At 33.2% G+C, this 288358-nt stretch overlaps 1 protein-coding gene across 2 annotated transcripts; it reads right to left on the bottom strand.

Moving 5' to 3' along the window:
- Nucleotides 1–285672: 285672 nt before the first annotated feature.
- LOC124993462 (tropomyosin alpha-3 chain) lies at nt 285673–287450 on the bottom strand. Of its 2 annotated transcripts, XM_047565329.1 has the most exons (2): nt 287277–287344; nt 285673–287142 (listed from the first exon to the last, which is right to left on the bottom strand). In XM_047565329.1, the coding sequence occupies exons 1-2, from the start codon at nt 287342–287344 to the stop codon at nt 286662–286664; spliced, it is 549 nt and encodes a 182-aa protein (XP_047421285.1). In that variant the 3' UTR covers nt 285673–286661. The 2 variants fall into 2 exon arrangements, with proteins under 2 accessions (XP_047421285.1, XP_047421284.1); XM_047565328.1 differs by having other exon boundaries at nt 285673–287450.
- Between the last annotated feature and the right edge of the window lie 908 nt (nt 287451–288358).

Raw genomic sequence — 288358 nt, 5'->3', positions numbered from 1 at the left:
TTAGCTATATATAAAGTTTGAGTGACAAATTTTAATAACTAAAATGTTCTGAAATCTCAAATCTTAAAAAAGATTAGAAGGGATTAGTGAGGATCTTTTTTTCTTTGCACTGTCACTACCCAGATAAGATTAAACTAAGGTTACTCACACGTAAAAACTCATGAATGCTTAATATGGAAGAAAGAAATGTTTTATACGAGTCTGCAAAGCACATATGTAGGATGGTAGTGATGTAATTAAACAGTATGTATTGTGATTGCAAGGCTAGATTTTATATGAAGAGTATTCTCTTCTCAAGTGTAGATCTATATTTATTAGGATTTGCAGGGTACTTAAATCAATTGGAATTAATAAAAATAGTGATGATGACATGATGAAGGAATTCATTTATTTTAAAACTTAAAAACAACAACTCTTCGTTCCTATTCAAATAATGAAGAAACTAAATCAAGTCTGGTATTGCTCTAAGAATAGTAACTTATTTTAAGTGTTATGAATTGTTTTAATTCCTTTGGGACTGCTCTTATGATAATTGAAAAGTAAGGTACTAGCTGAGCTCCTTCAGCTTTTTGGGCTCCAGGTTCTTCACTAATAAGTGGGGAAAATTTCACAGTGCTGATCTAAACCTAGGCACTGGATTCACAGAGTCCAGGCACATGGGCTTTTCCAAACTACTTTAAGTAAGTAACATTTGAAGGCCACTTCAAGGATGTGTTTTCATTCTGAGTGAAGCAAAGGCTTCACACATATTTAAGATCATAGTGAGAACTAGTTTAAAAAATTATAATTTGTTTTCCTGATAACCACCTTTGTGGTTTGTAAACCTATTTGTACCCAGCAAGCACAACTACGTAGCTACTGTTTCTTCTTTGCAAGGTTCATTTATTCTTCACTTTAGCAGTCAGGTGTCTAGAAAAAGTGTAAAGTACAAAACAAAAGCTATATGGAAAAAAGCAATATTCAAAATTCATTATGGAGGAACAAAATTTGTGAATACATCAAACTATTAAATTCCAAAATTCTGGTAGAATAATTTAGGATCATAGGACAAGGTGCTTTTTCATAGTTCCCTATGTTCCATTTTATAGCTATTTACAATATATTTTTATCATGCCTTCACTAGGTCAAAATTATATATTTAAGTTCCTCTGCATAAGCAGTATGATATAAAACAATTGTCAAAATAATTAGATTAAAGCAGATATTATTACTATAGAAAAGTTAAAACAATCAGTCCATGTAATAAAGAGAAAATTAATTTAAAATACCATAACCATTTGAATACAACAGAGCTAGAAGTGAATATTTTAGTGAAATAAACTTTTTAGTCTATTTAAATCATAGAATTGACAGTGTGTACATATAAAAACATATAAAAATGAATCCCACAATTGTGTATAATTGTAATTCACCAATAAAAAAGAGGAAAACTAAATTGGTATTATTGAAATAAAAGCATAATTTTAGTATACAATATGTGCCAAACTTTTTACTAGAATATTTACATATCAATATATTTTATCTTTGTCTCAAATGTTTTATGATGACAATTTTAATAACAAAAAAAACTGAAGTTCAAGAAAGTCCCAGTTAATTTACAAGTTACCTAGTTTTAATGTTGTGTAAATGAAATTCTAACCCAATAGAATTGGATTAACATTTAAACAGCATCAGTACAATGGCAACTTGAATTTTGCAATGCTTTTTCTGTCTTTTCATTGGTTATATTGTAACCTTGCTATTTAGTTACACATAGAATTAATTAGTTTCTCAATTAAGGAAGACATCCTACTGTAATGTAATCTTCTGTCCCAAAATAAATTGTAAGTTTTTTTCCAAGTCTTTTATGTCTTTGGAACTGTCAGCAATTAATATAAATATGGTTTAACTGAAAATGCTATAAAGCATTTTTACATTAAGAATAGTATTTGTATCCATTTTGCTTCATTTTACTAATGAATTTGATAAACAAATGTAGATAATTTTATATGAAAATACATGTTGAAAGAAAAAACCCAACTTTTCTAGAAAGCGAATATTCTGTTGGTAGTCTGAATATTAAAATTAACCTATGCATAACACTTGCTCTTGTTTCCTACTCTAACATTGTAGAATAGTAGGCGGTATATTTAGCAGGGGCATAATCCCTGTGATGCTGGTCTATGTGATGCTGGTCTATGTACAGGTCAAATAAACAACTTTCTATGGACCCCATGAACTGAGAGTAGAATTTGTTTCATTTTAGTATTTGTGTCCCTAGTATCTTGACCTTAGTAGATACTCAGTAAACATTATTAAGACTATGTCAATAACTAAATGCAAAAAAAAAAAAAAAAACTTTAAAAAAAATGTATGCAGATGGAAATATTACCACAGTTCAGGTTTCACAGACATAAAAAAATCTTAAATAAAGTGTTTCATGTTCTTGAAGGGAAAATGAGGTATAAAATGTAAATCTTACATTTAAAATTTTATGTAGTTAATACATACATACTTGCAATCTTCAATCATGCCGAGAGAAAGAAACATATATAGAAGTTCCAAAATCAATTTATTGGTTTCATTTGACAGTAAATAATTTATTATCATTGAATCACACTTGCCTTTATATGAAATTTCAGAAATCTAAGCAATTAAGTTTGGTTGGATTGACAATGGGAAGCATTTGAGGAATCAGTAATAGATTACTAGTTTTTCAGAATGCATATAGTGAATGGAATAAAATAGAAGAATGTCATTTTAGTTGATGGAATGTTCATCAAAAGTGTAATATTGAAAAATATCACTTCTGTTTTTGGGACCCTTGATAGATCAGTTTAGAGAATAGGGTACTAGTTGATATGGACAAAGAATAGTATCAAGGTAGGTAGAAACTTAAATATAAGATTATGAGCATAATCATCTCTAGTATTTGGTTTCAGCATATATTAAATCAATACATACTGAAATGCTGTAGTGGTGACCAAATTTATTAGCCAAATTCATTGTGTATCTTTGTTCTTTTCTTCCTTCCTCTTTCCTATTTTAAGTAGTCTATGCGCTATTATTCTTTCCAAAATAGAACTGATAGCAGAGTATTAACATTATGTATCTAGAAAGATATAGAACTTTTCATTGTGGAGAAGAATTAATATCTATAAAAATATTCTATGTATATGTGAAAAGTGACATTACCAAAATATAATGTAGTTTCAGGAACTGTACACATGTAGGACAATGATGGTAACACCACTAAGATCATAAAAAATTTTTAGAAAAGGAAAATAAAAAAAATCCCACTAGACTAAATATATTTTAGAAAAGAAAATGAATCTTTTGAAATCAAATAACTATCCATTTTATATGCATTGTTTTAACTGTCAATAGTAAACCTAACAGAAAAAAATAATACAAAAAATTGGTCATGTCAGATCAGTTCCTTACTGAACGTTTAGGGTGTTTCACTTGTGAATAAATATCTAACATAATTCAATCACCTTGGGCAAAGTCATTGGCATTACCTGCTATTCAAAACTGTGATGCCATTTCCAACAATTTGTTTCCATGCCCTTTTCCTTAAATAACAATAAATGTTTTAAAACACTATTAGAAAATTTTTCTGATCATTCCTCCTTTGTGAGCATTATGGTTAAAATTTGTATATCAGGAAATATTTAAAATATTTTCTAATATATTTGATCTTCCATTTCTATTAAAATGGATTCTAGGTAAATACTAATAACTTTGAAACTTTGTCATGAAACTTTCTAAATTTCTAGCAAATATTCTGAATATCCTTCCAGTTATTATATATGTATTGTCATTATAAAATACAATACATAGTATATCAACTGTCATGCATGTATACACACAAACACATACATGTATACTCACACATAATTGATCTGTGTATTATTTATTAATTTATTTAAATTTCTGTTACAATTTATCCTAAACTAAATTATGAAGTAGGCTCAGATGATTGTTGGCAACTGAATTAAAATAATTTCCTCTATTTCTTGTTTGAACTTTGTGAACCATAACACAATTTTTATGGACGTTGGTTCTTGTTTTATACTGTGCACTAACTCCTACTTCCTATGGACATGCATTTGTCAAAAAAAGTTATTCCTCCTACTGGAATAAACCTTCCTTCAAATTTGTGCAAAACTTTTTGATTAAACCTCTCTAAATGCCCATATGTAATGTCTTACTTTGTGTTTTAGAAGATTTGTGTATTCAACCATATTAGGGTTTCTTATGTAAGAGGAACTGTTCAAAATTAAATTGTGAAATCTTGAGAAAAGAGACTGTACTTTTATTTCTTTCTCTTTTTTAAATTTCTTACTATGCATTTGAAGAAAATGCCAAAATAGTTTCATTAATGTAATTTTTCTTCAATCATCAGCTAATTAATACCTTCCTTGATACTAAGGAATTATTTTCCTACATTGCAACAGATAGAATTTATAATGACTCTAACTGTTTTGTTTTTGTTTCATTGACTCTTCTGTTACAATAAAAGGTACAGGAGGTAAGAGACAATACTCTCTTCCACCTTCGTTTGTCTTTTTAACTTTTCGTCTTTTAATCATATAGTGCATACTTTCTTCCTGGCACAGAAACTCATGGACTATCAATTGAATTAAATTAAATAAATAAATGTAAAAAACAGAGATAACTAGTTTATGAAAAATTGAGGGAGATTAATAATAACCAAATGATTGTAGAAAGCATTTTAATGAAGTTGCCAGGTCTCAGCACATCACAAATTCTGGTGTATAAATACAATATAAATTGTGAAGTAGAAGGAAAGAAGAAAAGAGAGAGGCATTCTTTGTCTTGATATTTATAAATCACAGCAATTTAAATTTATCTACAACAGCTTAAACAATATATTGACAATCATTAACAATTATTTTTATATTACTTTGCTCCAGAAATAGAATATATATATATATGTATATGTATATGTATATGTATATATCACTGAAATTTGCATAATACTTTGGGAATTATAAAGTTAGCAGCATGACAATCCCAAGTCCAAAATCTCAAAGTCTTTCTTAATGTTATTATAATTAACACTTTCATTTAACTTACAGATCATAGCATTTATTTTTATCTATTTTAGGATAATTTTCAAATCAAACATTTTAAAAATAATCATTTTTTGAAAAATATATGATTTCCCTATTAATCTCTAGGGGTTAGAAAACTAGTAAAGACATTATTCTGACCAGTAAATAATTTACATCTCCCTATCTATTTAAGTTAATTTATCAAACATTTATTATGCCTGGATTGTTCACGGTTTCAGAGATTCAAAGAAAAGAAGACAAGAAGTACCCATTCTTAAAGATCTCTTAGGCTAACTTGGTTGTTCTGTTGTTGGATTTCATTTATTTCCTTCTCATAGCTTCCATATTCTCTTGCTTTCTCCTTTTTCTCTTTGTTGGTTTTGGTAAAGCTAATATCTAATGTACATTAAGTGAAAATTAGGCATAGGAAAAGTCTGATAGCAATATTTATAATGAAAAAAATCTGTAGCTTTGTAGCCAATTACAAACTATTCCACATTTACATATGGATGTACATATCAGGACATGAATAGGCAAAGTCCTGATTAGCAGAAGTTGTATATTAGTACATGAGCATTTATTCTATTTCCTCAGCACCTCCTTCCGGTGCTTTCAATGTTTTCTATCATGAATAATATTCAATCATGGCTTTCAAACTGTGTTACCATAACCAAAATATCTGGAAAATTTGCTAACACCAAGGAATTCAGACACACTTATGATATGCTAGAATTATCCAAGTCCGTATATCCCATGTTTTAATATTCTAACTTGCCTCAGATTTTTTAACTAGTTTCTTTCTTTCTCTCTCTTAATGCCTCTATTATTTGTTTTGATTTATGAATTTCAGTGCTAATGGCAGCTCAGCTGTTGTTTATATATCTGTAGAAAAATTGTATGAGTTCTCCATTCCTTAAATCTTGCAGGTTTCCTTGTCCATTCCTAGCCCTCCTAGGGGATACATGGGATATTCATGCTACCTGATAGCTATAATCTGCACCATCTCTGGAAGAGATTAGCTTGGATATTTTGCCTCTGGAAAGCAATACTAGAGTTTGATGTAGGTGGCTGCTCAGGCAGCTGGACAGCAAAGCTGTCAAAATTCCTGCCCACATGCTTCAATTGAGCAAACTGTGAAATGGAAACCTAAATGAGTAGAAATAGTACTTTCAAGTTGACACAGAACACACATCATAAAAAATATGACTACCTATGAAAGTAGAAAAAAAGTACATGTTTTGGAAAACTCTATAGTAAATAGATCAAAGTAGAATAGATTCTTATTACAGTCATTTATATTTTTCCTTAAATGTGTTCTCTGAACTAAAGTGAAACAAATCATTACATTTTATATGCTTTGTTTGAATTTCTGGTTTTTCTGCTGCTGGCTTTGTGTTTTGAATTCAGAGGAGCTCTTTATTTGTACCTTTCTCTTTTTCTTTTGGGAGAGTATCTCATAGACACATATAAGCAGTGGCAAGTAGACCTGACTACAAGTGTGCAAGGTGAATGTTACATTGCTCCTTCCTGTGCCTTGTTCCAAATGCCTGGTATCTGATACCTCTAACATGCATCAATAAGGAGTAAAGGTCTTCATGCCTTGATACTATAACATATTGTCTTACTCTTAGGAAATGCTTCTTCACCATGACCTTCTTCTGTCCATGTCCTATTGTACCCAGATTCACTTTGCATCCTGTGCCAGTTGCACACACATACTGACTTTTAGACTTTGAATGTTTGATGTAATATGAGACTAAGAAATATGGTAGCTTGCAATGTATAATGCAAAAAATAAATTTTAAAAAATAACATCTTATTAACACCTGGTACCTAATGATCAAGTGACAGTAAATAGAAACAATTTTTTTTACTAACCACTAACCACTATTGGTAAATAGTTAAAAATGTCATTTTAATATTTCAATTCAGCATTAAACCTATGCAATTATGCTCAGTTAACAAAAATATCCAGAAGAATCTTCATAGGATTACCCTCAATCTCTGTTTTCCAAACATTCATTTTAACTAATAATATACAATATGGATGACTCTTGATGTGTCAGGTACTCTTTTACGTATTTTAAAACATGTACACCAACTTCATAAAATAGGTGCTATTTTCCTAACTTTCATTTTTTAATGTTTTGGAAACGTAAGCATAGAAAGATTGATTGATTTTCCCCAAATCACACAGGTTATGTGTGACACATCTAGGATTAAGACCAGCTGTGTTGGCTCCAAAGTTAATGCTCTCAACAGGTCATTTACACTGACTGTGGATCCATCTCAGAGGAACTTTAGGAGGAGTTAGAATGTGGTATTGCAGTACTAGGAAAAACAGGATCTAGCACAAAGACAAACACAAATAGGAGTTTTATAAAGATACCCCCATTCACAGTAAGGGAATGGCTACCCAATAAGAGGGCCTGTATTTTCCTCAGATTTATCTAGTTTTGAGCACGAACACAGTTTATAAACCAGCAAATGATTCTGAAGCCTCTGATTAAAAGGAAGACTCTGATAAGTAATGTAATTAATATGCCTTGCCTTGTTGAAGCTCAACCCAAATTCTGCAAAGTAATTTCTAACTATTAATTTTATGAATAAAGAAAATAAGGTTCAGAGAGATAATGTGAGGATTTTAAGGTCACACACCCACTTGACCATAGTACTGGGATTCAGTTCTAGGATTTCTAACTCTGCAAAGTACTTGAGAGCTACTTTAATGATAAGGGATAGATTTGGATGCCTTTTAAATCTCTAGCTGACCCCATGTCTTAACACTGTAGCCGATTTATGACAAAATAGGATTTCTGTCTTTCCACTAATAAAATTTTATTTCCTTTTATGAAATTTACAACTACGTTTTTTATATATATATATATATACATATATATATATACAATCAATATATATATGTGTATATATATATATATTACTGTAATATTTCTGCGTTATAATGTAAGCCATGACAGGGTGAAAAGTTTACATTTTCAAGGTATATGTGTATGAATCAAATATCTAGAGAATTCTATATAGGCAAGGAGGACATAAGAACTAATTGTGTAAAGGAAACTTTAAGTTTAAACTTGACTTCCATTTTGAAGATAACCTTAGTGCTCTGGCTAATTTCGGTTTAGAAAAACTCAAACTCATTCATTTAATTAAAAATACCTTTTTGTCAATTTTAATTAATTTCATTAAAATTATTAATTAATCAGATGTCATGCAGTAGAATGACAGTAACATTGCATGCAGAAGACAAAATTTAGATTCCCAGAAAGATAATGTGGCATTTAAGAGAACATGATCTAAAGCACAGAGAGACCATAATTTTCCAGTACTGTATGTGTTAGTTAAATGCAGAGAAACTGTAAATGGATATTAAGAATTTGAGAGTTGTGATATTAAGAATTTGACAGTTGTGTATGAAGATGAGGAAAGAAAACTTTCAAGGATGAAAAAGGAGAGCAATGAGCAGGTTCATGGCTGCAAATAAGACCAGATCTCAACTCTTTTTCTGTTTCCTTTTGTATTGTGATTTTTTTTCCTTGTCTATCAAGAAATGAAATCCATTTCCTTGGTCTCTAAATTTGAGATGTCCTGGAAAATTGCAGCAGCAGAAATGAGGATATGTAAGTTACAAACTGGAACCTCAACACCAAATTAACAAGACCATTAACACTCAAGAAATAGAACAAAGAATTGATAAGTAAGATGTCATTAAATTAGAAAGATTCTGCACAGCAAAGGAAAGGATTAAAAGCATGAAGGGAGATAATAGAGAATGGAAGAAAATCTCTGACAGGGATTACTATCTAAAATATATAAAGGACTCAAAAAACTTAACACCTAAAATACAAATAGCTTAATCAACAAATGGGTCAAAGAATTAAGCAGATATTTCTTGAAAAAAGAAACACAAATGGCCAACAAATATATGAAACATACATTGTTAGTGGTACAACATTCTGGAAAGCAATATGGAGATTACATAAAAAAACTAGGAATGGAACCACCATGTGACCCAGTTCTCCCATTTCTCAGTATTTATCCAAAAGAACTAAAATCAGCAAACTATAGTAATACAGTTACTTTAGTGTTTATAGCAGCAAACTTATGGAATAAGTCCAGTTGTTTATCAATCGATGAACGGATCAAGAAAATGTGGTTTGCACAATGAAAATTTACTCATAAACTTTTGGAAAATTTAAGGAAGTATGATTCTAGAACTCAATCATTAAACTTGACTTTTAAAATAAAAATAAAATTTTATTTCTTACAAATAATGATTAGAGAGACTATTTCATTTAAAGTGTATCATTTCAATGTGTCATTTTTTTGTGGTTATAAATAAAAGCAATGAAACAATGAAACCCAAGACTGGAAGATATTTGCCAACAAAGACATAAAGGTTGTAAAAGTAAATGAGCTGTTTGCTCAGTCATGCAAAGAACAAAATCAAACTAAAGCATTGGAAGTACATTAAAGTACCTATGCATGAAAAATATTGGTATCCAGTCAAAGAATATAAAAACCCCAAAAGATTCTATAAATATATTTTTCTCACCAACAGTAAATAATTATATAAAATTAAAAGAAAAAAAATTACTGGACTTCTAAAAGAGCAGCATAGATTCTTAAGTGTCTTATGAGTTACCACATTAACATATTGTCTTTATGGCTCTAACATGAAGAACATATATCTTTTAAAGAAACTGAATCATGATGCATATTTATTTAAGCCATTAATATTTCTAATGCCAAATTTACAATACTCACTAAACCTTAACACTTAGGTATATACCAAGGATGAGTTTGAAGATAGACAATGTGAATATCCTTTTGAGGTCTTTCATTTAAGCTAAGTGGCCGAATAGCTAATTTTGCTGATAAAAATACAGACAGATATCACTGAATAAGAGTTCCATTATACAACAAGGTTGTAAAGATTATCTTAATCTAAACTCAAAGGAAATACAGTTCTGGAAGAAATCAGTGAGAGTGAATTTTCTTGGTGGATGTGCTAACTACTCATTCCAAACTGATGAGTCTCATTGTGGAGAAACATATTCTTACATGCTGGGGAAAAAAAAAAAACACGAATAGAATAGAAACAAATGCAATTGTTTTATACTATTAATGTTGATTGATGAAATGATATGCAATGAAAATATGTTCCCAACTGGTTGTACTTTTAGAGGATTTTCACAATGACTATGCCATTAGTGACATAGAATGCTATGAATATTTCCTGACAGATAAACACCACTGGTCTACTTTATTCTGTTTTCCAACTCAAGCTGTGTTCATTTACCTTTTACAGAAGTTAATAGTTCAATTATTCTCTTTCATCAAAGAGGGAGGTGAAAATACATGTGTGAATAATGTATACATAGCATAAAGTACAATATAATGTAACGATATAGAATTATTCTTGAATTATTCCAAAAATAGGTACATTTACAAGTATAATATACTTGAAATGAGTCTCCTTAAATGCAACTAGTAAAAATGTTTTCAGATAAGAGGCAAAATGCTAATAACTTCTTATATGTTTTCATATATATGTATAACATGTTATTCTGATTTCTTTATAATATATGTTATGTATTATATATTATACATATATACATATATATATATCATACACAGAAATATACTTGCATATAATTTTTAACAAAAGTAACAGGAAAATCTTGAACTACCTTAATCCCTAAACTCAACCCAAAATTCAGAGATAGACCAGATTTATGTCTTTGAATTAATCATTGTTTCAACAATGCAGTGATCTTGCCCTCTATTCCTTGGGGTCATAAACAAGTAAAGTTGGTTCTTCTATTGCTTGAAGCTTGCTGCAGTGGTAGTGGAACTTGCTGTTCTCTGACTCACTTCGTTGTGATTGGGTTTAATTCAGGTGTCAATCCATGGATTAGAAGCTTTGGCTAACAGAATAACAAATGCTGACAGCATAGACTTCTGACTCTATTATTTTCAAAGACATTATAATTCCTATGATTAGTTTCTGAATCATACTAATACTCAGAATTTGTGCTAGCATCCACTTTTCTTGACTTGCATAGGTTGCACAATATTAAAAAACAATTATAGGTAATTGAACAGAATAGAGGTGTCTTTATGAAGGAGAATAGCAAGGAAGGATAATCAGGCAAACAAGCAACCATGACCACTAAAGATATCTGTCTTATAGAGTCTGATGGGAGAGAGTATGAGGGTTCTCATAGTGTTCAAATATTTAAAGTCTACAACCTGGAAATTGATTAGTCTGTTAAGGCTCTGAGGGAAAACTAACAGCACTATGTGAAAGACATTGGAAGCAGGTCTTATCTTACTGCTACAGTTTCTGAAAAAAGAATCTGAAACTTATTAAAACAGGAAAGTGTTTGACCTGGAAGAATTCCAAAAGAAACTGGAGGAGTGCTTGTCCAACTGGCAATGGAATGAATTCCTGCCCTGGGTAAGTGTACTGTGTCTCCTAATTCTGACTGCAGCCTGAGTTATTTTTTTGCATGCTTTTTTATTTGAATTTTCATAGTCTAATGTTTATTTGAGTAGGTCTTTAAAAAAAAGTTTGCTATTTACCTCAAGGTAATTTTACTTTGTACAATTTAATTAAGAATTACTTAGTATCTTGGCCAATATTATAAAAGATGTTCAATTCCTTTAAAATGACTTAAATATTCTTATTTTTTCTAGAAAGATAATTTTTTTGCTATTTCTCCTCAGAACACACAGTTGATTTTCATTAGCATAAGTGACCTTTACTTTTCCATACTTAGTTATGTGGGAGTTGCTGTATGAAGATAAATCAAATTCAAAGAACAGTGCTTCATTGTCAGTACTTGGTTTTTTTTTTTTTTTTTTTTTCTTTTAGGCACAAAATAAATAGCAAAATACATTGTCAGAAATAAAACAAACATGAAGTTTACTTCACCAAAGTAAGGTGAAGGGCAGTATTCTTGAATTATGTGAAAAGAAGGTATGTTTACAATCATGATATAGTTGCAGTAAGATTTTGTTTAGATGTGGTTGATAAATACACCGTCTCATGAGAGCCAAAATGATCCTGACTCACAGACAAAAAGTCCACTATGACTTGCTTACTGTACTCATGTGCAATTATAATTTACATAAATGGATTTTAGATACAGTTCATTTGTGAGTATATTTTGTTCATTTTCTCTCTCACATGCAGCTTAAAACTACTTTTGTACATTGTGTGCCACCATCATATGGAACTCATCTCCTCAGAAGATAGAAGAGGTCATTCTCTTTCCTTCCTGTAAGTCGTGAGGTGATAAGTGAGTTCTAAATGATGTGCTGAAAAGGTACTTAATATAAAATAAGATGATTAAACTCAGAAAAAGAAATTCTAGTAATTCTCATTACCAAGTGCAATGAATATCTGCCCTACCAATTTGATGAAGTGAACTGGAGCACCTAAAATAAATATTCTGATGTGTAAACACTATGTGTATTCATAAAATCATAGGCCTGTAATTAAGTAGGCTTCTCATTAACTAGTAAAAGTTTCATTATAATTTCATTATGTAAATATACCATCTAACAATGCATATAATGAGTTATTTTAAGCTTTAAATTGGGAACTTGTGTCCCATTCTGGTCCTTGTTATAACTGCAATGTGGACAAGGGAAAACTTTACATCCATGTGGTCTATGTATCTTCAGTTTGTAAAGAGACTAATCAAATCATCTCTGTGATCTCTTCCAGTTTTTAACCAGAAACATTTGTAATTAATTTTAACAAAAATATCATAATTAAAATAGTGTGCAGCTCTGACACAGGTATTTTTAATTGACTTGCAAAGCAAGTTGCTGTCTTCTAGATCTTCAAGGAAGATGCTCTGGGTACTGAGTCAAATATGGATGCCCGTTATCTTTTAAATTTTCATATTAATATATTTGAAAGAAGAAAGATTTTATAGAAGATTGGTTTATGCTATCTCTAATATTTCAAAATTCTATTGATTACTAGTAAAATAGTTAAAATGATAAAAACAAACATAAAGAACTCTGAATAATTTAAAAACCCACAATGCATTAAATACCCAAAAGTATTGATGTAGTAACTACTAGAGATACTACTTTTTAAATTATCAGAAGATATTAACTTGAAACTTATTCTGAAGAAATATAGTACATAAAATATTATAAAAAATCAATAAAGTCTCAGATATATATTGTTCTGATTATTAAAGGTGTGAGTAGAATTATTTGACCTTTTCAGGCAGGTGAACACAACTCTTAAACATAGACTATTCACTACACTCTACTAATTGATTATAGGTATTCATCTATTTTTTAAACAATTAAAATTTCTCAAGTCTTCCTATAAGATACTACAAGATTGTACTTTCCTGAAACATTAACTTAAATTATATTTTTAGATTTAAACTTTAAAAATATCCAGTTGCTGTGACACACACCCTTACTCCCAGCACTCATGAGGCTGAGGTTGGAGGATCCCACGTTCAAGGCCATCCTCAGCAACTTAACAAGACCCTCAACAATATAGCAACTTAGCTGGAGGTGTAGCTCACTGGTAAAGTATCCTGGGCTCAATCCCTAGTATCAATCAATAAATAATTTAATAAATGAATGAATTAAAAATAGACAAATGTGTGTAACAAGTTCTGTGGAATTATTGTTACATATTTGCCTGTGTACATTTAGCCATAGTGCTAACATTTCAATCATTACATATAACCACTCTCAATTATTATGTCTGATGAGTTAAAAGATAATTTTTTTGGCAACTACAGTCTTGATTTCAAATATATATACTTTGTAGTGTTTTCTGACTGGCTCACCATTTTTTAAAACTTGATTCGCTTCAAGAAGAAGATAACCTGTGTCTTCTAGTATTGATAATAAGAATGAGAGTTTTAAATAAGTGTATATATCTTTTAAGTTCAATCATATAATATATTAATATATATGAGGAAAGAGAAGACCTTATTGAATATATTATGTGACGTTTTCAGGCCCTACAAATCTAGGCTAATATTTCAGGGATACATGAATAAAAGCAATCTTAATAAGGTAGATGTGCATTTGGATCCTCAATACAAAAATTCTAACCTGTTTCATTGTACCATACATTTTAATATTGCTTTGATAAAGCTTTTACTTTTACCATGAGAGATGAATTCCAAATGCAAATGACTCTAGGAAAATTGAATTACCATTTTAAATATACATAATGTATTAAGAGACTAATATTCAATTTTTGTTTAGTAAGTTTTCATGTAGAAATAAAAGCTGAGAAGTGTGGTGGCTAAAAGACAGTAAAGAGTACTAAAATATACTCAGGATGTGGATCATGTGTCTGTCACAGCCATTTGCACATGCCTTATCACCATTCTATCAAATAGTGGGTGCTCCTTTTTTAGATCTATGAACACCTAAGTAAAGAAAAGAAGTACATGGTGGTGCTGGCCTGTAATCCCAGCAGCTTGGGAGGCTGAGGCAGGAGAGTAGCCAAGTTCAAAGCCAACCTCAGCAATTTAGTGAGGCCCTAAGCAGCTTGGTGAGACCCTGTCTCAAAATAAAATATAAAAAAAGGACTGTGGATGTAGCTCAGTGGTTAAGTGCCTCTGGGTTCAATCCCTGGTTAAATAATAATAGTGCTGCTGCTGCTGATAATAATAATAATAATAATAGCAAAAACAACAAAAACCAGAGGGGATCAGATGATCTGGGGAAACAAATAGAACACACTTTACCTGAGCATACAGAAAAGTAGTACTACATTTAGAGCATTTGGTTTATCCCTATTACCAGAGAAGACATAATTGGGTTCAACTTTTTGCTTTTACAAGCTGCTCCCATAAATATCAGAGAACAAAGCTATCCAGCATAAGAATCACGATAGACTCAATATCAACAGCATTTTGTGACTTTATGTAACTATTTCCCACAGATTTATGCACTATGGCAAAATAATAAAAATATCAGAAACAACAATTTTCATCTCCTTTAGAGAAACAAAGAAAGCTTGAGTGGAGTGATAGGCATAATTCAGAGGCTCAATAAATTAAGGAATCTCCTATTATGCACATATTTTGAAGGAAAGAAAGAAAATGTGGCTAAAGAAAAATGTGGTTTTGATGAAAATACTTGCACAGTAAACATGCTATCAGAAGATAATTCAAATACAAAACTTAACATTTTATGTTTAGCTTTAAGAAGAAAATACACAATACTAATTAAAATGGCATATTTATATTACCACATGGAGTAAAAATGATATTATATTTTAAGGTGCCTATGTTGTAATATATTTAACTTACAACAATAATACTGCAAAGACTCAATGGAATCACATTTTATAAATGTGGTAAGTACCATATAGTTGGCTTTTCAAAAGAAGATTAAATGTGACCCTTTGACTAATACACCAAAATGCAAACAATTATCACTTCTCACCTGGACTGCTATGTCTCTTATTGGATTCATCTTTCTTCTCTTGTTCAGGTACTGCTAATTCTCCATAGAGCAGCAAGAACAAAACTTTTCAAATGTTACTCATCTCAGGTCATTCCACTACCAAAAAATATTTAGTGTTGCCTCCATTTGAATAAAATCCAGAATCTTTCCTATACCTAAAGGCCCTAAATAGTTTCTCTGTTTTGTTATAAAAATTTTATATAAAGTGCTACTATTAATATATTTTTAATTTTTTTTTATTTTTACAGACCACATTTTGATTCATTGTTCACAAATGGGGTACATCTTTTCATTTCTATGGTTGTACATGATGTAGATTCATACCATCCATGTGTACAGAGGGTAATGATGTATGTCTCATTCCAACATTTTTCAAACTCCCCTCCCTCTCATCTCCCTCTTCAAATTTCCACAGAAATCAAATTTCCATAGGCATAATCCTGGATGTTTTCTTTTATTTCATTAATTGATTTATCTCCCCTTACACAGATAGCACGGTATGTTCATCTCCTTATTTCTTTCCTCAAAGTATTTTTTATTAGTGCACAATAATTATACAGAATAGTAGATCCTCCTTGTAATTCTAAAATAATTCTGATAGAGAAATTTGCCCAAATTTCTTGTTCTTCAAATTTACATTGATTTTCTTGATTATTTTCATATATTGATTAATTTAACTTGAATTTTATAATCACTTGGAAATGTAGAAATCTTTATGGAATTTTAACTAAATTTACCTAAATATATAAATAAATTTCAGCAAATACAAACACTTCTTTTTAAAACTAATTTTCCCTTTTATCAACTGTCACTATTTCTCAATTCATTGAGATCTTTTATAAGGTTTTCCTTAAAAACTGAATTTATTTTATTGTAGTTCATGAAGATTTTGGTTAAATATATTTGTTGCTATGGCACATGGAATTATTTAGTATTTATTGCTGGTATGTTAAAGGAAATCAAACTTTGTACATACATGCTATGCACAGTAACATTACTAAAATTCATTAATTTGATAAATCCTGTATATAGTCTATTTTATAAATAAACATTTAAAGATTTTGTTGGTAATCGATTATTGTTAACTATTTCTTAAAGATTTTACAGGTGTCCTATTCATTATCCTGGTTTGCATCCCCAGTACTACTGGAATGACAGATATTCCTGTCTTACTATAGATGTTGAGTTATATGAAATCTTACATTAATAATGAAAAATTTTATTATGAATTACAAGCCTAAATTGAATAGCATAAGAAACCCTTGTATACTCATCACCCTGATCTGACAATTGCTATGTTTTGTCACAATTTTTCTGTTTCTTCCCTCATACTTCACTCCTCGTTTGGAAGGTTTTCAAACAAATGTTACACCTTGGGGCATCTAGCCCTTACAAAATGTATGCATTTCTAAAATATGTGGACTGTTTGCCAACAAGAAAATGCTATTATCACACTTAATGAAACTGGTTGCAGTATGGCATCATCTTATGTTCAAATGTCCCCAATTGTGTCCAAATCATATTTTTATAATTATTTTGCAGTTAAAATGCAAAAAAAAATTCCACACAGTGCCCTCCTTTTTAGTACCATTGTTTTCTTGAAGAATCTAGATTAGTCTTCCTGCATTCTAGATTTGTGTACTTACTCCTTCATGGGTTCACAGAATTTGAAAGTCCATGAATCCTATGAACTGGAAGTTAATTCTTATATCTCTATTTCTTTCCATGGACAAGAGTATTGTATGAATGACTATAAGCACTTTCTGTTGAATCATATTAGACACAATGCCTGAATGTTCCAATAATGTCATGCTAATAATTATCAGTAACCACAGGTGGGAACAGGAGCTAAAAATTATTATCCAATATAGTGTATTTGTTTACTCTGAAATATAATTTCTATAGACTAGAGAGAATTAAATGCTTAGTTACATTTTTCACTGCTAATATTCCAAATAAAAGGAAATATTGGCTGTAATTGATACCAGTGAAAATCATTATTTTGTTTTGTTTTGTTTTGTTGTTGTTTTTTAAGGAGGAATAATATGTTTGGAATTAGTAACAAATACATAGGGTTTATACATAATGGTTTTTTGGTTTATTTTATTCCATTTTTTATTTAATGTTTTTATTTGTCTTAATTAGTTATACATGATAGTAGAATGCATTTATGCAATTTGATAAATCATAGATAAATGAAAAATTTCTCATTTTTCTGATTGCACATATTGTAGGGTCACATCGGTAACACAGTCCTATATGTACATGAAGTAATGATCTCTGTTTTACTCTACTATCATTCCTATCCCTGTACCCCTTCTCCTCCCTTCACTCCCCTCTACCTAATATAAAGTAATTCTTTTCTTCCCTAATGTCCCCCATCCTATTGTGAATTAGCCTCTGCATATAGGAGAAAACATTGGGCATTTGGTTTTTAGGTTTGGCTTATTACTGTTGAACATTTTTTCATATATTTGTTTATTAATTGTGTATCTTCTTCTGTGAAGTGTCTGTTCAGTTCCTTAACCCATTCATTGATTGGCCAATTTTTTTATTTTGGTGTTAAGTATCTTGAGTTCTTTATATATCGTCGGGATTAATACTTTATCTAAGATACATGTGGTAAAGATTTTCTCCCAATCTGTAACTCTCTCCACATTATTGATTGCTTCTTTTGCGGAGAAGAAACTTTGTAGTTTGAATCCATCCCACTTATTGATTCTTGATTTAACTATTTGTGCTTTAGAGGTATTGTTAATAAAGTCAGATCCTAGATGACATTATGAAGATTTGGCCTACTTTTTCTTCTACTAGGTGCAGGGTCTCTATTCTAGGACCTAAGTCCTTGATTCACTTTGAGTTGAGTTTTGTGCAAGGGTGAGAGATAAAGGTCGAATTTCATTTTGTTACATGTTGCTTTCCACTTGTCCTAGCACCATTTGTTGAATAGACTATCTTTTCTCCAGTGAATGTTTTTGGTGCTTTTGTCTAGTATGAGATAATTATATTCACGTGAGTTTGTTTCTGTATTTTCTATTCTGTACCATTGGTCATTGGTCTATGTGTCTGCTTTGCTGTCAATACTATACTGTTTTTAATACTATAGCTCTGTAGTATATATCGTTTGAGGTCTGGTATTGTGATGCTTCCTTCTTCACTTTTCTTGCTAAGGATTGCTTTGGCTATTCTGGGTCTCTTATTTTTCCAAATGAATTTCATGATTGCTCTTTCTAGTTCTATGAGAATGTCATTGGAATTCTAATAGGAATTGCATTAAATTTGTATAATGCTTTTGGTTGTATGACCATTTTAACAATATTAATTTTGCCTATTCAGAAGCATAGGAAGTCTTTCCATCTTCTAAGGGCTTCTTCAATTTCTTTCTTTAGTTTTCATTGTAGAGGTTTTTCACCTCTTGTGTTAGATTGATTCCCAAGTATTTTATTTCAATTCTTTTGAGGCTACTGTGAGTGGGGGTAGTTTTTTTAAATTTCTCTTTCAGTGGATTCATTTACTAATGTGTAGGAACACATTTGAATTATCGGTATTAACTACTTTGCTACTTTGCTGAATTCATTTATCAGTTCTAGAAGTTTTTTGGTGTATTTTTTTGATCTTCTAAATATAGAATCATGTTAATGGCAAATAGTAATAGTTTGAGGTCTTCTTTACATATTTGTATTCCTTTAATTTCTTTCTTTCATCTAATTACTCTGGTTAGAGTTTCAAGGACAATGTTAAATAAAAGTGATGAAAGAGGTCATCCTTGTCCTGTTCCAGGTTTTAGAGGGAATGCTTTCAATTTTTCTCCATTTAGAATGATTCAGGCCTTGGGTTTAGCATATATGGTTTTTAGGATGTTGAGATATATTCCTACTATCCCTAGTTTTTCTAGTGTTTCGAACATGAAGGGGTGTTGTATTTTGTCAAATGCTTTTTCTGCATTTATTGAGATGATAATTTGATCCTTTTTTAAGTCTATTGATATGATGAACTACATTTATTGATTTCTGTACGTTGAGTCAACCCTGCATCCCTGGAATGAACTCCACTTGTTCATGGTACACTATCTTTTTCATATGCTTTTGTATGCAATTTGCCAGAATTTTATCGAGAATTTTTGCATCTATATTCATGAGGAATATTGGTCTGAAGTTTTCTTTCCTTGATGTGTCTTTGCCTGGTTTTGGTATCAGGGCAATATTAGCCTCCAATGAATTTGGAAGGGTTCCCTCCTTTTATATTTTATGGAATATTTTGAGGAGTATTGGTGTTAATTCTTCTTTAAATATCTTGTAGAGCTCAGCTGAGAATACGTCTGATCCTGGGCTTTTCTTAATTGGTAGGCTTTTGATGGCATTTTCTATTTCATTACTTGAAATCTTTCTGTTTAAATCATGTATGACCTCCAGATTCATTAGGAGGTTATATGTCTCTAGAAATTTGTCAATGTCTTCAATATTTTCTATTTTATTGGAGTATAACTTTCAAAATAGTTTCTAACTATCTTCTATATTTCAGTTGTGTTCATTTTGATATTTGGGTTTCTCTCTTTTTTTCTTTGCTACTGTGGCTATTGTTTTATCAAGTTCATTAATTTTTTTCAAAGAACCAATTTTTTGCTTTGACAATTTTTTCAATTTTTTCTTTTGTTTCAATTTCATTGATTGCAGGTCTGATTCTAATTATTTCCAGTCTTCTACTGTTTTTGGTGTTGATTTGTTCTTCTTTTTCTAGTGCTTCAAGATATAATATAAGGTCATTTACTTGTTGACTTTTTATTATTTTAATAAATGAGCTCAATGCAATAAACTTTCCTCTTAGCACTGCCTTCATAGTGTCCAGTTTGTAGACAGAATGCTTTCAATTTTCTCCATTTAGAATCATGTTGGGCTTGGTCTGTCCTCCTCACTTTTCTCTATCCTCCTTGCTTTCCACTCTCTCTAGCACGCACCCTTTCTTTTCCTTTCTCTTTTCCTCTCATTTTCTCTCTTACCCTGCTGGGAGACACTCTGTTTGCTTAATAAATTCCCTTATGTGATTTCCCGTGTCCGGTGTGGTTTCGTGGGATTTCCTTACCTCTGTGCCGTGACCTGGGATGGGTCCTTCCACTGTTCCGAGTGGAACCTCATCTAAGCCCCAGTGCCCACCGGATACAGCCCCACCTTCAATTCTGCCCGGAAGCTCAGCTCTGCATTCATCACCAGACTTCAAATTGGTGAGTCGTCTAGGCCAGTTCCCCTAGGCCGATTTATACCCTCGAGGCAGCTGAGGGGTGGGGGTACCCCCCAGCCACAACTTTTATAGTTACAGCAGGCCCCTATAGTCGCTCTTATCTGCCGGGTGGATTCCTGATTTTATAGTGGAGATTCCCTCTCAGGGTTGAGGCTCATCTCACACTCACATTTGCACTCAAAAACCCTGATAGCAGGTCTTCAAACCCTTCTCGGCTTTTGCCTGGCCCCACATTGATGTTTGTGTGACGACACAATCAATGTGCTGCCCCTCATCTCCAGCCCAGTACTCTGGCCTCGGGACGCCCTGGCCACAGACTCGGCTGTATCAATTCCCACCATAGAATCTGGGTCCTCCAATTTGGCAGATTCCACCCTGGGAACCCTTCGCCCAACCACCAGTACTTAAAGTCGTTAAAATCTGTTTGTGTAATGGCACACAGCTTCCGTGAGCGAGCAGGCAGATGGAAAGGGATTCCTTATCTTCAAGTCTCTTCTTTCTTGCTTCTTGGCTCTTCCCGCAGGCTCGGGTGCCTCCAGAACCTGCTTCTCCAGACCCTGCTTTCTCTGCCTTCCCCTGCTTCACCATGTAATGTAAGCAGCCCCATTCCCCACAAGTAGTGGGAGATAATTGTTTAACAATTTTCTGCATCCAAACCTGAATTAATTACTAACCAGGAAAAAGAGTTGAAAGGACCTAAGCATCAAGTTTCTGCTAGAACATTTTAGCCCTTTTCAGATTCAGATCTCAGTCAAGGCTTACATTGAAATGTAAATGGAGGAAGGCACAGTGGGAGATGAGTCTGAAACCCAAAGGAAAAAGTGTCCATTTTAAATTTCTCCTGGGCTACAACTCAGAATACTTTTCTCCCTTTCAACTTTTCTTTCCTTTTCATTTTCTCATGCTTTAATTAATAACTATTATCATTTTTCTTCTAGGACTTTTGTTTTTCTTAAATGTTATATTTTTGAGCTCATAATTTTGATCCTACATACTTAGGTTAATGATTTTTCATCAGTTCTTTTTATCCAACTCTAGAGTTATTTTTGAACATCTGTTACATTGCAATGGAGATAAGTATTACAAGGCCTTTCCTTTTGTGTTAAATATAAGCATGCATAAAAATTAAAATTAAAAAAATGGATCCAAATATTTTTAATTCACGTGATTTAAAGAGGTTCAATTATAATTGGGTAAACTAATAGAAGTAAAATGTCCTTAGAATTAACTCACAAGTCTCTAGGTGGTCAAACTAATAAAATGTTGATGTTTATAAAATGTCTAACATCAGTTTTTCTAGGACTTTTCTTCAACAGGAAAGAGACGGCAAATACTGTTGGTACACTTGTCTGACATCTTGGTTTTACTACAATAAGATGAGTGAATTAGAGTCGACATGTATGGGATTACTCAAATGTGTTTGTTAGAGACATCTGATTAATTTATAAAGTTATTACATGGAGTAACATGCTTAAAAACATTATTCTTTGAATATTAAATATGTTCATATTTTCCAGGTATATAAGCCTTTAAAGCAGAAAATTTATCAAGCTGCTATTCTCCAAATTAAACTTGTCTGTAATGGTAAACCTATCATTTAATGTTCTATTATGGGACCTGTCATCAATAGGGTATATGTAAAATTTGCTAAAGTTATTGAGAGCCTGATTTGTTTGAAGGTTAAGCATGAAAGCATTTTACCACTTTGCCACACAAAAGGATATAATATTAAATTGTGTTAACTGATGTTCATATAGACTCAGGAGTCAATATATGTAAACTTCTTAAAATGACATTTAAGAAAGAGTGTAATGTGCAGTAGCAAAAATGGGATAACAGTGACTGAAATTGGGGTCTCTGATGACCTCATGGGTGTGGCATGCCTGGTGCCTGGGAGTGCTTCTGTGCAGGGGCACAAGATGCCTAACTGCTGTGGCAGCACATTGATCTCAGCTCTTGAGCAGGAAGGAATTCTTTTGCTAGATAACCAGTGTTGCATCAGTTCCCTTCTCTAGTTCCTGCCCAGCTTACAGTAACTTTGGAACCTAACATTGCACTTATATAAAGATTGCTTACATAACTCTTTAGATCTGCATTTCCATCAGAGAACAGAGCTCCATCTAATCTCAGCTTAATCTTCAAAATCTATGTTTATAACCCTTTATTTTCTAACACTCCTTTGGCCCTCACTGAAAAACCCCACGTTACCTGAGATAAGGCTCTGCCTCACAACCCTGCTACACATTACAATGGCTCCAAAGTAAGCCTGACTCTAACTCATTTAAAGTTGTGTTCAAAAGTTTGATGTTTGTTGTAAAGATTACTGTGATCTCAAAAGGGAACTCAGCCAAAATTCAAGATAGCTATTCCACAAACTGAATGTTTTACTGTTGGTGATTCCATTTTGTATTTTCCTTGTAAACTCTAATTGTTGTCTGATCAATATTTTGCAGAAGTATTGCTTCAAGAGCGAACACCGTAAATTAACTTGGAATAGTAAGCCATCACCTATAGGACAGATAATGTAAACCCCAATTAGATAAAAGGGGGTAAATAACTATAAAGTCATAGACATTGAAGTTAAAGCCCAGTACTCTTACTTTATGACTGGTGAGACTGACTTGCTTGATGGTTAAGATCAAACTTAGAGATTGAGATTAAATACAGAGGTCAAGAAAAGTCCATATTTGGGTCTTGCCCTCAAAGTAGGCCTGAACCCGGGGAACAAGAGGACTTCTCTAAGGAGCTTTGCAACTCTGGGTTACACAATCTCCTGAGTAAGGAGATTGATGAGGCCACTAGAGGAAAAGTTACTCAGTGCACCTGCTGCAGAGGAGGATCAAGGAAAAAGGGAGACATCCCTGGTGCTTTCAAGGAAAGCCACTGCATCAAGGAGACCCTACTTAACCAATGGCACTAATGGAGCTAAGAAGCTGCTCTTAAGTTCTCTATGAGTAATCCCTGTGGAAACTCAGCTGACTCTTTAACAGACAGGAACAGGTCACTTTGACCAACTTAATCTTAAACACTTAGCAAAACAGTTAAAACCAAAATATAGCCAGTCTTGGGCATTTAAAAGAAATAATACTTAAATGTAACTTAAGATGTACACTTGTGTTAGCCCACTAGAATAAAGCTAAAAGCTACAAAAGAGATTCTTAAGCAAATGTGTCTGATAACTATCAAGAGAAACTGCGAGTCAGAAGTTTTAGTCAGTTTAAAGCCTACAGACACAAGTAGGCTTAATCTATGTTTGCTAGTAACAGAAGTATAGCGATCTCTACTAAATGTTGTGTTTACATTCCTGATAACCTGGACAATGTTAAAGTTCCCAAATAAAGGTCTTATCCTCTCCAGTCTTTGCTAGGTCTTGTTATGGGAACAACTTCTCAGTTCTTCCACCCCCTGGTGAGGAATTATTGGCTTCTGTCATCTTTATGATATTCATTGGCATGTTCCAGATTCTGCAACATTTATATTGTATCAATGTCATTTCAGTACTCATGTTTTTTGTTCTTCTCTCATAGAAGCCCCCATCCCCAGAAGCCTTTACAAACTGCTCTTCCTAACCGGACTTCTACCATGAACCCCTCAATTGACCCGATTTCTAAAAAGGGAACTCCAAACTGCTTGCCCCATGCTGCCCCCTTCCAGCTTGAAGAAGCCAGATCAGTCATCACCCCCTTTCCCTAAGCAGTGAAGGAGTTCCTAGAATTAGAGGGGTGAATGAAGTCAGAATTGGGGACAGGTAGTTAGTGTAGAAATAGGAGATGAGTCAAATCAAGGAAATGAAGTCCATGAAAACCATCTGCCTTTGAAAGTCTGGAAGGAGAATGGACTTTTTACATCTCACCTGCAAAACCAACCCCAGTCACTTAGGCAGGAAGGAGAGAGAAGGCTTCAAAAAGAACTGGAGAGCAAAGGATTTTCTTATAAAAAAAAAAAGAAATGGGGGAATGTAATGTATAAAGCTGCTCCCCCGTCCATCAGGTGCAGCAATTTCCCTTCCTCCCAACCACTTGTCAATCTGTGAACATCCTAGCTAGCTATTGGTTCGTCAGTCAGCTTGCAAGTATCCTTCTCCAATATTGGTCCCCTGTTAGCCCAGCAGAATTCAACTGTTTACTATAGTTTCCCCACCATCTTTTCCTTTCTTTCTGTCCTCCTCACTTTTCTCTATCCTCCTCGCTTTCCACTCTCTCTAGCGCATGCCCTTTCTTTTCCTTTCTCTTTTCCTCTCATTTTCTCTCTTACCCTGCAGGGAGACACTCTTTGCTTAATAAATTCCCTTATGTGAAACAAAAAAAAAAAAAAAAAAAGAATCATGTTGGGCTTGGGTTTAGATATTTTGGTACTTTGTATTTGATATTTTCATTTACCTCTAAGTATTTTTTTATTTCATCATGTTTTATTTTTTCTACTCTAAATTTGTCATTCAATAGTGTATCATTTAGTCTCCATGTGTTTGAGTAGCTTCTATTTTTAACTTTATCATTGATTTCTAATTTTAGTCCATGATGATCTGATAGAATATGGGGTATTATCTCCATTTTTTTGTAAGTACTAAGAGTTGCTTTGTGACATAAGATATGATCTATTTTAAAGAACGATTCATGTGCTGCCAGGTAAAAAGTGTATTCATTCATTAATAAATGAAAGATTATATATATATGTCTGTTAAGCCTAAATTATTGATTGTATTAATTTAGTTCTATAGTTTCTTTGTTTCATTTTTGTTTGGAAGATCTATCCAGTGGTGAGAGAGTTGTGTTAAAGTCACCCAGTATTATTGTGTTGTAGTCTGAAATTGAGAAGGGTTTGTTTGATGTACATAGATGCTCCATTGTTTAGGGCATAAATATTTATAATTGTTAAACCTTGCTGATGTATAATTCCCTTCAGTAGAATGACATGTCTTTCTCCTTTGTCCCTTCTGATTAACTTTGGCTTTAAGTCCACTTTATCTGAGGATGGAAATTCCTGCTTATTTACACAATCCATATGAGTGATAGGTTTTTTCCCATCATTTCACCTTCAGTGTGTGGATGTCTTTGCATATAAGGTGAATCTCTTGGAGGCAGCATATTTTTGTTCTTCTTTTTCAACCTAGTCTGCCAGTCTATGTCTTTTGATTGATGGGTTTAGGTCATTAACATTCAAGGTTATTATTGAGATATGATTTGTAATCCCAGTCATTTTGGTTTATTTCTGGTATTTAATTTGGTTTAGTTTTCTCCTTTGATTGACTATTCCTTTAGTGTAGTTCTTCTCTTTGCCAATTTTCACTTTTTTTTCTTTACTTCCTCTTCATGGAATATTTCGTTGAGAATGTTCTAGAGTACAAGCTTTCTAATTGTGAATTCCTTTAACTTTTGTTTATCATGAAAGGTTTTTATTTCATCTTCAAATCAGAAACTTAATTTTGCTGGATATAAAATCCTTGGTTGGCATTCATTTTCTTTCAGAGCTTGAAATATGTTGTTCCATGACCTCCTAGCTCTGAGGGTCTGGGTTGAGAAATCAGTTGAGATTTCTCATCTGGGGTCCTGTTAGTTTCTTGTATTTGATTTTCCATTTCATTTTTTAGGTTTGGGAAATTTTCTGATATTATGTCATTGAAAAGATTGTGCATTCCTTTGGTTCATATCTCTGCTTCTTCATCTATCCTGATAACTCTTAAATTTGGTGTTTTCATGTTATTCCATAATTCTTGGAAGTTCTGTTCATGGATTCTTACCATCTTCTCTGCATATTCAACTTTATTTTCAATATTAAATATTTTGTCTTCGTTGCCTGAGGTTCTGTCTTCCAGTGGTCTAGTCTGTTGGTGATGCTGTCCATTGACTTTATAATTTGGTTTATTGATTGCTTCCATTTTGAGGATTTCTGCTTTTTTTTTTTTTCAGAATCTCTCTTTATTGAAGTGATCTTTTACTTCCTGTATTTTCTCTTTGATTTCACTTTTTGTACTGTCCTTTATTTGCAAATCATTTTAACTATTTATACTCTAATCTCCTTCTCTGGTGTTTCTTCTACTGTGTGGTTAATGGATTCTCTTATTGGGGCATCTTGGTTTGTTTGGGGAAATTTATTCCTTTGATTTTTCATGTTGCTTGTGTGTTTTCCCATCTATTTGCATGGATCCAAGGCAATACAGATTTTACCCTGTAGACCCATATTGACCCTGAAGATTTCCAATACCCTACCTTTACAAGGGAGACCGATATCAAAGTGTAAACAATACATAGCCTTAAATCTAGTAGCTCCCACCAAGGTGTCTACTGCTTTCTCACTATAAAAAGAAATGATGAGTTAAATCACTGTCCACAATATAAAAAGAAAATTTGCCAAAAGGGTTTACAATTTCAATTGATTGGCAAAGAGAAAACAGAAATAGTGCAGGATGTGATGTTCATGAGGAAGAAAGAGGCTAAAAATAAAATTCCACAGGAAGAGTGGAGTAGTAACCTAAACAGATTGGTTTTTAGGTGGAGAAAATGTAGAAAGAGAATGCAAGAAAACAGACAAGTGAAACGAAGAATACATATAAACAGAAATAATCAAAAATATAAGAATATGCAACAGTACTGCAAAACACCATGCATATATCACCATTGTCAACAAACTGATGCATGAAAAATATGATTTGGAGAGATGTTGGAGATGAAAAAAATAAAAATAAGTTAAATCTTGATGGAAAATTGAACAACCATTTCTGTCAGTGTTCAAAAGTTTCTTAGCCCTGTGTCTGACTTCCCACAAGACTGCCTGGCTCAGACCAGCTTTGGCAGGCCCAGTCACTATCCCACTTATCTGGCCTTCATATTTCCCAGGTTTGGCTTCCTTGCAGTCCCAAGATCTCAGTGCTGCTGGAATTTGGAGAGAGACCACCAGGGATGAGCAATCCTGAGAAACAGCAACTAGATGATGGCTACCAGCACTCCCAGAAGGAAGAACTCATGCACAGCTGAACTCTCAGACATCTGACACTGAACCTCCAAGTCCTGGTCAGTGTCCCCAGGCTGGGGTGGCTGCACCCCAAGGTGGCAGTGGCAGCAAACCTGCTAGCACCGCTCTCCCCAGGCCCAGGCCATCACCTCAAGGTAGATGCATGTTGGGGTCTTAAACCCCCTTGCTCTTTTCGACCAGAGGCAAGGGAAGGGGACACTCCCCAACAAGGTCAGACCAGGATAGGTAGGGCCAAGTGACTGCCTGCATCCAGCCCTCGGGCGGAGGACAATCAGATGCCTCAGGGAGACCAGTCACAGCAGGAACTCCTTTATTGAGGAAATCACACAGTTTTTATGTAGGGAGGGGGCTAGGCGGGAACCAATCAGCTTAAAGGTCAGCAAGGCATGGGGAGTTCACGAGGCGAGAGTCCCATAGGACTATATGGCAAACATGAGCTGATCATGTTTGCGGAACTTTTGTTAACCAATCCCTGACGGTCGTCCGATTTATTGTCATTAAACTTTGAAACCTCCATTGAGGCCTTGATCTTGCTCACTGGCCAGGGAGTAAGGAGTCAGTCTGAGTTAGTTAACATGTAATTAGTCTCAACAAATGCAGCCACATGCAACCAAACCTGGAGTCTCCCTGGCAGCAGACCTCTGGGCAGTGGTGGCAGCAGTGTGGTGGGATAGTTTGCAGCAGGCAACAGGTCAGCGACAGCTGCAGTGGGTCAGTGGCATTGGCAGCAGTTGGGGGGTCAGTGGTAGCAGCACCCAGAGAGAAGACCTCCAGGTAACCTCCAAGCAATAGTGTAGATGGCAGTCACACCTGGAAGAAAAGCCTTCAGGCGCTTGCAGGAGTGATATCTAGACAACCCTGCACCCCAAGGAAGACCTCTGGTAGACAGCAGCAGCAGCGGTGGCGCCCACAGAAAAGACATCTGGGTACCTGCCACAGCGGACTCAGGGGCTGCTGTGCCGTAAGAGGAGACCTCTGGGCGACGACCTACGTAATGGTTTAAACAGCTGAGTTGATTATTATGTTTTCCTGGTTTTTTTTCTTTCCTGACCACTGAAATCCCTCCCTTGTTGTTTCCTGTTCTTAAAAATAAACTCATTTATATAGAGAGTGTATACAATGAGTTCATGCTCTGAAATGCTCAGATGTTAAGAACCAGACTTGATCAGCTTTGACAAATGCATAAATTTAGATAGCTTATATCTATATTCAGTAATTCCATCACCTAGTAATTATTACAAATTTACAGATACTCCATAACTTTAAATGGTTTGAGTTTAAGAGTGTGCAAAAGTGATATGCATTCAGGGAAACCACGATTAGAATCTTGAATTTTTCTGTGCTCTCCCAGGTTAGTGATCCATGGTAAGATACTCCCTTTTAGTATTGGGCTGTGAACTGCAGCTCCCTGTCAGTCAGGTCATCAAGAGGGTGTACTGCGTATTCTGTGGTGTACTGTGTAGCTATGCTCTCCTATGCTATTTGGTTGTTAAGTGTTTTGATAATATTACTACATTTTAAACTTAGGATATATTAAAGAACTGTATGTCACCCTCCCCCGCCCCCGTGCACTATCTCCTTTGGTTTAGTTTTCTTGGTAAAATCTTTGTTTCTTCTTTTACCTCCAAAATCATTAGAAAACTTTATGCTGCATTTCCTTCTAAACACCACACAGTTCACTGTGTCTTAATAATTCAATTTTTATAATCTTTGTCTAATTTTAAGATTAAGTGTAGTTCTGTTTTATAAACTTTTTAACCTCCTTTCTCTTTTTTGAAGTTATTTTATTTTAATTACATTATTCCTAACATAGATTCATGTTGAGGGCTATGCCATGCGGACTACGCCAAGATGGCTCCTGGCAGCCAGCCAGAAGTTGTTTTGATCACATTGGTGCTGAGGAAGTCAGTTAACATAAACACACCCAGGTGCTTTATCATTGGCTGTACTCAATTAAGTCCACGCACAAAACACGTGCACATGTGTTCCCGAGTGCTCCTGCTCGTGCCTGCTCTTTTTTGATCTTTACTGTGATTGGACAGCTAGCGCCTCTCTTGATCTTCACTTAACTAGTGTTGGCCCTACCCTCCCTCTCCGGGAGGGAATATAAGCTGGCTCTCCTCCAGCACCGGTGTTCCCAGGTTCCTGAATCATCAATAAACCTCTTCAAATTCAAGAATCTTGCTACCTGTTTGTCTCCCGCGCCAAATTGACTCTGCTGGACGGCATCAGATTCACATTTATAACCTACTTTATTTAAATGTTTCATCATAAATTTTGTTCTAACTTTGTCTCAGCTAATGACTATAACTATTATTCTTCTGTATGATGCAAGAAATCCATTATTATTTAACTGATAATGACATGTTGTCCATCATATATTAAATCATCTAAGCTATTTACTTCATAAATTGGTATTGTAAATTATTATTTGCCTTAATTGGATATAGCTCTACCTACAGGTTTACCAGGGATTTTGACCACTTTATCTTTTCCCTTCTGAATTTAATGTCTTTCTTAAGAAGTACACCATTTAGGGAATCTTTTTTATGGGAACTGTTACACAAAGTCTAAATTCTTGTCTTTCTCCCTCTTTATAACACACACACACACACACACACACACACACACATACACACACACACCTGAAACATTTTGGTCTGAAGATATCTTAGTAGCGCTTTAGTTCTATAAGAATCCTTATTTTGGCATACAAATTTAAATAGACAACAGATTCAATTTTATAATGTACAAAATGCAATATTCCACAGACTTCTTGCTTTGTTACTATTGACAAATCTGTTACTTTCATTGTTGCTCTTGTGCATTTCTCTTCTCCTAATTGCTTTTATGCTTTTAGTATTTTTCTAAGTCTTACATTCTACAATTTTATCACCATATATTTGGATGTGGGCTTAATTTTGTGTATTCAGTATGGGATTTATTGTGTTTTCTGCATATGAAAACATACTTGTCAATTCTAAAACAATTCTCAGTCATGTCTTTCTCAAGCATTTCCTCTTTCTTGGATATATGCAGATCCTTGCCTGTGGGCTTGGAATTCTAGATCCCTAAGCTTTCAGATAAATGCCAGCCCAATGATTCAGACTTTTCCAGGTTGTTTTCAGGCAGATCAATGATTCAGACTTTTCCAGGTTGTTTTCAGGCAGATCAATGTTTGACAATTGTGGATGGGACTCAGCACTCCATTCTACTCTCTCTAATGGTTCATAGTTTGCTGGTTTTCATAGTAGCTACAATACAAGTCAGCTGTTTTTCAAATTCCACAGAGTTGAAGAGATGGGGATAGAAATAGTTAAGATAAAATGTCACAGATTTCACTTTTCATTTTGTTTTGTAATTCCCTGATGATATGTGAGGTTGAGGATATTTTTAAATGCTTATTTTCCAGCTGTATATCTTCTTTGATGAGGTATCTGTTCAGATCTTCTGACCAGATTTTGATTGCATTTTGTTTCTACTTATTGCTGAGAATTAAGAATTTTGTATTTTTTAGATACCAGTCCTTTTAGCAGATAGGTCTTTCGAAAATATTTTCTCCATCTGTGGCTTGACCTTTTCTTCTGATACTGTATTTTACAATGTAGAAATTTTATATTTTAATGACATTCAACTTCTTAATTTTTCTTTCATAGTTTTGTGCTAGTATTGTCTAAAATGTACTGCTGAGAACTAAGACCACCTAGATTGTCTTCTACATTATCTTTCTTTGTACATATCTTGCAAGAGATTCGTAATCTTGCATTTTACACTTAGGTCAATGATCTATTTTGATTTTTCGTTTTGTTTTGTTTGTGAAAAGCATAAGGCATATATTTGGATTCATTGTCTTTGCAAGACATGTTTTAAAATTTTTAAATTTTAAATTTTATTGAAGCCAGAATTGAGGACAGGCAGTCAATGTAGAATAGGGAAACTGATCAAATGGAGGAATGGAGACCATCTGAGTCTGGGAAGTTGGAGACTGCCCCTGGGAGTTTGAAATGTCAGTTCTCCAGAGCCCTTTTGATCACCAAGTTTACCTGCCTATACTACCCCTCCCAAAATGGCTGCAGGCAGGAATTGCTAATTAATAACCCCTAGGCCCCTAGCTGCCTGAATCACTGCATTTGGTGCTTCCCTCTGTGACCCTCCCTGCTGCCCATCTGCTTCTCACCTTTTTGACATCTCACTGGCATTTCCTGGGCCTAGTAGGCAGGAAGGAGAGAGATAAGAGGGGAAGAGAGCAGGAGATAATCTATAAAAAGGGCAGGGTGCACTCACTTCTCAGATTCCAGAAAACCAGCCATGGCCCCCTTCTCCCTCCTAGAAGTCTGTGTTACTGCCTTTAAATAAAACCTGCTTCATATGCTTGCTTCGCTTTGGTGTGCTGCTCTGAAGTTCAAAGTTCAACATTTGAGGAAGAAGAAATCGTCACCCATAAATGGCGGTATCATTATCATGAGCAATTTTGTCCTTGCTTATTTTGTACCTGTCTTTACCTACGTGTCTCCTAGACCCACCAACACACATACAATTCATCACTGCATTACATCATATGCAGTTGTAGGTGACTATGCCCAATCTCTGTCTTTGCATGTCATCAGTATTTGTGTCCATTTCAATCTTGGGAGCATAAGTGCCTGCCTACTCTAATCGTTGTTTTTGTACTTCAAATATGTCCTCTCTATCACTGCCATTTGCTATTCCAATATTCTTTACTTAGGTAACTATCATTGAAGATTTCCTTCAATTTTCTGAGTGTGACTCCCCAATTCTTTCATCAGGTACATATTCATACCCAATCATTTCTCAGTTAGAATGTTACACATATTTATGTAGTTAGTTCATAAATTTTTCTCTCATACTAGAAAGTAAGATAATTGGGTGTAGAAATTTGAGTTGAGTGTTTACATGCTTACTCTTTGTTACTGTATCTCAAGCATTACAACACTACATGGAATTTAATATATTCTTAAAAATATTATTTATATACAAAATAATTGTTGAGTAGTTTCTTTGGCTTTCTCATATAGTTAGTATAAACATCTTTTTGATATAACAGTTTTTTATGATTCTTAAAACTGGGTGTATTTTTCTATATAAACTTTCTTAAATGCCATTAGCTTTAATTGAGGCACATATTAGATTTTTCGAAATATAGGATAAATGGGGTATCATTTTTATATCAATATTCTTAAAATAAGAAACTTATCGGGCTGGGGAGATAACTCAGTCGGTAGAGTGCTTGCCTTGCAAGCACAAGGCTCTGGGTTCAATCCCCAGCACCACAAAAAAAAAAAAAAAAAAAAAAGAAACTTATCTTAGTTCTGTTAAGGAACTTAGTAAAACTTAGTGATCTAAAAATACTTTGGAGAAAGGGACAAATATATATGATTATCCACAGTAAGCACAACTGTCTAGCACAGTGTCTGGCCCACACTGGGTATATAAAATACATGTGCAATGAGACAAGGAAATAATAGGAATTGCTATAGTTGTGTGTTATGTAGTAATAATAAGCTGTATTTGGTATTGTCTGGACTTGTAAAATTAAATAAAGGTACCTGGTGACAAACTTGCTGTGTGGCAGGATGACACTCCTGAACAATGCCGATATAAACCTTTATCTATGATTTAAATGCTCCTAGTGTAGTCGTGTTCTGTCTTTATCAATGAAGACCAGCGTATGACTGGACTGGAAATCACTACTTAAACCCCTGGACTTTTGGAGCAAACTGTCAGCAGCTCCGTGACCAGAGGACTACACATTGCTCCATCTCCTGACTGCCCTGGCTGCTGTCCACTCTGTCACTGATTGCTGATAGACCATTGTCACCGAGGCCAGACGACTGACCACCTCTCCCAAGGTGATGACTGCCATCCAGTCTCTGGCTTACTGGACACTCAAGGACATTCAAAGACATCCGAGGAGCTGAAAAAGGCTACTGCTGAGAAGAATCCTCTTGGTCTTACTGACTGACTTCTTGGCTAAAAGACATTGCATTGAGTAAGATCATGGGGATTGGACTCTAGGTGAATAAGGGAGTGAATCTTCAATGTACATGTGACTTGCTATCATTAGGAACGTTAAGTTGAGTGTGCATTGCACGAATAAAACCCACTTGTTGGAACCAAACTTGATTCCTCTCTTACTCACTGCTCATGACAACATGCTAACATATATAAACATATATGTTAGACTATAAGCACAGAGGAAAAAAATGAAATGCAGAAAGGATGACAGTAATTAACATAGGAAGGATAAAGAAAAGACTAGAAATTTGTAGTAAATTGTGAAAAGCAAATTTAATTTCCTCTATATCAAATACATAGTATCTATATATCATTAGGCAATTTGCTTAATATTCTTAAGTCTATTTTTAAAACATTATTAAACATTGTTAATTTTAATTATTAGCTATTAAATATCAATCATTTTGCCTTTAATCATTATTTCCATAAAGGCACTACACATCCAAATTTGATTTTCACAAACAACTTTGTCTTCTATTCTACAGAAAGATGATTCTTAGAATTTTATCCTGCTATTGTTTGAATTTTAAACTAGTAACAATACTGGGTTAAAAGTTAACTCTTCTTTATAAAATAAGTTATCAGGTCACTGGTGGATTCGTTGGTATAATTGAATTGAATATGAAAATAGTACATTTTTACTGCGAACAGGAAGAGTGAAAGAAAAAGACTCTCAGGAAAGGAGCATACCCCCAAGAGGGATAGTCACAAGGAGCAAGTAACTGGAGATATGGCCACATTAATGTTCATAGCAGCTCAACTCACAATAGCTAGATTGTGGAACCAACCTAGATTCCCTTCAATTGAAAAATGGACAAAGAAACTGTGGTATGTGTGTGTGTATTGGAATATTACTCAGTCATAAAGAAGAATAAAATTATGGCATTTGCTGGTAAATGGATGAAACTGGAAAATATCATGCTAAGTGAAATAGGCCAAGCCCCAAAAACCGAAGGCCAAATGTTTTCTCTGATAAGTGCATGACAATATATAATGATGGGGGGTGGCAGGGGGAAGAGAAGAATGAAGGAATTTTGGAGGGTGTAGAGGAAAAAGGGGTGGGAGGGGTAGGGATGGAAAAACAGTAGAATGAAACAGACAGTATTACCCTATATATATGTATGATTACATGAATGATGTGAATATACATTGTGTACAATCATAGAAATGAAAAGTTGTACCCCATTTGTGTATAATGAATCAAAAATGTGTCTGTAAAAATAAAAAATATTTTAACAAAATAAAAAAGTAAATAAATAAATAAATGCACAGAAATTATTGGAAATAAGAGTGAACATAAGAATCATCTTATGATTTTCACTAGGACTTCTCAATAACATCTTATGTCAAGAAATGTTCATTGTGTTGTTTTTCCACATGTATGTTTATCTTTAACCTTGGTATGGTTTTGCTCTCTACACACCTTCTCTCCACCACAGAATCATTTTTTGTTTAAAGAGAAAACTATCTGAAGTTTTAAACAATTTTTTTTCTAGGACTTACTTTGTTTTTAAGATCATGCAGCATTTTGACTTTAATCATACAGATTAACTTAACACTAATTAAACTCACTTAACAAATGAATGTACCTAGTCTGTCAAATGTGTAGGAAATTGTTTTCTTTGTTCTTCTCTTATAGTGAAGTCTCATTATATCAATTACAATGATCGAATCACATTTTTGCTTATCTATTGGTCTCTACTAACGAATTCTCTTTGACAGAAAAAAAAATTACGGCTTTCTTCTGCCATTCAGAAAAATTCTTAGTTCAATAAAGGAAATGCTAGTGTACATTAGATGCAATTAAATTGAATTATATTTTATTTTGTTTCCATAAAGAGCTAACAGATTCTGTAAAGTATATTGCTTCTTTTTCCCAATATTTATTATTTTAACTTACAGAAAATATGAGTATAATTAACTAAAGTTCAACGAAGTTTTTAGTTTAAATTTAATTGGATTTAGATTGATACAAAGGTTAATAATATTTTGCTAGAAGCACTGTTGACTTCTCTAGACAAACACAGAAATCTTGCTATGAGGCCCATATTAGATTATCCAAAAATGTGATCAATAAATTCTGAGGTTGTGATGCTTGAACTTGTTGGCATGTCAGTAGAATTATGACTAATATTTGGTAAAAGTGATGTGGTGGTTACTAATAAGAGATTGGGCTTTGTTTCTTAATACTTTGGGAAGACTCACATATCTGAGAGCTCCATTTCACATACAGAAATATTCATTTCCTGATATGATGAATCCATTCCAAATAATTTGAATCAAGAAAAGGATAGTAGCTAAGAAACTTCCGAAATGATTAAAGTGTTCCTAACAGATGACTGGTTGTGAAGGACAGACAAAAATTCTAGTAAGTAGGGAGTTGGTTGAACTACGAGGCCATCTTAGAATGGCTCTGTGCATCTGTGGTTATCTTTAACCTGAGCTATTGTGGTAAGGTTAAATGAGATTTAGCTGAAGTTAAAAGTTGCTTTATACAAACCACTTTTCAACTACAAAAAAAAGAAAAACAAATTCTGGCTTTTTCAAATGAGTAGAAATATATTGCCCCACAAAAATGCAACATTATCTGTGGCTCTGAAAATGTATTCTACTTCACATGATATGGGTATTCTCTGATTCTTGCATATATACCAGTGTATGTTCATTATTTTAATAGAAATAATTGAGCATTGGTCAATAAGAAGCAGAGATAAAAGAAGTTAAAATTAGATGAGAAATGTGGGTCATCATCTGTCACAACAGGCTAACATATTTAACAATTGCATTCAGTGTGATATAACAGCTTTAAAACCTAGTGTTCAACTTGGAGAGCTCAATGGGGAAAGTTTGAACTTTTTTATTATGCAAACTGTCCTTAGCAGGAGCAGGCTGGGATGCAATGGAAGGCCAGGCCACACCTACATGCGGGGGGGGGGGGGGGGGGGGAGTATATAGATTAGGTTGTTTGTCCACTGTGCAGATGGATATCAGAGGTTTTCTAAGTCATTCATTCACATTACAACCATGTCCCTCTTCTTTGATTCTCACCTAAATTTTGGAGACAAGGGAAATGACCAGCTTCCTCTTTCTACTTCCTCTATTATCACATTCCTTAGAGTCCTTAACTCATGCCTAGATCAACAAGCTTTCCTTAGCATTGACTACTGCTTTTCTCAACACCTAGAATTGCCTCAATGTTTTCAGAAAGGGACTCTCTGAAGGTAATAAATGAGATATGAGTGATTCTGTAATTGAGGAAAGAATAAGAGAACAGTTAACAGCCTACCAAACAGGGTGTGACACAAGAGTGAACTGTCAAAATTTTCTGGTGAATTAAGTATTTTAGGTTACCATATGAACACATTATAAACCCTGATTACCCTGATTGACCCTTAGTAGACAAAAGCAGAAAAGGTGAGTTATTACCCAATCTAAACAATTGCATAAAACATGTAATAGTTACAAAGAAATTTTAAGAAAACTTACTTTTTATTTTTTCTTAGTTTTAGAGTTAATATTCTTTGATTTATAGATAGGCTTAGAAATTTATTTTATTAATATACAAAATTGCATAATGATTATTTTCTCATCTAGTTTAAAAATATATATGATGCAGAAGGTGAGGCCACTTTTAAATTGTCAAAATTATCCATCAAGACATATTTCATGCTCAAAATAAGCAAATTGTACTCATCTAGAGGTAGATTTTGCAGCACCCTGATCCTATGTTTCTATTATAACACATAAGGTTTTTTATTAATTATTGAAAAAGGTGTGTAGCCACTATGTTCCTCAAACTTCACACAAGATTTGGGATTATATAGTTGTTCATAGCTAAAAGAAGTTAAAAAATGTGCTTAACTATAAGAAAATAAAAACTTTTCCTCATCTGTAAACAGATCATATATTATTTCAATTTTTATTTCAAATCGTTAAAATGATGGAAGTAGAAGAACATGATTAACTATTCTAAAAATTACAATAAAATTGAATGAATCAAAATGAGTGAAGTGATATTGGAAAGGAGAATCTTGCTAGACCCTTATCCAAAGAATAAATAGGAAATAGAGCAAAATTAAGAGACCAGAGGTATACTAAGCACATGAATTTCAAGATTCCTGTCTGTACTCCACCTTTCCAAGAAATTTGTATTTACACATTAAATTCTATACTGTGAAAGTTTAAATTTTATTCATTTTGTCAAAAGGATATATTTAATTGAATTTATAGAACTACTAGGAGATTTGATACAAATTTCTTTAGAATGTTAAAAATCACTTCTTGGGTAGTTCTTAAGTGTTTCTTAAAGTACATAGCAATAGGATCCAAAGTTTAAGAAATCTGCTTAGTAATTTTCAGAATACAAGATACTGAAAACACTGGAAAAAACATGTATGAATTCACAGAGGGATTGAATTGGCAAAGAAGTGTTTGGTGGTGAAGCTAAGTGATCCAGACAAGGGGAGAATGAAGCTAAATATATTGAATTTCCTACTGTCCATTGAAGATTGAAGGGCGATTTGGATTAAAGAAAAAGTACTAGATCAGCCTGAGCAATGTAGTTTTGTTCAGAACTGGACAATTCTCATCATTTTACTCAAAAACATAATGCATAATTTCAAAGAGAGATAATGGTGTATGCTTTAACAAGGATTTAATTAAATATTACAGCGCAGAAATGCTATATATCACCACCATAATGGCACTTTAAATTTTGTCTGTTTGTACTTACCATTAATTAATTAAAATATAATTAGGATAAAATAAAAAATACACAATTACAACTATTATTGTATGATTAACATGTGCAGACACTGTGCTGAATTATTTGCATGCATTAGCTGAGTTAAGCCTTATATGCAACCTGTGTTGTCATATGTTTTGAGATATGAGCTTTTATTATTTTTTTATATGAGGAATTTATAACTTAGAAAGTTTGAAGAAATTACCTAAATTCCCATAAAATTTGCATCTAAACTGTTTGACTCCAGAAGCATGGTCATATATCCATGAATATTTATACAGTACTTACTGTATAAAATTAGAGTTATGCAAAAATTGAAGAGTTTAGAAATGTTTATTAGAAACATTCACCAGCTTCAAATTTTACCATTCAGTAACAATCCTAGTTAATTATTTATCTTAACACTCCAGTAATTTAATGTATTTATCTATCTACCACCTTTAAGTCTCAAGTATACATTTTATACTATGTTGATATACTAAAATTTTCCATTACATTATTGCAATATTATTTTAATATTTTTAGAACACATAGTTTTCAAAACTAAAATTGACCTAATATGAATTGTCAAGTCCCAGAGACATGATCATAGCACATTCATTTCAATACTTATCTTTTATTCTCCATTGACTTTTTTGATCACTTATATCTATTTTTTAAATTTAGTAACTATAATCATTTATAGGGATTTTGAGCTTGTTAAGTTTTTCATTTTGTAATTTTTTTGTGTCTTTCCTCATAGAAGAAAGTTTTGTGTAATTAAAATTGACTTTCCTCTATCTGAATTAAAAATTCACACTGTCATGTCAAACGCCTCTTTTTTCTCCTGTTTGATTATGCACGTTTACTCCACAATTTTCTCGAAGTGAATGATAGTATGGAAAAGGCTAAATTCAGATGGTATTATGCTTTTCTTTTTTGTCGTGGATCTTTTAGTTGTTCTGGTTTCTAATAGAAGTTTATCAAGATATATCTCACTATACATCACTGAATTTTTTTAGCATCTGCTGTACTCGCTCAGTAAGTAATCATTTGATAATTTACTTCAGTGCCTGTTGATAGTTGTTTACTATCTTTACTTTGTTTTTCAAGATTAGCTATTCTCTGTGCAGTGAATTTTTTGACTCCTCTCTTTTTTGCCTCATAAAGTGGAGGTGAGCACAGGTGTATCTAGGTGTACTCTCAGGAAAACCTGGGAAAGTTTCTATGGCAGCTCTGTGACTGCAGGATGATTTACTTACTCTCTCTATGTCTCAGTGTATCTGCTGAATTTATGCACTATGTCATGGAAATAATAATAAAGTTTTCCTCAGATTGTTTGACAATTAAGTTTTAACATATATAAAGTGCTTAGAACGAAGCCAAAGGCATGGTCTTTACACTGTGGTTATTAACTTATCATCTTTGCACTCTGCTTTATATTTTCTTTCTCTTGAATCACTTCTATTATTTTTTTCTCTCTGCATTCTATGTCTTGCTCCAAGTATGCACAAGTTACAAATTGATTTTAGTGGTCTCTCTTCTAATACTAATTCATGTGAAGATTTTATCGTTATTTTTCATTTCCTGAGCTCTGTCAGAACAACAATTTTTTAAAAATTCTATCTTCTGACTTTAAACCTCATTTTAGGAAGTTTTTAGTAGGCTTGTGTTTTTTGTTTGGCTTGGTTTTTTGGTGTGTGCAGGTGTGTCTACTGGGGATTGAATTGAGGAGCACTTTACCACTGAGGTACATTCATAGCTCTTTTTATTTGTGATAGGGTCTTACTTGAGTTGCTAGAACTCTCACTATGTTGCTGAGGCTGACCTCAAACTTGTATTCTTCCTGCCTTACCCGGGAGTTGCAGGAAATAGAGCCATGCGCCACCGTGCTGGGTGCTGGGTTTCAGTTTCTTTTTTTTTTTTTTCCTTATATATTTCAGATAGTTGAGACATGATTGTCTAATACATTCTTATATTTCTAGAGCTCTGAAAATAACACTAAAATTTGAACTACAATTTTAAGTCATTCCTTTAATGCTGCTTTAATGCATGTATCTACTTACAGTTATGATTTCTTCATTTTGAATTGAAGCGGTTCAATTTATGTCCTTCTTTTTTTATTTTTATTTGTTTATTTAATTCAATAATGAGGTAAAGATGTGCATGAGACAGATAAATTACCTAACAGTGGTAAAGTGAGATTCTTGTATAACTCTTGATTCAGATTTGGTTTGCTGTTGAGAGGGAACAGATAATTCAGCCATTTTATCCATAGCAACTCAGGGATTTTGTTTAGTAATTGGGAAGGTCTGAGTAATAACCTTCAGATAATGTGACTCTTACCCTTCATTTCTCTTAATGTTTCATTTATAGTAAATTTTTCTTTTAGAATTCTTTAGGTTTTGCTATGAGTACAATTTTTAGGTTCCTTATGTCTCATTCTGGGGAGAACAAAGACATTATGAAGGTCATTAGCCACAACCTCAGGAGTCCAATTCTCCTACTTCTATTAATAGTTCTCTGAATGCACTATTTAAAAAATATACACAAATAATACCCATGAGATTAGGTGTATCATATGATTACAAATAGATTGTTTTTCTCTTGTTGCTTCTTTTTGATCATGTTGAAGGATTTTCAAATGTAGTTAAGTACCCTTTTGATGTATCATATTTTGAATTGTTTAAACCACTTTACTACTTTTTTACTAAACAATATCAGAAAGAAACATTTTAAAATATGTGAGTAAAATTGGAACAATAAATCTTTGATTATTCATTTGAACATAAATGAATCATTGAATGAATGGTATCATTATTTATAAATGAAATTGAATGATGAATCTAGAATTCCATTTTTACCTTGCATTAATAAAATAGATAATAATCATGTATTATATATTTCAAAACTGATTTAAGATTAGATTTTAAGTGGTCTCACCATAAAGGAATAATAAGTATGTGAGGTAATGGATATGTTAATTAACTCGAGCCATATTGTAGGGGCAGGGTGTTGAAGAATTTCTTCAAGTGAGTCACACATAATTGCTCCCAAGAATTTATAAGAAGGGAAAAGAAAAGGGAAAATGGGAGAAAGCAGGAGAGGGAAAGGGTGAAAGAGAGAAAGTGACTGGAAAGAGAGAGAGTGACTGGGTCATTTTTGAGAGGAGAGAGAAATAGCACATCATACCCCTCCTGCCCTACAGTTTTAGTAGTGATCCAAAGAAAGTTTCCAAAAATCCCTTCCCAGGTCCAACTTTGGATTTCTGACTGACAGCAGAAATGAGTCAAACTGTCAAGTCCCCACTTCGCATGGCCTTACCCTGTGAAGGAGAGATCTTACTATTATAATGATCTGCTAAAGATCCAAGGCAACTCTGGCTCACCGTGTTCCATGTTGTCCAGTTCTAATTGGAATGTGTTCTTGCAGATCTTATAGTTGGGGATTTGCTTCAAATTATCCTGCCTCTGAGTCCTGGATACTCTGTATAAAGGTCACAAAAGTTTCCCTTTTTGGGTAACTTGTGTTCTTATCTGTGGGGAGGAACCTATGAGCTTGTATTTCTTAAGCAGATAGCAGGTTGTTTGCTAAGGAATATAGCATACCTTATTGACTTAGGCCAGGCCAGGCCAGAGTGGTCACAGAAAAACTGATTTTTTTAAAGAAAACATGTGGGGTGTTAGCATATTAGACCCAGTGTATAGAATTATCCCCTTAACCTCTTGTTTCCATCACTCATGTCTATATGCTATCAACCTATTTGTTAATTCCACAGTGTAAACATGTACTAAAGAATCGCATTATGTATTTTCTATAAGTATATAATTATTATTGTCAATTGGAAACAAAATAAAACTGGTCAAAAGGTATTAACCTACAAGTATTTATGTGTTATAAAAAAAGGGTCACATGATAAAGATGCTAGAAAGTCCAAATTTACTACAAAATTACTATGTTACTCAAAAGTAAATAAAATAGTAAATATTTATCTTAACCAAAACACCTTCATAAAAGTGTACAGGATAATAGTTGATCAAATATATGAGTTTCCCATGACTCATTAAAATTGATATACAAGATTAACTCATCACAGTAATTATCTTAGGAGTTGGAATGAATTGTTAGTTGATATGAGACCTGATAGTTAATCAATATCTTTGTTAAATGCATTGTTTGAATTTACTGTTTTATAACTTCAAATTTAAAAACTAAGTAAAACTGTATTTTTTAAATCCCTGGAAGAAATCTTTCTTTTAGTTCAAAAAATCCCAGCCACTGACTTCTGGATAATCTCACCAATTTATAAATAAACTAGTTTCTAAATATAATTTTTAACATCTTGAGATACTCTCGAGGAAAAAAGAGAACACTTTAAACCCAGTGATGATTGTCGTTTCTTTTTGCCATGTTAATTGATGATTACTGTGCAATCATCTAGGCCATCTACAAAAGTGGCATTTGTTTCCAGGCTTTGGTACCAGAAGTATTTGGGAACATCCAGATATCTGTACTTTATTTCTTATGAAGTTCTGTGTTCCAACTATTCCATTGGGATATTCAGATAATTAGATGTTAATAAAACATTGTTTCTTGCCTATTCTTACATATTGTATACTATGAGCAGTACATTCTTTATTTATATTACTATAATAACATATGATTCTCACAATAAATCTATGAGCTATATATATTATCATTTTCATTTTAAAGACTAGGTACAGATGAGGTACAGATAGGTTAGTTAGCTTCCCAAGTTCATTATGATGGTAAAAGGTGGTGTCATGAATCATACCCAAGTAATCTGGCTGCAGTCTATGTTCTTAAGAATTTCACTTTATCCTTCCATATTACAAGGTGTCTTTGCAATATTATTGTTAGGTGCTCACAGAACATCTTAAAGGGCCTGTTTTGTATGGCATAAGGAAAAAGTATACAGACATGATGATGCCCATATATCTAACAGAATAAACTTACATACTGCAGGGAAATGTAAAATACTTCTCCAGAAAGACACAATCCTGCCATACCTATCACAAGATGGGTAAAATTTAATTAAGTAACATCATCAAGTGATACCGAAAATGTGGTGTATTACAACAGTTATTCACCGTTGGCAGGGATTTAAAACAGTGTCAATTCTTTAAGAAACAGTTTGTCCTTTCCATTAAAACTAAATTTGCATAAATCCTCTGTGTATGCCTGTAACTTCCGACCCAGCAGTCTCACTCCCTGCAGATAGCCTAGAAACCACAAGCAATTGTTTAAATTATTTTCCATGTTTTTCCTATCTTATAAAATTCAGAAGGAATGATTTTTTTTTCTTTTTTCTTTTTTTTTCTTTTTGTCTTTTGGGATTGCCAGAAATAATCCTTTCTGGAGTTTCCATTTGATTATTTCTGGAAGACAGGTCTGCCTGCCCAGCATGTACAGAACACTGCTAGCAGCTTCATTAGTTTTTGATGGTGTGTTTGGACATTTAACTTACCCTGTGGCAGAGGAGTTTCTGGACCCTGATATCAAGAGATTTTCCCTAATACTGGTATCCTACTTCACACTGACAAAAATGCTACCTTTCTAAACTCTGCTCATGTTCTTTATAAAAATGTCTTCCTTTAACGTTACATATAAGACAGCCTGTCTTCAGTATCCAAAAAAACAGCATGTTCTGTGAGGAAAGGGTGATTTTAAAAAATGCTTGGCTGAAAATACCTGGTAATTCTTAGCAGCATGCTCATTAAGGAAGCTACTTTATAGAACACTTAAGAAGTAACTCTTGTGCGGGAAATTTCAAGCACTTTTCAGTAAGTTCTATACACTTTTATCATAGAAATATGAAATAGATGATGAAATTAAGATGAAGGGTGAATGCAAAGGGGTTTTACATGGATAAAGTGGAAAATAAACAGCACATTTACTGGGCTTAATGTTTAATCTACTATAGAAAAATTGTGGTGACCATAGAGTGTAATGAAAGACCACAGAATTTGGAATCAGAATTGCCTGTAGTTTGTGTTATCATGGTTTGGGAATTTTCTAAGTTAAAGCCATAAAATGTGCAAAGTTGCCAGTCATACAGCTGATTCACAGATTGAAATAGAACACATGTGTTACCAAAGACATTTGGAAATTAAAAACAATAAATAAAGAATTATCAGCCAATTAAGAACTCGATTTGTACTTTGTAGTAGTGTTTGCTATTGTTCCAACATTTCATCTCTTTTTCCCCGAAGTTATAAACTAGTAGTACATTAGTGGTTTAATGTAAGTGTTCTACAATTCATGAAAATTTGAGTTTGAATAAGTGGACATGGCATAGTATTGAATTAATTATGGCATTGACATTCCCAAATCAATTTTGCATTACTTATTTGAAATAAAAAAATAAATGAAAGAATAATAGATCATACAGGGAAGGATATCTATGATAAAAAAAAAACATTAATATTTGGGAAGTGAGTAGGTATGGTATGATTATACTTTACTTCAACTTTTCCATATGTTTTAAAAGTTTCATAACAAAATGTTGGGGAAAAAAGGAATAAGTGGCTCATGTGAGGGTTTAAATTTCTTTGTTCTGACTGAGATCCTGAAAAATGACTTGCTGGGAGAGAATAAGTGGTGGCATGGGGTGAGCTTCCTTTCAAAGAGTAGGAAAAAGTAATAAAAATTGATGTACATCTTTTATATTCCTGATAACCTGGAAAAGATCAAAGATATTCTAAGCCCTTGGTAGGTGTGTCCCGTGGTACAGAAATTTTGAACCATTGCTGTGGATGAATTCTTTAATGCAGAATTTTTTACTCAAGTTTAGACTTTGCAGTCATCGATTAATCCATATTCCACCTATTTTAGAGATTCTTTGTCTATTTAAAAGATATGCACATTTTATTTTGTCGTGTATTGCCTTTTAAAATCATACTTGCATATCACAACTCGGCCTTTTGCCAATAACATATAATTGTACTGAGAAGCCCAATTTATATTTAGACTAAAATTATAAGCACAGACACATGGCCTAGAAGGCAAAACAAAAAAGACCTTAATAAATAGAGAAGTGAATGGAATGAAAATGAATAAGAAATAAATATCAGATTCTTTTTAGAATATATTTATCTAGCAAATATCAATTATGCTTAGTTAATTTAACAATTCCATTTTGGGTAAATACTATTCAAATTAAAATTTAGTCTACTTTGGTTGCTACCATTTCTCATCATTTTCTTTCTTAACTTTTACTTTGAAATATCTATTTTTAATTGAATTTTCAATGCCAGGCAAAACATAAATTTTCTGCAGTGTTGGGTTAAGTGCCCGGGCTCATCAGTGATTCTTTATCTCAGACTGTTCTTGAGTTTTGACTCCTGACATTTGATTTCTTTGTGTAAACATCTGTCCCAGCTGCTGAAGTATACTCTGCTATTTAGCTAATCTCTTGGCATACCAAGGTCCTGGTTTTTCAACTTGTCTTTCTGTCCCCAAGGTTCAGGTTGATTAGCCTCACTTCCAAAATAGTAATACAGATACCATGAAACTCACAAAACACATGCTTCATCCCCATCCCCAGCTTTAGCTGTTGACTTTGTATTTATTCTTTTAGGATCACTTCAGTCATTACCAAGATGACACCATAGCAGTGCACAGGTTTTCAATTCTGAGTGAGATTTTACGTGTGAATATGGTATAATTCCTAAGGACCTAAGGGCCTAACGAATGAAATCAGTTTGCATGAAATGTTCTGTGGTGTTGCATTGGCAGATTTCCTAAACCCCTTGTGTTAGGAGAATTTTTTTTTTTTCATTTTTGTTTCTCTATTTTTTTTATTAGTATCATATTTATAGATAATAGTAGGGTTCATTGTGACATTCAAATATGCAGATAACAATTTATTCCAGTTCATTTCCCAGTATTTCACCATTCTCTTCCTACCTCCCTCTTCCCATTTCCATTCTGCTTCGCTTCTTCTGGTATTCATTTATTTACTTACATTTTAAAATTTATTTTTACTTTTACTGAGTAGTGTCTTCTGTTATAGGGTTGGAACATTCAGTTTCAGACCCAACCTCAGAGGAGGTGAGAAGGGGTGAAAGTTGAGATTATCATCAATGGTCATTGAGGTAGTCAGTCGGGTCTACATAAAGAATGATTAAAAGACAGATTTGGAAAGCTTCTGTACTGTGGAATACAACGAGGTGCCTGGAGGGTGTATTCCAGGAATAGGCACAGAAGCTCCACGTTCTTCCTCACATACCTTGCCCCATGCATTTCTTCATCTGCCTGCCCAGGTATATCCTCTGTAGTATGGCTTATTATAAACCAGCATTCTACCAAATTAATCGAATCCAAGGAAGTAGGCATCCTGTTTGTTAGAAGTACAGGTGAGAATCTAATTCCACCTGAAGTGGGGGCAGGCTTGTGACTGAGCCCTTAAACTGAGGGATCTGACTCTAACTCTGAGGATATAGAGTAAGAATAGAATCAGATTACAGGACACCCAGGTTGTGACCCCTGGACAAATGATTGGTGTTGGCGGCAGAACGTCCCCACCCCATCTTGGTAATCAGATATGAAATATTTTGTTTTCTTGGTTGACTATTAATACCTTATCCAGATATTAATATGATACTGACAACATCCAAACCCAAACCTATTATAGTTTTCAGAGTACGGTCCTGAGCATTATGTTCTCACCCTTAGACATAATACACTTTACATTAAAACATCAAATTATAACTTAGTTATAAATTAGTCTTTCCCATGGTTCAGCAAGTCCACTGCTAGTAATATACACAAGAATGAGCCCATGTGTTTAACAAAGACAATTAAGAATTTTTATATCAGCTTTATTCCGAGTGGTCAAGAATTTTTAAAAAAAGTTCAATAAGAGAGTGATTAAAATGTAATATTTGACATATTGATCACATATACTGGTTGAAAGAAGAAAAAAAGCATGTTGTCTGTGATCCTTTTTATTTAAAGTTTAAAGAAAAAGCTAATTTATGGTCACAGGAGACAATGTATATGTTACTTTGGAAGTGTAAAGGAAGGGACACTAAGGAAATGTTTGAGGAGCTGGGCATGTTCTATTTCTTAAAGTAGGTGGTAATTATGAGTGTCTGTGTACAGAAAAATTCTTTCAGCTAAATGCTGAAAGATAATTCATTTTAAATTTTGTACATTTCAATATACTAATGCTGTAGCTTCTTAAAGAAGAAAGAAAATAAGTAATAAGTTTTAACTTATGTGTTTTTCTGGTGGAATGGTAAATTATATGTAAATCTGAATACCATGACACAAAATATATTATGAATAATTTATAATAGATCATTATTAAATAATTAATGATATGGTAGTCTAAGCAAAAAAGTCCTTAATAAATTAAACAGGTCCTTGTCCATCCACATCTACTTTCAAGTGAGATACTAAAATTAGGGCATATGAAAGATTTCAAAACTAAATACTATCCTTGCTGGGTGCAGTGATACATGCCTATAATCCCATTAGCTTGGGAAACTGAGGTAGGAGGATGGAGGATTGTGAGTTCAAAGTCAGCCTCAGCAACTTGGTGAGGCCCTAAGCAACTCAGTGAGACCCTGTCTCTAAATAAAGTACAAAAAAGGGCTGGGGATGTGGCTTAGTGGTAAAGTGCCCCTGGGTTCAATCCCTGGTACTAAATAAATAAATAAACAAATACATACATACATACTAGTCTTTTGTCCCTATATAACTTTCATCATTCATAGCCTGTCATAATAGTGTCTGAATTTACCCTTGTCTTCCACTTAGGAGTTATTAATGACAAGAGGACTGGTATATAAGGCAAAATAAGCAGAATTTGCAAATTACTAAATTTAGAGTAGCACAACATATAGAGATTTCTGAACAATTCCTCATTTATGTTCCAGTTGTGTAAACTTGAGTACATCTTTTTATTTTATGGAGTACTCTTTAGTTCATTCTCAAATCTGAAAAATGTCCGTACTTATGACAGCTATGCATAGACGTGTTTGAATTATAGGAAATTATAAATCAAATAATGCATAATAGACCAAATCACAAACCAGATCACTTAAAATGTAGTCAACTCTGTATATTTATTAAATATCATCTTTATAAATTTTTAGACAAAAGTATACTGGTGGGCACAAGAGTAAGGATGGAGTGAAAATAATGAATAACTCGAAGTCTCTATTCTTTATACAGTTATAGTCAGTCAGTTATCGTGAACCAAGTACACAACCATAATTAAAGATACCAAAAGAAAATGACACAATGTGCAATAAAACTGTAGGGGATTGTCTTAGTCCATTTGGATTGTTGTGATAAAATGTAATAAACTGAGTAGGTTTCATGAAGCAGAATCCTATTTCTCACAGTTTGGAGACGGGAAAGCCCAAGATCAAGGCACTAGCAAATTTGGTGTCTGTAGAGGGCACACTTCCTCATTCACAGAAAGCATCTTCTCCCTGTGTCCTCATGGTGGAAGGGGCAAACAGGCTCCCTTGGGTCTCCTTTATGAAAGGGGCACTGATTTGATTCACAAGGGCTCTGCCCTCATGACCTAGTCACTCCCCAGACACTCCACCTTCTTATAATATCACCTGGATCAGAAGGAGTTCAACATAGGAATCTGGAGGGACACAGATTTTCAAACCACAGAAGAGGATTGGACACAGAGGAGCATGTCTGTCCTGGAAATCAGAATGATCATCTGAGGACCACATCCCTATAAAGCAGTGTTTTATATGTGTCAGACGCTCTCCAAGGAGCAGCATGCAAGGATGAATGTAGGAATTCACACCTTTATGAAATATACACTTAGTTCAAATGTAGTAACTATTTATGATAGGCCCAGAATAAACATTGTAAAATAAGTTTCTTGTTATGCCATTGGGAAAAAATTATGTCCACGCATATTTTGTAAATGATGTAATACTGAGATTACTACCATTTCTTCTCTTTACTAAGGGAGAGAATTTATACTAAGGATATTATATACAAATAAGCTTTTAATAGAAGTATTGAGAATTAATGTAGGCAGATTCACAAGAATAATTAATTAATAACATTATAAATCATTAATCTTAAGAATTGATCAGAAGTATCCTTCTTGTCTTGAAACAAATTTCTTCATTTATATATCTAGGTCAATCCCATTGTGGATGGGTTCTGGTGGGGAGGAAAAGGGTGAATGCTAAAACTCTGAGAGATATTCTCTCTGGACCTAACTTGAAACCTTGCTCAATATAATTCTCAAATTTTTAGGCAGATTCTATTCAGCAATAAAATTATAGTGCCAAGGACTATACCCCTGCTTACCTCTGAAATTCCCACAGAAATAACAACCACGTTATAATGACTTCAGCAACTGAGAACTCCAATCTCTCCTATCTCTGCTGCTTTTCCTCCTGTCTCTAATCTGCTCCTGTGTGTGCTCTGTTTTCCTGCTACCCGCCTACCCCCAAAGACACACACACATGAACACACACATTTTGGCAGGAGGTGGTAAAATTCTCATTTGCAATTTGTACAACATATCTAAAGTATAATTTAGCATTACAAGTTAAGTTTAGCTTTTTTCTTTAGATCCAAGATTTTACTTTTTAAAAAGCAGCATTGCTTTCTCCAAGTTAAAAACACTTTGTTAAAACCATGACTTATCGAAGCCACACTACTAGGAAATTCCAACCCTGGAAGTAAGAACAGTGCTGCTGCAACCCAACTGTGTGAGCAGTTCCTCATGAGCATTTCCATGTCTGATCTGAAAGCAATTACAGCAGCTCATTTTCCTTCTTACAGAGATACTGAAACGATTTTATAGAACACCTTGAAAATGAGGGATTCAAAATGCTTTATTAAATGAGACAGAGTAGTACTAAGAGGAGAAACTTAAACGTTTGACAAGGATGACTTTTTTTTTTTTTTTTTTTTTTTGTCAATTCTTTCTTCTATTTGAATCTAGGCTTGAATATCTCCATGGGCAGATTTGTTTTGTGAGCCTTGAAACCTATACAAATCACAGGGACCTTTGTAAGAATACAAATATAAAATAACATGTATCACCTTGGAAGGGTCAATGCAAGTGAGAGATCTTGGAGTTTATATTTTGTTATTTTCAGGGGCACATTCATCCCAACACTCCATCAAGAATGCAGGCAATTTATTTATGACTATGCACAAGACAATGCTAATATATACTTAGTTCTTCTCTGATCAAAACTTTTTGAGGATGCCTGTAAACTAATAATATACTCCATTTCTTTCCAATAAAAATCTCCAGATCAAAGATTTTGAATGCAAATTTTTAAGGTGAGCATTCAATACATATCCTAGTGTTATTCATATCAGTGTTTTTACCCTTAATTTCCTTCTAAGAAAACAGCTTTAAATATTTCAATAAACACAGAAGTATATTTCTCTTCAGAAGACTAATATTCTTAGTTTTATATGAACAAACCTCATTATCATTTTTATTGAAAACTGTCTTATATTGCTTATCTCTCTTAAAACATACCACATTCTATTTATTTGTCCAATTTCCTGACATATGAACTATGACCTTATAGAAAAATAAGATTCCTAGAGGGATTATTTGCCTTTCCTACATGAGAGAGTCCAGTGGGTGTGGGAGGGTAGAATTCATTTCCAGTTGATTTTAAACTTTTCTTTTCCTTTTTATCTGTCCTTTGTATCCTCAGAAATGTCCTCATTCTTTGCTTGAACATTATATAAAATCAATCCAGTCCAAGGCTTATTGTGAATTGGAACAGAATTGAGTTCCTCTACTTGTCTGTATTTCAACTCTTCATTTAAAATTGCTCTGAGGAGAAGATTTAGAAAACTTACTTATAGCCTTTTAGTTTTTTATTGACAAACTATATTTTTGTGGTTTTTCTCAATTATCCCAAACATCATTCAAAAGATACTTTCAAACATATTATAATAATAAACATATGCATATACATGTTACCAAGGTACTCCAATGAACTCATTATAATGAATATTACTAAATTCAGACTGAAATAACAACAGTGAATGTAACAAGAAAAATTAACAACATTTCAAACATATATTTCATGAATTTTGAGAGTAGAGGTGTCCACAAGATTAAGCATATAAAATTTGAGGTATGAAAATTTAGTAGGAACTGAGACCTTTTAGTTTATTTGTTCAATTTCCTGGCAATAAAACAGATTCTTGCCAGAGATGATTCTAATTATTCCCTAATAATAATAGTGCAATCATAATACTATAAAAATTCATTTTCTGATGGATCTTGCACTTTTGTATTTTAAAAACTCCTGAAAAATATCAGAGGCTACATATAATCATCAATATTTAATGAAGATTAAGGAACTTTCTTTGGTAAATAGCAAATTATGTTGAACTAATCTCACTGTAATTTAATGAAATTCAGTGAGTATAATTAAGTATTTTTTTATTTCCTTGGATTGGATGGTGGAAAATCCACATAAGGCAGATTTTTAACAATTAGAATATAACATATAAATTAAAAAAATTTTGAAAAATACTTTTCTAAAATATATATTTTTGACATTGTTAAATATTTTAGAACATTACAGTACAATACACTTTGAAAAAGGGAATAATCACTCAACTATATCATTGTGACAAAATTTCTTAATATCTGAGTCAAAGACTAAAGTAATATATTGTACTAATGCATATCTTGGATGATTGCATATGTCCTACTAATCTTAAAGCAAATGTTTATTTCACCAAGTATTAAATATCTATCCCAATTGTTTACTTAAATTTTTTTGTCAGTTGCTGAAATTAGACTATTGCATGAAATGTTAAGGCATAAATGCATTAGAGTAATATCAAACTAAATTGGAAGAACTGGTAATGAAAAATAATCTATAATTCTCCCACACAGGATTTTAAAATGTATTTCACTTTTAACACTCACTGTCATTTAAACCCTGAAATATTTTGCAAGATAAAAAGATTCAAAATCTAAAAGATTTTTTCTGGAGCTCTAAATTACTTCAAAATTTTAAATCAAAATTTTGATGAAAATCATGAGACTTAAACTAAAGATCTCCAGATTATGTTGCAATCTCAATGTTTATGGCTTTATAAACACTACTTTCATACTACCTCAGTAAAATATTGGGAAAGCAGTTTTAAAATTACTAGTTCTTACTGAACTAAGAACAAAACTTTTGCTTCTACAGGAAATATGTTCAACATGATATGATAAATATGAATTAAACTTATGAATATGATGGTATTATTATCAATGATTTCCAGAAAAAGCATCATACCACAATAATATTTATTATTTACATGATAAATTTTATAATATTAAATTTTTATGAAAAATAAAATAAAATAGATTTTACTTCTTTCTTCCTTTCTAATATCCATGTTTTATTGATTTTCTTGTCTGTTCGCTCTTGCTAAATGGTTAGTTAGGTTGTGAAGGGGAGAGTAGGCATCTTTGCCTGTGCCACCTCTCAAAGGAAAAGACTTTGATTTTTTCCCATCCATTATAATATGAATAGTGGGATTTTTGTAGGCACCCATTAATATATAGAGGAAATTTTCTTCTATCTTGTTGAGAGTTTTTATTATGAAAAAAAGCAAAACTTTGACAAAAGTTTGTCTGCATCTATGGATATGATTACATGGATTTTATCTTTCATCCTGTTAATGTGCTGTATTGCACTGATAGTTTTGCAGAGTTAAATGAAACGTGTCCCAGGAATAAATCTCCTCCAATCATGAGATTTTTGTGATGTGTAGTTGAATTTAGTTTCACAGAATGTCATCAAGAATTTGTATATCTATTTTAATCATATATATTGTCCTTCAGTTTTTTTTTTCCCTTGAATTATCTTTGTGTGGCATTGATATTAGAGTTTTTCTGGCTTCATAACATGAATTTGTAAGTATTCCTTCTACTTACTTTTGGAAGACTTTGAGAAGGATTTGTATTAGTTCATTGAATGTTTGGAAGAATTCATCTGTAAAATTATCTGATCTTGGTCTTCCCTTTGTTAGGTAGTTCCTGATTATTAGTCAATCTCTTAATAAGTGATATATCCAGGTTTTCTATTTCTTCTTAATACACTCTGTGTGTAGCTTTCATTTTGATAGGGATTTATCAGTTTTCTTTAAATTACCAATTTTTGACATGTAATTGTTCATAATAGTCCCTTAAGATCTTTTTTTTTTTAATCTCTGCTAATGACAGTATTCTCTAGGTAGGGAAACATAAAATTTTTTCTAAAAGCTGTTAGAATTAATAGATTAGGTTATCAAAGTTGCAGAATACAAAAGCAATATAAAAATTAGTTGTGTTTCTCTACACAAATAATCTACCATACAAGGAAATCAAGAAAATATTATTTATGATGAATGAAAAAATAAAATAGTGCATCAAAAAATAAAATAATTAACTAAGGAGGAAAAAGATCTAAACACTGAAATCTATAAAACACTGATGAAAGAAATTGAAGTAGACACAAATAAATGGAAAGACAACCCATGTGCACAGATAAGAAGAACGTCTGTACTGCCTAAAATGATATGTAGACTAAATGCAATTCCTATCAAAATCTCAATGGTATTTTCTCATGTAAACATAAAATCCAAAAATTTGTATGTAACCACAAAATATCCAAACTTGTCAATAAAATCTTGAGAAACAAAAACAAAGTTGGAGATGATATACTTCATGATTTCCAATTACATTACAAAGCAATAAAAATTAAAATAGAGTGGTGATGGTATAAAATTAGACACATGCCAGCAGGACAAAGCAGAGAGTCCAGATATAAGCTGGAGAATATTTGACCAAGTAATGTTTTAGCTGCATCATAATGAGGGATAAATAAGGAAAGAATGATTACTTCCATATATGGTGCTGGAAATATGGATATACACATATCACAAAAATTCAAAAATGGTCAAAATCTACAAAGTTCAAGCTACATATTACAGAGGAGCTTAGAGATCTAAGGGTATCAGAGAAATATTATACTAAATAATGTTTTACTGTGCTCTGGAAATTTGCTAAAAGAGTAGATTTTAGGAATCGTTAACACACACTCTAAGGTAACTATATGAGCTGAATATGTTAAGTTACTTGACTAGTAATCGTATCACTGAGTATGTATACCAAAATGACATGTCATATGGCTTCAAGATACACAATAAACAATGAACAATAGATTTGTTTACTTCCTTTTTATTACTTGAGTTTATTTTTACTGTGAACATGTGATCATTTTTTCTCTTTGTAAACATGTAATTTCTCAAAAAAATGTAGGAAATATTAAAGAAATTACACATGATTCATATTGCTGTACTAGACTAGGAGCATATAATGTTAGACTCCAGAAACATCATTGATTAAAGAAACAATACTGGTGATCAGTTTGTGTATAGAACAAATTTAGACATCATTTTAGATTGGACTCTAATATAGTTACAGAAGTACAGGTGGAACCTAATGATGAGAAAATTTCTTAAAGGAACAGCAAAAATCCATATGAAAATGTTCCCAAATCCGTGATATCATTGTATGTTGTTCAGGTATTCCAAAAATAATATATAGTCAGAGCATTGTTCTCAAACTTTAGTCCTTAAATCTATTTTATATTTTATCTCAACAAAAAATTAGTTTTTAGAGTTGGTAAAAATTCAACCATACGTTTCCAAAATAAATCATTAACATTATTTACTGCCATCAACATCTCTGAAGACTGAGTTTTAGGGCTCAGTTTAAAAATGTGAATATAAAACATTGTGACCAATTTAATCTAGTACTGATTTATTCTTTTCCCCAGTTATGCATTACTAAAGTACAGAGAAATCTGATTGAAAACATAATGCTTTTTTTTTTCTTCTCCCAGCAGATAGAAAACAACAGAGACAAACTCACATAGCAACACTTCTTCCCAACTCACATCACTAGTGCAGGGAAGCTGAGCTAATTCTGCTTGTATTCTATCATCCAGTTCAGTGATTGCAATAAAGCTAAGAGTCTGACCCATGATTAGAGAAAGTGTGGGGAAACTTTATTATCCACTGACCCTGCTATGAATAGCCCAGCATGCAAAGCACACATTCTGGCAGCCTGTGCCATGTTTCCAGAAAACAAACTGTTAGTTCATGTAAAAATATATATTCTGGGCTGAAGTGTGTGTGTGTGTGTCTTTTTGCCCTTCCTTCTAAGTTCACCATTTCATGAGTTTTGATCAAAATCTAGTATACAGAAAATTAAAGGCATTTTATTATTTTTTATTGGCTTTTAATTCTATAGAAATGCCAAATTAATAATCTGATTTTATTTTGTCTTTTAATGAAGAAAACTATATATACATATATATGAATAATATATATACATATATTAATAAATAGTATATACACATAAATATCCAAATATACAGAGTAAATATAAAACATAACATTGTGCCTATGAGATAAGATTACCAGATCATTTTTGAAGAATTATTCTTAAAAAATCACACATCATCATTGTAAATGAGATGGGAACATAGAAACCACATGTAGAAGTTATTTGGGCATCTGAATATTGGGTTCTTAGACAGTAGCATTGACCGGATCCTTCTCTTAGAAAAAATGGGTATTGTTTATACTGTCCAAGAAAATGGAAGCTAATTTGAGAGAAAGTACTAATATTAAGATTGTGGTTTTTTTTTTTTTCTTTTTCTCTTTTTGGTATTGTGCTTGTTGTGTTTTCCATTATGTGCTCAAATCTAGCTTAACCTCTTCTATCAAATAGAAACATAACTTCATTCATCCTAACAGTGAGGTGATACAGTTCTGCCAAGACTGCCTTTATTTTAATACAGAACAAAGAGATCAACACTTGAGATAATGCCATTGAAAAATGATAGCAGGACTTCAAAATTTATCAACCAGGCACAGATTTGAATGGTGAACTTTCAGGCTCATATCCAGTCTCCCTGTACAGACTCCTATGTATATTGCCTTGATTAAGTAATACCTTAAAACCCAGCCAAAAATTGTGTCATTAGTTTTCTGAAAAATTAGTCAGTGGAATTTTTATCTCATTTACTGGGGTCCATCACATGTGATTGTTGATTACTGAGAATAGTTACACAATGGTGAGGACTAAGGGGAAATCATTTGTAATCATTAATTTTATTTTAGTGCATGCCTTAGGAAATCCTGCATCCTGCAAATCATTGTTCTTCTCTAGTTATCTTGGTCATTTTTCTCATCTGATATTTTAATTGTTATGAAATTGATCAAGCACTAGTGCCACTGAATGTAGGTGGAACCCGAGCACCCTTCCTTTTTAGCATGAGCTCTTTCATACAGGATTAGGAAAATGCAAGATTTGCCTGCAGGACACATAGTTTCCTTACATATTTGGCATTCCCTCTTCACCTTATAGGACATGTAACATATCCTGCCACTAAAGAGGAACTGCTGGATAATAAAAGCCTTAAGCAGGCCAAGCACCATGGTTCATACCTGTAATCCCAGAGACTGGGAGGTTGAGGCAGGAGGATGTGAGTTCCAAGCCAGCCTCAGAAATGGTGAGGCATTAAGCAACTCAGTGAGACCCTATCTCTAAATAAAATACAAAATAGGACTGGGAGTGTGGCTCAGTGGTTGAGTGTTCCTGAGTTCAATCCCTGGTACTGAAAAAAAAAAAAAAAAACCTTAAATAATTCAATTGAGGAATTAAACTCTGAAAATAGATAATTATAGCTTTGAGTGGATTAATAACAATCAAAAGTATCATACATGTGTCACATGTTTTTTTCTAAAAGTTTATGTATGCAAGACAAACCATTTGATATCACTTAGATTGATATTTTCTAGATTCAGTGCACATTAGCATCACCTTTAGGACCTTGCAGATAGCAAGGTTCCTCCAGAGAATTGCTTTGGTGCATCTAGAACAGGGACTACAAGTTTGTGTTAATGAACACAGCCCAGTTTGGAAGCACCTGATTAAATCACAAATTTGAACAACAGTTTATTCTGTGTAAATCTGAGATTGGTGTGTTTTAGTTAGCTTTTTTTTTTTTTTTTTTTTTTTTTTTTTTTTTTTTTTTTTTTTTCTGCTGTGACTACAAAGACTCAACCAGAACAATTATAGAGGCAGAAAAGCTTAATCTGAGGGCTCCTGTTCTCAGAGATCTCAATTCATAGACAGCAGGCTCTATTCCTCTGGGCTCGAGGTCAGACAGTACATCATGGCAGAGGGAAGTGACTCATGTCATGATCAGGAAGCATAGAGAGACTCCACTTGCCAGATGCAAATATACACCCAAACCCATGCCCAATTCCCACCTCCTCCAACCACACCTTACCACTTCAATTACCACTCAGTTAATCCCAATCAGGGGATCAATTCACTGATTGGGTTAAAACCCTTATAACCCAATCATTTCTCTTCTGAACATTCTTGCATTGTCTCACATGTGAACTTTTGGGGGATACCTCACCTCACATCCAAACCATAACAGTGTGGATGATCAGACTCAAAGCTTAAAATAGAATCTTATTCCATGTTTTCAAAAATTTAAGAGCGTCTACAAGTTGAATTAGTAATGGGCAATTTGAGGCAAACAAATATTAGCTATGATCCCTGGTCAGTGATACCACCTTCTACCAAAGATGAACAATTCCCTCTTGTAAAAAGTCACTACTATTCTGTTAAAGCAGAAACAAAGATGACACTAAACAGCTTCATATATACCTAACAAATCTTTTTTTAATATGCAAATATAAGGTTCTCAGATATGATTTTAGTGAGAAAACACACTGAAAAAACTCTTTGAATTAAAAAATGGTTTGAATTATGTTTTGATTGTATTCATTAAAAGAGCCTTCACATACCTTTTTAAATTGTCCTGCTTCTTTTATTCAGTCCATTTATAGAAAATACATGGGGTACAAATGTTTGCTAAAAATTCACAAGTAAAGTCTACCCCTTCCTCCACTCTCCACTTTACCTCAACTTCCTGTGGAAATTTCCATTAATTAGATCACAGAAAATGTACCTAGATATGTTTATTTTGATCAATGTGCCTGAAGAAAGAGAAAAGTCACACTCCAAGTAACAGATGGCATCCTGTGTTGCAGGCAACTGCAGTAGTTTAGGAAGTGTTTTATTTAACATTCAGTGTACCTGCTCCTATAAGATCCATGCAATTTTTCTGTTTGTTTTAATTTTACTTCACTGTTGAATATCATTGTATTATTCTTTAAGGGTTTAGTTGTTCTCAGTGCTCATCTGTATCATGCTCAACTATTTCCTGTAACTAGAGAAATCTCAAACAGGTGTTTAAAAACACTGCTATTTTCCATTTGGCTCACAAAGGAGAACAATACAAACAGCCATTTCCCTGAGCTCTGGCTCTGCACCAGTGAGAAATGTCATAACAGAAGCAATCACTCAGAGAGAAAGTAACATGCATTCCCTCTTCTGAGAAAGCTATATGGCACTTGAAAGATGATTGGTTTGTGGGACTGCACTAGAGAAAGAGAATAATCAAAACCCAACTGCGATGATGACAGGGAATAAGGAACAGAGGAATATACATGTGTGAGTGTATATGTAATATTAAAATATGTATGTTTAGATAAACACAGTTTCCAAGGTCATTATCTCTTTAATCCCTTTCATACCTGCCAACAAACAGGGGCCCAGAACTCTAAGTCATATTTATCTGCTGCTCCCAGTCTCTGTATGATTTTCAAACACCTTGTTCAGCCTTCTTATCTCATCCTGTACTAGCTACTAAAACTCTTTGCTTTGCTTTCTAAGGTCATACATAATCAAATTTCTTTCATTCCCATGATGTTTCCCTAACAGAAACTTTGCTCTCCTTTGAAAGCACTGTGTTCCCTCAAACTCTTTCAAATTACTTCAAATTTTATTTTTCTTTTCTTTCCATAAATCTCATAAAACTCATCCCAGCAGTAAGGTAAGTGATATACTGACATTCCTTTTTGATATTTAAATTTCATCAATTAGTTAAAACAATGTTTATCAAGTGCACAATGCCTTTATGTTTTTGATCCAAAATTATTAATCTTCATTTTTCTGATGAATATTCACCTTTATTGACCTAAAGGTGGTATTTGATCCAGTTCATGATTCTCTTCCTTTGATACACTTTCTTCACACTAAATCTAAGAAAACTACTCTCTTGGTTTTACTATTCCATCATTGGTTAACACTGGTTAATATTGATTGGTTTCTTTTCAATATCTATTCTTACGGTATCTGTTAGTGTTGTAGGGGCTGATGACTGTACTAAGCATATGGGTAATAGTGTTGAGCAAGGACATATTTTATAGGGGAAAGAGGTTTGGTTATTGTTTCAGTCAACTTTTTTGCTACTGGAACTAAAAGTCTTGACCAGAACAATTGTAAAGGAGGAAAAGTTTATTTGGGGGCTCACAGTTTCAGAGGTCTCAATCCATAAACATTCCTCAGGGCTCAAAATGAGACAGAACATTATGGCAGAAGAGAGTGGCAGAGAGAAGCAGTCACATGATTCTTAGGAAGCAAAGATCTCCACTTATCAGATATAAATATATACCCCAAAGCCACGCCCCTAATGCCCCGCCTCTTCCAGCCACACCCACTTGCCTTAATTAATCCCATCAGGTGATTAATTCACTGTTTGGATTAAGGCTCTCATAACTCAAGCATTTCTTTTCTGAACCTTCTTGCATCATCTCACACATGAGGTTTTGGGGGATATTTCACATCCAAACCATAACAGATTTTCCTTTCAGATAAATTTTATGTAAACACTACTTACTGCATGGAAGCATTAAATCGGAATGAGACATGAAATGTGCATTCTATAACAGCATTATAGTAATACAGTATAGTATAGTATGACAGAAAATTTATCAGATGTTTATACACTGGGTAAATTTAGCACTCAATCTGTTAGTACTTTTACTTTATATTTCTATTATAAAAGATAAAATGTCTTTTAAGCAAATTCTATTTATAAATAGAGACATGAAAATGATGCCTAAACAGAAGGTCTAATATTTAGGTTTTATTTTTCTGTAATATATGGACAGATAGAAAAGAATAATCAGTCTGGAGTTCTATGTTTCAATAAATAGACTTTTTACTGTATGAATTGGCATAAGTTCAAAAATGATTACTGTAAGAATAAACTTTAAAAAGCCAAGACATTCTTCTCATTATTAGGTAAAAAAGTTCTACCTGATACTCCATTTGTCATATTCTGCATTTCCTATATACCACTCAGTAAACCAAATTTTAAAAAAATTAAGTAATCATTATTGGTTCAATAGTCTCAAAATAAGGTTTCAAAATGTATCAAAGCCCTAGACAGTTAGAGAACCAATATTACTTTCAGATACATGTCAAAAATAATTATATAATATGATAGAAAAGATTTTATTCACTTCATTAATTCCTAAGGAATTAGTTGGTAAACTATTTATCCAATTAATTCATATTGATCCTGGAACTGAGTTGATAAATGAGACAATCTTACAAAAGTATGGATACTGAATGAAGTAAAAGATCATTCAATAAATTAGGATTTATGAGGGTGATCTTGCCTTGGAAATTCAATAACTCTTTCTCTTAAATAATTTACTTTATTTCAAATGGAATTCTAGTTTTTGTGCGTTAATGGCTGAAGGGGAGTACAACCAATAAAATAAAGGCTTAGAAAGTATACTTCTACCAACAATTAACTGAGCATCTGTTTTTAAATTCTCAGCTAGGCACACCATAGTATTTTGACCAATTACTTCCCAAAGAAACTCCTAATCTGAAAATGTTCTTAACTTGTTACCATGAATTCCCAAAAGCCCACACATCATAAACTACACACTCCACCCATACAGACACACCCAGACCTTGTCCTAATGATCAATGACAGGGAGGAGACCAGTAGAGACTGCAGACAGTGTGTGTTTGGGTCATATTTTCTTAATTTCTGTTGTTTCTGTTTTCCTTGGTAATTTGATTTGCTCTCCCAGGGTAACTTAATTTATTCTGTGATAACTGGTTGTTTTGCAGGAGAGATTATACTAGGAGCCATTTGTTCCATGATATAATTTAGAAAAGCATTGGAGGTGACGTGTGGTTGCTGTGGCCATTGTGGTTAAGTGGTATTAAAAAATAGCGTGAACCCAATGTAACCACCAACCCCCATTGTGGAATGTGGGAGATAGTTCATCTTTGGATCTTGTGCCACCTGTCAGCACTGACTTACTTTATTCATTGTAGCTTGTGCTACCCATTAAAGCATCATTAAAATAAATTCCATGAAAAAGCACACTCATCACTGCTTCTGATTACAAAGACTGAAGACTGTATATCAACGTAGATTTTAAATATTTGTATCATAATTGGACACAAGCTGTTCTGAACATCTGCTTATTATCAAGAATAAGAATGATACATCTCTTGCTCTACTTTTGTTTAATGGACAAATTTGGAAATTATATCCACAATATGCTGAGACTTTGAGCCAGGCCCTCCATTTTTAGATGAAGGAGATACACCAGCTTGACAAATAAAAACAAAACAAAACATCAAAAACAAACAAACAAACAAAAAACCACGAATTCCTCAAGCACCCACAGTTTTATTCTACAAAGATATTGTTTATGAGGAAATTTTTATTTCAAATCTGATAGTATAAGTTAGTGCAAATATTTACATTAAAACTTTGTTGACATCAATACCCAGGTGCATAACTATCCCCTATTCCTATCTTATATGTTTATTAAAACTGCCACTTGTAATGTCATATCCTTGCCTTTTTTTTATCAATTTTTCTAATGTTTCAATTAAATGAATTTATTTTTCATTACTGTAACAAATCATCACATTATTAAGACACATACAAATGAAAATGTTTCTTTAGAAATACTGTACATAATAAGATTTACTCTCATTAAGTAGTGATGTTAATTCATTACATATAGACTTTTAAAGAATGAATTCACTCACTCATTCATTCATTTCAAAAATATTTGCCAAACTTTTCTTGTGGTAAGTGTGACAAATATGTCAAGCATGTGAGTGATAGTGTTGAGCAAGGAGATATTTTATAGGGGAAAGAGAGAAATTAATCAAATAATCACTGAGTGATATATGAACACAAACTATTACAAGTGTTAGGAAGGAAATGGCCCAGGCTCTATAAGAAAAGATGCAAAAGTTACTGCACTAAACTGGGAGCTCAGCAAACTCGTTCCTGCAGGACTAAAATTGAAGCCATGGTGGGAACCACTTGGCAAAGCAGAAAGGAGGTGTACAGAAGAAAGGTAAGGAATTCATAGCGTTAAGACAACACATGTGATGACAGAATGGAGCTTAGACACTGGATGAATGAGAGACCAGCAGGGCATGGCTGGGTCAGGATGGGTTTGGTGTAAGATGAGGGTGGAGAAATAAACAACAGCCATAATGATGAGCATGCAAAAGGCTTAGATCTTTATCCTCAAAGAAGTAGAGGTTTAAGGGTTTTAAACACAGATATAATGACAACATATTTAAATTTCAAAAATATTTCCTGGGGTGGAGAAAGGAATGGGAAGTATGGCTTGGAGAATAAGTGGAGGTGATACATGCAGAGCAGTTGGTGTCGATAGTTCATTTGACTCAAGGATAACTTGATTCACAGAGTATCAGCGTGGACAAGGAAAGGGAAGCCTCATATTTGATTTTTAAACATATTGACCTGGACTTTTTTCTGCCATTATTATTGCCTGATCTGCCCACTTACCATTCACATTAGGTCCTAACCTTTGAGTTTCGCTAAGCAATAATAGAAAAGCAACAGAAAATGTGAAGGAAAATAACCTGAGGTCTTCTTTTTGGAGAGAACAGATGCCCTTCCCAGCCCTTGTCAGTTCATATTTTGTTATTTCCTCACGAATAATTATTATATATCGTAGTCTGATACCATTATGATTTTTCCCTTGAAACACTTTAAATAGATTAGGAGGTTCCTATAATCCTTATTGTAATGCTGCTGTGTTTTTCAGGAACATACCATCATGAATAATTAAAATATATTTCTTCTGTTTTTGCTTTTGTTTTTTTTAATTTAAGTTGAATTCTTTTTATTTTTTGGGGGGAGGATTTAACTCAGAGGCACTCAACCACTGAGCCACATTCCTAGTCCTATTTTATTTAAAGACAGGGTTTCACTGAGTTCCTCAGCACCTCACTGTTGCTGAGGCTGGCTTTGAAATCGTAATCCTCCTGACTTGGCCTCCCAAGCCACTGATATTATAGGTGTGCACCACCGTGCCCAGAAAATTCATTTTTAACAGTTAAAAACTTTAAAATTATGTTTATGAGATAGCATGTGATGTTTTGATACATGTATATGTTGCTTAATATTTAAATCACATTACACATATCTAATTCCTCAAATGTTTATCTTATTTTTATGGTGAAACAAACTCCTTTCATCTGTGTTTTCAAAACATACATTATGTTATAGCTTGATTCCAAGAGAAAAATATGCTCCTTAAAAATTTATCCCTAATTTATCCCTAAGACTTCTCTAATGTACTTACACTTTTTACTATATTGATATTTTGCCATGGTTTTGGACAAGAGAATATTTGCAATTTATGCACTGTACAGTTTACAGAAACTTTGAGGTCCTAGTGGGCAGCTGTGCCATGGGACACATTATAGCTGGTAAACTGTATAGATAAAATAAAAATTTAAAGAAGCAAGAATCTCAAGTGAGACAAACATGATCAGAGTCAATGGATCCTGTGTCTGTGCCTCTATATGTGCAAAGAAGAAATGCCAAAGGTCTCTATTAAACATTCATGAAAAAAGGATAGTAAATAAAAGATGTAGGGCAGAATGAAGGTGATGATGACTTCATCTTTTATGGGTTGTGTCTTCACATTTTATATTGACCTCGGGGTTGAATAGAACAATTGTTAACTTTTTCTTATATTTGCTGTCAAGTATCACAAAATCAAAAAGGCTAACGCTCTCGGCAAGTCTGAATGGTTATGATGCTACAACATCTGCCCATCACACAATCAATAGATTATGGACTGTATCCAACTCTTTCATTCCTTGTCAAGAAGATGAACTTTTAACTACAGAGCTTCTAGATGTGGTAAAGCATGCCCCTGTCTTTGAGTCAGCTGCTTAATACATCAAAGAACTTATTGTATATGAAATTCTGTTCATATGTACTAAACTATGCTTGAGCAAATGGGTTTCACTTTGTATTAGTTGTGATGAGCCTGTTTTAATGGTAGACCCTTCAGGCAACCCATTGTTCTCTTGTGGGCCAAGAAAAACTAGGTCTGGCAAGTTGTGAAATCTATTATTATGGTTTAGATGTTAGGTGTACTGCAAAAGCTCAGAAAGTTTAGCGGTGAAATGATTGGGTTACAAGCTTTAACCTAATCAGTGCATTAATCCCCTGATTCGGATTAACTGGGTGGTAACTGTAGGCAGGTAGGGTGTGACTGGAGGAGGTGGGTCACTGGGGGCATGTCTTTGGGGTACATATTTGGTCCTTGTTGAGTAAAACTCTCTCTCTGTTTCCTGATGATCATGTCTTGAGCCACTATCCTCCACCAAAATGTTCTGCCTCATCTCTGGCCTTGAGGAATGGGACTAACCATCTATGGACTGAGACCTAAAACCATGAGCTCCCAAATAAACTTTCCTTCTCTTTGGACCTTTTACAGTAATGAAAAAGCTGACTGAAACATCTGTGGTTACTGAGTTTCTACAGAACACAGTAACAATGCTTGAAATTGACAAACACAGAGAAAATAGTATTCCATCATAACTTTCCCTTGAGACAATTTTCCAGGGAAAAAATACAGAAAATATTTCTTGAGTGTCTCACGTGCCTATATGTGACCTCTTATGCCTTTCTAGTCAAGAATGCCTATATTCTCTGTATTAGTCCTCTAAGACTTCCACATACTGGGTTGCTTAAACAACATACATTAATATTCTTACAGTTCTGAATCTGAAATTCTAAGAACATGCACTGGCAGGGTTGGCAAGCGGTGAGGCCTCTTTCCATGGTCTCACAATTATGACCTCACTTAACCTTAATTACCTCCTTAAAGGCTCTTTCTCCAAATGTAGTCTACTGGGGGTTAGGGCTACAATGGATGAATTGGAAGAGAGGGGTACAATTCATTTCATAACATTTCAAACATTATATCCACTTTTAGATCTCAGCCATAGTCACTGTTGACCATACTCCATAGGGTCATAGAAAGGAATATTATCCCAAAGTTTGACAATGTTTTTCTAAATATCAAAACCATGCTGTGAGTTTCACTGTTTCCTGTTTCACCCTTTCAAACAATTCAAGTATTAATTGATTATAAGTACTTTATAAATACAGTGTTTTTGGTTCTATATGCACTTGCACACACACTCATTCAATGGTGATAAAATAATAGACTTCAACTGTGTAAGCATACATTTAAAACTTCTCATTGTTCATAATTTTTGCCAAAATTGAGAGTTGAAGTTTTTTGTTTGTTTGAATCTTTAAAAGCAATACAGTGTTTTACCTTAAGGTCCACTCCACATTGGAATAATTTATATGTGGTTTTCAACCACAAACATGTAACCATCTCATTTCACAGTATTATCTTCTGATGACTAATTTTCTAATAATAAGCATAAGTTTATTGAGTATACATACCTAGGATCTAGGCTAAATAATCTGTTTAAAATTTCTGTTCAAGGAAGGAACAGAGATAAAAGTACTAACATATTTTTACCCAAATTTTAATATCCTAATTACTTTACAGAAATGAAAAGAAGGAACTCTCCACATATTCAAAAGGAGAATAGTCACATTTGAATCAAAGCTCATGGTATCTTCTCGTTACACAGGAAGCTCAGTTTGTGTGCTTCAGGCAGAATTATCTTATTGCCCCATTGGTGACAAGGGCAAGCACATTACTTTGATCAAACTGTGCCTTCTGCATACCTGACACCTACCCAGCTTGGTCCCGGATTCCCTGGAGTCCTACAAAGGAAGGGGAGAGATCAAAGATTATAATCCTTGCTTCAGGTAAACTGTATGGAACAGAATTTATTCGAGGTCCTAATTTTTCTTTCCTTTGAAGATAAATGCTCAAAGTAATATTATTTGTCACTGTCACACCTTAAAATATACCTTGACAAATAATGTTACAATTATAGCAATTTTTTGATTCCTTCAATTTAAGGAGCAATTTTCAAAAATGACCAGTTCAGGTTTTAAGAAAATCTTAAAGTTCAAAATTTCCATACTTATTTCTTATGAAGTATTTCATACTTATTGTGGCTAGTAAGCTTTTTGTGTTTCTTCAAAAATGTTTATAATTTTAAGTATATATGTTCATGTGTTAAGTATACATAAAAATAATATCGTTAAAGTTCTAAGATTTCAGTGAATTAAACAGATTTTTTTAGATCATCCATAATGAGAAATAATTATCTATTTCAAAAATGTTAAAGCATGAACGGGACCTTAGTGACCATAATGAAATATTCTTCCATCCGTAGTTGGGGAAATTTTAGGCAGAGCCTACTAGTTAGAATCTGAGTTCATATAATCATTGACATGAAATCAGATCTAGAGCTTGGTTCACCAAATTACAAATTGGGGACTATTTCCAAGGTTCAAAAACTTTTTTTGTTTTTTTGGAAGGAAGGAAACATGCAAGGGAATTTGGTTTTAAAGCAGAAAATAGCTTCTTTTTTATTTTTTTAGAAAATTATTTTTTTCTTTACAAGTTGAGAGGATTAAAAGTACAATGGACAATTAAAAATTAGTTTACAAATATTTATGAAAAGCTTTCAAGAAAACAACTGTTTTATCTTAAAGGCAAAGGAATCAAAAGAAAGGCACAGGCAGAAAAATGACAGGAACACATTTGCATTTACAAAATCACTGTGCAGACAACAGAGAATGAGTTAGGAGGAAAATCCACTGAATGCAGGCCTATCACTTAAGACACCATTTATAAAAGAATGATTTTTTTTGTTTGTTTTATTATTTTCTCAAAATAAATATATTTAACATTTACTGAACATTTTTTTCTTGGAACAGTTTCAAGTGCCTTGCCCACATTCTACAATTTCTTCTCACATATTTATTGAACGTATTTGCAATATTGTGTGTTTACACATAAATAGACTACATCCTAGGGAGTAGAGAAATCAGTTAAATTGGCAATAATAAAGAAGAGTCAACTGTGATTTCTGAATGGAACCCAGCACATTAGATTCTTTTAATTTTTTAATTTTTTTATTTTTAGTATTCATTTTTAAATTTTTTTATTTTGATTCATTGTACATAAATGGGGTACAACTATTGTTTCTCTGGTTGTACACAAAGTAGAGTCATACCGTTTGTGTAATCATAAATGTATATAGGGTAATGATGCTTGTCTCATTCTATTATTTTTCCTTCCCCCCACCCCTGCCCACCCCTCACTTCCTTTATACAATCCATCCTTCCTCCATTCTTGCCTCCCTCCCGCCTGCCATTATGTATCATCATCCACATATCAGAGAAATCATTCGGCTTTTGGGTTTTTGGGATTGGCTAATTTCACTTAGCATATTCTCCAACTCCATCCATTTATCTGAAAATGCCATAATTTTATTCTTCTTTATGGTTGAATAATATTCCATTGTGTATGTATACCACAGTTTCTTTATCCATTCATCTAGCAAAAGGTATCTAGGTTGGTTCCATGATCTAGCTATTGTGAATTGAGCTGTTATGAACATTGATTTACCTGTGTCACTGTAATATGCTGATTTTAAGTCCTTTGGGTATAGGCCAAGGAGTGGGATAGCTGAGTCAAATGGTGGTTCCATTCCAAGTTTTCTAAGGAATCTCCATACTGCTTTCCAGAGTGGTTACACCAATTTGCAACCCCACCAGCAATGTACGAGTGTAACTTTTTCCCCACAACCTCGCCAACACGTATTGTTGTTTTTAGTCTTGATAATAGCCATTCTAATTGGGGCGTAATGGAATCTTAGAGTAGTTTTGATTTGCATTTCTTATTACTAGAGATGTTGAACGCTTCTCATATATCTGTTATTGGTTATAGATCTTCTTCTGTGAAGTGTCCGCTCATTTCCTTAACTCATTTATTGATTGGGTTATTTGTATTCTTGGTGTAAAGTTTTTTGAGTTCTTTATAGATTCTGGAGATTAGTGCTCTATCTGAAGTGTGTGACACAAAGATTTTTTCCCACTCTGTAGACTCTCTCTTCACATTTTTGATTTTTTCCTTTGTTGAGAAAAATCTTTTTAGTTTGAATCTATCCAATTATTGATTTCTACTCTTATTTCTTGCGCTTTGGGAGTCATGTTAAGGAAGTCTGGTCATAAGCTAACGTGATGAAGATTTGGTCCTACTCTTTCTTCTATTAGGTGCAGGGTCTCTGGTCTAATTCCAAGGTCCTTGAACCATTTTGAGTTGAGTTTTATGCACTGTCATAATTGCTGCCCTGTACTGTATATGAGAATAGTTTCATGGTCTTTTTCCTTCAGACACTACTTATTGGGGTAGTGGATGGGATATAGCATTTTATGTACTGAAAAAATAATTCATTTTCTTAAAATTCATTAATGTTATCAAGGAATTTATTATTTTAAAATGTTGAACAATATGGCATGGATATCTCAATATATTTAAGGCATATTTTGCTGTTTCTAGACAGCTATAAATTACAAAGAAAACCCTAAGCTCATATCAAAATAATGTTTAAAAAATTATATCAGAGGCATTCTTGTCATATGTCACTCATTTCTTAATAATAACACATTTTTTTAGGATAGATAAAAGAATAAAAATGAGAAAAAAATGCTCATACTATTAGAAAACCCTGATTAATACAAGTACCAAATATTCAAACATATATTATAGATTCAATGCAAATTAGGAAATAAGTCATCATTATAGTCAGATGATTATTTTAAAACTCAAACTTCTCTTTAAAATCATAAAAGAGCTATGGAAATGAGGAAATCTAAAAGCCGTGAAATCCATTGACCTATCTCAAGGAAGCAGGATTTGTTTCACACTTGAGGTCACATGTTAATTTTGGTGACCAGACAGACAAAGGAGCAAGCCTACCATAAATAGGTACTCTTTAGTTAAATTAGGAAACATCAAAGTTTTGAAGAATGAGTTGGTTGTCTTGTTTGATATGAATCCATAGTAAATTCCAAAGCAAACACAAAAAATGTTGCCAAGTAATTCTGTTACACGGAAATTTCATTCAGAAATCAGAAACTGCAGACAGGACTAGGCGCTGGACATAAAACATGGTGTCCCTCATTTTCCTACTCTCCTGACAACAGCATCTCAGTCATGAAATATCAACAGCTTTCAAAGTCTCATACTGACATTGCAGATCCCAGTGCAGCTACTGTATTTTCACGTGCATACTCATGATCTCACAGTTTTGTGGTCAAAGTCTCACAATCTCAGAGTCTTGAGACATGGTAGATTCCAAGCCTAGTACCTTTCTGTTCTTTCAAATGTGAAACCCATCTGCTATGTTTTACATCTGAGGCATCCCTCAAAAACTCATATGTGAAAAAAAATGCAAGAAAATTGAAAGATTGGGTTTGAGAGCCTTAATCTAATCAGTGCATTAATTCGCTTAAACAGATTAGCTAAGAGGTAACTGTAGGCACGTAGGATGTGCCTGGAGAAGGTGAGTCACTGTGATTTTGCTTTTGGGGTATATATTTTATACCTGGTGAGCTGAACTCTCTCCTGACTTCCTAGTGGGCATATCCTGAGCTGCTTTCCTCCATTGCTCTCTTCTACCATAATGTTCTTTCTCATCCACGACCCAGAACAATGGAGCAGCCCAACTAATGACTGAGACCGCTGAAACCTCCAGCAATAAATAAACTTTTCCTCATCTAAAATTGTTCTTATAAAGTCTTTTGGTCATAGCAGCAAAAAAAGTTAACTGAAACACCATCTTATTTATATTTTGACTATCTGAAGAGTAATAAGCTTCACAGCTTTTGGTTAAACTGCTATTCCAAAGGAAAAGCACTAAACTCACATTTAAAGTATTGGAAAATAAGGTGATGTGGCTAAAGTTGTGTTGAAAAAAAGTCACTCAATTTCTTTTAATTAATGTATATTAATTATACAGCAAATGGGTTTCATTGTGGCATATTTTTACATTGAGTAAAATAATTTCCATCCCCAATTATCTCCTTCTTTCCCCACCATCCCTTTTTCTTTTCTAATACTCCCTCTTCTATTTTTCTATTATTTATACATATATATGTGTGTGTATTTGTGTGTGTGTATGTATGTACATACATATATATGCATATATGTATATATACTAAATATTCTAAATATTTCTAAAACACACATGTATATTCTATATTTCACATATGGGAGTAAACCTGTAATATTTGTCTTTCTGAGACTGACTTGTTTTTCTTAATAATGATATCTAGTTTCATCTGTTTTCTTGCATCTATTTTCCTGCAAATGACATGATTTTTTTTTCCTTTTTATGATGATAAGCCAGTGGGGGCACACAGAGTTAGTTATTGGGCTCAAACTGAAGATCTTGTCAGAAGTTTTAGAATTTTAACTTTGCCATCATAGTTTTACAATCAAGTATTACATTAGTAGTCTTTTTATCTATTTCAAGTCTAATGAAAGCATAATCAATTAGGTAATAGCTAAGATCCATGCATATAAAAGTATTATGCTTAATGCTGTCTCTCTGCTCCCATTAATTCAGACTCAAAGAGCACCTGGTTGTTTGTACTAATACTTGTTCTCTGTTATTCTGGGTTTACACTGCCACCATTATAACCACAGATCCCATTTCAATAGTACCATTCATAACCTTTGTTTCCACCTTGCAGAGAACACCATAGCAATAAGGCCTTAATTGAAGGGAGTGCTTTTTGAATTTTCCTGGAGATATACTTAGAATAGGTGAGCCCATGACAAATCCTTTCAACAACACTCTTAGCCTACTTTAAGATGCTTACAAGGAAAATTGGCATTAGATGATACAACAAAACAGAGCAAAACTAAAGACCAAATAAAATAAAATATAAGAATAAAATACTGCATGAGTGAAGTTCTCAAAATATGACATCAATAAATGTATCAGGCAGAGAATTAGGGACTTTTGGCTGATTAGTGATATCAATGTATTTTAAGGAGGCCAGAATAAGTTGCCTGGGCAGAGTCCTGAGACAATTCACCAAACTCGCAGACTAGGCCACCCTCTGTGCCAGAGGCTAACCAGGGGAAGGGTCGAGCCCACCTGCACACCTGCCTGAGGGCTTTTCTCATGTTGGAGGTCTGGACTGTAAGTTTTTTCCGCAGCTGTAGGACAGGGGCAGCAGAGCCCGAGCTGTGGTGGGGAGAGTCATGGCAAGATAAGAATTTAGAAAGTTTCCTCCACTCTTTGACCAAGTATTGTCTGACCAAAACTGAAACCCAGTGAGGCTGTATGCTTCCAGAAAAATCACAAGGAAAAGTATTGCAAGCTGTAGTAGTAGCAGTAGACTTTAAAGGAAAAGGTGGAGTGATTCCCCAAGTGTGACAGTTGGGAGATAACATTCTTCTCCCAGAAGAGGGAGGAGCCAAAGCAGTTCTAACCCTCTGAGGTTTACTTTTTATTTAGAGATGGTGACTTTCTTGGAACATCTGTAGACTGAAATAAGGCACTGTTGAAATGAAGCGGCCCATTCATGTGAAGCTGTAAAATTTTTTATTCTGTAAATAATTTCCATGTCTTTATAATAAACGGAGGATAACCAAAACAAAAGTAATACTAAATTGAGAGTGATACTACCCATATATCTTAATTTCAGTTGCAATATTTCAAAATCAGTGCTTAGGGTGAGAATTCCACTTATAATTAAGCAAACTTACATTATTAGACTCTGACTCTGTTTTTGTTTTGTTCACTTTGTTCCTATAAAACCGTGGGTGTTGGTGTATATGACGTGAGTGTGTTTGTGTGTGCACACGTTTGTGAAAAAGTTCTCCATCATTCAGACCATATTTTTGGGGATTTAAAATCCTATTTTAAAAACTTACTTAAAATGTTCAGTCCTTCAGTCTTTGAGGCTTTGCCTTCATTCTTGCCTCCATGTACATCATGGCCTTTCGACTATTAATTTGTTCTACCAAAGACCTGCCTTCCAAAAGTTCTTTCTTCCACATAAGCCTCCATGGAGATGATGTGAATAACTGTGTTGTCTCTATGTTCTATACATTAGTACTCTTCCTTCATCATGGATAAGGGAATGCCACTGCTATCATACCCAACCAACCCACATTTCATTCCTTAAAGGTTGTCACTCATCAAATGCTTTTGTTAAAAAAATCTTTAGAGCTTTATAATTATAATTATACTTAGTAGTTGGGTTCATTTGTACAAAATCATACACGCATGGAATTCGATTTCAATCCCCATTCCCCTCCACTGCCTTTCCCTCTCTCCCTCCCTCCCTCTAATCTCCCTCCTTTATTCTACTGATCATACTTTCACTCATTTATTTATTAATTTTTGATGGGTACTTTCTACATATGCATTATGGTGAAATTCCTTGTGTGATATTATGGAATTATGAGTTCTACAGAATCTAATCTGTTGGAAATGCTTTCTAGTGAATTTTTATTTTGATTCTCAGTGCCTTTTATTTCCAGAAATTCTGATTTTTTTTTTCAATAGTTCTATATCTTTATTGAATTGGCCTTTCATCTCCTGTATTTGCTCTTACTTCATTTCATAGATCTTCTTTTAGTTCATGGAACATTTAAATGATCAGTTTTTTAATAATTTTTCTCTGGAATTTTACCCATTACCTTATCTGTGGGACCTTTTGTTGGGAGATTGTGAATTTTGTTTGCCTTTTTGCTCATGTTTTCAGAGGTCTTGAGATTGCACCTCAACTGAGAATGATTCCCACTCCTCTCTTATGCACATGTCTGTTTTTACACATGCCATTTGGTGTGGAGGCATCTTTTTTCTTCTGGGATTTTTCTCTTTTTTTTTTTTTTGTTTTGATATATATTTTTTCATACAAGTAGATGTCTGGGGATGTGACCTGAGAACACCCTCTGATTGCTCCTTCTTGGGCTGGTTTTTTACTCTTTTAATTTTTTTGTCTTCCCAATTCTATGTGATGAAGTAATGCTGAAGCTCAGATGTGGTGATATCTTGTGTGGGGTGACTCACCATCACTTGGTGAGTTGTAAGTATCTCTCTGCTGCAGAATCTCTATTCTCTGAACTTGAATTGTTCCAATCACTTTCCAGCCCCTCTTAGAGGAAGCAGGAAGCTAAGAATAATGCTAATGTGAGACTTTAGATAAGTGCTCAATGTCTACCTTGGTATCTATAACACTGATCACCATCGATAGAGTAATAGAGGGGTTATCATTTAACATCAGCACCAACAATAAAAAAAATAATAAACTGTGAACTAGATCAGCATTACACAGCTCATATCAACTATGCAGTCCACTATATTAATAATCACAGCAACATGAATGGGGTAAGAATTATATACACTATGTAATTCTATTATTTAGTAGGATTACAGTTTTTTATGTGAAGAGAAAATAGGGTAGGAAAGCTAGATAAAGTTTGAAATATTTAAAAAAGTGAATAGAGAAGCGACAGGAGATAAGTAGCATATGTCAGCTGGAAAGAAGGAGAAATGAGAAATCAATCAAAGGTAATAAAGAAACAAAAGAGAGGAATAGGGAGCAGGAAAATATGGCTGTTAGTGGGGGAAGAGAATAAAGAAGGGGCAATAAGAGAGACAAAAACCAAGGTGTGAAAAATAAGCAAATATAAAATCAGAACCATTCAAGCCCACATATAATTATACCCCACCTATGTCAAACCAAGGTTAAATAATCAGGTGCAGAAGAAAGCAGTTAAAGTGAAAGTAAAATTACATGATTCTGTATGTATATTTTTCAAACCTATGTGCAGAGTGAGAACACATACACCCACACACATACACCTTACATATGCACAAACACAATCTTGCAGAAAGGCAAAAATTAAAAAGATAATAAAATACAATAAAATTATTTTACAAAAAATTTTAAAAAACAGTATAAATATTTAAAATACATTAAAATGGGAGGGCTATAGAGGAAAGTAAAAAAAATAAAAAAGAGATAAGAGAAACAAAAAAATTTTAAAAAGAAAAATCATAATGATAAAGGTCTCGTTTTCATTACAGTGTTCAAAACTGTTGCCAAGGATAAATTTTTATTCTTTATATTTATTTTTGGCTTGCAAGCATTGAGTCAAGGACTGGGGTTGTTATGACTGAAGTCTGTGTTCGTCACATAGCTGATAGGCCTGTGCCTAGGAGACAAAACTGGTAGTAGTAGATCTCAGTTTCCAGGCTCCTAGTGTAGGGTGGGATAGACTAGTAAATTTTGACAAATTGTATGTTCCCATTGCAGGGGTGGTTCAGAGTTCTAATTGAAAGTTGTAGTAGTTGGAGTTTAGTCTTTGTTATTCTTGGGAACTCTGAGGATAGGTATTTGAAATTTGATCCTCGTTTGCCTCTTTGGGAGAAAATGCCAATCTCTGTAGGACATATGGATCTTCAGGGCCTCTTGTAAAATCCACTTTTAGAGAGTCTGGACTAAACCTCCACAGGTATTACCCTCACCACTATGAATATGAATTACTGGGTATCTGCCCTGGAGTGAACTCTCCTGTGTGTCTGCTAGAGGCGTCTTCTCATTAGTTTTTTCTCCTCTGGTTATCCTAAGTCTGTATGGTCCAGGTACAATTTTCTTTCTGTCTATTTCAGTCATCCTGGTTCTGGCAATCATAAGTGACTGCTGGCAACTTCCTGTAAGAGTTTTCAATCTCCTGTCTTGCCTTGCTGCTGTGCAGTGCTTCCACCAACGTACCAGCAACTGGTTTCTGTTTTTGTATCCATGAACATTTTCCCGACCTGCCATGCTAGTTCCCCTCCAACTAGAGAACCAGATGCCCCTAGGGTGAGTGACTTTATGCAGTAATCAGGTTTCCTTGTTTGCTGGTGCTATCCCCACCCCTCAGCATTGAGGCTACCACTACTTATTAGTAATAAGTTTGTTATGATATTAATACATATTATTTTGTATATCACATTTGAAGTTTGAAGTTTCTGACTTTCTGTGCCTCTGTTTTCTTTTACGGTTCAGTATTCAGTTTCAGTGAGTTCCCTTAGCTACCTACCTTGCTGAGGAGCTGTTTTCCTGCTTTGCAAGTCTGGTGTTAAGGAACAGTTGGGAGTTCATCCTTCCTCTAATCCTCCATCTTTGGTCCTCACACCAAATACTCTTAACCATCAAAATACATGCAAGAAATATCATCCATACCAGGTACTCTGATGAAGACAAAATACAGATAATTTGATATTTACAAAATTATAGGACAGACTAGAGAAGTAAGCATTAATTTCAAGTTCCAGGAATGTACGTCTCCTAGAACTGACTGCCTCAAAAGCAGCTCCAACAACTTGAATTTGAATTCAAGAGTAAACTTCATGCTCTGATTGCAATCCAGAAACTAGAACTCAAAATGCATTGCTTTTACTGTACCTATCTTTTGATACTCAGAAATCTAGAGATTAGACACCAGAATGTGGTTGCAGAGAACGTCATGTTACTAAAGTTTTTCTTGTAAAAGGAAAAACAAAGCAACTCCAAGAACAAGAAAATGGCTCCTTTTCTTTTACTTCCATCTTTCAAATGCCACACAAATTGTTTCGAAAGAAGGAGCCAAATTTATTGTTTGAAAAAAATAGAATGATGGCTGATGTATGTAATCTACCTTGTCTACCACACTATAAAAGAAAAATCAAAATACACAATAGGAATGATCACTAGGAAACATATATACACACACACACAAGTGTATGTACCCATACATGTGACTTTTCCAATTCACAATTACTAACTGTAGAGAAAATAAACGTTTATCAAATTATTTGGGGTATATAGAAATAATTTGGGCTGAAATGTGAGGATTTTGTCTTTTAAGCATGTCAATAATTTCATTCCAATGTCACTGAAAAGGTAGATGGTAGAGTACTTGCCAGCATGGTGCGTAACTTATAGTTAAACCTCAACATTATTTGCAAAGGGTATTCATCTTTCACCTTATTATAGGAATGGCTGGGGTAAGTGAGGTTTTTAAACTGAAATAATTGCAAAGCTGGGCACAAATAATCCATAATACATAAATATTTTGAAACCTAATATGTTACCATGTATATTAGCTATAATTTTTATTTATTTACCTATCTACACATCATATAGAATTGGTGACTTGTACATTTTAATGAAGGCAGAGTTTACCTTTACATTTAGTGATAAAAGTTTTTTCTTATATAATGGATTTTTTGGTGGCTATAATTGACCTCTAGATGAAAACAAAACAAAACAAACAACAGCAACAACAAAAACAAAGTTTTCCCTGCCCACTCTCTTATAATACCTAAAGTTCTGCTTCCTAACTGCTGTTCTTATCATCCTTAGTTTGTTTGATGCTATTAGAGGGGTTAGTTTATATGATTTTTGTTCACCTTAAACATTACCTCTTAAAAAATTTTAATCTGTCAAAGAACTGTGACTAATAATGGGTAAAATTCAGAACAATGAAAAGTCAAGATACAAACCCTGTTTCTGCTACGATAAGGGTGCTTTATTGGAAGTACATTCCCACGAGTAATCAGAGTACTGTGTTTTGCGCCCAGTTGTGTCCCTTCTCAATTCTACTTTACGAGGTGGCTATCTTTGAAGAAAGGGATTTTTTAAAGGCAACTAAGTTAAAATTAGGATATTATTATGGTGGCATGAATCCAGTTTCTCTGGTCTATGTATCAGAAGACACAGAGTTACAGAGGGAAGACCATGTGAAGGCACAGGGAGAAGATGGGCAGCTAGAAGCTAAGAAGAAAGGTCTCAGAAGAAACCAACAGGGCTGACACATTGATCTCAGCTTTCTAGCTTCTAAAACTGCGAGTTGATAAATTTCTGTTGTTTAAGCCACCCAGGCTTTGATACTGTTCTGCTAGTCCTAGTAAACTAATGAATAGGATTTGGGGGAATCTTTAAGGAAATGTAAAATTCCTTGGTTGGGAATAGAGATAGATAGAATATTGAGCAAATTTTTTCCTTAAATAATTTTCTTAACAGAACTGAAAGGATTAATGATTTCTCAGTAAGCAAGGTTAAAGTCACATGTACTTATTCTAGAATCATTTACTCAACTGGTATGTATAATGTTTAATAATATAGCCTATATTTACTAAGAATTCTTTGAACATAGTATATCACAAGAAAGAATTTTAGTACTTACAGTTATTTTCCTCCCAAAAGTACTAGATTTAACAATGCATTCTCCTCCCCTCCCTCTTATTTTTTCTCTCCCCCTCCCTCTCTCTCTCACACATATACAACACAGAGGCTCATATATGTAGAGGCAGATTTACCTGGAAGGTAAAATTTAAGCTTAAGTGCTATCATGAGTCATATGCTTTTCAAGTCTCTGTACTTAATTTTCATGTTTGCAATTTATATTGCTTTTCTTGAATTAAAACTCCAAAGCAAAATGTCCCTCAGGGTGCATGTATGTGTGTTTTATTTCACTTTGAACTACAAAGATGGCCCATGCTTTTCTGCTGCCTTCCCTAGGCTCTGCAGTAACTGACTTCTTGATAGCAAGGAACATATCTCAGTCATCTTGGTTTCTTCAAAGCCTATCTGTGTCTGACAAACAGCAACTACTCTTAAGTATCTGCTAGTGAAAGTGAGAGAAGAAAAGGAGTAGGCATAATCAAAAGATTAAACAAACTTTCAGAAACAAAGGTGTTATAGATTTTAGAATGAAAAAGAAATACAGAAAACAAATTTGTAAGAATGCAATAGTGTAAAGTAAACGTATTAATATGCTATTTGAACAAGATTACTCATTATGGATAGATATTATGTAGTCTTATTTATGATATTAAGGCTTTAAATTTACTTCTAAAAAGCAGAAGAAACAGTATACTGCATCTGTTTTGCTCAGTTATTACTGTTTCATATTTATGGGCAAATTTCATTGAGTTATCCATTAAAAATCATCTTTTATGTATCTCTCCAAAATGATGGAATATTCCTTTAGGCAAGACTTAGTGATATCTACTGACTTCTTCACTGGTGCCTGCTTCTGTGTGTACCCTATTTGATTTTGGCATCACTTGAGGCAGCATCAAAGGAACATAAATCAAAATTCAGGAGATCATTAATGGAAATCTGAACCTGGATTGCCATGTCACTGTCATAAAACTTGTGTGCAAGTTACAGTTACATCCCTTTTGATTCAACTAATAATTAGATGAGGAGACAACCACACAGTCCGTCCTTGATGGAGTTTATATTTCCTGAAGCATAATAAAGAGCAGACATGGAAATAGCACATGAGCTCCCAAGAGTGACTGTTAAAAAAATCAGATAGAGACAGAGAGGGAAAACTGGCTGACTGCCTGAAATGAAACTGGGAGACTTGTAAGGGCTTATATTATAAGACAATTCAACTTTCATTTCCTGGTCTCTCTTAGTATGAAAATATTCATATATATTATATGAAAATATATTATATATAATAGTTTTATGTATATAAATATATTGCATATATAAATATAAATAGTTTTCTTAGTATGAATATATATTATATATATCATATATATTTATATGTATAAGATTCTTGCTGGGATCCTGTAAAGTGTGAAATCTTAGAGATTTCAAAAGAATAAAATATTAATTTATGAGCCTCTAGAAACAAAGATAGAATGTAGATCATTCAGTTACCAATTACATTGAACTGTGCTAATTCCTTTCTTTCTCTTGCTCTTGACACTTTGGGAAAATATGAAGACAGAGAATCACTAGCTCATTCTTTTATTTTTTTCATTATTTCTCTTATCTAGAAGTTCTAGTATAAAATATCCAAATATGTTAGATATATTTATATGCTGGTTTATATCCTAGGCCTATACTTCAATTTCAAAAAAATCTGAATTACATGACCTTTATTTTTTAGACAGTACTTTTCTCACAAAAGGTAACTCCATTAAAAAATCTGGAGGCAGTAGTAATGCAATAATGTGTTTATCCAGCCAATCCTTATTCTAGCTCATAAGGTTGAATTCAGTTTTGGAACATATGAAAGTGAATTACTTGCTCATACATAAACATGCATAGTTCTATTGTCTTTTTATTTCCTTTATCTTAATACACTTAGAATATTTTATATGATATATACTTGCAAACATTTTGGAAAATCACCAAATTTTCTTATAGCCTTCCGAAGTTGGAAGAGTTACAGGTAGAATAAAAGGAATGACTTTTCAGGAAGAAATAGAATACCAAACTGTTATATCCATCTGCATGTAATGCTAAGCTGAGCTGAGAGTAGAGTTGATAATTACAGAAGCAGGGAACAGTGCTTACCAAAAATTCAGAATGTGAAGTATTTCACAAGTGTTAGGTTAAACTGAAGCAAAATGATGTGGAGGTGTGAGGTATCTGAGAACATGAGGCTCTGTGAGCATGTGAATCTCTAGAGACTAACTAGGAAACCGAGGAAAACGTGTCCAAATATCTAAGTAGGGAGAGGGATCAATGGCAAGTAGATAATGATTTTTAGAGATAAGCTTTCTATTGTATTTAAATCACATCACTCGCAAGATATTATTCTTTCCATTATATAAATGTGTAGGTTAAAAATCCATTGCCTTTGATGAATAAAAATGTCTGCACTTTAAATATTAAATGTGATTCACCTGTACTAAGGATTACAAAGTATTCTGGATTGAATTAAGCAGTCCCAAGTAGCACACAGAATGACTTGTGGATTCTCCAAATTGTTGTATGTAGGTCATTTCTCAGAAAATCTATAACTGGAAGCAAATTATGTCTTTCACAATAGGCAGTGTATTTTGAATAACACATTTTCAATATTTTTTTCATGGTACATGTAAGACAACATTACAGAATAGTTGGACTTTAATGATAATTTAAATAAAATTGTTGAAGAGAAGTAATTTTTTATCTAAAAAATATTTGGCAATGTGAGTAAAGTGAAAGTGTATGGATCCTTTAGCTATAAGATCTTAAAGGATATAAGTTAAGGATATAGTATCTTAAAGGATATAAGTTAGGCAAAACCCTATATAGTGCATATTTTTGATGAAATTTTTACATAATGTAATTTATTTCTCTAACCTAGTTTTTGAATGCTGTGATTGGCTGACCATTATTTTTTTCTGCTATTATTTGCTTATCAAACTATAGGGACTTTCAGAAAAAAAGCAAAGTGAAGATATAACTCTACCCAGGGTTCTCTGCATTCTATTAGAATAAGCTTTTATTCTTCACTATTCTCCCACACCTACAACTCCATTTTGTTTCACTTATAAATCTCATTTTCTTTTCTTTTATATTTTCTTTTATTCTTATATCATTCTTGTAGTAGAGATATACTAAGTAATAGCCATTTCAGTTCATACATGAGGTTCACATTACTGAAAGTAGCTTAATATAAAACTTCATATGAAGTTTTTATATGAATAATTTCTAATAAGGAGAAACATTTCAAACCCTTTAGGAGAATGTAGTAAGTAGAACTGTCTTTCACCCCCAAAGTGTATGTTCACCTTCTAACCCTTGAAACCTATGAGCTTGTTGAAAGGGTTACATAATTATAACTCCCAAGTGAGATTATACTAGCTTTAAGATGTCTTAAAACATATCAGGTAATCTTCTAACACCTTATAAGAGACAGACAGTGGGACACATGAGAAACACAGACACAGAGGAAACAACCGTGTGAAGTTGGAGACTGAGATGCGAGTTATGCAGTTCTAGGCCAAGTAACACTAGCAGTTGCCAGAGGCTTCAAGAGGAGAGGAAGGATCCTCCCCTACAGACACTGGAGTGTGCCTGTGCCCAATCTGGATTTTAAACTCTTCCGTTCATACTGTAAAAAAATAAGTTTTGCAGTTTTTAAGTTGCTTTAATTTGTTGCAACATCCCTACAAAAATGATGCAAAGAGTATTAGTTAAAATAGAAATTTGTAAGTAAGCCAGCATACAACATTCTTCTTTCCTCAAGATAGTTCCTAAGATATTTGCATATTTGTACAAACAATGTCTTTTACTTGTCTAAGTTAAAATATATAGAATTTAAAATTTGAATAGAAAATTTGACCATATTACTGAAAATTTGCTTATTTTTCTATCATAAATAATCTATCATGCCTGTCCTTTTATTCCAAAAATTTTCATTTTAAAAATTGAACAAGTGCTCAAAGGGCATGTATGATCATATTTTGCATGCAAAAATAGATATGTTAAACCTCAGAGCAAATGAGCATTAGATAATTTCAACCCATGTGAATAATTTACCTGTTTTGTAATTCTGAGCAAATGAATTACATTTAGTGTGTCAATGTTAAGCCAGTTTCCTCATAAAATTTTGCTGTAGCTGGAACAGATAGGGCTTTCTGAATAAGATTTGTCACACCACACAAGCAATAGAGCATCTTTCTTCAGTTGTCTTCAAGTAGTCAAATTTGATAAGGGCAATTATAGCCTAAGGAATGATAATCATTTCATATCTAATAATGCAGAGTAAATGAACATTACAATTCAACAACAACTTACAGTATTGGGCATTATATATGAGGTCAGACATTGGGGACATTTCTAGCTCAAGATGTCTAAGTGTTCAGTCTGAGGCAAGGAGTGCCATTTATAGAGCAAATTCAGGGAATGACTTTAATGTTCTAAAAAATAGATTATTATTTTGAATGTAGTATTTAATGGTTTCAGAGGATTCTACTAAGTGGTACTTTAGTAGCAAATACATATGATATTATACTTTATATAATTTAGGGTACCTTGTGCATAATTTTTAAAGAGAATGTTTTAAACATAATAGATTCTTCCACAGGCTACACTACAGTGAAGAAGTTAACTAATGACCTCTGCATCAATTTTATCAGTCTGTTGAATTGGTATGAATTGTGTCCTAGGGGCACAGAGATACACCAATTAATAGCCATTTCAGAGTTATGCACAAGCATTGCTTCTATTTTTCAGATATAATATAGACCTGTACATGGCATGCCATTGTACAACTTACATATGACAAATTCTGTTTGCTTTATTGACTACTCATGAATTGCATGCTTCTAAAGAAGTACCAAGCTTTTGAAAGCCAATTTTAAATGGTCTTTTTTTTTTTTCTTGGAAGCCCTATCTCTGTATGCACAAGTAGATTTCTTGTGTAGTTTTTTAATTTTAAGTCTCTCATTCTTCAGAGTTTGATTTCTGCATTCTAGAATATTTATAGTGCTTACATATAATCTTCTTGTATCTTTAAATCAATTTGGGAAGGAGTGTTTTAAAGAAATTATTAATATTATTGACAGTTTTAAAATTCATCAAGAGTATTAAAAGTTTATATTTTGTCCAATGTTGTATGATGAAACCAAACTGAGATGATTTCCTCTGTGATGCTCTGTCTCAAATTCCACTTTCTTCATTAGAATATTCTCAGGAAGGCAAAACGAATTTCCTGACATTTAAATCAGAAACTTATATAATGTCTGGTGTTAACTAGAAAAAATTTTGTGAGGTATATGGACCTGCAATAACTGAATGTAAATTTTTATATATTTAAATTTTAGGTTTCAGGTGTTCGATATTAGGCTATGACATATTATGAGCATTCCCAACAAATCTGAATAGAGGTGCATAGAAATAAAAGAGAAACCACACTTCAAGCATACACTGTATTGGTCAGCATGTCAATTCTGTTATGGTGAAAAATAAACATCCTTAAACTCAGTGGCCTAAAACTAAAACAAACAAACAAACAAAAATTTCTTATTCATGCATGGAAATATTTTACTGCAAGCAGACCATGTGGGAATGGTAGGTAAAGGGATGAGTGGTATTCGTTATAGGAACTCAGGTGTCCAGGCTGATGCAGACTTCATCTAAATACAAACTCTCAAGTTTGTTGTGACATAGAGAGGATATGGCTACAGGATCACTCCTCTGCAACTGAATACTTCAACATGAAAGAGATTTGTAGCATTTTTACTCAAAACTCATTCACCCAAACTGGTTGTACCTGAGGTCAAAGAGATGGGGAAACACAATATCCATTGTGTTAGGTAGGAGAAAGGAGCCAGACATCATGAGCAGTTGAAATGCACTGCAGTCATAAGGTAGACTAATTCTTTTAAGGTTAGTGGAATATAATGTACCTAGCCTAAAGTAAGATAATACATTCAGAATCCAAGCGGTGAAAAAGACCTTGGCATTCACTGGGACTAGCCTACAGTCAATGAAGAAATTTCTCCCTAATACTCTCCATGAAATTTCCCTGAATATTTTCAGTAATAAGATATTGACTATTTGACCTGGTAGCTGCCCTTCCACTCAATGACTCTGTTATTGAAGCTTATTTATGTTGACCTAAGCCTCCATCTATAAAACTGAAGTCTCACCTACCAACTCTTATTCCTGCTTCTGAGCACTATATAACATTATAAATGGATTTGACAGAAGTTAGGACACTAGCTGAAGTAGTATTTAAGCAGTTGCAGATTGTAGAGCTAATACTTAAACATCAGATAAAGACCTTACTGCAAAGTTACAACTGGCACTTAGGACTTATTATCTTGTGTCTGAACCTCATCAAGCAGTCTTCTCTGCTTATGTTATTAATTTAGCAGAGGAGCTCTTATTTTGAAAGTACAACTGGCCATCTTATATCTTTGTACTCTTGAAAAATGCAAGTCTGAAACCACAAAGAGAAACCGTTCCACAACCAGTAAGATAGCTTTTATAAAAACAACAGAAAATAAGAAGTGTTGGTAAGGATGTGGAGAAATTACAATCCTTAAGCATTGCTGATGGTAATTTAAAATGATGCAATCTCTATGGATAACAGTACAGAAAATTCTTAAAACCATAAACAAAGAATTATATGAACCAAAAATTCCACTTTGGGATCTATGCCTAAGAGAACTGAAAGTAGTAATTGAACAGATATTTATAAACTCACGTTCATAGTGGCATTATTGACAATAGCTGAAAGATGAAAACTACTCAAATGTCAATCAACAAATAAATGGATAAATATATAAACAAAATGTGGTATGTAGATAGATAAAGAAAATGTGGTATATACAAGCAATAGAAAATTATTAATTGAAGATATTTTGGTAAGTGAACTATGTCAAGCACAAAAGAACAAATATTCTATGATTCCAAATGTAGGGATACATAGACTATCTTATGTACATAGAGACAGAAAGGGAAATGGCAAATTGCTAGGGACTGGAAAAGGACATTTGTGGAGTTATTGTTTAATAGGCACAGAGGTTGGGAAGATGAAAAAGTTCTGGAGATAGATGGTGGTGTTTGTGGCACAACAATGTGAATGTATTTCATGTCACTGAACTGGTTACATAAAAATGACTAAAATGGTAAATTTTATGTTATGTATATTTTACTACAATAAAAAATATAATTCTATCTTGTTTTGCAAAATATTTTCAAGGTCATAAAAATAATTTCCTGAGACACATAATCAGACATGTTTGATTTACATGTTCAAACTATACGTGTAATTTAAACAGAGGCCCCAAAACTGTCAACATAAGAATGAAGATCAGATAATATATGTGGTATTTAATTCCAAGGATACTTGATCATGACTTAGAGTTTGAAATGGATAACCTATTACCATACTATGCACAGTTTGCAAATAACTATTTATATAGAATCTTCTTAAATTATTCATGTTTTCTCAAATTATTATCATGTGCAGGAAGTAATAGCAAGGACAAGTTTTGCTTATTATATTCTTAGAGTTTATTGTTTTTAAAATATTTTTTTCTTAATTCCAATTGAAAACTTGCCTCTATAATACTAATACTTTGCCTAAGTAACCTAGCTCTTATCATCAATGCACCTAGTATTCTATTTATTGAAATGAATCATTCTCATTTATTTTCTTTTCCAATTAGTGTATTTTGTTGGTCTTTTCTTGCTCCAAGTGGTAAGAATTAAGAAATGAAGCAACCTGAAATTATCTGCCCCTACAGAGGATTGATGTCCCATGTGACCTCTATTTGCCCTTATTTCTGTTTTTTCTCTTTCAAGTGGATCCAGGCCTTACAAATCGATTGTTGTCTGAAGGAGAATAAACCTCTCTCTTTCAAAACCATGTGAATAAGAAGTCATAAGGTGAAGTGATACTGTAATAAATGGAAAACCTAATCCTCCTCAAGGAAGATCTAAGAGTAGGGTGGTAGTTTGGAGAGTAGTGAGCAGGAGACTGTGTTGTAGGAACACAAAACCTGAGCCAGACTGAAGGCAGGGGTCAAGGGTAGCTAACCTCTTGCATTCCTGAAAAATAAGTTAGTCTAGGAAAGGAAGATTACAGAGCCTGCAAGTGAATTATTAGATAAAAGATGTTGGAATTAAGGGTTATTTCACCAGTGGGGCATCTCACAAAAGAAATATTTCTTACCTTGTTTCTTTATTTTCCATCTTTCATCTTTTCATTTTCTTTCAACCATTTTCTTGATTTCTTCTTTCTTCCTTTCATTTATCTTTTCATGTCTATTTCTTTGTTCTTTAAAAAAAATCTTCCGTTCAATTAATTTGCTGTCCTTCATCATTTTGCATTATTTTCCCCTTATCTGAATTTTACATTAATCACTATCCTCTGATTTACATGGCTCCAACCCCATGACCCACAGACTGTGTTGTTTTTCTTTTCTTTGCTATTTGCCTTATCGAGTCCCTGGTAGTCTACATTGGTTCATCACAAACATGGCAATTTTAATAACACTTGTATCACAATGTAACTACTTATCCACTATCAAAAATGTGTTTTTCAGTCTCACATTAAGGAATAAATGGTAAATACACCTGATGGTTCTTTTCTACATACAATTTCATAATGAAGGTTTTTTTTTAAATTATTTTATTGTAAACAAATGGGATACATGTTGTTTCTCTGTTTGTACATGGCGTAAAGGCATACCATTTGTGTAATCATAAATTTACATAGAGTAATGCTGTTTGATTCATTTTGTTATTTTTTCCCTTCCCCCCACCCCTCCACCCCTCTTTTCCCTCTATACAGTCCTTCCTTCCTCCATTCTTGCCCCCCTTCCTAACCCTAACTCTAACCCTAACACTAACCCCTCCCACCCCCCATTATGTGTCATCATCCACTTATTAGCGATATCATTCGTCCTTTGGTTTTTTGAGATTGGCTTTTCTCACTTAGCATGATATTCTCCAATTTCATCCATTTGCCTGCAAATGCCATAATTTTATCATTCTTTATGGCTGAGTAATATTCCATTGTATATATATACCACATTTTCTTTATCCATTCATCAATTGAAGGACATCTAGGTTGGTTCCACAATCTGGCTATTGTGAACTGAGCAGCTATGAACATTGATGTGGCGGTATCTCTGTAATATGCTGATTTTTAAGTCCTTTGGGTATAGGCCAAGGAGTGGGATAGCTGGGTCAAATGGTGGTTCCATTCCAAGTTTTCTAAGGAGTATCCACACTGCTTTCCAGAGTGGCTGCACTAATTTGCAGCCCCACCAGCAATGTATGAGTGTACCTTTCTCCCCACATCCTCGCCAATACCTGTTGTTGCTTGTATTCTTGATAATCACCATTCTAATTGGGGTGAGATGGAATCTTAGAGTGGTTTTGATTTGCATTTCTCTTATTACTAGAGATGTTGAACATTTTTCCATATGTTTGTTGATTGCTTGTAGATCTTCTGTGAAGTGTCTATTCATTTCCTTAGACCATTTGTCGATTGGATTATTTGCATTCTTAGTGTAGAGTTTTTTGAGTTCTTTACAGATTCTGTAGATTAGTGCTCTATCTGAAGTAAGATTGGCAAAGATTTTCTCCCACTCTGTAGGCTCTTTCTTCACATTGCTGATAGTTTCCTTTGCTGAGAGAAAGCTTTTTAGTTTGAATCTATCCCAGTTACTAATTCTTGCTTTTATTTCTTGTGCTATGGGAGTCCTGTTGAGGAAGTCTGGTCCTAAGCCGACATGTTGAAGCTCTGGACCTACTTTTTCTTCTATAAGATGCAAGGTCTCTGGTCTGATTCCGAGATCCTTAATCCATTTTGAGTTGAGTTTCGTGCATGGTGAGAGATATGGGTTTAGTTTCATTCTGTTGCATATGGATTTCCAATTTTCCCAGCACCATTTGTTGAAGAGGCTATCTTTTCTCCATTGCATATTTTTGGCCCCTTTGTCTAGTATGAGAAAATTGTATTTATTTGGGTTTGTGTCCATGTCCTCTATTCTGTACCATTGATCCACCTTTCTATTTTGGTACCAATACCATGCCGTTTTTGTTACTATTGCTTTGTAGTAGAGTTGAAGATCTGGTATTGCGATACCCCTGCTTCACTCTTTCTACTGAGGATTGCTTTAGCTATTCTGGGTTTTTTATTCTTCCAGATGAATTTCATAATTTCTTGCTCTATTTCTGTAAGGTACATCATTGAGATTTTAATTGGAATTGCATTGAATCTGTATAGCACTTTTGGTAATATGGCCATTTTAACAATATTAATTCTTCCTATCAAAGAACATGGGAGATCTTTCCATCTTCTAAGGCTTTCTTTAATTTCTTTCTTTAGTGTTCTGTACTTCTCACTGTAGAGGTCTTTCACCTCTTTTGTGAGATTGATTCCCAAGTATTTTATTTTTTTCGATGCTATTGTGAATGGGGTAGTTTTCCTAATTTCTCTTTCTGAAGATTCATCACTTATGTATAAAAATGCCTTAGATTTATGTGCATTGATCTTATATCCCGCTACTTTACTGAATTCACTTATGAGATCTAAAAGTTTTCTGGTGGAATTTCCTGGTTCCTCTAAGTATATAATCATATCATCAGCAAACAGGGATAGTTTGAGTTCTTCCTTTCCAATTCGTATCCCTTTAATTTCTTTGGTCTGTCTAATTGCTCTGGCTAGAGTTTCAAGGACAATATTGAAAAGAAGTGGTGAAAGAGGGCATCCCTGCCTTGTTCCAGTTTTAAGGGGGAATGCTTTCAGTTTTTCACCATTTAGAATGATATTAGCCATGGGCTTAGCATAGATGACCTTTACAATGTTAAGGAATGTTCCCACTATCCCTATTTTTTCTAGTGTTTTGAGCATGAAGCGGTGCTGTATTTTATCAAATGCTTTCTCTGCATCTATTGAAATAATCATGTGATTCTTGACTTTAAGTCTATTGATATAGTGAATTACATTTATTGATTTCCTGATGTAGAACCAACCTTGCATCCCTGGGATGAAACCCACTTGATCATGATGCGCTATCTTTTCAATATGTTTTTGTATGAGATTTGTTAAAATTTTGTTGAGAATTTTTGCGTCAATGTTCATTAAGGATATTGGTCTGAAATTTTCTTTACTCGATGTGTCTCTGTCTGGTTTAGGTATCAGCATGATATTGGCTTCATAGAATGAGTTTGGGAGGGTTCCCTCCTCTTCTATTTTATGGAATACTTTGAGAAGTATTGGAATGAGTTCTTCTTTAAAGGTTTTGTAGAACTCGGCTGAGAACCCATCTGGTCCTGGACTTTTCTTTGTTGGTAGGCTTTTGATGAATTCATCTATCTCATTACTTGAAATTGGTCTATTTAAATTGTGTATGTCCTCCTCATTCAGTTTAGGTAATTCATATGTCTCTAGAAACCTGTTGATGTCTTCGAAATTTTCTATTTTGTTGGAGTATAGGTTTTCAAAATAGTTGCTAATTATGTTTTGTATTTCAGTCGTGTCTGTTGTGATATTTCCTTGTTCATTCCGAATTTTAGTGATTTGGGTTTTCTCTCGTCTTCTCTTTGTTAGTGTGGCTAAAGGTTTATCAATTTTGTTGATTTTTTCGAAGAACCAACTAGTTATTTTGTCAATTTTTTGTATTGTTTCTTTTGTTTCAATTTCGTTGATTTCAGCTCTGAGTTTAACTATTTCCTGTCTTCTACTACTTTTGGTATTGGTCTGTTCTTCTTTTTCTAGGGCTTTGAGCTGTAGTGTTAGGTCATTTATTTGTTGAGTTTTACTTCTTTTATTAAATGCGTTCCATGAAATAAATTTTCCTGTAAGTACTGCTTTCATAGTGTCCCAGAGATTTTGATATGATGTTTCTTTGTTCTCATTTACCTCTAAGAATTTTTAAATTTCCTTCATAATATCTTCTGTTATCCATTCATCATATAATAGCATATTGTTTAATCTCCAGGTGTTGGAGTAGTTTCTGTTTTTTACTCTTTCATTTATTTCTAACTTCAATCCATTATGATCTGATAGAATACAAGGTAGTGTCTCTATCTTCTTGTATTTGCTAACATTAGCTTTGTGGCATAATATATGATCTATTTTAGAGAAGGATCCATGAGCTGCTGAGAAGAAAGTGTATTCGCTCTTGGTTGGATGGTATATTCTATAAATGTCTGTTAAGTCTAAATTATTGATTGTGTTATTGAGATCTATGGTTTCTTTGTTCAATTTTGTTTGGAAGATCTGTCCAGTGGTGAGAGAGGCGTGTTAAAATCACCTAGTATTATTGTGTTACGGTCTATTTGGTTTCTAAAATTGAGAAGGATTTGTTTGACATACATGGATGAGCCACTGTTTGGGGCATAGATGTTTATGATTGTTATATCTTGCTGATTTATGCTTCCTTAAGCTGTATGAAATGTCCTTCTTTATCCCTTTTGACTAACTTTGGCTTGAAGTTCACATTATCTGAAATGAGGATGGATACTCCAGCTTTATTATCTGAAATGAGGATGGATACTCCAGCTTTTTTGCTGAGTCCATGTGCATGGTATGTTTTTCCCCATCCTTTCACCTTTAGTCTATGGGTATCTCTTTCTATGAGGTGAGTCTCTTGCAGGCAACATATTGTTGGATCTGTCTTTTTAGTCCAATCTGCCAGTCTATGTCTTTTGATTGATGAATTCAGGCCATTAACATTCAGGGTTATTATTGAGATATGATTTGTATTCCCGGTCATTTGGTTCATTTTTTAAATTTTATTTATTATTTATTTTTTTGACACAACTTGGTTCCTCCTTTATTTGACAGTTCCTTTAGGATAATTCCTCCCTTTGCTGATTTGCTTCTTTATTTTTAATCTCTTCCTCATGGAATATTTTGCTGAGAATGTTCTGTAATGCTGGCTTTCTTTTTGTAAATTCTTTTAGCTTTTGTTTATCATGGAATGATTTTATTTCATCATCAAATTTGAAGGTAAGTTTTGCTGGGTATAAGATTCTTGCTTGGCATCCATTTTCTTTCAGAGCTTGAAAAATGTTGTTCCAGGCCCTTCTAGCTTTTAGGGTCTGGATTGAAAAATCTGCTGATATCCGTATTGGCTTCCCCCTGAATGTAATTTTGTTTTTTTCTCTCACAGCCTTTAAAATTCTGTCTTTATTTTGTATGTTAGGTATTTTCATTATAATGTGCCTTGGTGTGGGTCTGTTGTAATTTTGTGTATTTGGAGTCCTATAAGCCTCTTGGACTTGATTTTCCATTTCATTCTTCAGATTTGGGAAATTTTCTGATATCATTTCATTGAATAGGTTGTTCATCCCTTTGGTTTGTTTCTCTAAGCCTTCCTCAATCCCAATAATTTTCAAATTTGGCCTTTTCATGATATCCCATAGTTCTTGGAGATTCTGTTCATAATTTCTTACCATCTTCTCTGTTTGTTCAACTTTGTTTTCAAAGTTAAATATTTTGTCTTCAATATCTGAGGTTCTGTCCTCCAGGTGTTCTATCCTATTGGTTGTGCTTTCTATAGAGTTCTTAATTTGGTTTATTGTTTCCTTCATTTCAAGGATTTCTGTTTGGTTTTTTTTTCAATATCTCTAACTCTTTATTGAAATGATCTTTTTCTTCCCGTATTTGCTCTGTTAACTGTCGATTGGTGTGATCATTCAATGCCTGCATTTGCTCTTTCATCTCATTATTCAATGCCTGCATTTGCTCTTTCATCTCCTCGTTTGCTTCCCTGATCATTTTAATTATGTACATTCTGAGCTCCCTTTCTGTCATTTCTTCTGCCATGCTGTCGTTGGATTTTATTGATGTAAAATCTAGATTTTTGGGTGGCATTTTCTTCCCTTGTTTTCTCATATTGTTCAGGAATCAGTGGGTCCTTAAGATATTGCAGATTTCCTCTATTGACTTATAATGTCCCTGAAGATTGCTAGTATATCCCCTCTTATCCTTCAGTAGCCTGCAGTCTTGGAGGAAGTTGATAATGTGGTGCTCCACAAGGAAGCTGCCTCTCTAGGGATGGTGACCCTCAGGTGGGGTATATTCCCTGCTAGTGGGCAGAGGTGCCTCCACTTTTTGACAAATGGTCATCCAAAGGGGAACTAGGCTGCAGGCTGAGGCAAGGCCTGTTTGTGCCTGTGTCTCTGGTTTTACCGTCCTTGTGGGAAAATCTCACCCAGCAGGGAAGACTCACCCAGTGGGGAGGTCTCGCTGGTCAGTTCCTCTCCTAGAGGTTCCCCTCAATCTACAACTACCGCCTGGGCTCGGCTGTCTTCCTCTGCAACGTTCCCAGGGGCCCGGATCTACCTCCTGGGCCTGGGAGCCTCACCCTTCGCAGACGAGTCTCCTTAGGTTGCCCCTCCTCGGAGAAGCTGCCCGCAGTCCTGGAAACTTTGCTCCGTCCCTAGGCGTGTCTCTGTGTGGCTCTTCCAACAAGAAGCCAGTCCTAGGACCCTGCTCTGCACCTAATCGCCTGGCTATGTGCCCTTCCTCTGAGCCGCCACCTGGAGCCCCTTACAATAGCTCCGAGACTCAGAGACCCACCACACACCTCCTCCTCTGGACAGCCGCCCGGTTTCCGACGCAGTCACTAGGAGTTCAAGGAACTCACTTCTTGTCTCCTCCTCCCGCCAACCACCCGTAGCCCTAGGCAGTCACTCCAAGTCCAAGTGACCCACCCTGTTCCTCCTCCTCCTCGGGGAAGCCCCCCGGGTGTTCAGGAGTGGTCGCTTTGAGTCCAAACAACTCACCACTCGCCTCCTCCTCTGGCAACTGCTTGTGGCTCTGATGCAGTCACTCCTAAACCAAGCGACCCGCTGCGCTTCTCCTCTTCCTCCGGGCAACCCCCGGTGTTCAGAAGTGGTCATTCTGAGTCCAAACAGCTCTTCATGCAGCTCTCCTCAGGCAGCCGCCCGGAGCCCCAGTGGTTGCTCCGAGACCAAGCACTGTGCTGAGCCACCTCCTCTACGATGATCCCAGTTGTCCGTGTTTACCGCTCCTGTGGGCGAAGGGGCGTCTCGCCGAGCAACTCTATTTCACAAAGTTCCCTGTGTTCCAGGGCTACCGCCCCATCCGGGACGTCTCCCCAACGGGAGAGACTCACCCGGCGGCTTTGAGTTGGTCCCAAGTCTCTCACTATCTCCTCTTTTGAATCCTTGTCCTGGAGCAACATGAAATGCAGCTGCCCTCTAGTCTGCCATCTTGAAAACCACCTCATAATGAAGGTTTTATAAAAATTTAATTGAAGTAAATTTATTTTACATAAGTGAATATTCTTTATTTCACTGTAATAAATTACCATAAAGATAACAACTTAAAACTATACCAATTTATTTTCTTCACAGTACTTTAGGTCAGAAATCTGTCTTAGATCTTCCCAGGCTATATTCCTTCTGAAGGCTCAATGGAAGAATCCATTTCTTTGATCATTCATGTCAGTGACAGAACTCAGTTTCTTGCATGTATAATTCTGAGGTACTCATTTATGCTGCTAGTCCCAGATTCTAGAATTGCTTTCTTTGCTTTGCAAATGACCTCCTTTCTCCATCTTGAAAGCCCGCATTGGTGAATTGAGTCCCTCCAACATACCAAATCTCTCCTGACTCTTCATTCCATTTTTGTGTCTCTGATTCAATCTTTTACTTTCCTCTTCCACTTTCAAGGACTGACATGGTTAAAATGGACCAGTCCATATAATCCACAGGATCTCAATAGCTTTTCTTAAACATTTAAGTTTTCTCTGTACTATTTATTTTCATCATTGTCACCTTTATTCAAGAAAATACATATCATCCTACCCAAAGAATTATAAGAATTGTTGAGTCAGAAAGAGTCATGATTTTCAATTAGGAAATAAGCAAACAGAAAAAGGATTTTGAAGAGAAACTATTGAAGAATCAATAAGTGATCCACTCAGTTTATCAACAGTGGGAACACATTACAACTTCAAAGCCAATTGGAAAAAGAAGAATACTGATCTACTGAAGCATTCAATGAGCTGGAATCATGGACAAGGGAAAGCCCAACCTGAACTTCAGTTGTAGACAAACACAACTACATTCAGAACCATGGCAACAACAAATTATTTTTGTGAACAAAGAAAATTTTCCCACATCTCTCTTCTCCAGCATTGACTTGCCAAATTGTCCCACTGAGCAGATCCTATACGTTACTAGAAATAAGAAAAAGTATCAATGGAACCTATAAGTATTAGAATCTCTTATAATTGAGCAAGAGTGGTGGATGGAACATGGGGAAAACAGGAGAGAAACAAGATTAGTCAGACAACTGATTTAGGACAGGGTGGGATAATGTTTTCTGTGAGTGACCAGACAGTAAATATTTTAGGCTTTGTCTACCATGTAGTCTTTGTTAAAACTACTCAACTATGCTTCTTTAGAGAGAAAGCAGCTATATAGATAATAGACAGATGTGACTGAATTCCAATAGATCGTCATTTACAAACATAGGCAGCTGGGGAATATATGCCTGGTTTAGGGCATGGATTTTGGACTCAGCTAGAAAGTTTTAAATCCTTACTTCACAAATACATAGCTCAGTGACATTTTAACACCACATATTTATTCCCTCCTTCTTCCAGTTAAAGATGACATTTCTCAACCCTTTTCATACCCAGGAATGGCTCCATACCTCTCATGACCATTGGAATGAGGAAAAGTGGTGTGTGCAGCTTCCAGTCTATTTCTTACAGGAAAAGTATGAGGGCTTCCCTCTCCCTTACCTCTATTCTGCTTTCTGAATATGGATTCTAGATATGGTTGTGAGCCATCTCTGACCATGTGGGAAAGCCACAGTCAATAATAAGAGGTCAGAAGTTGCCCTGGTAACCAGCACTGTGAAGCCATCCTGCTAATCCTTGGATAGTTATTTCGAGTTTGACAAAGTTACATAATCCTAACTCTTGATATTGCTACTGTTCTTTCCAAACCTTGATTTATCAATATAAATTATATTAATTGAGTGGTCTCTAAGATTAGTTTATTCTATGAATTGGGAATAATCTAGTCACATAGTGTCGTGGAGGCTAGGCAAACTTTTTCAAATCAACAGAAACATAAGAGGCCTTCAGCAAAATATTGAAGGAATTATTTTTTAAAATATTTTATGTTAGTTATTTATTGTAAAAAATGCAAATTAAATATTTTAGAAAATATAATATGGAATATGAATTCATTGTTTAATAATAATTATGCTTTCACAAATAAGTTCTCTCAAACTTAGATAGAAAGGTACATAACTACAGATTAAAATTAAGTTTTATATTTTATCAAATCTCCTTACTTTTTTTATCATGAATTAAATCATATTCCAACATGGTAACCACTGTTGCTAATGTTCACAGTCAAAGACTGAGAACAAAGTAAGTCATAAATGGGATAAGCACATTTATTCCTTAAAAGTAGCAACACCTATAAAGAAATAAAGCAAGCCCTGAAAATGAAGTTTTCTTAAACATCATAAATCTAATCCAGGATCCCAGCCTTGCAAGTGAAAAACCAGACTGAGTGCATTTAAAAAGGTCTTAAACTTTCCAATTGAATATCCTCTCCCTTTTAGAGCAAGAGGGAAATTCTAAGAAGAAAAAAATAGATTTTTTAAAGATACACAATAGGGAATTGAGGCACTTGCCCTACAAGTTGGCAAGGGAATTTTCTCTTCCTCGTTCTGGAGAGGATTTTGAAACCAATTATTCTTTTAGTTATTTCTAAACCATCTTCCCTAAGGCTAAACTAACTGTCTATATTGGTATTGATATTAGAATAAAAAGACTTCAGGTTAGGATATTTAAATACACTTTAAAATTCTTTAGTCTCTTTCCATAACCTACAGATAAAATCAAGCTTTTTTGGTATTGCACTAATATATATTCTGAACCACTTCAGATTGGTCTTATTATACCTGCCTTCTTTACCATAGCCATAACCCAAACTGTTTATGCAAACATATGCAGTTGTATGAATTTCCCTTGCTTTTCATTCCACCAAGCTCTTGGTGATACAATTTTAACTAAAATACTTTCACCTCCTATTATTCTCCTTGCTGATTTCTTTGCCCTTCAGAAGTGAGTTCAGGCATCTTATTCAGTTAGTACTTTTAAGTGGTAAATTAGATGCCCATTTGTGTTCTACTCCAACACAACATCACATTTTAGGAGAGCCAGTTCTTGCTTGTCCTCACTACTTTCTTTTATCTGGGTGTTCTCAGATAAATTAGAATCTTAATGGCAAAAGTGCCAATTTCTAGCGATTATAATCTAGGTTTCTCCACTTTACCTAAACCTTATTTTTAACTGTCACACTATCCTAATTGAGTCCAAAAAATAGACATGACTTCTCAAGAGTATTCCAATCAAATGCATAAAGAATGCAATTCTTATAATCATAAGTTTATACCTTGAAGTTTTTTGCACTATGATTGACAATAATTTTGCTTGCCTTAGGCTTAAGAAGAAATTTGAGAAATTTTCCCATAGGTTGTTGAGGAAATTTTTCCATGACCATATAAAAAAAGTTTCTTAATAATCCAGTAGTATAATAATAGATTCTAAATTCATGGAATGAGGCAGTAAATTCTACAGTATAAAACACCAGTCAAGGCAAATGGGATAGGCTCTATTGACAAGTACTATTGGGTTTGACTCTTAAAGGCTACCTTCATTTTTAAAAGTTCACAATAGGATTGATAATTTCAAGAGAAATTAGTATTTATGAAGAGTGAAGAAGGGAAAAAGGAAAAGTAAAAACTGAGAAGTAGAAAAAAACTTCATGTATGATTCTTGCACTGAAATATGTTTAAATTGTCATGGAAAATAACATTTCACTATATTTTCAGTCCATTAATGAATCCATATTTACTGAACATTTTACTCTGGAACCTGGGCAAAGCTAGAGTATTTGTCATTATTACTAATGCCATCTAAGTACAGAAATCGGAATACAAATTAAACCAACTTAATCCTCCCTTTATCACCTGGGTCATAATTTCTTTAAATTAATGCAATCTCTTTGATGCAGATGCTTTGTTTGTAATAAGAGATAAGTCATTATATCTTTAATTCCAGATATGGTAGATTATAACTTTATTCTGCCAAAGAGAAAATCCCATATGCTTTCATTTTGAATTCTGACTAGAATACATCTAAGCTATCACATTGCTTATTACAGAAAATGACACAAAGACGAAACAATGAATTTGAAATCACTGTGGTGATGAGATAGAGGATCTATTTAACTATATATATATAGTTAAATATATATATATATATATCCATGTTCAGTGAACACTAATGTATGCCAACACTGTGCCTTCTGCAGAGATGCAGGACAGCAAGTGACATCCCCACAGGTGTTTGCAATAATGTGATGAAAGCATGATGTTAAAGCAGTGAATAGATAGGTTCAACTTCAGATTACACAACTGGTTGTGCTCCATGCTTCGACCGACCCTCTAGAATTATTCTAGGCAAATATGCTATTAGCATCTATTTGTGCAGTGACTACAGTCTAACTGAGGCCATTTTTAATAAAATGGCAGAGAAAAATATATCCAAATCAGAGTAAGAGATTATCTCATTTTAACTTTGACACATGATAATCCAAAATTCAGTCACTTTTTCCTAGGTCTAGTTAAAAATGTACATTTTCTATTGAAACATTCTAATAAGTTAAATATTGGGCTGGGGTTACAGGAAACTATGACTAATACTGGAGTTGCCATTGACTTTGGTGGATGATTTGAAGTAGGTATTTCCTCTCTTTGAATTTCATTTTCTCACTGATAAAATGATAAGGGGTTTATCACAGAAACCCCTCTTTTCCTTCTGCTAAAAACTTCCATATGTCTTGAGAGTTTTCATACTATTCCATATCTCAACATTCTTCTCCAATTAGGAATTCTTTAAATATTTAAAGCATATATTAACTTAACAACAAAGCTAATTTATGCTTGCTGAGCTTGATAAGTGCTGGATTTGAGAACACAGGTGAGGTTTTTCTGAGACTGCTCTTTCCACACTGCTCAATGAGTAGGATGAAAAAATAGAGGATGTTTTAAGAGGGTAAAGAGGATGTAGGGAACTTTTTTTTTTTTTTAATAAGTGATTGAGTGGCTTGGCTCTCCAATAATACAGTAAGTAACTAGAAGTCAGGGACCCTGGCTTATTCTTCCTTTTATTCTCCATAGTGATGAGCCCACTAATGGAAGTAATCAAATGATACTAGAATGTGCAGCTATTTCATAACATTAAGAACTATTAGAGATCACCCTAATAAAGAAGCAGAGGTTGAACCCTTAATGAAATAAAATTCATTTTTTTAACAAACACCTATGGCCTATCTCTAATGTGCCAGAAGACTGTCATTATGATATTCTTCATCTCCACTCAACAGTAGGAAATAGTTTCTCCAGTTCTTTTAGTGTATTTGAAAACTGAATTTTAAAGAACACATTAAAGTGAGCAAAACTAAATCATATCTTGCTTTAGTTATTATTATTTTGTTTGTGGGATCCTGGTTGGTGGGGTTTATCTGCAACAGATAACATCCTCAATTTGATGTCTTTTCAATTTCATTTAACCAAAAAACACATTTGTTGATTTGCTCAACGTTATGTTCAACCTGTATTTCTGATCATGATATCCAAAGAGTAAAATTCTATTGTACATTACTTTTCAAGTGCAAGAAACTGAGTGTTGAAGTGGAAGATGTACCCACAGCCTCTAGGGATATGATTCAGTGTAGCTACAGGAGGAGTCTGGAGTGAGGCTGTGTGGAGTTGTTTTTTCCCCACGAGTGTTTTGTAATCATTATAAGATGCAGATTTAAAACAGTGCTTATTTCAACAAAGCTGTGGGATTCAAGCTCAATTTTCAATACAATATGTGTCAATTTGGAGATTAAAGGAGAAATTCAACATATACTAGAAAAGCATTGTGCAACCTGTCAAAAGCAGATCCATTTACATTGCAGGTAATCCCTTTGCTCCTGAACTTGCCAATCCACATAATGCCAAGTTTAAATTTTATAAAGAGTTCAACTTAAATATTGCATTAATGCAATATTAAGGTTGACATTTTTAATCATTAATAGTTCTAAGCCAAATAATTCTGAGTTACCTTTCATAGCCATTGTCACCAAGTCAAATTTATACCTCACTTATTTTCTAGTATATTCAGTACAAAAATTGAGCATTTGCATGCAAAATAAAACAGTTTTTCTCCTCAAGCAGCATATAATTACCAGGACTTTAAAAATACAGTACAAAGGTAAAAAAATAGTCTCGCATTTATCAGACTTGTTTGATGAACATAGATAATTCCAGAAAGCAAAATTTCAGGATCTGATTTCATTCCTTAAACTTAGCAAATAATTAATAACATTTCTTTTATTTAGCTAGGCCAGATTTACTTAGCTAGTGGTAGTGAATTTAAGTAATCCATGAGAAGTAATTTTACATTTGACTGGGTAGTATTGTGAGATCCAGGTTTTAGTAAGAAAACATAGATGTTTATAATCTTTGTATTTATGAAAGCATTAACTATGGGATGTGAGGATACAAGATGATTAATATCTTTATTTTTTCCAACTGATTGAAAATTAGTTTTTGAGTTTTTTGAAACAATTTTCAGTACAAGTATTGAGTACTATCCATAATTCATTTTCCTCATAGTCCTTTCTAACTAGTCCCTTACTTTCATTTGAGTGACTGCCTCTTTCCCAAGCAGTCAATTCGCTTTAAACTTACACTGTGCAATATGACAATCACTAGCTGCATATGACTATTAATTTACATTGATAAATAGATAAATGAACAAATAAACAAGTTGAGAATAAATAAAAATAAATAATACTAGGCACATTTCAAGTGTCTATGGCCATAAGTGACTAGTGGCTAGTATATTGAACAATATGGGTGAAAATTATTCTATCATTGCAGAAAGTTGTATTGACAAGGCAAAGTTTAGATCTTTATGATAGCAGCAAGAGAAACATGGGTGGAATTTAGGTATTTGTTTGTGTATTCTGCTCCCTTGACCGTATTTGTTTATGATCACATGGTTGGACATGAGACCTAATTCAACAAATGCCAAGGTGAATTTTTGAATTCTTACTAAAAATGTTGGAAAAGCAAAACCATATCCTTGATATAATCATTGAGCATTTTGAATGAACACACCTGAAACCTGCCCACTCTGAATATTTAATTAGATGATTCAATCATTTCCACAGTATTTAACCAATAGTCAATTTTATTTTGTTTTGAATTACTATATATTTTTAAAATATTTTTTAATTATTTTGATTCATTGTACAAAAATGGGGTACAACTATTGTTTTTCTGGTTGTGCATGAAGTAGAGTCACATCATTTGCATAATCATACATGTACATAGGGTAATGATGTTTGTCTCATTCTGTTATTTTTCCTTCCCCCCACTCCTCCCACCCCTCATTTTCCTCTATACAATTCATTCTTCCTTCATTCTTGCCTCCCTCTCACCCACATTATGTATCATCATCTGTTTATCAGAGAAATCATTCAGCCTTTGGTTTTTTGGCTTACCTCACTTAGCATGATATTCTCCATCTGCATCAATTTATCTGCAAATGCCATACTTTTATTCTTCTTTATGACTGAGTAATATTCCATTGTGTATATATACCACAGTTTCTTTAGCTATTCATTAATTGAAGGGCATCTATATTTTTAAAGATTTTTTTCACATTTTTAATGACATAGCCTATATTACTTACTTAATTTTATTAGGTTATACTAAGCAGTGGGGAAAAGTAAAGGTAAAATAGGTATAAATACATCTTCAAAGAGTTTACCCTTTATATGTAGGAAAAAGGATATTCTGCACAATTAGATATTAAATTCCTTAGAACAGGCTATGTATACATCTAAAATTCATGAAGAAAGGAGTTCAGTGAAGACCAGAATGATTTTGAGTATCTAAAGATGGTGTTTCAACCTGACTCAGCCTTGAAGGGAGACTTGGAGCAGAGAAGCTAGCACTTCTGGGTAAGGACCAGCTCCAATAGCAAAAACAAAACAAAACAAAAATCCTTTTATCCTTTTCTTTCTATTAATCAAATGTTTGAACAGAGTTTTGCTTCCAGAAATACAACTTACAAATTTCACTTTTGAGTTCTTAAGACTTCCTTAGTGTTACCTACATTCCTATAGCAGACAGTGGAATGAAGCTAAGTCAGTCCCAGTGATCTATCTCAGCTTCTAATGTTGGTTTGTCTAGAAAATTGGTTTCAATGAATACATTATAACAAAGGTGATACAACGTTACTTTCCTGTAACTTCTACCTTGATAGCAAATTCTCACTTGCTGGCTTTGATGAAGCAAGTTCCCATACCACAGAGGACCATCTGGCAAGAAACAGGGCAACCTGGATCATCAAGTGATAAACAAACGTGGGTCTTCTTTGTTCTACAACCCACAAGAAACTGAGTGTTGATTTCCCTGTTGCAAAAGATGTCAGAGCAGAGGAATTGGCTTAGCCCTACCTGGATTTCTGACCATAGAAACTATAAGATAATAAATGTGTGTTGTTTTTAACCACCAAGTACATGATTTGTTATGCAGAAAAAACTGAGAGAAAGGTCAAGAAATACTTCCACTGCTATTCTACAGAGTAGAAAACCAAGTTTTAGAAAGGTTATGTAAATTTTCCAAGATGTCAAAGATGGGGCTATGATGAAATTCAGGGTTATTTTTAATATCATTTCCTGCTCCTGACAATTAGGCAATGTGCTGCACTGGACTTAGTGTTCAGAAAAATGTGACCATGTTTTACCTTTCCTGTGGTAGCAAACATCTTTTATTTGCACGATCTAAAAACTAAATGTAAATTGTTTGATCTGAATATTTGATCCTGGTTTAAAATTTGTTCATCATAGTCACTTATTTCAATGTCAAATCTCAGCAAACATTCACATAAACAGAGCTGTAATGTTTAAAAATGGATTTTGCAGATAACCCTGATTTTTCACAATGTAATCTTCCACCTCAACACCTGAAGTAGACATCTTCATTATAATAGCTTCAAGTCCATTAAAAATAAATTTCGATAATGGACTTTATGAAAGTAGGTATGTGGGAGTACACAAATGTCAAGTGACAGCAGCCCAGATGATGTATTTGTGCTGGCTAGATATAGGAAAAGGTAAAGATTGACTTTTTTATTGGTTCTTTTTAGCTATACATGACAGAATAATCCATTTTGATATAATATGGTGATTATTTTGTATATTATTTCCCTTTAGGTAACTGTTTTGATCTACTTTTTTTGCTGCTGAAACGAACAATTTTTGGGGATAAAAAAATCCTGACAAGGACAAGTTTAGAGGAGAAAAGTTTATTTGGGGGTTCATGGTTTCAGAAGTCTCAGTCCACAGATATCCAGATCTATTCCTTGGGATTCAAGGTAAGAGAGAACACCATGGTGGAAGAGTATGGTGGAGAGAAGCAGCTTAAGACATCAAACAAGAAAACAGAGCACTCTGCTACACAAGGACAAAATGTAAACTCCATAGGCATACCCCTAATGACCCACTCCTCCAGACATATCCTAACCACCTTCAGTTAATAATCAGTTAATCCCATCAGGGGATTAATTCCCTGAAAGGGTGATTAAGACTGTCGTAACCCAATCATTTCACCTCTAAACCTTCTTGCAATATCTCACATATGAGTTTTGGGGGACACCTCCCTTCCAAACCATAATAGTAACAGTATCTGGCTAAGTGGTTGAGAAAAAAACACAATCCCTGTGCTAGTAAAGCAAAACTGAATAACTCACATTTGACACCAGAACCTTCAACCATTAGTGTGACCAAGTGACTGTATAGTTCACTGGGTGCTGTTATTCTGACTCCAGTCAAAACACTATATGAAATGCGTTTTTGAAAAATGTTCATTTTTTACTAAGGACTTAATACTGATGTCCAATATTGCATGTATTGAAACACAGTGCATAATCAAGGAAAATCTTGTCATTGATATAATAAGTATCATTTTCTTTATATTTCAATTTTCACATGACTTAAGTTATTGTGATAGGAGTGTGGTTAAAAGCTAGTGATTATATTTGAACTTTCAAATCATCCTTTAACTACTTTTCTATTGGTGCACTGTGTTAATCCCACTTTGCTTATAAATGCAGGTATGTATTTTTACCTAAATTTTTAATAAAAGAAAGAAGAAAGCCAGAGTGAGGACCTAAAACTCTTTTCACTCTCAGTGCAACCAAAAGCTAATTGTAATTATTGTCCCTTGTTTGCTTTGCTGAAGTGCTTATTAATTGTTGCAACTGACCTCATTTTTTTCAGTGCATTTCCTGTAGTGATGATGATACTTGAACATGGATCTGGATATTTAAGAATCAATTAATAATAGGAAGGGACCTATGGTTAAAAAATTCAGGGTATTCCAACCATGATCTGAAAGTCACTCTATTACTGTATTTGCCTCGAGATGATTTCATTTTGCTAAGTTTCTAGTTCCTCAATTTTAAAATGCTAATTAATATCCTATGGGTCTCTGAAAAAAATGTTTCCTTCAGCAATATGTATGCCCTTCAGGGTAAAGTGTCCTTGCTCAAGGCACATAATTCTGTACAGTTTGTGGAGATGGCACTGTTGGTGGTGGTTAAAATAAATACCTTGATCAAGTGCAGCTTGGATAATAAATATGACAATTTGAAGAGACAACAATGCAAGTAACATTTGAGTTTTTCCTCTAAGTAAAATATTAGCAAAAGAACCCAGGATAATTTTTATCATACACTCATCCTCACATTTGGTTGCCGTTAGTCTTAAACAACTCCAGCAATTTGGCTACATATATTATTTGTTTATTTAAGAAGAACTAATTGATGATGCCTGTGAGTGCCCTTTATCCCTCAGTAACTCATGCTCACTACCCATGGATGGCTTTTGAAAAGTACTCATTAGATTCCTTTTTCTTCTCTAAGACCAATAACTGCACATAATATCTCAATATTTCATATTTGAGCATAAACGACAGATAAAGCAGCACAATAATAGATTTTTTCATAAGAATTGAATAATATAAATGAGAAGGAAGAAAATTGTCACAATTATGTCTAGAAGCATTGGAATGGAAAGCAATAAAACAATAAAATGGTCATTTCAGGAAAGACAAATAGCATTGTCTTTTTCAGCTATCTCTATGAGATAAAAGAACAAAGTAGGATTTATATCAGTATATAAATATACAAAGTTACAGCTACAAATTATAATGATCAAGCAAATTTGCAATTACCCGATTAATATAATCAACCTACATTCTTAAACTCAGTAACATAGCCCCAAAGTGGCCTTTTCCATTAGTGAAATTAAACAAGTGATTTCCCATGCCAGAGTTGTGTGAGCCATGCTACAATGATATCCACATAGAGCTCATAAAGCCTATATCTGCTAACTTTATAATATTTGAAAACATTAGAAAATTTCAATGAGCAAATCTCTACTTATGTAAGTTAACATAATTAAATTAAATATTTTCCCCATTTATCAACATGGAACTTAACAACTTGGAACTATTGGTTTTCTTTTCTCATTACTATGAAATATAATTGTGTTTTAAAGACCTGCTAGAAAATATCTGAAAATAAAAATCTAGCTTTCAAAACTATTTGGAATTCTTAAGATTAAAAATATTGTGGAATATGTTAACGTTCCAATTTTATGATATATGTCTTACTAAATATCTTTAAAATTTGGTAACATCAAACTTTCTGGGATGGAATGAATCACAATTATTCCCTTGTTCTAAGAACTTACAAATGTTTAGAAGTTTAGTGAATAAAGTATTAGCTCCATTCCACACAAGCAGGAAGGAAGAGTCCAGTGAAGTAGACAGAAGAACAAACAGAGGAGATTCTCCAGGTACTTCTGGTAATAGTGTCTTGGACTAGTAACTCAAGTATAATGGAACTCCAATGTTATTGAAAACCAATATCATGCCTATGATTTTATCAATAGTATGCAATAATCATGCTCTTTTTTTACTCTGTAACTTATAAACAGCAGAAAAAACATTTTAAGTGAAATAACTTAGAAGAATAAAAAGCTTTCTTAAATATAAAACTTTTAGAATAACTTTCACTTATTTAGATGCCCTCTATTTCCAAGGGTATGTGAGGTATATCCCAGGACTCTGACTAAAAGAAACAATCAAAAACATTTTTTTCAGAAAAGTTATTTTTTATTTATATATAAAACTTATTTTTAATTACATCTTTAAGGGAAAAAAAAAAGAACTGGATCAAGGACAATCCAATCATTTTGAAATGTGTGAGATTCTTCAATTTCTCATACATACGAATAGCTTTCAAGCAGTTTGACAAGAAGGTGCCTGTGTGTGTGTGTGTGTGTGTGTGTGTGTATTTTTTTCCAGAGTAGGTCCAGAGCAGAAGAAAACCCATCATGAAAGTTCATAAGATTTGAAAAATGAGAAGGCAGCAAGCTTCTCATGTGATAACTTTCTAAATCCCATAACTTCACAAAGACGGAGACTATTAGTGAATTTCTGGGAATTAAAGTAGATTCATTGTTTGGCCAAGAGTTGATTCCCTTGAAATGAAGTGAGAGGACGTTGATAGAACTGAAAATAACATTCTCACTCTTGTTTGATTTAATGTGTGACTTGAAGGCTGCCATAGATTTGTTCAATTGACCTTGATGGATGTTTCTAGTCATTTATATTTTCCTGGTTGTATCAAGGCCAAGGTCCACCAGATGTCAGTGCAATATAAATAATCTGAATTCTTCTTATTTAAAAGCCAAATACTGAAGATGAAGTTGGAAAATGCTATTTAAAAAGCCATTTCATTGAAATTTAAAAGATTTGCCTACATCAAATAGAAAGAGAAGTTGTAAAACTGGTACATATAAACTATAATTTGTTTTAAAAATGATTTATTTCTAATAGCCCTCTGTTAACATTAATGTAATCTGATAAAGCTGATCTTGTATTTCTCCTTCCTGTTTCATTATTATTCATTTGTAGTATTTGCCAGATGACTTCTTTATTCTCTGATGGTTTTATGCATTAACATTTCCACATTACAATTTTTCTCTTGATTATTTTATCTACTCCAGAAAAAGAGACAAATCATGAGAGCAATGTATTCCCTGACACGTTTCTTTACTTGATCACAGTTAAACTAAAGGGTAATATGTGAAACACCTGCTGGCAATGAATTGAATTCTTGATGTTGAGACATGACAACAATCCTTTAAAGTATTTTTGAAAATATAATTATTGCTGCTGATGAGAAAGTTGTTAGATACATTATGAACGCATACTCACATACTCACACAAACCCACAAAAAAGAAAAAAAAATGATTCAGTAGAAATTAGAAAATAGCACCACTAGTCTATCTTTATCTCTGTTTGTGTGTTCTTTGTGTGCAAAAACCAGGAAAGAGGGTTTGTTCCTTTCACTTAGCACCACAGGAACTCTCTTTCTCTCTCAGATTTAGTTTCCTTCATTCCAACTCACAGTGCTTAACATAGTTGTCTACATAACCTTTTCAACTCCAAAGCTATGACTTAGGATACCTACTGTTCTACTGAGCAACATTATAAAGTGACAGAATTCAAGGACAAAAAAAGTGTGAGAAATGGACAAGGTAATTCACCCTTCTTGTTTGCAATGCCTGATGATAAGCTTGGGCAACTTCGGGCAGCACCTTTAGCAACTATTTTACTCGCACTTTCAACCTAAAAGCTATCATCAACCTGGTCCTAAAAGTGAAGGAAAAAAGAAGTGAGTCAGAAGAAAGCGGATTTAATTGCAATATAGTATTCCACCTAGCTATTGTCAAAATTAAAAAGAACAGGAAAAAAGAGGTTGCTGTGGCATACAGGAAGTCTCTGGAGACATTATACATAATGAATGTATCTTGAAGCCCTCTGTCACCAGGAGGAGGGACCATGTCCTTCAAAAAAGCAGTAGTACATGCCAACTTAGTCTCTATTTTCTAGAAAACATCTATTAAAAAAAGTCATAGTTATTACACTTATACAAGGGAAAGAAATTAAATAGAAAATTATTGAAAAATAGAAATTATTGGTAGTATTGTCTCTATTAATATCCTTTTAAAATATGCAAGTTAATTATAAAATATGAGAAAAGAAAAGGTAAGCATTTAGCAATGACTCCATATTACAAATGCTTTATTTACAAACCATTGCTAATAATTGAATGGGTGAATGAATAATGCATTTTGATATACAGAGTTGAATACTTTATGGTATGGAACATGAATAAATTGTAGCTTTTAAATATCATACATCATGAAAGATATGTTATATTTTCAAGTCATTGAAAACACATGAAGCTCTGCTTCCACTTATAAAACTTTCAAAATAGGCAGAATACCTATCTATCCTTTCATTTAAATGTATACATGTACAGTTGGTAATACTATCAAATAAGGCAGGGGAAGATTATGATGAAATTCATTCTTTATGAGGTAGGAAGGAAAAGAACAGGATGAAGAGAATCATAAATGAAGTTTCAAGGAAAATAATGATACTTTCTTAAGCTAATTGGTGAATAGAAGAGAATTCATTTAAGCCTCCTTTTAACTCTGTACTTGATAGGGTATACACTTTCGTATGCACAATATAGCTCACATCAAAATATTTAATTCCCTTGAAAGTTCTACTTAAAAGTTGATTATATTAAACCATTCTCTAATTATACTGAACCAATCTGAGAAGGAATGAAAGTTCAGAAAAATATTTATTTGAAGAAGCTATAAAGGTAGTTTCTGATGTGCATTTAGTTTTAAGATGACCAAGATAAAACATCAAAACAAGCTCATCTTCAGGTTTATTTTACTCTGACAAGTTGGCCTGGAGCTCTAACTGTCTTATGGAACTTTGATCCCCCAGTGAGAAAATGTGTTTCAAGTTCAAAATGATCAACTTAGAAGCTGTTAGTGCACAACTAATATACACATCTGGGGCTCTCCGCCTGTCATACAGCAGGGAAAAGGTGCAAAGTATTATTTTCATGAAGCTTCATTTGAATATATCAGAGCTCCTGCAGAGTGAGGGCCTTTGAAAGAAATGAAAATAGATAGCATATGCTCAGGGGAAGAAATTCAGGATTTGAAACTGGCAAGATCGGGATAGATTTAATATTTTTTGAGAGGGGAGTAATTTTCCCTCTGCCACTTTAAATAGAAACTGTCTTTTTTCATTTCTTCTAATGTTTGGTCATTATTTTGTGTCTTTTGCATGAAAGATGAAGATTTCAAGAATTTGAATAAGATATAGCAAAAATGTACAGCTTACTACTATTTCCTGAAGTATGTGATGCCTCCACAGAGTACATAGAGGACTATCATAGAAGGAAATAGAGAAAGTTGAGGAGCAAAGAAAAACCACAAGTGCATTTTGAAAGCAGATGATGCTTAAATAAGCCCAGTACTTTCCTGTTGCCTTGTCTTAAACGCAGAGCTTCAGAGTTTACATTTCTGGATTTTTATTACATCTGATCTTTCCTTTGAATTTGGTCTTTGTTGAATATTACATGTTTTCTCACCTCAAACTGGTATAAGCTTCTAGAACTTAAGAGAAATATCTTCTCCAGATTTTCTCAAAACAAGCAAACAACAGCAAAAATACTAACTTCCCTCTATCTTGAAAACTTAAGTCACAAAGCAGAAATTTTCCACTGAGGAAATAACAGTCAAATGTGTTGAATGGATTAATTTGCATCTGAGTTAATAGGATGGGAATGGAGAAGGAAATCATAAGAGGAAAAAGAATTAGCAATAACCACACATGTGACTATAATCCATCAGGGAAAACATACCCCACAGTAAATAAACAAATGAATCCAAAAAATTTTAAAAGAAACAACAACAAAAACAAAAAAACAACCCCTACTTCAGTTAGAGTGCTGTACTAGTAGTGCTGGGTAACTGATCTATTGAAAGTTCCACTCTGCCCTTTACTCAGCAGGAGCACATAATTGCAACAGCTAAAATTACAGAAGGGAAAAAAAATAAAGAGTGAAATGGTTCAGCTTTGGGGAGCCAAATACTAACAGTAGCTCTGACCTTTAAATCTCTCCTGATGATGTGAGCAGTGTTTCCTCCTAACACAATGGGTTTAAAAAGATTATAGTCCTTTTTCTTTTTTTTCTTTTTTTTTTGGGGGGGGCAGGTATCTGAATTAAGTGATCGCTTACAATTAATACGTATAAATCAAAATTGTTTTTTATCCACATTCTTGATAGGAGTATTATGAAAAGTGGTGTAGCTAGAAATAGTATATAAAAAGCTGAAGTTTTTATAGGAAAAGAAAGTTTAGTCATATTTTACCATTGCCATATTCAGTTTCTAGCAACTGTTTAAAAGAATAATAGGGAATTAAGTAAATGACATTGTGAGCCTCAGGAAAAGTTCATAATAGAAATGCAAAACACCTTCAAGTTCATGCTTCCTTCACAATGACAGTGTCTACAAGCAACAATCACCAGTAGCCACCTGACATCAAAGAAGTGCACTTTAGAGAAAGAGCAAGGGGCATCAGGCCAAGAGTAATTAGCGCGGATATATTGTGTGAACAACATCATCAAGATGGCAGGGAATGAATCCTTCGCCTGCTGTATAATGCATGTTAATTGAAGATGTAGTCCATGAATACCATAGGAAGAATAATATTCACGAACAGTAAGGACATTGGCAACCTCCAGGGGGAGATAAACATGCAGAGATGGTTACATGACTGTCCCTGATCGGCCAATTTTTTAAACCTAGGGACAAAATAAAATGAAAGAGTGTCTTTAGTCTCTCTGTCTCTAGTCTCTCTCATCTTTCCCACTTTATTAATGTGTAATTGGTAAATTTAAAATATATACATTCAAGGTCTGGAATATGATGCTTTCATAAATGTATACTTTGTTAAATGATTTCCACAAGCAAGTTACTTCACCTATCCATTTATAACTTCACACTGTTGTCTCCTTTTGTGTGTGTGTACACTCATATTTGTATGTATGAGTGATAAGAATATTTAGACTGTACTCTCTTACCACATGGTCAAGTGCATAAAAATTACTATTAAATATAGTCATTATTCTTACAGTAAGACTCCAGAACTTAACTCATCTTTAAACCACATGTTGGTACTCTTTAACAAATCTCTCCCAAATTACCCCACTTCCTAGTAACCACCCTTCTACTTTGTTCCTATGAGAGGGACGTTTTTGGATTCCAGTCATGTAAGATCATGCAACATTTATTTTTCTTTATTTGACTTATTTTAGGAAAACAAATTCTATTATTCAGTAAAAAGTTCTTCAGGTTTACTTATTTTGTCACAAACAGCAGAATTGCTTTTCTTCAGGCTGAATAATATCCCTGTGTGAGTGTGTGTCAGTGTGTGTGTGCACTTGCATGGGATTTATCCATTTATTTGTCAACAGACACATTTTTCTTCATAGGTGGGGCTAGGGTTAGAGTTAGGGTTAGGGTTAGGGTTATGTATATCCTGCACAGTAACCCTGCGCTTGGAAGGGCTCCCACCTTGGTTTAAGTTTCTATTCTCGCCATCTTGAAATTCTTAACAATATTTTAGCAAGGCACTAGATATTTAATTTTTTCCTCAGCCCTGCAAATTATGTTGCTGGTCCTGAGTACCAAATCACGTTTATGACTTATTATAAAGACTTTATTTTCTCCATGATTTTCAGTTATGTTTTCAGTCACAAAAGTAATCAGAGTTGAATAAAAACCCATATGATGTCACTCTTCATGTTTCATTGTCACTAATGATAGGGAAGAGTGTAGCTGAAATGCTACAGTCATCTTTTTTTGTGTTTTTCACATAATGCTAACATTCTTCCCCCCCAAAAGGAAGGTTAAGAATCCCTGGGGACGAGCCAGGTTTGCAAAACTGTCAAGCAAATCTGAATGCCTCTCAGTTCTTTTATCTTTATTTGTCTACAATTTAAGAACTCTTTAACCGCAGGTTCTTGCTACAGAAAACCACATTATGAATGTCACTTTTCCATTTCAAGTTACACAACTTCTATTATCCTTTGTTTTTCCTTTCTGTATTAAGCATAATTAAGGAAAATAAGATTGTTATATTTTCCAAATGATATGTTTAAAGAGGAATTAGAATAGCTCTTAAAATGGTCTTGAATTTTTTTGTTCCCTCTCACATCATACTTTTATACTCTAAGAAACAGAATTATGTGTTATAATTTAGTGAAAATTACCTCCTTCAAATATAAATTCTATACATTTTATTGTAGAAAACTGATTGAGGCTTAATGAATTAAAAGCATATGTAAAAAGAACAAATAAAGAATAAAACAGTATATGTAGTAATGAGAATAACAATTACAAAAATATCTAATGATTATTTAAGTTCATTTTGTTCCAGGTATTTCTCTAAGTGTTAATTCCTTTGATGTGCACACAAACTGAATGAGCAAGGGGTTTCCAGACAGATGATGAAACCAAGGCACCAAGAAGTGCGGGGACCTATCTCAGCATTCGGGTTTACCCATTATTTTGAGGAGGTATCTAAACTACAGTGCAGATAGAATACAAGTAGAGATTTTGCAATATCCCAGGTATGGTTTTAACATGATTGTCCTCTCAAACTCATGCAGAAGTTTTATCCTCCAAATCATATCTTAGTTGTGTTCAGATAGTGGAAAGTTGATCTTTGGTGTTTAGGGATTAGATTCTTGCATTCCAGGTTCACTGGTTGTTTTGAGAATCTTTCTTCTCCAGGAATCTTATGTACTTTTGTACAGAACAGCAAACATTAGTATCATGTGAAAAACACAGAGATGAATACGATTCTTCATCTTTAGGGCAAATTCCCATGATACAATCTTGGTGGCTTGATAAGGAGAGGAGGGCCCAATCTAGAGATGTTGAATGTTATTTGTTTATTGACATGGAATGGTGACAAATTGTGAATACATACCTCTCATCTGTCTCCTACTTCCAAATATGTTGCATTTTCCCTAGCTTTCATAGCTAAAATAAAGATGGGGGGACATATTTCCTAAGCAAAGTATTATGCATGGCTAATTTGAACAGGTGTATTAAATACTACTAAGTCTATGTTAAGAGATATCGACAAACAAGAGATTTTTGGACTTATTGACTCCCTCCAACAGGAAAAACCTTGGAAGATTTGGAAGAAAATTCATTACCTTTGTTTTCTTTATGGACTAGCAAAAGTACAGAGCAAGTTATACATCATAATCAAATTCTTTCCAATCAACATCATCCCTACATGGATACAAGTGTTACTAAAACTTTGCCCTGGAGTATGTACAGAAGGAATCTATTTCTTTGTCAAAATAATGTAACCCGGACATTAATAATTGTAGCTAGAACTAAACTCATATACAATGCATTTATCTGAAATTTTAGTAGAATTAATTCACTTAATCATTAAAAAATACAATGAGGGAAATTCTATTCACTGTTATTAACTTCATTTTATAAAGAAATTAAGATAGAGTGTGGTTGAGTAATTTGCCCATGTTTGTACAGTGAACCAGCATAAGAGCCATAATCTGACCCCTGGCAAGGCTCTCTTCTGTTCTAAGTTTGTCGCCTAAGGGTACACACACATGCTTTTATTTTGTACCTTAGTTTTCAATGTATACATGTGTCCTGCTATTGGTAAAAATGAAAAGATAAAAAGAACATTGCAATAAAATTGTTTGTACTTTTATTCCACAATTTTTTTTTTAATGTGTCCACTATGCACTAGACATTTTGGTACCCAAGATACAAGGGGGAAAATGCAAATAAAACAAAATCCTAGTTCTCTATTTGTAAGAAATTACCTTTTAGAGAACAAAGAAGGCAATAAATAGAGAGGTAAATGTATTTTAAGGTAATTAAAATTGTTTTAATTAAAAATAAAACTCTGGGGGCTGGGGTTGTGGCTTAGTGGTAGGATACTTATCTGAAATGTGTGATGAACTGGGTTCAATCCTCAGCACCACATAAAAATAAATAAACAAAATAAAGGCCTAGTGTCCATCTACAACTAAAAATTATTTAAAAAAATAAACAAACCTCTGTAAGAGGATTCAATATAATGGTCAGAGAATATCATTTTGAGACTAGTCGAACAAAGTGAGGAAAACTCATGATAATTTCTGCAAAGTATTTCTTGAGAGATCAGAGCATGTACAAAGTCTATAAAGAATAATTAGGAGGACTTTCTGCAGAGGAAAGACAGGGTGAATCAATGAACATTGTTCAAAAGCTGGATTTTATTCAGATATCAAACAAAACTCTACAGCAGGGAACAAAAAAGGCCTTGATAAAGGGATAGGATGGAAAAAATTGGTGATATGAAAGTTTTACTTATGAGTTGGAGATTTAGTCTTCACTTACAATGAAAATTGGACTTAAAAAGTCTGCACTTGGCAGGTGTGGTGGCACCCACCTGAGGACCCACATATTTAGGAGGATCCCAAATGCAAGGCCAAACTATGCAGCTTAACAGACAATGTCTCAAAATTAAAAATAAATACATAAAGAAAAAGGATGGGAATATAACTCAGTGGTAGAGCACCCCTGGGTTCAATACCCAGTAGAAAGAAAGAAACAAAAAAGAAAGAAAGAAAGGAAGAAAGGAAGGAAGAAAGGAAGAAAGAAAGAAAGAAAGAAAGAACAAAAGAAAGAAAAGAAAGAAAGGAGGGAAGGAAGGAAGGAAGGAAGGAGGAAGGGAGATAGATATTGGAAGAGAAAGATAAAGGAAAGAGTAATAAAAGAAAAAGAGGGAAAAGAAAGTCTTCAAGTATTATTATGGTTTGAATAATCTTTTTAAATTTACAGAGTTATATCCTGAATCATCAAATTTACGTATTGACAGTTTTTGTAGGTGGGGTCTTTGGAAAGAACTTACGATTAGTAGTGGTCATGTGAATGAAGCCTACATGATGATGTAGGTAGCTGTTTATGAGAAGATGGGGAGAAAATTGAGAGAGCATGTTACTTTCTCACTATGTGGTGCCCTTTGCCCCACAATGTTGCAGCAAGAAGGTCCTCATCACCTGCTGGCATCATGGTCTTAAACTACCCAGCTTTCTGACTCTGAGAAAAATGAACCTCCCTTCTTTATGAATTACATGGTCTTGGGTATGTGTTATAATAAAAGAAAATTAGAACATGTATAGATCCTTAAGCAAGGTGTTATCATTTGAATTTTTCTTGTGATCTTTAATCAAGTCTCATCAAAAGGGAGCACACAGTCTTGATGACTGAGGGTGTCAGCAAAGGGGCGTGTGCTTGAAAAGCAGAAAAATAAGACGTGTTAAATTTGTTCATTACCATCCACAGAAACACAATAGTAACCTTTGTTAAAACCCCTGAAACACACATGGCTTTCAATACATATGGAGCCTTTCCAGTCTCTGTTTCATAAATAATTCCTGTTCTAATTCCCTGAAAAAAAAAATGGTAGTATTTGGACATAATTATCAATTGTGATGACTATGCACATCTTCCCCCAAAAAGCAGGCAAGAAGAGATTCTACTTCAATATGATATATAAAGGCCAAAGACAACTGGAAAGAATATTTACTTTTCAAGTGGTTATAGACAGAGTTACACTAAAAATGTTGAAAATCTTCAGCATTTCTATTTAATATATTGGCATTTGGGGTAAATATTCATAAGACATCTTGAAAATAAATATACTACTGAACTCTCACTCCAGTCCTACCCTTCCTGGTAGAGTTTTGTATCAATAAATCAAAATCTTAAAATATAGAATCCTTACCTCTAATCAGTAGAAAAGATCTCTAAAATCATATAAAAGTGTTCAATGCACTATTGAACTTGGAATTATAAATAAATTTTAGCTCACTGAATTTTTTCTCTAGAAACAACAGAGAAATCAGTGTTTATTTTGAAAGATACTTTAGCCATTTCAAAGAACTTGGTGATTTTCTGCTTTATCAGACTGTTTCCTGTAGGGGTTAGACAGAGCAGTTTACTAGCTACATAGACATTATAGTAGCACTGTTGATGCTACAAGGTTGAGGCTAGCCACATCAGCAAATTTTTTGCTATGAGTTCTTTTTTTTCCCTTCAGAATTTTATAGTGCTATAGTCAAACAAAAGGATATTGAGTGAGTAAACAGCTTCCAAAGTCTTAGAGAAAAAATCATGACTCCAGCTCCTTATTTCCTCTCTCCAGACATCTAACACAAGGCAGCAAAGGTAGCAGTAAATTACAAACCAATCTTTGGGTACCAATAAAGGAAGCATAAAATCTGACTGCATATATAGCTCCACAAATACAAATCTGCCTTCAGATCTTAAGTGATGAATCATTTGTAGCAACAGCAAGATTTCTCTTTGATGGTTGGGTGGATTCACACTAAAGCAAAACTAATGTTCAGTAACTACTAAGGTTCATATTTCATAAGATTCTCTGAATTTTATGTGAGATATAGGATGTTTTTTATTTTTCATTTTTTAATTTGTTATAATCATTTATACATGACAGTAGAACGCATTTTGACACTTTGTACACAAATGGAGCACAACTTCCCCTTCCTCTGACTGTACATGGTACAGTCACACCTGTAGTGTAATCATACATGTATCTAGGGTAATAATGTCCATCTCATTCTACTGTGCTTTCCATCCCCACACCTTCTCCCATCCCCTCACTCCCTTCTACACAATCTAAAGTTCCTTCATCTTCCCTACTATAGATCAGCATCTGCTCATCAGAGCAAACAGCTTTTGTTTTGGGGGGTTTGGCTTATTTCACTTAGCATGATATTCTCTAGCTCCAACCCATACAAACAACACGAGAAAACAAGAGATGTATGATTTTGGATGGAATCCTTCATTCCTTATCCCCAGGTGAAAGGTAGCTATAAGGGAGGCCGTGACTATACATAATGCATGCCCGGAAGGAAAAGAATCAGTAAACACAATGTTGATACTGTCCATAGTGGTGATAAGTTCTTTTGTATGATCACAACTACGATCCCATAAAAAATTCCTCAAATAAAACAGAATTGCTCCTACCTGCACATAAAACTGTTCAAAGTATGTTATGAAATATAAAAGAAATAAACACCTTTCTCACCCCAGGTGGTTATTAATTTATACCTTAAGTTATAAAACTCTTACTAGCAAGTGGAACTACAGATAAATTTTACAGGATGGAGGACATATTCCCATTTCAAATCTATAATCTGTCCTGTGAGAAAACATTTAAAGTGAAGAGGAGATCAAAACAAACAAGTAAGAAATATAAATTGAACTAAAACCTTCTATTTATCTTCACTAAAAGTGGAAGAAGCTTCTTGACTTGGTCATATCAGATATTAAACTGAATATGCTCCCACAAAAGGCTTTACACAGGAAACTGCATAAAGCAATCTAATAACATAAGTCACTGGTGCTTGAAGCATAAGCCATGCATAGGCAGTCCTTGTTATTTGCTTCGTGGTGGTCCATAAAGTTGCCTAACACTGAATTAGTGAACACAGGATTGTCATCTTCTAGGAAAGATACAGTGTTAGGTGACTGAGAGCCTCTGCTTATATCTTTACCAAATGATACACACATAACATATTATTTGTACATATTTGTGTTTAAAGATGTCATTATATATATGTTATCTACCCACTGACATTCCACTCACCACCAATAGCACTTGAGTTCATGCTTGCACTGAGCTAATCTAACACTCCTAATTTCTCCATAGGGCATGCTACAATCTTCTTGAACTTAGGAAAACTGGGCAGCACTTTAGCACTATGCTCACAGGAAGTTTTGAACAATGAATAAAATAAAATAGTCAATAAAATACATGGACATACAGGAAATATGACACTAAATGACTCTGTTGAGTGATAACTGTTGGTGAGAACTGAAACAGGAGAGGTTGCCCTGCTTATTTTCTGACTTTCTTGGTCAACTCAAGTTTCTTGCCTCTTTAGATGTACAATTATCTTTCCTTGACCTTGAATGGACTGTGAGTGTCAATTTGGGGGTTAAAAATTAAATTTCAGCAAGTAGAGGCATTTGAAATTACAGAATGTGTGATTTATGAGGATTGACGGTATTACATTTATTTATTAGGAAAGAAGAACTCTATTGAAGAAAGTAAATTTGCAAAATTTATGCAAAAACCCAGTATCACCTTTATTATATTCAAAAATCAATACTAATTTCAAATTAAAATGCTATTTAAATTAAATTGCATGTATTATTTAAAGTAACCCCAAATTGACTTTATTAACTTTAAAGAGTCCATTTTAAATATGTACATCATGTAAACTTCTATTTGTTAAATAATTAAAAATACTATTAACATTCTCAAACAAAGGAATGTTTACATGTCACTTATAATGTACTATTAAATAAAGACTCAATACTTAATAAATGTACACAACACATACAGGTATCTTTTTAAAATATCACCTTCATTTCTTCCCAAAAAGATCTTAACATACTTTATATTTCAAATCTCTGAGGTGTTGGGTCAGGATGGAACATTACAGTACAACCTAAACTACAGCCTATATTAATCAGAAGTGTAAAGTGATTTCAGCAAAGCTATATCAATCAATATTTAGAGACAGGTGAATGGGAGAAAATGATAGTTTTTCTCTCCAATATTAATTATTTTTTCCAAAGCTACCCTAAATAAAATGACATAGCTTATGAATAATGAGATTTCCTCCATTTTCCATAAACTGAACATAAAAAACAATCTTTAGAAAATATTGGTATATGCAACTGATCCATCTCTCAATATGTTCTAAATAAAAATAATATGGTTTCCCATGTACACATAGCTTCAATATAAAATTCTACTCTCCTGCATACAACCACATTTTTACCCTAAAAATAACATAAAAATTCTGGATAGTTCATGAATCAAGTCAGAGATTATTTGAAAAACTGTGTTCATTTTCCAAAGAAGCTAACATCCAAAGGTTTTCTTTAGCCAGAAGCATGTGATAAATTAGAAACCATGATGTGATTTTTAAATAAGCTTTTCCCAGATATTATATTGTGCATCATAGCCTGAGGAAATGTTATTTGATGGAACATCCTAAATACATATTTAAGTCAAGAAAGAGGAAGCAGCTTTTGTTAAGTAAATAAAGCAGTCTCTACCACCTCATGCATCTAATTGCTACAAAAGAACAAAAAAGAAAATGAGCAAATTAAATCAAAATAATTATATTTTCAATTAAGAATTCAAGGTCCCAGATAAAATGCTACTGTATTTTGGAGGGGACTGTAAGCTAACTTTCTACCAAAAGTATCTGGCATTAATAATCCAGGCATCTTTAATATGGATAAGGCCCTAAAGAGTTTGTTGGACAAAAGTCATTACACAAATTTAATCAGGATATTTAGTTTCCATACATAAGTGGCACAGTCACTTAGGGCAAAAAGAAGCCATATTACAAAACAAATAACTAGGCAAGAACAAATGCTAAGTGGTATAAGTACAAGATTAAATTCCAACTAAAGTGTGTTTTTGATATATGATATTAGTCTGACTCTAAAATCAATTTGCATTAAATAATAAATTATATTCCTTAATGATCAAAATTCCTCTATTGCCTATATCATTCTTAACGATAAATTTCATGTGGTATATGAAGGAGCCATCTCAAGAGTGATATTCATTTCCTTAATGAAAAACCTTTTTGAGTTTAAGAAATCACAAACTAGCTGTCAGGCTGAGCCAGCAATTGGAAGCCATAGGATACACAAGTGATAGAATTTGGAAGTGTCATATGAGAAAAGACCTCTTGCTCCAAAAATATTTTCTGAACTATGGTAACTGAGTTTCACCTTTAGGAATTCATCAGGATCTCAACAGACCAGTGGTCTCCAGTAACTATTAATTAAACTATAAAGAACCTTTGGGAAATATAGAAAAACATGGGAAGGATAACAAACTAGAACACACCCATGACAAGAATAGAGAGTGCAGGGTGCCTGAAGGAAATGAGGTGACAGGAGAGCCTCTCCTAAAGAACGTGTGGACCTTTAAACTTTGGAACTGTCTCAGGATATTACTGAGGCTGTTTTCAAATGCAAACTATATATAAACAATGTTAAATAAGAATATGCTAGGAAAAAGGGAAAAAGACCATGCAGATTTTTGCATTCAATTATTTGGGAAAAAACCAAAATTTCATAGACATACTATTAAATTATATCAGTGACATATCTTCCCATTTATAGTTTAATGTCTTAGGAAATTTTCCTTTTGTGCTAATAATTTAGACTCAAACCATAAAAAAATTAGGCAAAAAAGCAGAGATGACCATTGTGCTTTTCTTAGATTTGAAAAACCTAGAGCTTATTTAACCTATGCGAAACAAGTAAAGGAAATGCATTATTTATATTTTTTTTATAAAAAGATCAGTTATATCTCAGCAAAAAATCCTTTATTCCTACCTGCATGCTGTGCAATCACAAAGCTTTATCTGTAGTGGGAATAAATATTGCAGACAGTGAAAATATTTCTACACAGCATATACTATCTCATTTGAATGCCGTAACTAATCAGTGAGACTAGTTGGGCACATGCTAGCATTCAACCCTGTAAGAAGTCAGCTCTTCTGCTGAAGGTTAATTAATTACTAAATAAAAAATACACTAGACTTGAATCAAGGTTTCTGTCTTGCAGATATGTTGCTTTCCTTCTAGCGTGAGGCCCCACATCTGATTAATTCATCCTGATATTCTTATTAATAGACTCCTTTGTTTCCACCCAACAAAAATGTTTCCATCTCTGCTTCTAATGACCTTTACCACCTCTTTGCAGCCACAAGCTGTGTTCCAAATTCATTGTGTATTTACTTGATGAAGCAATCATTACAAAGCAAGAATTAGTAGAAAATTCCTTCATTATACCTTCATTCATGGCTTGCTCTGTACCCACCTATATCACAGGAAGGGCTGTAAGAAATAAAACCATAACTTCTAAAAAAAAATTGCAAAACCAGAAAAAAGAAAAGATATGGTTTAGTACTCACTCTGGGATGGACTATTTCTACAGACTTAAATGCTATGAAAAACCATTATTTTATTTAACTGCTTATTTAAAAATCTATTGAACCAATTGAGTGACAGGAAGTTACTCAAGTCATTGAAGTTGGGATCAAGACTTTCATCAAAGGCCATCTCTCTGAAAATATTTACATTAGGCCTGGATAGTGTGGTCTGATCTATGGCCCTGGTTATTTGCACTGAATTCTGTAAAGACTCTTCACGTCAGTGCTGGACTTGTCTAAATAATTACTCTTTTAAATGCCTGAGAAGATTATGATATACCTTTTCCACAGTGTTTGAACAAGTGTATATATGTTTAATGAACTGCTTCCTCTTTTGCCATAATAAAGTTTGTTGGTTGGATTATATATCAAAAGTGAAAGAAGGAGAAGTATAGGTCACTGGAATTTGGAAAGTAGTGTGTGCTACCTGCTGATCCTCTTTGCCAAAGGTTCTATATCTGGGGCATTCAAGCAAGTGAAGCTTTGGATTGATTCAGAGCTACTGACAAGTAGATTACCTTTAAAAAACTACAGTTATTTAAAGGGTATTACTTAGTGCTAGGTATTTCTTATTGTCAAAATTAATGTACACAGACAGACATGCTTGCATACATATACACACAGGCACAGGCACACACACAGAAACGTGTACACATATGCCTGAATAATGCATTACCATAAGCATCTAGGACTATAGGAGGATCTCACTCTTTGAAAAGTAAATTAATAAAGCATTAACTTTATAATGGAAGCATTTCCATCCACAGTTGCTAAGAATCCTTCTGCTATTTCTAAAATTATCTCCATTTTGTTCTTTGTTTAAGTTTATTCAACTCTATTATTTACAAGTAGTATGAAAGAAAAATAAAATAACAAGAAAAAAAATTATAATTTATTAATATTTGCTTTTTTCTCAAGTTTTATTTTTTTATGAGGTGTGTTCATTTACTAAATGGTAAACTTTATTTAGGCTAAACTGTATTTTCTCTTTTTCTCCTTCTTTATCTTTTTCCTCAATCCACCACAGCACTGAGGCTAATGCCAGGCATAGGTTAACTACTGAAAGAATACTTCACAAAACGAGAAAAGAAAAAAAAAAAAACAAAACAATAACAGACCAACAATTCTCAGATCATATAGTGACTCCCTCTCCTTTCTCTTAGTTTTTGTTTTTTCTTTGAAAATTGAAGGTGTACCTCTTTCTAAAAAGTTGAAGTAGGTGTAATATTACTGTAGAAAGCAAAGACCTTCTGTCTTTTGTGGTCTGTGTAAGAACATGGTTATACTTTTTAGAATAGAACTCTTCCATATAAACCACTGAGAAAAAAACATCTCTTAGATTAATTTTCAAAAATTAATTGAGGCTCAGCTAGTCCTTGGAAGAATGGAATCATGCATTTTACAACCGTAAAGAAAGTTCAAAGTGAATTCTTACAGTACACATTGAAGGTTAAAGCAAGGAACAAGGAAAGGGCAAAAGCTTCTTAATGCTGGTGGGGTACTGACTGCCTTTCTGCAGTGAGAATCTGGGAGCCTGAAGGTCTGAGCAATGTCATGAGAGAGTAAGAGCCAATCAAGTGAAAAGTGTATTATCTATGAGGTGCTCGGCTGTTGGATATGATCCTAAGACCTGCCAATATTTCTAGCACTAGTCTATTTTTTTCAAAAGGGCAGCAAGTGGTCCTGAATATATATTGATGAGGAATATGTGGGTTGACATTTTAAAATTCAGGCAGAAGAGTGGTGCTATCATCTTAAATGATACTCAACATCTACAGGGCTTCTTCTAAATGCCATAGGAATTACACTTCTCAACACTGTGAGTCAAAGTCAAGAGGAAAAGTCACCAAAATATGCACACAAAACTAGCTTATGTCAAAAGATCCAAAAGATCGCAGAGTCTGTGAGATGGGATATTTAATGCCGGCATCCTAGTCATCTCATTTAGAAACTTCTGATTCTTTTATTGGCATGTCTATCCAACTTAACTGTCTATTGCCTAACACAGAAGCCTTTATTGTCAGAGACTAATGGGAGTAATAAAAAAAAAGCAAGATTTTAATATTATTTGATAATTGTTCAGTATTTTTTGTAAAAATATTTCATACATATTTCAAACTTGCCTAAGAGTCAATGACTCAACATATTTTTATTGTCTTCAGTTTACAAAGAGGAAAAATAAGACTGCAATAATATTAGAGGATTTAGCCAAGATAGCCTCGTGGCCTACAGTTGCAAGCCAAGGCCTTGATTCATGTTGGGAATCTCCATATTGTTTGTCTGTTCTTTGGTAAAAGACTCCCTAAGGAAAGAGCAATATACCCCCAAAATGAGAGACATGAGGATGTGCAGAAATGCTTTTCTTCTTCTTGGGCAACCTTAAGAATATCACCACTGGAAGTAATTGAAACTATCACAAAGCCAACAACACAGTACAACATAAAAGGTGAGAACACTGTCACAGAGTGTTTTAGAAACTGAACTGCTCACAGTTTGGAAGGACAGCAGCTACTGATAGCGCCTTCAACTCAGCAGCAAGCGGGGACACACGGACATGTTCACTGTATGCAAAGATAATATAGTGGACAGAGGTTGTCAGTATCTTTCAAATTCTTCAAGTCTAAAAATTTTAAAACATCAAATAACTGTTTTAAGAAGTTATTACTCATTTGAGAACATGGTGAGGTTTGTAAGGTGTTAGAAAAAGAATTAACTAGAACTAATTCCCCAACATCTTCCTGTCTGATGTTCTTGTTAGGGGCATAGACTTATTTTAAGCAAATCACATATTCCCCACAGAACATGATGGAGAACCAGCATGTTTAGCTCTCTTAAACTGAAAGTAAAGACAATTTAATATCATATTTCAAAAGCTAAGGACCATAGTCAAAATAATACCATGCTGGGGATTATTTTAATCTCTCCAAATTTTATTTTAAAAATTGTCAGTATCCAAGCAAATGCTTAATAATGTAACTATTATTCAGGTAACAAGATTGTTTTCCAAAATTTTTTTTTTTTTTTTTTTTTTTTTACGTTTACATAGGGTAATGATGTTTATTTTATTTTTCCCCTCCACCCCACCCCTCCCACCCCTCCCACCCCTCCCACCCCTCTTTTCCCTCTACACAGTCCTTCTTTCCATCATTCTTACCGCTCTCCTTAGCCTAACTCTAAACCTAACCCTAAACCTAATGCTAGCCCGTCCCACCCCCCATTATATGTCCTCATCCGCTTATCAGCGAGATCATTCGTCCTTTAGTTTTTTGAGATTGGCTTATCTCACTTAGCATGATATTCTCCAATTTCGACCATTTGCCTACAAATGCCATAATTTTATCATTCTTCATTGCGGAGTAATATTCCATTGTATAAATATGCCACAGTTTCTTTATCCATTCATCAACTGAAGGGCATCTAGGTTGGTTCCACAATCTGGCTATGGTGAATTGAGCAGCAATGAACATTGATGTGGCTGTATCTCTGTAGTATGCTGATTTTAAGTCCTTTGGGTATAGGCCAAGGAGTTGGATAGCTGGGTCAAATGGTGTTTCCATTCCAAGCTTTCTGAGGAATCTCCACACTGCTTTCCAGAGTGGCTGCACTAATTTGCAACCCCACCAGCAATGTATGAGTGTTCCTTTTTCACCACATCCTCGCCAACACCTATTGTTGCTTGTATTCTTCATAATCGCCATTCTAATTGGGGTGAGATGAAATCTTAGGGTAGTTTTGATTTGCATTTCCCTTATTACTAGGGATGTTGAACATTTTTTCATATATCTGGTGATTACTTGTACATCTTCTTCTGTGAAGTGTCTGTTCATTTCCTTAGCCCATTTGTTGATTGGATTATTTGTATTCTTCGTGTAGAGTTTTTTGAGTTCTTTATAGATTCTGGAAATTAGCGCTCTATCTGAGGTATGGTTGGCAAAGATATTCTCCCACTCTGTAGGCTCTCTCTTCACATTTCTGATAGTTTCCTTTGCTGAGAGAAAGCTTTTTAGTTTGAATCTATCCCAGTTGTTGATTCTTGCTTTTATTTCTTGTGCTATGGGAGTCCTGTTAAGGAAATCTGATCCTAAGCCAACAAGTTGAAGATTTGGACCTACTTTTTCTTCTATAAGATGCAGGGTCTCTGGTCTGATTCCGAGGTCCTTGATCCATTTTGAGTTGAGTTTTGTGTAGGGTGAGAGATAGGGGTTTAATTTCATTCTATTGCATATAGTTTTCCAGTTTTCCCAGCACCATTTGTTGAAGAGGCTATCTTTTCTCCATTGCATATTGTTGGAACCTTTGTCTAGTATGAGAAAATTGTATTTATTTGGGTTTGTGTCCATGTCCTCTATTCTGTACCATTGATCTACCTGTCTATTTTGGTACCAATACCATGCCGTTTTTGTTACTATTGCTTTGTAGTAGAGTTGAAGATCTGGTATTGCAATACCCCCTGCTTCGCTCTTGCTACTGAGGATTGCTTTAGCTATTCTAGGTTTTTTATTCTTCCAGATGAATTTCATAATTGCTTGCTCTATTTCTGCAAGGTACATCATTGGGATTTTAATTGGAATTGCATTTTGCCATTTTGATGATATTAATTCTGCCTATCCAGGAACATGGGAGATCTTTCCATCTTCTAAGGTTTTCTTTAATTTCTTTCTTTAGTGTTCTGTAGTTCTCATTGTAGAGGTCTTTCACCTCTTTTGTGAGATTGATTCCCAAGTATTTTATTTTTTTCGATGCTATTGTGAATGGGGTAGTTTTCCTAATTTCTCTTTCTGAAGATTCATCACTTATGTATAAAAATGCATTGGATTTATGAGCATTGATCTTGTAACCTGCTACTTTACTGAATTCACTTATGAGTTCTAAAAGTTTTCTGGTGGAATTTCCAGGTTCCTCTAAATATATAATCATGTCATCAGCGAACAGGGATAGTTTGAGTTCTTCTTTTCCTATTCGTATCCCTTTAATTTCTTTGGTTTGTCTGATTGCTCTGGCTAGAGTCTCAAGGATGATGTTGAATAGAAGCGGTGAAAGAGGGCATTCCTGCCTTGTTCCAGTTTTTAGGGGGAATGCTTTCAGTTTTTCACCATTTAGAATGATATTAGCCATGGGCTTAGCGTAGATGGCCTTTATAATGTTTAGGAATGTTCCCACTACCCCAATTTTTTCTAGTGTTTTGAGCATGAAGGGATGCTGTATTTTATCAAATGCTTTTTCTGCATCTATTGAAATAATCATGTGATTCTTAACTTTAAGTCTGTTGATATGGTGAATGACATTTATTGATTTCCGAATGTTGAACCAACCTTGCATCCCTGGGATAAAACCCACTTGATCGTGGTGCACTATCTTTTTAATACATATTTGTATGCGATTTGCTAAAATTTTTTGAGAATTTTTGCGTCGATGTTCATTAAGGATATTGGTCTGAAATTTTCTTTCCTCGATGTGTCTCTGTCTGGTTTAGGTATCAGGGTGATATTGGCTTCATAGAACGAGTTTGGTAGGGTTCCCTCCTCTTCTATTTCATGGAATAGTTTGAGGAGTATTGGAATGAGCTCTTCTTTAAAGGTTTTGTAGAACTCGACTGAGAACCCATCTGGTCCTGGACTTTTCTTTGTTGGTAGGCTTTTGATGACCTCTTCTATTTCATTGCTTGAAGTTGGTTTATTTAAGTTGTGTATGTCCTCCTCGTTCAGTTTAGGTAGTTCATATGTCTCTAGAAATTTGTTGATGTCTTCGAGGTTTTCTGTTTTTTTGGAGTATAGATTTTCGAAATAGCTTCTAATTATGTTTTGTATTTCAGTCGTGTCTGTTGTGATGTTTCCTTGTTCATTCCGAATTTTAGTAATTTGAGTTTTCTCCCTCTTTCTCTTTGTTAGTGTGGCTAAGGGTTTATCAATTTTATTTATTTTTTCAAAGAACCAACTATTTATTTTGTTAATTTTTCCGATTGTTTCTTTTGTTTCGATTTCGTTGATTTCGGCTCTGATTTTAACTATTTCCTGTCTTCTACTACTTTTGGTATTGGTCTGCTCTTCTTTTTCTAGTGCTTTGAGCTGTAGTGTTAAGTCGTTTATTTGTTGATTTCTACTTCTTTTTTTGAATGCACCCCATGAAATAAATCTTCCTCTAAGTACTGCTTTCATAGTGTCCCAGAGATAGAGAAACAAACCAAAGGAATGAACAATCTATTCAATGAAATAATAACAGAAAATTTCCCAAATCTGAAGAATGAAATGGAAAACCAAGTTCAAGAGGCTTATAGAACTCCAAACATACAAAATTACAACAGACCCACACGAAGGCACATTATTATGAAAATACCTAACATACAAAATAAAGACAGAATTTTAAAGGCTGTGAGAGAAAAGAACCAAATTACATTCAGAGGGAAACCAATAAGAATATCAGCAGATTTTTCAATCCAGACCCTAAAAGCTAGAAGGGCCTGGAACAACATATACCAAGCTCTGAAAGAAAATGGATGCCAACCAAGAATCTTATACCCAGCAAAACTTACCTTCAAATTTGACGATGAAATAAGATCCTTCCATGATAAACAAAAGCTAAAGGAATTTACAAAAAGAAAGCCAGCATTACAGAACATTCTCAGCAAAATATTCCATGAGGAAGAGATGAAAAACAACGATGCAAATCAGCAACAGGAGGCGCTAGCCTAAAGGAATAGCCAAATAAAGGAGAAACCAAATCATGTCAAAAACAAATATGAGTCAATTGACTGGGAATACAAATCATATCACAATAATAACCCTGAATGTTAATGGCCTGAATTCATCAATCAAAAGACACAGACTGGCAGATTGGATTAAAAAGAAAAATCCAACAATATGCTGCCTGCAAGAGACTCATCTCATAGAAAGAGACACCCATAGACTAAAGGTGAAAGGATGGGGAAAAACATACCATGCACACGGACACAGCAAAAAAGCTGGAGTATCCATCCTCATTTCAGATAATGTGGACTTCAAACCAAAACTAGTCAGAAGGGAGAAAGAAGGACATTACATGCTGCTTAAGGGAAGCATAAATCAGCAAGACATAACAATCATAAATATCTATGCCCCGAACATTGGCTCATCCACGTATGTCAAACAAATCCTTCTCAATTCCAGAAATCAAATAGACCACAACACAATAATACTAGGCGATTTTAACACACCTCTCTCACCACTGGATAGATCGTCCAAACAAAAATTGAATAAAGAAACTATAGATCTCAACAACACAATCAGCAATTTAGACTTAACGGACATATATAGAATATACCATCCAACAAAGAATGAATACACTTTCTTCTCAGCAGCACATGGATCCTTCTCTAAAATAGACCATATTTTATGCCTCAAAGCTACTGTTAGTAAATACAAGAAGATAGAGATACTACCTTGTACTCTATCAGATCATAATGGATTGAAATTAGAAATAAATGACAGAATAAAAAACAGAAACTTCTCCAATACCTGGAGACTAAATAATACACTATTATATGATGAATGGATAACAGAAGACATCAGGAGGGAAATAAAAAAATTCTTAGAAGTAAACGAGAACAAAGACACATCATATCAAAATCTCTGTTTTCCAAAATTTAGAAACATTTCTCATTAGTTATGCAGATAACAAACTGAATTTGTTTGGTTTCTGGGTCTTTTGTACTTTAGTTAATTTCAGTCAAATAAATTTTCATGCACAAAAAAACTTAATAGTTTTGAAGATCGATATTGAACTGTGTACTAATATAACAAATAGAAATTCATGGTACATAGTAGGGAAGGTAATAGAACATTATAGATCTCTTTTCTCAATACTTATCATGATTTTAATTACTTGATTATTGTCTTCTATATAAAACATCAAGGCAATGCCCCTTGCTGCTTCACAGCTGTGATTTCAGTTGTAAACAAGTTGGACACATGATCAGTACATAATACGTAGCAGATGGATGGTTGCAAAACTGAAATACGGAAGGGCAAAGCAAAAGAGACAAGCAGTTGTACTCTTCCAAGTCCCCTGCAAAATCTCACTCCCTACCCCTACTCCACAGCTACCTAATGAATCCTTATGGTTTTGTACTGTGCTTATAATATCCTTTTTACAAGTTTTTTAAAAATGCTAGTTTCTTAATACCCCAGAGATAAAAATCATTATTAAAATATTTATTTTAATAATTTAATAAACCCTCTGATAATAAATTAGCTCTCCAGTCTGGTGGCTTTCTAATAATCATTAAACGACCTTGTACATCATAAGTTGATAGTAATACTTTTCTATTTAGGAATCCAGTATTTGCTTACATTACTTAATTACTTATAAATTAGATATCCAGGAATTTTAGTCAACCACTGATCATTCTAAAGAAACCAGTTGCTGATACAGAGGGAAATTGATTGGTAGCATCTAATAGGTTTGTTTGACTTAAAAACAAAGTGTCTCAATTCATTTTTTAAATGACATACCTTTCTAGGTTTTTTGGAAACAAAAACTGTTTGTCTGATAACACTAAGTCTTGAGTTATAACATGGCAAAATCAATTTGCCTGTGTCTTTATGCCAATTTCTCTACATTCCATCTTATTTCCTCTAATTTACTGCTGGTTCCTTGCAGATATATAATTTTATTATCTCATTCTATAACTAACACTAATAGAAATTCAAAAGTTAATTGTCAGACATAATTTGGTAAACTTTTTTTGTAATAAAAATTTTAACTAAATATAAATCTCTTTTGAGGAAATATATAATAGATATTTATTTACAAATAAGCAAATGTGCTGGTTAATGTTGTAGGAAACAAACTAAATATAAATATTCAATGTAAACCTTTCAATGATTTCAGTCATATGAATTCAGGGAAATACTCCAAAAGACTGATTTTTAATTGGATGATTTCACTTAATATTAAATGTTATCATATTTTAAAATTTATTTTAGGAGACCATATACTTCACATAGTTTTTCTATCTTCAAAAAATATAATTTAGGAAAATTATTTTCATATTTCTACATAATCCTTTATTTCAAATATATTTATATACTTAAATTACAGTACTCAAATTGCTCCAAAGAAATTTGTGTTGAAACTGAGATTACTCTAATACCATTACCATACAGGGACTAGTATTTTTCTTGCTTTGAGGCATACGTATATACTGAAAATACTGTTGTATTCTTTAACTTATGTAAATAATGTGAAAAGTTTACAAAATATAGTAGTTGGATAAAGACATATCTCAGAAGCTTTCTAAACTTTTCTCATGTAATTATGCAACTCAGTAGATCTATGATCTGAATATATCTGCCCACCAAAATTTATATGAAAACTTTTCCCCAAAGTGGAAAGAGCAGGGTCCATTGAGAGGTGTTTAGGATGGGAGAGTGGAGCTCTTTGGATTGAGATTAATAAAACCCTTCACAGAAGATTCAGGGAATTCCCTCTTTCTTTTCACCAGATGAAGGTACAGAGGGAGGACCCACGAAAAATGGAATCTGCAAACAACAAATCTACTGTGTCTTGATCATGGACTTTCTGACTTCCAGAAATGTAAGAAATAAATTTTGGTTTTCTATAAATTTCCCAATTCAAGGTGTAGTGGTCTAAATGGACTAAGAGAAATATTATTCAAGCATTTAAAAATTTCAGGATATACTAATAAAATTTTAATGAAATTTCCCCATGACTAAAACAATAATTTCAAACATCCTCTTGACATGGAACATTTCTAAAATAAATGTAGAATAATGAAAAAAATCAGAAACACAAGAAGTCAGGGGATATCTAACCAGCTAATGATTCTCCTCTTTCTGTTCTAACCCTCTATACTACACATCATTAAAAGTTCAGGAATAGGATAACAAAACTTAATAACAATATATAAAACATATTGAAGAGGCTCAGCATACATGCTTTAAGAGATGTCTGAATGTATGGAATTATCTTAAAAATACTCATGGTGACAGCATTGTTTCATATTTCTCTTTTGTAACAATCTTACTCTCTCTATTAGAAATATAAAAATCTAGGAAACTGATGAAACAAACAAATCATTTTTCATTAATCAAGTTGTAGACACATCTTTTTTGGGGCAATTTTTGATGGTGATTGTAATTTGATAATATTCTTCCTGTTTCTGAATAATGTGCTCTATTGATTTGCCCAATTGAGTTCAGCATTTGCTTTATTTGTCTGAGTTATATGTTCATGATAATCCCTTAGTAACTTTGAGTCAAAGTATCACCTTTCATGAAAGTTTTATGATGCTAGTCATAGACATTTTAAACATGATGACTGGAAAGTCAATTTATCTTTACTAATAAATCTGATTAAACATATAATAGAAATGCATTAAGAACTAATAGGCATTTACATGAAAACTTGTGAATAAATTGTCTCATGTCCATAGTATTAGGAAATTTTAAATAACCTTGCATTTTTATCAACATCACTGCAAACTGTGCTGCTTGTTTTTTGGCATATTCTTAGGATGTTCAGTGCAGTTAATCAATCCATGTTTTATACCTTAGTTATTAGTTATATACAAACTATTGTAATGGAAATGGAGAAATGCAATATAACTTCCACATACTGAGAAAAGGAGAAACAGAGATAGAAATATGCGGTATTACTAGTTTCAAATATGGCTTCACCTTGGATGTGTGAAAATTAGCCTAGTTAGCATGTATTTTAGTACTAAAATGGGACTAGGGTATAAGACAAATTATCTAATTCATTTTACCTTGACCTACCTCTCTATTCCTCTGCTGCTATCAGAATTCAGACTATTATTATCCATTACCTGAGATGTTTCAATAGTTTTTCAACTGTTCCCAACTCCAGGCACTTCTTATTTTACTCATCTCACACGCTACTGCTAGGCTTAACATCCTGAGCTGTGTTTGTACTTACTGACCATCTCAGCCCCTAAACTCCAGGGGCTTCACATGACAACAGGCCACAGCTGAAATCCTTAGGTTGAATCAAATGTTTTAATATTCAGACTCAAATCCACTCATTCAAAACTGTCACCAATACTTCGAGGACCCCATATTTCAATCAAATCAAACTAATTAATATCAAGTATTGAAAGACAAAATTATAAGAAGTTTAGTTTAAAGATCTTAATTGACTTTATTTGCAATTCCAAAATTGTGAAACACTTACTCCATAAAATGAATAATTTTCCTAGTGAGCTATGGAGAAGAGGTTGGCTTCATAGAGAAGGACTGAAAAAAATAGAAACAGCAAGGGTGCACTGTTTCAGAGTTATTTCTTTGTAAGGCAAAGGCAGGGAAACAGAACAGTACAAAAATAACTAATCAGCTAATATCCTGCTACCTCCGTTTACTGTTTTTGTGAGAATCAAAACAAACAAACAAAATCTTTATTATCTTGCAATTGAAAATGGCCTGTTTGGGAAATTCGTTTCTTTCTCTTCTGATTTTTCAAGAGGTCAGATAGCTTAGTATTTTTTTTTGTTAATGGGGAATTTTAGTATAATTGACTCCATTTTGGTTTTAGTCTAGTCTGTTGGGTCCTATTATAGTGGTTTAGTCCAAAACAGTGATCTCCTATCATTTTTCTTTAACAAAAGGAATCACTTTTCTGTTCATTAATGGGATGGGATGACTTTCCCTCTACCATGATATCTGAAAATCCCTTCTATCTCTTAAAACATTATTTAAAGTGTCACTCATCTCTTAAATGTTGCCAAAACAAACATCATTTTCTAAAAGCAAAACTTTCCCTCTTATAAGCAGAACTAGAACTCTACCTGGTACTCTTTAATAAATATTTTCTGGTCCTTGAAATATTTATCAAGCAAGTAACAAGAGTGTTTATTTACTCTGAATATGTTTTTACATGTAAACAAATAATGTATGTAAAGCATTGGAATACATGCTATTTTATTAGGCAATCATTTGAGAGTATTTTTCTCCCCTCTCCATCCACTGGTCCACAACTGGTTTATCACTGTAATTTCTATAATATTTTAGTTAATATTCTCTACATAATGAATGTTCAATAGATATTTATTAAATTATCATGTGGTCTTTTTTAGTTCTTCATTTAAAAACTGTATCATTAATCATACCAAAAGTTGTCTTCTTGTGGTTCATATTGTAAAAAATATCCATTGTCCTAGGTGCACAGTAATGTACAACTTTCACTTTTCAAGCTTAAAGAATCATTTAAAATATCCACAATTATCTTTGCAAAGCAGAATGAACTTATTTTCAAAGAAGAAATCAGGTGTATGCTCTTCATTTCAAAAAACTGGAAGAAACACAAATATAATGGATGATGTGGATGTTATTGCTACTTTATTTTGCTTAACAAAGTAGAATACCTTTCATGTTTACATTCTGTACCCTTGCATTGTGGAAAATATTTAGTTTTACCTGTAAGCACAAATAGATTGCAAAAATTGACTAAACATAAAAAGATCACTTCAAAGATATAATCAAACAGCAAAACAAAAAATTAATAACTCCTTTCCTACACAGAATTCATCCAAGAAGTCAGCTTTCAAGTATGACTGATGATGTTAATACATAACAAGAAATATATAATGAAAGACAGTGTTGAAATATGCTATGTATGGAATTTACCAATACACTTAGTCATAGCTAAAACTGTAATGTTCCACAGAAATTCTAAAAATAAGGAAAGAATCAGCCATTGCTCTGAATGAAAAACTCTAAAGCAGTACTCAGGATACATTTGCATTTGCCAAACACCCAGCAGACACTTACTTGGGTTTACTATTTAATAACCTATTTCCATAACATATTGTGGAGAATATGATGTTTTCAGTAATATTTCAGATACATTAAGTGATATATAAAATATATTTGCAGATCTTACCTCCAAGGAGTACATGTCTGGAAGATAGTATTATACAACATTTATTTAAATGCAGAGATAAGTTCTGTGAATTACAGATAACTATTTTGGAGAATGTTCAAAAATAAGTATTTGAAGAAGTTCTGTGCATCTGACAGGTTGAATTCTTTTGAAAGCTTTTAATGACTATTTATTCATACAGTGTGTCCCATTAAATGTTTACTAAACTGCTTGTTTTTGAGAAAAAATATCTTCTTTATAGCTGCTCAGAGATAATTATAGATGACATAAATGAATAAATGATTTTGTAATTATAGAAATATTTTTACTTCAACTTTAAAGATAAAGAACTTTGTTCTTTTTTTAAGATCACTTAGACTATTTGTAGACTTTTGTGGTTCCAAATAGAGTTTTGGACTCTTTTCCCATTTCTATAAAATGTTATTGGCATTTGTTAAACATTGTATTGAATTTGTAAGATTCAATTATTGTTCAGGGTGGTGTGGATATTTTGACATTATTGACTCTTAATCCATGGATACAGGATATTTTGCCATTCACTTGTATGCATTCCAATTGCTTTCACTAATGTTTCGATATTCTGCAAAAAGATCTATTACTTCCTTGGCTAAATTTATTAAGTATTTTGTTAATTTATTTTATGGTTATTCTAAGTCCTTTTGTTCTTCATTTTGTTAGGGTAGTTCATTGATAATATACAAAAGTGATACTTATTTTTATGTGTTGCTTTTGTGTTCTGCAACTTTGTTGAATTGATTGATCATTTGTAATAGGTTTGGTGGAGTCTTAGGGTTTGCTAAATATAAGAATAACATCTTCAGAGACAATTTAATCTATTACATTCTGATTTGTGTTTTTTTATTTTTTTTATTTTTTCCTTGCCTAATTATTCTAGCTTGGACTTTCAGCAATATGCAGAATAAAATGGAAAAATTAACATTCTTGATTGTCTGTGGTCTTAGAAAAAAACCCTTTTAACCTTCCATCATTGAGTACAATATTAATCATGGTCTTGTCACATACAGTTTTATTGTGGTGAGGTATTTTCCTTCCAAAACTCATATGTGGAGAATTTTTTTCTTCAAGGGGATAATAACTATACTATCAAAATGGGCACCCTGTCATGCATGTTTGTAATCCCAGCAGGAGAACAGCAAGTTGAAGGCCAATCTAGGTAACTCAGTGAGACCCTGTCTCAAAGTAGAATTTTTAAAAATGTTGAGGGTGTAGTGCAGTGGTAGACTGTTTGTCTGGTATGCATAAAACACTGGATTCAGTCCCCAGCACTACAAAGAGAAGAAAGAGAATGTGAAGGAAAAGGAGAAGAAAAAAAGAAAAAGAGTCACATTGGTAAAATCATTTTCTTTTTCTAGTCTTCATTTCTTTTAATTCTTCTCATCTCATTACTACTTCTTTTCTTCTAATAATTTTGTACTTAATTTGTCCTTATATTTCTAATTTCTCTTTTGTAATTTTAGATGTTTGGGGGAAGATCTTTCTTTTCTTTCCTTTGTGGGTGAGAGTACTGGATGTTGAACTCAGGTGCACTCAACCATTGAGCCACATCCCCAGCCCTATTTTGTCTTTTATTTAGAGACAGGGTCTCACTGAGTTCCTTAGTGCTGGGCTTTTGCTGAGGCTGGCTTTGAACTCATGATTCTTCTGCCCCTGGGATTACAGATGTTCACCACCATGCCCAATGGAGGATCTTCTTTTTTTTTATGCAACTCTTTATTCTTTTTAGAATTGCTTTGCTGCATCCCATTAGTTTTGATATGTCATAGTCCTTTCTTCATTTCTCTTGAAATAATTGTTCATATTTATTTTGAATTCTTCTTTGATCCATTGGTGGTTTCAAAGCATGTTTTTTATATTTTATGAAATTCCTGTTATTTTCTCAACTTCCAATTTCATGCCATTGTACTTGGAAGAATCTCGACATTACTTCAATCTTCCTAAAATTGTAAGACCTGGTAGCTTAGCATATGATCTATGCTGGAGAATGTTCCATGTGTGCCTGAGGAGAAAGTGTACTCTGCTGCTACTGGATGGTATGTTGTGTCTGTCAGGTCCATTCTATCTAAAATATAGTTCATGTTCAATGTTTCTTTGTTGATTTTCTGTCTGCCTGATATTTCCACTACTGAAAGTGAGTTATTGATGTCCCTACTACTATTGTTTGCACTGTATGTCTCTCTTCAGGTCAATTAATAACTGCTTTAATTATTTAGATGATCTGGTGTTGGGTGTTTATTTGTTGGTAATGACCTTATTGAAGAACTGATCCCTTCATCATTTCTTTGTCTCAGATCATATTTTTAAGTGAATGTCAATTTCATCAGATATATATGTAATTAACATTACTCTGTTTTGGTACTCATTTGCATGGATATCTTTTTTTCATCTTCTCACTTTCAGTCTAAAGATATTCTTAAATGTGATAGGTCTAGTGGTGATAACTTTCTCAGTTTTTGTTCACCAGAGATAATCTTCAACTGTTCTTCATTTCTGAAGGACATCTTTGATGGGTTAACTATTCTTGTTGGACTTTCCAATACTCCACCTTTAACATTTTGCGTATAACATCTCTTTCTTGCCTTCTATAGTTTATGTTAAGAAATTCAGTACCAGCCTTATTGTAACTCTCTTGTGTGTGATTTCATTTTTTCTCTTTCTGCTTTCAGATTCCTCTCTTTGCCTTTGATTTTCGTTGATGATTATAATGACATCATGTTGCCCTGTCTGGATTGAGTCTGACTGGAAACCTTTGACCTTTTTGTACTAAACACCTAAACTTTTTCCAGATTTGTAACATCTTTGGCTATTATTTTTTAAAATATACATTCTACCCCTTAGGATGTCACTTCTTGAACTTCTACAACTTATATTTGTTCTTATCATGCTGCGCTATAAATTCTATAAGCTATCATCATTGCTTTTCATTATTCTTTTGATTATGTTTCTAAATAACCTATCTTCCAAGTTATGGGTTCTTTTTTCTACTACATTACTTCTGCAGTTCTAATTATTGCATTTTTCATTTCATTAACTATTTTTCAGCTTCAAAATTTCTGCATGTGTGTCTGTGTGTACTTGCTCTTCCTTCTGTGAGATTTCTAGCTTTGGTCCTTGTTTTTCTTATTTCATTGAATTGTTTCTATTTTCTTTCTTTCTTTTTTTAAGGTGCTAGAAATTTAACCCTACCTAGTCAAGAGCTCTGTCACAGAGTGAAACCTCCAGTCCCTAGTTAGAGGTATTTTTGGCCATTCCTGAATATAAGCATCCTGTCTTCTTGTGTCTAAGATAGTACCTTGACTGCTAGGAATTGAAAAGATGTTAACTGCATGGAATGTTTAATTTTGAAATACTGATATTTCTCGCATTAGACAATACCTTCAACTCACTTAATGTCATTTTTCTGAGTGCTAATTGTAGATAAAATAGAAAATTCAAGATTTCCAAAGACTAGTAATTAAATTCATATTATTGTGAAAATTTTCCTATGCGTAGGAATTCATTATACTCTCAAAGTCCTATCGCATGTGTGCTCATTTTATTCTCTCAAGACTCTCATTATGTGAAAGTTTTATAGAAAGGTATTCTTGAAATTAGTCAAACTCATATATGCCTTAGGGCCATAGAGCTTGCCATTCACTTTATTCTTGACATATTTATACCTTGTTTCTTCATTTTACTCAATTCTCTGCTCTGTCCCCTTCTCTGTCATTCTGAGAAATCCGCATGCATATACACTTTTCAAACCCAGTTAGCAGTTTTATTATTAACATGTGTATATATATATGTTTTAGATATATATATAACATACATATATATAACATGAATATATATATTTATAAGCATACTATTTATTTTTCTATCTATAGTTTAAACAAAAACATCATTGCATTTACTTAGAACAGTGGCTGACATGAAATAAGACCTTTAATAAATATTTGAATGAATTAATGATTCCAAATGGCACTGACAGACTTGCTCACAGTTGCAAAAACTAATGACTTTTGTCACCAAATCTGCACCTTACTGCTATAATGCAGGCTCTCAAAGGGATATCTCTCAAAGATGGGTGGAGTTTGACAGAAAGGATGAAGGCGGCACAGGAGGAAGGAGTGAGAGAGGAGACTGTACAATTAAAGGACAGCCTTGGGTGTAACCAGTGGAGAATATAAAGAAAACCCCAGAGTCAGTGTATATTGGGGGCTGAAAGGGGTTCTCCTGTATTTGTGTTTCTGGCCTGGGCTTAATTTGCACCTCTGTGAACAAATGGAGTTTATAGCATACAATTCCTTTTCTTAAAATGAGGTTCTTTAATCTCTCATTCCTACCAGAGTTACCTTCCTGTGCACTAGCTCACTTCCCGCCTGCTCAGGCACGAGCTCTGCTTAGTATTTTCTTGATGTTATCAGAGCCTCATGAAAATTTTTTAAAATTATTTGTTAGGCAATTCATATATCTTCATTTCTTTATAAAATTATTGCATTCTTTTGGTGTTGATATGTCTCCTTGTTTTCTTCTTTCTTCTTCTTCTTTTTTTCTTTTTAATGTTTCTTGTTGCCTTACAGTGATGTCTGTGCTTTTGATGGAGATGTCATCTCTTTCAGGTTTATCAGTCTAATTTCAGTAGAAAGAAATTGACCATTTTAAGGGTGGAAGAGTGCTGGCTGAGTGGGAAGCAGCAGTTCCTCCACTAGTGAGGGCACAGGCCTGTGATCTCTCTGCAGTTCTTTTCCCTGAGGTTGGTGTTGATGAAGATCACAAGGACACATTACACTTCACTGCGGATGTCCACAGTAGTAGTAAGAGATTTTTTTGTGTCTTCAGCATGAATGGGTATTAAAATCTTTCTAATATATATATAATATAATAATTATATTTCTAATATATATTATATAATAATTTTAAAAATATATATATTCTATATAATGGGTGTTAAAAGCTTTCATTTATATTTTTCTTCCAGCACAGAATCTGTGTGGGGGGATCCTTCTTAGTGCTGGGTCTGGCATGCAAGCTCACTTATGGCAATGATGGCACCAGTGTCTGATGAATGAAATATCCATAGAAATGAGACCAGAATTTCAACATGCATGAGACAATGTAACTTTTAGATCTGGGGCAGTAGTGGCACTAGTTTCTTGGTCAAGTGCCCCTCCACTCTCACATTGGTAACTGTATGTGATGTGAGGAGGCTTGTGAAGCAGTACAGAATTACAGTGACTCTGTTTGGGGTTGAACCTATCTCTTGTGCCTGAAAGTGCACAGATTAAATTTGGATTCACAGCCTAGAGTGTGATATGGCTTCCTATGTGTTGCTTTGATGTTTGTGATATGTGAATGTGTTGTGTGACTGCAGAGTTTGAGTCTGAAGTGTGGTCCTTTGTCAGGTGGACATGTTTTGGGATGCTCAAATTGCATGTGATTTGGGGAGTGGTGGCATTTTTTTTTTCCTGACATAGTTCAACAGGAACTATTTCTGGGAGGAAGTCAGAGTGTGTCACCACATTTCTCTCTCTAAGGTGTCCCTGTAGGAATGGTTATTTTTGCCTCAGAAGCAAAAGATGTCACTATACTTTGCAGATCAGACTAGTGGGGACCACTGTTGTTCTCACTGATAGTGATCATAGTCTCTCCCATTGTTCTTTGTTCTTAACAATCTCCAAGTATCTCAGGTATGCTTACCCTACCCACAATCCAATTTTGTAATTTTTTTTTTGTTGTTGTTATTTTTGTTCATTTGTTTTTCCTCTCCTTCTACTGGCTTGATGCAGATTCTTCGATGGGTTCTTTGAGATCTCTTAGATCTATTTTGGTTTATTTCAGCTACATTTTTTTTTTTTTTTTTTGCAGGAGGATAGAAACTAGTACCTCCTACTTTTTTAGTCAGATTTTTTTGCTGCTGTGACTAAAATACCTGAAAAGAAAAATTTTAGAGAAGGAAAAGTTTATTTGTGGGCTCACCGTTTCAAAGGTCACAGTGCATAAACAGCCAGCTCCATTCCTCAGGGCTTGAGGTAAGGCTGAACATCATGGCAGAAGACAGTGGTGGAGAGAAGTGGCTCACATGATGTTCAGGAAGTAGAAAAAGAGACTCCACTTCACCAGATACAAAATATATACCCCAAAGTCATGTCCTCTAGCCATACACTACCTGCCTTCATTTATCACTCAGTTAATTGCACCAGGGGATTAATTCACTGATTGGATTAAGGTTCTTAGAACCCAGTCATTTCTCTTCTAAGCCTTCTTGCATTGTCTCACACATGAGTCTTTGGGGGACCCCTAATACATAAACCATAACACCTACTCTGCTATCTTGATGCTTCACTCTTTCTATCACCAATATTTTCATACACTGACAATAAGTAAGCAGACCCTGAAATGAAAAATAACTTACACTTACTCCAGATAAAATGAAATACTTAGGCATTCCTATACAGAACATGTATAAGATATGAATGTGAAATTATGAAATGATAATGAAGGAAATAAAAATAATCTTGGTAACTCAAGAACAAACATGTCAGTTATTTGATGATTCAACATTGTGAAAATGTCAATTCTCTTCAAATTAACTACAGGTGTAATGCAATCGTTACCAAAATCCTACAGGATTTTTTAATACATAGGCAAGATTATTTTCCAATTAATTTGGAAAAACATTGGACCTGAAATAACTAAAATAAAGATTAATAAAGTAGAAAGAATTACTCTATCAGATATTAAGGCTTATTGCATATCTACAATAATCAAGATGGTATGGTATTAACAATGGGATAGCTATGTAGGTTTATGTAAAGAATAAAGAAATTTAAAAAGAATTCACATATTCTCTGCCAAATTTTTAAAAGGGAAGAATTTGTTGTATTTAGGCAAAAATAATTAATTGATTAATCTCTATATGAATCATATACCTTATACAAAAGTGAATTTAATTAAATTGGATTATGGACTCAAAAGTAAACTATAACTTAAAAAAAATAAGTGAAAATCATCAGCCTCTCTTCCAAGGCCAAGTGTTCTTACACATAAGACCAAAACATAATCTATATAATGAGAATTTGGAGAATTTAACCTCATGAAAATTCAAACATTTACTCTATGGAAATCCATGTAAAATAAATGAAAAGAAAAGTTGTCAACTGAAAGAAAATAGAGTCAAGTTAAAATTTAATAATCAACAAATATATAGAATGTATGAAGAACTCTAAAGTTTTATAACTAAAATAATCCAATTAGAAAATAAGAATCAGTTAAGAAGAGACCCTTTACTGAAAAGTAAACACCGATAGTAAATGAATATATGAAAAAACTTTCAACATCATTAGCTGTATGGGCAATATAAATTCTATCACTATACAGCTATCAGATAGGCAAGTTAAAAAATAATAACAACATGCAATTCCACTAAGCATTTTGAGAAACTATCATCCATACATTGTAGTCCAGAATAAGAAATATAACTACCTGGAAATGTTTCAATCTGGAAATTAGTTTGGCAGTTTCAGGTATCTAAATAATGAAATTATCATCAATTTTACTCTTGGGACTTTATCCCTCTTCAAAAAAATAGAACTTACATTTACACAAAAACCTGTACGTGAGTGTTTTGGTAGTTTTATTCATAATAGCCAAAAATAAGATCAGCTGAGATGTTCATCGGTTGACTCTCAAAGAAATTCATTATACAGAACCATGGAAAATCACCCAGCTATAAAGAAATGCCAAATCTATGCGCAAAACTCAGAAAAATAATTGTATAACCTTTGCTGTGTTAAAAGAGAAACAAAAGGAAATAAAAGAAGATTTAAAGGAATAAAAACTATAAAATTCCCTCCAGAAGGTGGTATTAATTACTCTTGCTTATTTTATCTCACAAAATTTATGCTTTAGTATTTATTTTAGCCAATATTTTATACACTAGTGTGCAACCATTCTAATTCTTTCATCTTCAAATTTAGTGGAAATGATGACAATCAGCATAACTTTTTCTTATTCATGACCCAGTGACAATTTGTCTCTTATACAATGTATTTTGAATCATTCACCTGAATTAGTCTTTCTACTCCTTATAGTAGGATCAGTTTTATTAATCATTATATGCCTAGCACTTAACCCATAACATGGAGCATACTAAGTTTTCAATGCCAATTAAATGAATAGAAACACAGCCATGACTGTGCCCTTGACAATGCACTTCTCAGTGTGAGTCATAAAAGGATATATGGATACATGTAAGCACACACACACAAACACATGCATGCCCAGGCACACACTTGCTACAGTTTATGTGTATGTCCTTTGTAAAATTCATGTTGGAACTTATTCATTATGGTAGTATTAATGGGAATTTCTTTTGGAAAGTGATTAAGTCACAAAGGCTCCACCCTCATGAATGGACATATCTTACAAAAGAGACTTCAGAGATAGTTCATCTCTCTTGTTCTTCCCTTCTTCTGTTATGGTACAACACTACATTTATCCTCTCCAGTGTCACAGCAAGAAATCACCATCTTGGAATCAGAGGAATGCCCTCATCAGATACCTTGATATTGGATTTCCTAGCCTCCGGAACTGTAAGAAATAGATTTCTGTTGCTTATAAATTATACACTCCACATGGTATTTTCTTATAGTAGCATAAACTAAAACAATATTCACACCACATTCTTTATATAGCAAAATTCTTTCCATTTTTTAAAAGCTTGATTGAATTTTAATATTCATTCTGAAATGTTTTGACCCACACCCAGGTCTCATCTTCAAAATCATACTAACCTTCTTAATTCATTACAACTGAATGACATTATTATTTAAATGTTCATCTGTGTAGGGCTTTTATTTAAAATGGGATGGTGAGAAAATATAATTTACAAAATTTTATTTCCTCCTGGCTCCTTGTATAATAGGAGCCAATTACTTTATATATGTATATATATATAAACATACCCTGGAAGGGGCATTCCCTGTAGCTCCTTCCCTCTTTCTCTCTTTCTCCCTTTCACTTTGTCTCTCTTTCTGCTTCCTCATCCTGCCCTGAGACAAGCAGATTTCCTCTGCTGGGCCCTGGGTCAGAACAATGTAGTCAGTCCTCTATGGACTGAGACCTCTGAAACCATGAGCCCCAAATAAACTTTCCCTCCTCTAAGTTGTTCTTGTTCAGTATTTTGGTCACAGTGATACAATAACTAATTAAAACATTACACTTGTGGGTTTCCTGAAATTTGTCTCTCCTTCAGGGGCCAGAGAGTCACAGCCATTATGTTCCTAATTAGGCTTTAAAAAGTACAGAAACATTGCTCAAGGGTGTCATTTTCCAAAGAGCCTCTGACATGCTAGTTCTTGCCTAGGGACTGATTTCACAGGAAAAAGCCCAAGTAAGGAATTATTTTCACAAACACAACTTAATGCTTTAGAATCAGAAGCAGAAGACATTTACTCAATAAAATGGGCAAAGGAGAATGAAAAAAAATCTCATTGTTGGGGTAAAATGTCAAAACCAAAAAGTTCAATTATGTAATAACATTTATGTGAAGATGAAATTTGGATTGATAAACTAAATTTATAGCTTTGTCCTTACCACAATTTTGCATGGTTAGTTCTTGTCAATGTAAGAAAAGAACTGCACTAAAGAAATAAGGGGAGAAATAAGAGAGCCAGCTCAACATCAACAAAGGTTTATTTAGGACAAACCTGCAGAGGGGATCTCAGTGGTGACTGAATCCTGTTGTCTGTTTACATCTTGGGAGTAAATAGGGGAGGGAGGGGTGGGGGAATTTTTGCTGTTTGGCCATTGCTAGGGGGTTGTCAGGCAAAGGTCCTTGTGGTGGTCACCTTCATTCTCTGTGGTGGTCACTCTTCCATGTTTAACAAGGTGTTTGTGAGGATTTCAGTCCCAGGTAACAATTATTGCTACAGGGTATTGTCTGGGGTTCAGGTCAAGCTGACTATTGTTCTGAGGCAGACCTGTGCGGGGATTATTGTTCCCCTTTGTACCTAAGTCCATTGAGAAAGCATATTTTTCCATTTTTCTTCATATATCTGAGGGAAAAAAAGACATCTTGCATCATTAATTGTATCTATGTCATTCATTTATGTAATTTATTTTGTACCCAAGCATTCTCTGTACAAAATTTTTGATCAATTTACCACCAATGTACCATTGGTCTTCTCCTGACCAATTTGTTAACCAATTCTCTAAACAGGTGATTTTCAAATCTCTTTTTCATATGCCAAAATGTCCACAAATCTATCTTGTTATATAACTAGCACTTCAAACAGTCAAAATGATGACCAAATATATTGTTTGAACTTCTGCCTAAGTAGACAATTCTCTTTCTCACTATATTTGAGGAATATATCTGAAAGTGGTTATATTATTTTGGTAGCTTACTTCTAACTGGCACATGGAGATTGGACAAAGTCATGCATTTAGTTAAAATAATGACCCCCAAGGATGTTCACATGCTAGTCTCCAGAATCTGTCCATATATTATGTGGTATATTGTATTAGTTTGGGCTACTATAGTGAAACACTAGTAATGAATTACAAAACAGCATTTCAGTCAGTGACAGACATGATGGTGGTCTCATAAGATTATATTGTGAAGTGACATAACAGCCATCTTTGTTTGTATACCTACACTCTATTATATTTTTACAACCAAATTGCCTAGCAACACATTTCTCAGAATTTATTATTTTGGTTAAATAATACATGGCTGTATATAGACTATGTAACTTAAATAATAAACATTTATTTTTCACTGTTCTGGAGGGTAGAGTCCAAGATCATGGCATGAGAATATTTGGTTTCTGGTGAGGAATCACTTCTTGATTGGTAGAAGTTATCTCCCCTGGTTCCCTTTTAGAAGTGTGCTCATTCTATTCAAGATGACCTCAGACTTGTGTTCTGATTTCCTTCAAAACCTTATTTACTAATATAATCACAGTAGAAGTTAGTGTTTCAACATATGATTTTTTCTGGAACACAAACTCTCCACTCCATGTGGAAGGGGACAGTCAAGTTTATAGATATAAAGAAACTTATTTAATGAACTGACCTTGAGATGATAAGAGTATCTTGGATTATCCATGTAGGTTCAATGTACTCATAATGTTCTTTACCAGAAAAAAGAATGATTAAAAATTGTCTTAGTCAGAGAGAGATTTTAAGATATATGCTGCTTTACTGGCTTTGAAGATGAAGAATTTGACCATCATACAAATAATGCAGAGGCTTCTGGTACCCTGAATTGGTCAGCAAACATTCTTACCCATGGCTTCCAGAGGAAATGAAGCCCTGCTAATGTTTTTATTTTAGTCCATTGATAATTATTTTGTACTTCTCTAGAACTACAAAATAATAAATTTGTCATGTTTCAGATCACTAAGAAACAGTAAAAAAGACACTGCCTTGTTGTTATTATTATTGTCCTAGAGTGCTTCCCATTTGGACATAAGAATCAATGGTGGGAGAAGGGGCAATGAGGCAAAAATATCTACTGTGGAAACATGAGAAGCTTACCTGTGCAATTTACTTGCACTTTCCAAATTACTCAGATGTAATATCAAATAGACCAAATAGACCACTTCCTCTTTATGATTATTCATTACTTTTTTAGCTAAAATTCATGACTTAGTAGTTTCTGAAAAAATCTAGTTAATAAAAAATCAATTATTTATCAATGGATACTTGCTATTTCAGAATTAATATTTAGTTTTATCACCAATAGCAAGACAGGAGCTGTTGTCAAAGCAAAACAAGACATGCATTTACTTCACTATGCTAAGGTGTACTGCTATGACGTTTTTTATTAAGACTTTCATGAACTCCATTGCAACAAGATATGTGCAATTAAGGAAAAAGTTTAAGAGAAACCACCATAGACCATTTTGTCTCCTTACAGTCCAGCATTTCCTTCTAGTGTCCTGAAATTTGGACAATAAATTTAATTTTTCTCATCTTTGAGAGATGTTGGGAATTAATGGGTAGAGGAAGTAGGTGAAGGGGTGTCATAAGACGCTTTCTTTTTGTATTCCTATATATAACATCGGATATTGAAAGAAAAATTACATAGGCCATTTACAAAGCTTTACTTTTATTTGTATTAATTTGTTCCTATTCATATCTCTTTTACATGCTAACCAATACAATGAAATAGTTAATAAGAGGAAATGACTGGAAAGCAATAACATTGTAGATACATGTAGAATATCATTAATTTGTCTTCTGAAATACCCATAAACAAATTTCATTTTCTTTTTTTGAAGTTTCACGCATTCAGTGATACGCATCTTTTCTGGTTTTCTAAATCTCTCTCCAGTTGGAATAATATTTCACAAAATGTGTAAAATAAGTGAGGTATTTTTTAGCAAGTAGTAAATTTTTTCACTATGGTTTTAGTCATCTTTTTCACTACTGTGATTAAAAGGATTTTACCAGCACAATTATAGAGGAGAAAAGGTTTATTTGAAGGCTCATGGTTTCAGACATCCTAGTCCATAAAAGGCTGGCTCTATTCCTCAGGGCTCAAGGTGAGTCGGAACATCATGGCAAAAGAATGTGGCAGAGGGAAGCACCTCATCTCATCAGGAAGCAGAGAGAGAGAGAGAGAGAGAGAGAGAGAGAGAGAGAGAGAGAGAGAGAGAGAGACTCCACTCTCCAGATACAAAATATATACCCTAAAGCCATGCCCCAATTCCAATCTTCTCCAGCTACACCCTACCACTTCAATTAATCTCATCAGGGATTAATTCACTGATTGGATTAAGACTCTAACAACCCAATCATTTCTCCTCTGAAACTTCCTGTATTGTCTCACATGCGAACTTTTAGGATACACCTCACATCCAAACCCATAACTACTTTATTTAGATAACTATTTTATTTAGATAATCTCCTAGGATGCATTTCAGAACTTCAATAAGGGTAAGAATTCTTTGACATAAAATGTTAATTTTGAATAGTAGGTAAATGATAAATTATATGTTATTAGAACATAAATATAATGTTTTAAATATATATACTTTTTTGAAATTATATCCCTATTGCTTTACCCAGGACAGTTTGCGTATAGATTTTGTTTTTTATACTTCAAAGGATGTACTCAAGAGCCAGACCACACTTAAACATCTACCATAGCATGAAGTAAACCAAATGGGCTCAGTAAATTATAAATACTATTAGTTATAAACTTTTTAATTTTTAATTTTTCAATTTTATTTGTTCTAATTAGGTATACATTTATGCATTTTGATAGATCATATATAAATGGATTATAATCTCTCATTTTTCTGATTATACAAATTGTAGGATCATATTGGTCATGCAGTCATTTATGTACATGAGGTAATGTCTGTTTCACTAAACTATTGAATAATTGACTCGTGAGGAATCATTGTGTCTGCACATCATTTTTATCAAATTATATATATATATCAAAAACTTTAAAGAGCATTTGCTTATTTCTGAAGAGTTAAAGCAATAGCTTTCCACGAAAAGCATTTGTTTCACACCATAGCCATCTTTAATCTTGAAGCTATTTGGTTGACTTAGTTCAAATCATAACCTCATTAAGTTCTTTAAAATTCTAAATGCAACAGGATAAAAATAAAATTCTGTAAATCTTACCTAACTGGAAAGAGATTAGTGGCCATCATTCAAATGAAGATTCAGCAGCCTGTACACTTGAGAGTAACACATTTTATCCTAGGTAAAATGAATACTATAATGAGAGTGAAATACAGAGTTATTGTGTAAAGAATAGTAGAATTCACTGAAATCATAACAGGATCAATCGTAACTCTGGTTTAGGGAGAAAATATAATATAGTGAAGGGATGATGTCAAGGACTAAACATAACCAAAAGTGATTGACTGAGAGTTGTTTGTGACTTTCTTGCTTTCTCCACATGGGACACTTTGCAAAGGATAGACTATATAGCTGACAACAATATTGAATATAAAGAAATTATAGCTCAGGCAAGCAAAGAAGCTACAATAAGTGCTTCTTAAATTTAAGGCATAAATACACAGTAATGAACAGAGTCATTATCAAAAAAGATTTCCAAATGACTGATAAGCATGTGAAAATATATGCAACATGAATAGATACAACCATGAGAGACCACTTCACTCTCACCAGAAAGGACTAGTGAAAAGGAAACTATGAAAAGTTAGAGAAGTTTTTTGAACACTGGGATTGCTAATATATAGTTTGAAAGAAATGTGAATTTGCAAAATTCACATTTTGAAATATTGTCATTAAAGTTAAACATATACAAACATCCTGTTCATTGATTGCTTTCTTTGAAACATATTAATATCAGTTAGCTAGATAGGGCTGCATTAAAAATATATATATATAATTGGTGACATAAACAATATAAATATATTTTCTCAAAGGTTGGTTGGCTAGAATTCTAAGATCTAGATTTCAGCAGAGTTGGTTTCTTCTGAGAGTCATGAGATAGATCTGCTCCAGGCCTCTCTCCTTCATTTGTAGATGATCATCTTCTCCTTGTGTCTTCACATGTCTTCCCTCCCTCTATGTCTAAATTTCCTTTTCTTACAAGGCTGTCATTCATATTGGATGGGGCCCATCCCTGTGACCTCATTTTAACATAATTATCTCTTAAGATTCTATTCAAAAACAGTTACACAATGAAATACTAGAGGTCATGATTTAAGCACATGAATTTGGGGGAGAGAAATACAACTCAGCCTAAAAACGTCATCAAAGTATATAAAATGCCCACATATATTATGAAAATAATATTTATTATAGTACAATTTATAATATCTCCAAATGTAAAATACCCAAATGAACATAAGAAGTAGAAAGAGGAAGAAATTTTGATACATTTGAAATACGAAGTACTATAAAGAAATAAGAGTGTATGGATAAATCTCACAAACAGAACAGAAAGAAAAAAGCATAAAAAGTTATGTTCTATGATTTCATTTATGCAAAATACAAGAACAGGAAAAACTAATCTGTAATGTTATAAATAAGAATAATAACTACCCTTGGGGTGGGATAGAATTGCTATGAAGGGGAACATGAAAGGACTTGTTACAGTTCAGTGTTTTGTTGTTATTTTTATCTGGATTTGTCTAGTTTGTGAAAATAATTAGGCCATTTACTTAATGTTATAGTCTGGATCTTGAGTGTCTGTTTTAATCAGAGCTTTTGCTGCCATGGCCAAAAGATTTGATGAGAATAATTAGTGGAGGAAAAGTTTATTTGGGGTTCATGGTTTCATAGGTCTTAGTACATAGATGACAGGTGATTCCATTCCTTGGAGCTCAAGATAAGGCAGAACATCATGGGAGAAGGATGTGATGGAGGAAAGCAGTTGGGAATATGGAATACGGAAGAAGAAAGAAAGCTCTCCTCATCACAGACAAAATATAAACCCAAAGGCACACCCCCAATAATCCACCACCTCAAGCCACACCCTTCCTGTCTATAGTTACCACCCAGTTAATATCTATCAGGAGATTAATGCACTGATTAGGTTAAGACTGTCAAAACTCAATCATTTTGCCTCTAAACCTTCTTGCATGGTCTCATAAGAGCTTTAGGGGAACACTCATATCTAAACCATGGCCCCAAAGACCCATATGTTGAAGGTTTCATCTCCAACTTCTACTTTAGGAATGGAAGGAAGTTAGGTCACTGGGGACATAACTTTAAGGGCATTTTTGAAGTAACTCTTTAATGGAGACCTAGGCTCTTCCTGTCTCTTTTTCTTTCTCATCACCATGAAATTATAACCTTCTTTCACAGCACACTCTACTCCATGATATGCTGCCTTGCCACAGGCACAGGCACAAAAGCAATCTTACCAACCAACTCATGGACTAGAACCTCCAGGACTATTTGCCAAAATAAAACTTGTACTTGGTTATGTTTATTTATCTCAGGTATTTTGTTACTGTGAAAGAAAACTGACTAATACTCTTAAGAAACCAACGCACTATTGAGTAGATTTTAACATTTTTAGAAGGAATAATTTCAGCTACTGACTGAAGTGAAACCAATGATACTGGTATTTTTTTTTTATAAGAAAACACTGTTTTTACTATGTTATTAGAGTAAAATAGTAACAATAAAAATTCAAAATAAAAAAAACTTTATGAATTACTTTTTGTGTTCTAGTTCTCACCCCTCCTCACCACATTTACAACCTTCAAAAATATTTTTCTTCAGTGAACCCCAGATTTATCTCCTTCAAATTGATTTGTAATCTCCTCTTTTGGAAGTATCTTTCAACTTCAAAGTTCTATACTCTTATTAATTTAGGGGTTGAGTTGTTGAAATTGAAATAAAAAACATTCCTTTAAACATTTGACTAAAAGAAGGGTGCATTTCCCAACAGTGAAGAGAGCATTCTATTTTCTATTTGAACATAACTGAATTCTAGAATTAAGCATAGTTACAGAATTAAAGTTAATTTCAGGATTATCTTTTTGTGATTAATTTTTACATAATTATTGTATATGTTTCCAGAAATATTTATTTTTATTTATGTAAAAATAAATCAGATGACAATGTTTAAATAATGTGTACATATTGATAACATTGAAAATCAGACTGTATTTTATTCCTGCTAACACATATTCTTTTGTGATAAAAAGCCTTGGAAATATTGCTAAGGCACAGGAAATAAAATACTAACTAGGTTAGCACTATGACAAGGCCAGATAAAGGAAAAGGATGCAGGGAGATGCAGAGTATTATCAGCAACACTGAAAGAGGATCCGGGGTGGATTTTGAAGTCATACATTGATACAGTTTATTAATTGAAAACAATGATCAGATAGTGTATGTGGGAAATCAGAATATGTTCAACAAATCCAATTTGTTGTAGGACTAATTTCAGTCTTTTAGGTGTACATGTTGAGTGATTTCTGTAAGCTAACAACAACCAGGAAATTATGACTCATGGGTTGCCTCAAGTATTTCACAGCAAAACTCAAAATGAAATAGCTATATTGTGCTTTTTGCTTTCAGTTCCATGCAGTAATATTTTACATTGAGATCTGCTATAAAAATAATACCTATGTCAGAAAACCAGAAAATGTAATAGGAAGAAAGATGAACTGAAGTCACCCTTAAGCAGCAGTTGCTGATATTGCTACATTTGCTTTCCAGAAATATTCAGAGTACTGTTGATGCTGGATCCATCAAGATTATTGTGTTTGAAGACAAGTGGAGAGAGAGAGGAAATATAATGAATAGCTTTCTGTTTCTAAATGTAAGCATATGTTTAAGCGTTTTACACTCCTTTGAGTGGTCATGTAGTAACCTTTTCAAACTTCATGATAAACAACCTCACAGTTGGACAATAATATTTCCATGTGGAAAAATACCAGAACATTTAAAAACAAAGCCTATTTCTTGCATTTCATATCCTGAGTTTTTTCATCCCTCTTTAACTTTAGTTTACCTTTCGTGTGTTAAGGCAGTTTAAAGAAAGACAACAGCAGGATAATTTCTGTAAACTTAAAAAGCTATATATAATATTAGTAGATTTGAGATGAAGAGAAGGTCTTATAGTGTCACAAATGTAAATGTTTAAAAAATTCTCTCTCTTATTCTATCCTTGAAGCATCATTTGTCCTTGGACTGGTCACTTAATATTTCTCCTATGATTTTATCACTATGCAATTGACTCAGTAGGACTAGTAAAAAACCCAGAAATGATATGATGAATAAAGAGTTAATTAAATAAAATTTATTTTAAAAATATGTGGTTTCCATAGAAGTCACATACTATGGGATTATCGTAATGAGTTCAACAAAGGGCATTTCAAATTATATATTATATATGTAATATACTAAGACATTAAAGCTATTTAATGTTTCTTGTAAAGATTAAGAAAGAATAAATATATATTGTTAGTGAATTTTTTTTCTTTTACTATCTGTAGCTAAGGTTATTAAAGGAACTTTTTACTAGATTAGCGGGAATACCCCACTTTTCACTCTCTGAGTTCATTTTTCCCAATGCTCATTTTTATCAGTCAAATACTGGTGTATCATGTGCAGATTGTATTACTTTAGGGATGCCTCACATTTTTCAAATGTCCTTCATTCAGTTCATGCTCCCAATATGGTATAATGCTGAAATGAATATTCACCTATCACATAGATTGACTATTAACTGCTGTAACATATTACATAAATTTTGATTCAAAAGTGGTTGTTTGATTAGAACTTAGAAAGTCATGAAGGAAATTTCAAGGGACATTAAAATTAAATCTTTCATTTATTTATCTCCTCATTTATTCAGTTAACAAGTATTCACTAAGCACTTATACCAGGTCCCTCTGTTTTGGGTGCTCAGGATGCATTAGTAAACATATTAGACACGTTTTCTTACAGTTCATTTTTATTTTCTGTTGTAAGGAGACAACAAATAAATCACATTCTAAGGAAATTAATTCTACAGTATATCCACTGTGGATAAATGCTACATGGAAAAAAATGTAAAATAGAAAGGAAAATTCAGAATGTGAATGGACCAGGGATGAAGGGAAGTTTGAAAATTTAAAAATCATGGTGAAAGCAACCTTGGGGACAAAAATGTCTTTTGCACAGTCTTGATTAAAACAATGACATTGGCAATGCTGTATTCTGAGAGGAAAGTTTTCTCATAAAAAGCAATGGATTATATAAAAATTCTTAAATTTGGAGATTGACTGCTGTGCTCAGGTATAGGAAACAAATCAGATCAACTGAAGCAGGGGCAGGGCCAAGAAAGGAAGTCAGAAAGGGATTGGGTCAGTCCACTAAGGGCCTGGTAAGGCATGGTAAGGACTCTGACTTCTCATCTTAGGAAACTGAGAAGCCATTGTGTATTCATGGGCAGTCTTAGATCTTTGACAGTGTTTTCTTGGGAATAAATTATGGGCAGCATGTAACCATTTATACTGGAGATGATAGTAGCTTAGTTCAAGGCAGTACTAGTAGGGATGATGAGAAGGGATAGGTTTCTTGATGTAGCACAGATAAAAGAACTTCCAAATGCAATGGATATAAGGTTTGACCAAAAAAAAAAAAAAAAAAAAAAAAAGAAAGTGGTAGAGAATTATTGCAAAGTTTCACCCTAAGTAATTAGAAGGATGGAATGGCATCAGCTGAGACAGGCCAGTCTGTGCTTGAAGCAATCCTTGGTTAGGCTCTCTGAACTTCCGGAGTTTTTCAGGGAGACATGCTTCAGAAGAGAACTGTCTTCCAACATCACTGGACATCAAACTAATGTCATAGCACAAGGGCATTTATTTTTAATTTGTTTCCACACACAAAAAAAAAAAAAACTCCCTGAAAATCATATGAACAAACCTAGGTTAAATATTGAAGGAAACCCTGCCTCTGCCAATCATGACAACACTGCACATATTCTTAGAGCATTTTACTTTCAGCAAACGAGCAGAAAATTTCTCAGTTAGAACTCTAACAAGAGAACAGAAAATATATTTTTGGAACACTGCTTTTGAATTTGTTTGTAGAACTCCAATTTTCTCAAAGATCAGACAGTGTACAGATGGAATTGAGCAGAACATAATTTGTTTTCGATTATCAGCATTTTTTTTTTTTTTTTTGCGGTGCTGGGGATTGAACCCAGGGCCTTGTGCTTGCGAAAGCGAGCACTCTACCAACTGAGCTATCTCCCCAGCCCGTATCAGCATTTTATAAATGAATTTAGGTGCAAAAATTGTACTATAGTGTTTTCTTGAATTGTGAAGGTCAATATTATAAAAGATCAGCTCATGTTTTATCCATCCATTAAAAATGTGAATTTATTTATTTTTCTTCAGTGCTATCATAGATTTTAAATTTTAAGTGAAATGAAAATAGTGAGTTAGTTGAAAGAAATGAATAGATATGTAATATCTGTAAGGTTATATTGGACTCTTTTTTTAATGGAGGATGACAAAATCTACCAACTATTATTTCTTAAAAGGGAAATAAAAGTTGTATGTAAATTGATTGTAAGTTGATTGTAAAATCAAATGCATTTGAGTTATTTATATACTCTCTGAATTTAAAAATTTCCATCTGAGAACTATGAAGAATACTTTCTAAATATATACAGTACTTCCTTCCTAGAAACCTTCACCATCTTTATAGAAAATGTAAATAACTTGTATAAGTCAAATTACTTCACATGCAAAATTTGTTCATTTCAGAATCCATAAATTTTATATTTTTGTTTCTCAAGAAAAAAAGATTTTATATGAAAAAAGTTAATTTTATTTGGAGAAAATATATAAATGAAAACATTATTTATCATTAAATTTTTAAATCACAATTCATTTCCAGGAGTTTTTTTGAATCAGAAAAAAATACTTAACAAAATTGTTCTATTACATGTCATTTGCCTTAACATATACAGATTTGACTATTTTAGATTATTTCTTTCAAATGAAATATTAGGAAATTATGTATTATTTTCAAAAGTGGCCTATTAACTTTTATATTAGGAACACAGGTTTTATTACAGCCTAACTAAGAGTTAATTCAGCTGCAGCACAATTGTTTCCATTGAAATGCATGACTGTACCCCCAACTTATTTATATTTATAAAATTCCAATCATCCTGTTCTTTATAAAAGCAATAATATAACAGTTTACCATCTTGTTAATGTCAAGTGTGTATGTTATATTTTAGCTATTTTGACAACAACTGTTGTTCACTGCATAATTCTTTATCCCTTAATGAAAATCTGTCTTCTGAAAATTTTCATGTTCAGAATGTTTAATGAATATAAAATCTGCAATTGTTAAAATTTTATTAATATTGTAGATTGCAATTTATAGTATGAATTAAGTCCTTAATTATTGCAGGAACAATTTATTTAGTAATTAAGAACAAAATCTTTGTAATTATATCCTATAAGAATATTGTACAAGTTATTAAATGAAAAATGTGTCTTACAAGAGGGGGCAGGACATTCTTCTGTAGTTTCATATTATGAAATATGATTCTGTTGATTGTGCCAGGAAATAGTCATGTCATTTGATATAAGAAGATTATGAGTGTTTCACCAATGATAGGACTTCCATAATTTTTTTGTTTGTATTTGATACATTGTAGTATTTCACACTTAAAACAATTATTTCAAGAGTATGATTATATATAAAACATCTTAAAAGATAAATGGAAATAAATACCATTAGAATGCATTCTTGTCACATACAGACAATATAAAGAATTAGGGTTTAAGAATGGAATCCATCATTTAATAGTATAAGTTGCTATCAATTGAAGATAAATGAGGAATGAAGGGCTCTCTCCATTGGAGGTAGAACTGAGCAGAGACCTGAATAACTGAGGAATCAGACCACTCATGGGACTCACTGAGAGCCAGCTATGTTCAAGGCCTTTGACTGACTCACTCACTGAAATTGAGGTTCACAGATATTGTTTCAGGAGCCTGTAACTTATTGGTACTTTATAGAGTTTGGACTTTATTCTTATATGAGGATCTGTGAGGTTATTTTAAGAAATATTATATTATTAAATTTTAATTTTGAAATGGTCATTTAGGATTATAAAAATGAGAAAAAATAGTTCAGTGAAAACTAAACCTAGCAAGGTACAGTTGCATAGAATCCCATTTGGTCAAAACAAGGTCTGGCTATTCAATTTATGGATTTATTTATCACTCTGTCTCTTTGTATATCAATTTTAATAGCTGCTTGTTTAGAGATTTTAGACAGCACATAAAGGAATAAGATGTGAAATAGAAATATGTGCCCCAAACACAAAATTCTTTATTTTTTTCTTATTTCTTCCTTTGTGTGTGTGTGTGTGTGTGTGTGTGTGTGTGTGCATGCGTGTGTGTGTGTGTGTGTGTGCGCGCGAGAGCATGCACATGTGTGCACGTTGCTAGGAATTAATTAAAAAGCCTCATGCATACTCAGCATATACTCTACCACTGAGTTGTAATCCCGGTTTCCAAATTATTTCTTAACATTGTTCCTGAGTTGCAAAAGTTGAACAGGTGACTATTTTTTCTCTTACTTTACAGTGCTGCAAAACGATAAGTATTCAGTAGAAACTATTATTCAAATTTTGCATTTCAATTTTTTCCCTAGTGAAGTATACACTAGACCATGCTCCCCCACTGCAGCAGGACAGCAGCAGTGAGTTGCAGCTCCAAGTGAGCCACACCATCAAGAGGGTAAACAACTGATGCTTTACGTTGTACTGTCTTTTCAGATATGATTTTCTGTGGGTTAAGATATTGAGTACAGTTTTGATATTTGAGTTAAGATATTTGAGTACAATTTCCAGTGGATTTATTGGGACATATAACTTGATTGTAATTCAACAAGAATAAATACAGCATTTATTTTCTTTTTTGCATATCCATATGCATTAAACATTTGAAATAATCATTTTTCTACAGCTTACTGTATAAAAATGTTATTCATGTGGAAGATGTGAATAGGAAGGAAAATAACTAAATCTTAACTTCTTGGTATTTTCTAGTGTTCTCCATTATCAAAACTTGAACTAGTGACCTATTAGTTTTTCCCATGTATTTTATTCTCACTTCCCCAGAAATTCCAGTAGATTCACCAGTCCATAGGAAATGGAAAGTTCTTAGTGCAATCAGAAATAGATAGAATCGAGGATTGGAATTACAGTTGAGAAGTAAACTGATGGCAAGGCACAAGAACTGATTTTGCAATTCCCTCTTATCATGCACCAAGAAATCTGTGCCAAATTCCCTTTGGTGGTTCTTACAACTATGTCCCCACCTGCCACTGGAGTATGGATTGTGCTTGCACCTATGTCAGATCATAAGGTCCTCTTGGTTCCTATTGTGATTATTCTGCATGGAATTAAAATTCTTCAATTTTGTAGATTAGGTTACAGAAGAAATAGTCTGCCATATTTGATGTTGCCTTCTGACTGCAGTTGAGCAACAGAAATTAATCAGGTGGTTCAGTATTTTACCTCCAAGAAGTGTGCAGGTTTCTATATGTTTATAGTGAGAAGGAAACCAGAGGAGTCATGCAATCATTAAAGTTAGGCAAAAATAGATGGCACTCCAGAAAGTTTCAGTTAAAAGTGTTAGTGTTTTTTAATTTTGTAGGCTTCATAGGTAAATTCATATCATAGTATTGTCCTTGTAGTATTATTTTGAGAATGAGGTGACATCAATGTACCTAAAGTACATGTCTAATTGTGGATATGTAATAATAAGCACACACTGGCAACTACCAAATATTTGGTATTTTTTTCTTTTCTTTCTTGATTTACAAAATAACACTCTGATCTATGATGAAGAATAAGGCCTAAAGTCTATGATACCAAAAAAATGTTTGAAAAACAAAATTCCAAAATAACAACAACAAAAACAACAATAAAACACAGTACAGAACTCAGATCAAATCATGAGGGGCATGGCAGGAAGTATTCTGGATGGTCAGTGGAAGATTCAGAAAGCTGAGTAGCCAGGACATTTGGTTAATTTTAACATGGAAAAGTACTTTTCTACATGATGTTGGTGGCACAAAAAATGTTGTAAGAATTAGTATGAAGAATATTGTTACAATTTTTAAGGTTGGGATAAAAATATCAAAAAGGCTTTAAAACATTCAGAGGAAAAACGAAGTGATACTATTTGAGATACAGAACAATAAATTGAGAAAAAGATTTCTAGATAGAGACACCTCTCACATCCAATGCAGATAAATGAAAACTGAAAATAAGAAGATTGAGAGGGACAATGAGAAATAGAAGTTCAGAGAAAAGCAATAGCAAGCAGGCAATTGTGCTACACAAGGGTAAGGACCAGTTCCAGAATGCTTACTAAACACAGGGGTTTATAAACTCAGAATTTGTGTTTCATGGGACTTCACAAAAAAATCACATTTTTCATTGGCATTTTCTGATTTGTCATTTCAAAGATGTGACTCTGAATTACTAGTGACAATGAATTACTAGTGAGTTTTTAGATTAATTGATGAACAAAAGTGCTAATAACCACCTGCTTAAGTAAGCTAAATATCCTGTTCTGTTTTCCTTAAAGTAATAAAAACTTGGGAACAGATATTCAAAATTTGAATTTAGTATGAAGTACTGTACATTTTAAATGAAGACATTTTATCCTTGAAATATTTAATGATAATTATTTAAAGTACTTGAGATAGTAATACAGAACTAATATAACTATGGATGATCACTGATTATTTGTAATAAACAACAATATATGTTATACTAATTTATTTTTCTGAAATGTAGGTGATTTGGGTATTATTAATATGAATCGCTTTAGTTATTTATGTGTAGACAATGCACTACTTACATGAAAAAAGAAATACCACAGCTATTTAATTCTCCAGACACGGTATTTCTCACCAATAAAAACAAACATGCCCACACACATGCTTGCAAACATACACACACATTTTACACAAGAATACTTATAATTCACAAAAACAAAATGCATGATGTTTTTCATAAATATATTTTATTCTTTGCCATAAGCTGTTGAAGAGAAAAATAAAGTATTTCACAAGCAATGATTCTTTTTTGAGAATAATTCAATGAAAGATCACAGGAATGGGGCTGAGTTAGCTGGCCTGCCAATCCCCACGCGGAGGTTGGGCGCCATTGCTGAGCCTGCCTCCCTACCCCCCTACTGCTGAGGGACACTGCACTTGCCTCTGTGCTGACTCAGTGCACCCTTGCTGGGGTTCCCAGCTTCTTTATAGGCTGGTGCAGGCATTTTGAATTATCCCTGAGGGTGTGGCCATCATCATTGGAAGGGCGGCTCCCTTCCTGAGACACCTACAGGAGACTGGAGGCCTTTGACAGGACTCAGGATTCAAGAAGAGGAGGTATTGAGACACTCAGGACCAACTCAGAGATGCCCAGTGAGTCACTCCCACTGTGTGAGGCTCCTTGGATGGGTTGGTAGTCCCGGAATGCAGGGAGCTTCATGGAGTAGAGTTGCCCAGTGATACTCCCCTGCTGGAGCTGTGAACCCAGACAACCAGGAGCATTGTAGAGAAAAACCACCCAATAAGAGGCTTCTGCACAGAGTGAGGGTCCCAGGCCTGGGCAGTAGGTGCAGTCCACAGGGAATGTTGTAGAGAAGGGCCACTCAGAGAGAGAGAGTCCCTCACAGGGCCAGGACCCACAGACCAGGTGGTAGTTCTGGACCCCAGGGAACATCACAGAGGAAGACTGCCCAGAAAGAGTCTCAATCAAGGGTGAGGCTCCCTGGACCAGGAGATAGGTCCAGACTCCTGGGAACATCACAGAGGAGGACTGCCCAGCCCACGTGGTAGTTCTGGAACAAAGGGAACTTCTCAGAGGAGAGCTGCCCAGTAAGACGTCCCCACCTAGTGAGTCTTCCCCGCTGACCGAGGCTTTCCCACTAGGGTGGTAGAACCAGAGACACAGACCCAGACCAGACACGCCCCAGCCCACAGTCTAGTCTCCCTTTTGACTGACCATTGGTGAACAAGTGGAGGTGCCTCTGCCCACCAGCGGGAAATATACCCCACCTGAATGCCACCACCCCTAGAGGGGCAGCTTCCTTGTGTATCACTGCATTATCAAGTTCCTCCAAGACTTCAGGCTAGGGGGTGAGTTAATGGAAAACTACAGGGACACTATAAGTCAATAGAAGAAATCTGCAATATCTCAGATTTTCACTACTAGAGGGGTAGATACCTGACCAATATGAGAAAAGAAGGGAAGGAAATGTCCCAAACAAACCTAGATGCTACATTAATAAAATCCAATGACAGCACAGCAGAAGAAATGTCAGAAAGGGAGTTCAGAATGTACATAATTAAAATGATCAGAGAAGCAAACGATGAGATGAAAGAGCAAATGCAGGCTTTGAATGATCTCAGCACTCAACAGTTAAAAGAGCAAATGTGGGAAGCAAAAGATCATTTTGATAAAGTTAGAGATACTGAAAAAAAAAAAAGACAGAAATCCTTGAAATGACGGAAACAATAAACCAAATTAAAAACTCCATAGAAAGCATATCCAATAGGATAGAACACCTAGAAGACAGAACCTCAGACATTGAAGACAAAATATTTAATCTTGAAAACAAAATTGACTAAACAGAGAAGATAGTAAGAAATCATGAACAGAATCTACAAGAATTATGGGATATCATGAAAAGGCCAAATTTAAGAATTATTGGGATTGAAGAAGGCACAGAGAAATGAACCAAAGGAATGAACAATCTATTCAATGAAATAATATCAGAAAATTTCCCGCATTTGAAAAATGAAATGGAAAATCAAGTACAAGAGGCTTATAGAACTCCAAATATACAAAATTACAGTAGACTCACACTAAGGCACATTATATTTTATGCCACAAAACTAATGTTAGCAAATACAAGAAGATAGAGATACTACCTTGTATTCTATCAGATCATAATGAATTGAAATTAGAAATAAATGGCACAGATTGTTTTCAACTCTGATACTATCTAAATTACATCAGGGTAATTTTTATATGTACTACAAACTCCACATGGTAGTTCATAGATAATTAGTGGAAATCCTATAGATGAGAGTAAGAAGTACATTTTAAGACCCATCACAGATTTCTACATGAGTAAGTCATTCTTTTCTATAGATGAATGGTAGAAATTGGTTAAAATAAATTTCTTGGTGAAGAAGACTGATGAATATGTAAAATATTTCTTCTGATATACTTTTATTTCTGGTAAGGAGTTTAATACTATTAAAGTATGTTTCTACCTATTATGTGAGATATGGCAATTAGCTTCTCTTCTGATCATTTACTTCCTTCTCCTATACACCCTTCTTAGAGAAAATGGGTACTCCTCAGCCTCTGCTCTGGAAAGGATTCACAAGAGAGCTCTTGATGCCACCTCCGATCACCAGTGACAGGACTACAGGTGTCAATTGCCCCATATCAGAGAGTCGATTTCATAGAAAGAATCTACACACAGTGATTACATGTGGACTGTTGAACATGTAACTTAAAAATAATATTTATATGACTATGCCACTTGGTGTACAACCAGAAGAAAGAGAAATTACACCCCATTTATGTATGATGTGTCAAAGTGCATCCTATTGTCATGTAAAACAAATTATAGCAAATTTTTAAAGAGTGGAAAAAAAAAAAAAAACTACTATTTTCCAAGCAGTCATTTTTCCACATGTGCACAAAGAAGAGAGGCAATGCACATCTAGGAATACCAAGACCAGGTAGTCCTTGACTGCTGGTGACTTTAGTCTTTCTGCTTTTATTCCCCTAAAATCAAGGGGGTTTCCTCATCTTTTCTGTTCACCATTGCTTTTCACTTTTCTGTTGACAATTTTTTTCATTTTCTTTGATACTTTTTGACTTATGAAGTTAACTATTATAGATTCAAAGATAGTGTTTCACAATATATTTAAGATATCTTTTTTCTTCATCTGATTATCAAGGTTGCTGATGAAAACCCAGTGTCAATTTTCTATTACTTTTCTTAGGAATACATTTTCTCTTTGGGGTGAAGCTAATTTTTCTGTTTTCTAATGCATTTATTTTTGTGGTGTTGAGAATTGAACCCAGGTCCTTGTGCATGCAAGGCAAGTACTCTACCAACTGAGCTATAGCCCCAGCCCTTTACTCATTGTTTTTTAAGAGACTATGATGTATCCAGGTATGAAATTATTTGTTATTTTAGTTTAATCAAACTTGTTATTTATTATGAAATGAAAGCTGATGACTCAAGTCTTTTTGCATTACTAGAAAATTCTCGATCAATATCTCTTCAACAGTATTCTTCTATTATTTTATTTCTTCACTATTTTGAACATTTCTCAGCCATACATTGACTTTTATGAATCTGTTCTCCATTCCTTAATTTTGTTTGATATTTTCCAGTTCTACTCTTTTGTAGCATTTTTGAAATTTTCAGTTGTGTTATTAAAATATTGGGAATACAAAGATGAATAAGTGGTTATTTCTGTGTTTTATAAAGTCACAGAAATGAAACAATAATGAATAATATTTGAACAACCTGTTGTGTACTACAATGAAGGTTTTATATCTGCCTATACTGTGACAAAAGTTTAAACATCTTTTTAGTTATAAAATTTTCACACATACAAAAATTACAGAGTAACTTTTTAAATATTTTAACCACCGCCGTGATATAATAAACCTGTACATTTTGTCACATTTGTTTCAGGTCTTATCACATTGCAATAAAATTTGTTTGACACATTTGTCTGGTCACTAGAAAAAGGACATTTAATTCTTTTTCCTTTGCAAGTGTTACTATAAACTATGGTAGAATATTTATATACATTAGTTAATTTCCTAAAACAGAAATGAATAGAAGAGTAGGTAGCAATGACATTTTTCTAAAAGTTGGGTAACAGATAAGACTTCATGAATAAGCTCCTTGAGGTTTGTGCTAACTCATCTACACTATCAGAAATGCTTCAGGATTAACTGCCTCCTTACATGCAATTTATCTACTAAGACCTGCCACATTTCTTGGTAAGAATTAAACCCTTCTCAGAATGACTTATATAATGAAACTCCATTTACATTCAGTAGAAAATTCTTTACCCTCCCCCAGTACAGTGTTCTGTCTTTAAGTAGCCTGATATAGGGCCTAGATATTCAATAATAAAATAATATGTGCCTAGGATTTTGAATGATTCAGTTTTAAATATGATATTTTTTACATTTCCATGTTTCCACTAATTAAAAAATGATGACTATATCTTTGTATGTTAGGAATTTTTAGTTCAAATTTCTTCACTAGTACCTTCTTAGCAACTGTCTGACCCAAATGCACAAAAGTCATATTCTCATGTACATACACATGGACATACACCAAGATGGTGGAAAGAAAAGCAATACATTTAATGCAACGAACTCAGTCAAAACAGTGATAGAGATTATTTCCCAAATAAAAGGTTTAACTACTCAATCTGAAACTTTCATATTTACTAGGTTGAATCATGGAATTTCTATGTTGACCTTTCTTTTTTCTTTTTTTCTCTTTGGTTTTTCTTTTTCTTTTCTTTTTCCTTTTACATAAGCAATGGCAAACCAGGGGCATTTTCACATGGTTTAATGTAAAAATTATTTACTTCACTAAATTGAAGGTTATTGTGGAAAAAAATAAGTTTGAGACAGACTTGATTATAATTGGGAACTAAATCTGCCTAAAACAAAAGTAGTACAGATTCTGTCTTAAGAGGCAGAACATATTATTACCATTTTAAAGAAATGATTTTATAACATCAATTATTCAGGCATTCTGTTACAGGCAAATATGTAAGATATTTTAGGAAAAATGTACCTTATATAAAACTGATGGAGTGTATTTAAAATATAAGCACACAAACACAAAATAAAAGCTATGTAGATAAAAGTGAAATTAGAATGTTATGTAGCTAAAGTTATAAAGCTATAGTTTCTAAAGAAGTGTTGAAAAGATGTTTTTGGTGAGAATATTTGAGTCAGACTACCATAGAAAACAGAAAATTTGCAAATATCAAAAAATTTTAAAGGATGTATTAAGCAAATTTTATGTAGAGCATAGCTATGCTTAGATTAATGTATAAAAATGAAATGCAAAACATAAAGGACCAATAAAAATAATAATAAGGGGGACAACTTTGCTGATTAGATTATGAATTCACCTACAGAGAAACACTTACCCCCAGTTCCTCAACAACATAAACTTGATAGACACGTAGTAAAAATGTGATAATCATAAAGAAAAAAAAACTCTGTAATCATAGTGGAAATTTTAAATATAATAGTTTTGGAATCATTTGTGAGTTGAGAGGACAACATTTTGATATGAATTTGGTATATATTAAAATATAATTAATAAAATGAGTAAGATGTATTAAAGACTGAGGTATAACATCCATGGATTAACAAATTTAAAGCTATTTTTTTTAAAGAGTAGTAATGTCTTAGATACACCAGAATACTGACCTTGATTAAAATTGATTTTTACATATAAGTAAACAATATTGGAACAATCACTGAAATATCAGCAAAGATAAACATAAAATTCATAAAAGTAACCATGATAAATAATTGTACCACTTATTCTGAAAGTCAGAATAAAAAAAAAAACAATTTTTTGAAGAAATCTTTATCTTCAAATTGCTTAGAAAAATTGAAAAATATTAAAACAGAAAAGACTAGTAAAATGTAAAATAACTATTAAAATCGGAGGAAAAAATATTTCTCCCTTTTCAAGAATACCCCCAACTCATATGGTTTACCTCGGCTTTATGAAAATCCAAATGGCTTAAACAAAGGGGAAAAAGTATTTTTATACACTTAATTTCATGAGATATAGTATGTGAATCATGTCCTCCAAAATTTCATGTTGATCCAGGACCTTAAAACATCACTTTCTACATAAATAGAAGCATTCTATATGTAATAAGTTAAGGTTGATCCCACCAGATTAGGATAGATGCTAAATCCAATGACTATTGTCTTTATAAAAGAAAGAAGGGGGAGACTGCAGTATAGAATTGACACAGTCACAGGGAAGATCATGTGGTTTGGAGGCAGAAATCAGGGTGATATGCCTGCAAACATGGGGACACGAAAGACTGTCTATAACCAGCAGAAGCTGACAGAGGAAAGGAAGGATTCTTTTTCCCTAGATCTTCCAGAGAGAAGTCCAGTTGACACCTTCATTTCAGATTTCTACCCTCCAGAACTTTGATGAAATACATTTTTTAAAAATTTAGTCATCTAATGTTTGACAATTTCTATGCCAGCTACAGAAAGCTGATGCATGAGGTAGCAAGGCTATGATCCCAAAACAGTATAGGCTAAAATGAGAAAATTATGTTGATCTTTACTTATGACTTTAGATGAAGAAAGTCCTTTTCCCAGAAGTATTAGCAAATTGAATCCATAATGCATTTTAAAACTTTATGTCCATATTGGATGGACACATGAAAATATTGTCAATTAAGGGACAAAAAATTGCAAATTTCTTATAAATTTGAAATGAGGATTCTAAAAAATTCAACATTTATTTATGATTTGAGAAAGCAAAATCCTTATCAAAGTAAAACTAGAGGGGAAATTTTCTAACCTCATGAATTATTGTACTAAAAATCTCTTGCAAACCTAATACTTAAAATTAAGATTTAAAGCATTTTCAGTAATATCAGGAATCAACCAAGAAATCTCTCACATCCTTGTTATTTAATCATTGGATGCTGTGAATAATGAAAAGTTTCTACAAAAGGAAATGAGACTTATGAATTGAGAAGTTGTATTATTTGCGAGCAATATAATTTTCTAAGAAGTCAAACTATCACATATTCTTCTCAGAAAATCTGAATCTATTTGTAACATAAAGCATTTAGCAAGACTTCTGCAATAGGTTAAAAATCATATATAGCTTATAAATCATATATAGTAAACAAGAGAAAGTGCAATATTTTAAAGGATGTTATATAATATTTGGAACCCACAACTTGCAGAAGGTTTACTGGAATGAATTGGAAAAATGTGCAAGAATTAATGGAAAATGAATTTTTAAATTGTCCATAAAATAGAACCTAAATATTCTGAGAGAGATACTAGATACCTGAGAGTAAAAAGTCACATCATAAAATGCAGACATCTTAAGCCTTAATAAAACTGATGAAATTTTCATCATAATAGTATCTTTCAAAGAAGTCAAAAATTGGTTTTAAATCCATATGATAGTGCAAAGAGAAAAAATGAAAAAATAAGTAAAGACAGGCAAACTATCCCTACTATATGTCACAATGCTTGTGAAACTATTTGAGATGAAACAGCATGGCCACTGATACAGAACTATACACAGAATTCAATGGAACAGAACAAATGGTGTAGAAATAAGCATAAATATTTCTAGGATCTTGGTATATGATACAATTACAATAGTAAATCATTCAGAAAAAGGCATTCAATATCTGACATTGAACCAATTGAGTTATGTCATAACACACATAAAAAACCAGTTGACTTACTTTACACCGCATATGTAATTAATATCAAATTTGTATTGAATTCTGAATATATTAAGAAAATTTTGATATAATCCTTTTGCAGCAAATTATTTGCAGGAAAAAATTATTAAACATTATTGAAAAATGACTGATGAGTAAGGCCATATCAAAATATAAAACACATTTTGGACCACATTTAAGATAAACAATTTAAAAATTTGTCTGGACACAATTGGAAAGTACCAAGTAGCCTAGAAAAAGATACTTATGTTTTATGTATTTCATAAAACAGAAAGAAAAAAATGGTTGGATTGAGAATATGTAAATAGCTTCTACAAATGAAGAAGAAAATGACAAAGCATTATTGCACTGAGTAGAACTTATCCTTGACCAATATTTTTATATTGATATATTTGAACTTATTAATAATCAAAAAAATTCAAATTAAACAGTCAGGTACATTTTTTCTGATCCAACAAGATAGGCAAAATTTAGCAAGGGGGATTGGAGGGAAGATTGGCAGAAACTGAAACCTATCTCCACTTCTAGTAATATTGTTAGTGTTGTAAATTATTTTTTGACACTTTTTCAAAATTTAGGAAAATTTAAAATATGCTTACCCAGCAAATATACTTCTAGAGAGATATTTTCATGTATACGCAGGAATCATATATGTGACATCAGAATATATAGAAAATTATGTCTATATATTGACCTAGCTAAATATGTATTGTATAAGATTGACAATGAATGTGCTGCATAGATTCGATTTACAATATAAATTACATTTTTAAATGTATTTGAGAGGATATATTTTAAAATCTCAGCGTTGAGTAAGGAAATCAATTCGAAGATGCCTACAGTTTGTTATCATTCATGTACACTTAAAAACACCAATGATGTTTTATAAATATTGCATGTTAGATCATTATAGAAAAAAAAAGTGCTGAGCATAGATTAAATATATAACACACCTCATTAAAGACAGTGGCTTATTCCATTTGAGGGAGGGATAGGAATGTAATAAAAAGAAAGAAGGAGGAAATTAAATTCTACATAAAATCTAAAGGCCGGCCTAAATTTTATATTTTATGTTATTTCCCTTTCATATGCATTTGTTTCTCATTTTTTCATATTGCATTTCCTTGATTTTAATATATTTTAAGATTTTCCCTAAATTCTTTATGGATTTTATGCATACTTTCCCTCAATTGACTCTTCATTTGAGACTCTGTGACACCTTTATATTTCTTGTTATTTTCTTTTGAATTCATTTTAATTTTCTCCTATGAAGGATTTTTTTTTCATTTCCTTGAATATACATATGTTATTAAATTCTCTTTTCTTTGTTTTAAAGATTTTTTAAATTTAAGCCTTTATTGAATTTTGACTCAAAATATCAGGAGAGAAAAATAAAAGGATATAATTTTCAGATTAGTCATACATTGGTACTTACATTCATAAACATTGTGAAAGACTGTTTATCACAAAGTATATCCAAGGTACAGAGAGGCCAAGAGTATTCCACAACTAATAAAATAAGTGGCTCTTCCTAGGAGAAATGAGATTGCTAAAATATAACCTTCCTTGGACATGTTCTCCCAATGCACATCTATCCTCACAGATTACTTTTCAAAATCTTCATAAATACAGATAATCCTTTAGTTAGCCTAATAGGGATATATAAACTCCTAAATTACATTCCATATTCCAATAGAAAATTTTACTTTGAATGATTTTATAATTTTTGTACAGTATTAATTTTTTGAATATTTTTTGAATCCATGCATTTATTTTCCCTGAGTACAAATATGTCATACTATACCTAGTCAACACTTTACAATGATACTATAAATGAAGAAATATTTGTTCATTCAGAATATTTTTCCTATGAATATAAATGACTTTTAGCATATTTTTAAAGTAATATATGGTTCACACATTAGACCATAATGCATCATAGTAGAGAGTCAGTATTTAATGCTGTATTCTGACAAAATATCACGTTAATAAATTGAACCACAAATTAAGTAAAACCTCCAGGCTTTTGTTTTCCTTATCACAGTTGCTTTAAAACTTTCATAAAATCTGCAAGCCTTTCCATTCAGGCTCCAAGTTATTTCAAATTCTTTTGAAGGCATGAAGTTGTCCTTTTGGCTTTCCTCCATTTCGCATTGTCCCCCTAAAGCAAACTGTAAAATAATACCTCAGAAAAGGGGCTTTAGTACTTTCAAAATAACTGCTAAAATTTAGAACTAATTTGCATGTTTTCTACAATGTTTCTGCATTAAGCATGTCATGTTGAAGCATGTGACTCCTACAGATATTATTTCTTTAAACATGATGATATTTAGCATCAGAATATATTCAGGAACATCATTATTATAAATATCGGTGATATCAAAAAGATTGTACTTACCTTGTTATTTTAAAATTCGTACTTTTTTTTATAACTAACAAATGATATTCCTAGCCTCTAAGGATTTTTGTGCTTCTTCCTCAAACATGTATTTGTAGTATCCATGAAAGGTCTTTTTTTTTTTTTTTTTTTTTTTTGTCTGCGTATGTCTCACTTTTCTCCTAACCACGTTTCTGATCTTTGCACTGCATGATTTGCATTGTGCCAGAAGCTCACTTTTTTGATATCAGAATCCATAGAATCCAATCCATCATATCGCCTGGTGTACCATTTAAGATTTTTCTTTTCTGAAACATTGACCATAGAAGAGATAAAAAATAGCACTTGGGTTTCAAAGTCTTGCGATCCATAAACAAGATTTCAAAGCTTGGTTTGACATTTATTATCATACAAATTGAACAGGGTTGTGTTCGATGAGTGTGAAGAGCCTCCTGCCCCGGCTTGTGTTTTGTATTTCTGTTCTTTACATTCCTGGCAGATGTATCTCTCCAAAACAGAAGACTGATTTTGCCAATGCTTTTAAGGGCAGGCACATTACCACAAAGTACTCCATACATTTGTAAAGTATTTCTGCAACAGAATTATAAACAATGACTTACCTTACTTGTATATTCCTCACACTTAAAATAACCTAATTAATTTTAAAATACTGTAGTTTTTCAATGTTCAGTAAGTCTTGTTTGTGCATCAGCTATTTATTTACATTGTAGCATATATAATGGAATACATTAGCATATTTCCACATAAGAAAATAAAATCACTTGTGACCAACTACAGGTCATTGTTAATTCTTTCTATTCATATAATTATATCATTTAACATAATGCTTCAATTAGGAAATGTTAAGAGTTCTATTCTGTCAACATCTCTTTTTCTATGATGAACAGACCATTGCTGAGCAAATGAATGAGGGAGGGAATGAAATCAGTGGAAGAGAAGATGTGAAGTTGATATTTCTTCTTAGAAAGTCCCAAGTTACTCTCCACAACATGATGCTTATTTACTTTATATTACTTTGATTACTAATAATTTCTCCTCATTCCCTGCTTTTTGTTCATTTTCTTATTGACTTTGTAACACTAAAAATAAATATGAAGTAAATGACTTTAGAGAGTTCATGTTTCAGTTATTCCAATGAGGAAAAGTATTTGTGCACAAAATTAAAATATGATATTGAATGAATGATAGGAAGCAATAGAAGCCAGAGCATAGGATTATTAATACTCTCTTGAAAATATCCAAGAAATGCTTCATAAAGAAAGAAGTGCTGAGTGGTATCACGATTACAGGTGAGCAAATATTCCATGTGGACCAAATAGCATATGCAATGGGGCATAATGGGGATGTTCAATTACTACACTAGACCAAATTACCGAAACTGATGAAGAAGTTTTGAAACTAATGTGAAGGAGAATAGTTTCCACAGTCCATGGGCCAGGTAATTAAGAAACTGAAGAATTTGAACATTATCCTGTAGGTGACAAGAAGCTATGAACATTTTAGAGAATGGAATGACATGATTGGCTTTATGTTTAGAAAAGAACTAGAGATGAAGTACATGTGATATGATAGAATGGAAGATGAGAGCTTCAGAGCCCATTGCTTAAACCAAAGATGAAAAACTTTTATGGAGAAGATGTCAATCCAACAAAGCCAGATGACCAAATTGTGAAAATGATGTGTAAATAAACACAAGAAGCACTGATAAAAATAAAGTGCAAATATTAGGATAGTTTCTATCTATAAATATATGAGTGGTCAGTTCTACTACTTCAAAAATAAAAAAAAATAAGAAAAATTATATTACATCTATCTCTTCTAAATGTGACATATATATTAAAGCATAGGCAACTTGTATTCATTGATTCATTATACACTTTATATTTTCCTTAGTTATTTTATTTACATTGTAGTTAACCTCCAGTAAGAACGTGCACTGCACATAATTATAAGCAGACTGTTAGGAGAACCAAGAAGTAGGGAACTGCCTTGTGACAATAGTCATTTAAAATGGCATGAAGCCTGTGGGTCCTGGGATAAAGTTGGCATTTCTGTCCTATCACAACTGATGGCATAGTCAGAAATGTGGCACACCTCATTCCTTCCTAGAGAATGGACATGTGATATCACAAGAGAGAGGGGTCTCAAATGTTAAAATCTCAATTGTGCTAGGAACTGAGGGGCCAAATTAATAACTCACTTACCTTGCTTTTGCAAATATGAAACCAAATTAGAAATGACAACAAGTAAGATAAAGCTTAAAATAATATAAATATGTAGACATTTGCCTTCTGAATTAACCTCTTTCTCCCAGTGTCAGATCGATCCAAGTAACTACTGGCCTTTAGTTGGCCCAGACCCTTTTCCTATAAGCTGACACCTCATTGGAATGAGAACTGGCATAGTGAATATCAGATACTCCAAAGCAAAGAAATCATAATAAGCTCTTCACATGATTGATCCTTCTCCACACCCTTCTTCATTAGGAAGGAATATGAGATAGAAGAGAGAGGGACAAGTGCTCATTTACCCAAAACTTAAGGGGTGGAAAAGATATGGAACCCTTCACATCCAGTAGTTCTCTAAGAGAAGTTACAACTCCATCCACCCAGGGGCATTTGGGTATGTGCAGAGACAGCTTATGTTTGGTATTTGACTGGGAAATGCTATTGTCCTTGCTCTTCTGAAGCAAAATGTTGAACCCTTTCTCATAGCCTGATACAATGAAAATTCATCTTGACCAAAATGTTGAGAAGCATTATTTTTTTAAATTTATTTTTATTGTAAACAAATGGGATACATCTTGTTTGTTTATACACATTGAAGTGGAGGCATACCATTTGTGTAATCATACATTTACATAGGGTAATGGTGTTTGATTCATTCTGTTATTTTTTTCCCTCATCCCCACCTCTCCCACCACTCTTTTCCCTCTGTACAGTCCCTCCTTCCTCCATTCTTGACTTCCTCCCACCCCCCATGAAATCTAACTCTGAAGGGACACTTAGACCTCACTGAAGACTAAAAACTTCTTGTTTTTTTTCTTTGTAAACTATTTTGCATACCACTTTAATCTGTTCCTGTATGTGTATCTTGTTTCAACTGTCCTCAATGGATTACATGTGTTAGTGGAGATAGCCAAGAATCTTAAATCAATTTACTTCAAAATGTCCATATTGTGTGTCTACAATTCAGATTATTCCAGACATATGTTAGATGATTCAAAAATGCCCTTCCAAGATGAGGAAGCTTTACACATAAGCTGAAAAGAACATCAGATGGAATTTCAAAGAATGAAATGAATAAACCCATAAATTGAATGTGATTATAGTGAACATTGTGTATTCATTCTTGAAAACACAGTCCATCAGCAGGATTCAGTACATTTTAGAATTCTCTGTGATCAGTTCTACTATCCAAATGATTAAAGTAAGGTTGTCTCATATATCTCTTATAAAACCTGTATCATGCAGGGATAATAAACTGTTTTGAAATTAATAATAATTTTAAAAATCCTCTTAAGAATTAATCTCCTCTAATGGGTACAGTTAAAATAGTGAGACAAAGTGAAGTAGATGTTCTTTTCTATTACTTTTATTCTGTTAAACTTCCCAGGACATTTGAGCACTTGCTTTTTTTTCTGTTTGTTAGTCTTTACTGATGTTTATTTAAGATGCTGAGATTGGAAAAGTGCTTTGTTTGCTCTCTGCCCAAACTTTTAAAAGTTTTCCTACTCTTGAGTTTTACAGTCCTATTGATATTGTCTTCAGAACTATAATTCAGACAATTTTTTGGTGATTTTAATTATAATGCCTATTTAAGTTTAGGATTTGCACAGAGAATTAACCCATGTCATATTTGGGCAGTCAGGAACTTTTAAAATTTGATAGATAATAGAGACAGATGAATCCAAAACATATTTAACACATTATGTAAAGTGGGTAACATAATCAAGAAAATGCCTTTACAGATAATGAGAGTTCACTAGTCAGTACATGAAAACTGCTGATCAAAAGCATCAACTACAAAAGAAGAAAAATAATTAAAAGGTATAAAAGATGAAAGATACAAAAACAACTTAGAAAATCTTATATATATGCATATATATAAGCTTTTAAAAGTTCCTAATGAAGTTAGAAGTAAGTTAATATATAAACATAGGATAAAATTAGTAATTTGGAATAGAACCCTGAAGTTTCTATGATTTTGCATATTTTTTTCTTCATTTTATTTGTTGACCTAAAGACTATATACTAAAGGAGATAACAGAATGAAAATAGTAAGAGTAAAATTAGTTTTATGTATTGATATATATATAGGTATCAAGATCTATATATCTAGTAATACATTTTCTTAGATATTATCAAATGTCTTCAAGAAATATAATTAGATATTTGCTGTTTATGTTCGCTCTCTCAAGAATTAGAACCTTTGTTATCTGTACAGAATCTTGCCCACTCTTTGGCCATAGTAGTACTATGACTGCTGGCATAAGTTCTATCATGGTAACAGAGCTGTGTTAAAATGTGTTCATATATTATAGTCAAGTGATGAGTCAAACTCATTCACATTTTTGTATTTATTCTGATTTTATTGCAAGAAATCACAATGGGTATTTGCACTCACTAAATCAAGCCATAATAGAAGTAGCTCATTACCAATACAGTTGTTTGCAATATGACAACCATATAGCTAATGAGCAACTACCACTATGATTTAGTAGTTTTTGTTATGGATTTTGAATTTTTTTTTTTCAGTACTGGGGATTAAATCCAGGAACCTGCTCTTGCTAGACAAAAATTCCACCACACTTCCAGGCCCAGAGAATTTCTATTGGAAGAAACTTAGAAAACATCATATCGGCCCTACTTTTTAAATAAAGATATACTGTTTTAACAATTAATCTGTCAAACAGCAAAAAGCCTGGGAGTCTCAAGGATCAGAAAAATATTTAATCCCAGTGTGTTCATTTTGACTTTTCTGGGCCAGACACTTCTGAAAAATACATTTCTCAGTTGAGTACCATTGAAGCAGTCACTGGACGGGGTCTGTAGCTCAGTGGCAGACCACTTTGCCTAGTTTTCATAATGTCGTGGGTTCCTTCCCCAGAACCACAAACATGAAACAAAAAGAAATATCAAAGCAGTCACTGATGATCGAGTTCTTCAAATTTGTCAAGATCCCTGACCTTTGAGGGTATTTGTAAGCTAGTTTCCAGTAGTTTTCAGTGGGAATTGATTAGTCCTTTTGTATTACTTACATGACAGAGTAAGCATACACTTCAGAGATTCAGATTAAAGAAATCTTCACACCTGGATAAGCCCCTAATTAACAAAACATAATTTCCAAGGTATATGTTCATGTCATAATCAGCAAAAATTATTCTATACCCACTGTATATTATTTTATATTCATCCTTCCAAGGTTCAGGCTCCCCAGATCTGTTCTTTGTAGCATAAGCACTATAATACAAAGTGCCTAGTAACCTACCAACTTTGATATATCTCAGATGCCTAGAGAAAATCTGGAAATCCTTCTAGGGTTGCCAGTAATCATGCACATGTGAACAATGAAATTCCTATTAACTATATGCTATTTGGAAATGTTCTTATATTTAACAATTGCAAACCTTTACATCACATCTCATGAACTGTTACTTTAGTCACTAGACAAGGAAGTATTTGTTAGGCTAAATCAATGATTCTTCTGTTACTATGTTTATTCAAAGACTATTTGCTAATTGATTATTAGCACTCTAAACTAGACAAGCAAAAGAAAAGTTAAGCAATATTTGGTGTATTATTAAATAGCTTGCAGAGCAATTTAGGTGTTTTAAACCTTTCACAGTGAGTTACATGTGCAGTTAGTTTCTAGTTATAGGCAGTAATATGCATCCAGTCATCAATTTATCAGAAAAGTCAAGTATCAGTCTTTCCCCAGAGATAGATTGAGAAACCCTGTCTTTGACTGCAGTGAGTCTATTTGAGGATGCCACACAATAATCTGTCTAAACATTTCAATTCTATTTCAAAATATAAAATTAATTGAAAGAGTAAAAATTAGACTGATGAGAGGAGTGGAGAGGGATGACAAGGAAAATCAAAAGATGATGTATTAAGTAAAGATAGAAATGGCTTTCCTTAATGAGTATTTTTTGAAGACTTGTTACATTTTTAATGTTTTACAAAATGGAATTATAAAATATTTGTCAAATCATTATCTCTTCACCTTTTAAAGTACAGAGCAGTCTTGCCTGTTTTCTCTTATTTGTATATAAAACTCATGAAAGATGAGAAGTACATGGGGCACAAATATTATGTTTTTATATTATTTGTGACATGAAGCTGAACATATGTCATTTGCTTTTTATAATCCTGTTTCAAATGATAAGTGTGCCAATTTTTTTATAACATTTAGCTTCAAGCATCAAACAGCGAGGGTCTTGATTTCATCACATTCATTGCAGAGATGACAATGGACATCTGAACATGTGGCATTTTTTAATTAAAAAATAACTATTAAAAGTTCTTTCATATGATCCCCACAAAAATTGTTAAGTAATAAAATATTTCTATTTTACAGAGTAAAAAGTAAGCATTAAGTACATAGTTAGGCTGTGGCTGAAAAGAAAATGCTTGAACCCAATAATCAGCCAACATGTTGACAAATAGAGTTTATTCCTCTCTGTCAACTGACAGCACAATACATATATGCTTTTCAAGCCCTCATGGAATAGTCACTGAGACTGAAAATATTCTGGACCATAAAATAAACCTGAAGACATTTAAAGCAATTGAAATCATGTGGGTTTTATTCTTTCATAATAATTTAAAGGAACTAGAAATCAATAACAAAGATACCAGGAAAATTCTGTAAACACTTGGAAATTAACATACTTTTAAGTAATCCATAGCTCAAATGGAAAATTGCAAAATAAATGATAAAATAAATGGAACTGACTGTGATGAATACCAAGGCATATGAGCTCCAACTAAAGCAGTGCAGAGAGGAAAATATATAGCAGTTAGCATTTACCCTTGAAAAGTCTCAATTTAATAATTTAAGTTTCCACCTCAAAAGAAAGTAGATGAGAAAATAAACTCAGAACAAAGAGGAAGGAAGTAATAGACGTAGGAGAATAAATGAATTCCATCACAAGTTATTCCATTTATATAACATTTTTTAAATGATTGAAACATTAGAGAAAAAAAAATCAATGAAGCAAAATGCTGATCTTCAAAAAAGTCAATAATGTTTATAAAATTGCTAATGCAAGGCAAACAAAGTGAAAAGAAAAAAGACTCAGATCACTAATATCAGGAATAAAATTGGATATAACCATAGATTCTGAAGTCTATAAAGTTATTAAAAGCATAATGTAAATAGCTTTGTGCTCATGAATATGACAATTTTAAACAAATGAATAGTTACCTGTATAATCACAAACTACTAAAACTCATCCAGTTGAAACAGGCAACCTGAATCATTTTATAATTATGAATGACATTTATTGTGTCATTAAAAACTACTAGAAACAATTTTCTAAGTTCATATGACTTTACTCAGTAATTATTCAAAACATTGAAAGAAGCATTCAAATCAAATTTATTCAAACTCTTCCAATGAATACAAAGGGAAGGACTACCTTTCAAGTCATTTTATGGTTAGTGGTATTGGTGTCCTCATTCAAAAATAAAACTAGTATATCTCATGAACTGAGATACAAAGTCATCAACAAAATATAACTGTTCATATCCAGCAAAGAACAAAAATAATTATACATCAAGAATACATGAAATTTGTTCTAGGTATGTATGGGAGTTTCAATATTTGTTATAACACATCAACAAGCTAAGGATGGAAATAGTATGTTCTTATGAAATGGTACAGAAAAGCTTTTGAAAAAATTCAATACATATTCAATGAAAAAAATCTCAACATATTAACAATGGGAACTTCCTTAATAGAATTTATAAAAACATACAGCTGAAATCATAAAAAGACAGAATGCTTTGCAACTGATTTGGGAACAAGGATGTTTATGCTCAATTCTCTTATTCCACATAATTATGGAAGTTCTAACCATGGTTATTAAAGAAAGAATAAGAAATAAAATACATGTAACTGTAAGGAAATAAATGAAGAAATTTGATACGCAGAAGACAGGATTGTCTATGTAGAATATTCCAAGGTACTCACAAAACCCTTTATACAAATTTTAAGTCAATTCAAAAAACTAGCATGGCACAAATTCAGCCTTATGCTGAGTACAAAGAATAATCTTAGAGGATTGCATTTATATGACATGAAATGACAGTTATTAAAATGACAAAGTTATAGACATGGAGAAGACAGAGTGATTTTCAGGATTTTATAGCTGGTAGGAAGAGGAGGTAGAAGGTAAAAATGGCTATAAAATTAACAAGATAGCTGCAATATAACATATAATTTTTGTATCTTTTTTTGGGGGGACGGGTACCAGGGATTGAACTCAGGGCCACTTGATCACTGAGCCACATCCTCAGCCCTATTTTTCTTCTCTTTTTTATTTATTTATTTTTTGCATTTTATTTAGAGACAGAGTCTCACTGAGTTGCTTAGTGCCTCGCTTTTGCTTAGGCTGGCTTTGAACTGTTGATCCTCCTGCCTCAGCCTCCGGAGCTGCTGGGATTACAGGCATGCGCCACTGTACGCAGCAACTTTTTTTTGTGTCTTAACTATAGTGGTGGTCGTCTGAATATGATAAAAATTTATAGTGCTAAACACACATTCACACACACACATACACACACACACATACACATACACAAACACACACACACAAACATAAATGTATATAAAACTGGTGAAATTTTAATTTGGTTGATGCATTGTATAGTTCTCCGACAAGACATTACTATTGACGGCTGAGTGTACCTGATTACTCTTCATGATTTCTTACAACTGCTTGCAAACCTAAAATTACATTAAATATAAAGTTAAAAGTAAAGGAAAAATGTTAAAAGGAAGGTCCTTTACAAAGATGTTGAGAAAATAAAGTATAAGACTGTATAATCTAACCTAAATAATCATATTCTGAGTATGCTAATATCCTTGCATAATAGTTCTTACAGAATAATTTCTTATTTTTAATGCAATACTGTGTAACACATTTACTAATTGAATAATAAAATATTTTCAATCTGAATGATGAATGTGTTATCTGCAATCATTACATTCAAGGTTTTATAAATGAGTCCTAATTTTAATGATAATTACTGAATTTCCCTTCCCCTCCAGTAAAAGGAAATCCTAGTTCTTCTTAGATGATAAATTATTTCACAATATTGTTCTGCATCGAAATTCAAAAAACAACTAAGATTGTCAACTTTCCTTTGGTCATGTTGCTAAAAATTAATGATTTATAGGACTTGGAATTTTTGCATTCATTTTATTTATAATTTATGATGTAGACCAACAGCAAAATTAAGTCTCTGGTGTGCCAATTGTAGTGGTAGACATTTTGCATAACAGGAGGCCAGTTATATGTGTAAACTCTATCTTTTTGTAATGCCATGTGCTGCAAGCCATTTGTCCATCATTCTGACTTTTTAACTCCTCTACTAAAATATTGCAAATTACTTGGTTAGTGGTGCTCTTACTAGTATGAGTTTCTGTTTATAATTCTTTTGGAAGTCAGATAATTTCCCTAAGGAAAGTGGGTTTTAACCCACATGTGGAGGGGAAAAGGCCTCTTGATAATTTAGTTGTATTCTGAATATTTTTATTAGAATTAATGGTGGTAAGAGATTTTATCCTATTTTAGTGTTTTGAAACACAGAGAGCTAATGTCACTTACAAATTTATATAAAATGATAGGTCTTTTCATGGGAAAGTATTTGAGTATAAATGAGAAACCTAAAGTGATTTAGAGGCATTTAAGTCTAATGATGATTAGAGAAATATTCAAATTATTTTCCTTGGCTTGACTTTTTGTTCCCATTTATCTCATGTAAGATAGTAATGAAATTAGTTGTGAAAGATTTTTTTTTTTTTACTAAGGCTCTAGCCCTAAGACAAATAAATAAACTTAAATATTTCTAATAAAAGCAATGAGAGTCATCTTTGGGTCACAGAATTGAGATGCATCTTATTTTCTCAGGCCAAGTCCATAAAGCTTAGAGGTTTATCATTTTGTATTTTGCACAAAATTTAGTTAAAATGTTATGTGTTTAGTACCAGATGATGTTTGTCTTTTTGTGTTTTAAAAATTTATAACTTCTAAATATAATATTCATATATAATAGCCACAAATATTTTTAATGGATGAAACCTTTATCAAATACACACAAAAAACTTTAGCATGTCAGGCTAAGGAAACAACAGAGTAAAGAAGACTTGCTATGAGTTAAATCAATACCAATTCTAGGACACTTGTAAATACAGCACAAGGTGCACCAAGGAAGAACATTCCATTTACTAACAGGTAAGTTGCTTCCTTGAACAGACAGCACTTCCTGAGTCCATGTGGGCTTGCTGTGCATTTAGCATTTCCTGGATGAAAGCATTTTATTCTTCAGGTTAGTATTACTAATCTGTTCGAGGAGCATTGCATATTACTAAAGAGGAACAACAAAATCTAATAGAAAAGAGGAGCATTTTTCCTCCGGTTTAGAAATTAAAGATTGAAAATATCTTTCCCTCCAACAGCAGATAACTGACTGAATTTCCTTCCTTCCTCCTTTTGTTCTTTCTCCATTTCTTCTCCACTTTGCCTCATTCTCCCTCATCTCCTTGTCCCTCTCTTGCTACACTTCCTCTCCTTCCCCTCTCCACCTTCCTCTTCCCTCCTCTTCCTTTTTTCCTACTGAAGCATTCTCTTTTCTTCTCAATATTATCAATATCATTACCTCTAAAGACAAACCCATGTAGATGGCAGACTCTAACTGTAAACAGTGCAACTATGTTCATGGGTCATATAAACCAATATGAGAATGAGGAAACATTTGTACATAACTTTTTTAAAGAACGTATGTTGTAAAACGCACATGACAGGAGTAATCATGTAGGTCTTTCTTGGAAATTGGTGTATTTAAGGTATGATGCTGTCCATGCTACCCACAATTGTTAATTAAATTTATAGAAAAGTTGTAAATAAGCATTTCTTTGCACTATCTCGATAAAACAAAATCTTTATAAGGGTAAATCAATGTATTAGAAAAGTATCACCTAGTAAGTTAACACTGTGCAAATGAATAAACAATAAAACAGGCATTTTGAAGAGAGATATCATGTTGGGAGCAAAAAATATTTCAGATTTTCAGAGTTCTATACTATATTACTTTGCATGAGCTATTGTTGCTTGCAACTTTCATGAAGATTGTGCAGTACTGATTACCCAAAATTTTGCTCAGATACCCAGTTCTTTCTACTATATTGTTAAGACTTGTAGAATTAAAGTTGTTGGTTTTGTTCTGTAAAAGTTAAGCAAAAGATGAATTTGTTCACATCTTTTAAGGCGTTTTAAGGGATTCTCAGAAGAAGAAACTTGGGAAAAATAAAATGTGTTTGAAAAGTCTTCTTTGTCCATTATAATCTTATTAGCAGCCAAATCCACAGATTTACACATTTAGAAACTTGGGGATTCCATTTACTTTATTTTTTTTTCAGCATTGGTTCAGTAACTTTATTTTTTAACATTAGAAACACAATTGGTTTATATAACAGAATAGTTTGGAACACTTTCCAAATTTTATTTTAACTTTCATAATTGGAAATAATACCATTTAGAAAGGGACACTTGCATTTTCCCCATTTTTTATGTTGGTTAATATAATCCAGAGATGTTTAGGAAAATGCTCATTGATGAGATTTTTCTGATCTGTATTAAAAGTGTAGAGTTTGTATTTTAGATCTCTGTAAGCCTGGCATATTTAATCATTATTTGAGATTGTCTTCCATTTACTTTAAATTGGAAATAATAAGTTCCATGCTATTCAAAAGCACCTGTTAACATGATATTTAAAATTAATTTTCTTAAATTCATAAATAAAACTATATCATCATATAATTATAGCTCTATATTAATATATCCCTCAATAATGTGTCAAGAAATCTATATTTCTCTATATTAAGATAATACATATGTGTATATATATACATATATACAGTATATTAAGATGTTATGTATCCAGTAAAACAATAAGCTTGTGTTTAGGGTACTAAAATAATGGTATTAATTACCTATTGAAAAATTAAAAAAATACATTTGTTCATATCAGTGCAGATTAAAAACTCCTATTATATTAGATTTTATTCCATAGCCATATGTAGTTTCAGCTCGAGAAAAAAATTGTTAAGTTTATAGCTTATTTTAATTATTTCTATATAACTAGTGAGCATGGATATGAAAAGTTTGCAAATTTGCTTCATCTGAAAAGAAGAAAATGAGTAGCAAGACAGAGAAGACAACAATGGGAGGAAAAAGAGAGAAAGGAAAAAAGTTGCCTAGTAAGCTACCCTTCCTGCCCTATGAAATAGGAGAAATCATTGTTTATATTCTTCCCACATCTTCAGCTCCTATCATCCTACCTAAAATGTAAATGATCCTCCTACTGAAGGGCAAAACACAAGGGAAATGTGATACTTATCACTGTCATTGTAAGACACACTACACAGAAGTCAATCTATTCTAAAATAGTCCCCTGATCTAGTTATCAAAATATCACAAATCTAATCTTTAGAGCATGTCCAGCAGCTGAAGGTAATTTAAAAATCAGACAAACATGTTAGTGGCATAAATGCTTTACTCATTTTGAGATAAATGCCTGTACAACATGATGATACTATTACTTTATGGTGGGAAAAATTTTAAAAGCAATGTGGTATAGAAAATGGGAGTACCGTGAAGAATGCTTACCCTGCTTATTCCATTACAGTGACTAAGACTTGGCTATGATATGGATTTACAAATTTAATTTTAATATCTCTGGATAATAAAGTGCATTTCTTGTTGAACCTTCAGATTAGAATGAAAAGCTTTCAGTGAGAAGTCTGGGGAGCACATAAGCTACACTTATTACTAACCTTGAACTGCACCAACTTCCATACATGTGGTGCTCAGGAAGAACTTAGGACATCAATTACCTTGGGAGTTATAGAAAACTAATTGCACCAACTTGCCCTGGTACACATCCTTCCTCATAGTAATGTGATCACTGACAGAACAACTCTCTTATGGTGGCATTTTACAAATCAGTACAAAGTTGAGATTTTCAAAAGCAATGAGGACTTATTAGGAAAGACTGGGTGAAAGAAAAATGAAAATAGAAGTAACAGTATGCTATGAGCCTAGTAGCTTTGTTTAAAAGACAGATATTATCCAAATAATCATGTGATTCTTGACTTTAAGTCTGTTGATATGGTGAATTATATTTATTGATTTCCGGATATTGAATCAACCTTGCATCCCTGGGATAAAACCCACTTGATTGTGGTTCACTATCTTTTTAATGTATTTTTGTATGCGATTTGCTAAAATTTTGTTGAGAATTTTTGCATCAATGTTGATTAAGGTTATTGGTCTTAAATTTTCTTTCTTCCATGTGTCTCTGTCTGGTTTAGGTATCGGAGTAATATTGGCTTCATAGAATGAGTTTCGGAGGGTTCCCTCCTCTTCTATTTCATGGAATACTTTGAGGAGTATTAGAATGAGCTCTTCTTTATAGGTTTTGTAGAATTTGGCTGAGAACCCATCTGGTCCCAGACTTTTCTTTGTTGATAGGCTTTTGATGACTTCTTCTATTTCATTACTTGAAATTGATCTATTTAAATTGTGTATGTCCTCCTGGTTCAGTTTAGGTAATTCATATGACTCTAGAAACCTGTTGATGTCTTCTAGATTTTCTATTTTTTTGGAGTACAGATTTTCAAAATAGTTTCTAATTATGTTTTGTATTTCACTCATGTCTGTTGTGATATTTCCTTGTTCATTCTAAATTTTAATAAGTTAAGTTTTCTCTCTCCTTCTCTTAGGAAATGAACAGACACTTCACAGAAGAAGATGTACAAGCAATCAACAGATATATGAAAAAATGTTCAACATCTCTAGTAAGAGAAATGCAAATCAAAACTACCCTAAGATTACATCTCACCCCAATTAGAATGGCAATTATCAAGAATACAAGCAACAATAGGTGTTGGAGAGGATGTGGGGAAAAAGGTACACTCATACATTGCTGGTGGGGTTGCAAATTAGTGCAGCCACTCTGGAAAGTACTATAGAGATTCCTTAGAAAACTTGGAATGGAACAACCATTTGACCCAGCTATCCCACTTCTTGGCCTATACCCAAAGGACTTAAAATCAGCATACTACAGAGATACAGCCACAACAGTGTTCATAGCTACTCAATTCACAATAGCGAGATTGTGGAACCAAGCTAGATGCCCTTCAATTGATGAATGGATAAAGAAGCTGTGATATATATATACAATGAAATATTACTCAGCCATAAAGAGTAATAAAATTATGACATTTGCAGGCAAATGGATGAAATTGGAGAATATCATGCTAAGTGAGATAAGACAATCTCAGAAAACCAAAGGACAAATGATCTGGCTGATAAGCGGATGATGACACACAATAGGAGGTGGGAGGGAGGCAGGAATGGAGGAAGGAGGGACTGTATAGAGGGAAAAGAGGTGTGGGGGCGTGGGAAGGGAAGGAAAAAATAACAAAATGAATCAAACACTATTACCCTCTGTAAATGTATGATTACAAAAATGGTATGCCTCTACTTCAGGTACAAACAGAGAAACAAGATGTATCCCATTTGTTCACAATAAAAATAAATTTAAAAAAAGACAGATATTAAAAGGAGTTCTGAAATCATTTTGAACAATGACATTATCATTGAGGTAAATGCTTGAACTTTGAAATTGAGTACTTCAAAACTATTTTGGTTTATTTGTTTTTGTTCATTTGCTGGTTGGTAAGTAGGGCAGATTATTTTAGCATTAAAAATGCTCCTTCTTACCATGCAGACAAGTTTCCATAAAGGCATTCTAAGAGCCCAAAAGACTTATAGATATTTCCTATAAAATATACATTGAAAGGCTAGGGTATTAGGAAAAGAAAATGATAAACATTTACTTGATTATTATGAAGAATATACAAATCCACTATCTTTACAGGGAAGGAGATGATTAAAATATATGCATTCAGTTGCATTACGTAGTATATGAAATATATATATATATGTATGTACATATACATACATATATATATATATAATTATACATGTTTATGTCAACATGTTGGTCACATCATCATAAGCATTTTATCATGTCCTCTCATTTTTGAAACGTTGTATATTTTAGTGATTTTATTCCAATTCTGCAAACTACTATTTTAAACTTAAGTGATATTTTCTTTGAACAAATTGTTTTTAAACACTACATAATGAATTCCAAAATGACTTCTTAAGTATAAAAAACATAAAATCTGTATGTATTGAGTAAGAAGAGGAAATTTTAAGTTAAGTGTTGTGTTGTAAGCATATGACACCGAGAGCTGTAAGAGGCATGAGGAAAGAGTTGTTTGCTTTTCAGTTATCAGATCTTGTCAGTGCAACTGAATGAAGGAAACAGTCAGTCTATGCTTATAGCTGTATGCTGTCATTTATGCTCCATGTTCTGTGTTTGCTCTGTGAACATCTGGAACAAAAATGAGAAAACATTTTCAAATAAAACAATAAACATTTGAGCAGAAATCAGAAGGCTTTTCAATGAATATAAAATCTATCCTTGGAAATGTGGTTTTAAGCAATTCTAGGATATTCAGACCTGGTGTTAACATGTCTCTTTAGATTTATATGACATTTAGCATAAATATTAATGACAATTTCATTAATTCTGATTTCCTACACAAGTGGATTATTCTTTTATTGATTTCTGCAATTCAAAACTATTTCCTGTTGAATATGCACAACATCATTCAAAATTGCAATGTAGTTTATTGCATGAGTGAAAAAACAAGCACTTTTCAAATTATAGAAAATTACAAGTAGCAAGAATAGACCAGACCAATATTTGATATCATAAGTATCAATATGTTTATGCAACTCTATAAAATATTATCATGAATTAAATTGTTAATTGAACAGCTGGGAGGTCACTCAGCTTCTCAGGTAAGCATATACAGATCACATCTGTAGGAAAATACTCCTCCTGGGTTCCTTCTTCATTAGATTATTAATTATTAGGCACACCCATTTCTGTGTCCTTACATTAATTAATTCACATTAGTGTTAATAGCCCAAAGAAACTTCCCCACCATTTTGCAAATTAGTTACATATAAGGGATTTCCTTATTATGTCAGTTTTAATGGTCATATTTCAGTGTAATAGTTTTACTGTAAGCGATCGCTTTACAGAAAACATATAAACACAATGGTTCCCAGCATTATGATGTCATGGCACCTATAAATACAAAGGGAAGAGAAATATATCCTCTTAAATTGAGAGTTTATAGTTCTCTTGTGGATATCTTCCAGCTGAAGATGAGCACCTATAATTTTTCTTTGACATAATCAATTAGAAATCTATGATTCTTTTCAGATATTCTAGAAAATTTTGGATAGCCCAATGCCTATGATACAGAGTTGATGAGCAATTTGTCCTAATTTTTATTTCCAAAGTACTGTGGCAAACACAAGTCACACTAACAAAAGAATAAATCTTACTCTGTGATCACGCTGGGTAATTATTGCTATTGTAATATAAATTTTTTATATATTTATTCATCTAATGCTACACAACAGTAATTGAAATCACATATTAGGCTGAAGAGAGAAAATAATGGAGTCTTATAATTGGGCTGTCTCATCATGATTTTCCCCTGATTTAGAAGCCATATTGTTCATTATCACAGGTATGCTATTTGGAGAAAATCCATGTAGTGTATATAGCTATTGTTCTAAATTCTAGAAGGTAGTTACCATTATCTGAATTTCCTCATTTTATAGTTACTTTTTATAATAACCACTTCTCTTTTGAAATGTCATATTAATAATCTGATTATAAATTTAAAATGTCAAGCCACTAAATATTATATTTGTTATGAACTACTTAACACCCTTTTACATCATGAGTATATAGTGGGTTATTGATTAACCATACGAAATGCCAATTCCACAGTAACCTGTTCAACTATATGAGTGACCCAAGGATGGTCTGCTTAATGCCATTCCATTGCTCAGTTTGCTTGGCAATTGGCCATACAACTATTTTTTGACACATATCTAAGTTTTACTGAAACCACACTTTATTCTTAAACTAATGGTGAAAATATCAAAAAGAGGTATGCATTATTTTCAGAAACTGGGATTTTAAAAACATGTTAATATAAAGGGTTTTTATTGACAAACACAAAAAATTTGAACTTGAATACAGTTCCCAGGATAAAGTTGGATTAATTTGTGTTTGTGTGTGTGGTGTGTGTGGTGTGTGTGTGTGTGTGTGTGTGTGTGTGTGTGTTTGAGAGAGACAGAGGGATACTAAGCTGTTTGGTTTCTCATACATATGCCCATGTACTACAAGTCAGTTTTTATTTAACTTAGTTCATCTTGTTTGTTTTTATACTGTTGTCTTTCAATTGTTTTATAATAGAAATTAACAAATTTAAAATAACCAAGAATGTTTTATAGTCTTTTGTTGAAAGGGAATACCCTCGGAGTTTCAACAATGAGAGAGCTATTGTAAGAAAGAGAACAAAACATTGACCTTCATTTTAAAGTTTATGACCAGTGTGCTTATGCCCATTATGGTGTGAACAAAATACCAATTCCCCAAACAGATATTTTGCCTTGCTCCATTAGTTTATTGGATTTATGAAATAATGCTCTTTAATTTTCTTGTTCATTTTTTATTTGTTTAATTGAATATTTCTATAATAAGAACCTCTAGTTTCTGGCTACTATTTGTTAGCCAGTGATATAATTTGTATAGAAAAAGTGGGATTAAATGCTTTGTTCTTTACTATTAATGATTTCTCAAATGAGTGACTTGCTCCTTTATAGGGTTCAATTATGTCCTATTCTTATGTTTGTGGTTTAAACATACTTAATATATTTTAATGTTTTAATATATTTAACCCATTATAGTTTTCTTATTAATGCTAAAAATTGTCCTATTTTTGATGTTTAGTACCTCTCTTGTTGGCTCCTCAGATTTTCCATTATGACCAGAGTGATATTTGATAGTTCTTGGCTTTCTTCATTGTCAATCCTGTTCCATGATTTTATTATATTTAATATCTATCCTAAGCCTGGAATGAAACTTGTGTTTTTCACTAGCATTAGTTGCTTTGTGTGTGTTGTGGTATTTAAATGATTTCAAAATCTCTATTGCCATTCCAAGGTTGAAATTTAGACTCATCATACTATCAACACCTAATATCAACACATGCCACTTACCTATTTCAAATTTAGCACATCTAAAACTTATTTCACTCCCACAAAATTAAAGCAAAAACACATTAATTTTTTTCTGTATCCTAAATATGAATTAAAGTTGCAAACTTACACCCAATTATTTCAAAGACCTGGGTATCATTCTAATTATTTTGTCTGCTCATACTATACTTGACCCTCAAATACAATTAGTTCATTTCCAATACATGCCACTTAATTCATTTTCAAAATATGTCACTATTCTACCTCTTATAATGCATTCAGTTATTCTATAATCTTTTATTTATAACATATTTGGAAATTTTTACACCCCTCCAACTCAGCAGAATATATAGAACATTCTCTCCCATATTAAGAATGGTCTTTTCTATAGAAAGTGGACATGCACTCAACAAGTGTGTAATGTGTTAGTCAGTTTTGTGACACTGTTACCAAAATACCTGACCAGAACAACTTAGAGAAGGAAAAGTTTATTTTGAGGTCATGGTTTTAGAGACTCAGTCCATGGTTGGCTGACTCCATTGCTCTGGACTTGAGGTGAGGCAGAACATCATAGTGGAAAGTCATGGCAGATGAAAGCTGCCCAGTCCATGGTATCCAGAAAGCAAAAAGAAAAAGGAATGTAACCAAGAAAAACACATATAATCCCCCACAGCAAACTTCCAATAACCTTTCCACACCCTGTTTGTGTGTCATCATCTAATAATCCATTCAAATTATTAATCAATTGTTATGGTTTAGATATTAGATGTCCTACAAACTTTTATTTGTGAGACAATGCAAAAAATGTTTAAAGGTAGAATGGCTGGGTTATGAGAGTATCAACCTAATCAATGCATTACTCTTGTAATAAGGATTAGCTGGCCAATAACAATAGGCAAGTAAGGTGTGATTGGTGAAGGTGGGTCATTGGGGGCATGCCTTAGGAGCTCTCTCTTTTTCCCTGCTCCCTCCTTCTCTGTCCTGAGTCATTTTCCTCCACCACATTCTTGTGTAATGATGTTCTTCCTGACCTCTGGTGCAGAACAACAGAATCAGCCATCATTGGACTGAAACCTCTGAAACTGTGAGTCCTAAAGTAAAGTTTTTCTCCTCTAAAATTATTTTTATCAGGTGTGTTGGTCACAGCAATGAAAAAGCTGAGTAACACAAAAATTGGTACAGAGAGGTGGAGATGTTTCTGGGACTAACCTGACAATAAGATTCAGAAGTTTATGGAGCTTTTTAGAATTTGTGGGAAGAATTTTGAGATGTTTAGAGATACAAGTTGGAAAAGTTTTATGTTGTGGTAAGTTGAGTTTAAACAGTGATTATCCTCAAGTGTTCAGAAGATCAGAATGCTGATACAACTGTAGAGATAAAGACCAGCTCATGAGATGTTAGAGGAGAAAAGAACTCATTTGGAAATTGTACTAGAGACCACTCATGTTACATTCTCACTAAGAAGTTGTCTATACTTTCCCATGTCTTAAGACTTTCTGTGAGGCTGAATTAAAAAGGTTATGGACTTCTTCATCTGGCAGAAGTAATTTCCAAGCAGCATAGTATTCAGGTGATGTCATTGGTATTGCTGGGGACTTTTAGCCAAGTTTATTGTAATAATCAGGATCATAAAATAAAGGAGAAAGATTTGAAAAAATTTCAGTTTGTGCAGAAAACTGAGTAAAATGGGGCTAGAAATATGTGATTGTTAAAGAAAATATAACCACTAAATAGATACTGCTAAATATTTTAACCATGAACAATAGGAAAGATGGCCTAAGGGAATTTCAGGAATTGACCACACCCATCTCAGACTAGAGGATGTAAATATAAAACTTATTTTGAGAAAAGATCAGTGGAACAACTTACTTGCACAAGTGTCCTCAAAATTATTTCACCATGACAACCATCCAGGCACTCAGAGACTGCTGCAGCCATGGTCCTTGAAGGCTTGGCTACTATTTTGGATGTTGGCAACCATGTGGTTCTGGTCCTGTACAACTACAAGATGCTGGAGTTAGGTTTATGTAGGTTTCCACCAAGATTTCAAACAATCCGAGGAGGTAAGGCAAGATTCTGAAGGACTTGAGTCCCTACAGGCAACCCCTGAGAAGGCAATTCATGGAAATGTGAGAAGGAAGTCAGAGATGCAGTGGAGACTTCAAGATTAAGAAATGTCACTAACATGGAGCACCTACTGAAGAAAGTTACAGGAATTGAGCAGAAACAAGCCAAGAGAGAGGATATGTGGGATTCAATCAGCAAAATCATAGGGGCAGAGTTATCCAAGCCCTTGGAGAGAACATCACAATGCCATGTGCCCCAGATACTAGACATGAAACTATGGGACTTGTTTGCCCAACTGGATTTTGGTCTCCTTTGGTCCCATTCTTTCTTTTTATTTCCCTATTTCTTTCCTTTGGAAAGGAAATGCTTACTCTGTAACATTATATATCGAATATATGTAATTTGCTTTTGATTTTTAAAGGGACTCATGCTGATAATTTACTTTGTGTTTCACAGGAAACTTTGGATTTGGACTTTTGGGCAATGCTAAAACTCTTAAGACTATGGAAATAGTCTTTAAATGGACTAAATACTCTAAAAATGAATACCCTTGAAAATGGACTAAATATATTTTGCATTGCAAGCTGAGCATGAGATTTTGGGGACAGGGTATAATGTTATAGTTTAGTTATTAGGTGTCACACAAAAGCTCATGTGTAAGAGAATTCAAAAAAATTTTAGAGGTGAAAAGATTGGATTATGAGAGTCTTAACCTAATCAGTGCATTAACCCCCCTGAGAAGGATTAACTGGGTGGTACCTGTAGGCAGGTAGGGTATGACTGGAAGAGGTGGATCACTGGGGGCATTCATTTAAAGGTTTATAAGTCTCTCTCTGCTCTCTGGTTCCATGTCCTGAGTCACATTCCTCCACCACACTCTTACACCATGATGTTCTTCTTCACCTCAGTCCCAGAGCAACAGAATTAGTCATTTATGGACTAAGATTTCTAAAATTCTGAGTCCCAAAATAAATTTTTATCCTCCAATTGTGTTCTTGTCAGGCCTTTTGTTCACAGAAGCAAAGCATCTGACTAAAATATCCATAAAATGAATCAATGCACTGATTAGGTGCTAGGTGTCATAATCTAATCATTTCATCTCTGTTCATTCCTGTATTATCTATTACAAGCATTTATTGAGAAATACCTCATATCCAAACCATGTCATCAAGCCCCTATTGACTCCTACTTTTATATCTAATTCCACATTACAGACAATTTGCTCTAAAATTCAGATAAAACAATCACTTATCACAAGACAACCCTTTATTGAATTCTCATTCCAAGAGAATGATACTAAAGATCTCTAGGATTCCTCCTTATATTTTTAACACTGTCTTACATTCCTGAGGTGATAGCCTTCAGGAACAAACTGAGGACTTTTGATTTTGTTTATTTTTTCTGCTCCAGAGATGTCTTCTACACAAGCAAAGTCTTCTCAGACATTGTATTTGCAGAGACTGGAAGTAGTAGAAGTTAATGTCCTCAGAATCAGTCCTTAAATAATTAAGAAAGAAGAGGGTAGAAACTTGACCCACATTCCTATAAAATGGAGAGCCAATTCTAAGGTACCTCCTATAGCCATTTTTACAGGACTCTGAGTAAAATTGACTCACCATTGTCTTCTATAGTAACCAGCACAGCAATGATCCTCTTAATATTTCTTCCAGTGTCATCTTCTTTTATTTCTCTCCTTCCTGGGATGTCTCTTGCAAAACACCTCTCTATCTTCCCAATCACCTACTTTTGTGTCTTAGTCTCTGCTTTTATTATTTTTTATCTATTTTATTTTATCTATGTTGACTAGGCCTGTCTTGAGCTCATGGGCTCATATAGTTGGGTGTCATGTATAAGTGTTTGCTGAGTATTTAATAAGTGCCCAACACTGTTCCAGCGTGCAGTATATCGAACACAGAGAATAGATAACCCCAAACTCAAGGAGTTTGTATCCTGCTGTGTATTTGATTAAGGTTTGGCCTTTAGCAAACCTTAATCATGATTCTGCTGCGTCTGCCTGCCCAATAGTTGGGACTGTAGGTGCGCACCACTATGCTCTTGAAGGGATCTGAAACTAAAACAATTTATCCTTTTAGGAACAATGTCAGCCAGTGGGCATTTCTTCATCCTTTACATCTATACTGCTCACCAATGGAAGGTATCTAGCTGGCCAAAGATTAAATCAACCATCTACAAGAAAGCACTTATGCTATTGCTGAAAAAGAGGAAAAGATTGGTGATTATTTATTTAAATTTTTAAAAATTATTTTACATGTTAAAACTCAGACAAGAAAAAGGTGAAAGGTGATTCCTCTTAGATGACGGAATTATGTATGGAAGATTGTATCTGTGAGTCAATATTATTTTTCCTCATATTGAAATGGTTTTGAGAATTAAATTCAAATAAATAAATGAACAGAACATGTTGTCCTGCTTAAAATGCACTTATGACTTTTCATCGCCCTAAGAATAAAATCTTTATGGTGATTAAAAGAACTTTAGTATTACATATCTCCACCTATCTCCTTATGCTACTCTTCACTTTTGTCTCTTTATTAGAATTCTTCCATTCATCCGAACGTAGCATCTTGCTAATTTCTTGGGGACTTTTCCATGATGTTCTGCTTGAATGGTCTCTCAACTTTCTTAACCTCACTTAATAATTTGTAGATAAAAATTTTAATACTGTTTCTGTAAAGAAGTCTCTTCGGAAGATAGAGACTAAGCTATACACCATGTTATTAAGTACTTCACAGAACTCATATAGTTGGGTGTCATGTATAAGTGTTTGCTGAGTATTTAATAAGTGCCCAACACTGTTCCAGCATGCAGTATATCGAACACAGAGAATAGATAACCCCAAACTCAAGGAGTTTGTATCCTGCTGTGTATTTGATTAAGGTTTGGCCTTTAGCAAAACTCTAAATTATAGCAAAAGAGAAAATATCTGCCTTTCTAACCACATAAGAGGTGGCTCTATAAAGAGTTGCTGAGATTTGTTGATTTCCATACAGTCTCTAAAAATATGGCTAAGATTCAGCTTCCAGGATCTCTTTTTTTCCTCTTTGATTGTATGTGAACACACATATTTAAATGTATACAAATTGTGAAAATACTTGGTGAAGTATCAACTATGGTAGTGCATGCGTGGGCAAGGAATTAAATTTTTTAGGTGGGAAGGTTTCCATCCGCAATTTATGGTCTTATCAGTGAGCTCTATCCTCAGTTTGGTTGACTATCATACTCTTCCAGGAGGAGATAAGATGAGTATCTATATTTGTGTACTCCTTGGAATTTCTGCTGAAATAATTGAATGCTTAGTGTCATACAATGCTTGAAGGCAAGTATTTGAATAAATACGTGATATGCAATGTAGAAGGGCCACCCGTGACTCTCATTATTTCTAAATAATTATAATTTCATCGTTCAGTGTTTTTGATGGATGCAATTTCCAACATGAGATAACACCAGGTTCATGTGGGAAAAAGCCATTTTTAGATGGAAAATGGGAGAAGTAAATTATGGGAAAGACAACTTGCTGAGAAGTAAATTGTATTACTCTGAAGCAAATGCAATAATGGAACATTATGGCATTCTTTTTTCTTAAAGCAAAATTTTAACAAAATAATTAATCCTGGTGTCTTTAACTTATTCTGATATTTCCTCTCTCCAAGTCATTATGTGGTTCCGTCAGTGGCTTCCTTGATCTCATATAATCTCACAAAGACAAAATAAGAGAGGAAACAAAATATTAAGAAGAAAGCAACTTAATTTCTGTTCCATTTTGTGTCTTTTGCATAAAAGGGGAAAAGTTGGGCTTATCTGAGTTCATAGGCATCCTGAGAATTGGCCCATTTTGCAACACTGGATCTGTTCTTTTATGAAGTGTGCTCTGGCACATAGAAGCAGCTGCTGAATCACTCTCCTGAGTCTTAGCAGCAATCAGGAATTCATAGTTTGGTCACAAACAATGACCTGACAAATGCAATTTTCTCATATGCTCCTCCAAAGGGTGAGAGCCCTTAGAAGCTACATGGAAGACTCCCTGAGTAATTCTGGGCGGACCACATTCATCTCATTGCTGACAGGCCTCACTGGTTTTTGGAGAGCTTGCTGGATGGGTTGCGGTTGCATTCTGGTCCCTAGATCTTTGAACATGATCACCTTATCTTTGTGTGTTCAAAGAGATTTCCACAGATTTAATAATAATCCACTCTGCTATCAGATGCCCTCTGAAAAGTAAACACTTGTGAGGCCCTTTATGATTGATTACTTGAATGATTCAGTATGGGTTATTGATTATAAATTATAATTTATAATTATATTTATAATTTATTTAATAAAGAAATGGATAAGCTTTCTTTATTAAATAAGCAATAACAACATGATCTATAAGGAATAGACTTTTATTTTGTACGGTTGATTGAACCCAGTGCTTAACCACTGAACCACATCCCCAGCCCTATTTATTTATTTATTTATTTATTTTTTATTTTGAGACAGAGTCTTGCCAACTTCCTTATAGCCTCACTAAATTGCTGAAGTTGGCTTTGAATTTACAATCCTCCTGCTTCAGCCTCCTGAGTTGCTAAAGAATAGACTTCTCTTCAGAGTCTGCTCATTTTATTCTGAAATAGTTTATTATTTTGATTGTTTTTCAAAAATTTAATTACATTATGATAAATCTCTTCAAATTGGCTTTTAATATTGTCATAAAAAAGTCCTATAAAGTCATTCAGCTATTTCTGTCTTATACTGACAAAATATATGGTTTCTTTTAAATAACTTAAAGGTGCTTAAAGAATTTAATTTTGAATTTTATGTTAGCATCTTCCCAACCTACATTTCTTTTTTGTCTCAGAACTTCCAAACAATGCAAGGTAGAGATAAGCCATAACGTCAACTTCATTTTTACATCATGTAGACTGTACGATGTACATCAAGCACCTAGTATTTTGATGAGGTTGAATTTTCTTCTCTTAAAAATCTTCTGTGGTATAATTAAAGGAATAAGAACTCAGAATGCCTGAGACCCAAGTTCAAATTTCTTTCCACATTTACAACTTAGTAGCCATTTGAATCATGGATGCCACTTACCTTATACTAGTCTTCTTTGAAACCATAGCATTGTCTTAAGGGTATAAATGGTTTAAGAAAATACCTGGTTTATTTTCAAAATACTAATACATAAAAGGCATTATGACTATCACATAGTAAGGTATTATCCGAAAGAATTTTGACAAATTGCTTTAACAAGAGAACCACGAAATTCAATAGCTCAAAAGGGGTAGAAATAGGAAAGGTAAGTGTAATAGGAATATTGGTGCTCTTCTGACATCTTTGCCATTGTCTGTGCTAAATGTGCTCTTCTAGCTTCTGTCATCTTTTTGCCAGTGGAAGGGGGTCACAGACTAAAGTAGGAAATATTTAATTGTCTTATGAATCAGTACTGATTTTATTATGCTTATTAAATTAGTGAAAAGTCATTTACGTGACCACTCCTAGCAATAAGAAAAAACAATGGATGTAGAATTTAGCTAGGTAGTCACATGGCCATCCGAAAGTCATCATGAGAAAGAAGAATGGATATATCCAGATATTTAGCAGTGTGCTAAGCTTGTATTCTTTCTGGTTCTGTTTTCTAAGATTCTCCTATTTTCTAAAAATAAACTCTGGTTTGGAAATTATAGTATTTTCCTTCTGGTAGTATTTATAGCCTTAGGATAATCACTAATGTTATGATTTTGCTGTTATGCTACATATGGCATTTGTTATGAATATTGACTTCAGTTATAGTGGGCAGATTTAAAATGTGTAGCCTTTATTATTCATAGAAAAATCTTATAGCACTTGTCCATCTTAGTCTAGTCTATGTGCTGACAGCTGAATTGGCAATAATGATAAGCATGTCATACATATCAAAAATGACAAAATAAAGCTCAATGAGCTCCATTTCATGAAACAGCATATTCACTTGTATCCATCTATTTCTACCCAATAATATGTGAAAAGAAAATGATGCTCTAATTAAAAAAAATAAAACAAAAACAATTGCTTCAGTTTAAATATTATTTAAAGGGATAAGAGGCCTTTCTTCAAAATATACTGGCAGCTTTCAAACCTTCTCGTGTTATTGTATATATGTCTCTGCTATGTTGAATTCTTTTGCATTTCCTATAGTTTTTCTCCTCCCATATTGCAATGAACAAATACCTATTAAAATGATAATTAATATGCAACAATTTTCTTCCTGTTATCTATATGAAAACTACAATATAGTTTTTATGGAGTTTAATTTTCCTGTCGAATGTTGTCATTTTCATGAGTTGATTTGATTTCACAAGAGAATGAAAATTTTGGTCTCCTTATATCTACCTATCTTTTTCTTTGCAATGGTTCCTTTTTTTTTTTTTTTTTTTTTTTTTTACTTTGTTGATGAAACTTTCATTTGTGCTTTGAATTCAAATTCAGTTTTTATCATTGTCATCATCTCTCTCCTTCAACTTCTGAACCATTACCAAAGTTTGATTCTCTACTGATTTATTCCCATCAACATATAAACACATCTTCAACCAGCTACTGACTTGTTTATATTTTATTTTTTATTTTTAACATGTATGTATGTAGCATTGAAATCATATAAAATATACTCTATATTGTTCACATTTTCTATGCATGCATTCATGAAACCATGACCATAATCAAGACAATGGACTCAGATATTTCCTAAATATAATTATATAACTTATTTCTGTTTTGTCCACTATTTGTACTTGCATCTTACCTATCTCCAATCCCTAGCTCTACATTTAATTCACCATTTATTTGTTCCATGTTGCTACAGATTATTCTGTGGAATTTTGTATAAATTGAATCATGCAGGTTCAATTCTTTTTTTGGTCTGGAATATTTTTTAATTAAATATTTTTAAATTATTTCTTCTCTTTTTTTGTCTTTTTTTTTTTTTTTTTTTTTGTAGTGTTGGGGATCAAACCTTGGGTCTTACACATTGCTAGGAAAATGCTCTGCCACTGAGATATAACTCCAGCCCCATTTGGCTTACTTAACAATATAAGTATTTTGAGGTTCACCCATGGTTTTGTTTGTATCAATAATAATATTATTTTTATTTATGAATAGTATTCCATTGTATTTGTATGTCAGCATTTGTCCATTCATTCACCAAGTGGACATTTGAGATTATTTCCAAATTTCAAGTATTACAAATAAAGTTGTTATGCACCTTTGTGTACTCTCACTTACATCCTGCATGGGGAGGGAGTAGGTAACCATCGGAGGTGTAGGCCTGCTGGAAATAAAGAAAAGTTATATTAAGAAACAAACACAAAAAACGCAGGGGAATTATTTTGAAGCAGGGGGTTGATAGGTGGAAGGGACCTGATGGGTCTAACAAAGAGAAAAGACCTTGAATGTTTTATTTTAGGGAAACAAATCAAAGGGATCCAGTGAGGAGCTTCTTCAGGAAAACAGGATAAGAATGGGAGAAACAAGTTGTTTGGAACTTGGCTGGTTACTTGAATTTAGGACTGTGAGCTAAGGCAGGGTATCAACATGGTCTGGTCTTTCTCGAACCCAGGAATTTCACCTAGCGGTTCCCAGAAAAGTAGCCTCCCTGCCGTATGTTGGCTCAAACAAACCCACAATTTATACAGTTTCCAAAAGTGCATGAATCTTTGTATGGATATTTTCATTTTTCTTAAGTGAATAACTGAGGTGGTACTTCCTTTTTAAATGTTGTATTTCAGTTGCTTTACTGCTTCCATTTAGAACATGTATTCACCTACATGTCTGTGGTCTTTCTAAACTCACTTATTGTACGTTTTTTAAAAGAGATTCTTTAGATTGGTGTATATAGACAATTATATCATCTGTGAATAGTGTTTCCCTTCTTCCTTTTCAATATGTGATTAAATATTTAAAATTAATTATGGTGCTCACTAGTTATTTTAGTCAGATTTTGAATAGCAATGGTGAGAGAGGACACCATTTTCTTATTCCTGTTGCTAGTGGAAAGCATCTTCTCATTCTTAAGTACCATATAGCTGTAGATTATATGCAATTGTCCATATTGAGTTAAGAAAGCATCTATCTATTACTACTGTACTGAATTTTTATTTTTTCTATGAATGAATGGTGAATTCATACAAATGTTGCATTTACATCTGTTGAGATAATAATATGGAATTTGTTATTTATCCTGTTACTGTGGTGAACTGATTGCTTTTCAAATTCTGAACTATCCTTGCATGTCTAAGAGTAACCTCATTTAGTTTAATGTATAATTCTTTTAAAAGTTATTGTTAGATTTCATTTGCTAATACTGTATTGAGTATCTTTAATGTTTCTGTTCAGGAGGGATGTTAGTTTGTATTTTCACTTTATTTCGGAGATTAGTGTCATAATTTCCTCAGAGACTAAATTTGAAAATGTTCCCTCTTCTATTTTGTAGAATATTGTAAGCAGTAAACACTATTACCTCCTTAAATGTGATAGAATTTAACAATAAAGTCATTTGGGCCTGAAGTATTCTTTGATAAGCAAAGTACTGTTAAAGTATACCTATGTTTAATTGAGGAAACAAAAAATGCTATGGCATTGTGACTTTAGTCTGAATTTCTCTATGACTAACGATGTGGATCATTTTTCATGTTGTTACTTTTCATCATCATATCTTCCTTGCTAAAGGGTCTGTTAAGAATGACTGCCATATTTTACTGTTGTTTGCCTCCTTATTATTGAGATTTGCATTTTCTTATATATTTGAGATACGAGTCACTGTTCCTTAATAATACTCAGGTACATTATGTTATTTTCTTTAGGTACTAGGTGTGAATTGAAGTTTATTTTTTTTACATAGGCTTCTACAGTTTTAGCAGAAACACTTAATGAGGTTATTATTTCTTCTCAGAACTGCCTTTAGATATTTCTCTAAATTCAGTTTTCCTTTTATGTAAAGGTTTATTTCTTAATTCTCTGTTATATGCAGATTGACTTGGAAACAATTACTATTTTAACTCTACTTTGTTTTCCAGTACATTAATATACTATATTTCTCCATTTATTTAGGTCTTCTTTAAAATCTTTTCAGCGATGTTTCCATATTCAGTTCATGCATATTTTCAGACCAATATACACATGGGTATTTCAAATTATTGATGCTTTTATGGTACTTGCCATTTCAAATTCTAAATGTGGCAATAATTTAGAAATTAAATTATACTAGAATAAATATAAAATTGATATTTTCATACTGGTCTTGTGACAGAGAAGTTTTAAGAGCTCTTTTGTAGATTCCATTGAAGTTCTATACAGACAACTTTTTCAACTTCAAGTATAGGCACTTTTATATAGTATGTTAATTATATGTTTTTTTTTTTAAATATTTGCCTTATTTAGTTGTGTTGGCTAAGTCCTGCAGTGGAATATTAAATAGAGGTGCTAAGAGCAAATGTCAATTCATGTCTTTCTGACCTTATCATTATATTCAGTTATCATTACTAAGTATGACATAAGTTGTAGGAATTTTGTATATCACCTTGATGAGGCTGAGAATGATGGGTTCTATTCTTAGTTTTCTAATAATTTTTACCTGGAGTGGATGCTGAATTTTGTCGATTGTTCTTTCAGAATCTAATGAGGTGATCACATACCTTTTGTTTTTAGTTTGTGACATGATAAATAACAACTTGACTTACTCAAGTTGTTATTTGATTAACACACAGCATTACATTCTTCAGGTCACTACCACCTTGTCAAGTTGTTCTATTCATTTATATATTTTAATAGAATTTTCTATAATTCAACAAGATTCTTTTACTTATGTTCATGAGAGCTATTGTTCTAAAGATATTTTAAAAATTATTTATTTGGTGTGATTTCCTACTAATTATACATTCAAAGAATGAGTTGAACAGTTTTTCTTTCTCAATTTATTGGAATAATCATGTACACTTGATATTATTTTTTCTTAAATGTTTAATAGAAAATACCAGTAAAACAAAATAGGACTGCAGCTTTCTTTGGAAGAACATTAACATTTTCACTTGTTTAATAAATATAGAATCAGTTAGGTCATATAAATATTAGGATAAAACTTTAACAGATTTTTCTTTCAAGTAATGTTTTCCATTTTGACAAAATTGTTAGTTTTGTTGCTATAAAATTTTTCACATTTTTCCTGTATCACAGTTTGAATATATGCAGAATCTATAACAATGATAATTTTCTCATTGTGCTTTCTGGAATTAGTGATATGATTTATTCTGATCAGTCTGTCTGGAGGACTGTCAATATTATTGCTCTTCTCAGTTTCATAGAGTTTTCTCTATCGTTTATTTTCTATTATGTTGAATTCTACTTAGTATTACCTATCCAATGATTTTTGCACTAATGTGCTTTTTTCCTAATTTTAACATATGGAATAGAGGTAATTGTTTTGAGATCTTCCATATTTTCTGTCACAAGTAGTTAGTGCCATAAATTTCCCTATAAGTGCTACTGTAGTTGCATTCTCAAAATTTTATGTGTTGTTTTTGATTGCTGTTCAGTTTATACTGATTTCTAATATCAATTGTGTTCCTTTAGTGTTCCATGAATTACAAATATTTTATATAGCTTGCAAATAGTTGTGAATATTCATTATATATTTGTTATTGGTGAGAATTCTAAATCCATTATGGCCAAAGAAGATACTTTCCCTTATCCTGATCTTGATATTTAAAAAAAAAAATTAGGATTTGATTTATAGCCTAGAAAAATTATTTTTTAAAAAATCTTTGCATTTCTAATAAAAGGTATGTTTTTCATTGTTGAGTAAACTGTTTTATAAATTGTTAGATTGATAGTGTTCTTCAAATTTGTTATTTTTCTATATTTTTATAATCAATTATTGAATATGGAGCTCTGAAATCTCTGACAATATTTGTCCATTTATCTGTTTTTTTTTATTTAATTTCACTTTTTGCTTTATGTAGCTTTACATTATTTAATTTGATGTATAAATGTTTAAAACTGGTGTGATCTTCATGAATTGACTTCTTTGTAATAACATATTGAATTTACATCTAGTAATATTATTTTCTCTGTAATCCATTGTGTTTGAGACAAATATAGTCTTTCAATTTTTCTTTTTCTGTTTTAACACATATAGTATCTTTACCAATGATTTTACACTTAACCTACTTGTGTGTTCATAACTAAAGTTAGTTTATTTAAGTTCTTAGCATATGGATACTTCAAGTATTGAACTTTTAAAAATAGTTATTTGTTCTCTAATAAAATTTTCCCTTAATTTTATTTTAGATATATATTTGTCCTCTGGTGAAATTTTCCTTAAGAGCACATTATTCACAGTTATTTTACAGCCCCTGTCTATTAACTCCCATAGGTGTATGCGTTAGTAAGCTTTTCATTGCCATGGCCAAAATACTTAGTAAGAACAACTTAGAGGAAGAAAAGTGGATTTTGGTTCATGGTTTCAGAGGTTCAATCATCTGACTCCATTTCTCTGGGCAAAAGGTGATGCAGAAGATGGTAGTGGAGGGGTATGGGGGAACAAATATGCTCGGTTCAGGAAGCAGAGAGAAAGTGAGGCGGGGAACCATGGAGACAAGGTGTTATTACTCAGAGTACATTCCCAGTGATTTACTTTTTCTAGCCACTCTCCACCTGCCAACAGTTATGCCCTGTATAGTAATTCTTTTAAATTGCTAATCCATTAACTGGATTAATCTACCAGTTAGGCTATGGTTTTGTAATCTAATTATTTCATATCTGAACTTTCCTGTATTCTGTCACATGAGCTTATTGGTGGATAATTATTTTTATACCACAGTAGTACATCACTTCTTGTATTTCTTTTCATTACTGTCCTTTCTTACATATGTTTGTTTGATTTTTAATGAATATTGGATTTTTTTAAATAAAACTTGTGGTTTTAAGAATATGATATTTTTGTGCATGGTGACTTAAAATATTATTTCCAAGAGAACTACACCTAGGGTAGGCTACTTTCCAAAACTCTAAAGATATAGTAAGACATAAATTCTAAGTGTTTTATAAACTCAATCTGGATAATTAAACAAAATTTCACATAAGTAAATCATAATAAGCTCCTGAAAATCAACTGCAATGAAGTTCTTAAAAGCAATGAGAGGATAGAAATCATACCAAATGGTGCAACAATTGGCTTGGAAGATTACCTATAGAAATTAGGATTATTGAAAAACAAAGAAGAAAAATTGGTGTTCCAGTAGGTAAATGTCAACAGGGATATGTTCTGCAAGATATGCTCATAGCAAGTCCATTTTAGGCCACACTAGTGTTAAATCCAGGATCATTCCAGGATCAGGTTTTGATAGAGAAATGGCAAGATTTCTAAATAAACATTCAAGAAACTTCAAAATAGAAGGCTAATGAACAATACATTATAAGGTATTAATATTAAATTTTGAAAATTAAACTATTTGACTCTTCACAGAAAAATGCCCTTTAATTTGTAATGGATAAGAAATCTGATTCTCAAAATCCTCACCTTGGTCCATATGTTCTTTGAATGAAAATATATGGTACTAAACAAAAGGCAATTGAAGCATAGGAAGGTTTAATTTTCACATATGAATTATACAAAAGAATCCCTGATTCACAGTCCCCTAATTTCTCCATAAAATAATCATTTACCATTTCCATCTGTGTTTACCAAGTTTGAAAATTATATAACTTTCCTGTTTAATTAAATGCATACTTTAGATTGTGAAGTGCATAATTATAACATGAAATATGTATGTACTGGGGAGTAGAGTGCATGCATCATTTACTACATAGTGAAGCAGATGCACTTTTAATTAAACTCTGTGATGTACAATATATGACCAGAAGAATTATGCTCTAAATAGCCAACACTATAAACATCCACAAAGTAGATTGTATAAGTTCCTATAAATCATTAATTGAACACTCCCTTCAGGGGAACAAAAGAAAAATATGTATGATTTTAATCCAATTTTATGATATCATCTTAGTTTTGTTCTACGCATGCAACAGTTATGGATACCTCTAAGGATAAAACAAATTATTGATACTAAATAAGAAGGCAGTGGTGATCTACCTCTCCATCTGCTGACTAGCATACTGTTCCTAGAGGATAGAATAAAAGCATAAGAAATAAAAGAAACACACTTCTTAGTCATAGATTTAGGTATTGGAAGGAGTGTCGTCTGCACAGAGTGAGGACATCTGCTATTGATGCTCTGTGGACCAGCTATGTACTCATTTCCAGGTGTGTTTCAAGATGCTAACCACCCAGGGGACTGTAGATGTTTAAGAAAGCAATTCTCATACTTTAGAATGTGTAAGAATTATGTAGCTTCTGCTTCAGCATGAAGGACTCTGTTTGGGGACTAAAACTATGAATGTTAACAAGTCACCAGGTGGCTGTGGTATAAATAAGACAGTAGGTCAGGAAGTGAACAAAAGTTTAGACCATCTTTGCTTAATAAGTCAATAAGGCATGGTGAGCAAGCAGAATGTGAATTGGGGCAAATGAAGGCTCTTGCTGCCTCTTCCTGTTTAATCTGAAAATAAAGTATTCCACAGTTAATTAAAAAAAAGCAGGGCTGTCTCTTTCACTATAAAAGGTGAGTCCAGAATATATGTACATTCTGGAATGTTACTCAAGAAATACACTGACATTTAATTCATGAACAGTATGCTTCTGATATCTGCTGAAATATGGTATTTTGGACAAGATAGCAACCATGTAGCAATGCACTGAGCTTCATAGATGATTTTCCTGAGTTGATTCCTTTCCATTCCTTATTTTTCCTATACATGATCTGATAGATGTCAGCCTCTAAGAAGTTTTACTATTTGCTTGTGTGTTTTTGGTGCACAAAAATATGCAAGTGAAAATATTTCATAATTATTGGTAAATAATTAATAAACAAAATGCATTTTGAGGAAAGAATGTTTTCCTTTCATTTTAACAAAAAATCTTGATATGAAAAATTTGAAGTTGCTCATAAAATCAAAAGATTTAGAATTATATAATTTTTTAAAAAATAGCAGGAAAAAAACAAAATTGCAAGTTATTGTTATTAATCCATAGGGCAACTTAATGAAACATTTGGAAAGAATCATATTATTATTACCAAATGCTCTGGTATTATATTATTGCAATAAAAAACATCTTACATATTATGTAAGTAAAATTATATAACTTCCCATACAGCAGAAATTGTGGAGAGATTAAATTCTTCAAAAAAAAAGCATTGTAAAGTTTATTATTCAAGTTTCCATATCTATGAATTTAGATGCTGAAAGAAATTTATGTATCTGCTTTTTATGTAATAAATTTTGAAATTTGAAGGGAGTTAAGAGATTATTTCCTTTTGTCCTAAATTTTAAAAAATGATGGTCTTATGTGAATAATTCTGAACTCCTAATTTCAAGATAATCAGACTCCTAAAATTGTGATATGTGGGAGTTGTGACAGCCTAGAGTAAGTTATTTGATAGAGGCCATATGAAGAGACAGAAAATATATATATGTGTATATATATATATATATATGTATATGTGTATATATATATTTTCTGTGTTTTTGCTTGTATACATATTATATAAGTATATATATATATATATGCTTCCTATGAAATATTTACTAATATTGTAGTATATGTTATGTATACTAGATAGACATAAACATATACATGTGTATATACAATATTGGTAAGGTGTACATATAGATATATATTTATATGTGTGTGTATATATGTAATACAAACATATATATGCTTATAATGTAATTTGCATATCTAGGTGTATGTGTGTGTGCTTTTCTGAAAAAAGAGAATTTCATAAAAATTCCTGTAGGGAAAACTGCTACCAAATATTAAATTGTATCTTTTAGTCAGCTTTTGTGTTGCTGTGACCAAAATACCAGATGGGAACAACTTAGAGGAGAGTTTATTTGGGGGCTCAAGGTTTCAAAGTTCTCAATTCATAGTTGGCTGACTCTATTGCTCTGGGCCCAAGGTAAAGCAGCACCTCATGTGGGAACTTTCCAATGGTGGCAAGGTGCTATGCTCATGATGAAATCAGAAAGAAGAGGGAGAGAGAGAGAGAGAGAGAGAGAGAGAGAGAGAGAGAGAGACCAGAGGGAAGATGCACCCTTCTAGGACATATCCCAGTGACCCACCTCCTCTAGCAATGGCCTATCTGCCCATAGTTACCATCCAGTGCATCCATTCAAAGTAGGATGGACTGATTGTGTTACAGATCTCACAATTCAGTCATTTCACCTCCAAACAATCCTTCATTAACACAGGAGTTTTTGGGTGGAACATCCCATATCCAAACCATAATAATTCTATTCCAAAATGTTCCCTTATATTTTATTTTTAAAAAGATTACTTAAAAGATGAAAATTATATCTTGCTGAAATTTAAATTATCAACACATAAAATTTTTATTTCTGACATATAGTTCAGTGACAAACATAAAATGACTGAAATTAAAAACAAGAGAGAGAGAAAAAGTGGACTAAGATGATGGAGGAGGAATATGTAAAGAATCTGAGGCATAAAGAGGCTTAAAACTTTGAAATCTCACATCAAAATTTTGCAAGTTTGATCTATTGTTTACTATTAATTCTTAGATAACCAGTTTAAGCATCATATGTATCAATAGATTAAAAATAATCTGTGGATATTTATGTAGAATTTCTGCAATTGTAGCTTTTCATTATTTTTGCTATTTTATAATTTCTTATGTGGAAACTTCTTGTGAAATCATATGTAGTCTGAAATTAGATTAAAAATGTAATGACACCACAGTTAAACTTCCAAATGTGATACCATTACTCAGATTCTTCATTGTTTAAGATGAACTTATCTACATTTGTATCTTTCCTCTATTCCAACTATTGTTCTATCTAATTGCTTTGGATTGGTCCTTTATGTAAGTATTCTCAGACATTCCATTGTAAAATACAAGACCAGTTGTTATATGCCTAATAAAAGTTATTATGTTGAGGTTATTGTAAATTTACAGGCAGTAAGAAATAATGCAAAAAATCATGTGTCTTCTTAACCCAGTTTTTCCTGATCATAAGATCTACAAGGATAACTGTACAAGATCACAACCAAAATACTGATATCAATACAGGCAAACACAAAACATTTTCAGAACCACAACCATCCACTTACATTTAAAGTATCATAATATGTATTAAATTATGTTGCAAATGGTAAGTTAGGTCATTTTGTTGTCAGATGTATTTTTGCATAGATTTCTTTCATTGGGTGATCTAGGTATCACATTACATATACATGCCATCCTGTGATCTACTGCTATCTTCATCTTACCTGTTCAAATGAAATATGGAAACCTTATTTCCCTTTATATTAATTTGTTCACCATTGTTTATAATGTAATTGTCTTGATCATTCTTCTATATACATTAAGAATCACAGTAGACAATATTATAAACTTTGTTTCAACCATCTAACATAATTTACAAGACTAAATAGAAGAAGAAAGTCAGTCACACTTTCCTGTGTTTTTGTTATTTTTCTTGATTCTTCAGTTATTTTTCTTTTATTATTCCCATTGGATTTAGATTACATGTTTTAGTCAATTTTTTATATTGTCTTCTATTAAAAGTGTTTCTCAGTTTTTCCACATTTGAAGAATGACTTAATTTCCACAACACTGTTGAAGCAAAATTTTGCCCAATATAGAATCCATGGTTGATAATGGTTTCCTATCATTGCTTGAAAATAGTGTCCCATTTTCTCCCAATCTCCTATTTCTGATAAGAAATATTTGTCATCTCAAAAGTTTTCCCCTCATTGATAAGATGGCTCCATCTGGGCTGCTTTCCGGATTCAGTTTTCAGAACTGGATTTCCAGTTCAGTTTTCAGAACATTAACTGTTACAAGTCTTACCATGGATTTCTTTGTATTTATCCTATAGAGTTTTTCTCAGTTTCTTTTATCTGTAGATTTATAAGTTTTACCACTTTTTGAAGTTTCAGTTACTATTTCAAATAACATTTTAGTTCCACCTGCTTTCTCTTTTCTTCAGAGAACCCAATAAAAGAAATCATAGATATTATTATAGACTCATGGGTCCTTGAGGTTCTGATCATGTTTTTCTTATTTCTATTTTTGTTTGCTTTATTTAGTCTATTTATCTTTGTTGTTCACAGCAGAAATTTCTATTGTTCTATCCTTCTGCTCACTGATGAAGCAGTATGCTATCTTATTTTTGTGCTAATTGAGTTTTTTACATTAGTTAATATTTCAGTTTATTTTTCATGCAATTTTTCTTATAAATCATATTACTTTATTGAAAGTTTCTATCACTTTGCTCCACTTTTCTAATGTTTTATCAATTTCCTATATGTTCTTAATTACTTATGGAAATATTTATGTCATGGGTATTCAAAATATTTTTCACATAAGTTAATATCTCTGTCATCACTGTGATGACATCTATATCATGGCATTCACATAAATACACACAGTTCTTAGGTGTATAAAATATATACACATATGTGTATATATTTTTATTCTTTAAAAACATATTTAAGGAATAAAAAGTAGATGAAATTAAAGTACTTAGAAAAGACTAAGAAGTGGTTACTCATGAGTTTATAAAATATTGTGAAAATCTATGTCTCTGAGAAATGTCTAGCACAAAATTTTGTCTTACTCTGAGCACAGAACATAATGTTTAATTAATTAAAGATATAAACTATACATATATTTATATTTAAGAGGCAGGCAGATAGAGAATTAGATGATATAGAATCTCTCTATGAATTGACCAGAGAAAGTCTTTTGCTTGCCCAAATCTCCCATTCTTTTCAGAGGGCCTATAAAAAGGAAACATTCTATAAAGAATGAGAGTATCAAGTGTAAGGGCTTTCTTCAGTTTATACAAAGTCTTGGTTCTGGGTCTGACCTGGAACATTCTCACCTACCTATAAGAAGGAAGACAAAAAAATATGTACCTACCAAACCTCCTCTTTATAAGTCCCAGTCTGCAATGAAGTACACTGGCTGCTATTCACTCGAATCTTTTACTTTAAAGTGCTGTTCACTTATCCTGGGATTAGCTTAGTACTCCTGGTGCCAACCCAACTGAATATTATTCTTCTGTGCTGTGCTAGCAGGTCATTGGGAGTGGCAATGACCATATATTAATGATATGACTGTTTATGGGTCACAGACAACCATGATTTAGATATTCACTTGGCTACATTAGTGTAGACAGTGTAGTTTGTTGGGGCAATGAGAGGAATTAGTGTAAAGAACAAACTTTGAACAGTTAGACGTCATTGACAGATGATCTTCCTAGTTCTTGCAGTCTGAACACAGAGGGAGCACTTCATGTTTTTACTTCCTTCAAAGAAAACAACTAAAAGATTGCAATAATAATCAGGTATGCACACTGTTTTCAAATATAGATCCGACAGACACTACTTGAAGATTTATATTGATAGATTTTTAACAACTCTTAACAAAATGATTCTTGGATTCATATATTTTTCTCAATCATTTATTTTCTATTATGTTGAAATCTACCTATAATTACCTATCCAATGATTTTTGCACTTATGTGCTTTTTTCCTAATTTTAACATATGGAATAGAGGTGATTGTTTTGAGATCTTCCATATTTTCTGTCACAGGCAGTTAGTGCCATAAATTTCCCTATAAGTGCTACTGTAGTTGCATTCTCAAAATTTTGTATATTGTTTTTGATTGCTGTTCAGTTTATACTGATTTCTAATATCAATTGTGTTTCTTTAGTGTTCCATGAATTACAAATATTTTATATAGCTTGCAAATAGTTGTGAATATTCTTTATATATTTATTTGTTATTGGTGTGAATTCTAAATCCTTTATGACCAAAGAAGATACTTTTCCTTATGCTGATCATGATATTTAAAAAAAATTAGGATTTGCTTTATAGTCTAGAAGAATCAATTTTCTTTATATAATCTGCATTGTTGAGTAGACTCTTTTTTTAAATATCAATTAAGTTAGTTTGGTTGGCAGTATTCTTCAAATTTGTTATTTTTCTATTTTCCTTCCTAAAAAATTATTGAATATCTTTGATATCTGAAGATATTTGTAGATTCACCTATTTTTCATTTAATCTCAGATTTTGCTTTATGTAATTTTTGGTTATATAATTGATGTGTAAATGTTTAAAACTGCTGTGATCTTCATGAATTGACATCTTTGTAATAATGTATTGAATTTACATCTAGTAATATTATTTTCCCTGTAATCCATTGTGTTTGAGACAAATATAGTCTTTCACTTTTTCTTTTCCTCTTTATTACCAATGATTTTATATTTAACCTATTTATGCATTAATCCTTAAATTTGGTTTATTTATTTAAGTTCTTAGCATATGAATACTTCAAGGGATTGGACTTTTAAAAATAGATATTTGTTCTCTAATGAAATTTTTCCTTAATTTTATTTTAGATATATATTTGTTCTCTTAAGAGCACATTATTCACAGTTATTTTACAGCCCCTGTTTACTAACTCCCATATGTGTATGTGTTAGTAAGCTTTTCATTGTCATGGCCAAAATACCTAGTAAGAACAACTTAAAGGAAGAAAAGTAGATTTTGGTTCAAGGTTTCAGAGGTTCAGTAAATGGTCATCTGAATGCATTTCTCTGGGAAAAGGTGATGCAGAAGATGGTAGTGGAGGCGTATGGTGGAAGAAAGCTACTCAGTAAGTAAGTTGAGAAAGTGAGGGAGGAGTCAGGGAACAAGATATAATTGGACTGCAATTCATCTTTGCAAACATCACTGAGGCAAGTTTGTTTACATATGTGTATGGAAGGTCATGTTTAGTTATTTCAATGGATGGCATTGTTTTAAAGTGGGTAGATAAATTTGTAAAAATTTTTTTCTTTTTATTGTCTCAGTACACTCGAATTGTACCTGTTACCTATAGGAAACTTACCAGACACTTGTATTAATCCTTTCCCCATCGCTATAACAAAATACCTCATGCATGGTAATTTGTAAAAACGAGGTTCATTCATAATTTTAGGGTTTGAAAATCCAAATATCATATCACCAGTTCTGATGAGACCCTACGCCACAGGGTCTTTTTATGTTATATGACATCATGGTGGAAGTATGTGTGGTGGAAGTATCTGTGGAAGAGCAAGAGAGATTGCATGGTAAGACAGGAAGTAAGAGAGGCTGTAGAGGAACTGAGCTTACTCTTTTTGTAATAACTCTGTCCTGAGAAATAACAGAGGTCCCACAAAACTACATTAAGGTCTTCCTAGGGCAGCACTCCCAAAGACCCATTACCTCCCACTAGCCTCCGCCTCTTAAAAGTTCCACCACCTTCCAAAATTGTCACTCCAATGATCAATACTACAACATACACGTCTTTGGCGAACAAACTACATCCAACCCAATGTGACTCCTTTAAGAAGACATGCATGATCAATTCAATCATTGAACTATCCCTTTCAAGTCTCTGAAATTTATCATTGTTAAAAAAAAAAATCTCTAAATATACCAATATCTCAACCATAACATCACTCACAAATTTATTTAATGTTGAACTACTTGATTTTGAATGCATAAACTAGAAATATTGCTGGTTTTATGGTGCCTTAGTTCTGAAAATCTATCCCAAGCTGATGAATTCTAAAAGCAGTGCTAAGAAACTTTTTGTTAAACAAGTTTCCATGTTCTTATTATATCTATCTTTTTTCTCTAATTTGTTAAACACAAATATGGAGGCATAACTGACAGGCCTTTTCATTTTCCTTTGCTACAATAGGGGTGATCACATTTCTAGAAAGAAGAATGGTACTTAAAATTGTTCAATAACTTTTATTCCTGTACAAGAGCACACATAATTGGGATATATTTACAATTGTTTTCTCATGGCTCCAAGAAGGTTAAATTTCTCAGTAAAGGGAGGCATTAAGCAGAGAGCAGTTCCATGGGTAAAAAAAATAATCATTATGTGGGAGCTATTAGACTGGCAGTAGATTGCTATCTAGGGATCTTCATTTTCTGCTTAGTTCCCTCTCACTGTGTGGGAAATGGCAGGAAGAAATGTTTTAGCTAAGATATCAGCAAAAAAATTACACTTCTCAAAAGATGCAGAAAATCAGTCAATTCATTAAAAGTTTATTGGAAAGCTCATAGACCACATCAACTTTCCCAAACTTCCATTAGAATTGTTCTAGACACAACTGTCAGTAACTCCTTTTAGCTTTTACTAGAATAAACGTATTGAGTGTAGTTCCTGTTCCTGACCTCGATGAATTCAGGGATTTCCTTATTCACTAATGATGAGATAAACATGCCCATATCATATTGGTATGTGCCTTAATTATAGAAGGATTGAAGTTATATTAAAATAGTACTATGTGCTGGCCATGGTGGAGCATGCTTGTAATCTCAGGGACTGGGGAGGCTGAGACAGGAGGATCGAGAGTTTGAAACCAGCCTCAGCAAAAGTCAGGCACTAAGCAACTCCGTGAGATCCTGTCTCAAAATAAAATACAAAATAGGACTGGGGATGTGGCTTAGTGGTCAAGTGCTGCTAAGTTCAATTTCAGGTACCAAATAAATAAATAAATAAATAGTACTATGTGAAATTTATTATTATGAGTTTTGTACCAAGGATTGAACTCAGGGTTGCTTAACCACTGATTCACATCCCCAATCCTTTTTATTTCATTTTATTTTTTTAATTTTGAGACAGAGTCTTGCTAAGTTGATGAGGACTTCACTAAGTTGTTGTGGCTGCCTCAGCCTCCTGGGCAGCTGGGATTATAGGCATGCACCACCATGCACAGCCTAGATGAAATTTTTCAAGACCATTATATAAATTATAGTATGGACTCAACTGACTATTAAGAAAGTGTTCTTATAACTTAATATTCAAACCCGGTTACTATAGAGAATGACATAGGGACCTATCAGTAATTACCTTTAAGACAGCAGTAACAAACAGAGTCTTATCTGAGACAATGAGTAAACATGGTCTCCACACTTATATTAATGGTTTATGAATCTTATAATCAAGAATTATTAACCCTCAAAAATACTCATCAACCCTGCTGAGTAAGGGAATTTAGAACCAACCAGGATTCTATAACCAAATAATTGGTATAGGGTAGAGTGAAGCTGTAAGTTTTTATCCCTTAGCTGGCTGGCATTTAAGCTTGAATAGGGCAAAGTGTGCAGTTGGTTGTAAATCTGCATGAATAATGGAGACTATCAACTAGTTCTGTAGCAAGAAATCTGAATTTAAAGTAGAATCTTACCTTCCACTCATATTTGATCTCTATTTTCACTTTAAAAATTGGAAGTTCAATTTCATGTATTTAAAGGTATTTATCTAGAAAACAAGGTTAATATATTTTACTTAAGATCCCATTTCAATTTTAGTATTTTTTTCTTTATACTAATTCTGTTTTTCTGGGTGTGCATGAAAATCCTTAGAGATACTGAAGCTTCTAAGTGACAGAGAAATTATGGGAAAGGATCATACGCAAAGTGATTTAAAAAGAGTCCAAAGAACTATGGGGCCCTTTATATTCTTCCATTGCATCATATACACTTTTGATTTCTGGCACATTGAACTACTTGAAATTCTCAACACACCTCTTCTTCCTTTAGGCAGCCTGTTTCCTACATCAAGAATGTTCTGCGCTCTTCAGTTCCTTCAACTTTAGCTTATCTAACTACTATTCATTCTTCAAACATGGATCTTCTAATCTCAGTTCGCCACCCTTTTGTACAACCTCATCTAGCACTCTGTGCATAACTCTACCACAAAACTATTTACAAACTCTTTTGTAATTGTTTATCAATTTTGTTTCCACTCTAAACTTTGTGCTGTGTGTTTTTTCTTGCTGTGCATCTCCAGCATCTGACCCAGTTCTTCTCAAACAGAGAGTATTCAATGACTCTTTGATTGACTGAACGAAAGGCAATTATTAGTTCTTCAAAGAGGAGTCAAGAAATAAATTTGTAACATCAGAAAAGAAAATATTTCTGCCCATACCTGCCTTACTTTAGAGAAAGAACTCCTGGAGGAGCTGGGGAGAAAGTTCAGGTGGTAGAGTGCTTGCCTGGCAAGCACATGACCCTGGGTTCAATCCCTAGCACCAAAAAAAAAAAAAAAAAAAAAAAGGAAAAAACAAAGAAAGAACTCCTTGAGATTTGTGACACTGCACATGCTCCAAGGAACAGAATCCCATGAAAGGAAAAAAAATGTGTACCTAATGACCAAGACACTATGTTAGGTCTAATAATTTAGAGACGAAATAGATGCACATGGTTTCCAAGATGAGAGATTTTTTTCTGTAGTGTTTTAAAGTGCTTCACAGAACAAAATTCATCTATCTGCTTTCTGGTTGTGTCCTCATAGTCTCTGAATAAGCTCATATGCTTTATTATTTGTTGTAAAGCTCAAACTTTCCTCTGTAGCACCATACACTTGTATCTACATGTGCAAACCGATTTTAAATAGACTTTAACCAATATTAAACACACTAAAATATAATATCTATTTGTGCCTCTATATATTCTCACAAAGTCATATAAAATCATCATTCCCTTAGCAATTAAGGTTTGAAATTTCAATCATTTATTTTTAACTTCATTTTCTTCTTAATAATTGATCTTAGATCATTTGCCATAGGTTTTGAATTTATATTTCTCAAAGTTTTCCATCACTTCTTACTTGATGAACTCCACCTAGATTATTCAGGGTGTTCGCAACTGACGTCATTGATTTCGAATTCTACCTCTTACAAAGTTCTGCAAATGACTCAGGTTAAAATGCTACTTTGAGCATCATGTAAATATTCTAAAAATACAGTAATAACCCACTACTTGTCAGAGTCCAAATTCAAGAGTTTGTCCTTATAAAAGCCTTCCAAATTCTGGCCTCAATTTATGTTTCTACACTTCCCTCTATTGTATAACATAAACTTTAAATTCATAGGAATTACTAATCTCAAAATGAAATGTGCCCAGATCCATTCCACTCCTGTCTTATTACCACAAACTTACTCACTACATCTCTGTAGCTCTCCACATTGTTTTACTTCCTTTAAAATCCGCATTAGGGTTCTTTTGGCACCCCTGTTGAGGTGATTATCACTTACCTCCACTGGTCACTCACTTATGGTCATTGTTTCCTCAACCTCTCCAGCAGATCAGGTTGCCTTAAAAGTTTTGTGTATCAGCTTCTTAAATTGAAATCCTTTGTACTCTTAATATAAATGCTTATAAATGTGCTCCCTTTAATTATTTTGTTCACTGAAAAATGATGCCAAAAGAAGAAAGGTCAAAGCCAGTGCTCTTGCTTCCATGTTTGAAGGGTCTACATCATAGGGCTGAAGAACAAGCACCCTGGTGCCTGGTGTTCCTTGTCTTCCTTTCTTCAGTGATGACTTCAACAAGTGTCCCTAAAGAATACAGAGATGATTCCTATGGATCTTCTCAGGTATATACATTTTGTCTCTTTAAGTAAATTGTGCAGTATTTTAGTCATGAGAGTGAAGGAACATTTTTTCACTTCTTACTTAGACCTCTGCAGTATTCTCTACTCTCCTCCATCTTGGTCCTGAAATACCTTTCTTGTCATCACTGCCTAAGACTAATGCTATTAATACAATAAAATTAATTACATTGTCTAATGTTAGATTAAATGACACAAAATCCATGTTTGGTCTCATGTGTACCATAAAACTAAATTGAGAATTCATATCTATTATTTTTTGCTTTCTTGAAATAATGATTAATATTTTTTTCTCTGCTCAGCGGTGACATTGTGTTATTAATAAGTAAGTGTTCACTTGGGAGGGCTGTCACTTTCTCATGACATTTACTCTGTGTTTGCTCAAGTGCTTTGCCTCAGCCATGAAGATGTGGGAAGACATGAAAATATCAGTGTGAAGTTTCTCCTGGTCTTTTTGCCCTTCAGTCATCACCAGAGGAAGGGGTCGTGACTTCTGTAGGTAGTTATAAGTCTTCTTTGGTCTTCAAAAGACAAATCCCAAATCTGTTTGAATTGACCTAAACCTAAGCCCTATGAAGTTTAGCTGAGCCAAAGTTCAGCTAATTATTTCCAGGCAACCAACTGACCCATAAATCAAAAATAAATGTTTGTTTTATGCCAATGAGTTGTTGGACTTGTTATTCATTCAGAATTCTTAGAGCAAAATCTGAGACATTTCTTAAAGAGTTGTGATAAGTCAAAGGTCTCCACAGACAAGTAAGAATTATAAATGTTTAGAATGAAAAAAAAAACTGCAGCCATCATGAATCATGAATCAAAAATTTGAAAATATATACAACATAATTTTACTTTTATGAAGTTGTAAAATAGGCAAAATCAAGCTGTGGTGATAAAGTTCAGAAAGCAATTGTCCCAGTGGTGGGGAAGAGGTTTGAACAACAAATTCCTGGTAGGGCAGTAAGGAACATTCTAGAGTAATGGAAAAATTCTAAAACTTGTTCTGAATGTTAATTATAGACATATCTAAAATTGTTAAAGTTCAAGAAACTTTAAAATTTTTTCATTTTATTCTAAATAAAGCATAATTCAATAAAAGAAAGCCCATTAAATACTTCTAACTCACCACTAAATTAGACTGACTCTTACATTTAAGGATTCACTCAAAATTTTCACTTGAATGCTAAAAGGCACCACAATGTATTCAGAACCAAACTCCTGATTCCACTCATCTCCTTAAACTCTGCGCTTGCAACTTATGCCTCATCCAGTAAACAATAGTTCCATTTCTCTATTTTCTCAGGAGATAAAAATTAAAAATATATATATATTTCTATTTCTCATATAGTGTATCATATCCATAGTTTATGCCTCATTGCTTCCTTTGCTAATATCCTGGGCCAAGCCACAGTCAACTCCCCCTTATCATTTACAAGTACCCAACTTCTAACTTTTGCTCTTTATCTTTCCTTGATACAGTAATAGAGTTATATTTTTTTAAAATGTCAGGCTATGCATTGTTTTCTGCTTGAAATCATCTAAAAACATTGTTTTAAATAAAAGAGGGGGAAAAAGGGAGTTTGTACCATATAGCATGTTATGTACACCTTTTACTTCCCTGATGTCATCTGCTACTCTCTCCTGGGTTATGTATGTCCCTTCACATTAGTCTCCTTGCCATTTTTGAATGTTAAAGTATTCCATGTCCAGGGCTTTGTACAAATATTCTTTTTTGCTCAGATAACCATAATGTACATAGTAGGTTCTCAAGAAATATTTGTTTCCATTCAATGATGAATGTATACACTTTTTGAATACTAAGTTTCTCTGTTTAGCTGCATCCAGAAGCATCATGATTTCCCAGGAGTTATTCCAGCTCAAACACCAACTCTGCAAGTGCAGGTTGCTTGTTTAAAGTAATTAGCATTACTTACAAAGGAAATGTAGAGCAGCCCAATGCAAGTGTAAAGAAAGCATTAATCAACCTGAGTGCAAAGCTTAAAAGCAAGATAGCAGGAGAATCTACTTCTACACTCCTTTAATTATTCTGGCAGCCACAAACAAAGCAGAATGATGAGGAAGAATGGAGGCCCTAGAGAGAGAACTACCGTGATTCTGTTCCAAGGAAGTCATTCTTTCTCCCATTTTCTTCCAAGTTTCTGGCACCTCCACCCTATCTCACTCTTCCAACTCCATATTCACCTAAATAAATAGTTCTAAATCTTTGCAAAGTGAACTAGATCACTCCAGAGGGGAACATGTCTGCATTCTAAAATTTAAAAGCCTGGCTTATTTCAATTAAATGAACCAAAAAAATCTCATTCAGTGATTTAACACAGAGAGAAGGGAGCCACACTGATCCCAAAACATACAATAACTTACCAGTACACATGTTAAGACCAATTCCTCAACTTCTCATCTTCCTGTTCTTCAAGTATCAAGTTCACTTAATGTCAGGCATAATATGTAATATTTAAAAGAGATAAATTTATGACTCATACCTAAATGTAAAATGAAAACCTGTCGAAGATTTTAGTCAACTCATTAATTAATGAGTGAGTCAATAGATAGATACGAAAACCAGTTCAAATGAAGGTTTGATTACAAAGATTTGTATTCTCTACAGGATGAAATTAATTTGTATAACCATGAACAGGAATCATTTGCAGTTTTGTAAACATTAATGTTTTCTACAAGTTAATTTCTATTTTCAGCATTGTTCAACTACTAGTCAGAGACAAATGTGTACAAACCTACTGTCTCAAACAAACTAGTAAATATTGGAAACATTCTGCTGATTTCCAAGTCATTGGTAATTTTTCTTGATGTCACAAAAATAAACCTTGTCAAACTCTCACTTTTACAAGTTATACTGAAAAATCCTCTGAAGATGAAAATAATTTGGGCATCTTTATTATATAAAAGAAATGGTATATACATGTTTTCTTGTAGACTTTCCTTTGACTCTTTACTTTTAAAATCTTACTCTCTAGAGGACTGACTTCTTTAAAAAACAATTCCATTTTCCAGTGCTGTACTGAAACTACCATTTGTCATTAGTCTTGACTGCAGAAATGTTGAAAAGTAACAAGGAAAAACTACAGTAATGCTTTATTTATATTTATTGTTTTCCATTTTTCATTTTCATGTGTCCATATCCTGAGCATTCCACTAGCATGTGAAAAGGTTTTCTCTTTAGCAACAGTAAACACACTGAACAATGCACATACATTGCACAATACTTTTCTTACAGTAACACTGAAACACATAAACATAAATACATATGTTCTCATGAGACTCCTCTCTCAATATTTCACACACAGGGTTTTCAGTAAGAATTGATACTTCAGTTATTCATGCTTGCAAATTAAGAATTTTTTGAATTGTAAATATACTTTAAAGGTCTTCTTGCCAAACAACAAATTATCCACAAATATTAATCACTTCAAACCTATCAAAACTTGAATAGGTTGGCCTTTAATACAACCACCATAAACATGGCCAACAATAAAAACTAAGTACCATGAGATGCAATTTAATAACATCCTGTTTTACATATTAGCTCTAGACATTTAAATAATTTTTCACTGAAGATAAAAACTCAGAAAGTTTTACAAATGATTATTATTTAATTAACCCACTAGTTTCCTGTTTCATCTTTCCAAATTTAACCACACATTCTCATCTTCTATTGTCCTTTGGGAACTTTCCTTCAGGTATGATTAAACTTTATGACTTTTTCTTATTTCACGTGGTCCTATGAAAATGATACATTATGGTTCAAGTGAACATACATCCAAACCAAATTTACCAGTATCAAAGGCTGGCTAATTTTTTGTTTATTTGTTTGTTTGTTACTGGGGATTGAACTCAGTGGCACTAAACCATTGAGTCACATCCCCAGTCCTATTTTGTATTTTATTTAGAGACAGGGTCTCACCGAGTTGCTTAGTTCCTTGATTTTGCTGAGACTAACTTTGAACTCTCAATCCTCCTTATCCTCCTGCCTCAGTCTTCTGAGCCACTGGGATTACAGGCATGTGCCACTGTGCCTAAGAGTCAGCTCTTTTTGATGCGAACATCGTTTCCATCTTTTTTATGAACTTGGCATCTTAATCATTCAATGTCCTTAGGTTTTCAGTTGTGTGCTTGTTATTCAGTTCTTAAACACAATTACTATTTCAAATTAATCCTGACAGATGTTTTTGCATAATTGAATAAATATTGTATGCATTACTCATTATTTCTCAATATATCAACAATCCATGGTGATAATCAATATTTAAATTTGTTAAAGCATATTTAAAATGCTATTTATGGTACCATACATATTCTAATGTAAGTTAAAGCAGCTGTCCACAGAAAGATGCAACACCTCAGATGCAAATGCTGGAAATTGTAGAAATCTATGCTACATTTTTACTATTATGTTTGAAAATACCTTAATTTAAAAAAATATGTGATTAAAACTTAAGTTCAAATGAAGAATAAAAATTAATATTTACTATTAGTAATATTTAACATGATAGAGTTCCTATTCTCCTTTTAGATAATCTTGAAAAGATTGATCACTAATATAAGGTATAGAAGAGAAGCCCAAATGTGCAGCAGAAATGAAAGTAATGAAGACACTTTGAATTATTTTTATTTATAAGTTGCTTCATTTTAAAGCAATCAAAACATCACATTTGGGGGGACTACTAAACTAATTCCAGTTTTGTGACTGACCTAATTTTTTCTAATTTTTTTTATAAAGGCAGTAAACAACAAAAATCTTATGAATTTAAATATATTGAAAGTAATGATTAAAAAGATTGTTTGTTTTTAGATTTTCAAAATACATTTATAGTTTATTAACCATAGCATAGAAATTTGATCTTATAAATACATTGCTCTTTCTTTAAATTTTAATATTAGATGAAGGGTATGGAATGGGAGAAAATCTTTACCACACACACCTCAGATGGAACAGCTCCAGGAAATATAAATAACTCAAAAAACTTAATACCAAAAAAGCAAATAACCTAATCAATAAAAGGGGTCAGGAACTGAACAGACACTTCAAAGAAGAAGAAATACAATCGATCAATAAACACATGAAAAAATGTTCATCATCTCTAGAAATTAGAGAAATGCAAATCCAAACTACTCTAAGACTTTATTTCACTCTAGTCAGAATGGCCCTTATCAAGAATACAAGCAATAATAAGTGTTGGCAAAGATGTGGGGAAAAAGGTACCCTCATACATTGCTGGTGGGACTGCAAATAGGTATCACTCTGGAAAGAAGTATTGAAATTCCTCAGAAAACTTGGAATGGATCCACCATTTGATCCAGCTATCCCACGCCTCAGTTTATACCAAAGGACTTAAAATAGCATACTACTATGACAGAGCCACATCAATGTTTATAGCAGGTCAATTCACAGTAGCTAAACTATGGAACCAACCTAGGTACCCTTCAACAGATGAATGGATAAAGAAAATTTGGTATATATACCCAATGGAATATTACTCAGCCTGAATGAAAAATGGAATTGTGGCATTTGCAGGTAAATGGGTTGTTTTGACTTGTTTAGATTGCTTTCAGCTTTTTCACTTTGTATCTAAGATCTGATCAGCATCATTATAGAGGAGGAAAGGTTTATTTGAGGGCTTAGTTTCAGAGGTCTTAGTCCATAGAAGGCTGACTTCATTCCTCCGGGCCCTAGGTGAAGTAGAACATTATGGTGGAAGAGTGTAGAAGAGGGAAGCAGCTTGCATCATCAGGTAGCAGAGAGAGAGAATTTCCACTCTCCAGATACAAAAAGTATGCTCCAAAGCCATCCGGGATTAATTCACTGATTGGGTTAAGATTCTTACAACCCAATAATTTCTCCTTTGAACCTTCCTGCATTGTCTCACATGTGAGCTTTTAGGGGACACCTCACATCCAAACCATAACATGGATGGAACTAGAGAATATCATGCTAAGTGAAATAAGCCAATTCCAAAAATCTAAACTGAATGTTTTCTCAGTTTTCAGTAGATGCTGATCCACAGGAGTTGTGGGGAGGCTTGGGACGAAAGAAGGATATTTAGATTGTGCAGAGGGGAGTGAGAGAAGGGGTGGGGTGGTGGGGATGGGAACGACAGTGGAATGAGACTGACATTATTACCCTATATACATGTATGGTTACACTACTGGTGTGACTCAGCACCATGTACAGCCAGAGGAATGTTGGTTCCATTTGTGTACAATGTGTCGAAATGCATTCTACTGTCATGTATAACTAATTAGAACAAATAAAAATAATTAAGTGGGAAAAAAAGTCAACTCTAGTTATGGAATCATGAATTCATTAGTTTGAACAGGATTGGCAACTCTGTTATCTACAATTTATGTGGCAGTATCCCTGAAACTTAAGGGATAGCCAAGTACAGTTTAGTGGAATGATTAGTACAAGATTTTGTCAAAATATATTTCCTTAAAATGAATGAATATATAATAGATACATGTATTAATATAGCTTTTAAACAACAAAACAAATTTCACATTAAATATAAATGATTGCAGAAAACCAAATTCAGTTATTAGGAATTATTTAATGTGATAGATTTTTCTTCCTGAAACCAATTCAGTAATTTGAATTGGAAGTTTAAAAGAATTTCAAGCACAGTTCTAGATTTATTTTGATTTCACATGTAGACATCAGTAAATTTAAGACAGAAAATGCTCATCAACATAGGTATACTGTGCAAAGCATTATTAATAAATTAAAATGTATTTTCTAATTCAGGATAATTAAAAATTACCTTCAACATAAACTCTCCCCATGAACAACATTCAAAGTCTAATTTTAAAGAGTTATCTCTAAAAATGCTTTAACTTTTCTGAAGGTATATATCACTCTATTGCTTCACCAAATTTTCGTTGAATGAATATATAATACAATTATTGCTAGAGTTGGTATATAACATTTATTCCTTTTATATTGACCAAAATACTTATCACCAATGAATTTACATGTTACTATATAAAGAAATATGATGAATATATTACTTTGTGAGCAATGTAAATAGATTATGAGCAATAATACAATAGATTGTTCTGATTTGATATATCTCTTCCAGACAGGATATGATGGTTTAAGTTTTCAATATATTTTTTTCTATTTGAACTATTGAACTAACCACAATTTGATGAATATTCTTTGGTCCTATACCTGCTGCAAAAATGATAGTGATCTTGAGTTGAGCAATTTACAGAGGTTCTTAATGATTCGGTGTTTTTTCCAGTAACTAATATATTATGTTATAATTGATATCCAAGGCAAATGAAAAGTTTAATAAGTTTTTGCAGGGAATTCATTAACCATTCATCATTTATTTAAGTATCCTGACTAGCCCTGTATCTCCAGTTTGAAAACTACTCCTATGAAGTAATAACTATTGTAGATGAACAGGTGAATTCTCATATTATATTGATGATAGTTGAGGTTGTGAGAGAATGAATAGGTCAAGAGGACAAAACACCAGCAAGGAAAAAAAAAAAAATTGTTAGTTGAAGATCACAGGATGGTGAGGAACACAGGTCACAGAAGAATCTCTGGGAAACCAAAGAGAGGACTCTTTTGCTTGCAGAGGATAGAAAAACAAGGGAAAGGATGAAAGAAAGTAGCACTGGTGTAGAGAGAAAGGAAAAAGAGAAATTTAGCCTAGGTAGTCTCTGGAGATTTAGCCAATTGCCAGTTATTTGAGAATGAACTCGGGAAAAGCAAGGCCTGTAATATATTTTTGAACTAACTTCTTTAACCAAATAGAGTTATAATTTAACTTAAAGAATCAGCAAATGTCATCTTTCACACTTTATGCCTGATAGAATCAATTCTATTTTTCCTCTCATTGCCTAAAACAATACTTTATAATGATGGAAATCAGCTGAATTATGTAGAATTAATTAAACATAAGTATAATTAAATGGAGAAAAAGAGAATCCCTGAAATAACTTTTAACTTCACAGTTAAAAAAGGAAGACAGTATTCAGGTCAACATTTCTGACTGGATCTATATTAAGAAACTATTGAGTTTTAAAAGTTATTGGGCCATCTGTCTTCTCTTAATCAGGTTCTAACAGAATAGGTGGTAGGCAAGAGGCACAGAAAATAAGGATGTGAGGGGATATGTGAGGAATATAAAGATTATTCTGGGTCACTTGTTTCAAAAAGTTTATAAATTAAAGCAAGGAAAACATTTTTCTTCTTCACGTGTTTTTCTTTCTTTTTATTTTTGTACTTTATACTTTAATCTATAGTATTAGATATCAGAGTAAAAAGTATAATTATCTAGTCATACTTCCTAATAAATGTGGAATGAGAATTTAGGGATCACAAGATGAATGGTATTACTATTTCCCATTCTAGAAAGGAATTTTACTCCTTTTTTTTCCCCACAGAATTGCATTGTGCTCTAATTTGAATCTTGTATGTCTCCCATGCTGTAGAGGGTTGATCCCCAGTATGATGCTATTGGAAATTGGTAGAACCTTTAAGAATGAGCCTAGTGAGAGGTCTTTAGTTCATTTGGGGTAATGCCTTTGAAAGGGTTGGGTAATCCTAGACTCTTCTTCTGCCATGCGCTCTTAACATGATATGCTGACTGGCCACAGGCCCCAAAACAACATAGCCACTCAATCATGGACTGGAAACTTCAAAATTGTGCCAAAATAAAATTCACTCTCTTACACTGAATTCTTCTGGGTTCAGAAAATTCAGCTCTTCTAAACCCATGAATAAAAATGAGGAAATAGTTATCATGGGATTTTCAGTGTCTGTGAATTGACACTCTTAAATCATTGCTTGGTCCTATTATTTAGTACCTCCTAGGTTGTTCTCCCACAAAATTATGCATATAAATATCTGCACTGCAGCAATGCCACGGTTAGTTATTAATTTACTAAAAGCACCAGACCAAGTCTCTTTATTTAAAAAAGTTTCGCAAGCAGCTGAACAACTGGAATTACATTATGGATTAGCACAATTTTTCTTAAAAATCCCAACTTTGGTAACATTAGCATTTTATTAACTTTAATAAAATCTTTCTACTAGTGACAGGTCAAAGAGACTTTCATTTTTAAACCTTATGGATTGCCCTATATGTAACAGTTAAAATGTTTCCCAAAAGGTGGATGAGCCTCATGCATACATGAAGTGGGCATTGACTCTGGGATAAATATGAAAGTTTAGGTACAACTACTTGGATTTTCCCTTCACTATCTTAAAACATCATCTCCAGAAGAAACTTCATTGATTTCTGGATTTAGTGCTTCTGAATATTACTTCCATAAACAGACTGTTTAAATCATCAAATGTTAAAAAACTCCTGTACTTTACCATAGGAAACCGAAGACTCACACACACACTTGGTCATTCTTCTCCCTTCTCAATCATACTCAGGGACCAAACAACAACATATAACAATGCTCATATGTATAGGTTCTGGAGTCAAAATAAGCTGTTCTTTAGTTTCTATTCTGCTACTTACTAGCGCTGGGACTTTTAACAAAATGAAACAGAAAATTTATTTTCTGTACAATAGTTACATATACCTTTAAAATTTATTGTGAAGATTAACTGGGTGCACATGGCTGTAACCCCAGCAGTTCAGGAGTCTGAGGCAGGAGGATTGTGAGTTCAAATCCAGACTCAGGAAAAGTCAGGCACTAAGGAATTCAGTGAGACCCTGTCTCTATATAAAATACAAAATAGGGCTAGAAATGTGGCTCAGTGATTGAGTGCCTCTGAGTTCAATCCCTTGTACCTCCCAAAAAATTACTGTGAAGATAAACTGTGTATAAATATAACTAACTTAGAACTTTTTAAAATAAAATAAACATAGGTATTTTTAAACAAGTCCTACTGTTTTTACCATAGGTATTTTCAGAGCTTTTGCTTCCAAGACCCTAATCCAAATCATGATTATTTCTGATTTGGATCATTACAAAAGTGCCCCTCTCCTAAATGCTACCAGTGTAAATATCCTCCTTATTTTCATTGAAGTCTAGAGTACTGTTCTTAGTGTAATGGCTAAAAATGTCTCCAATAGATTACCATATTACTTGTAATAAATATCTCAATATTTATGTCAGTATACAGGGTTTTATCTTACCTAGGCACTTTTCTATATCCTCACTCATCTCTTTCCTTACTGTCTCATCAGCACATACTGCATTTTATTCATTCTGGTTACACCATGCTTCAAACTCAAAGAATTCCTCCTACTGTTACCTAGAACACATATGCCTCAGATACACACATCTCACTCCTTTGCTACTGGAAGTCTTTGTTTTTTTTTTTATTTTTTCAAATGTTAATATGTCAGTGAGATTTTCATGGTCCCTAAAAAAGTCTTTTATAGGCAGGCAATATAACAAATGGGGAATGGGGGTTGGTGTAAGTTAATGTACGGCTATGTATCACTTTACAACTGGATACATTCTGAGAGTGCATTGTCAGTCAGTGACATCCTTGTGCACGCATCACAGAGTACACTTACACAGTCTGGGTTGACTACAAAAACACTACAAAAATAAATTTGTAGTACCACTATCATACATGCAATCTATTGTTGACAAAATGTCACTCTATGGTGTATGACTGAATCAGAAATGATAGACCAAGCTCAGGAGCATCAAGAAGATAATAAAGAAAAATTATAAACAACTCTGTGCTTACAAATTTGATAACCTAGATGATAGACCAATTTCTTAGAAGTCACAATCTACCAAAACTGATATAATAAAGATAGACAATCTTAGGAAGCCTATCTGTACCTATTAAAGAAAGTGAATCAATAATTAATAACCTCTAAGCAGAAACTAACTGGCTCAGATGAGGTCACCAATGATATCTGTCAAACAACTAAGGAAGAAATCATATGAATTCTCTGCTATTTACTTGAAAAAATAAAAGCAGAAGGAAAACTTCCTAGTTCAGTATATGAGTCTGTCATTATACTACCAATAAAACCAGAAAAAAGACATTATAAAAACCTATAGACAAATATTTCTTATGATTATAGATACAAAAATCTCAGAAATACATTAGCTTATAGAATCCAATTATTTTTAAGTTAGGAAATTAAATACCATTCATGAGCTCTTACTAAGATAAAATTTTCAAGTACAAAATCTAACTAAATTTGCAAAAGCTCTATATAAGAAAATGACAAATATATCCCATGTTCATGGAAAGAAAAATTAAATATTGTCAAGATTTCAGTTCTTCACAAACTTATCTATAGATTTAGTTTAAACCCAATAAAAATCCCAGAAAGTTACTTCATGAATATCAATAAACTATTTTGAAAGTTTTTAAGGACAGGTAAAAAATTCAGAAGAGCCATAATGATCCTGAAGAAGAATAAAGTTGAAATATTGGCACTATCAAACTTCAAGAATTACTATAACACTAGATTAATTTTGACAGTGTTCTATTGGTGAAAGAATGGATAGATAATAAAACAGAATAGAGAGTCGAGAAATGAAACACACAAATACAGTTTAATGATGTTTTTATAAAGAAGCAAAAGTAATTCAATGGTTCTAATAGACTGGATATCTACATACAAGAAGAAAAGAAAGAAGAAAGAAAGAAAGAAAGAAAGAAAGAAAGAAAGAAAGAAAGAAAGAAAGAAAGAAAGAAAGAAAGAAAGAGGGAGGGAGGGAAGGAAGGAAGGAAGGAAGGAAGGAAGGAAGGAAGGAAGGAAGGAAGGAAGGAAGAAAGAATCTAGTGGTAGACTTTATACTAGTCATAAAAATTAACCCAAACTGGATCACAGACCTTCCTTAAAAGCAAAATTATAAAATTAGAAGATATATTAAGCAAAATTTTATATGATGCTGGGTTTTTTGATGATATTTTAGAGTCAATACCAAAAGTACAATCTCTGAAAAAAGAACTGATGATAAAGTGGATTTAATTAAAATCACAAATATCTCCTCTGTGAAAGACAATGTCAAGCACTGTGAGAAAACATTTGCAAAAGTCTTAACTAGTAAAGGACCTTATCCAAAATATAAAAAAGATTTTTAAGAAGACTGCAACAATAATGAAAAAGCTCATTAAAATTGTACCAAGAACTTAAGAGACACTTTAACAAAAAAGATACATGAATAGCAAATAAACATAGGAGAAGATGCCCCATGTGTTTTCAGGGTAATGCAGATTTAAATAAAAATGAGAAACCACCACACACCTATCAACATGGCAGCAATGCAGTATACTGTCAAAACCAGATTTTGACAAGGTTATGGAACATCAGGAACATTCATTCAAATGCTACAGGAAAGAAAAATTCTGTAGAAAGGCAGACTTTTTACAAGATGGTTTGACAGTTTCTTTCAAAACTAAATATATTCTTACCATACAATCTAGTAATTGTGCCCCTTGATATTCATCCAAAGTACTTGAAAATTTATATCCTCATAAAAACCTGCACATGAATATTTATGGCAACTTTACATATAATTGTCAAAACATGGAAGGACCAAAGTTGTAGTAGTTGGTTACTAGGGTTATGGTGGAGGAAAGAATGCATGGACATAGCACAGAAGATTTTTATGGTAGTGAAACTATTCTGTATAAGATTAAAATGGTAAGTCATGACTTATCTGTAGAACCTATAGAATATACAGCACCAAGAGTGAATATTGACATAAATTATGTACATTAGATGATAGAGATGTGTAAATGCAGACTGATCAATCATAACAAATGGATAACTCTCCTTGGGGACATTGATAATGAGGAGGCTTTGCATGTGGGTATCAGGAGATATATGGGAAATATCTCTACATTCTGCTCATTTTGCTAAAGACTGGTTTTAAGTCCTTTCAGAGAGAAGGATGCATTCCCTTTCTCCTTCTAGTTTCATTGGGGATCCTTGGAAATTTTCCTGAGTTTTTCCCCAACATCTAACTCTTGCCTTTTGACTGACCACAAAATCAGATCAGATTTTCAAGACCTCACCATGCATTACAATTCTAGGTCCCTTTGGCTCATGCTGAGAAATTGTAATTGGAACTTATATTAGCAGATTTTATAGTTGGTTGGAATTACCCTGTTTTAGTCAGGTTTTTTAGTCTGGTGTTTTAGTCAGGCTTTTTTTTTTTTCCCTGCTGTGACTAAAGGACCCGACCAGAACAACTATACAGGAGGAAAAGTTTATTTAAGGGATCATGATTTCAGAGGTCTCAATCCATAGACAACAGGCTCCGTTCCTCAAGGCTCCAGGTGAGGCAGGACATCAAGGTGGAAGAGTGTGGCAGAGGGAAGCAGCTCACAAGTTGATCAGAAAGCAGAGAAAGACTCCACTGACCAAATACAAAACAAAGATATATCCCAAAGCCACTCCACTTCCTCCAGCCACACCTTCCCTGCCTCCAGTTACCAGTTAATCCCATCAGGGATTAATTCACTGATTATGTTGAGGCTATAACTCAATCATTTCTCCCCTGAACCTTCTTGCATTGTCTCACATGTGAGTTTTGGAGGACACCTCACATCCAACCCATAACACCTGGGTTCTGCAACCTTGTTCTTGTAAGCCTCAAAAAAGTCCCATACTTCATAGTAACTTGTGTTCTTTTCAGCATTTTGGACCTGCATTTCTCACAAACATAGCAGGATGTTTGCTGAGGAATGTAACATATCCTATTGACTAACCGGGCATAGTGGCCCACGCCTGTAATCCCAGTGGCTGGGGAGGCTGATGTAGGAGGATCACGAATTCAAAAGTATCCTCTGTAAAAGGAGGTGCTAAGTAACTCAGTAAGACCTGGTCTCTAAATTAAATGCAAAATAGGACTGGGGATGTGGCTCAGTGGTGCCCCTGAGTTCAATCTTCAGTACTCTCCCACCTACCAAAAAAAGAAAAAAAAAAAAAAAAAAAACCATATTGACTTAAGTCAAGCAGGACTGCAGGTAAAATGCTTTAAAAAAAAAAAAAGCATGTGGGGGTCAGCACAGTGGACTCAGTTTATAAAATTATCTTCTTAACCTCGTGTTCCCACCACTCAACCACTTACATCTATCTGTTGCCTCTCCATCTAAGCTTGAGTAAGAGCCATAGGGTACTATTTATGACCTATAATCCTCCATACGTCTCAATATGACTTTTATCCAGCTGACACTAAAGTAAATTCCTTGAGTTTTCATTCTTTTTTCTGATCACTGGACATTTTCACGCCTAGAAAACCACATACATTCTCATGAAAACTCATACTTCACCTATTATTTTAGTTCATGTCAACAAAGTCACAGTGCTCAGATTCAATTTCTTCTTCTTTATCTCATCTACTACCAAATATTCCTGATGCATTTTTCAAGTGTTTCTTTATACAGTCACTTTCGTTTTTCTACATTTCTGTCTTCAGTTTCTCTGGACATTAATTTGTATTATCTTCCCATTTCTATTTTATTTTTTATTGATCTGTGAACTTCCTACATACTACACATATGAGTGAGAAATAAAATATTTATTGCTATAAGTCATTGACATTTAGGGCCTCTTATAATACCAAAGAAGGATAACACATCCATCATCAAAAATTATTTCTCAAAATTATGAGTTTTGGTTTTAGTCATTGAAAGGACAAACACGTAGATTTTCCATGTGATTATTATGTTCCCCAAACTCTTAGATAATAGTATTTTTAGATATTTTCCTTCACTAGGAAACCATTGATAATATGACTGTAGTAATTTATTTCATGCTTAGATTTGTCAAATATTAGTGAGATATACACACACATATATAGGTTTAGATACAGATATAGGCAGATAAATAATGACAGATGGATGGACAAATGGAGATGGGAATAGTCATTACATAAGAAAAAATAGAAAAGAATTGGCTCTTTAACACAGAAACCAAAAGTCAGCAGATGGCATAAAAGAAAAATATGCTAAATCATTCAGGTCATAGCCGAGTTAAACAAAATTAATACAAATATGCAGCAAATCTTAAAATTCTAAGATACAACTTCTATATGAATACTTCAGAAATTTTTAAAAAGTCACATTTTATCAACAGGCAATCTAATTAAAGTATGTGTTTGTCCAATGGGTAGCCAAAGCAGGGAGTTATGTGAATACAATTATATTCTGCAACAATAAATCCCTTAAAATAAGCATCTGTGTGAAATAAGTGGATAGAATGGGTCACAAATGACAAAAGAGATATGAAGATATGGACTTCTGAGTGAGTATTCTAAATGACCCATTATTCAACTCTGTATGCATGCAGAAGTTATTACATTCCTCTGAGTTTCAGTTTCTTTATCTATAAAAATCAAGATACTAATAGTTGCTAATGGGTTTGTTGAAATATTAAGATAGATAAAAGTTTTATTTTGGACAGTGCCCCTCACACACACATATACACAAAAAAACACTCATAGTTATTTTATCTCCTTGAATTTATTAAGAAAGCTTTAAAAAATAAGAAAGCTTTTTGTTTTATCAATTTCTTCAATTAAATAAGCCTAAAAAGCAAAAAATTTGAGATACCAAATTCCCTGAAATGAATTATTTATTTATACTGACTTTTCCTGCACTGTGCTGTCCTACATTAATTATCTGGGATACTGCTGTCTTTTAGCATGATTATAAGTTGACTCATTCTTAACATTCTTATTTGGGGGCTTAGTTTAATCATTATGAACAAAGAAGACAGTGGTGGTAAATTTTCACATATATTTCTTTTATTAAAAAGAGTCCATAACAATGCTATATCAATTTGCTTTAAAAATATAAATGTTTCCCCCTCCTCTGTGTTTGCAATAGGGTCTCCACACAGTATTATTTAACATAGTTAAATAAGACTTCCAGTCACTGTCAATGAACTCTGAAGGACAGTCAGGTACCTTTACAACAGGAATTTTGATTGTTTCCTGTTTTATAAGCAATATGTCAGACAACTATATGTGTGGTAAAGAAGAATAGGGTGTCAGGCATTGATATTTACATTATTATTGACAAAAACAAAAAAAAAAGAAAAAGAGAGGTTTCAAGATGGCGGACTAGAGGGCGACTGCATTTCATGTTGCTCCAGGACGCAGGATTCAAAAGAGGAGATAGTGAGAGACTTGGGACCAACTCAAAGCCGCCGGGTGAGTCTCTCCCTTTGGGGAGGCATCCTGGATGGGGCGGTAGCCCCGGAACGCAGGGAACTTTGTGAAGAAGAGTTGCCCGGTGAGACGCCCCTCCCCCCACTGGAGTGGTAAACAGGGACCACTGGGAACATCGTAGAGGTGGCTGCTCAGCACAGCGGTTGGACTCGGAGCAACCACTGGGGTTCCGGGCGGCTGCCTGAGGAGGAGCTGCGTGGCAAGCTGTTTGGACTCAGAGCGACCGCTCCTGAACACCGGGGGGGTTGCCCAGAGGAAGAGGAGAAGTGCGGCGGGTCGCTTGGTCTAGGAGTGACTGCATCAGAGCTACAGGTGGTTGCCAGAGGAGGAGCTGTGTGGCGAGCTGTTTAGACTCAGAACAACCGCTTCTGAACACCAGGGGGCTGCCCGGAGGAAGAGGAGGAACATGGTGGGTCTCTTGGTCTAGGAGTGACTGCATCAGAGCTACAGGCAGATGCCAGAGGAGGAGGCGAGTGGTGAGTTGTTTGGACTCAAAGCGACGGCTCCTGAACACCGGTGGCCTGCCTGGAGGAGGAGCACGGTGGGTCGCTTGGTCTCCGAGCGACCGCTCCTGAACACCCGGGGGCTACCCCAAGGAGGAGGAACAGGGTGGGTCACTTGGACTCGAAGTGACTGCCTAGGGCTACGGGCGGGTGGCTGGAGGAGGAGACGTGAAGTGAGTTGCTTGGACTCCTAGTGACTGTGTCGGAACACCGGGCGGCTGTCCTGAGGAAGAGGTGTGTGGCAGGTCTCTGGGTCTCAGAGCTATTGTACGGGGCTCCAGGTGGTGGCTCAGAGGAGGGGCCACATAGGCAGGCGATTAGGTGCAGAGCAGGGTCCCAGGACCTAGGTGGCTTCTTGGTGGAAGAGCCACACAGACACGCCTAGGGGTGGAGCAAAGTTTCCAGGACTGCGGGCAGATTCTCTGAGGAGAGGCAGCCTAAGGAGACTCGTATGCGAAGGGTGAGGCTCCCAGGCCCGGGAGGTAGGTACGGGCCCCTGGGAACGCTGCAGAGGATGGCAGCCCAGCCCAGGCGGTAGTTGTAGATTGAGGAGAACCTCTAGGAGGGGAACGGACCAGCGAGACCACCCCACCAGGTGAGTCTTCCCTGCCGGTTGAGGTTTTCCCACAAGGACGGTAAAACCAGAGACACAGGCCCAAACAGGCCTTGCCTCAGCCCGCAGCCTAGTTCCCCTTTGGATGACCATTTGTCAACAAGTGGAGGCACCTCTGCTCACTATCAGGAAATATACCCCATCTGAGGGTCACCAACCCTAGAGAGGCAGCTTCCTTGTGGAGCACTGCATTATCAACTTCCTCCAAGACTTCAGGCTACTGAAGGATAAGACAGGATATACTAGCAATCTTCAGGGACATTATAAGTCAATAGAGGAAATCTGCAATATCTTAAGGACCCACTAATTCCTGAACAATATGAGAAAACAAGGGAAGAAAATGCCCCAAACAAATCTAGATGTTACATCAATAAAATCCAACGAAAGCATGGCAGAAGAAATGACAGAAAGGGAGTTCAGAATGTACATAATTAAAATGATCAGAGAAGCAAACGAGGAGATGAAAGAGCAAATGCAGGCATTGAATGATCGCACCAATCGACAGTTAAAAGAGCAAATACAGGAAGCAAAAGATCATTTCAATAAAGAGTTAGAGATATTGAAAAAAAAACAAACAGAAATCCTTGAAATGAAGGAAACAATAAACCAAATTAAGAACTCCATAGAAAGCATAACCAATAGGATAGAACACCTGGAAGACAGAACCTCAGATATTGAAGACAAAATATTTAACCTTGAAAACAAAGTTGAACAAACAGAGAAGATGGTAAGAAATCATGAACAGAATCTCCAAGAATTATGGGATATCATGAAAAGGCCAAATTTGAAAATTATTGGGATTGAGGAAAGTTTAGAGAAACAAACCAAAGGAATGAACAATCTATTCAATGAAATAATATCAGAAAATTTCCCAAATCTGAAGAATGAAATTGAAAATCAAGTTCAAGAGGCTTATAGGACTCCAAATACACAAAATTACAACAGACCCATACCAAGGCACATTATAATGAAAATACCTAACATACAAAATAAAGACAGAATTTTAAAGGCTGTGAGAGAAAAGAACCAAATTACATTCATGGGGAAACCAATACGGATATGAGCAGATTTTTCAATCCAGACCCTAAAAGCTAGAAGGGCCTGGAACAACATTTTTCAAGCTCTGAAAGAAAATGGATGCCAACCAAGAATCTTATACCCCGCAAAACTTACCTTCAAATTTGACGATGAAATAAAATCATTCCATGATAAACAAAAGCTAAAGGCATTTACAAAAAGAAAGCCAGCATGACAGAACATTCTCAGCAAAATATTCCATGAGGAAGAGATAACAAGCAAAGAAGCAAATCAGCAAAGGGAGGAATTATCCTAAAGGAACTGTAAAATAAAGGAGGAACCAAGGTGTGTCAAAAAATAAATAAATAAATAAATAAATTTTAAAAAATGAACCAAATGACTGGGAATACAAATCATATCTCAATAATAACCCTGAATGTTAATGGCCTGAATTCATCAATCAAAAGACATAGACTGGCAGATTGGATTAAAAAGAAAGATCCAACAATATGTTGCCTGCAAGAGACTCACCTCATAGAAAGAGATACCCATAGACTAAAGGTGAAAGGAAGGGGAAAATCATACCATGCACATGGACTCAGCAAAAAAGCTGGAGCATCCATCCTCATTTCAGATAATGTGGGCTTCAAGCCAAAGTTAGTCAAAAGGGATAAAGAAGGATATTTCATACTGCTTAAGGGAAGCATACATCAGCAAGATATAACAATCATAAACATCTATGTCCCAAACAGTGGCTCATCCATGTATGTCAAACAAATCCTTCTCAATTTTAGAAACCAAATACACCATAACACAATAATACTAGGTAATTTTAACACACCTCTCTCACCACTGGACAGATCTTCCAAACAAAAATTGAACAAAGAAACCATAGATCTCAATAACACAATCAATAATTTAGACTTAACAGACATTTATAGAATATACCATCCAACCAAGAGCGAATACACTTTCTTCTCAGCAGCACATGGATCCTTCTCTAAAATAGATCATATATTATGCCACAAAGCTAATGTAAGCAAATACAAGAAGATAGAGACACTACCTTGTATTCTATCAGATCATAATGGATTGAAGTTAGAAATAAATGAAAGAGTAAAAAACAGAAACTACTCCAACACCTGGAGATTAAAAAATATGCTATTATATGATGAATGGATAACAGAAGATATTATTAAGGAAATTTAAAAATTCTTAGAGGTAAATGAGAACAAAGAAACATAATATCAAAATCTCTGGGACACTATGAAAGCAGTACTTACAGGAAAATTTATTTCATGGAGCGCATTCAATAAAAGAAGCAAAACTCAACAAATAAACGACCTAACACTACAGCTCAAAGCCCTAGAAAAAGAAGAACAGACCAACACCAAAAGTAGTAGAAGACAGGAAATAGTTAAACTCAGAGCTGAAATCAACGAAATTGAAACAAAAGAAACAATACAAAAAATTGACAAAATAACTAGTTGGTTCTTCGAAAAAATAAACAAAATTGATAAACCTTTAGCCACACTAACAAAGAGAAGACGAGAGAAAACCCGAATCACTAAAATTCGGAATGAACAAGGCAATATCACAACAGACACGACTGAAATACAAAACATAATTAGAAGTTATTTTGAAAATCTGTACTCCAACAAAATAGAAAATTTCGAAGACATCAACAGGTTTCTAGAGACATATGAATTGCCTAAACTGAACGAGGAGGACATACACAATTTAAATAGACCAATTTCAAGTAATGAAATAGAAGAAGTCATCAAAAGCCTACCAACAAAGAAAAGTCCAGGACCAGATGGGTTCTCAGCCAAGTTCTACAAAACCTTTAAAGAAGAGCTCAATCCAATACTTCTCAAAGTATTCCATAAAATAGAAGAGGAGGGAACTCTCCCAAGCTCATTCTATGAAGCCAATATTACCCTGATACCTAAACTAGACATAGACACATCGAGGAAAGAAAATTTCAGACCAATATCCTTAAAGAACATCGACGCAAAAATCCTAAACAAATTTTTAGCAAATTGCATACAAAAACATATTAAAAAGATAGTGCACCATGATCAAGTGGGTTTCATCCCAGGGATGCAAGATTGGTTCAACATCAGGAAATCAATAAATGTAATTCACCATATCAACAGACTTAAAGTGAAGTATCACATGATTATTTCAATAGATGCAGAAAAAGCATTTGATAAAATATAGCACCCCTTCATGCTCAAAACACTAGAAAAAATAGGGTTAGTGGAAACATTCCTTAACATTGTAAAGGCCATCTATGCTAAGCCCATGGCTAATATCATTCTAAATGGTGAAAAACTGAAAGCATTCCCCCTAAAAACTGGAACAAGGCAGGGGTGCCCTCTTTCACCATTTCTTTTCAATATCATCCTTGAAACTCTAGCCAGAGCAATTAGACAGACCAAAGAAATTAAAGGGATACGAATAGGAAAGGAAGAACTCAAACTATCCCTATTTGTTGATGATATGATTATATACAAAGAGGAACCAGGAAATTCCACCAGAAAACTTTTAGATCTCATAAGTGAATTCAGTAAAGTAGCAGGATATAAGATCAATGCACATAAGTCTAAGGCATTTTTATACATAAGTGATGAATCTTCAGAAAGAGAAATTAGGAAAACTACCCTATTCACAATAGCATCAAAAAAAAATAAAATACTTGGGAATCAATCTCACAAAAGAGGTGAAAGACCGCTACAATGAGAACTACAGAACACTAAAGAAAGAAATTAAAGAAAACCTTAGAAGATGGAAAGATCTCCCAAGTTCTTGGATAGGCAGAATTAATATTGTCAAAATGGCCATACTACCTAAAGTGCTATATAGATTCAATGCAATTCCAATTAAAATTCCAATGATGTACCTTACAGAAGTAGAGCAAGCAATTATGAAATTCATCTGGAAGAATAAAAAACCCAGAATAGCTAAAGCAATCCTTGGCAAAAAGATTGAAGCAGGGGGTATTGCAATACCAGATCTTCAACTCTACTACAAAGCAATAGTAACAAAAACGGCATGGTATTGGTACCAAAATAGAAAGGTGGATCAATGGTACAGAATAGAGGACACGGACACAAACCCAAATAAATACAATTTTCTCATACGAGACAAAGGGGCCAAAAATATGCAATGAAGAAATGATAGCCTCTTCAACAAATGGTGCTGGGAGAATTGGAAATCCATATGCAACAGAATGAAACTAAACCCATATCTCTCACCATGCACGAAACTAAACTCAAAATGAATTAAGGACCTCGGAATCAGACCAGAGACCTTGCATCTTATAGAAGAAAAAGTAGGTCCAGAGCTTCAACATGTCGGCTTAGGACCACACTTCCTCAACAGGACTCCCATAGCACAAGAAATAAAAGCAAGAATCAATAACTGGGATAGATTCAAACTAAAAAGCTTTCTCTCAGCAAAGGAAACTATCAGCAATGCAAAGAAAGAGCCTACAGATTGGGAGAAAATCTTTGCCAATCATACTTCAGATAGAGCACTAATCTCCAGAATCTATAAAGAACTCAAAAAACTCTACACCAAGAATGCAAATAATCCAATCGACAAATGGGCTAAGGAAATGAATAGACACCTCACAGAAGATCTACAAGCAAACAACAAACATATGGAAAAATGTTCAACATCTCTAGTAATAAGAGAAATGCAAATAAAACCACTCTAAGATTCCATCTCACCCCAATTAGAATGGCAATTATCAAGAATACAAGCAACAACAGGTGTTGGCGAGGATGTGGGGAGAAAGGTACACTCATATATTGCTGTTGGGGCTGCAAATTAGTGTAGCCACTCTGGAAAGCAGTGTGGAGACTCCTTAGAAAACTTGGAATGGAACCACCATTTGACCCAGCTATCCCACTCCTTGGCCTATACCCAAAGGACTTAAAAGCAGCATATTACAGAGATACAGCCACATCAATGTTCATAGCTGCTCAGTTCACAATAGCCAGATTGTGGAACCAACCTAGATGCCCTTCAACTGATGAATGGATAAAGAAACTGAGGTATATATATATACAATGGAATATTACTCAGCCATAAAGAATGATAAAATTATGGCATTTGCAGGAAATGGATGAAATTGGAGAATATCATGCTAAGTGAGATAAGCCAATCTCAAAAAAACCAAAGGACGAATGATATTGCTAATAAGTGGATGATGACACGTAATGGGATGTGGAGGGCTTAGTGTTAGGGTTAGAGGGAGGGGGGCAAGAATGGAGGAAGGAAGGACTGTAAAGAGGGAAAAGAGGGGTGGGAGGGGTAGGGGGGAAGGGAAAAAATAACAGAAAGAATCAAACAACATTACCCTATGTAAATTTATGATTACCCAAAAGGTATGCCATACACCATGTACAAACAGAGAAACAACATGTATCCCATTTGTTTACAATAAAAAAAGAGAAAAAGAATTTAATATAATATATTCCACTTAGTATTCTAATTATTCTTGTATTATTGTACATGAGCTTTCTATTAAGTGCTTAATCTACTTTTGTTTCTACAGAACTTCAATTTAGTAGACAAAATGCTTAGCTTAACTAGCTGAATTTTCATTATAACTTGTAGCTAAAAATAAATATATAACCTGATAATTCTGATCAATAAGATATTAGTAGATGGCACTGGGTAAGTCTCCCAGAAGAAGTTTCACTGATGGATACTATTTTGTCATTGTCCTGTTTTTCTTTTTCCTGCTAGAAATAGGAAAACATAATGAAGGCAAAGCAGAATTTTAGGCACTGCTAGGTGACAAACGTGAAAATTAAGTCCGTAAATGAAAGATGATGGTGTAGAAATTTGCAAGAAGACTCAACTGTAGATGTAGTTTGGCCTTATAGAGATATCAGTCCGGTCCTGGTGTGATCGTATATGTTTTTATAATTAAATGAGAAAATAATAATTCCAAGATATTGTCAAGACATACGTATAGGGCTTTTCTGTTACGCACAAATGAAAGAAATCCCCATTGGTGCATAAGCATACAGATGTGCATGTGGGAGTGAGAATGAAGAGAAAAAAGAAATTGTGAAGTGGTTAAAACAAAACAATCAGTACAGAAACAAAAATAATACAAGACCCAAATGTAAAGACTCAGGTACCTGTGAAAACTTTCAAAGAGGAACGAACATTTGTCTCTATCTGCATTCTAACACTGTCAATATTGTGCCTCCAAGATTATGCTTATGTTCAAAATCTCACACCATAGGGCTGGGGAGATAGCTCAGTCGGTAGGGTACTTGCCTTGCAAGCACAAGGCTCTGGGTTCAATCCCTAGCACCGCAAAAAAAAAAAGAAAATTCACATCATAGATATCATGAAGTGTAAGTGATGCATGTGTCCCCCCTGAGGAATTTAATCTCATTTGTGATTTTAAACATTTCATAACAATTTAGTGTTTATTTTTCATCTGAATGACTAGAAAAGCAGTTCTGAGAAAGCACTGCCATTTTCTTGGGAGAAATATTCATTCCCCATTTTATTTCATTTCCTTTGTGGTAGACCATATGTGTTGTATGTTGATTTTCCTTACTTTTTTTTTTCCTTAAATAGAAACAGAACTCCAACTTTATTGATGAATTAGAAAAACAATGTTCTGAATGGTTGCACTATCTCAATTCATCAGGATACATCACCAGGGATTTCCAGAAGAGAGGTATTTGATACCAAACCACGTAACTTTAAATTCAAGGTTTGTATACCTTGTATTTGCACCTGAATTCTCAAGGATGTTTCTTCCAAAAGCAAATATTTTGAACTCATTCCATTGTTAATTTGCAAGTTTACATCCCTGTGGTTTTAAGTTCCCAAAGGATTTACCAGGGAACTGACAGCTCTCACTAAAACATGAAAATAATGAAATGGCATGGAATTGTAACATTGACTTAGCTGAAAACAGAGTTATTAAAAAACTGATTTTATTTTTTTGCTACCAATTTTAACCTTCTTCATATTTTTATCAAAAAATTTGTTATTATTGATTTATTTTGGTTTCACTGAGGATGATAGTCATTACTTAAGGGACATATTAGGGAACCACTTTTTAAGTATGGAAATATATGGATGCTTTATAATGGTTTGTAGAGGTCCATAGAGAAAAAACAAATTCTTAATATATTTAGTGAAATTTTGCCAACTTCAATGTATACCTAATATGGTTAGAAAATTTTATTTTATAAATGGACAGAGATATTACTTGTCATTGTTTAAAAAAATCAGAAAGAAACAAAAATTCTGCTGACTTGCTCAATATTTTCTTGTCTCCTCAGAAGCAATCATGGCCATGATTTGATTGACAACGTTCATATCTGCAGAATCTCCCACATCTCCAATTCTGTGTTATGTAAAATACATTCCAAATCGAAGACCACCTTCAGCTGGAAAAAGGTACATAGCTTGGCTATTAATATGCTTTCTTTTTTCACATTTCTTTATATTTTTTTGATAAGATGAATGTAAGGAAAAAAGATATCAACAATGAAAAGAGAACATGTTGAGAATAATGCATACATTATCTCCCAAATTATTTTCCTACTTGTAATTCTAGTTTACTAGATTCCAAATTACCTTAATTTCACCTAACAAAATATTGATGAACATAATTTAAATTTGCCACATGGATTAATTTTGCATTATTTTACACCAGTAGAATATAATAGATGATCCTGTATCTGAAACATTAGAAACAGAGGGGCACAAAATATATCAAAATTATAGAAGTTGAAAGGAAGAAAAATGAGAAGAAAGCAGAGACAGAGGAAATACACAATTCACAAATATTAATGATCTCAATAAATGTGAACTTGCTAAGTTCCCCAGGTAAAAATCAAATGTATAGAGTATAAATTCAAACTGAAAAAGACAACTAAAGTAATTTGTTTACAAATATACTAAAAAGTAAAAATGACCCAAAAGTTTGAAAAATGAAGATAATAAGATTTAAACATATACCAGACTCATTTTAATAAACAGCAATCTGCAGTATCACAAACAAGATAAAGTCAAATTGAACAGGAAAAAAACTAACATTAAATAGAGCAAAAATGGATACATCATTTTGAAAAATGAAATAATCAGCAAGTTGATATAAATATCGCAACCCATTTTAAATGAACCAGCATAGGAATAAAGCTTATTTTTCTCTGTTAGAAAAATTGCTTCAGGGTTAAAGTTTATTTTTCCTTTTACTATTTTTTAAAAACATAAAAACATGCAGAAAAAGATTATTAAAGACTTCTTTACTTCTTTTCAAAGCTAAATAAGACCTTTAAGATATTTTTCCTCTTTTACATCTCCACTCACTCTAGTTTTTCAGACTTTATAAAACCATAAATTATCTGCTATATTTTGTATTGTTTCACATTTGTATTCTGTTAAGATTCTTTCTTATGAATTATTCAATAGTTAATTATACATGCATATGTATGTATACACATATATCAACATTAGAAGGTAATAGTTGTATATATTACAAAATTTAAAAAGTGTCAAAATACATGGAACTTCTCTTTCATATTTGATACTCAATCCTGCATTATTCCCCATTTTTCATTCAAGAAATAACAAATTTTTTTTTTTAAATTTCTAGAGCATTCCTTTGTATGCACACTAGGCATATAGAAAACTGTATACTGAAAATTTGTATTATGAAGCACATTTGAATAGTTCTCAAAATGTAATCAAAGGAACTCTTGATGTACCTCAGATGCTTTCAGGAGATCCTTGTCACTCTCATTCTTTTTTAAGTATGTGGTACATAATTAAGTGATCCACTATCTTACAAATGACCAATTAATGATATTACAAATTATTTGTGGGTAAAAATTCCATTTGAGCATAAGATAGAAAAATGAATTTCAACATATGAGAGTACAAAATGTTTTTATGAATGTATTTTTTATATTGGAGACCTTTATGCAACTAACACAAGTAAACTTTTGCTGTAGTATTTAAAAACAATGTCCACAATTGTCTGAAAAAGCTGCTAACATATTCCCTTTTTTAAGCACTATCTTTGTGATGACATATTTTCTTCCTATCATTCAACCAAAAAAATGCATCACAACAGATTCAATGAAAAAATAATGAATAGCTCAGCTGTCTTCTAATAAGTCAATAGATGAAGGAATTTTAAAATATGTGTAACAATACCACTCTTGTCTTTAATATTTTATTTGGATATAATATAGCAGTTTTTTACATATATAAATGATATTTATGTTGACATGTACTATAGTATCATTATTGTTTTTAAATGACTGAAGATTGCATAATTAAAAATACTTTAATGCAATTTGTAGTACAGGATATATCATGAAAACAGCAGGTCTTTGGGTCTGCTACCATTTTAAAAGTATAAAAGGGATATGAGAATAAATTGTTTGAAAGCCATCAGAATAGTGATTAAAAGCATGAACTTGAGTATCAAATTTCTTGGTTTCTCATGCCAGTTCCACCATTTCCTAATTCACTGATTTTGGTTAAGTTGCTTAAGTTCTCTGTGTGTTATTTCCTCATCAACTAAGTAGACATGAAAACAGTAGAACTTTCAGCTCACTACTACTTGGGTGGGTTCATCCAATCTACTGAGGGATAATTTAGAACAAAAGATCAGGGGAAAAGTAATTTCCTTCTGTCTTCGTCCCTTCCCTTGACCTGAGACACAAATCTTCTCCTGCTCTAAGACAGAAGTCCTAGTTCTCCTATGGTGAAGCCTATGACTTAAAGACCTATACCAACAACATCCACAGGTACCGATTCCTCCTCTCCATTCCCATTCAAGGGGGTTTTGCCTTCAACTGAGAGTTACACAATTAACTCCCCGGGTTCTCAGGCCTTAGGCTTAGACTGACTGCACCACTGGTTTTCCTAAATTTCCAGCTTGCAGATAGCGTATCTTCTTTGCCTCTATAATTTTTTAAGACAATTCTCTCTCTCTCTCTCTCTCTCTCTCTCTCTCTCTCTCTCTCTCCTTTGTCTCTATAATTTTTAAACCAATTCTCTCTTTTCTCTCTCTCTAATCTATACACCTCTAATCTATCAATCAATTATGTATCTATACATCCATCCATTCAGAAATTAATTCATTTTTCCATCTTATTGGTTTTGTTTCCCTGAAGAACCTTGACAGATACATATTTGAAAATTATTTTAATATTACATGGCACAAGAAATATTTCTAGCTACAAAGTCATCATCTAAGTGTATGTATCAAGGTGCTACACAAAGGACAAAATAAAATGAAAATAAATAGAAGAGAGAAAATAATCAAAGCAGGAACAGAAGGGCATTAAATGAAACTAGGCAAACAGATGAATTCCAAAGGTGGTTCTTTGAAAGGAAATAAATAAAGTTAATGAACCTTTAACCAGACTGACCAAAGTTCTTGGTATCAAAGAACCAATGCCAGGAATAAAAGAGGAGAACATGTCTACTGATGCTACAGACATTAAATGACTAATAAAGAATGTTGCAAACAACTTCATGTCAATAAATTTAATATGTTATAAAATATTTTAATGTCTTGGAAGAAAGAGATTACCAAAATTATTCCAAGAAAAATTGGGCAACTCACTTTATATCGATGTAATGCCATTGCAATTATTCCAGCATAGAGACTGCCATCTCCAGGTGTCTTCATTGGTAAATACTTCAATGTATTTAAGGAAGAAAACCTACCATTCTTTCACAAACCCTTTCGGAATAAGGAAAGAGAAAACTCAAACTTATTTTATGAAGCTAATATTAACCTGATAGCAAAACTAGATACATTACAAAAAAGTGAAAACCCAGGGCAATTTCTCAGAAAATTCAATTCAACCCAGTACATTAAAAATATAATGTATCATAGCAAGTGGGATTTATCCCAAGAATGATTCTTTTAAAAACTAAACACAAATCAATTTAATTTTCCTTATTTTTTACTCACGAAGACACCAGAATAATGTGTGTTGTAATGATCAGAAAAGTAAATTTGTTGCTGACTTGAAAGAGAATCATTCCATGTTTGTTGAGTTATTGTTTGTGTTTGGTGTTAGGAGATATCATGTGTTATTATAGAACTCAAATGAATATATTTCTGTGTTTTAAATTCTAACCTACTTGTCTATTATTATGCTAGTTGCACATTATCTTGTTAACTGTAGCTTTATAGTAAGTTTTAAAATTGAGATGTGAAAATCCTCTGGTTTTGTTCTGAAAACAAAATCTGTTTTGTGATTTTCAGTGTACTCGACTTATCTTTATGTATTCAATATACTGAGTATATTTGTTAATTTTATTTTATACTGTTCATTGCTAATATATAGGCATGTGATTCATTTATTTATATTGATCTTGTATTCTATCACCTTATTCTATTTACTAGTTCTAATTCTGTGGTGAGTATGGGTTTATCCTTTAGTATTTGTTACATATGGAATCAATTCATTTGCATATTGTTAATTTTACTTCTTCCTAATCTGTAACACTTAGTTTTCTCACCTTATTACACTGGCTAGAATTCTAGTGCTATATTAAATAGAAAATGTGAAGGTATTCGTCTTTAATAACATTCATTCATTCACCACTAAGTATGTTCTCTGTAGAGTTTTCATAAATTGCCTTTGTTAGTTCCCTTTTATCTATCTTAAATTTTTATTATTAATAGTGTTAAATTTTGTCAGATATTTTTTGTGATTCCATTGTTATGTTTATGGGGCATTCTCTTCTTTAATTTGTTAATATGTTGCATTATATTAATTGGTTTCTAAACAGTAAAGCACACTTATATTCCTAGGAAAAATCCTGCTTGGTCATATTATATAATATTTTTATATGTTATGGCATTTGATTTAACAAATATTTTGTTGAGAATTTTTGCATCAATGTTTATAAGGGATATTGTTCTGTTTTTTGTTATTTGTTTCATTTTGTTTTACTTTATTTTTCAGTTTTCCTCTTGTGGTGGCTTGGTCTGGCTTTAATATCACAGTAAAACTGACTTCATGGGATAAGATGTGAAATTTTTCTTTCCTTCATCACAGAAATTTTATTATTATTCTCACAGTAAATGTTTCATAAAATTTATGAGCAAATCTGTCTGAGACTGGACTTTTCCATTTAGAAACTTTTAATGATACGTTTAACTGCTTATATGATACGTTTCTTTTAGGTTTCCAATTTATTCTGAAATTAATTTTGTAACTGGTGAATTTCTAAGAGTTTACTCAATTGATGTTATAAAATTTGATTCTCTAAATTTGTTCATAGTATTCATTTGCACTTTATTCATTTTCTAGAAATGAAAATCTTGATTTTTATTCTTATCTGATATTAGTGTAGCCACTCTAGTTCCTTTTTTTATCATCGTTGGCATGATTTGTGTTTATGTACATACACACACACACACACATATATATATGTATATATAATTTATATTTATACATATTATATATATAAATTTTTGGTACTGGGAAATGAACACAACGGTGGTTTAACACTGAGCTACAGTTCTTATTTTTTAATTTGAGAGTATCTCATGCTGAGGGTTTTCTAAGATGCTGGAGTCTGATCTCAAACTTGCAATCCTCCTTTCTTACCCTCTGAAGTCTCTGTGATTACAGGAATGTGCCACAGCTCCAAATAATCATTCTTTTACATTAGAATTTTTAAATGGAAAGCCATGTATCTTATAAACAATATACATTTTTTAGTTCTTTTGGACATATCTATAACAGCATCACTCTAATATCTGGGCCCTGATTAAGATGGTTTCCATTGACTGATATATCTTTTAAATTTATAGCATAATTTTGAGTTCTTTTGCATGACTTAACATTTGTTGTTGAAAAATTAACAATGTAATAATGTGATGCGGAAACTCTGAAAAAAAGATTCTCTTCTCTGTAGTATCTGTTTTTCTTGTTTTTCATGGTTGTTACCATTGCTTGTTTGTTAAATAGCATCCTTGAACTAATTCTGTAAAGTTTGCATTTTCAGTCATGTGCAGACAGTGTGGTATCTGATAAGTTTTATTAATCAACTAATAATTGTTCACACATTTCCTTAAATGCTTTGCACCAATCATTCTCCCACCTAAGTCGACTCCTGTATGTTGGAGTCCACTTTCCTTGCTCAGGGTATTTGCAAGTCTGTCTTGCATTCCACTCTCTGCTTATGCAGAGTCCAGTGTCAGCCAGCCAGCAGTGAGTAATTGGGATGTCTTACATCTTTCCTGAGCTTGCACACAGCACTGTATAAGCATACTGCCTTCTACACCCACAAGAATATCTTCAGAGCCTTTCAACGTCCTGTGTGGACATTTAGTTTTTCACCTTTCCTTTCAAATGTTCTGAAACTCTTTTTGCTCTAACTTGTATCATAGGCTTTGGTAGCTTCAATGTGAAATAATTTCAACTGTGTATTTATAACAATTTCCCTAGTGATGGTGTTTTCTCTGTATAGGGTACTCTACTCTGGTCACATGTTAACCATACCATCTATAATGGTGATTTTCAAAGAGCTGCTTAATGGGGAAAATAATTATGAGGCTCTGTGGAAAAGACTTTAGAAGAATCTGCAAATTTGGTCTGTTTGTCCAATGGGGATGCTAGTCACTATAGCTGTACATTGGTTTTCTTTTCCTTCCTTCCATCATTCTCATTCTCATATATTCATATTCATTCCCTCTCTCCTCTCTCTCTCTCTCTCTCTCTCTCTCTCTCTCTCTCTCTCTCTCTCTCTCTCTCTCTCTCTCCTTCCTTTCCTTTTCTCTTTCTGTGGTGCTGGTACATGCTAGGAAAGCACTCTACCACTAACTTACATCCCCAGATCCTTTAAGACTACCATCAAGCAGAGCAAGAGAATGCAAGTAGACTAAGCTTCATACTGTAAACATCATCATTCTTCCTGAGGTTCATTAAGATTTCTTAAATAAATTCTCTTTACATATTTGTTAACCTTTGGTAAATTTTCAGAGTTCAGAAAAAAAATGAATTTTTGTAAATTTTCAGTATTTTCACTGCTCTTGGAAAAGTGGATTTTTTAATTAAAGCATTATAATTACACATAGTATTTGGATTCATTTTGACAAAATAGTGTGTGAATGGAATTTGATGTGTGCAATTTCAGTCCCAGTTCTTCCAATTCTCTCTTCCCTCCTCCCTCCCCTTAGTCTCCTTCCTCTACTCTATGAATCGTACTTTCATTAATCTTTTTATTTTGCTGGATTGGTGTTTTCTTTGTATACATAAAGGTGGAATTCCATGTGATATATTTATATGTGAACATTGTATGCTTTTGTTAAATTCATGTTATGTTTCCTCATTTTTTCTGTCTCTCCTCTCTCCTTCTCAATCTACTTCTTATATTTCACTAATATTCTTTCTATCTTTATGATATCTGATTCCCCTTTTTCCATTATTTTCTTCTTGCTTCTGCATATGAGAAAACACTCAACGCTAGATTTTATGAGTTCTGACTTATTTCACTTAGCATAATGTTCTCCATTTCCATCCATTTACTGGAAAATGCCATAATTTCATTCTTTATAGCTGAGTAGAATTCCACTGTGTATATATACCAAAATTTCTTAATACATTTATTTATTGACAGACACCTGGGTTGATTCCATAATTAACCTATTATGATTTGTGCTGCTATAAACATTGAGGTGGCTGTTCCATTATAGCATGCTGATTTTAGATCTTTTGGAGAAATATCAAGGAATGAAATAGCTGGGACATATGGTGATTCATGCCTAGATTTTGAGGAATATTCATACTGCTTTCCACAGTGAATATACTAGTCTGCAGTCCCACCAACAAAATACAAGCCTATTTTTCCCCCACGACCTCACCAGCATTTCTTATTGTTTGTATTCTTGACAATTGCTATTCTAATCAGAGTGAAATGAAATCTTAGTAGAGTTTTGGTTTATATTTTCCTAATACTTGGCATGTCAAACGTTTTGTCATATATTTGTTGGCTGTTTGTGTTACATCTTTTAAGAAAAATCTGTTCAGTTCTTTTGCTAATTTATGGACGGGATTATTTATTTGATGTTAAGCTTTTTGAGTTCTTAATATATTCTGGATATTAATCACCCATAAGAGGAGTAACTGGAAGAAATTTTCTCCCATTCTGTAGGCTCTCTCTTCATGCTCTGAGTTCATTCCACTGTTGTGAAATTCTTTTTAAATTAAATTATTTAAATTATGCCTGCCCACTTATTGAGTCTGGGTTTCCTTTCTTGAGCTTTAGAGCTATCTTTAAGGAAGTTGGAGATTTCTTCTAACTGTTTCAGAGCGTGGGGTCAAATTCACAGATATTTTGATTCACTTTGATTTGGGTTTTGTGCAGGGTGAGGGATAGGAATCTAATTTCAATCCTCTAATTACGGATATCCATTTTCTCAACACTATTTGTTAAAAAAACTATCTTTTCCCCAACATATATTTTTGGCAACTTTGTCACATATTAGAAGACTGTAAGTATGTGGTTTGTCTTTCTATTCTTTTCCATTGATCTTCATGTCTATTTTAATGACCTCATCACACTGTTTTTGTTACTATAGCTCTGTAGTATAATTTGAGAGCCAATATCATGTTGCTTCCTGCATCACTCTTCTTGCTCAGAATTACTTTAGCTATTCTGGTTCTGGTTCTCTTATTCTTTCAAATGAACGTTACCACTGTTTTTTTTTTTTTTTTTTTTTTTTTTAATTTTCCTACTTTTGTGAAGAATTTCATTGGAATTTTGATGGGCATTATATTGAATCTGTATATTGCTTTTGGTAGTATGGAAATTTTGATACTATCAATTCAACCTATCCAAGAACATGGGAGTTCTTTTAATCTTCTAAGGTCTTCTTCAATTTCTTCTTCAGTGTTCTATAATTTTCATTTTCTTTGACTAGGTTTCTTTGACTAGATTAATTCCCAAGTCTTGTTTTTGTTTTTCTGTTTTGAGGTAATTGTGAATGGGATGGTTTTCCTAATGTCATTCTCAACAGAATCATAGAATACATACATGTATATATTATTTGTATTTTGTAAACAGAATAAAAGTAAACCTAATAGTTCTCTCCCCTTTGTATCTGAAACCTGAATGTCCTGGGCCCTAATTTCTTTGCGTCTATTTCTGTCACTCTGGTCCAGGCACGCACTGGAACTCATCAAGGTCAATTGCTGGGTCAGTTAGCAACTTCCTTTATGAGTTTTGCGTGTCCTGTGATGGCAACCCCAGGTCCTGGAAAGCTGTCTGCCTGTGGGCAGAGAGCAACTTCCCCCACTGACTCTGGATTCATTAACATCAGATGCCCTGTCTGTTCCATGAGTTCCCCAAATCAATTTTTTTTTTCAGTTGTGCTTTCCTGTGCCTGTGCTCCTTTTCCCCTTAGCAGTTCCAGCTGCCTGCTGCTGCAAGTAGAGCTGGCATATCTTTAATATGTTATTTCTTAATTATGTTTAAAGTTTCTGACTTTTATGTCTCTATGGTTTCTTTTATTATCCACTATTGAATTCAGTGAATTCCCTTATTTATGCACCTTGCTGAGGAGCAGTCCTACTACTTTTAAAATCTGGTGACAAAGAACAGCTGGGAAGTGCACCCTTCCTCTAATCAGTCACTTTCTCAAGAGAGAAGTAGAGTTTTGAAGACCTGTCATCCCAGAAATCAGACTACATGTCATTAACATTTAATATATTTATTAATATGATTGTGATTAAACCCACCATTATGCTGTATATCCTCACTTATATTGCACTTATTATTTTACTGATTTATTGTGTCTTAAGAAAAAATACCTGTACCTTATATATCTGAATATAAATCTATGTATCTATCTATATATATACACATACATACATATGTACATACACACCACAATTAAAACATATCCTCCATTTATAAACATATTTCCTGAATCTATTCTTCCCCCTGTCACTAAAAAGTCCATTGTGTCAATGTGTGAATTTTTTTCATTACTAATACCACAAACTAAATTTTCATTGAGAAGAAAATATATAAATGTGGTTTAATTGTGAAATAGCATATAAGCAAGGAGTGAGAATGAATAAATTTTAGTTGAACAAATCAGCACAAATTTTAAAATTGTATTGTGAAAGTGAATTAAAGACTGCTGCTCTTCTGGATACTTTGCAGATAGCAATGTTACATGCCTTAGAATAGGTGCTGTTGTCAGCCCTGGCAGATTTTTTTGCTGAGCTGCTCTGACCTGAGCTCAGATGCACCTTTGCAAAGCCATCCTTACATTGTAGAAATGTAGAGGAGCAGAACAGTAGTGCACACCACTTCTGCAGCATAAGCACTGCATACCCTGCAGTGGCCCTTCCTCTCCCCATGGGATATTGGGAACTCAGAAATAGTGGTACACACACAGTTTTTCTTAAGCAAGAACTGTAATGGATCTAATGTTTTACCCACCTGGCAAGTAAAATTTTAACCTGCCACAATTTGATGAATATTATTAGAAGATACATCACACTAGATCTGACATGAATGAATTTATTATTCAAATTAGTGGTAGGATCCAAAATACCAATCTTTTTGTACTTCAATTTCCAAAGGTAGCACAAATAGATCCTGATAACACTTATTTACACAGTGATTAGGTTACAGAGAAAAAGTCCAAGATTATGAAACCTATATTTTTTATGATGAGTCATAAACAACACACACTTTATAATGGATGGAGACATTATCTTGATCAGCCTTAACAGTGAATATGCCTTCACTTGCTTTGGAAGGACACTTTCTCTATCTTCCCAGACTATCTGTAAATCTACTCTTAGCTCTAAAAAGAGAGCTATAATCAATTTCTAAAGACATACATCAGGACATACATCATACATTTTAAAGAATACTTTTTTGAAAGAAGGGCAGCCAGTACTTTGTTCATAAGACGTGCAAAAATCTAAGAGAAGTGTGGAGGATTGTTCACACTCTGCTGGTAACTTTTTCCAACAATATTTGCTTTCCCTCCTGTATATCTAGCTGCCTGGAAAGCAGCAAGTATTCTTTTATTACTCTTAAATGTTGAGTTAAAAATATATTGCAAAAGTTGTATTTAGATAGGAGTGAGAAGTTTATGGAATACTATTGCACAGTAGGGTGATCATAGATAAAAATAATGTACTGTATATTTCAAATAGCTAGAAAGGATTTTGAATGATTCTAAAATAAAGAAATAATAAAATGTTTGAGGATAAAGATATGTCTAACCAGAATTAAATATTACCTAAGTTATACAAGTATTAAAACATTACATGGTACCCCATGCATACAATTTTATGTTTTTAATGTATTGATTATGTAATAACATATTAAAATAAGAAAAAAAAACACTTTACAAAGAGTATATCATTTAAATTCAATTATATAAAATTTGAAAGGTCATAAAATAAATAAGATATCAATTAGGGGAAATTATGTAAGATGAAACAGGCTCTGTTCATAGTTCAATGTTTAAGAGCTTGCCTAGCACACATAAGGTCTTGGGTTAGATTTCCAGTACTGGAAAAAAAAAACAACATAAAACAAAATACAAATAAACAAAAACAATGAAAAAAAAAAACCCCAAATAACAGGAAAACATTTTTAACTATCTGTACTGCTGAGGAGGAGTCACAAGTACATTTTCAGAGAATAATCCATCAAGTTCCTCTTTGGGATTAGAGATATATTGCACTTCAAATAGGTACTGAGAAATATTTTCCTTTGACAAAAGTTTAAAACCTTATTTTATATATACTCATCATCAGTAAAAAACAACTAATTGTCATTTTAAATTTATTCATAATTTTTTAAAATTTATTTTTATTATAAACAAATGGGTCAATCTCCATTTGCAAAAAAATGAATAAGTAAATATTCATAATTTTTAAAGTTCTGCTGTCTGAAAAATCTTATTTTAAGAAGTAAAATATATGGATTTTATTTGCTGCATACTGTAAGAGTAATTATATTCTGTGCTCACATTCTGCATTCCTGATATTGAATACAGATTTTTCCAAATTCACACTACTGAATACAAAAGAAAATATTACAAGAAGTACTTACTGAGTAAGTATCTAGTGTATATTTTGAGTTGCCAGTTTGGCTATACACTGGCAATATATCTTGCATGAATCAAACTGCTACACAAATGATTACAAAATGAACACAAATCATTTACTTTTTCATTATTTCTATTTTATTGTTCATTTCTATTTTTATTATTTCTATTGTTTTTCACTTTCTATTATTTATTTTTCACTTTCTATTATGTTATCATTAGAGTTTTTCAGTTATACACAGTAGTTGGGGTCATCTTGAGAAACTCTTATATACATGGAATTTGATTTCAGTTCACCATCCACCCCCATTTCCCTTTTTCCCTTCTAGTCTCCTTTCCCTCCTCCATTTTCCTTCATCTACTCTGCTGGGCCTCCTTTCACTTGCTTTTTTATTTATATTTGATTGGTTCCTTTTACTTATACATAAAGGTGAAATTACCTGTGGTATACTAATGCATGCACATGAATATTTTTTAAGAATTCATTCCACATTGCCTCCCCTTTACCATTCCTCCACTCCACCTCTTAGTATCCTTCTTCTACACTACTGGTCTTCCCTTTGTCTTTATGTTATCCTATCCTACCCTTCCTTTTACCTTTGTTTTACTCTTGCGCCCACCTTTGAGGAAACAAAACAAAACAAAACAAAACATTTGACCTTTGAGTTTGTGAGTCTGGAATATTTCACTTAACATGATGTTCTACAGTTCCATTCATTTATCAGCAAATGCCATAAACTTCTTCTTCTTCACAGCTAAATAGAACTCCATTGTGTATATATACCACAATTTGTTAATCCACTCATCTATTGACAGACAGGAACCTGGGATGATTCCATAATTTAACTATTGTGAATTTGGGTGCTATAAACATTGAGGTGGTTGTACCACTAACCAAGGAATGATATTGCTGGGTCATATAGTGGTTTAGGCCTTGATTTTGAGGAATATTCATATTGCTTTCCAGAGTGGAAATACTGGTCTGCAGTCCCACCAATAATATGCAAGTGTACCTTATTCCTCACAAACCTCACTAGCACTTACTGTTTGTATTCTTGAACATTGCAATTTTGACTGGAGTAAGATGAAAGCTTATTGTAGTTTAGCTTTGCATTTCTCTGATTACAAAAGATATTGAACATTTTTCATATATATGTTGGCAATTTGTGCTTCTTTTGAGAAGTTTCTGTTCAATTCTTTTGCCATTTATCAACTAGGTTATTTGTTTATTGTTATAGTTGTTATTGTTAGTGGTGGTGGTTTTTTTTTTTTTTTTTTTGGTGGTGGTTGTTACTTTATTTGGTATTCAGTATTTTGAGTTCTTTATGTATTCAGGATACTAATCCCCTATCAGAGGAGTAATTGGAAAAGATTTTCTCTTAATCAATAGGCTACCTCTTCACACTCTTAATCATTTACTTTGCTGTTTAGAAGCTTGTAGTTTGATGGCATCCCACTTATTTATTCTTGGTTTTATTTCTTATGCTTTGGGGGTTCTGTTAAGGAAGTCAGTGACAGTGACAATACGATGGAGTGTTGACTTTATATTTTCTTCTAACAGTTGCAATTTTCTGGGCTAATTCCTAAGTTTATGATCTATTTTAATTTGAGTTTTGTGCAGGGTGAGAGATAGGATTCTGGTTTCATTTTTCTACACGTAGTTATCAGTTTTCCCAGCACCATTTGTTAAAAAGACTGTATTTTCTCCAAAATATATTTTATGCAACTTTGTCAAGTTTCAGGTGGCTACAGGTTTGTGGATTTATCTGTGTCTAATATTCTGTTTCTTTGGTCTTCATTTCTATTTCAATGCAGATACCATGCTTGCTGTTTTTGTTACTACATCTCTGTACTATAATATTACATCAAGTACTGTGATACCTACTGATTCGCTTTTCTTTCTTAGTATTGCTTTGGCTACTTTGGTTTTATTAATCTTCCAAATAAATTTAAGAACTTTTTTTTCTAATTCTGTGAAGAATTTCATTAGTATTTCATAAGGATTGCATTAAATTTATTTATTGCTTTTGGTATTTAGTACTATGACCATTTTGACAATATTAATTTGGCCTATTCAAGATTCTGAGAAGTCTTTCCATCTTCTAAGGTCTTCTTCAATTTCTTTCTTTAGTGTTGTATAATTTTCATTGTAGGGCTCTTTTACCTTGGTTACATTAATGACTTTTTGTTTTGTTTTATTTTATTTTATTTTATTTTAGGTTTTTGTGAATGGGATGGTTTTCCTGATTTCTTTATCAGCTGAATCACTGTTGGAATATAGGAAAGCTATTGATTTATGGGTGCTGATCTTTTATCCTGCTACTTTGCTGAACTCATTTATAGGGTTTAGTGGTCTTCTGGTAGAGTTTTTTGGGTCTTCTAGATATAGTATCATGTCATCAGCAAAGAGAGATAGTTTGACTTCTTCTTTTACTTTCTGTATTTCTTATATTTCCTTCTCTTGCTTGATCACCCTTGCTAGTGTTTGAAAGACTATAGTAAATAGGAGTGGTGAGAGTGAACAATCTTGTTTTGATCCTGATTTCAGAGGAAATGCTATTAGCTTTTCTGTCTTCAATATGATGTTGACTTGGGGTATGTCATAAAGAGCCTTTTTGATATTGAGGTAAGTTATGCCCATCCCTAGTTTCTCTAGAATTTTTAAATGATGGGTGCTGAATTTTATCAAAATTCTTTTTTACCTCTGTTAAAATCATGTGATTTTTGTCCTTAATTCTGTTTAAGTGGTGAATTCCTTTTTTTGATTTGTATATGGTGAACTAACCTTGCATCCCTAGGATAAAACACATTTGATCATTGTGTACTATCTTCTTGATGTGTTTTTTAATGCAGTTTGCTAATAATTTTTACTTTATATGATGTGTTTTTTAATGCAGTTTGCTAAGGATTTTTACATCCATATTCATCAGGCATATTAGTCTGTGGTTTTCTTTCCTTCATGTGTCTTTGTCTAATTTTGGTATCAGAATTATTCTGGCTTTATTGAGTGTTTCTTCCATTTCAATTTCATGGAATAATTGATGAAGACTGGTGTTAATTCTTCTGTAAGGTTTGATAGAACTCAGATGAGAATTCATCTGGTCCTGAACTTTTCTTTTTTGAAAGGCTTTTAATTGATGTTTTACTTTCATTACTGAATATTTGTTTGTTTTGGTTTTTATATACTTACTCCTGATTCTATTTGGCAGGTCATATTTGTCCAGAAGTTTGTCAAGGTCTTCTAGATCTCCAAGTTTGGGGGAATATACACTTTTGAAATAAATTCTGATGATTCTCTTGATTTCAGAAGGGTCTATGATGATATCTCCTTTTTCGTCTCTGATCTTATTCATTTGGGTCTTTTTTCTCTTTTGGTTAGTTTGGCTAACTGTTTATCAATCTCATTATCTTTTTGAAGAACCAACTCTTCTTTGCATTGATCTTGTGTGTTGTTTTCTTATTCTCAATTTCATTAATTTCAGCTTTGTTTGATTTTAAATATTTCCTGTCTTCTACTGATTTTGGAATTTGTTTGTTCTTCTAAGACCTTGAAGTAGATCATTAACTTATTTATTTGGAAATCTATTTTTTTAAAATGTAGGCAGTCAGTGCTATGCTATAAATTGTCCTCTTAGAACTTCTTTCATACTGTCCCAGAGACTATACAATAGATAGGTTGTATCTGTTTTCACTAATTTCTAAGACTTTCTTGATTTCTAATCTCATTTCTTCTTTAATCCATTCTTCATTTAAGAGAGTATTGTTCAATCTCCATGTTTTATGTGGTTTTTATTATTTTTCTCATGGTTGATTTCTAGTTTTCTTCCATTATGATGTGATAGGACACATGGAATTTTTGTAACCTAGAAGATATTTTCAAAAAAGTTCCAATTACATCAGCTGCTGAGAAGGTAATTCCATTGTTTTGGGGTCAAATCTTCTATAGATGTTTATTAGGCCCATTTGATTTATAGTATTAATTTTATGTCTTGATGATGTGTAAATTTGTGATAAAGATGTGTTGAAATCACCCAGTATTATTTTGTTGGGGTTCATCTGGGATTTAATGACCTGGAGTATTTTTTTTTAATGTAATTGTGTATGCTAAAATTTGGGGAATAAATATTTACTATATCTTGTTGCATTGTTCCCTTTACCAGGTTATAGTAATCTTCTTCATCTCTCCTGATTAATTTTATTTGAAGTATGCTTTGTCAAGTAGCATAGCTACTCCTACTTGTTTTTGGAGTCTGTGTGAAATATTTTTCCATCATTTTACCTTCAGCCTGTTGATGTCTTTGCCTACTACATTAGTCTCTTGTAAACAGCATGTAACTGGATCTTGTTCTTAGATTCTGCTAATCCTGACTTTTAGTTGTGGAGGTCTGACCATTAATATTAAGTGTTAGTATGAATATGTGTTTGTAGATTTCTGTCATTTTCTGCTGTATTTAATACTGTCTTGATTCTTGTTTAATGGTTTATACTTCTATTGCTCTTTCTATATTTGGGAATATGGGGATTTGTTTTGGAGTTACTCTGTGTGCGATTTATCTTTGAGTATTCTTTGTAGGACTGACTTGGTGATTATGAATTTTTTCAATTTATTCTTGCCAAGGAAAGCTCTTTATTTCCCCCTAGAATTTGAAATTGAGCTTTATTGGGAATAGTAATCATGGGTGACAGTTGTTTTCTTTTAGGGCTTGGAATATCTTATTCCAGGTCCTCCTTGATTTAAGGGTCTCTACTGAGAAATTACAAGTGAGCACTTTTGGTTTGCCCCTAAATGTGAACAAATATTTCTCTCTTGCAGATTTTAATATTATTTCCTTATTTTCTGTGTTTGGCATTTTGATTAAAAAATGTCTTGGATAGTCTCTCATTTAAGTAGGTTTATTTGAGGTCCTATAACCTCTTGTATATTAATGTCTATTTCAATTCCAATATGAGAAAATGTTTCTGTAACCATGTCTTTGAAAATGTTCTCAATGTCTTTAGCTTGTATCTCCTTGTTCTCTTCTGTCCCAGTGATTCTCAGGTTTGGTCTTTTGAGGTTGTCCAGAGTTCTTGTATATTCTGATTATCTATTGTTTTCCTCTTTATTGCATTCTCTTTACTCAACTTTATATATCCTGTCTTCAAACCCTGAAGTTCTGTCTTCAAGGACTTACATTCTGTTTTCTATGCAATCTAATCTATTAGTGATGCTTTCAAGTGAATTTTTAATTTGATTGATTGTCTTTTATGTGTAGGAGTTCTGATTGGTTTATTTTCACTATTTTTATCTCTTTCTTTTTTTATTGGTGTTAAATCTCCTGTATTTGCTCTCATAATTCATTTCTTATATCTTTTTTTCATTCACAAAATATTTCAATCATCAGTTTTTGTTTGTTTGTATATAATCTTTCTCTGGGATTTCATCCACATCAATATTATTATTATCCTTTGTTGGGGGATTGTGAAATTTCAGGGGAGATTTGTCTCTTTCCTCATGTGTTTAGAGGTCTCAGTCTTGCTCATCAATTGAAATGGATTCCTTTTCCACTTTATATGTGTTCTATTGAAGCTGATTATTTAGTTTGTTCTGGGTCTTTTCTCTATGAGTAGATGTAAAAGGTGGGACCTGAGGTTCCTCTGAGATTGTTCCTCTTTGGGTCGTTGTTAGTTTGAGGGTTTTTTGATTTTGTTTTTCTCACTTCTTAGGTGGGGTTAAATTGTGTGTAAGGTGAGATTTACTATTACTTGGTTGAGATGTATTTCTCAGATTTGAGATCTCTACTCTATGATTTTGAAGAGGAGTGGCAGGAATAGCACTGATTTCAGCAACAGATATAGCCTTAAGATAAATGTTCAGTGTCTACTTCGACCTCTATAATGCTAATTTTCACATATGCAGAAATGTTAGGGTCAGCATTTAACAACCATAACGACAATAAAAAACCATGAACTAGATCACTACTGTGTTGTCCACTATATTAATAATCACAACCACTTGACTGGGGTAGGTATTACATAGGCTATTTTTATGGGTTAGATATTAGGTATCCCCCAAAAACTCATTTAGGTTATGTGTGAGACAATGTAAGAAGGTTTAGAGGTGAGATGATTGAGTTATGAGAGTTTTAACCTAATAAGTAAATTAATCCCCTGATAGTGATTAACTAGAATAACTGAGTGGTAACTATAAACAGATGGAGTTTGACTGGAGGAGGAGGATCTCTGGGGGCATGCCTTTAGGGTGTATGTTTTGTTCTGGTTGAGCAGAACTCTGCTTCCTGATGCCATGAACTGAACCACTTTCCTCTGCTTTACCCTTCATCCATGAGGTTCCGCCTCACCTGGGAACCCAAAGAATGGAGTCAGTCTTCTATGAACTGAGACCTCTAAACCATGAAACTTAAACTTTTCCTCCTCTACTTGTTCTTGTTAGGTTCCTTGGTCACAGAAGCAAAAACAAAAACAACAACAAAAAAACCCTAAAAACAAACAAACAAACAAACAAAAAACAACCACCAAAAAAAAACCCTAACTAATATAATTTCTATTATTTAGTGGGATTACAGTTTAAGTAAAATAATATAGGGTAGATAGCAAAGGAAAGTACGAAGTGTTTCAGCAAAGGCTCAGGGGAAAAGCAGGACATTGGGAGCATGTGTTATTACATCAACTAAAGGAATGAAAAAAGAAAGGAAGGAGGAAGGAATAGGAAATTTTAGCTATTATTGGGGGAAGAGGGTGAAGAAAGGGAGATAGTAGAGCCCAGAAATAACATAGGTATTAAAAAAACAGAAAAAAAAAGGAAAGAAAGAAAGAAAGAAAGAAAAACAAAACCCAGCAAATGTAAGATCAAAACAATTCAAATCCTTCTGTAATAGTAAACCCTTGTTTAATTGTATTCCATCTAAGTCTAATCTAGGCTAAACAGTGGATGCATGCAAAAGAGAGTTACTAATTGTAAGATATATGTATATATATAAGATATATATATATATGATATTATAATTGTAAGATATATATATTTTATATATATATGTAAAAGATATATATAAGAATCTTATATATATAGATATGTATAGATATATCTATATCTATATATATTATATATATATATATACACTCAAACCTATTTGTGCAGTGAGAACATACATGACCACACATACACACAAAATCACGCATAATGAAATAAATAATGCAATAAAATATTTGAAAAAATTAAAAACACGTTAAATTTTAAAATGAGTAAACATGGGGATATGGAGAAAAAAATAAATAAGAAAAAATAAAAAATCTTAATGAGAGATAAAGGACTTGTTTCTGAGCGCTGGTCAAATCTGTTGGCAGGGGTAGAGTTTTAGTTCTGTACTTATTTTTAGCTCTGTATTTTTGGCCACCTGCCTTGTGCTCCTCACCTAGTTGCCACCCAGGCGTATTAGCTCTCAGTTTCCAATCTTGCAGTATCGGGTGGCAGAGACTGGAGAGTGCTGATGAGCTGTGTAAGCCGGGTATCTGCCCTGAGGGGCATGTTCACTTGTATGGCAGCAGTGAGCATGCGCGCAGTGCCAACTATTATTGGATTTTTTTCCTTGGGATCCAGAGGTTGAATAGTCCAGGCAAATACGTGTTTGTTGTGCCTCTTTCAGTCGCCCTCTGGTTCAGGCCCCGTCTGAGAATGTTTTCATCAGTTACCCTTAACTTCTTCACAGGTGCCGGAGTGGAAGGGTGGCTATGCCACCCTTTAGGGCTCACCAGCCACTCCCATAGGGAACGCTTTCACCCTAGCTGACCACTCTGGGCTGGTTTTCATTGAGACGCTTACCCTATCAACTGTGTCCTTTGAAACCAGCTTTCTCTGTAAACCCTAGATTTTCTGAGGTCGATTCCTCTTTACTTTTTACTATTTTAAATTATCCAGCCACGTGTCTCTGGTCTGTGCTCCCTGCTGCATCTGAAGGCGGAGGGCGCTGGCACGACTCTAGGTTATTTCTTAAGTGCTCAAGTTACGGATTTCCTTTAGCTCTATTTTTAAAAAAAATTATTATTATTACAATTCAGTATTAAGTTTCATTGAGGATTCTTTGTTAACTCACCTCACTGAGGAGCAGTCTTGTTGTTTTATAAGTCTGGTGCTGAGGAAGTGCTTACCTGAGTTTCCTTCCTCTATCCGCCCTCTGCCTCTCCCGAAATGCCACAAATCATTTTCCATTGGCAAGAAGTATAAGAATGACACAGAAGAAGTGAAATTAAAATAAATATAATTAGATGATTCTCACTGGTAAGTAATTTAATTCCATATCTCTTATTTACTATATTTATATAATTATGGACACTAAACCTATGTCGTTCTAACTAAAACATTCCTGAATTTAACAATTCTGACAATGCAATATTGCACTATTTCTTTAAATGTAGGACAAAGAGTGCAGAATAAAGATTTAAGAGTGCATTATGGCATTTTGAGACAAATTTTATACTTTTGTTGCCAGTTTATCAAGTTATCTATGTAGGCTTTGTCTTTTTTAACATGAAATAATCTAAAATTAAATTCATTAAATATTCTGCATTAACTTCACCATAAAATATAAAAAACATGCTATCATTTTTATTTGTTATTATTTCCATTTTCCTTCTTGTTTATGTATGAGTTTTTTCTTGTTTTCATAACACTAGAGTTTAGTGATCTCCTTAGGCATACCAAAGATTCCTGGGATGATAGACTGTATGATTGCTGAGCCCTTGGCATTTAAGAAATGAATTATATTTCTTCTATATTGCTTTTTGACAAATTTTATGAGGCTTATTGTATGATAGTCATAGAAAAATCATACTAAAAGAGGCAAAGTACTTAAAATTATTTTTAAGGCAGTTGGAGATTTTTGGTAATGTAGATATGAAGTATTTTTAAGAGGAAACTATTGAAATATTCAAATGTTCTTTTTTAGTCATGAAACTTTGAGTTAGATATTAAAAACTTCTGGTTTGCTAATATTAGAACTAGTGATATAATTGATTTGATGATGTAATAAAATATATTCTTATTAAAATTCTTCATGCAGTGTTTTTGAAATGCAAGTGCTCAGAAACTAGTGGATATTATCATATTTCTTTTTAAAAAATCTAAATCTGCAAATATCTGAGAAAAATTAAAGTGGAAGAGATGAGATTGCATGTATATGGACACCTACTATGTGCATGCTTATGTCTGTGTGTGTATGTGTGTGTGTGGTGTATGTATTCTTGAGATAAATAAAAATGTTTTCGAAGAGAAATTTTGAAACAAATGAGAGACAATAAATTTCTAAGCAATAACAGAGAGATCTTGTCCTCAACAGTTCTGAACAGAGTATATTCTGCACACAGATAAAATATTGAAAACAAATTATGAGTTATATTGATGGCAAAAAAGACATTGGTTTTGAATTATACACTTGATTTGATTTGCTACATTCGCATATTTTATTTTCCCAATTAGTGTTATTTAATGATAAACCAGCATGTATATGTGGTACCTTAGGGAATTTACTGAGAAATCTTTAATAATATCATAGTCTCAAAGTTCTTAGTCTGTGAAGCAAGCATAGTATTGAGGTCATGCAGAATTCAAATTTTAGTAAATTTGATGAACGTATTTGGTTGCTTAATATTTGAATTACATGAACCCTTTGTATTTCATTTGAAGACAAACCCATTTTTCTGTATTATTTTTGCATTTATTTTCTATAATCATAGTAGTAAAACATGTTGAACTCAAAAGAAAAACTTGGAGGAAAAAAACAACAAAAGTTCATGGTTTTTTAAAAATAATTAAGAACAGTTTAGTTATATTTACCTCAGTTACAAAGAGTTTAAATTCCAAATAGTTCCTATTCAAATTATTTACATATTGGGGAATAATTATTTTTCTATGAAATTTCAGTGGTAAATTACTGTTTGTATTTCTGTCAGAAAAAAAAAAAAGAATTCACACACAGAACAACTTTTAACAAAGTAGTTCATTGAACATGGCCCATGTAGTCTCAATCACAGATCAAAATTAGAAGTGACTAAAGCTTGACATTATTGCCAGTATTTCTAAAAATTTAATACTAACAGAACTTAATTCATGTTACATTCTACCAGTGCAAAGATAAACCTGCTAAGAAGAAAAACTACCAACCTGTGAATGTTCTGAGGTGACTATACTTTCACCTGATCATATAGGCTGCACAGATAGGAAAGAGGGTGGAATTTCTGCTATAACTGTTGTGTTTTGAATAGTAAATGTCCCCCAAAAGCTCCTGTGTGAGGAAAATGGAAGAAGATTTAGAGGTGAAATGATTGGTTTATGTGAGTCTTAACCCAATCACTGAATTAATTCCCTGATAGAGATTAACTGAGTGATAACTGCAGGCTTGTAGGGTGTGGCTGGGGGAGGTGTGTTCCTAGGAACCTGCCTATGGGGGGGTAATATATATATGTATATATTTGTATTTTATGTGTATACATATAGATGTATTTTGGAGGGGGATATATATATTTTTTTTTCCTGGTACCAGGGATTGAACCCAGTGCCACTTAACCATTTGGGATGTGTATTTTGTCTTTGCTGAGCATAGATCTCTCTCCTTCTTCCTGTTGTGATGTCCTCAGCAACTTTCCTCCACCATACTTTTCCACCATGATTACCTGATCCCCAAGGAATGAAGCTGGCTTTCTACTGACTGAGACCTTTGAAATCATGAGCCCCCAAATATACTTTTTCTCCTTAAAATTGTTCTTGTCAGGTCTTTTGGTCACAATAACATAAAAGCTGACTAAAATAGTCACCCAAACCATAGATTGGGAAAATGAGGAACAAAGAAGAAAATTATCAGCTTAAGGTGCTGCATTCTGAGAACTTAGAGTAGAATGGAAGTTAGAGGACTGATTCTGATTTTCATTAGGCATATGAAAAATTTTAAGTATCAGTTATTTCACCAGTGAAATGAGCATAATAGTTTTTTTCTTAAAAGTTCACTTTATTTACCTTTTGATTTTAACGGATATATAAGCATTTATATATTTATGGAGTCCTGTGTTGTTGTTTGATCCTGGGTGAATTGCATATTATTTAAGTGAGAGTAAACATATCTATCACCTCACACATTATCATTTATTTATAGTGAAAGTGTTCAAAATCCTTTTTTCCAGCTCTCTGAATTATATGAAGTTTGCTATTAAATATAGAGGCTCTACTGTGCAATAAAATACCAATATCTTTCTCTTATATAACTACAATTTATTACTATAACTATATAACTATAACTTAGTGTTCTACTCTCACCTTCTATGAGGTAAACATTTTTAGATCCCACTTAGGAGTAAGATCATGTAGTTTTTGTCTTTTTTGCCTGGCTGTTTTCACTTACCAGTTTCTTCCATGTTGTTTTAAATTATAAGATTTCAACCTTTATATCTGAATTATATTACTTTAAGAATAAATACCACATTTACTTCATCCATTCCTCTCTCAACTGATGAACAAATTAAAAAATAATAGTTGTAAACTAACACTGTAAGAGGAGGATAATGGACAATAATGTTTGTAAAACATTTAGAAAAATAACTTAATGTTGTAAATACTTAATAAATACTAAACCATTTGCAATACAACTTTCTCAAACTTGTTAAGTTGTTCATGTGGCATTAATAACTTTTCAAAGATGAGAGGCACAGATATGAGAATTACTTCTTAGACAGTAATTGACATCTCATTTGAAATGCACAAAATTATTGACATGTAATGTTTATAATCATTCTTGGGGTATATTATAATTTGATACATGCTCACAATGGGCAATGATCAAATTGAAATAAACAGCATTTCTATATCCTCAGATATTGTCATTTATATGTGTTTGGAAACTTCGACACTTCTCTCATAATTTTTTTTGAAATTTAGGATTAGTAATTTCTAGCTACAGTTACTCTACAGTCAGAATAGCCAAGACATGGAATCAACTGAGTTGTCCATTAACAAATGAATATATAAAAATGTGGTATATATGCACAGCTGAATATTAGTCAGTCATAAAAAAGGGTTAAGTCTTCTCATTTAGAGTAATATTGATGGACCTGAAGGACATTATGTTAAATGAAAAAGCCAGGCACCTAAACACAGCATACTCTTATTTGCTTCTGATCCATTTTGACTAATATGGAGACCTGCATTTCTTTATTTCTAGTAACTTTGTAGATGACTTTGATGCTTCTGGTCTTGGGACCACACTTTAGGGAGCATGGCATTCATGCTTCTCCAGTTTTCAAAAGCTTAGCAATTGCAGGAAGTCCCATAGATCACAGGAAAATAGCCTAACCTCCTCTAAAATCATTTACTTTGAAATATGCTTGGAGATTATGGAAGTAAAAAGAATTATGAAAAGCAAAAGGCTCAATTTTGCAGTCTTCTAAATTCCAAATGTCTCCTTATAGAATTGTTGTGAGATAATATTCCAAGATCTGTTCCCTATGGATCAATGACAGTGTTATTTGGCAAAAGTTTTCATTGCATTTCTTCTCATGCAGTGAAGACATGCCAACATAAAGAAAATAAAAACCACTCTTAACTGACAAATCTAGCTTACTTATAGAAAATGCTTTGGAATGTATTTTAGACTTTCAAAAGGATAAAAGTTTATATACAAAATATTTTATCAAAAACTTACTATATGCCAGACCTATCATTTTTAATCACATACAAAATCATTCTACATAGAAAAATAAATCACATTTCCTAGCATATAAATTATGATTATTTACTTTGCAATGTGAATAGACACACTTTCATTCCAGGTAGAAAAAAGTAATAAAACTTACCTCTTCAAAGGGAGTATTTCTAACATTTGTTTTAAAATGTTATTTTTTTAAAATATACTTTCCTGTGGTGTTTGTGTAATCTGATTCCTAAGACCTTGGAGTTAGAGGTAGCCTAAGGAATTTAGCCTCTCTATTCATCTCATTTTTGCAAACCGACAGCATAAATATCCACAGACCAAAGCATATAGAATCTCAGATGTTGAACTTTTTGAAAACTTTTATCTACTAAGTTCAGAGCATTTCTTTGTATTTCCAACTTCAGAAGATAAACAGAGAAAACAAAAACAAAGCTCAGGAAATTTTTTTCATAAGATTTCATTGTCAATCAGATTTCTGTGCTGATAAAAACCTAGAGGTTCCTCCTTACTCCCATTACATGAAGTATTTTCCACTGCAAGTATCCTTTAGTCATTTTCCCATTATATTTAAGTTTTGTGAGGGTAGAGGTGTTGTTCTTCCAATGATAAATTACTCAGAAGCAACATAGTGCCTAGTCACCAAAGTTTATTGATTAACAAAAATGTTCATTCAAGAATAGAAAGATGACCACCACAGAAGGAAATTCTGTAATATTTGGAATAAACAAAAATCTAGATATAATTATTTGTAAGAAATTCCTATACTGTAATGAAATTGCTTCATTATAATTCCCACTCATTGCTATTAATTTTTCCTTACAACTTTATATGCTTTATTTTTTAAATTTTTCTTGGTTCTTTTATTTATACATGAGACCAGAATCCATTTGGATACAGTTATAAAAGCATGGAATATATCTTATTCTAGTTAGAATCCCATTCTTATGGATGTACATAGTAGTGGGATTCACTGTGTTTTCTTCATATTATGTATATAGGAAAACAATGTCAAATTCATTGCACTGTCTTTCCTTTGCTTATCCCCCCTCTCTTCCCTTCAGTCCCATTTTCTAACCTACTGCACTTCTATTTTTCCCCTCACCCACCTCCATTATTGTGTGTTAGCTTCCACCTATCAGAGAAATCATTCAACATTTGTTTTGGGGGACTAACTTACATCATTGAGCATGATAATCTCCAGACCCATCCATTTGCTGGCAAATGTCATAAAAACATTCTTCTTTATAGCTGAGTAATACTCTATTTTTATATGTAACACATTTTCTTTATTCAGTCATCTATTGAAGGGCACTAGGTTGGTTCCATAGCTTAGCTATTACGAATTGAGCTACTATGAACATTGATGTGGCTGCATCACTGTAGTAGACTGGTTTCAACTCCTTTGGATATATACCAAGGAAATCAGTAACCAGGTCAAATTGTAGTTCCATTATAAGTTTTTTGAGAAATCTCCACATTACTTTCCAGAGTGGTTGTACCAATTTTTAGTCTACCAGCAATACATAAGTGTACCTTTTGCTCACATCCTCCTTCACATTTATTGTTACTTGTATTCTTGATAAATTGTCCCTTTGATTGGAGTGGGATGGAATCTCTGTGTAGATTTAATTTGCATTTCTCCAATTCCTAGAGATGTTTAACATTGTTTCATATATTTGTTGATGCTTTATATTTCTTCTTATGTGATCTTTGCACTTGAGGGTCATTCAAATATTTGTCACAGTTTACTTGAGTTTTCACCTGGGTTATGTGTTTGTCATTTTCCATCATTCAGCTTAGTCTAAAGATGGCACAGTTTTCCAAACATTCCAACTTTCTATTGGCCTGTGTTATGTTTAAGCTTGACTTAATATCCTGATATTCAGGCCACCTTTGACATTATCTTTTCCTCTGTTACTTAGATGTGTTCTATTTTGTACTTACATAGATTTTTACATTAAAGAAAAGTTGCTCTGGTTTAATTTTACTTGATTTTCAGATCAATGAAAGGTTTGTGAATATTTCATTAGTAAGGGCACTTACCCTGCAAATCTTATTCACACATATTATATGAGTTTTATTGTTTAATTTAAATCATCAACAGAAATTTTGAGTCTTTACATACAGAATCCTATACTTAGATATCTGAAGTCTATTCTACATTTTGCATGTTTACATTTTCTATTAATATACATAATTCCAATATGCCAAAATTGGATGTAACAAATGTAAATAGTATGAGAACTCTAAAATTAAAAATGGAATGTAATTTCCTAAAAAATACTGCCATTGAAATTTTTCCATACTGTACTATTGACTTATTTATAGGAAATGTTCTATAATGTATTTTAACCTTTTAAAAGGATAAAAGTTTATATACAAAATATTTCATCAAAATTTACTGTATGCTGGACCTATCATTTTAAATCACATACAAAATCATTCTACACAGAAAACTAAATCACATTTCCTAGCATTTCTATACTGTACTATTGATTGATTATAATGAATCATATGTATAAGATGCACCTGTGATTGACTGCAACATCAATGAAAGATAAAAATGGAAGTTCACAACTGTAAGAATGAGAAATTTATATTTTGCACAACTGACTTAGATCCATAATTGTAGCTTTATTAGCATTATGGTACAACCAACTGTAGTAAATGGCCAGGCACAATACTCAGAACTGGACCAGAGACAGCTATGAGATTAATAATCTCATATTAATCATCATGATCATCATCATTTTGAGCAGGACTGTAATAGTTATGAGTTGGTCATTTAGTTATGACTGCAATTTTTCAATTCAGTTCATAATGGTGTAACTGTCTGTTCTATAAAAGACAAGGAGAAGCTGACCTCCATTGTCTTTTCTTCTAGAAAATATCTGACAACTCACACATTGCAGGGACATGAGAACAATTTGATACTTGACATTTTTCATGGCAAATTTCTTGGCCTTCTAGATGTTTTTTCCACATTGTCCTATTATAAAAATTCCTTCTTTTTATTGTATAACTAGTAAAGAATGTCAGTGAAACTCAATATACGTATTGTTAATACTCTATTTTCTCCTTCAAGGGAATCATTTTGTAATATATTTGTAACCTTGACCTTGATGTCAATGGTTGCAAATACTGTATCTGTACTGTTTAACACATAAGATGATGATAGAAGATATGAAATCAGTAAATAAAATCAAATAAATCAGTGTCCCATTTTAATTATGCATGTCAGTTTCCAAAACTTTCAACCATTTCACCAGTCCTATTGACTCCATATCTTCTGATCAATGCATTTCTTTGCTTTTTTCCCCCTTGAACTTCAAGATCCAATTTATTGAGTGCTACTGTTCCATTTAATGTCCATTTGTGTAATCTCAGTTTATAGGCTATATATCATTCTCCAGATTCTCATCTTCCTAGTCTATACATAATTCTCTAATCTCTTTCAAATTATCTTTATTTTTAGCCAGAAACATATACAAAAATATGAATACTAATATCACACTACATTACTTTGGGACATGGAAATGTCGTTGGATAAACTATGTGTTGTATGTATTATCATAAATCGAAATAATAAAACATAATAAACATGAAGGTAAAAATACGTTTGAAAGAAAAAAAAAACACAAACATTTAACCACAAACACAATTGCATGAAAGCTGAATTCTAATACTTTCAAAAAATGAAAGTTTTTAATTTTGCCTGTCTTATAACCCATACCTATGCATACATACGTATATGTAAAAACTTCTCTTTAGTAACCGCTACTATATATTTTGTGACATTTAGTGTCATATGTCTTATAACTCTATGGCACATATGTTTAGTCCCCTAATAGCATTTGCTTGTATGCATTTAATACTTCTAATTTTAAACAATTAGAGTTCATTCTTCATCAATTTACTTGGTTTTGTGTGAAAGAGAGATTTATCCTGGCCTTTCATCCAAATTTATTGTTATGAAATTTTAGCATAGGATTATGAGATAAACTATATATGCATTCTTTTGCTGACAGGCATTTAGATGTCATCAATGCTTAAACTTGTTAGAAAATGCCTCTTTTCTCATGAATGTTACTAGATAATCAGAAAATATGAAAACATTCTTATTCCCCTAAATCTGTTAAGATTAAGGAAATAGACTTTCCTCAAAAGACTAATTTCCCAAATTTATGCCAGAAGTAGCAGACAACTTAATAGACTTACATCTAATTGAAGGGATTTAATAGATATTTAATATCCCTCTAAAACAAAATTCACCAGCCAGAGGGATTACTGGTGAATTCTACCAAACATTTAAGGAAGAAATTATTCTAATTCTCCACAATTACTTTCAGAGAGTAAAAACAGAGGGAATTGTTCCTAATTCCTTCTGAGAGTGGCAGCAATCAATAACAAACCAGAAAAGGGCATTATAAGAAAACTAAAGACCAGTATCTTTCATGAATTTAAATATAAAAATCTTTTAACAAACTATCATCAAATATCATTCAAAAATGTATAAAAAATTGTAAACCCCACCAAGTGAAATTTAACCCAATTATGAAAGACCGATGGAACATTCAAAAACCAATTAATGTAATTAATTATACCAACAGACTAAAGAATAAAAACAACATATTCATATCAATTAATGGATAAAACATTTGACAAAAGTCTGACAACCTTTTATAATAAAAACTACCAGAAAACTTATAAAGAATGAGTACTCCCTCAACTTTATAAAAGAAAGTTCAGATAAATCTATACATATTTAATGGTGAGAAACCTAAAATTTTCACAGTAAGATCAGGAAAAAAAAAAAAGTCATTTTCTCTCACCACTGCTTTCAACATTGTGCTGTATGTCCTAGCTAATGCAATGCAAGAAGAAAAAGAAATAAAATGTAGATAGGGAAAAAAAATAATATTTTTTTAAACTTCAGAAAACTTGATCATATTTGTAGAATATCCAGAAGAATTGACAAAAACAAAACTATTCAAACTAATTCTAATAAGGTTATAGAACCTAAGTTATTATATAAAAATAAATGATTTTGCTATATGCTCACAATAAACAATAGAAATTTATAATTTAAAAAATGCCATTTACAGTACTGTCCTTCAAATTCAAATATTTAGACAGAAGTTGAACAAAACATATAAAAGATTATGTGAGAAAAACTATGAAATTGGATGAAAAACATGTAAAAATAGCTAACACATTGAGAGATAGTCCATGTTCATCTATAAAAAAGCTCAATATTGCCAAGATGCTGGAACTTTCCAGTTTGATGTAAAGATATATAATGAAATTTTGATAAAAATTTCACTGTTTATATTGTATATATAAACAAGTGATAGATAAGCCTACAACTCCAAATTGTCAACTCAATATTGAGAGAAGAATAGAATCGGATGACTGACACTACCCAACTCGAAATTTTATTAGAAAAGAAATCAAGAAAGCATGGTATTCACCAAAGAATAGAAACAGTGATGAGTAAAACAGAATGCAGAGCCTGAAAATAAAACATGTGTACATCAACCACTGAGCTTTGACAAAGGATTAATGGCCATGTTGAAGAAATGAACATTGTTAAAAAATTTAATCTAGGAACAGATCTTACACAACTATTCACAAAATCAGTTCCAAAGGTGTTATAGACTTCAATTTAAAAGGCAAAACTGTTACATACTTAGAAAACAACATAAAAAATATGAATGACAATGTGTTTGTTGTTGGCTTTTTATATTCAACAGGGATGCTGCTTCACATCATTGCCAACACTTGGCATTATGATAATTTATTTTTTTCTTAATTATATATAAATTACAATTCCTTTGATGCTAGCAAGATTAAGAAATTTTCATGTTTGCTAAGTTTATTTCACATGTATTATCTCTTCATATTTTGTTCATTTTAACATTGTTCTCTTTTGTCAATTGTTTTTTATGATATTTTGTGTTATTACTTTATAATGTCAGGTTTCATATATATTTTCACAGAATGACTTTTTCTTCAACTTCGTTTTTTTCATGATGTCTTTTCTATACAGTGATTAATAGCTAAATAAGGTGAACTACCAATACTTTCATTTCTTCTTGTATTTTCTTGGGTCTGGTTTAGTAAACTTTCATAATATAAAAGTTACAGAGTTGGTATTTTATAGTATCTTCTAAAGGTTTGTTTTACGCATGTACCAAATCTATTTGGGATTGAATATTCAGTATGATATTTGGTATGTTATTACTGTAATTACTTCTTGTAGGATTTTTGGTAATTTTTCCTGGTGATAGTTCATAAATCCTCTACCAGAGATTAAATTCTATGTGTCTGAACACCTTCACATTCTCCCTTCCTCAGACCTTTATATTCATCATTCAATTCTAATCCCTGAGATATCATAAAAGCCTTTGCAACTTATATTGTATTTTCCCTTACCATTTTTCCTAAAATTTCCTTTCTTATTTGTAGTCCACTTTTCACCATTTTAACATATTTTTTTATTTCACTTTGAAAATATGCTGAATTACTTTAATAAAATTTTTTAAATGTTAAATAACTCTTCCATTTATAAATAAAAGCACTTAGTCATGTTATCTTGCCAGAAGTCTATTTTATAGAAAAAGTGTTGGCTTGTATTTGCTCATCTTATTATTTGTCTTATTGATTTCTACTATCAGCATTATTATTTTTTTTTTATTTGTAGAGAATTAACATGTTTTGCAAGATAATCATTGAAAAGATTTGGAGACCTCTTGGGTGGCTTAGTTTATGGACAGTTTTTAAGAGAATATGCATTTGTTAATGATTGAGTAGACTCAAGTATAGACATACAGTCACAAATAGCCATGTAAATTAAATTTCTTAGTTGATTTTTTCTAAACTATTATGAAGAAATAAAAACTATGTTCACTTTTCCACAAGAAAACTCTATTTATCAATATCTCAAAAGCATCAATTCTCGTCTACAGAACTTTCATTGTTTAAAAGAATAGTAATAAGTATGTAAACAGTGACCTGAAAAAGACAAAATGATCTTAATATTTGTAGAAGCAATCAGGAGGATATAAGCAACTCGAATGATTTTAATGAGGCTGAAAAAGGAGGACCAGTGAATTATTTGCCTAGATGTGAAATAAAAACATTTAAAAATATGTAGGAAAATAATTTACATATATAGTATAATAAAATATAATTTTAACACAATTCTGATGAAACAATGAAGAAAATAAATGATAAAATTTATGTGATCCAAATTTAAAATTTTTGTGACTTAACACACTATAAAAATAACGAATTAAGAAAATATTCCAAGAGCATACAATTTAAATGACAGTGTTCTAAATTTCTCAGACATTAAAAAAAAAGTTTATAAAAAAAGCAAAATAGAGAAAATACAAAGGTCAATTTTTAAAGGGGAAATATCATTTGGAAATCCATATAAAAATGCTTAACATAACATCATAAAGAAAATAAAAACAAAAAAATTAGATATTAATTCTTACCCAAGAGTCTGGTTAAAAAAAAAACCTTAAATATGGAAGAACTAGCATTCATGGGGATGTAGAAGAAGAGTTCTTATATACTGTTGAAATGATATACATTTGTCCTTCCACTTTGAGGAGTAATTTTGTAGTGCCGAGTAAGGCAAAATATGTTTATGACCTGAAATTCTGAAATTCTGTTCTTACAGGTGTACACAAGATAAACACTCCTAATTATGCTCAAGGGATATGTGCAAAAGAGTGTTTACTACAGACTGTTTATTTCAGTAAAATATTAGAAAAAATAACAGTAGAAACAAGATTGAAAAATTGTGCTATTTTCATATCATAGACAGTCACACACCATGAAAATGTTGAGCTAGAATTTGCAATTATTAATAAATATAGGTCAAGAAAGATTTCAAGTGAAGGAAGCATCATGTGGTAAGATATGCAGAATAAAATATCATACATTACAAATATGCAAAAGTTTAGGATGTGGTACTTGTGGTTATAGTAACATACTAAAATTATGTTAAAGAATCATAAGAATTTTTATTACCCAAGTTCTATTAATGCTTTCTTTTGGGAGTGAGATAGAAGGCTAGAATGCTGATGGTCTGCAGAGAAAACATCAGTTTCAAATTCATTTTCTTTTATTTTAAAGGAAAGACATAAAACAATATGCTAGCCATTAAAATGCACCTGTCTGAGGTCCTGCTGTCTCAGTTGTGCAACTTGAAATCCATCAGTGAGTTTGGCTGCAGCCACATTTCCCATTAGCTTCTACAGCCAATGACTGAGCTCCATGGGGATACTATCTGCAAACCTACACTTAGATGTAACACTAACGCATGATTTTGGGCTCCAGAACACCCTGTTGGACTTGCCAAACTTTCTCATAACTGTAGGGTAGTCTATGGCATTCTCTCTTTTCTTTTCTCCCTTCCTTCCCTTTCATTTTTATGGGGTTTGAACTGCAATATTGTCCTGTCTCCTCTGACTTGGCCCACCTTATTTCTCAGCATCGTCTTCCTCTTTTCATCTTCTCTTGTGGCCTAATCTCATCTTGACCTCCTTCTCAGAGAACTCAAATCAGCACCCATAGTAATGCCAAACTGTTAAGATTCAAATAAGTTCTGTCCTTTGTACACTGGTAAACGTGACTTTGACAGTTTTAAATGCTATATTTTATTTTGAATTTTTGTATTATGAGTGATTTACACTTTTTCTCATAATTTTCTATGCTTTCTGAACTTTCTCACTGGATATTTGTTTCTTTGAAATCTTTAAATATATATATATATATAGATAGATAGATAGATAGATAGATAGATAGATATCACACATTAAAATGAAGAAATAGAACCCTATCTTCATTACACCATTCTTTAGCTAAAATTTTACAAGGTGACATGAAGATTCATTATTTTTATCCTGAATTTTAACACATCTGTGTTCTTTTCACTTTTCACATCTCTGCTAACATTTTTCCCACAAGTTAGAAACCCGAGGTAGAATTTCTTCTGTATGCAAATATTTAAACCAAAACAAACAAAAACAACTTTGCAGCTTGTCTACATCCACATTCAGCTCTCTTACCATCTGTAAGGAAAGGAGTATGGAAATGTTGTTCTTCTGTTACAGAGACATAGACCTGCCTTTTGATAACTCCTTTCCTCAAGAAGGTTAAGTTTACAGTTCTTTAAAGATCTCATTTCCCATTTCCTTCTTTCATGGGAAGACTTGATAGTCAACCTGGATCTTTCAAAGACACATCTTTAGACTTTACTGATTCTTGAAATAAAAGTCACCTGCAAGTTCACTATTCCCTTCTGTTGTGCTATTGGTTCACAGAGATGTTTTGTGCTGGTCTACTTTGAAGGAGCCCTGGTATACATTCCCTGCTGGCTTTAAACTTCTGCTTTCACCATTCATGCTTCTTAGATGGTCCTTTATAGTCTTCTGCATGAATTTGAATTTATAAATGTTTTCACATATATTTAGATTTTTATTTTTAAAATACATGTCTCAACCACTCTGCAATTCATATTAAAAGATACAAGAATAAAAGGTATATGCTCTTTAATTTTTCCTTGTTTGTTTAATTTCTTCAGCTTCAGAAGTGTTCTAGTTATTTGATATTCCTAAGTAGTAAAAACATAGAAAAAGGGGGACATTTCTTTAAAGTAATTTAAAACCTTATATAGTACACAGCAAGAATTCTCAAATGCAAAGATGTTTAATTAATGAACCACGATGCTATTACTCTGGAGAAAACTGAGAAAGATGCATTCACCAGTCATCTAAGATGGCATGCACTGCTTTGAGAGTATAAATTAGCACAAGTTTTTTTTTTTTTAAAAGAGCACTATGTCAATATATGTAAAAAAAAAAAAACATTTTAAATTTCAATTTCTTAAAGCATTTATTTTAGACATATATTTCAAAAATAGTAAGATGCATGTAAGGGTTTTTTATATGGATGTTCTATGCAGCATTGTTTAGAATTATAGTTTATGAAATTTAAAGTTAAGAAACAGGAATGTTTTATGAAAACAATATTAGAACCATACAGAAGACATTATGTGGTCATTAAAACAAAATTTTAGAGATTATTTAAACATGTTTAAGTCTATTAATTTTCAGGGTAAAAGCTTATACATTAAGTCTATATGTATATATGACTATATTAGCTAAATTTTAAAAAATGAAATATGGAGAATGGAGGAACTTTGGATTATGTAGAAGAAAATGAGAGGGAGGGATATTAAATATGGTTGAATGAGACAATCAGCCTATGTACATGCACGATTACACAAATGGTATGAATCTACATCGTGTAAAACCACGGAAATGAAATGATGTACCCCATTTGTGTACAATGAATCAAAATGTAGTCTGTAAAAAATTAAAAAATAAATAAATAAGAAGAAAAGAAATTGCACAAAATATGGTATGTACTTTAATATACTCCAGTAGTTAGTATAAATTATTATGACTAGAAAAGTTTTCTTCTATTTTTTACCTACATTTTCTATATTTTTTCCAATATACCTACCAAGTTTCTTTAATTAACAATAGTAGGCAGACACTATAAAATACATTTAAAGGATATTTATGTACATATAATATATTCATGATATATTAAGCAGTAGTCTCAAAATTTTACTTTAAAAATTTAAGCTGTACCTAACATAATATATTACATTTTTAAGATTTTGTTTCTTTCTGGTTGGGGAATAAAAAGGCAATGTATACCATGTTTATACGCTCTTTAATTTTTCCTTGTTTGTTCAATTTTCCATGATGGACATTACTTTATATAATTAAAAATATTAAATATTAAAAGCAAAATTCAGTCCTTGTCTAGCTTATATTCCAAAGTATTTCTTTAATAATTTTATATATTGGAAGAAAAGATGAATTGCAGGCATTCCATGCTACTTAAACACATTAATAATACAAATTTTTCTTTAGGTAGTGCTAGAGAGCATATGTTCATAAAATAACACTATATATTTTAGTTAACTGGGTATGTTAAAGAAGAAAGTTCTTGATTATTCAGAGATGACTATTTTGTATAGAGTACCAAAGCTTTATGACCCAAAAATATATCTCCAAATTTTCAAATTTTCTAGAGTTGAAAAAATTTATAACCCTGACGGGGATGTTGAATCATGCAAGTAAATTTTCATTGCAGTATTTTATATCTGTTTTCCTTTCCTTGTATTAACTAGTCTGTATTGAAGTTCTTTTAATGTTGAAACCAGAAAAACCCTTATCTCAAATTTAAAAAAAACTTTTTTTTTTCATGGAATGTTAAGCTTAATTTGTTTTTAGGAAAGAATGACTTACCTATAATTCATAGATTTAACTTCTTCCACTCCATTAATGACCTACTCAGGGCAACACTGATACCCTGGAGATGTGTCTGTCTGTTCTGGAAAGCACTACAGAGCCAGATGATTTAATGTAGGAAATAACAAGCATGATCACTTTGTGGTTAATCTTGTGTCCAAGTTCAAGTATACAAAAGTCCTCATAGTGCCTCTGCAAGTACCGTCTTTCCATATACCAAAAATACATCAACATCATCTAAGTTAACATTTCTCAGCCTTGGCATTATCAACTTTTGGAGAGAGAGAGTTCTTTATTGTGGTGGAGGTGATGCTATTATATACATACCAGGATATTTGGCAGCATTTTAGTTTCTAGTACAAGGATCATTCTCCATTGTTGCAACCAAAATATTGAGAAACATTGCCATAAGTTTCCTAGAACAAAATAGGTGGTGGTTGAAAATCTCTGATCTAAGAAAATTACAAAGTAACAACAGTTCCATCATGTAAAGGATAGGCCTGAATTTGTAAACTGATTTTACTGCAGTAGTTCACTAAAACATACATACTTGGAGTTTCAGTTTCTTTACCTGTACTATTAGGATAGTATTGTTCATATCTACATCACAGTTTACAGTCCATCTTCATCTATTCTTGCCTGTTAGTAATTTTACTTTCATTCTCAAGTTGAAGTATATTGGTTTCAAGGAAGACATGAATAATGATGAGTGATCCCTGCTGCACACATCCAAATCTCCCTGCTGGGGACTTACTCACCAATGCTAAGGAACGTTTTTCTTCCAAGATTCTTTAAGGAATATTTCTTCATTGTACTAATAGAGTTTGCATAATTTCATGTTTAAGACATCTTGAAGGAAATTATGTACTAAATTCCATATTTAAGATTTCATCTCAATCTGAAAATATATGAAAAACAACACTGTAATTGTCTAAATTAACTAGGAAATAGGCACAAATAAATGGGTACATTTTGCTGAACTATATGGTAAAGGTTTGAGACTTTTCCTACTGGAAAGGAAATTCAAATTATTATCCATGACCCTCCCTCCATATATCATAATTATTTTATTTAAAAAAAAAACTTAAACAAACAAAAGTATATTTAAACCCACAGATCAGTTGAAGTGTTTCTTTCCACACTGAGATGACCAGAGAAACTTGATACAATTTTTCAAAACTCTTAGCTTCAGTAATTTCCCCCATTGGTTGTATCTGATCACATCAGACCCATAATAAAAAAAAATTATTTTTCACAAATAAGCAATAAGTCAATGTCTGTTTAAAGGAATACTTACCTTTCACCTAGTATAAACAGTTCTTATTTTATATTAAAGTAGTACTCAGATTTCTACTGTGTGTATATATATATACACACACATATGTATATATTTGATGATAAGCAAAGATAAGTTGAGCTATTACAGTGGAAAAATGAAACCCAGTCAGCTTCAAAGAATGATAAACTGGAACTAGTTGAATGGAAGAGTAGATTTTTTTTTGTTTGTTTTATTTTGTTTTGTTTTGTTTTTATAGCTGAACTTACAGTTTGAAATTTGAGGTTACCATGAGTGGTCAGCACAGAAGGGAGAACATACAGTATAAGAGAGGAATTGTGTTTTTATATCAGGAAAAAATATAAAGGCTGGGGATCTGCTGTGAGCAGTAATCTGGATATAAACCTAAGAATTAAGAAATTAGAATGTTGTTTAGAGGTGGTTTTCCTTGTGCAGAACGTCTTTCTCCTATTCCTCATGGAACTTATGCATCTTTTTCTTTAAGAGTTAAAGGTCATAGAAAAGTTTATTACAGTAGAAGAGATAAACTGTTTAATCCTTTATTTAATCTAATATGTAATTTTTACATCTAAATTGGTTGATCACGTTTGGTGTGTCACTAATCCTTGAGCTCATTTAACTATGGAAGCTCATGAGATCTAAGTCTAGAAATATATCTTTATACAAATGAAGTGATAGTAAAAACAAATGTCCCTGAAGTCACATAGCAACCATTATTTGTTCTCATGCCAGGTATCTACTTTTATTAGAAGATATTATAGTTTTGAAAACTAGTTTAGAAATATTGACTATACTAGTGAAGAACCCACAATGTGAATTGAGCCTTGAAGTTGAATGACACTCTCAAAACAAATTCAATCAGAATTGCTACAGACACATGGGACATTTTTATAATCAACTGAAATGATCACATTTAAAATGATATACCAAGACACTCAAATCTAAAAAGATTCTGCCTCTCTAGCAGTCTCACACTGTTACTCAAAACACCACTTTTTTTTTTTCCTCACAAAGTTAATCAAACCATTAGGTATTCTTTTCTTTTTTGTTCTGAAACTATTTTCATGCTTTCAACTTAGGTGGTTCTATCCAATGCTCTCAACTCAGGGGTTGCATTTTCCTTTCACTGCCATCAAAGAAAATTCCAACCTCAGATAAATCTTTCTATCCCTGATAGACTCAAGCACAGTCCAAGAGGAACTCTATCCATGTTCAAGGATGGGTGCTCTAATGGTTACTTTGTGTGTCAAATTGACTGGGAAAAAGGACATGCAGATACCTGGTAAACATAATTTCTGGGTGTGTCTGTGGAAGTATTTCTGGAAAAGTTCCTTATTAGAATCAGACTGAGTAGAGAAGATTTGCTTTCACCAATACAGGTCAGTAAGTATTATTGTCTGTTGGGGGTCTTATGAGAGCAACAACCTGGACAAGGCAAATTTGCTTCCATAAATTCAGAGTTGATAACTTAAATTGAACTTTGCCATCCTGTGTTTATTTTATCTTCTATTTTAATAGTGTATAGTTCAAATTTTTACCTTCTTATCAAAATATTTTTTACGTCCTTTACATCCAACTTCATTTTGCAGCTATCCTTTTAAATGTTCATAGAAAGATTTGAGCAATAAGGTAAGAATCCAAACTCCCAACTACAAACCTGCAAGTGAATTGACTCATACTTTACTGCTTCCTATTAAGGAAGTGATCTTTCCACCTTTTGCCTATTTCTAACCCATCTCTTCCCATCACAGCTCTGGTTATATCTCATCCTGTGAGCTATCAAACATCACTTCATCTGCTGCCTCCTTTCTCTCCCCTATATGTGACCACATTTTTCTTTCTATGTACTAAAAACAACAAGAATATGTACTAATATCCATGTGTATTAATATTATGTATTGATGTATTATAAAAATATATATTAATATCCATTTTTACACTGTCTCTTACTCCATGCTCAGTAATAAAACTCATTCCATTTACTGTCCAAGGTCAATTATCCATTAAACATAGAATGAATATTCTTTTGAACATACATGCAAAAAACCCCAAAATACTTTAGTGTAATAATGGATGGATAAATATATAAGTCATCTAAATACAAGAGAAGAAAAGCTTAGAGACAAAGACCCATGGGTGAGGTGGAGACCATGTTAATCAGACTTAAGACTCTGTCACTGTGGACTTACACAGGGCAAAGTTGTTTGTGTTACCAAGTTACAATGACATTTCAGACAGCCACCATGGAAATGATGCTGAATTTGAAAATTTGGGTTTTTGAAAAGATCTAAATTGGATGCTTTTTTTGAGATAGTAAGATTTGTGTGTGTTCTTTTATTTAATAAAATGAAGGGAGTTTAAAAATATATCTTTTATTTGCAAAATTAGTTTTTTTAAAAAAATTAAAAGTGTATGGCAAAGAAATCAATGTTAGTTCTTAATAGGTTAGTTTAATAATGCCATCCTGCACTTTCAGGATAAACAGAATTCCTAGAAATAAAGTTGAGATAAACTAATACTATAATATGAAAAATTTAAAATCACTGAAAGAACTGTGTCTGCTAGGATACTTATGACTGTTTCATGGTCTTTTTATTTTTTGTTTATGAATGAAATAATTACTTGTTTATCTGAGATTAATAATTGCAACTTCGTAGAAATTATTTTGTGTTCTTTTTTTTATCATTTTTTCTTCTTTCCATAAGTTAAGTAAAAGAAATAAAATGTTACTGATATTTGTGTTGTATATACTTTTTTTTCCTTTTTATGATAAACTATTACTAAATACTTTCTTAAGACTGATGACAAAGGAGATTCCTCATCTATTCTTAAATAATATATTCTTTCATATAAATATTTATTTTCAAAGTCAGGATAAATTGTATATTCATAAGTAATACTATAAAGGGGAAAAAGAAGCAGCATGTTACCATGCTATCAATTTTTTTCCAAATTTAATAGCTGTGTTTAGAATTTCCATGTGGGATTTTCTAGTTGTGATTTCTCTTTGCTATTATTTTACCAATTAAATGGCACATTAACTTTGTACATACATATACACACATATAGGAATGCACACATAACCTCTTTCTAAAAACAGTGAGCCAAGATGAACTGTAACATATTATTCTATTAAATTTTGTTAATATTTTATTAAATTGGTAGTAGTTTTTATTTTTACAATAAATTTTGACTCATGTAATAATTAAGAAACGTTTTCTATTAACCATATATTACTATCATAGCAGGAAGAATAAATATAAAATATGATACATAGGCTCTTTGTAAGATAGAAACACCAACTAGAGATATGTAGCTAAAGAATAGATACTAATGAAACAAAGTACCACACAATTGGTGTACATATAAGGTGCTATTATGTGAGAGATTAACTATCTCTTATTTATGTGATGAAATTAGAGAAAGTAAATGGTCATTAAGGCCTATTTTCTCTAGAAATAAAATAAAAGGAAGAGAAAATTATAAAGCTTGTATGACCAAAACCAAGTTTTCATTTGGCAGTGGGAGTTTACCAGGGATTGAAATCTGCAACACTCAACTACTGAGCCACATACCCAGCCCTATTTTGTATTTTACTTAGAGACAGAGTCTCACTGAATTACTTAGTGCCTTGCTATTGCTGAGGCTGGCTTTAAACTTGTGATCCTCCTGCCTCAGTGTCCCAAGTCATTGGCATTAAAGGCATGCACCTCTGTGCCCAGCTAAAACAAAGTTATTTTTATTCCTATTGCACTGTAAAGCTCACATGCATAATCATAAAACACATTTTAAAAACTACACATTTAGAAAACATGCACTAAAGTACAAAGTCTTACTGAAATCATACTAAGTTAAATCATGTTATAAAACATATTAATGTAAATATTTTAAGTAGCTCTGTATTAAATGTTCAAGGAGAACAGTTGATTGAGAAACATCTAAACAAATGTGCATACACACATAAGCACCTATTTCTACATTGAATGGGGACACTGAGGTGTCAAGAATTGACTACTGATTTGTAGCACAGAAAATTCGAGCACCTGATTAAATCATTCAAAGAAAAATGTCGTGGAGGTAAAACAAAATTATCTTGAAGAATAATAATTAAGCACAAAAACATAGGTCACAATTTATACTCTCAGGGGTTTTTGTACTACCTCACATACCATGCACCATGTCATCTTGACATTTTGGTGGACTCCTTGAGTGTAAGAAGGTGTATCCTCTTTGACTCTAATTGGAATAAATATACCCCTCTAGTCTACAAAGAATCATTTGGTAAAATAAAGCATTGTTTTAAAAAAGATACACTTGCAATGAAACTTAAGCAAGTGATTTTATTACATTGAACAGTAACATCAACTTTATATCTAGAGTAAAAGCAAATGAATTAGGAAATGTAATGCTTACAGATACAAATGAAACTAAAATTTATCTTAGATCTCATTCATAACAGTTAAATTTCTCTTTAAAAATATAAAACCTGTAATTATAATATAATGTATATTTCAAAAAGCTAAAAGGGTTTTCAAGTTTTCACCAAAGGGAAATGACATACATTTGAGGAGAATATCATGTTTGTCCTGACTTAAACATTATAAAATGTGTACATGTAAGAAAACATCACAAGTACCCCATACTACATTTTTTTCTTTTTAAGTATCAGTTAAAAATAAATTTAAATTCATATATATGTATATATATATAAAATACATTTACATATGTAAACACACAAAAAAATATACATATATGTATACATATATACACACACATGCCTATGACATTGCACAAATATCTATTCTTATAAGTTATACCTACCTCAGTCAAATAATGGTTTCTGACTTATAGAGTGACAGAGACAGAAATGGATGGAAAATAGTTAATCTTTGTGTGCCTTTGTATGTTACATAGTGTATCTTATTTGCCCATTCTATTCTTCTGCATCACTTTCCATGACAGTTCAGTATAGGTGGCTTTAATGTGAATTAACTTCAATTGGATCAAAATAGAAAACCCAATCTATTTAATAACTCCATGTGAAATAGAGTTTTGTAAATTGAGGAAATTAAGCATTCTTACTTCTACAACTAAAAGATTTAGGACTTTCCAGGACTAACCCCTACTTCATCTTGCCATCTTTAATTAAAGCATTTACTGTATGAATTAATGTAAATGAGAGAGCTGAATTCTAAAGAAAACCATATTCCTTAGGGGAAGAAATCACTGTGCACGCGCGCACACACACACACACACACACACTCTCTCTCTCTCTCTCTCTCTCTCTCTCTCTCTCTCTCTCTCTCTCTCTCTCTCAAACACCTACACACTGTGATTTTCCTTTACAAGAATGTGCTTCCTGTCTGCTACACCTGTGGGCAATGGTAATTGCAACACTTCTTTTCCTTGTCTCCTTAGGCTACATGAGAATGATTGATTATTTTACCTTGTTCCCCTGTTTCCCATTAAAGCTTAGCTTCACAGGAGTAATTAAATATACCGGCCACATTGTCTATGTAACTGACATTTGTCATTCTTTTTTCAGTCACATGTCCTGATAAAATACCTCTTAAGGTATATTTGGGAACTCTCCAATGGGAAAATAGGGAAACTTGCCTTTTCAGCCTGGATGCATAAATTTGACTTAGCTTCTATAAATCAGAATCTATGCAGGAATCTTTAATATGGAACCCAGTTACATTGATAAGTAAACAGCATGCGGAATTCACTATTGTGATGTGAGTGACTGAAGAAATGTTTTGTGTCAAGGGTAAGGTTGCAGGAGGTGTATCAATAGTGCCTGGTGACAGCATGAGCAGGAGATGCTATGATGTTTGTCCCTGGACCTGTATTGTGGAATCATTTTCTTGATGAGTCTGCCTGTTGGTCATTTGAACCCAGAAACTTGGGCACTCCTTAAGCTTCTGTAGGCTCCCTAATAGTGTGATTGATAAAATTACCTCTTAAAAACTTTAAAAAGATGTTTTTGTTATTTGTAAGAAAGAGCCATGATTCACATCAAATTTAAAGCATAAAAAATAATTATTTGCTTCGGGTTATTTGAAATAAGAAATAGAGACCTTGTATTGATGATCGCAGAGAGCAGAAACCACTTGAAAACACCATCTCTGTCCACAGATGAGGGAATGAATGACTGCTTTCCCTGTTATTCTGCCAGGGAGAATATATTTTTCTCATCATTCTTCACTTTGTGTCACTCTCATTTTATACTCTGAAATTTAATATACTTCTAGTATGCAAAGGAAAAATGGGTTCTGTTGGAAATATAGTTAATATGTAATTATAGGTTGCAGGTTATTGTTAAAAAATGTCACCTTGCTCCACCATCGGCACTTTTATCTCTAAGACAGTTGTGTGATGATGCTGATGAGTCTCTTTGAATTTTTTTACTACAATTTTTCAAGAAACTTTCCAAATGAGCTGCAGAATTCTGTTTTTGTGCCTGCCTCCTCTCTAACAACACAATAATATAGTTACCTTCCTTTGTAAGGACTCTGAAAAGAAAACAATTCAAGGACAATACTCTAAATAACTGTTACTTATGAATATTTTAAAATAATATATAGGAAGTATCTTCATACTGAGGATAAAAAAATTTAAGGGAGGAAATTTAACAGGAAGATTTATACTATGAAAGCAGATTTAAACTCACCTTAATGTTGTGATTTAAAGAAAATGCAGGTCCAATTTAGAGAATGCAAATAACAGAAATCACAGAGATCATATGCTTGAGTTAGAAGAAAGAGATGCAGCATTAAGTAGGCACCCTTGGGGTTAACATGCCAAGTTTAATATTTCTTCAAGATCAGTGATTAAAACCCCTGAAATTTAAAGCAGACATCCTAGAGCACTTAGTTTGGGTAGAATGAGGTGGTACACACAGCATAAAATCTTGACCAGTAATGCAGAATCTATGCTCTAAGGGATCTTAGTGTACAGAGGCCAACACTAGTTCAAGGGAGGTAATTGGAAACTAATATTAGACCCTACTGTGTCATCTGTTAAAAATGGTGCCTGTGTACATGTGTAAGTTATTTATAGATGTCATTATATATGTGTATACATATTTTAATGGCTGTATACATGTGTGTAATAATATTATAAATATTTTTGCCAAGTTCACTAAGAAGAAAAATCCTTGCCAAATAAATAAAAAACTTTTTCATGTAGTTATATTAGTTATATGACTAATGTAATATATAACAATTAGAATCAGAATTCTGGTGCCTAAAATGGAAATTACTGTAAACTACAAGAGAGATACGATCATGTCTGGCTATTTTTTGAGTGACCAGATGTAGAAAGTTTAAAAATACTGCCAATGAACAAGTATAAAAAATGTGAATGGAGCATATTTCTCTGGAAATAGAAAGAGTAGAAACAATGACATCAGTAGAACTTACGAAGGTAAATTACATGATTCTTTCATGTTTTTATGCAAACATGTACGCAAGATATTTAAGATCTAAATGTAGAGAGTGCATACAGTCTAAATCAGGTACAGTGTGCATGCCTGTAATCTCAGTAGCTCAAGAGACTGAGTCAGAGGATTGCAACTTCAAAGCCAGCCTCAGCAAAAGTGAGGCACTTAGCAACCAGTGAGACTGCTGTCTTTAAATAAAATACAAAATAGTGCTGGGAATGTGGCTCAGTGATTGATTGCCCCAGAGATTAATCCCTGGTATCTTCCCCAAGAAAAAGAGAGTACATATAGTCTAACATTAGCTCTAAGTGAAAAAATAAATACAGTAAATAATGGAATCACTGTCCTATTACACTTCTATAGTGAGGGGAATTATTTGTTAATTTAAACATGATGCCCTGATTAAACAATGAGAACAAGAAAGTATAATCTGAGCCTGAATCCCTGCTGTGAAGTAGAAGGCTACAAGTCTCAGTACATTGTTCTTCATCATGAATCCATACAGCTTTCTTGGATTATGTGCGTTCAATACACACAGGGAATTCTTTCCAGAATGCGAGGATACTGAGGCATTGTTTAAAAAAAGGCAAATTATTTGCATGTTACGTATATGTAGCTTCTCATATAATTTAGATTATCTCAGATTATTTACAATACTTAATATAATCACTATGAAAATATAGTTGTTATACTGTATTGTTGAGGTAATAAGAATTTTTTCCTCCATTTACCCTATGTAAATTATGATTACACAAATGGTGTGCCTCTAGTTCATGTAGAGAAACAAGATGTATCCCATTTGTTTACAATAAAAATAAATTTAAAAAAATAATTTTTTCCAAGTCTGTACAAATATTTCAATCCACAGTTGGTTAAATCCACAGATGCAGAACATGAAGCTTTGGAGACTGATTATAGTACAAGGTTGACTTCATAATGGTGACATTAAAGAGTTTAGGATAGACACAATCAGTTGTTTTATCACAGTGAATTTTGTTTCATATGGAGTCCTGGTCTTTACTATTATGGACTGAATTGTGACACCCCACACCCCACCACTTTTGTAAATTCCAGCCTTAAACATGGGTCCCTCAGAACGTGATGACATTTAGAAAAGATCCTGTAAGGGGGCAGTTAGCTTAATAGGAGGCTGTTAGGATGGGCTCTAACCCAGACTAACTTCTATGCTTACATGAAAAGGAAATTCAGACAAAGTGACACTAAGATGTACTCACACAGAAGAAAGATCAGGCGTGGATAAAGCCAGAAGGTGGCCATCTGCAAGTAAAAAAGAGAGGCCTCTGAAGAATCAAAACTTGCCAACACCTCCATCATGAACTTCTAGCCTCCTGAACTTTGAGGAAATAAATTATTGTTGTTTAAGCCATCCACTCTGTGGTATTTTGTTATGGCATCCCTGGCAAACTAATAAACTTATTATTAGACATATCTATGCAAAATATACTGTATTCAATGCACGTGATTCATTTGAGTCTCATTGTTGATGTTTTGTACATATGCTAATGATTTGTATGTATTAAGTTTCTAAAAGCCTTTAAATTGTCCATCAAAACCAAAAGTCATATTAACAGAAGGAAATTCAAATATAAATATCATTAATGAATCTCCATGTCAAAATATCTAATATTCAGTTTGTAGATATAAGTATACATATTTAACCTGTACATATTTCTGTATGTATTTAACATATATATGGTTTGAATATTTGGGGCATCTTTGCAAGGTTTCTGTGTGTGTGTGTGTGTGTGTGTGTGTGTACTGAGAATTAAATAAAAAGATTAGTAATGATACTTACACAATCTCTAATAACAAGCAACATGCTCTACACTATGAAATATCCCTTTCTGAGACTGAACACACTGTACTTTGGACCATACACAGTAGAATAAATGAATAATAAAATATAAATCAATTTGATACATACCAAAGTTTGTCTCTTAATTTCATTTTCCTGACCTGATTTGCTAAGTTCTACTTTGGAAAGTATCTACAGAAGCAATTCCTACAGAGAAATGGTGGCAGGAATATGAGTAAGAATATACTTTTCCTGCTTCATCAAAAAGAGATAGTCTTAGAAATAGCAGATTCAGAAAATAATGGGACTACCCTTGGTAACCAATTTAGAGAAAAACTGGTTTAACAAAGACTAACATCGAGACACTTTTTTCCCTAGTTTCACCCTACTCAGATGCTGCACATGCATTTCTTCCAGAAAATTTCCGTAATACATTGCATTCTGAATCCAAAAATGGTTTCGAGAATTAATTTAGCATTCACTCTAGGCCAGAACCCAATACACAGTCAGCTCTTGGTATATACATCTTTGAATGTATTAATCAGATGTTTTGAAATTAATGAAGCTTCATCTGAATTATCATTTAATAGTCATAGATGACAATATAAGTAACTCAATCAAATATACACAAATTATTTTTGATATGGATACTAAATAAAACTATAATAAAGTAAAACGAATGATTCATTATGGACTTAATTGTGCTGCAAAAGGGAATTGTAAAGCTGAATTCTAATTTGGATATATTATCTAAATTTATTACTGACAAATTGCTTACCATAACTTAATTCATTGACAGCAATATATTATTTCATTTTCACACAAAATGTGAGATAAAATATTGTACCTACAATTCTAATTGCATTATCAAGCACCTACACTAAATTGAGAATTAACTATGCATTTGTAAAACAGACAGAAGTTAGTTCACTTAAACTTTTGCATATACTTGGAATGGAAACACATAACTAAGTCTTTTCATGAATTTCTGTGAACTTCTGATGCAATCCTAGGAGACCCTCATAAAATTCTTCATTTTTTAAATGGTCCTCTCATTTGGGAATGGTGGAGGAAAGATCTATTGTTGTTGACAAGCACCATTTGAAATTTTGTCACCCCCTGAATATTCTGGTTATACCTGTAGAAATCCTTGAAGATGTTTGTCTTAGTCCATTTAGACTTCTATAACAAAATAACACAGACGGGGAGACTTATAAATAATAGAATGTATGGTACCCAATATCCAGGCTGTAGTGAGTTAGCTCAAATGTCCCATCTCTTAATAATATCACTTGGGAGTTAGGATACTATCATTTGAATTTGGAGGGTGGGGCACAAACATTGAAACCTTAGGGAGTTTTTAGACAAACTTCAAATTTCCCTCAAACATTTCACTTTTATTTTAGTTTTTAGAGGTTTTCCTGAAAAATTGAGGAACCAAAAAAGAGTTTACTCTATGATTTTACAAGTGATGATAATGCATTTTTCTTTAATCCTTTTTGAAAGGTAAAACTTAGAACATGATAAATTCATTCATTTAATCAACAAATATATTAAATGTATAGTCTCTTTTTTGCTAATAAACTATCAAGTGATTTATACAAAGATGAATGTGTCCTAGTCCTTAATTATCTTGTATTTATAATCTGGTATGATGATATGTAGTGTTTCAATTCCAAGATAGATATTGACACCTGTTGAGAATCTAATACTTTTCTTTTTTTTTTTTTTTTGGAGGGACTGGTTCTTTATTTCAAAAAGACACTTGTCAATATTCAGTATCAAAACAGTTGCACTATTGGTTTCTCTTTCTCCCAACTGGCCCCAAAGAGACCACAACAAAGGAGAGTACATTTTAAGCCAATAAGCTGCAGGATGTACACCTAACAGACCTCACAGAAACCTCATCTAAAAGTGGGGATTGGGTTGTGGAAGAAACTTTGAAAGATCAGCACACTGCCAGCCCAGACTGTAGGACTCTCACAGCCAGATGGGGTGGCCAGGTACCCCAGCCCCAAAGATGCAAAGTTTCAAAATAATATAAAATTTAAAAAGTTTTGTACACAAGCTATTCAAGATTCTCCAGCACTGACTGATACAAAGCACAATGAGATGGCACTTTTAGATACAGCAGCTTCAGACCCAGAAAAGGGTGATGAGATGAGTTTCATATGGCTAAATCAGTGGTAAAAACATAATTCTCTTTTTTTCTTTCTTTCTTTTTTTTCAAGGAGGCAGGAGAGCAATTAAGTGGTCACCTCAAGATTAAGGGGCCCATGATCCATTCTGTGAACACTTGGAAGGGGGTAGAGATGGGAGAAAAATTTGGTCTCAGGGCTAAGGATATGGCCCAATGGTAGAGCATTTGAGGAACATGCAAGAGGCCCTGGGTTTAATCCCCAGCACTACAAAAACAAAAGGTCTCAGAGGTTTCCTCACCATCTTAATTTGGTCATTTCTGATGAAAAAAAAAAAAAAAAAAAAAAAAAAAAGTAAAAAATAAGAATAAAGTTGTCTAAAGATACCTTAAAGCTAAAAACAAAACAAAACCTGAATAGCACAGTTTTTGTTATTTGGCTAACTCCTCTTGGAATCACCTTTCTGGTTTGGCTGGTACTTTGCACAGAGCAATGAGGTTTCCCATAGTACAGTCTTTCCCTGGGCTCTGTTTGGCTTTCAGTAAGGCAGGCCCATTCCTCTTTTCCTTCTCTACAGAGAGGGCAATAGGGATTAGGCTGGAAAGTTACCTTCCAAAAGTGAGAAAGGAATTAGATTGCTGCTTCAGAGCTATGAAATTATTTGGAATGTTTTACAAATGGTTACTGTAACAACAAAAAAAGTAATTACAAAATGTGTACATCACAACATGCTTTTAAAGACACTTTGCCGTTGTGCTCACATTCCCTTAAATGTTGTTCCCAAAAGTGCTCAGCCTTTAGCCCAGCTGGAATCTCTGGGAAGAGGCAGAGACAGTTTGGTGAAAAAGACAAGGGGGTGGGGGTAGAGGGGTTGTTGAAAGGAGAAAGCAGCCTTCCAGTTAAAGATCAGCCCTCAGTTTCAAGGTCAGCTTCAGGCTGGCTGGCCTCAGGCGGAGTCAGGGTCAGAGGGAGGAGCAGCAGCAGGGCGGGACTGGGGAGCTCTACATCTCATTCAGGTCAAGCAGAGTCTGGTCCAGCATCCTTTGTGTACAGAGGTGCTCCTCTTTGGTGCATTTCAGCTTATCTTCCAAATCATCAATTGTCTTTTCCAGTTTGGCTACTGATCTCTCAGCAAACTCAGCACGGGTCTCTGCCTCCTTGAGTTTATCAGTAAGAATCTTTATTTCTTCCTCATATTTGTCTTCTTTTTGAGAGTACTTTTCTTCAGCAGCATTCAGACACTTCAGGTTCTGGTCCATCAGTCTGATCTGCTCATCCATCTCTCGGCAACGGGACTCTGCCAGCTCAGCTCGTTCCTCTGTGCGTTCCAAGTCTCCTTCAATAATCACTAATTTACGAGCCACCTCTTCATACTTCCTATCTGCTTCTTCTGCAATGTGCTTAGCTTCTTTGAGTTGGATTTCCTGGAGTTCCATCTTTTCTTCATCTTTTAGGGCCCGGTTTTCAATAACCTTCATACCTCTCTCACTCTCATCAGCAGCTTTTTCTGCTTCCTCCAGCTTTTGCAGGGCAGTAGCTAAACGCTCCTGAGCACGGTCCAGCTCCTCTTCAACTAGTTGGATCCTACGGTTCAAGGAGGCGACCTCAGCCTCAGCCTGTTCCCGGGCCCGCCTTTCTCCCTCAACTTCCGGTTGGAGGCGCTCAGCCCTCTCCTCAGCATCATCAGCTTGCTGCTGCAGAACCTGGATCTTGCGCTTCACCGCCTCGACGGTGGTGATTCCGTCCATGGTGCCCACCCAGCCGCTCCTCGATATCCGCCTTCTGCCTCCTCCGCTCGGCGTTGCAGCCGCTTCTCCGAGAATCTAATACTTTTCTATGATCTATGGTGCCAATGAAGGGAGTAAAATTCAGAAAGTAAATACTCTTAGAAAAGGAAATGACCTCCTTAGTAGATAAGTTGTGCACAAATATCAATAAGGAGGAATTTCAGGCAGATTGCAATTTAATAAATTTGTTGCTGGAGACATTATGAGTTTTAAAACTTGAGTAGTGAACAAATACTTTTAGTTGGATCAAGTAGTGAATATTGTCACATTTCCATCTCAGTGGTGGTTTAAATTCTCAAACTTATTATCAAAGACTCCTATAAATATTGAAGGAAGTTAGCATTGGTAGAAAAGAGTTTGCATAGAAAGTATATGTGGACTTCTTCTGGAAGCATACCTATTGAGTAAGGAGGATCATTCCCTATATATCAATGACCTTCAATTTTCCAACTTCCTTTCCTAAATAAGAACAAAGCAACAAGTTTTCATACACAAGTTGATCATGTCCCTGGACTTTCATATAGTGAAGGAAAATAAAGGTGAAAAAGAAGGAGGAAAAGAAAGAAGAGGGGGAGGAAGAAGGAAGGGAAGGAAAAAGAGAAGAAAGAAGAGGGAGGTCATGTTGAAGGACAGGAAAAGAAATGGAGCAGGAAAGAGGAAGAAGAGGAAGAAAAGGATGCAGTAAGTTAACTTCGACATTCATAAGTATTACAATTCAAAATGGCCTATCCTTGGGAATCCTGTATATTTTCTGGTTTACCAGCTTAAATTCATATTGTCTTCTAATTTCTCACTGGATTAGAACAAAATATAAACTGCATTTTGCACACTATGTCTTTAATGACCTGGAATCTAAAATCATTCTAACTTCTTCATTAATCACTATTCTTCATCATCATGTTCTAGCCATT

The sequence above is a fragment of the Sciurus carolinensis genome, chromosome 9 (assembly GCF_902686445.1).
Source record: "Sciurus carolinensis chromosome 9, mSciCar1.2, whole genome shotgun sequence".
Taxonomy (NCBI): Eukaryota; Metazoa; Chordata; class Mammalia; order Rodentia; family Sciuridae; genus Sciurus; species Sciurus carolinensis.
Note: the sequence above shows the minus strand (reverse complement) of the source record. Positions and strands in the feature narration are given on the sequence as shown.

What these genes read in the sequence shown, in the direction of transcription:
- LOC124993462 (XM_047565328.1), bottom strand. Translation starts at nt 287,408, where the DNA reads ATGGACGGAATCACCACCGTCGAGGCGGTGAAGCGCAAGATCCAGGTT.